This window comes from Portunus trituberculatus, chromosome 33 (genome assembly GCF_017591435.1).
Source record: "Portunus trituberculatus isolate SZX2019 chromosome 33, ASM1759143v1, whole genome shotgun sequence".
NCBI lineage: Eukaryota > Metazoa > Arthropoda > Malacostraca > Decapoda > Portunidae > Portunus > Portunus trituberculatus.
Genome location: NC_059287.1, coordinates 9,132,503 through 9,372,695, shown reverse-complemented (window position 1 = coordinate 9,372,695; position 240,193 = coordinate 9,132,503). Strand labels below are relative to the sequence as shown.

Below are 240,193 nucleotides of genomic sequence, written 5' to 3'. Positions count from 1 at the left end.
GGGAGGGGGTGAAACCCTGGCGATGGGCTTCCTGATGGACCATACGCAACGTGAGGCCGTCCCGGAAATTAATACCAGAGACTTCAGCCTCAAATTTGTATGTTGGGCAGCTGCAACAGAGGGCGTTGTGAGAGCCTCCGCAGTTGCAGCATTGTCAGGTAGGATCGGGCAGTCTTCATGGGTGTGACTATGGCCACACAACGAGCAATGAAGGGCCGAACTGCAATGATGTACGGGGGTGGCCAAAGCACCAACAGTTTCGACACTGGCGAGGAGGAAGGACATACGGTCAGACGGGTCGTAGGACACCCTGTATGTAGACGTGAGGGGTAGGTCATGGCGTGGGAAAGAATTCCAGGCAACGTTGGTTGGGGTCTTCTGGCGATCCCAGGGAGATAGAGTGTAGCAGCGGATATTGACAGCATCGTAGTTACTGAGAAGGCTGAGAAGGTCAGAGCCACAACCAGCAAAGGCCTTATCGTCAATTGGACAGTCCTGGGAAGAGATGGAGATGGTGCCTGTACATGTGTTGAGACGAGTGTCAGGAACGGCACAGAAGGGAGTGCCGGACTGGACCAACAAGTTGGACATGGCCCAGGACTCAGCTGCTGATTGGACACGCACTAGGTGAGAACGGTCAGGCCTGGTCCAGAAATAAAATTTGCCCACCTGTTCCTGGAGGCAGCGTTGGAGGGAGAAGAAAATGGGAAGCTACCTGTAGGCAACGAGGAGTGGGAGAGAGGAACAGCAGGGTAAGCGTCAGAAACAGGGGTAGCAGATGGAGGAGCAGGGGGCAAAAGGGACGAGGAGACAATTGGTGAGCGGGTAGAGACCGTAGTAGTAGAAGAAGAGGATGAGGAACACCGAAGTGTCACACCCTAAGCAAGACTGGGAGGGCAGCAACAGGAGAGATGGAAGAAGACTAAGGGGGAGAAAAATGGTGGAGACACCGCAGAATGCCTAACTTCATGAAAGCTGTTTTACCAAGAGATGAGATGTGAAGTTTCCTGTTACGATTATGAGTAAATGACAGATAGAGGATATTCATTCTGGAAGAGAGAGACAGTTGAGTGTCATTGAACAATAGGGGATAGTTGTCTGGAAGTTGTGTCGAGTCGATATAGATGGAGGAATTGAATTTTTGAGGCAATGAACACTACTAAGTTTTCTCTGTCCTAATTAGAAATTTTAGATAGATCAGAAGTCAGGCGTTCTGTGGCGTCCCTGCATGATCTTTTGACATCCTGAAGGGTTGGTCGTTTCTGAAAGGACGTGGAAAGATGTAGGGTGGTATCATCTGCGTAGGAATGGATAGGGCAAGAAGTTTGGTTAAGAAAGTCATTAATGAATAATAGAAAGAGAGTGGGTGACAGGACAGAACCCTGAGGAACACCACTGTTAATAGATTTAGGAGAAAAACAGTGGCCGTCTACCACAGCAGCAATAGAACGGTCGGAAAGGAAGCTTGAGATAAAGTTGTAGAGAGAAGGATAGAAGACATAGGAGGGCAGTGTTGAAATCAAAGCTTTATGCCAGACCCTATCAAAAGCTTTTGATATGTCTAACGCAACAGCAAAAGTTTCACCGAAATCTCTAAAAAAGGATGACTCAGTAAGGAAAGCCAGAAGATCACCAGTAGAGCGACCTTGACGAAGCCATACTGGCGATCAGACAGAATATTTTGAAGTGACAGATGTTTGAGAATCTTCCTATTCAGGATAGATTCAAAACTTTAGACAAGCAAGAGATTAAAGCTATAGGACGGTAGTTTGAGGGTTAGAACGGTCACCCTTTTTAGGAACAGGCTGAATGTAGGCGAACTTCCAGCAGGAAGGAAAGGTAGAAGTCGATAGACAAAGTTGGAAGAGTTTGGCCAGGCAAGGTGCAAGCACAGAAGCACAGTTTTTGAGAACAATAGGAGGGACCCCATCAGGTCCATAAGCCTTCCGAGGGTTTAGGCCAGCAAGGGCATGGAAAACATCATTACGAAGAATTTTGATTGTAGACATGAAATAGTCAGAGGGAGGAGGAGAGGAGGGACAAGCCCAGAATCGTCCAAGGTGGAGTTGTGAGCAAAGGTTTGAGAAAAGAGTTCAGCTTTAGAGACAGAAGAGATGGCAGTGGTGCCATCAGGATGAAATAAAGGAGGAAAGATGAAGAAGAAGTTATTTGAGATGTTTTTGGCTAGATGCCAGAAGTCACGAGGAGAGTTTGAGTTTGAAAGATTTTGACATTTCCTATTTATGAAAGAGTGTTTGGCAAGTTGAAGAACAGACTTGGCATGATTCCGGGCAGAAATATAAAGTGCATGAGATTCAAGAGATGGAAGGCTCAAGTACCTTTTGTGGGTAACCTATCTATCATGTATAGCACGAGAACAGGCTGTGTTAAACCAAGGTTTAGAAGGTTTAGGTTGAGAAAAAGAATGAGGAATGTACACCTCCATGCTAGACACTATCACCTCTGGTATCCGTTCAGCACACAGAAATGGATCTCTGACAGGGAAACAGTAATCATTCCAGGGAAAATCAGCACAATACCTCCTCAGGTCCCCCCAACTGGCAGAGGCAAAACGCCAAATGCACCTGATGGGGTCCCTCCTATTTTTCTCAAAAACTGTGCTTTCGTGCTTGCACTACCTTTCCTTCTTACAAAAGTTTGCCTACATTTAGCCTTTTCCTTAAAAGGGTAACCGTTCTAATCCCTCAATCTACCGTTCTATAGCTTTAATCTCTTGCATGTCTAAAGTTTTTTAATCTATCCTGAATGGGAAGATTTTCAAACATCTGTCACTTCACAATCTTCTATCTGATCGCTAGTATGGCTTCAGTCAATATCGCTCTACTGGTGACTTTCTGGTTTTCCTTACTGAGTGTTGGTCATCCTCTTTTAGAGATATAGGTGAAACTTTTGCTGTCGCGTTAGACATATCAAAAGCTTTTGATAGAATCTGGCATAAAGCTTTGATTTCCAAACTGCCCTCCTACGGTTTCTATCCTTCTCTCTGCAACTTTATCTCAAGTTTCCTTTCCTTATCTAACTTTTCCTTAGATTTATGCACACTTTCTGCTGCTATAATCTCTTCACTCAATTCGTTCCAGATGTCCACCGTCCGATGTGGAAAACAAAACTTTTTTTTTAATGTCCTCAAACACTGACTTTTCATTATCCTCTTGCTCGTCTATCTCCATCCTCCATCAGTGATACCAGGTCCTGTCTATCTATCTTTTCCATACGGTTAACAAACTTAAACATCGTTCTCTTTCCCGTCAATCCTTCAAAGTTGGTAGTTCCATTATCTTCAGCCTTTCTTCATAGAGAAGATCCTTTATTTCTGGTACCATCTTTGTAGCGGTCCTCTGGATTCTTTCTATTTTCCTGATGTCAATCTGCACCGCTGCTGGATATGTATTCTATTCTCGAGCTTATCATAATTGGTATGATCTTCATCATACTCTTATCCATGTAATTGAACGCCACCCCGATATTTGTTAGCGTCTTCTGTGTTGAAACAAATAACCCATTGATGCGTCTTTCTGAAGTCAGGATGTCTTGTACGTGTGTGTGTGTGTGTGTGTGTGTGTTTGATCTGCTGCAGTCTCTGACGTGTGTGTGTGTGTGTGTGTGTGTGTGTGTGTGTGTGTGTGTGTGTGTGTGTGTGTGTGTGTGTGTGTGTGTGTGTTCCTTGTGCATATATAATCATTACAACGCGCGGGAGGTAAGCGATGATGATGCAAATAATGAGAGAGAGAGAGAGAGAGAGAGAGAGAGAGAGAGAGAGAGAGAGAGACGACACATGCACATTATTTACTCAGCAGCAGCAGCAGCGGCAACAGTAGTAGTAGTAATACTAATAGTAGTAGTAGTAGTAGTAGTAGTAGTAATAGTGGTAATAGTCGTAGTAGTAGTGGTAGTAGTAGTAATAGTAGCAATAGTAGTAGTAGTAGTAATAATAGTGGTCATCATCATCATCAAGTTTTATTTCGTAATACAAGTATAAAAGAAACTTGTACTACATAATAGATTTTTGGTTGATAATATCACACACAACTAATGGTTCAATTATAGTAAGGCAAACCTTTCGTGTGATGCTACAACCTAAAATAATAAATCTTAAATACACAACGAAATATACACACATTAAAAGTAAAAACACATAACCTAAACCTTTTATCGGATAAAAATAAGTACCAAACATATCTAAAATTTCCCTCCAAATTAATGCTTTAGTAGTTAAAATACATAGAATGGACCCTCTTTTTCCTCATGCCGCTGTATCCATTGCACTGTGGAGAATATTACATCAGTTGTCTCACTTAGTACATCCAAACTATAGACAGACCTAAAATATTCCAAGACATGTTGCATCAAAAGTCTTTCTTAGTAGTTATGGTAGTAGCAGAGCTAGGCACTTCCGTACCTCAGTCCGCACCTCCGCTCCTCCGTACCTGCTAATCACCAAACGAGGTGCGGAGGTCCGAAGCGCGGAAAATAAGAAAAAAAAAAAAAAAAAAAAATTAAAGTGCGGAAGTAGCAGGTACGGAAAGGTGAAATTTTAAGTCCGTACCTCCGCACCTGAGATTTTCAAGAATAAAAAGAAAAATAAATAAATAAAGATGACAAACAGTCTGCAGGTCTAAACAAGCTTCCCTGTCTGCTACAGGGACTTCTTTAAAAGGTGCAACACCCCTCTCCCCAGTCCTGCTGCTGTGGAGAGGCTGTTCAGCTCTGCGGGCGACATCTTGCGGACGAAGAGGTCCAGCCTCAGCAACGTAAATTTCGAACAGTTGATGTTTGTGAGGGGCAACATGCACCTCCTGGAATACAATGAGGTGCAGCAGCAGCACAAGGAGGAGGAGGAGCAGGACTTGTAGACTATGTTTAATGAACTTGTCAACTTGTGAATCGTTTAAAAACTGTCATCAGCAACATTTCTTTCTATATCTCGATTTCTTCTCTTCCTTTTTTAAGTGAGACAAACCGGAAGTTTCTGTGCTGCGTGTGTACTGACTGTAGTAGTAGTAGTAGTAGTAGTAGTAGTAGTAGTAGTAGTAGTAGTATAGATATATAGATAGACAGATAGATAGGTAGCTAGATAGATAAATAGATAGATAGACACAATATTACTTACTAAATACTAAATGGAAATCAATATAGTAAAACACACACACACACACACACACACACACACACACACACACACACACACACACACACACACACACACACACTAACAAGACATGGACCATTAATTAAGGGGACTTCAACTCCCTCTTCCCCTCCAAGTAGTAGTAGTAGTAATAGTAGTAGTAGTAAAAGCAGTAGCAGAAGCAGCAGCAGCAGCAGCAGCAGCAGCAGCAGTAGTATCAGCAACAGCAGTAACAATTCAGTTGCATAAAGTTAGTAGTGGTAATAGTAGCAGCAACATCAAAAGTAATATTAATACTGAAAATAACAGACGACACTGCAACAGCAGTAGTAGTTGTTGTCCCAGTGTTAACATCAACCTACCCATATGCCTACCCAATACACAATTTTTCTCCGAATTCAACACAGATCCTTATCGATCTTTTCATTTATCAACATTGCCTCTTTGCTCTTCCCTTATAATGATCGCATCCCACTGCCTATCTATACATACTTATCTTGTTTCATCGCTTCTTTGTATTTTCACCACATCTGCCTCGTCATCTGAACAGATTTTCCTATACAGGAAGCTGGTAGTCCTTGAAAAGAAGTGGAAAAGTGCAAGGAGCGTAGTAGTAGTGGATTAAACATGAATTTTGGCTGAGATCATTGATGAATGATAAGAAGAGTCGGATACAAGACAGAACCCTGAGAAACATCCCTATAAATCAATTTAAGAGAACAGTGACCATCTACTACAGCAGCAATAGAGGCGTCAGAAAGGAAATCTGAAGTAAAATTGTGGAAAGAAAAGGATAGAAGCCGTAGAAGGGTTGTTTGGAAATCAAAGCTCTATGCCAGACTCTAGCAAAAGCTTTTGATATATCTAAGCTTTAGAGATCTACAGTTTAGTGTCATTATAGAAGGGATAGTTGTCTGGAAGGTTGTGTAGAGATGATAGATGGAGATTGTTGTTGTCTCAGAGCAGCAGTTTCCAAACTTTTTCTCAGTGAGTACCACTTGAAGGTCCTGTACAGTCCCCGCGTGACACGTGATTCCAGAAAAAAAAACTCAATTCCGGCAAATATCATTTCATTCACAAGTAGAACACACAAATGAGCTAACAACAAGAAACACAACTCAAATTAATGCAAGAAATACATTTGTTTCTTCTCCACCATGCTGATCGATGCCAGATTATTTTGTGTAAGACAATGATATTTTTTTCTAAGAAATGGATAAAATTAATTTGACTAAAATCGCATATGATCCCGAAATTGCTTATGTACCACCTGGAAGGCCTTCACGTACGTCTAATGGTATGAGTACTTCAGGTTGGAACTACTTCCTTAGGTAGAGTCTAAGGCAACAGCAAAAGTTTCATCAAAATCTTTAAAAGAGGATGACTAAGACTTCGTAAGGAAAGCCAGATAATCACCAGTAGAGCGGCATTGTCAAAAGCCATACTGGCGATCAAATAGAAGATTGTGAAGTGACGGATGTTTAAGAATCTTTCTGTTGAGGATAGATTAAAAACTTTAGATAGGCAGGAAATTAAAGCAATAGAATCGTAGTCTGAGGGATTAGAACAGTCACCCTCTTTAGGAACTGGCTGAATGTAAGCAAACTTCCACCAGGAATGAAAAATAAAAATTGATAGACATAGTTAAAAGAGTTTGACCAAGCAAGGTGCAAGTACATAAGCACAGTTTCTGAGTAATAACATGACCCACATCAGAAGCATCAGCCTTCCTATAGGATTCAGGCCAGTGAGCGCATGAAAAACATCATTGCGAAGTAGTCAGGGGGCGGAGGAGATTGAGGGACAACCCTTGAATGATCCAAGGTAGAGTCTTTAGCGTAGGTTTGAGAAAAAGAGTTTAGCTGAAATAAATAGATGAAATGGCAGTGTTCTCATCGGAATGATAATATAAAGGAGAGAAAGATGAAAGAACAAGTTTGTTGGAAGTGTTTTTGGCTAGATGCCAGAAGCCTGGATCTCAAAAAATTTTGACAATAAGGAATTTTTGGCAAGTTCGAGAACGGAATTAGCATAATTCTGTGCATATAAGACACATGAAACTGAGGTGATGGAAAGTTCAAATTTCTATCACATGTAGTACGAGAACAAGCTGTGTTAAACAAAGGTTTGGAAACTTCAGGTTGAAAGAAAGAGTAACGAATGTACGCCTCCATGCTACTAGACACTATCACCAGTGTTATGCGCTCAGCACAGAGATAGTTCTTTGACAGTAAAGCAGTAGTCATTTCAAAGAAAAACACATACGTTCTCAGGTTCCCCAATTAGCAGAGGCACCTCTGGCGCCTTGGAGGATCCTGAGGAGGGATTGGAAAAATAGGACAAGATACAGATATGAGATTGCGATCAGAGGAGCCAATTAACAGCATAAGTAGAAGGACTAGAGATTAGGAAAAGACCAAGAATGTAGGTGTTTAGATTATAAGTAAAGGCCATACCAAGGATGTCCAGTAGATTATTTGTAAATTAAGGACAGACCAATTAAGGATCTCCAGCATAGAAAAGGAAAACAGTTAAGTGTCAATGAAGAAGAGGGTATAGATATGTCTGGAACGTTGTTTCGAGTTGATAGATAGAGACATCGAATTTTTGAGGTATTGAACAATGCTAAGTTTGCTCTGTGCCAATCAGAAATTTTAGAGAAGGGAAGACAGGCATTCTGTGGCTTTCCTGCTATACTGTTTACTTTAGTGAATGTTGGAAAAAGGATAATGATTAATATATACTATATCTAGAGTATTCGAGTTTTTTTTTTTTTTTTTACGTATTTCACTTAATTGAAGAATTAAAGTATTGACTCATATATAGGGTCACGTGTGAAAAGTGATATTACATAAACTGAAATAAAATCAAGACTAGTTTATTTTTTTTTTCTCATTTATTTATTTATTTTTTACTTATACCTACCAGCTATTCTAGCATAGACATAATGCTATAATAATTACAGTTGACGATATCAGTAGCACATACGTACTTGAAAGATGCCAGGAAATGAAAAGGATTGACAACCACTTAACTGATTTAACTTAAAACCATATAGTTCACGGCAGACGCTCCCACAGCCACAATGGTCAAACGCTCATTTACCTGACATCTACTACCCATCCTCCTCAGGTCTGTGCTGTACATAGATTGACAAAGGAATGAATACCTTCTTATACTAAGACGAGGGTAACCTTCCCTGTCTCGGTACTGGCTTATTTGGCCGCCACCTACATATTCTATCATTCAACGACCTTGTGTTGTTAACTTATTCCTTCTTTGAAGGCGGCTGGTTCTTAAATGAGTATTTTTCTGAGTTATTTCCCATGTTCCATATTCTACCACGCGTACTTGTGACCACAACTACGTATTTTTAGAGGTCACATATATGATTCACTGTATTCTTCGGAACTCCACCCATGGCTCTCTCTCTCTCTCTCTCTCTCTCTCTGTGTGTATATATATATATATATATATATATATATATATATATATATATATATATATATATATATATATATATATATATATATATATATATATATATATATATATATATATATATATATATATATATATATATATATATAAATAAATATATATACATATGTGTGTGTGTGTGTGTGTGTGTGTGTGTGTGTATATGTATATATATATATATATATATATATATATATATATATATATATATATATATATATATATATATATATATATGTGTGTGTGTGTGTGTGTGTGTGTGTGTGTGTGTGTGTGTGTGTGTGTATATATATATATATATATATATATATATATATATATATATATATATATATATATATATATATATATATATATATATATATATATATATATGTATATGTGTATATATATATATATATATATATATATATATATATATATATATATATATATATATATATATATATATATATATATATATATATATATATATATATATATATATATATATATATATATATATATATATATATATATATATATATATATATATATATATATATATATATATATATATATATATATATATATATATATATATATATATATATATATATATATATATATATATATATATATATATATATATATATATATATATATATATATATATATTTTTTCTTTACTTACCTATTTATTTATTTATTCCATTATTTCCTTATTTATTTTTTCCTGTTTCAATGGATGTTGTTATTGTTCTTGTTAATGTTCTTATGTTCTTATCGTTTTTACTGTTCTATTCCTATTGCTCTTTTGTAAACGTCTGTTTTTGCCTGTATGTATAGTCTGACGCCTGCCTTGGGCGTAATAAATTTATCAAACTCTCTCTCTCTCTCTCTCAGCGTAGTGTAGTGGTTAGCACTCTCGGCTCACAACCAAGAAGCAGGTTTGAATCCCGGGCGCGGCTAGACAAATAGGCATGCTCTTAATGTGTAGACCCTGTTCACCTAGCAGCAATGAGGTACGGGATGTAACTCGAGGGGTTATGGCCTCGCTTTCCCAGTGTGTGGAGTGTGTTGTGTACTCTGAGGTTGCTCCGTAATGGGGAAGGCTGGCTGGGTGACCAGCAGACGACTGTGGTGAATTACGGTAAATTACACACACACACACACATACACACACACCATGTTTTTTCACAATATCTCACTCTTTCCTTTCCAAGCTCTCAATTCCTCTTTGTATATGTAGCCCCTACATGTACCATATTACACATTCGCACACCCTTCTACTGTCCCCTTTTTCAAGCAATCTTTGTAACTGTGCTATATCACAAATGCACACACACACACACACACACAGTATGGAGGCATTGGTGGAAGATTAATTGAGTGAATGAAGGATTATCTTAATGACAGAAATGAGCACAGTAATACGTGACTAGTGTTCATCATGGCTTAGGTAACTAGTGGTGTCCCACAGAGATCTGTGTTGGGACCACTAATGTTTGTTATCTACGTTAATGACTTGCGTGAAGAAGTTGAAAGTTATATAAACCTGTTTGCTGATGATGCCAAACTAACAAGGAAGGTCGAAAAATGTGAATGACTAAAGTGCTGCAAAGTGATTTAGATAAGTAAATGGAGTAGAACATGGCAAATGGAGTTTAACTTTGATAAGTGTAAGATAATAGAGTTTGGTAAAGAGTGAAAAGAGAATACGATACGACTATAATATGAATAGTGTCAAATTGGAGATATCGAAAGAGGAAATAGATTTGGAAGTGACAGTTACTGATGACTTGACTGAAGACAAACATATAAATAGTATTGTTAATGGTATGATGAATTTATTAAAGAGGGTGAGAGTGGCCTTTTCGTACCTTTATGAAAGGATGATTAAGAGGATATTGATTTCTGTGATACGGTCGAAATTGGAATATGCGGCAATCGTGTGGTCTCCTCATAAAAAGAAAAATATGAATTTGGAAAGAGTGCAGAGACCAACAAACAAAGATGGTTCCAAATTTAAGTACTTTAATCTATGGAGGAAATTGGACATTACTACATTGGAAGAGAGAAGGAAAAGAAGAGATTTGATAAATGTTTATAGAATGGTTAATGGTATGGAGGATGTGGATAAAGAAGGCTTTTTACTATTGGACACACGCAGTACAAAAGGACATAGTTTAAAGTTGAAAAAGGGTTTTTGTAGAAGAGATGTCAAGAAGTACAGTTTCCCTCATAGAGTTGTGAACAAATGAATGAACTTGATGAGGAGATTGTCATGGCTGGGACTGTGCATACTTTTAAGAAGAAATTTGATAAAAGATATGGAGACGTTTGCTCCCCTCCCATAAACCACAACTAAGTAGATAAACACACACACACACACACACACAACCATAAAACAACTCGAAAATACAATTAATAGGGGAATAAATTAATGGCACCGTGTTACTAATGAAATTACATAAACTTACTTTTTTTCCTTTGGTAACTCTAGCAAAATGTGCTATCAGGAAGGGGGCAAAGAATGATGGGATAAAAACAAGGCACATTGAGGTGCTTAGAATACAGGATGTGTTTGGGCTTAGGTGACTAGAGTGAGGAGTACTGTCACCGACACACTGGATAAGCAGAAGGGAGCAGGAATGAAAGCAGACGTGGTAATGTAATGCTGGGGTAGAGAAAGGCTGACTTGCCAAGGCCATCTTTCTTTAAGAAAAATACTGCAGAAGTGTGTGACATAGAATATACATAAAGGAGCAAAAGAAAATTCTATGGATTCTTGATTATGCATATTTATTCTATTGTTTTTGTATAATTCAGCTATTATTATTATGTATCATAATGGTTGGATATTAGTACAGTAAAGACTGTCTGATGAAGCCATCTGACATGTGCCTGTGCAAGGAGTAATAGAGGCACAGTGCGGTGCACTGGGATGACACAAATGGAGGACATCTCCCGGTCCATCGCGTCGACAGAAAGAAGTGCTGCCCTAAGAGAGAGTGACCAGCAACCTGTTGTAAAATACAGAGTGACCCAAAACTCTGAAAAACATTGATATTATCAGGCAGAGTGAGTTTTCCAAAAGAACAAATTGATGATACTATCGAGTGGGTGAATAATCATTCAGGTAGATATTGAATAAAGTGGCAAAAAAAAAAAATTTCCTGTGTCCAGACTTTTAGGTTACTCTGTAGTTGTCAAGTGTCTGAGTTCATACAGGCAACCAGAGAAGAATGAGTCAGTGAATACTTGTGAATCTTCCTCATGAAGAGAGTTTCAAGATGCAAAGAGAGGCAGAAATCAAACCTACAGCTGAGAACAATGAGGAATGAGATGGTCACCCTTCCTTGGAACAGGTTGATAGTAAGCACGCCTCCACCAAGAGAACAGTGGATGTCAACAGCAGACAGAAAAGTTTAACTAGGCATGGTGTAAGCACGGAAGCACAATTCTCAAGGACGGCAGGAAGGAAAGGTGGCTGTTGATGGACAGAGATGGGAAAATTTCACTAGGCATGGTATTGGCACGGAAGCACAATTCTCAAAGATAATAGGTGCAACTTTGGAGGGCCGTGGCCAGATGGGGCCTGATAATGGTTGCACTTACCTGCACTCAAATTTGAAGACATATGCTTCCCTACATCTACCAATGTGTTTAATACTGATTCACTACAGAAAATTTCCCATTAAAGCAACAAATAGAAAGCACACATCTAACCTCATGCAGGCAGTATAACCATTACCTTCCATGGCTGATAATATCCCACCCTAAGAGTTTTGTTTGGGGCACCACCACTCCCAGTTGTTGCCTCAGTCCAGTGTAACAATATGCTTGCTGGGAAACAGTAACTTCTCAGCTGGTCTAAAGATGATTCCTTATATTATCTCCTCTCAGCACAGAAAGAGTAGCAGTCAAGGATTGCTAAAATGCACTGCTGTATCCCACTCCTTACCAGATCTAACTCATGTGAGCAATGAGGCACACTGATCACCTGAAAGCCACTCATACCAGTGACCATTCACACTGATCTCTTGATAATAATTTACAATCTGGGTAATAAAATACCCTTAAAGTAATACTGACTAACATTCCTCCACCACATGTGACTTAGGTACATAACATGGATCCAAGAGGCACTGGATAATTTTGTTACAGTAAGCCCCCGCACTTGGCGAATCTCAGTTTGGGGAAATTCACTTTTGATGATAGGGTGGCCACGGACCACAGAGTGCTTGCTTGGCAATTTGAATTCAAACTTGGTGGTCCCTTGGCGGCTGCACGGCGAACCATGCGGCTCCCCCGGTGACGTCAGACCTCTCTCTAAACCTATCAGAACGCAATGTGAGAGTCCCCTTCAGCCATTTTGTTTGTACTACCCTTTGTTCTACTAGCATGGGAACAAATTCTAGCGATTTACCGCCAACATGGTCTCTACTAGCGGTTAGTTACAGCCTTTATATCACGTCTTATTAGCTTTATTTATTGTTTATTGGTCTGTTTCATACATGTGTTCTAATATGTGAAGGCAAGAGATTTTATTTCAGCTCAAAAGAGGGACTTTGACAATGACCAAAAACTGAGGCATTTTTTAGGCAATTTATATGGTATAAAGAACTCGTGCTTGGCGAAATTCACATTTGACAGTAGTTTTGCCAGACTAATCAATTCGCCAAGTGCGGAGGCTTACTGTACTTTAAAAAGCTACAGCCAGATCTGCTTTGCTGGTAAGAAGTGGCAATGACACCACCACAAAAAAAACTGTGGAGCAAAAATGACACCTGCACAGCTACTTGTCCAGATAGTAGTTCACCAACAGCTGCAGTGCAAGCTGCCACACCACAAGTCACTGCTGCCTTATCATACAACACTGCAGTCATTTCTGAAAGATTCTTTTGAGAGATTTGGGAGACTAGTCACATCTCTAGTCTTGCAGAATGTGAAAAGATCATGTTTTCATCAATTTGTACAATGACCATGTATTCACCAATTATATTTAAAATGTTTATTTGAGAAAACTTGAATATGTTTATTTATAGGCAATGAAAATATATATTACACAGTAATTCTCAAATTTGATGTCATAACAAAAGGAAAATAAATAAGACATATTGTATACATAATACAGCAAGTATTTGAGTATAGCTTGATGACTTAGGCTAGACTAATGAGAGACATAATGTTCCCTCACACTGGCAGTATTTTGCTATATCTGAAATCTCTAAGTAAGGTAAATACCACTTTTTAGTCCATTAGTCTTCTGATCTATCATTGTATTTTTTTTATATCAAATTTAGAAATGCTTATAAGGAAAGGTTCCTCAACCTTACAGCATCACAATGCCTTGTTTTCAACCACTAAGTGAACAACATTTGTCACTAAAATTACAAACTAAGTTTAATGGGAAGTACATTTGTGCACAAAAAACTGATGGAATTAGCACTAATAACAATGTATCATACACAAGATTTAAAGCAATACAGTTTGTCCATCTCTGAAACCCATCAACACCTCACCAAAGATCAGCTTACCTCATCTCACTCACTCACACACACACACACACACACACACACACACACACAGAAAAAAAAAAAAAAAAAAAAAAAAAGGATAAAAAAAATACACAGGTAAAGAAAAACTGTATTAAAATGTGGTGCAAGTCAAAGTGAATTTTTCTACACAAAATAAACAGATATATGAATTATATATACAAAAAAAGAACATTTATTAAATCAAACCCTTCATGACAGAAATACTGTTGAACCTCAATAACTCAGACCCTGATAAGTCAGATTTCATGATGAGTCGGACTAAAGTCCTAGTTGAACTGCCCCCCCATTTTTTTTTTCTCACTTAACTATATCTCATTTTTTATTGACATTATAAAATTTAATTCCAACAAAAAAAAATTACATTTTAGTTTTAGTTTAAAATTATACCAACAAAAGTCAATCAGAGTTCATACCAATTTTGTGAAAAATTAAAAAAAAGTTTTTTGAGATATTCACTCCAAAAGGTTTTTCATGAAATTTTCACACAAGATTTTTATTCAATGGTGACTTCCTGGAGCATGATAGGATGATAATGCACCAGATCCCTGCTTCTCCAGAAAATATTATTCAGTCGTATGTGAGGGTTTGGAGGGAGCCATCAGCACTGAAGGTTTTGGAGAGACAATAAACCCAAAATAAATCTTGCACTGTGCCTCTAGAGTCAGAGTTGAACTGCCTGCCCATTCTTTTTTCTTTTTTTGGAATGGGAGGAGGGGGGAATTTGTATAAGTATCATTTGTATTTCTTGAACAACCTTTCTCCATTAGTTCAAGTTAGCGAGGGTCAACAATACATTCTGCTCACCACAAATGCTTAAAGAATATAAACAAAAAATAGGAGAGATGGCAATGCACCACAAAATGACACACAAAATGTCCACTTAGCCAACTAAAATGATGCCTCAAGTTTGTACCAATCACCCACATTCTGCTCTGGTATCCTGAGATTATGGATGGTTTACTGTGTACTGCTGACTACACTCACTCTTAGGCACCTCACAGTATCTTCATCCTAATCCTCACCCAGTCCATCACTGCATTACTCAAACTGAGCTAGAAGTTTACATAACTGTTTGATTCCCTTACCCAGTCTATTCTTTTCTATCCAAGTAACTTGAGGATACAGTAAACTAGTTTTTCATCATATTCTTCACAATTAAATAACTGTTTACTTGAGTTTAGTTACCTTACCAGTCAGTTCTTGCATATCCAAGTAACTTCCTCACACTGAGATAACTGTTCACATGAAAATTTGGTTCTCTTACCTAGTTTCTCTTTTTTAATATCAAACTAACTTAAGGATACAGTCAGGTCTCAACATTTAGAATTAGTAACAAAAAGAAAGTAGTCTGAGTTCACCATAGTAAAGCCTTCAGTGGCAGTGCAAACAGTACAGATGTGGCAGGAGAAACACAAGTCCAAGTCAAGCCAGACTGGTCTCCCATGGTCCCCTTTTTTTCTCTGCATTTAGAGGGAGAACCAGCACTCTCTCTCTATCTCTCTCTGTATAGTGTTAACTGCCCACTCAACTAGTGTAAAACAATAATTTCCTTTTTTGTGTTCATTATCCACTAGATAGTTACTTTCCGGAGATCCTGATAACAACTGGAACCGTGGAAGAATATGCTAGTGAAGGAAACTGACTATACCCACAGGTCTTATAATGTAGATGGGTAGTTGTAAATACTCCAATTTATACCCACATGGCTTACAATGTAGATAGATAATTGTAAGTGCTGTAGCCTATATGCATAGACTTTATAATGTAGATACAAATGCTACAAAATATTGTCCAGAATGGACTTTGTAACAGATCTGCCTTACTAATCTCACTGTATCTTTCTTTAAACTCACTTCTTAACCTTTGTAGTTACTAGTAGGTCAAAACAGTTCATGCAAATATAAATGTTGAAGAATGAACTGCTTTGAAATTTACCTAAGCTCAGTATAGTTTTGTTCAGGACCATTATGTTTTAACCTGTGGAATTAATAGTGGTCCAGAGCAGACTCCCTGCAAATGCATACCATGAATAAATCACAGGTGAGTTTGGAGATGTATGGTTCCACTGTTGCCTTTTGGATCACTACTTCAGGTCAGCTAACAGAAGCATCTATGCCACCTTACAGATTTAGTTAACCAAGCAATTTTTTTTAACAGCATGCAAATCTCTTGAAAACACATTGCATTGGCTTCTTTTAACCATTACTCTACTCTACAAGACATCCTATGGAATAGGGGGAAAAATCAGTACTATGACCATTATTCTTGACAGCAAACCAAAGGTGAATTCTATTCCTACTCCAAACTAAGGTCATTCTACAGCTGGCATACAATAATAAAGACCCTTACTGTTAGTGGTTGAAACGACCACCAGTGCTGTGTCCCACCATCCTATAGACACACATTGGACCCGTGTTACTGAGAGTGCCCAAGGAAGCAAAGAGGTAAGGGGACCATTCTGGGCTGGACGACTTAGATACTTGACCTGAGCACACTTTACTTGGGTTTCGTCTCTTGGTCTGTTACCCGGCGGATGAAGATGCAGTCCTCAGGCATGGGGTCAATCTGCTCCTGCTCATACATGTAGGAGCACGCGATGGCAAGGATGTTTCCTGGAGAGATATTGATAACATTAAATCTTATGTTTTCACCTCATACAGTTGTTACACCCTGCACCACCAAACCTCCCTCGTACAACAGTACACACGCTGCCTCCTAACATTCATTAGCCTCACTTCCTGTAGCTCAACAAGGCTTCCTCCTCATCACCTCCTCTCCTTGTTCGCTACTCTGCCGCCCCTCCTTCCTCCTACTCGACACACCTCTCCTGCTTTGAACCAGTCTTGACCATAGTCTCACTGGGGTTGACCCGAGTCGTCTTCAAGCCGCGACTGGCCGAGGAAATCAGAAGCAATCTGCTCCTCTCCATGGGAATACCTCCTCTGCCTTGGATTACCAGAAAGGATACCACCACCAGGGCCTCGTCCTCACCACCTCCCATGCTTAAGTATCGCTACTCCTCCCTCCCTCCAGTGACCTTTTCTCGCCCCCCCCATTTAGTTAGTTAGGTTTGTTTCTCTGTGTTAACGTTAAGGTACTTTAAATTATTGTTAAGTTGTTTTAAGCTTAAGTAAAGTATATTAAGTCTGTATTTCTTTTTCTAATGTTCCTTGAATACAGTTGTTTTTTGTTTTGTTGTAAGCTTGGGCCGTCTGATTTTGCCCCAGGCTCACGGCAGTCCTTACTAACACCCAAGTTTATAACACTGAATCAGCTGCATACTAAATTTTTATTGTCTGTACATTCAAGTAACTCCACTATATCAGCAATTGTAGAGGACAATACAAGTCCAATGTTTCTTAAAGATAGAGATTGGTGATGTCAAATATAAAGTTATCACCTCATGTAGTGAATCAGACGCATATTAGATTCTCATCATCTGAACATTCATGCAACACCTTCATCCTACTAATGAGGGCATGCAACATTGAGAGGAGTTCAACTGCAGTGTTTCCTGGAGAGTGCAAGATCAGAGATGCAGTTTTGTCATCACCTCATCTAGTGAAGTAACTACTATATACATTTTCATTGCTTGTACATTCCTGCATCTACATCTGACCTAGAACTGATTCAAGGTCTGGAGAAAAACACTTGAGGGAAGACTGAAGAGGAATACAAAGTGAGATTGAAGTACTGTAGAACTGTAAAGGATGAGTCACAGAGGGATCTGAAATACCTGGAGGAGACACATACAGGTAACTCTCGATTTACGCGTGTTTGATTTACACGTTTTTGTTAAAACGCGACCAAAAAATTATTATAATTAATTTAATTTACACGATTGGTTTGCTTAGACACGATTTGGCCCAACTGCATTTTCAAACTGAGCGCCAGACGCAATTTTAAACTGCGCGCCAGAGAGTTCCGCAGCTGGCCAATAGGTGGGAGCTCTGCTCTTATCGTGCCTCATTTGTAGTCTGCCAGCACTGAGTACAGATGGAATCTCTTCAATCTCCCTTTAATTCACCAAGATGGCCCCAAAACATCCTTCATCTTCTTCTGCATGTGGGGTTATTTTTGATAAGTGGATTTTTGATAAAGTGGTAAAGCTCAGAGGAAGATGGTGACTGACTGTGGTGTGAGTGGTGAAGGCAGTGACGCAGTGGGTGTTGTGTTTACGTATTCTTTGTTTTGTTGTTTTCTCTTATTATTTTTTGCTTTCTCTTATTATTTCTTGCTTTTTCCTTTACTTTAAATACACTTTTAGTAATTAGAATGGTAAATAATAAAAACATGTTAATTTAGCCAAATAAATAGTATTTTGTACAAATTTTTTTGGAGCACATCCCACATCCCCCCTATCATCTATTGTTTCATATGAGAATTACATGTTTGTTTTACGCGAATTTTGATATATGCGATGCCTCTTGGAAAGCATCTATCACGTAAATTGAATTACCTGTATATGCAACAAAACCTTCCCTCTGTGGAAATGGCAACAGGAGAGTAGAAGAACAAGTACAAAGTGAAGTGCAATGCAAATCAACCTTACCATCATTACTGAAGCAGAGAGAGGAGATGGATGTTGGGTAACGATGGAACTGACACAATCTCTTCTTGTTAAATCCATCCCAGATGTTGACATAGCCATCTGAACCACCCGTGGCAAAAGTGTTGTATCCATTGTGAAAACTGGAGTGGAAAGAGTGTAATTATCCATCTAGCTACTTATATATCAGGCCAGCAATCCTACACAGGATAGATATAAGGCACTATAAAGTCACACTCCTAATCTTAGTGGAAAGGAAATCTCATGGCCCAGTGAATTATATCCCAAATCATCAATGACCCCAAAAGCACCATAGTAATAATTAAGTAAATAGAGACAATATAAAGAAGCTGCTCTTTATATCTGAGCCTTCCTCTGAAAACATGAGTGAGGAAATAAAAAGTGTAATTATCAGTACCTCATAAGCAATGAAGTCATAAAATGAACAGAAAATGTAGTAAGTTTTTAACTCACCTAATTGCATTAACAGGGAATATCTTTTCAATACCATCTTCTTTCAGCCTGTGACACTTAAAGGCATATTTCTTTTTCTGGACCTCAGGGCTTGGGTCAAGGTATTCAACTGCCACACGGCCCTCAATACTGGACACCACATAGCCCTGTGGGAAATTACCAAGATTTTATGTAAAATAATACCATATTTTCTGCTATACAAGTTGCATTTCTTTCCCCAATAAAAGATGATCAAAAAATCATCCTGTATCTTATACTGCAATGGTTAGGCTGAGTACGTCTATGGATTATGGTCATTGGTAAGAGAGTAACACAAACACCAACGCTTGACCCCAGAATGAAATATGTGTATATATAATATCAGATAATGATTGCATATCTATCTATCTATCTATCTATCTATATATATATATATATATATATATATATATATATATATATATATATATATATATATATATATATATATATATATATATATATATATATATATATATATATATATATATATATATATATATATATATATATATATATATATATATATATATATATATATATATATATATATATATATATATATATATATATATATATATATATATATATATATATATATATATATATATATATATATATATATATATATATATATATATATATATATATATATATATATATATATATATATATATATATATAAAGTGCAAAATATTACTAGATAATGATTACAAACCAAAATAATCCTAAAATATCAAAGACAAATATTGAGACTGATATACATCACTTGATGGCCTTGCCATACAGGTTCTCCACACTATATGATTCACCATTATTTAATATTTTTCTTTACTATCTCTTATCTGCTAAATGGTTACAGTACTTATGTTTAGTTTTTACAATCACTGGAGTATGCACTCATACTGGAGGCAAGTATAGCGGCATTTGTTTAGACATTTTAGTGTGAATCCATGTACAATGTTCGACAATATATTGGATCAGTTCTTTTTTTTTTTTTTTTAAGGAAGAAGGGAAGCTGACAAATAAAAGAAAGAAAGAAAGAAAGAAAAATAAAGAAATAAAGAAAGGTCACTTGATTGCCAGTTCCCTAAAAGATTAAGAGTTAGCCAAAAGTCTGGGACAAGTGTCTTGAAACCTCAATCTTGCAAGAACTTAAGTCATTGGAAGATGGAAATACAGAAGCAGACAGGGAGTTCCAGAGTTTACCAGAGAAAGGTGGCGGTGGCATAGTGGATAAGGTGGTGAGCGTGGGATCAGGCAGACGTCCACGCGTAGGTTCAAATCCCACCACATACAGCCTTAAAACACTTTGCCATTTGTCGAGTGGTTTAAAGTTACCTACATATCACCATGATACCCAGGTTCTAGGTGGTTACACTCAAGATGAGCTTGGGCGGTGATATGGGCCCTAATATGGGTACCACTATAAATAAAATTGCCTGCGCCACTAATGGGCGGAAACTGAACAGCGCTTCCCATACACTCTTCAAGTGTGCCTACAGGCGCTATAGGCCTTACCGTAAAAAAGAAAAGACAGAGTACTGGTTAACTCACACATTAGGGAGATGGACAGAATAGGAGTGAGAGCAAGAAGGCCTTTTGCATCAAGGCTGCAGGAGGAGGGGAGACATGCAGTTAGCAAGATCAGAAGAGCAGTTAGCATGAAAATAATGATGAAAGATAGCAAGGGATGAAACATTCTGGCAGTGGGAAAGAGGCTGAAGACAGTCAGTCAGAGGAGGGGAGTTGATGAGATGAAAAACTTTTGATCCCATTTTATTTAATAAAACTGTGAGAGTGGAACCCCCTCAAATATGCACAGAGTACTTACTCCATACAAGGGTGGATAAGGTCCTTGTACAGTTAGTTGGAGTGGCGAAAAAAACTGTCGGAGAAACCTTAAAATGCCCAACTTCATAGAAGCTGTTTTAGCAAGAAATGACATGTGAAGTTTCCAGTTTAGATTATGAGTAAAGGACAGAACAAGGATATTCAATGTAAAAGATGGGGAGAGGTGAATGCCACTGATGAAGAGGGTATAGTTGTCTGAAATATTGTGTCAAGTTGATAGATGGAGGAATTGAGTTTTTGAGGCATTGAACAGTATTAAGTTTTCTTTGCCCCAATCAGAAATCTTAGAAAGATCAGAAGTCAGGCGTTCTGAGGCATCCTTGCGTGATCTGTTGACTTCCTAAAGGGTTGGTCATTTCTGTTCTTTTCTTACTTTTGTTGTTGCAGGTTATCTATTTTCTCCTTTCACAACCAACTATTTCTTATTTTCTTTTCTTTCATTATCAACTTTATGATTAAGAACTTGGTGTTACTCCTCACTGCCAGATGGCATTGAGTCAGGGTTCTGATCAACTGATATTTATAAACATGGGATCACAGCCTTAAAGGTTAGATTGGTTTCATTTTCACGATAATTCTTTTTAAAATAATAATAATAGTACCAGCAATAAAATAATGATGCATGCAGTTATAGTTAGTAGAAAATATTGTAAGGTAGGTTAGTGAGTATCAAGGAGATTAGTCTACAGGAGGGGTCAACTTCACATATTAGATGCAGGGTGATTTTTTGAGTCAAAAGTTTTGGAAAGGATGCATCCTATATGCCATCAAATATGGTGATTTAGGGCCAAAATTTAGTATCTGCACAAATTCAAACCAGGTACTAGACACACCCTAGTGGTGAGGAGTGGAAGTAGACACTGTTACTGAAGCTCCACTTCCCTACTAACAGACATTACAGTACAGTAATGAATTTCTACAAATGAATGTCTTGTTTGAATGACATAGAAGTATTGTATGTTACATCCAGGACTTTAGGTATGTGCATGTGTGTGTTATTTATTGTTAGTGGTAGGATGTATACACTGATGTTAATGATTATCATGGGAAGAGTGCTTGTTAATTTGCTAAAAGCTGTGGTGCAAAAGTCTTGAACTCTTTTAAGGAATGTTTATAGGAGGTTAGAGGCTGTGTCTATATTTGGATATGCTGAAGTGTGTATAATGTTCCCTATGTAAGAAGCTGTGGTCAATTTTCACCATGTTTTCATCCATCCAAACAACACCAAGCCTTAGAGCTGCCAGGTCAATGGTTTTCTCACCAAAACGCACTGTTTTCAATGAAAAGAGTAAGAAAATCTTGGTCTACATGGGTTGGCAGTTTTATTGGGCTGTTTTGACTCTGTTGGGCTGGTTTTGTAGTTTGTAATGTCATAACAAAATTAGTTTCAATCTTTTCTTTATCCTGTTATTACAGTTTATTTCTTTCATACTATACAGTATAATAAATATACAAGTAGGTGAAGGTTATTGTTAAAAAATCTGGAAATGTGGCAACAGCACACACAATGCCCCCTCTCCCAACTGATGGCATGTAAACACAACAGTGGAGCATGTATATAATGTGGTAGAGTCTTTGCATCTGATCTTAACCTTGTCCTGTGTACTCCACCTTTGGCACAATAGATCAAGGTGCACAGAGAAAACACGCTACCGGCACGCTGGTTTCAGGCACCAACCTGCGCTGTCAGCCTGCGTGATGGTGTCCGCAAAGGGTGTAGGTATCAGTTCTGTGCATGAGAAACATGGATAGAGGCAGTATCTGTCATAAATTGCAATCCACCAAGTATAGTAAGAAATCAAGCTCTTCATCTGATGATGACTTCATGCTGCTCAACAGTGTTCAAACAAAACTCAAGAGTAAAAGAAGAGCAGCACATGAAATAGACTTGAAGAGAGATTTTGGAGAATATCATCATTATTTCAGTGATGTCAGCACATAGGCTACTCACAATATTCATTAGTGTGGTGCTTATTCCATTTATTCCACATTGGTAGTCTTTCCCATATGCTTTGACTATCAAGAGCTCAACATCTATCCCGCTATCCACTCAGTAGCATCCATCTGCATGGGTTAAGCAGGAAAGAATGATCCCAGCAAACAGGAAAGAGGGTTGAAACAGGTTGCCAGGCCTGCATGGGCTCTGTTACTAAGAAGGTAAGTGAGATATGCCAGAAAAAAAAAAAAAAAAAAAAAAAAAAAAAAAAAAAAAAAAAAATGGCACAGGAAGACCCAAGGTAATAATTGCTAGAGAGCTTCATTCCGTATTGGCTAAATAACACTGTATTTAAAACTTAAATTACCACTGTCAGCACATCAATACTTCTTGTGCAACTCTCCAAGCTCTCTCCAGCACTTCCACAAAGTGTTACATATAATACTCATGCAGGTGTAGTCTATTATATCCAACAGTTCAATTACTCAGGTCATCCAGAATATCCTTAGGGGTTGATAAATCTTGAGTTGGGAGATTTGGGCTCCTTGGCAGTCGGCCATCTTTGTCTTGATTCTTGTTAAGTGTAAGAATGTTGTCACCTCCAGGTGAGTCTCAAACTTTAACACTGTGTTGTCAATTTTACTCTTATGTAGAACATAAGAATGCAATCTAATACTTTGGTAAGCTTATGGATAAATCCCTTATATAATGAAGTGTCATTCATGTTCTGCCTGAGTGAATTCAAGTAGTTTTTAGAACAATGAATATTTATGCATATTTTATGCAGTACTTTCATTTCCCTACTCCAGAGACACCTTTGATTGCTTTGTTCTCAATGTATTTTGAAGGAGTAACTATTGTAGAACAATTTCTAGAACAATACTTTTCCCTTAGCACTCTCCATCTCCGCATATTTCTTACTTACAAGTCCTTTAACAACCCAGTAATTTAGAGAAAAAAGAAAAAAATAGTAGAAACTGTTTGAAACTAAATATACACTATTAATTTCATATTCAAGAAAAATTTAAATGAATTTCTTCACAACAAAATAAAGCATTACTCAATATGGTTAAAAACTGATAAAGTTATAGTCTTCTGAAAGAAAAAAAGTTTTCAGGAGAGGACTTTAAAGTTTAAATGTTCAACGGTCGCCATTTAAATATGCACCAGCCTGGTAATCTTGGTCTCAATACTTTCTCCTTCCTCTTCACCACTACCTTGTGTTTACTGCAATGCATCAGGAGGTGAGGGCTAGTGATACTGTTGGTGTGAATCCAAGGATGTCACCTATGTAGCCAACCTATGTGGTCAACTTCTTGTAGATTACAGTTTCCCAGAGAGTAGATTCGCTTGTTAATATTTCTTGCATTTGATTCTTGCATTTGATGGCTCATGAGATGCACTAAGTTTTAGAAGAAGAAGAAGAAGAAGAAGAAGAAGAAGAAGAAGAAGAAGAAGAAGAAGAAGAAGAAGAAGAAGAAGAAGAAGAAGAAGAAGAAGAAGAAGAAGAAGAAGAAGAAGAAGAAGAAGAAGAAGAAGAAGAAGAAGAAGAAGAAGAAGAAGAAGAAGAAGAAGAAGAAGAAGAAGAAGAAGAAGAAGAAGAAGAAGAAGAAGAAGAAGAAGAAGAAGAAGAAGAAGAAGAAGAAGAAGAAGAAGAAGAAGAAGAAGAAGAAGAAGAAGAAGAAGAAGAAGAAGAAGAAGAAGAAGAAGAAGAAGAAGAAGAAGAAGAAGAAGAAGAAGAAGAAGAAGAAGAAGAAGAAGAAGAAGAAGAAGAAGAAGAAGAAGAAGAAGAAGAAGAAGAAGAAGAAGAAGAAGAAGAAGAAGAAGAAGAAGAAGAAGAAGAAGAAGAAGAAGAAGAAGAAGAAGAAGAAGAAGAAGAAGAAGAAGAAGAAGAAGAAGAAGAAGAAGAAGAAGAAGAAGAAGAAGAAGAAGAAGAAGAAGAAGAAGAAGAAGAAGAAGAAGAAGAAGAAGAAGAAGAAGAAGAAGAAGAAGAAGAAGAAGAAGAAGAAGAAGAAGAAGAAGAAGAAGAAGAAGAAGAAGAAGAAGAAGAAGAAGAAGAAGAAGAAGAAGAAGAAGAAGAAGAAGAAGAAGAAGAAGAAGAAGAAGAAGAAGAAGAAGAAGAAGAAGAAGAAGAAGAAGAAGAAGAAGAAGAAGAAGAAGAAGAAGAAGAAGAAGAAGAAGAAGAAGAAGAAGAAGAAGAAGAAGAAGAAGAAGAAGAAGAAGAAGAAGAAGAAGAAGAAGAAGAAGAAGAAGAAGAAGAAGAAGAAGAAGAAGAAGAAGAAGAAGAAGAAGAAGAAGAAGAAGAAGAAGAAGAAGAAGAAGAAGAAGAAGAAGAAGAAGAAGAAGAAGAAGAAGAAGAAGAAGAAGAAGAAGAAGAAGAAGAAGAAGAAGAAGAAGAAGAAGAAGAAGAAGAAGAAGAAGAAGAAGAAGAAGAAGAAGAAGAAGAAGAAGAAGAAGAAGAAGAAGAAGAAGAAGAAGAAGAAGAAGAAGAAGAAGAAGAAGAAGAAGAAGAAGAAGAAGAAGAAGAAGAAGAAGAAGAAGAAGAAGAAGAAGAAGAAGAAGAAGAAGAAGAAGAAGAAGAAGAAGAAGAAGAAGAAGAAGAAGAAGAAGAAGAAGAAGAAGAAGAAGAAGAAGAAGAAGAAGAAGAAGAAGAAGAAGAAGAAGAAGAAGAAGAAGAAGAAGAAGAAGAAGAAGAAGAAGAAGAAGAAGAAGAAGAAGAAGAAGAAGAAGAAGAAGAAGAAGAAGAAGAAGAAGAAGAAGAAGAAGAAGAAGAAGAAGAAGAAGAAGAAGAAGAAGAAGAAGAAGAAGAAGAAGAAGAAGAAGAAGAAGAAGAAGAAGAAGAAGAAGAAGAAGAAGAAGAAGAAGAAGAAGAAGAAGAAGAAGAAGAAGAAGAAGAAGAAGAAGAAGAAGAAGAAGAAGAAGAAGAAGAAGAAGAAGAAGAAGAAGAAGAAGAAGAAGAAGAAGAAGAAGAAGAAGAAGAAGAAGAAGAAGAAGAAGAAGAAGAAGAAGAAGAAGAAGAAGAAGAAGAAGAAGAAGAAGAAGAAGAAGAAGAAGAAGAAGAAGAAGAAGAAGAAGAAGAAGAAGAAGAAGAAGAAGAAGAAGAAGAAGAAGAAGAAGAAGAAGAAGAAGAAGAAAAAGAAGAAGAAGAAGAAGAAGAAGAAGAAGAAGAAGAAAAACAAAATAAATAAATAAATAAATAAATAAATGAGCAGATTTAAGGGCATGCTGCAGTTGAAATTTAGTAAATTATGATGAAAATTTTTGAGAGAATAGGAGATAAATGAAAAGAAGAGGGAAGAGATGATGGTAGAGTAGCAGGTGGAGCTGAGGTGCTTGGCATGGCCGGGAAGGAGATTTTGGAGGGAAGGAACAGGAAGAGGATCTCTATTTCAATACCAGAAGCAAAAAATATGAAAACAAGGAAAAGAAAATTAGAAAAATACATGAGGAGGAGGAGAAGAGGAAAGTAGAGGGAGAAACGTACATACCTGGAGGCGGCAATCTTCACTAGGACCAAAAAATGTACTTGGAGAGGATTGTTTCACAGAGAACAGGAAAGGTGCCTACTTAGTTAAAATAAACCATATTTCTATGAAATAGCATTCTTAGGACACCCACCAGTGAGCTAAATCTACCGGCAAAGGCACACAGAACCAAAGACAGGAATTCTGATAGTGTCACCACAAGGTAAATACCTCCTGAAATGAAGTACTAAATATGGGAATAATTAGATCATTCTCTGTGTGCAGTTTCTCAATAGATCAACACACAACATATAATAAATTTACTAATTCTGATAAACATATAGTGTGGATGCTAAACTTTTAAAACTTTAAAGAGCCATATTTCAAAACATGATTTAAAAAAAAAAAAAAAAAAAAAAAAAAAAAAACTATAAAATCAACCATTATACTTGCTGCCTTGAAACTTGGTGTACTTATTGACAGGGATTGCGGTAACATTTTGTCTGACCAGTTATTCCTTCAAGTGATTAGATAGTTTTTAATGAGGCAAAATAACAGCTTTTCATGCTGTTTTGATGACATCGTGAAATGCGAAAACTTTAAAAATTATATCTCATGATGCATGCAGAAATTGAAAAAAAGTGTCCTCTACGTTTCTTTACATATCTTTTAAGTATGTCCATGCCAAAGCACATTTCAAAAGAATTTGAAATAAGGCCTGTATAAGAATTTGAATGCAACTCTATGCATGACGTCATGAAGTCATGACATCATTACTCTATCATATTAACATTCATACATATCAACGAAAACCAGAAGCTAACATTCTGAAAATTTCAAGTCATAAACCCTATAACTTTTATTTTTAATTCATTTTTTAAATTCTGATCGCAGCATGCCCTTAAGCTCTGAATATGAATTTAAGGATTTCACCTGACATTTGAAGACTCATATGCATTTATATCATTATTAGATCCCATTATTTTGCATTCAAAAACTTTAATATTTGCTACCAGCCTACATACCAATCTTGTGAGATGTAAACATGTACCTGGCATATGACATCAGCATTGACTGTGAGAGACTACATGCCCAAAATTAAAAAATAGAAATTTCATTTTTTTTTTACATGTATGTAAGGTAAGAAAGTTAAATGAGAGGTGCAATTTTAATTGTGTGAAAGTGTGTCTTACCCGAAGGAGTAACACTGTAAAGAATAAGTCTTGCCCATGTCAAGATCAAAATTGCTGATCGTATGTTTTGGTTTGGCTCATGTGATGTACGGAAATTCTTCTTGACTGGTGTCATTCTATGTGAATTACCAGTAAGTATGACCTATTATATATTGTTACCTTTAACCTCTTCACTCCGGGCAACAGAAAATGGCTCCTGGTGCCATATCTAAGCTGGGTGGAGGGTGGGGAGATACTTGACTCGGGGGGCAGCTCTCTCTCTCTCTCTCTCTCTCTTTTTTAAACCACTCTGTCGAGTGATTTAAAACTACCTACATGTCACCTTGATACCCAGGCTTTAGGTGGTTACACCAAAGATGCACTTTGATGGGGATATGCTTCTTAACATGGGTACTACTATAAACAAAATTGCCTGTGCCACTAGTGAGTGGAAGCTTAACAGTGCTTCCAAAACTGTATTTTACGGCTTGCAAGATGCTGCATCTTGGAAGACGCACCCTAATATTTGAAGGAAATTTTGAAGAAAAAAAAATCATTCTCATACAAGAATGCATTCACCATATATCTGACCACTGAACACAAAAACATAAGAAGCAAGAAGTCTGCAAGACACTTTTGTTTCAGCACTCATTACAAATTTGCTGGAGCACTCACCACAAATTTACAACTATGTAAATAAAAACACCATAGGTAAATACGTACACAAAGTGAAGCAGTCCATTTCTTCTCCTCGTTTTAGTGGCTGGTGATGGCACATATTGGACGTATTGTTTACATTACGTGATCACTTGTCCTCAATTTCGGAGGTTTGTCATTCGGAAATTCCAAAGTTTCGGAAATTTGGAAGGCTTAATAACTTAGGTTATCAAAATAGCTGAATCTGCCAATTGTCGAAACTGAACACGTCAGCACTGCAGTTCGTATTTATTTTATTTTGCAATCGTGCTTTCACAAGCTTTTATCAATGTGAATATAATTCACAAGTGGAATTTTGACTCTTTCTTCAATGAGTAAGCCATTTAGATGTTCTCTTAATAAAGGTATAAAGGCACCTGGCATGTGTATGCGTTCATGTGTATGTATGTGTGTGTTGCTACGAGACGAAGGAGCAGCCCGTTTTCTCCACACGCCGAGTAGGCTCCAGGCAGGATTATGGTATTAGAAATACTTGTAACAGCTAAGTACTGAGTTTACATAATATAAAATGCTGAATTAGATAGTACTTAAGCTAACATCATAATGTAATGACTCAACATACAAATCCAGGTTGCTATCAGTGTCCAAGCTCACTTGAGGCTGGGTGTTGCCTTACAATACAACATTAGTCTTGGAAGACGCACTAGTACTTTTCAGGGTATTTTTTAAGAAAAAAAGGTCTTGTAAGCTGTAAAATATGGTACTCTTCAAGTTACCTACAGGCACTATAGGCCAGTACATAAAAAAAAAAAGAATAAATAAAAATAAATAAATAAATAAATAAAATAAATAAATAAAAAATATATAAATAAATAAATAAAAAAATATAAACCCACACAAATTTTAGAAAAACAAAAAATCATGGTCAGCCTTCTCAAGGCCATGCTAGAGATGGGTCTCTAACAGGGAAGCAGTAATCATTCCAGGAAAAATCAGCATAATACCTCCTCAGGTCCCCCCAACTGGCAGAGGCAAAACGCCAGAGGCACCTTCGCTTTGGGGGATCCTGTGGAGGGATTGGTGAAATAGGGCAAGATACAGAAATGAGATTGTGATCGGAGAAGCCCAACGGAGATGAAAGGGTGACAGCATAAGCAGAAGGATTAGAGGTGAGAAAGACATCAAGAATGTTAGGCGTGTCTCCGAGACGGTCAGGAATACAAGTAGGGTGTTGTACCAGTTTCTCTAGGTCAGGGATTCTCAACCTTTTTAATCTTATGTACCCCTCGAAGTCTTTCAGTATTGATCACGTACCCCTTATCTACAATGCAGCATCAGGAAGGGTAACAATAAATGCATGGTTTATCAACTTAGTTTATTAAGTTTAAATTGTGTTATATATGTGGAGCAGACACAATTTTTAATTAATATTAGTATGTTTTTATGAGGTAGTGTCGATAGGAACTGGTACCTCACAGGGAGACACTATATGTGACTAACATACAATTCATTCACCAAAAAGGAACTATATCAGACAATTTTCGATCATTATGGCAGTGAACTAGTGTTGCTTGCAGCTAGTTGCAACTTGTAACTAGTAACAGTGATAAATAAGTCAGTGTGTGTGTGAATAACACTTAAAATAATAAATCAGAACAAATATTATAGGTTTGCAAGGTTGTGTGGCAACTGTAATCCAAGAGAGTTTTCTCTCAAGTGATATAACTCCAAGAGTTTCCTTGTTAACATTGTTAACGTGTCCTGGTTCTAGTGAAGGACACATCCAGCCTAGCACATGTAGGCCACATTGTATACTATAAACAGATTTGCTGCTATTCAAAACTGAAGCATTTTGAGAAACCTGCCACGTACCCCCAAAATTCCACTCACGTATCCCTGGGGGTACGCGTACCCCAGATTGAGAACCCCTGCTCTAGGTCGTGGAGGATAGCAAAGTTGAAGGCTAGTTCACCAGGATGGTCAGTGAAGGGAGATGAAAGCCAAAGCTGGTGAACATTGAAAAGTAACTATAAAGTGTACATTGCTATTGAGCAACACACTCACCCTCTGCCCAGTGAGGTCCACAGACACTGATGGCAGATGACAAACGTTCTGGCACTCAAAGCCACTGAGTTAGGGCAGCTAAACACTACCAGAAAACAATGATTCAGTTCCACTATAAAAAAAAAAAAAAAAAAAAACATCAATTCTAGTTCAATGACAGATAAAAAAGCATTACCTGTGTAACCAGGTTGTCAACAGTTGCAATATTTTTATCTACTTTGCTAATGAAAATCAATTTAAAAAAAGATTTCACCAGGAAACTTTGAGAGAGTATTGCCAACACCATATTCGTATTTTAGAAAGAAAATCTGTTTTCCTACAGTCTCAGTAAAAGATATTAAATGCAACCCAAACACCAAATCAAGCTGGTCTGAGACAAACTTCTATATTCAAGAAACTTTATTAAAATGGCCCCTGAGGCTTAATACCTTTGTACTGTCAAATTTGTTTTTATTCTATTTTCTTTTCATGCAGTTTTTATACCACTTAAATTTTCCAGATCAGTGAATCACCATCTCAGCTGTCTGATGTTCATTGGTAGTTTGTGTGTTGTATTATAACACTGATGTCACCTAAATTGATTCAATTCAGATTGAAGTTTGTGGTTGTCTTATCTGAAAGTCATGTTATCTGTTAAAACATATGGCAAATCAATTCAAATTACTTTATTTAAATAATTTGATTTAAATCAAGCCTTATCAGCATCAAATGTTCCATAATACAAATTATCAACTTGGTAATCATCAGTTATATGTCTACTGCTTGAGAGTTGAGTAGAAAGTGGTTGTTTCCACAGCAATGCTGTTGATTTGTTTACTGTATCCTGGGAGGCACCCAAAACCAGTAGCTAAAGTTTTGCTACTGAATGCAGCCATGGATTGCACAGGGAGCGTTTTGTTTACCATTTAAAGTTGATAACTATTCTGAGTAGCACTGTAACTCTTTCAGCCAATAGTGGAAAGTACCATAAGGTACCATCATAATCACAATTATTCCACGACAATTGTGGTGCCCCTTGCTATAGTTAGGTAAGCTACACCTGGGTTGAAGTTGAGTTGTCACATGCAGCGGATAGGGCATTTCAAGCTCTTTCATGAGGTACCTGACGTATTCTCAAATTTCAAAACATAAAATTCATAACATCAGAATATAATAGAAACACTCAAGATTTTTTCCACTGCCATATATTTGTGTTACAGTGAGGCAAGTGCCTGAAAAAAGTAGAGGGACCAATCATAGCGTGTAATTATGGTGAGTCATCACCTCCTGGCCAATGGAAATGGGGATGTTTTGAGGCAAACACCAAGTATTGTCATCTAACCCATTTCATCACTGGGCTGTGGTGAGGTAAGTGCATGCACAGCTGAATAAAAGTGGAACTTTCAAATGCTGTTTTCTCAATTGTTTGTTACTTACTTACTTGTTACTTGGGGTGTTTGTTCAAGGCTCCGCTCCACTGCGAGGCAGCACTCAGCAGAGCCTCCCTCAAAAGCAACTAGCATCTATAATTGTCTTTGATTTCCATGCTGTTAAAATCATAAACTTCCTTGAACAAATACGTCTTCAATTTCTTTTTGAAGATATCAATCCTTGCACAACCTTTAATATCACTTGGCAGTTTATTGTAAATCCTTGGTGCGCATCTCGCAAATACTTGACATCCCATGTCAAGGTTATTTCTTGGCTCATGTAGTCTGTATGGGTCTGCATCGTGTTCCTTGGTATGTGCACAAATGTATGAGTGTCAGGGGTCATTTCTTTATTTTTTGCAGTATCATATTTACTCAGCCATGTTTCAGTCAAAGCAAGAATATCCAGATTCTCATCATTAATTAAAGTTCTGATTTCTATTGTCTTGTTTCCAACTGACTGGACATCTGATAAACCACATTTCAACATAGAGCTCACAGCATTAGTAGCCATGATCTGTAATATTTTTGATCCTGTCAATCTCACTTTCCAACACAACACAACAACTATTATTCGCCGAGTGGTCAGTATTCTGTTTCTTAAACCTCACACAGTTTATGCATTTCTTCTCTGTAGATGTGCAATCCTTGGACTTGTGGTTGCCTGCACATTTAAAGCAAACGGGATGCTCACCATTTTTCTTGGCATCGCAGTTTGCCTCAGTATGACCATACCTTTGACAATGGAAACAGATAAGTGCATGATACCTGTCACAAACCTGGTAAACTCCTGATGCAACAACTGTCTTATCATTGGATCACATTTCATGATGTAATGAACTGTGCCCCCTGCTGCTGGTTTGCAAAAAATATTCTCAATCATTGACTTGATATCAGGAACTGCTTGAAGGTAGTCATTTCTTGCAATGATTGTATCAATGATACCCTCCTTAGTCTCTTCCTTATGGACATTACATAGCATTATGGGTTTAATTTTCTGAACAGATTTAGTTGTCAACTTTTCAACATTCTCCAGTTTCTGGGCTGCCTCATTTCTCGGACTCTCATTGGCAAAATTCATCACTATTTTTTTGCCATCATTAGCAAACTTCGTATCATTAATTTGCATTCCATCCAAAGCATAAGAAACTTCATTCTTCAGATTTGCTTCAGAATCCTGAGTTACCCCTACAAGCAGGTTCTTTTCATCCTTCTCTTCCTCTTCACATCCTGCCAAGGCGTGGAATTTTCTGAATCAGCAACTCCCGCCAAGCCTTCTGTTGTCTCATCGACCTTGATACTTATCTCCTCCATTCTTGCCATCTTATTATCAACTATTTCCATCATCTTGTCAGCTTTAGCGGTAATGCTCTTCAAATCAGACTTAAATTCCTCAACATCATTGATGAATTTCTTCAGAGCCGACACCTCAATGAAGCAAACATCGCACAGATACCTCATGTTGCAGATATTTTCAGATTTAATCCCTGCCAGATTCACACACTTCGTATGAGCCCACCGGCTACACAGACAACATTTAATGAATTTTGCTGGGTCTCCAGAATCAGAGCTACACTTATAACAGGACGAAGCTAATAATGCTGAAATGGCATATTTCTCCGCCATCTTGGAGTCTTCCACTCCTTTTCACTTATTTTCTATCTAGCGGCAACACTTTCCATAAATGTTCCTTTTTTTTTTTTCATCACAGGACATTCATATACTACTGTGCTCACTGAGAAGTCAGTGAGGGCCTTTTTTCATGCAATAATATGCGTGAAAAGCGGAGCACCACTACAGAACTAGCAAGTATATGCGTGTGCACCTGTCTGTGTCACTTACCTCACTATAACAGGGAGTGACACAATTATGATCACAGATAAACTGGTATAATATTTTCTGTTATGGAATTCAAGGAAAATAATCAATTTCTTCTAAATATCCTCTACCAAACTATGGGTGGATCTTATACTTTATTGCATCTTATACGGCAAAAAGTATGTATTAGTGTAACCATGGAACAGAAAACTAAGTCAAGCATTTGGAACCTTAAGAAGCAATAACATAAGCTATAGTTTCCACTTACAATAAATGCAAAAAAAAAAAAAAAAAAAAAAAAAAAAAAATACAGCTTAGTTACTCTATGACATAATCTGGAGAAATACTGAACATGATGGGTACAAATTCACAGCAGTAAAGCTTAAACACATTCAGCTGTTCAAATCTATCATTATCACAAATAAAGGGAAAATTACCAAGGTTTTAGTTCCAAGGCACCATACCTGCTTGTTGGGGAAGCATTGGATGCAGCGAGTCTGGTACTTCAAGGAGGATTCCCTCCGCTGCTGTGCAAAGCCCATGTTCCGAAGATCCCACACCATCACCTTGCGGTTGGATGTTCCTACCACCAACTTCTCACCACTCAGATCCATTGTGTACACCTGAGGAGAGCCATGAAAACATAAGAAAATAAGGGCTACAGCAAGAAGTCACCAGACCTACATGAGGCAGCCTTTGTATAAAAACATACCTATCTAAATGGATCCTTACATATGTTTTGTATCATACCCATCTATAAATTTGTCTAATCTTGTTTTAAAGCTCAACTAATTAGCATATACCAATCATTTACATTACACTTCAAAACCAATTCAGCTCCTTTTTCAGTCTTACTTTTTAACTTTTAAAACCATTATCTCTTGTTCTATCATAGTTCTACAAATTTTATCCACATCACTTTGTTCTATCCACCTAGACCAAGGGTGTCAAACTCATGGCCCTCAGGATGATCTTAAGTGCCCTGCAGGGTGACAAGAGATTTTTCAAATCAAATTACAGGTTGAACCTCCTTAATCCGGTATTCTTTCATCCGGCAACACCTGTAATCTGGCAAAATTTTTGTTTGCCGGAATTTTTGAATTGGCCAGAGTAATTTGCCGGACCGCCGCTAGGACGCGGCGGCGCTGTACTGTGTTTTGGAGCCCGGGCATTCTGGGTAAAATTTGAATCAGTACCATGCTGCTGCTCATTGCAAGCACCACCCCCCCAGGTGTACAAACATTTTTTTTCTGTAATATTTGCCCCTAAACATGGCTTCCAAGCGACCAGGAAGTAATAGTGTTGTGTGTGAACCAAAGAAAAAGTGCAAACATATGACAATATCAGTGCAACAGAAAGTGGACCTATTGAGGAAGCTAGATAAAGGTGTTTCAGTGCAGACCCTATGCAAACAGCACAACATTGGCTCATCAACCATCTATGATATAAAAAAGCAGAAGAATCAATTTCTCAAGTTTTACAGTGAGTGTGAGAGCAAGAAGAACATGGAGGTTTGTAGAACACTTAAGGAGGGTAAAAGCAGTGATTTAGACAGTGCTCTCATAGAGTGGTTTAAGCTTTGGCGCTCTGGTAACATCCGTGTGTCCGGCGAGATGATAATGGCACAGGCAAAGATTTTCCATGCTGAACTTAATTTACATTGTGTTTTTCTATATACTTCTGCATGTATATTTTCATGTACAACTATCATATATCAAAACAATGTTACAGCTACACTTGTTTAATGCAGGGTAAATATATAGAGGGTGTTTTGGGGACCACCTTTAGTTAGGAATTTTCCATGGTCCGGCAAGTATAAGGTCTGGTGGTTGCCGGATTTGGGAGGTTCAACCTGTACTATAATTGTTAGAAATGAGAAAAATTAAACTAAATAGTTAAGACTAAGATGAAACTTTTATTTTTCATTCATATAACGAACGATGGTTCATATGATGTAATCTTCAATCTTACCAATAAGTAATTACCAAATCTTTGTTGGCCCTCGATACCATAACCAAGTGCAGAATTGGTCATCAAAAAGATTTGAGTTTGACACCCCTGTCATTAAAGGATCTCCATCAGGTTCCTTCCTATACTCTATCCCTCAAAGAAATGTAAATCTAAACATTTGTCTTCTTTTATAAAGAAGACAAATAATAATCATGACCATAACAAGCATAATGATAAAGGACAAAATATGTTATCATATTATGCTATAAAAGTGACTTATTTTGATGAATGGAGGTCTCTCAAACTAAAATGGAGAGAAAGACTCAACAATACTAACAAAGCCCTCTATTCCTAATGTAACACACTCTAAACCTACAAACTACATCAGTTTGTGATTATCGTCCCTGCCTCCTTGCCACACCTTGTTTGGCTGCTGAAATGTGCCGGCCTCACGTGGCCCTCGAGGATCCCACAGCTTGATGTTGGAGTCCCACGAGCCGGTGATGATAGTGTTCACCTCAGGACAGAACTCTACACATCTGCTCCAAACACATAATTTAGAAACATTGATTTCTTATTTGGTCCCTGTTCCTCATCACCTAATCTGATACAATACTTATTCTATAAGGATGGCATAAATCTTTCTCATTAATATGTATTGTTAGGTTGCACTTCTTTTCTGTCATTATTCTTGAGGAGGAGGCAGTATACATCTGCCAAAAGGATCATTATTCCCAGTGAGGTCTAACAGCACTGGTTCAGGGGATGCTGTGAACTTATCACTAAAGCCAGCTGTGACCTCACTCAATGTTTCCCTTTGCATTTACCAACACAAAAAGGCACTTAGAGGCTGCCCTCTAAAGACAATACTCTTCCTTCATACAAAACTACATGCAACTAGCTACACATACATCATTCACTTAAGATTTGGAATTAGAGAGGAAAAAAAAAAAAACTAAGGTGCCCTTTCCTTTTGACTTGTTTAGTGAATGGCACCTAAGTGCACTTTTTTTTATTATTTCTGTTGCCGTTGGCTGGTTCCCCATCATACATAAAAACACTACATGGCTTTTTTTGCTATCAATATTCAACACACATGGAATAGGAAGAATCATACTTATTCTCAACAGTAAACCATATTTCACTTGTTTATTTTCATTATTGTTATCCCTCTCCATACAAGAAACATCAGATTCTACTTTCATTTCAAACTTAATGTAAACCATTCTATGATTACTGGCACTTCACACACCTTATAGGAGCATCATGTGATCCAACCACTGACTCTGTGTTGGTGTTGAGGTCAAAGGTCTTGAGCTGGCCGTCCAGGCCCCCACTGTAAGCATGGACGGCATCCTGGAAGATCAATGGGAGTGTTATTATATCACTTAGGGACAAGACTCTATATGACTTTATTGCTACCTGTACAAGCCAATAGGACTGGCTTGACTTAAGTCAAATTATTTAGGCGTTCTGAGGCATCTCCACTAGTTTTTCTCGCCCCTCCAACTGCTTACTCTATATAGGGGCCTTATCCGACCCTGTATGGAGCACTCCTCGCATGTTTAGGGGGGTACCAGTCACACAGTTTTACTAGATAGGGTGGAATCAAAAGCTTTTTGTCTCATCAACACCACTTCTCATTTTCATGCTAACTGTTCTATTGATCTTGCTAACTGCAAGCCTCCCCTCCTCCTGTGGCCTTGCTGCACAAGGCTTTCTTCTTCCTCTCATCCCTATTCTGTCCAACTTTCTAATGCTAGAGTTAACCATTCTTCTCATTCATTCATACTTTTCACTGGTAATTCTGGAACTCCCTCCCTGCATCTGTATTTCTGACTCCCTATGACTTTTCTTCTTTTAAGAGGGAGGTATCGAGGCATTTACTCCCTAATTTTGGCTGACACTTTTCTCTTTGTAGTGAGCCAGCACTTAAGTGGGCCTTTTTTATTCTTTTCTTTTTTTTTTGCCCTTGGCTGGTTTCTTCCATTCATAGAAAATAAATAAATAAATAAAAAAATAATAAATAAATAAATTGGCAAATTCATTTAAATCAAAAGTAAAAAAAGATAATAATGATTCAAATCAAAATTAAATACAGTAAGCCCCCGAATTTAGCGAAATCCAGCTTAGTGAAACCCTTATTTAGTGACTGTCTGGAAAAAGTCCAAGCCCTCAAGTTTAGCAATTTTCTCTCATATTTAGCGAATGTACTGTGCTACACTGTCCCGCCTCCCGCTCGCTCTGAGCCAATTGTCCCGCCTCCCACTCGCTCTGAACCAATCGCGTGTCTGTTTGGCAGTGACGTCAGCCCCACAGTGCCTCCAGCATTCCCCGCTCTGAACCAATCGCGTGTCTGTTTGGCAGTGACGTCAGCCCCACAGTGCCTCAGGCATTCCCGCTCGACACTTGAGCTATTGTGTGTGTTAATTCAGCGTGTGAACTCATTTTTTGTGCTCCTATCCTCGCTGTTTAGCGAGTTTCACTATCACCATGGCCTCCACTAGTGGTTGGGGGGCTGCTGATTCTCGTGAAGGTGGCAATGTTGCAGCTGTAAATGGGGACTTGAAATGGGGACTTTGGCAGATGAAAGACTGATTGGTATTTTTCCCTATTTAAAGTAGTATTAAAATTTGGCGAAATTCCAATTTAGCGATGGTTTCGGCAGACTAATAGGATCGCTAAATGAGGGGGTTTACTGTATACTGTATTAAGAAACAAGTAGTTGAAAGTTATGCTGATTAAAAAAAATCTGAATCTTAAACACAAATAAAATAAACTATTACATTCCAGAGAGAAAAGAATTAATTTGTCAAAATCAAATACAGTCATACCTCGCCGAACACGAATCTCGCGTATACATGAATTGGTAAAATATACCATATTTCGTTGAGCATGACTTTGACTCGCGATTGCACGATTTGGTCCCCATTTGAATCTCCCGCTGGTCCTGTGTTACTGTCTTATATATGCATATAAGTTCACAAAACATTTCTATTAGCTTTTTACAAGCCTTGCTACCAAGAAAGGATTGTTTTGTAATGCATAAAGTGAAATCTTACATGGAATACCAAAAAATACAGCAGAGATGATGAGATCGGCCACAGATGGCGGAGACTCCGGCGACTTGGCTGCTGCTTCTCCTTCTTGTGACCATTTTAGCTTGGCGTGTTTTCTTTCACCACGATATTACATTTGTTTCCACTCTATTGCCTGCTATAATGGATATCATATCTTAGCATTCATAAACGCTCATGCCATGAGGATAACCTGAACTCTGTGGCAGTGAGTGATAGTGAATTACTAATGAAATACTGCGGTATTTCATTAGTAATTCACTATCACTCACTGCCACAGAGTCCAAGTTATCCTCATGGCATGAGCGTTTATGAATGCTAAGATATGATATCCATTATAGCAGGCAATAGAGGAGTGGAAACATAAACATCATGATGAAAGTAACACACAAGCTACAAGGGCCACAAGAAGAAGAAGCAGCCGAGTGGCCGCTAGCCTCCCGCTTCGTCTGTGGCTCATCTCATCTCTGCTTTATTTTTTGGTATTCCATTAAGATTTCACTTCATGCATTAAAAAACAATCCTTTCTTGGGGGCAAGGCTTGTAAAAAGCTAATAGAAATGTTGTTTTGTGAACATATTTGCACATATAAGACAGTAACACAGGACCAGCGGGAGATTCAAATGGGGACCAAATCGTGCAATCGTGAGTCAAAGACATGCTCGGCGAAATATGGTATATTTTACTGATTCGTGTATACATGAGATTTGTGTTCGGCGAATTCGTTGCTGCGTCCCCGCCAGTAGCACCTTTGCTGCCCTTGGATTACTCCCCACCAGCGGCACCTTTGCTACCCTTGGATTACCTACTCACCGCCTACACGGCCACTTGGATTTACTGGCTGTGTTTAGTGCTGCCCTGTGACAGTGTTCAGTGACGCCTACGTGTTGTGTGTAGCCCGTGATAGTGACGCCTTGTGCCAGTGACACACACAGTGACACAACACACAGTGCTACATTGCGTCCTTACTGCTACATTTCCACGTACTTACTGTGGATAATGTGTTCTGCAGTAATGTGTTCACCACGTTTCTTCAGTGCTTCTGCTCAGTACTACTCACCATCACCAAAGGACACATAAACACTGCTACACAAGTGCTTCCTGCTGCTACACTTCCACTCAGTTACTGTGGTTCCTGCACTCTCCATGCCAGCCTTAGCAGCTCCTGTGGTTCCTACATTCTCCATGCTAGTCTTCAGCAGCTCCTGTGGTTCCTGCGCCCTTCATGCCAGTTCTTCGCAGCTGTTGTGGTTCTAGTGCGTGTCACAACAGTCTTCACCATGACTACCCCAGATAGTGGCACAGCTATGGCGATAGCTTTCCGAGTTCCGCCTTTCTGCTCTCAGGACCCATCTCTCTGGTTCTCTCTATTAGAGTGCAGCTTCAAGGCATCCAAGATCACCAGCAGTCTCACCAAGTTCAACTACGCTGTGAGTCAACTGCCTTCTGACGTGCTCCCGCAAGTCTCTGCCGTCATTTCTACCGCTGCCACCGCTGACAACCCCTATGAAGAACTGAAGACCGTCCTACTCAAGAGCCTGCAATCTTCCATTGCCACTCGCTTCTGCGAGCTCCTCTCCAAGGAAGAATTAGGTGATGAGAAGCCTTATCAACTCCTGCACCGCATAAAGCAACTACTTGGTGACAAGTACCACACCTTCGATGCTCAACTGTTCAAGCAGCTGTTCTACCAGCGGCTGCCTCCTGCCATACAATGCAGCCTCTTCAATGTCAAGGACAACCTGCTCCCCACGCCAATTTCGCCACCTAGATTATGTCGTCCAGTAAACGACCGACATATGCTACGTCAAAGGTGTAGATAAAGCCCCCACAGATGCACGCTCTCACAGTGTTACTGTCGTGTCCTCATCTTCCCTCAACTACGCCACCATTGCTGCCGATCAGTCTGACGACGCTGAACTGGATGAACTCCTGCACAACCCGGCGCTCCAGATGAAGCAAGTCACTTTCCCAGGCACCAAGGTTCATCCTTACCTGCCCTAGCGACACCGCTACGTGGCCTTCTGTCAGCTCTATGACCTCTCCCACCCTGGCATCCACGTCTCACAGCGCCTCGTGACTTCTCGCTTCATCTGGGAAGGTATGAACATGGGCATCCGTCTCTGGGCTCGCACCTGCACGCACTGTCAAGCTTCCAAGGTCATCCGCCACACTCACTCACCGCCTGGCACCTTCCTGCAACCCACTGGCGGATTTGACCACATGCACATCAACCTCGTTGGTCCTCTGCCTCCCTCAGCTGGCCATTGTTACATCCTCACCTGCAAGGATTGCTTCACATGCTGGGCTGAGGCCATGCCCCTGGCTGATATTACCACAGACACCATCGCTCAAGCCTTCATAAATACTTGGGTCTCAAGATTCGGTGTTCCGCTCAGCCTCACCTCTGACCGCGGCAGCCAGTTTGAAGCTAAGGTGTGGAACAAGGTCATGGCTCTTCTCAGCATACGCCGTTACTGGACTTCAAGCTACCACTCCCAGAGCAACGGCATCGTGGAGCACTTCCACCGCCAGCTGAAGTCCTCCCTCATGGCCTCTACACACCGTGAGCACTGGTCCCTGGCTCTTCCTCTCATTCTCCTCAGCATCAGGTCCTCCCTGAAGGAAGACGACCTCCAGCACTCATCAGCTGAGTTGGTGTATGGCACTAATCTTTGACTCCCAGGCGAGATAATGGCATCCACTCCTGACTCTCCTCCAGGCAGCACCCAAAACTTCGCTTCCTGCCTGAAAAGTGCCATGACCCACCTCCAGCCAGTGCCACCTCACTCTTTGCCGAGGAAAACCTTCATGAGCCAGGACCTCACTGACTGCTCACACGTGTTCATCTGTGTGGATGCTGTCCACCGGCCCTTCATGCAGCCATACCAAGGCCCCTACCATGTCCTGCGCTGCACCAGAAAGACTGTCACCGTAGACAGGAACAGCTCCACCGACGCTGTCTCCGAAGACAGGGTAAAACCTGCCTATTTCCTGGAGCCTAACACTACAGCTGTCCTCGTTGCCACCAATACCCACAAATCTAAGGCCAGCACACGACGAATTCGTTTCTCGTTACCTTGTCACTAGGGGGAAGGTGATGTAGCAAATCATCTCAGTCATACATATCACTCATTCCATGTTTTCTGTTGTGCATGACAAGCTCTCGACATTTCTAAGACCGACTATTACAATCCTTTTTTTCTCTTTCCACATAAAGTTTCTCTACATATTACAATTACCACATTCACTCATATACACTATACACACATGCACTTCCTTATAAAGGCAACCTTTGTGCATGTGCATCTGTGCTCCTCAGCAGTGTGTATTTTTTCTTAAGTTCTGTGAACTTAAGAAACACACAAAATAGCCTGTATTCACATACTGATTACACTTGGATATTCAATAAACGAGTGACTACAAATGGTGTTCTGCCCACAAGCAACTCTTCCTCTTTGCAATGCAAAAAGCCAGAAGTCTCTAGATGTCATGGTTACCAAAATATTACAGGTTGAATGAGGTGGTATCATCGGTTTACGTGGCCTTGCGTCCAATTGGGTTCAGCGGCCTTGGCTAGAGCGATAGAAAACGGGCCCCTTGTATCCTCTCTCTCTCTCCTGTTCTGATACCACTCTTATTTAAAAGTTGTATCCCCATGACATGGCAAGAGACCTAAGGTATAGAAGTAAGACGCACGGTAGAGGTGTCAGAATCAAGCACAGTGGAATCACTGTCGCTCCTACCATTCATCATTGGTGACACAGTGACGTATAGCATATGTTTACTCCTGATGAGTGTTGCCAGCTCACAAGCAAAGGAAATAGGAAAAAAATAGCCAAATATAGCTGCAAAAAGACTAAACGTCTATCGACGTGCCCCGAGTCTTGTGTGATGAACATCTATCAGTGTCCCGAGTTCTGCGGGTTAAGTTGTTATTTTGGGCAATATCATTTATATCATGCATATAATAAACATTGTAATTATCTTATATTTGGTTGGTATTTAAAGCATGTTAATTTTTTGGGGGGGTAAACTCATATCACAAGAAAAAATAAATTTTATTTCCATTAATTTCTATGGGAAAAATTGCTTTGATATAAGATTTTTTTTTTTATGTACAATGATCGTCACGGAACGAATCAAATTCGTTTGTCAAGGTACCACTGCCACTGTACTTGATAAGAGTAGTTGTCTATTTATATTATCTTTTGTTATATTTTATTATGTTTCTGTGTAATAATTCTTTATACAATAAAAGTCCTTAAATCCGGAACTTTATAATCCGGAAAATTTGAAAGGCTGAGTTAAATATGTAAAAAGTAAGAAATAATAGTAATAAATATACAATAATAACAGCCGAAACTGAACATGTCATCATCGACACCAAATGTGCCGATTCAACATCCCGCCAACCGCTGTCCACCAATGCATTCTGCCATGTGGGATCACGTCTCGTCTGTCACCATCACAAAGTCGACCACGTGTGCGCCAAACTACTGTTATCACGGCTTCAGCAAACCCTCTTGGCCTCCAGAAAAAGACAATGAAAAAGAGAAAACATACAATCCTAACCATAAGTATTGTGGACTGTATACATATTATGTGTGGTACAGTACAGTACAATCACTCAAACTTCTCAGTATACGTGGATGGTGGAATAGCCTACGTAAAATAGTGAAATCACCTACACAAATAGAAGTTGACAAGTAGGAAAAGAGCAATAATCACATATGGGCCGCCATAATGGCTGGAAAAGCCCATGCCACTCCCCCCATAGTCTGGAAAATCTTCAAGAAAAAAAAAAAAAAGCCTACGTAAATCTTGTGTGGTGTGGTGAGGAAGTACACAGTGGACTGGTGGTAGTAGCAATCCCTGTAAAATGTTATGACAGTACTACAAGGAAATATAGCAAGCTGGGGTTAGTTTAGTGGGGTTTACATAGTACCCTCAAGATTTTAATCTTAATTTCAGCCTTACTATCTTACAATCTGGAAAATCCTAGAATCCAGAATGCCTGAACCCCCATGACTTCCGGATTTCAGGACTTTTACTGTAAATACCTTTATCTTATCTGGAAACACATACAAAAAATAGGGGTGCTCTTTTTTGGGGAGATTGGAATGGAATAATGGCATTTCAATGTATTTCAATGGAAAACTTTTTTTTGAGATACAAGCTTTTTGAAATACAAGCTCTGTCAGAGTGAATTAAACTTGTATCTCAAGGTACCACTATATGTGTATATATATATATATATATATATATATATATATATATATATATATATATATATATATATATATATACACAGTGAGGTCTCAGTTTACATCAGAGTTACGTTCCTGAAACGTGACGTACGTTGATTTTGTACGTAACTCGAGTTTCTGTACATTTCAAAGCATATTATCGAGTTTTCAACCAATCATTGTTTATGGTCATTCAGGTAAGTTAAAGGTTATATTGTTATATTATTTACAACTATGTAGGAATATAAAACACAAGCTTGTTTTTGTTGTTGATTAGGGCTGCGAATGCGAAGGACTGCAGGTTGCCGAGAGGGGTGGACGCCTGAGGCCGCCAGGAGGGTGGGCAGGTCGAATGTTGTAACGCCCAGGGCGGACAGCTGGGAGCGTAGTGCAGTGCGGTGGGAGTAGAAGCGTGGGCAGCGGAGCAGGAAATGCAATAGGAAAGGGCAATAAGGATCAGCAGACAGGCGCAGACGGTGCAAGTGAGCTGCGAGTGTCATGTGCCCCAGGTGAAGGCTCCGGAATTGTTATTGTTATGATGGGTGCGCGAGCCCTCAAGGTCGTCAACCTCCCCATTGTCATAGTAACGGGTTTCCCATTTTCTTCTTCATTCCCTCACACACAGCTGCTGCCTCCCTTCTCATGTCTTTTAATTATGTCCTCTTTTTCTTGTAGCGTAATGGTTTTCCTTTTCTTAGCATCACTACTGTCACTAAGGAGTTTTCTCTTTGGTGCCATTGAGCAAAATACTAAGAACTTGAGTCAGTAAACACAGAAGTAGAGGCGTTTTCAGTAGCGTCACCACAAGGCCAAACATGTTTGAGTTCACGCTGAACAGGACAGTGCTGAGGACACCGTCAGTGGTGCCAGATGACCATGTCACTGTGATCTCAATCCCTGGGAGAAGTTATCGTACACATCAGTCGCCTGAGCCAGCACTGTGGTCAAGATGTAAACACAGCAGCATAGTGGAAGAGTTTGGAGATTTATTCCTTGATGGGGAGTATTATAGGTCACCAGTGTTTCATCATTTGTATATGCCGAGGGCCGAGCAGCGCAATACTCATAAAAAACAACAGGTCTTCAGTCCTGGAAGTGGTTTGATCTATGCGGGCTTGTTTTGAAGGTGCTCCATTGTAGATGTATGGCTGTGGTTTTCTGACGCCTATATATTTGAATTACGTCAGTAATTAGCAGATAATCTATTTTTACCATCATTCATTACTTTATGATATAAGGATTTGCAAAAATATTATCATTTTTTTCACCTAATAATAAAAAAGTAACTCCATTATTGTATCGAAGTCATGAATCGGACAACACCCACAACAAGGACGGATAGATGCGACATGTCACCAGGTACCTCCAGCTTCTTAATTTATTTCACGCCATATTTTTTATATCGGTTCTCTCCAGTATGCTGCACAATATGTAAATGTAAATCTACATCTACAGTACCCACTTCTATGACCTAACATACGTCTTAACTATTCAGTTTTATTTGAAATGTAACTCCTTCTTGATCTCATTCCATGAGGTTGATGGGGTTGTTCAACGCTGACTGGCTAAAAAGCGTTTGCCAAACGAGAGCAAACGCTTTGGAAAGGCGTTTGCTCGCGTTTGCGAAAACTAGCCTCCGTTTGCTCCCAGCCGCACCGCTACTGAAAACGCCTTAGGATAACACTTGCCAGGGGCGACGGTGTGGTGGAACTGAGGCAGGGTGTTATTGTATTCACTATTCAAGCGTGAGGCGGGCGGTGTGGCGGGTAACCACTAGTGACGCCTGGCGGCCAACAATAACAACAAATCCCGCGCTTTACGATTTATAAATTTTCAGTTTTTTTAATCTTAAATTGCCTTATAGTGGACTGACGTAACTGTGAGTTTGACATAACTTGAGACCGACGTAATCCGGGACTTTACTGTATATATATATATATATATATATATATATATATATATATATATATATATATATATATATATATATATATATTTATATTTATATATACACACAGTAAGTCCTCGTTATATGGTAGCTCTTTATCTGGTAAATTCACAGTTATGGTATTTGGAAATTACTACCCTCAATTCGATATACGGTAAGAAAAATTCACAGATACAGTATCCGCTCATGTCATTCAAGAAGGCCCAGCACTGGGGAGCAGGGGTGATGAAGTCATCCATGCCACACCTCCCCGCTTCTCACAGTACTGACTTTAACTTGACCACCCTTGGAGCCTGTTATCTTTTCCCCTCCCCCCTTTTTTTTTAACTGCATTACATATTACTTACATGCATTACTAATTACATAAATAAATGGAATATTAAAGGATCTATTGTAAGCAAAAATATATTCATAATAATCATGGCAAACATTTAAAGCCTACTATACCAACGGCGAATCATGCAGCAACTGATAAAGGGCACAGATGGGCCTGGCAAGCCCACTATCAAAGAATGGTGGAAGTCGTATAACATAAGCACGCCTTAGATAACATCGTCATCTTGGGACGAAATGAACACATCTACCATGAACTTGGCGTGGAATAAAGTATGGCCAGAATGCGTGCAAGACTTCCCAGGCTTCGCTGAAGATGACATCAGTGCCATCAGAAATGACATAGTAAATCTGTGCCATAGGGCTGGCTTCGATGAAGTTGATGATGATGATGTTCAAGATCTTTTGGAAAGCCATGCTGAAAATAATGAACTTATAGAGCTAGAAAAGGCATCACAAAAAGGCAGAAAAAGAGGGAGACGAGGAAGATCCTGTACGTGGCCTGGACATCAAAACTCTTAGTGTCTTGGTGGTATCGAAAAACCTGAAGAAACGTGACCCAAATCTTGCCAGGTGTAGCAAAGTGGCTCAAAACGTAGAGAAAAGTGTCAAGATTTATCAAGAAGTCTATGATGAAAAAACAAGAAAAACCAAACAGTCCTCTATCTACTTGTTCTTCAAGCCAGTCTGACATGCTGTCCCTGTCACACTTGCTGACCCTGCTACAGCTGGCGCTTCCACATCCGCTGCCGACGGTTCTACAGCTGGCCCTTCCTCCATATCCTCTTTCTTCAAACCAGTGAAACGTGCCGACCCTGCTACAGCTGATCATTCCACATCTACTTCCGACAGTGCAGACGATGACGTCTTATCCTTGTTTGCCCACTCAGCCGAAAATGAGCAAGGGCTGAAATCCCTACTGTCCCTTAAGGCGGCGTCACACTAGCACTTTTTTCGTCGTCTCAGGCGATTTCCGTCGTTTTTTTACTCTTCTGTCAACTTTTTCTGTCGTCTTGAGTCAGACAAAACGCATCGTTTTTGTCTAGCGCCAATTTTTAGTCCAAATATGGTTTCTAATCAACACTTTTATTAAAAAGCACTTTTTTGTTAAATGGAAGAATGCTATCATCATGATAGAAGACATTTAAATAAGTTCATGAATATATATTTGTATACATATTTTTTTTCTTCTAGTCTAGCAATGAAAAGTTCCTCAGTTGTTTGCACATTTTCTGAGGAGTGCGAATGTGTGACGCTTTTGAATATTTCCAAGGTAACTTCCAAGTAGTTGGCCAAGATGAGCAGTTATGTTATCTGTCAGTGGACAAAACACTCTGAAGAATTTCTCATAGAGAGCATTAGAGGTTACTGTTGCCTTTGGGATCGCAGAACAGCTGATTACATTATAAGGTGCAAAAAAGCCGCGGCTTGCTGGGGTGAATGAAGAGCCGTGTTTGTTTACAATCGACAAGCACGGCAAAGGTGGAAGCAAGCTTGTGTGTAACAGCCACCGTCTGCAAAAGTTGACAGTCATCGGAAAATTGACAGAAAAAGAAGGCGTGACACCGCCTTTAGCCTCGGGAGGGACATCATCTGATAGAATACATGGCGAATGAAAGGTAAATAAAAACATTTTCTGTTTATTTCTTTTACACAGTACTTTACATTTTTTTTTGTATGACTATTTTCATGTATTTTTAATTTCTGTAGGGGTGATTTTTGATGTGCTGGAATGCATTCCCTATTATCACATGCTATAATGGGTTCGGTATACAGTAATTTTGATTTGCGGTAAGGTTTTCAGGAACACATATGTACCGTATAATGATGACTTACTGTATATATACTGTATATATATACAGTAAGACCCCGAATTTAGCGAAATCCTTATTTAGCGACTGTCTGGAAAAAGACCAAGCCCTCAAGTTTAGCGATTTTCTCTCATATTTAGCGAATGTACCGCGCCACACTGTCCTGCCTCCCGCTCGCTCTGAGCCAATCGCGTGTCTGTTTGGCCATGACGTCAGCCCCACAGTGCCTCCGGCATTCCCGCTCGACACGAGCTATAGTGTGTGTTAATTCAGCGTGTGAACTCATTTTTTGTGCTCCCATCCTTGCTGTTTAGCGAATTTCGCAATCACCATGGCCTCCACTAGTGGTTTCGGGGGTGCTGATTCTCGTGAAGGTGGCGATGTTGCAGCTGTAAATGGGGACTCGAAATGGGGACTTTGGGTGGTCGAAAGACTGATAGGTATTTTTCCCTATTTAAAGTAGTATTCAAATTTGGTGAAATTCTAATTTAGCGATGGTTTCGGCAGACTAATAGGTTCGCTAAATGTGGGGGCTTACTGTGTATATGTATGTATATATGTATGTATATATATATATATATATATATATATATATATATATATATATATATATATATATATATATATTGAACCTTGATAACTCGGACCCCGATAACTCAGATTTCATGATAAGTAGGACTCTGACCGACCCAGGGACTAAAGTCCAAGTTGAACTGCCTGCCATTTACCCCCACTTTCCTGTACAGGCAATCCCCGCTTTATGAAGGTTCACACAACGAAATTTTGCTACAACTAAGGTTTCCTTTTACTACCATCTGCTCGTTTAACGAACACCAAACTCGCTTTAACGAAATTTTATCCAGGTAATTTTTTTACATGTCTGAAAGCCCCACTGTATCACGCAAGCCAACAGGCTTTTGAATACACCAGCGCCTCTCGTGGACAACACGCACACCACTCACTCCCCCTAGTTCAAAACAATAACGGCGTCAGCAGCAGCTCGTCTTCCCTCGCTCAACTTACCACCAAAACGCCCTGCAATGTCGCCTAGTGTTGCTAAGAAGACCAGGAAGTCTCTTACTCTCAAAGTGAAGCTGGATATTATTCACAGACACGAGAGGCGAGAAAACAAATAGCATTGCTTGCCACAATCTTGACTCCATCTACTGTCTCTACTATTTTCAAGTCAGCAGACACTATTAAGAAGGCTGGTAAGACCGTATCTTCCTTGCAAGCTACAAGAACCACCTGAACTCGTGACTCTACAATGGATAAAATGGAAAGCCTTGTGGAAATGTGGTACATAAGTTTTGTATGTGATACAATGATGCACCCTTTGTTTGCATTCCACAGGTTGCCAGTTAGTGTCTTTCCTGTTTCACTCTCCCTCCCTTCATAAATTTAAGATCATCTACATTATAAAGTTACGTACATACATACATTAGTGTACATTATAATGACTTAAATTAAACTGCATAAATGTTTGACCTCATAATTTTTACTTTCATTAAACCTTTCACTGTACTATGATGCACCCTCGCTTTGTTTACTCTCAATGGACGTTCAAGTCAGGGGTTAAACTTGTTATAATCGATTCGCTTAATGAAGTTTCGTTTAATGAAGGGTTTTTTAGGACGTAAACCCTTTGTTAAGTGGGGGCTGCCTGTATTTCACTTCTTTCCACACTGACGATTCATAAGTACACACATGGTACATGAACACTTAGCATATCATCATGTCATTCATCTCATTCCAAAAATATAAAATGTAGACATGATGGCTACCAAAAAATAAAGATAATCCGATCTGACCATTGTATTAGTTAAGATCACCCTAATCAATCCACACTAGTTCCTGAGATACACAAGTTTCAAAATTGCCAAACTTTAGAGCAATTTTCAGAGACTTTTAAAAAGTGGCTCTTGGTACTGTATGAATCTAAGGGCCTCAGTTACTCTACCCTTTTTATTATGATGCATTAGATTATGCAGATGCAAGGTAAAATGTCTATTAAGGTTTTGTGCTATATTTTAAAGTCTCTAAAATCTAAAAAGCTTGATACACCAGGTGACTATATTTTGTGCTACAAAATTATACTAGTTGTATAAATTCAAGTAACTAAAAAAAATATCATAGTAAAATAGCAACATAAAAATACTGGAAAAAGTAAAAGCATGGCAAATCAATAGAAATATATTATAATATAGTGTTTTGAGATGACTACTCTGTACCATGAGACGATGCTGACCAACTTATGAAACTTGAGCAAGCAAATACTGAAAACTTGACAATTTGGGTCCTCTCCTACTAGCTGAAAAAAAAGCTATGAAAAATTTTTTGACTCTCACATTGCTTCACCAAAATTCCATAAAAATCACGGAACCTCAAATATAGGGACCAACAAACAACATATAGTCAACTCTCGACTAATGTGAGTTTGAATAACGCAATATCAATTAAAAGTGATTGACTTTTAAGAATATATGATTAAATAATGTGATTTACTTGATATATTGTGTGTTAACTTAACCTGATGACATCATGTGGGAACCACATGGGGCTGGGATCAAAGAAACTTAACAATGAGCAAAGCAACTTCTGGCCACAAAAAAAAGCATTTCCATTAGCTTTTCACAAGCCTTTCCCAGACTTTCTCAGCAGCCAGGAATGTAACCACCCTATTACTATTGTTTTCTATGGGATAATTATGTTTGAATAATGCAATTTTCAATAATGCAGTCTCCAGGAACATAACCTTCACGTTAATTAAGAGTTGACAGTACTAAAATTTCAAAGCCACTGCTCACTAAATACCCCCTCTAGTCCTCTTAACAGATAGATTACATTTATTGGAGGGTGTCTTCTGCCAAAATTAATTAATCTTTGCAAAAAGTCCCTAACATCTTTAACTCAGCAGTTACAAGTAATGTTCTCTCCCAATTGCTATCCATCTAACAACATTACTTGCCTGGAAGCAGCAGTCCAGCACTGGCCCTGAGTGCTGGTACTGGAGCCGCATGTTGTTATTCACCACATCGAAAAGTCGCACACTTTTGTCCCAAGATGCCACCAGGAGGAACTGTGACGATGACGGGCCAAACTTGACACTCTGTATGCAGTCATTTGGAGTGTTCTTGAGTCGAAACTCCATGCGTGATTCACTCATCTTCCTGGAATGTGACAAGCAGTATTTATGACCAGAGGGTGAGTTTAGACTGTACATGTGGACATTGGGAAAACTTTACCTGGAGAGAGACAGAGAAAGTGGTAAATGACTATGAGCAGCAGGTGAGAGTGGATTGCACATATGTGAACAGGAATATTCATCAGAAAAGAGACTGAAAAAGAGAAAAAACAGCAGTATATGACTAACTGCTAAGGTATTTATTCCCTCAGATCTAGTCTTCTGAAAATTCGTCTTTGAAAACCAGCTACAACAAAGAAAGATCAAGTGAAAAGTTGTCATCATTTCTAGTTTTGAAAGCCTGACATGTTTCAGTAATGCTAATTGGTGGAAAAAAGTGAAAAAAAATTTCATCACTGCATTCTTTCCTATGTGAAACATGTATCATTACCAGTATGTACACACATACATCTTCTAAACTTGGGGTGCACCAGAAGCTGTTAGGAACCAGCAGATACTGAATAATAACCAAGACAATAACAACAGACTGCTGATGTTGCCATCTAACAAAATCAGACCAAGATAAACCAATGACCTGACAAAGCAGGACAAATTTTTGGCTGTGGAACATCAGGCACCACATCCATCCTGTGTGCCTCAACCCAACCAAGACCCTCAGCAGCACACACCCACCTAATATACATATACATATGAGTCTGAAAGCACAGGTTGAAGCATGCAAGACGATTAAGTCATTGTCATGTGGTAATACTAGGGAAGAATATACAAAATATGAATATATATATATATATATATATATATATATATATATATATATATATATATATATATATATTGTCCTGGTACCGCTGGCACCAGCAATATGTTCTGGTGTGGCTGAAGAGAAACACTGGGGGAGCTTCCCTGTGTTTATTGTAGGATACAAAATGTACTGGAGGCTTGGTAGCTTGGTAGCGAGCAGCCGTGAAAAGGCTTGAGAAGTAGCCGGCGACGAGAGAGAGACTTGTAGTTGGTAGCGGCTAGATGGAGCTTGTAGCAAGCGTGATGATGTATAATTACAGTCTACACACTGGAGTGTGACTGTAGACAGTAGACTGTAGAACTAGACTGGCTGTGCAGGACAGTATAACCAGTCAAAGAAGGAAGGCAAGCGGATTACCAAACAGACTGTGAGCCTGTCCTTTAAGCTGCGTTAGGAACCAGACTGAGCGTGGCGTCCCTTGGGGTAGCGGAACAATACACAGCCCCAGTACACTATATATAGAACATTACATTACTCCGTGTTAACAAAGTAGTCTGTCTATGATAATCTATACAGGCAACCCCCATTTAATGAAGGGGTTACGTTCCTAAAAAACACTTCGTTAAGCGAAACTTCGTTAAGCAAACCGATTGTAACAAGTATAACCCCTGATTTGAACTTCCATTGAGAGTAAGCAAAGTGAGAGTGCATCATAGTACAGTAAAAGGTTTAATGAAAGTAAAAATTATGAAGTTAAATATTTAGGTAGTTTAATTTAAGTCATTATAATGTACACTAATGTATGTATGTACGTAACTTTATAATGTTGATGATCTTAACTTTATGAAGGGAGGGAGAGTGAAACGGGAAATACACTAACTGGCAACCTGTGGAATGTAAACAAAGTGGGCATCATGGTACTGCATACAAAACTTATGTACCACATTTCCACAAGGCTTTCCATTTTATCCATTGTAGAGTCACGAGTTTTGGTGGTTCTTTTAGCTTGCAAGGAAGATGAGGTCTCACTAGCCTTCTTAATAGAGTATCTTGACTTGAAAATAGAAGACAGTAGATGGAGTCAAGCCATGGTGGGAAGCAATGTTATTAGTTTTCTGGCCTCTCTCTTGTCTGTGAATAATACCCAGCTTCACTTCGAGAGTAAGACACTTCCTGGTCTTCTTAGGAACGTTAGGCCACATAGCAGGGTGTTTTGGTGGTAAGTTGAACTAAGGAAGATGAGCTGCTGGTGACACTGTTATGTTTTGACTGGGCAGTGAGTGGTGCGTGTGATCTTGATCTTGATCTTGATGCTACAGGTGACACAGAATTTCTTCTGAGTCAGGCCTTTGTATCAGCAGAGCCTGTGTTGTCCACGAGAGGCTTGATCTTGATCTTTATTCTATAGGTGTCTCAGGATTCCTCCTGAGGCAGGCCTTAGTACCAGCAGCTCCTGATGTATTCAAAAGCCTGTCAGCTTGCATGATACAGTGGGGCTTTCAAATTTGGAAAAAAATTACCTGGATAAAACTTCGTTAAAGCGAGTTTGGTGTTCGTTAAACGAGCAGATGGTAGTAAAATGAAACCTTTGTTAAAGCAAAATTTCGTTGTGTGAACCTTCGTTAACCCGTAAACTGCGGCATTCACATTCAGAGGGTGTCTCCTGGTGCGGCTAAATCAGCGAACGATTGACTTTCACTGAAAGATATATACTTTATAAAGATGTGTCACAGATACTTCATTTCACAATTCTGTAACTCAAAATTTACTGTAGCTACCATATTTCTAAGTATTTTTCGCCACAAAAATGGATTTCTGGCAGGATCTAGAGGCATTGTGGAGAGCGGATGGGAGGGGAGGTAGGGGGAGGAGGCAGGGAGGATACACACAGACCGCTTATTGCCACTGTTCGTCGACGGGACAGTGTTTTCAACGCTCGAATGTTCTCTCTCTCTCTCTCTCTCTCTCTCTCTCTCTCTCTCTCTCTCTCTCTCTCTCTTGCTTGCTTCAAGAGAAATAAATGATAAAACAAAAGTATTTTATTTCTATAATGGCAATTTCCGTATAAGTAATATTCTTTCCATTATTCTGACACTAATATTTTGAATCGCAAATGAAGTAAATGGCATCAAAGTATATTGAGTAAACAACATACATATGGAATGGATAAATTGGTTAAGTAAAATGCATATGCACTGGTTATTGTTCTAGCCCCTATTGTTTTACATTTTTTTTCTCTCTCTCTCTCTCTCTCTCTCTCTCTCTCTCTCTCTCTCTCTCTCTCTCACACTTTGTTCAAAATAAATAAGTGAAACTAAAATACTACTCTTTGCTTGGTTCACAATAAATAAAGTAACGAAATATTAGTTCCGTGTAAGCCACAATAACATACATATCATACTATATATCTGTGTGTGTGTGTGTGTGTGTGTGTGTGTGTGTGTGAGAGAGAGAGAGAGAGAGAGAGAGAGAGAGAGAGAGAGAGAGAGAGAGAGAGAGAGAGAGAGAGAGAGAGAGAGAGATGAGAGAGAGAGAGATGTCTCATGACGCGATGCGGGCGGGCCGACACGCCTGACAGTGTTACAAACGTCTAGTGAAGATGGTCTTGTTTCCATAATCTTATTCGCTTTATCTCTTTTCTATTGTACAAAAACAACTTCTATACTACTACATTATAGCTTCCTCTTACCATACATGAGACTCAATCTCTAATATCTATGAAAGGAATGCAATGTCGACTAAATAAAATAAAAACATAGTGTTTCATTGTTTTCCTTTATAAATATGATATAAATAACCAAATTCTTATTAGAAGGATATAAATTACTAAAAGAAAGGTTATTAGAACACAAAAAATAATTTCAAAGAAATACGAATCACGGAACTTTATGGTGCCTGTTTAAAAGAGCGCTTCCAGAAGGCGTGCAGCAGTTTGCCCAAGCCACCCAGAAGGCGTACAGCAGTTTTCGGGTTAAGCGGGGTTGCCTGTATATATATATATATATATATATATATATATATATATATATATATATATATATATATATATATATACAGGCAACCCCTGTTTAACGAAGGTTCACACAACAAAATTTTGCTACAATGAAGGTTTCATTTTACTACCATCTGCTCATTTAACGAATACCAAACTTGCTTTAATGAAGTTTTATCCAGGTAATTTTTTCCAAGTTTGAAAACCCCGCCGTATCACGCAAGCCGACAAGCTTTTGAATACACTAACAACCACAAATACTAAGGCCTGCCTCAGGAGAAATCCTGGGACACCTGTAAAATCAAGATCAAGATCAAGATCAAGCCTCTCGTGGACAATACGCACCACTCACTCCCATAACAGCGTCAGCAGCAGCTCATCTTCACTCACTCAGTTTACCACCAAAACGCCCTGCAATGTGGCCTAGCATTCCTAAGACCAGAAAGTCTCTTACTCTCGAAGTGAAGCTGGATATTATTCACAGACACGAGAGAGGCGAGAAAACTATATCATTGCTGGCCATCATTTTGACTCCATCTACTGTCTCTACTATTTTCAAGTCAGCAGACTATTAAGAAGGTTGGTGAGACTGTATGTTCCTTGCAAGCTAAAGGAACCACCTGAACTCATGACTCTACAATGGATAAAATAGAAAGCCTTGTGGAAATGTGGTACATAAGTTTTGTATGCGGTATAATGATGCGCCCATTGTTTACATTCCACAGGTTGCCGGTTAGTGTCTTTTCCGTTTCACTCTCCCTCTCTTCATAAATTTAAGATCATCAACATTATAATGCTACGTACATACATACATTAGTGTACATTATAATGACTTAAATTAAATTTAACTGCCTAAATGTTAAACTTCATAATTTTTACTTTTATTAAACCTTTCACTGTACTATGATGCACTCTCGCTTTGCTTACTCTCAGTGGAAGTTCAAGTCAGGGGTTAAACTTGTTATAATTGGTTCGCTTAACGAAATTTCGCTTAACGAAGTGTTTTTTAGGAACGTAACCCCTTCGATAAACGGGGGTTGCCTGTGTGTGTGTATATATATATATATATATATATATATATATATATATATATATATATATATATATATATATATATATATATATATATATACAAAATTTGTTCCAAGATTGATGATAACTAACACATGTGATCATTAAAATGTTTGGTGTATGTATGTGTGTGTGTGTGTTTACCTAATTGTATTTACCTAATTGTAACATACGGGAAAAGAGCTATGCTCGTGTTGTCCCGTCTCCATATCTATTAATGTCCAGCTTTTTCTTAAAATCATGAATATTCCTTGCGTTGACCACTTCCACGTCTAAACTATTCCATGCTTCCACCCTTCTATGAGGGAAGCTATATTTTTTCACATCTCTCCTATAAGTGGCCATTTTAGTTTTTTCCCATGCCCTCTCGACATTCTTCCATTCCACATACACAGATCTTCCCTATCCATTTTTCCATGCCAATCATCACTCTGTATATTGCTATCAGGTCTCCCTTTCTCTTCTGTTTTCCAGGGTTGGAAGTTGCATTCTTTTCAGTCTGTCTTCATAAGTCAAATCTCTTAAGTCAGGCACCATTTTCGTTGCAGCCCTCTGTACTTTCTCTAGTTTCCTTATGTGTTTCTTTAAGTTCGAGCCCACTGTATTGTTGCATATTCAAGCCTCGGTCTTATCATTGCAGTAATTATTTTCTTCATCATTTCTTCATCTAGATATCTGAACGCCACTCTTATGTTCCTCAATAAGTTCAATACTTCTCCAATTATTTTGTTTATATGTCTCTCTGGCGATAGGTCATTGGTAATTGTCACCCCAAGGTCTTTTTCTTCATGACTGGTTTTATGTCTTCATTTCCTATCTTGTACATACTCCTGATTCTTCTTTCACTCTTGCCAAACTCTATTTTCTTGCATTTTGTCGTGTTGAACTCCATTTGCCATGTACAGCTCCATTTCCATATTCTGTCCAAGTCTTCCTGGAGTAGTTCGCAATCTTTGTCTGTGTGTGTGTGTGTGTGTGTGTGTGTGTGTGTGTGTGTGTGTGTGTGTGTGTGTGTGTGTATTTACCTAGTTGTATATTACAGGGTTTGAGCGGGGCTCATAGTAACCTGTCTCCATATCTTTTTTTTTTTTTTTTTTTTTTTTTTACATTACAAGGGCACTGGCCAAGGGCAAACAAAGTGTTGGAAAAAAAAAATCCCGCTGGTTGCCAGGCCCTGTTAAGAGGAAAGTAGAAAGAGAAAAAACAAAATCTAAAAGGAGGGTCCAGTTAACGTAAGAGGTGTCTTGACACTCCTCTTTTGAAAGAGTTTAAGTCATAGGCAGGTGGAAATACAGACACAGGTAGAGAGTTCCAGAGTTTACCAGTGTAGGGAATGAAGGAGTGAAGATACTGGTTAACTCTTGCATTAGGAAGATGGACAGAATAGGGATGAGAAGAAGTAGAGAGTCTTGTGCAGCGAGGCCGCAGGAGGGAGGAAGGCATGCAGTTAGCAAGTTCAGAAGAGCAGACAGCATGAAAACAGCGGTAGAAGACAGATAAAGATGCAACATTGCGGCGGTGACTTAAAGAATCAAGACAGTCAGTTAGAGGAGAAGAGTTGATAAGACGAAAAGCTTTAGATTCCACCTTGTTTAGTAAAGCTGTGTGTGGATCCCCCAGACATGAGAGCCATACTCCATACACGGGCGGATAAGGCCCTTGTACAGAGCAAGCAGCTGGGAGGAGAGAAAATGGACGAAGACGCCATAGGACACCTAACTTCTTGGAAGCTGATTTAGCAAGAGTAGAGATGTGAAATTTCCAGTTTAGATTTTTAGTGAAGGATAGACCGAGTGTGTTTAATGTAGAGGAGAGGGAAGTTGAGTGTTATTGAAGAAGAGAGGATAGTTGTCTGGAAGGTTATGTCGAGTAGATAGTTGTAGAAATTGAGTTTTGAGGCATTGAACAAAACCAGGTTTTCTCTGCCCCAATCAGAAACAAGTGAAAGATCAGAAGTTAGGCGTCCTATAGCATCTCGCCTTGAGTCATTTAATTGTTGTTGGGTTGGGCGTCTGTTGAACGCTGTTGAATAATGCAGGGTGGTATCATCAGCATAGGAGTGGATAGGGCATTGAGTCAGATTTAGGAGATCATTGATGAATAATAGAAAGAGAGTGGGTGATAGGACAGAACCCTGTGGAACACCACTGTTGATAGTTTTAGGAGAAGAACAGTGACCGTCTACTACAGCAGCAATAGAACGATCGGAAAGGAAACTGGAGATGAAGGTACAGAGAGAAGGATAGAATCCGTAGGAGGGTAGTTTAGAAATTAAAGATTTGTGCCAGACTCTATCGAAGGCTTTCGATATGTCAAGGCCGACAGCAAAGGTTTCACCGAAGTCCCTAAAAGAGGATGACCAAGATTCAGTTAGGAAAGTAAGAAGATCACCAGTAGATCTACCTTTACGGAAACCATACTGGCAATCAGAGAGAAGGTTGTGAGCTGATAGATGCCTCATTATCTTCCTATTAAGGATAGACTCAAAGGCTTTAGAAAGGCAGGAAATCAAAGCTATAGGGCGGTAGTTAGAAGGATTGGAGTGGTCACCTTTTTTAGGGACAGGTTGAATGTGAGCAAACTTCCAGCAAGAAGGATAAATAGAAGTAGAGAGACACAAATGAAAGAGTTTGACCAGGCAGTGAGCGAGTTCGGAAGCACAGTTTTTGAGAACAGGAGGGACTCCATCCGGACCGTAAGCCTTCCGAGAATCAAGGCCAGAGAGGGCCAGGAAAACGTCTTTATAAAGAATTTTAATTTTAGGGATGAAGTAGTCAGAGGGTGGAGGAGTAGGAGGAATATGCCCAGAATCATCCAAAGTTGAGTTGGTAGCAAAGGTTTGAGCGAAGAGTTCAGCTTTAGAAAAAGAAGAGACTACATTTATCCAATTTTTACTTAAATTTGTGCATACTTTCTGCTGTTACAATCTCTTCACTCAATCCGTTCCAAATATCCACCGTCTTATGTGGAAAACTAAACTTTTTAATGTTTCTCGAACAATGACTTCTTATGATCTTGGAATGACCTCTCGTTCGGTTACCTCCATCATCTGTCAGTGATACCAGGTCTTGTCTATCAATCTTTTCGTTATGGTTTACTAACTTATACAGTAAGGCCTCTCAGATAGCGTTTTTTTGCATAGCAATTTCGCGGGTAGCGACCAAGTGGCGACGTTCTCATAGCGATTACCGATGCACAGGTAGCGATGCTTGATGGTCAAGCTCCAAGCAAGCAAGTGGGCTGCAGCGTTGCCAAGTGAAACGTTGGCAATACTGACTCAGCGCGTGGCGATATTCATACGTTATTGTTTCCCTCCCGCGCCACTCAACAACAAAAAACCACAACACCTGCTTCGTTGTGGTTTTTTGTCTCCCTGGGGCTGCATTTTCTAGCCAAGTGATCATGGCATCTACCTCTGGATTACCTTCAAGTGGTGGGTGAAATGGTGGGGATGGACCAGACAAGAGGCAGGGCAAGAAAGCAACGAAACCAAGGGAATTTACTATGCGGGGTAAGCCTAAGAAGCAGTGGAGTGTTGAGGAAAAAAAGAAGATAATCAAAATTTTTGAAGACGGAGCTAGAACCTGTGAAATTGTGAAAGTGACGGGTGTACCAGTCAGCGCGAGTGAGTGAATGGACGGACGGACAGACAGACAGCCCCAACCAGCAACCCGGCCCCAGCACCCGGCGCCAGTAGGCATAACCCACCTCACCCTTTTTTTTTGCATTGTTCTTTCAATAAACTACGCTTCATAGCCCTTAAAAGTGAGTTTATGTATCCTATTGTATTAATATAAATTAGTAATAGTAGTAGTAGTAGTAGTTCTAATTTTGTATTAAATAGGTGGTTATACACGGAAAATAAGGGGGTCAGATTTGGAGTCTCAGACTATTTATATTTTTCTAGGTAAGAAGTTTGCCTCCTGGATAGCGGTTTCACAGGTACTGAGGGTTTTGCCAGTCTATAACACTCGTTATCTGCGAGGACTTACTGTACATCATTATTAGCTCTCCTCTTTCCCATCTGTTCTTCAAAAATGGTAGTTCCATTTCCTTCAGTCTTTCTTCGTAGGGAAGATCCTTTATTTCTGGCACCATCTTTGTAGCAGTCCTTTGGACTCTTTCTATTTTCTTAAAGCCCTTCTGCTTGTAAGGTGACCACATCACTACTGCATATTCTGTTCTAGGTATTATCATAATGGTTATGATCTTTTTTCATCATACTCTTGTCCATGCATTGAAATGCCAACCTGATGTTAGTTTAGTGTCCTGTGTATTAAAGCAAATAACCCATTTATGTTTCTTTCTGGAGTCAGGGTGTCTTGTATAATCACTTCCAGGTCTTTTTCCTCACTCTTTTTCATTATAATCTCTTCTCCCATTTTGTATTCCCATGTAGGTCTTCTATAACTTTTACTAATTTCCATTACATGGTATTAAATTCTAATTTCCTGTCTTAGCTCCACTTCCAGATCTTGTTAATATCTTTCTCCAATTCCATACAGTGTTCGATGTTCCTTATTACTCTTAAAAGTTATGCATCATCTGCAAACAAATTTGTGTAACTACTCAGACCCTCTTGCATATCATTAATATATACTTGGAACATAATTGGTGCCAGCACTGAACCCTGTGGTACACCACTAGTGACTATGCTCCAACTTGATGGGGTGTCTCTTATCATTGTCCTCATTTCCCTATCTGTTAGGTAATCTGTCATCCATTTTAAGATATTTCCCTTTATTCCTCTGATGTGATCTATTTTCCATAGGAGACTGCTATGTGGTACTCTAGTGAAGGCCTTTTTAATGTCCACATACACTGAGTCAATCAATCCATCTCTCCCTCGCACTACATCTATTACTCTTGTATTAAAGCTTCGTAAATTTATTATGCATGATCTTCCTTTTCTGACACCAAATTGGGAGTTATTTATTATTCAATTTTCCTCCAAATACTCTAACCATTTTCTTTAATTACAATTTCTCAAGTTTCCTTTCCGACCATTCTATTGCAGCCGTGGTAGATGGCCACTGTTCTTCTCCTAAATTTATTACTAGTGGTGTTCTTCAGGGTTCTGTCCTGTCACCCACACTCTTTCTTCTCGCCCTATCCACTCCTAAGCTGATGATACCACACTACATCTTTCCACGTCCTTTCAGAGATGACCAACCCTTCTGGAAGTCAACAGATCATGCAGGGAGGCCACAGAATGCCTAACTTCTGATCTTTCTACAATTTCTGATTAAAGCAGAGAAAACTTAGTAGCTTTCAATGCCTCAAAAACTTAATTCCTCCATCTATCAACTCGACACAACCTTCTAGACAACTATCCCCTTTTCTTCATTAATGCTTAACTGTCTCCCTCTTCCACACTGAATATCCTCAATCTGTCCTTTACTCATAATCTTAACTGAAAACTTCACATCTAATCTCTTGGTAAAACAGCTTCTTTGAAGTTAGGCATTCTGCAGCATCTCCACCAATTTTTTCCTCCGACTGCTAACTCTGTACAAGGGCCTTATCCGTCCTTGTATGGAGTACTCTTTGCCTGTTTTTTTTTTTTAGGGGAGTGGTTCACTCATACAGCTTTATTAGATAGGGTGGAATCAAAAGCTATTTATCTCATCAACTCCCCTCCTCTGACTGACTGTCTTCAGCCTCTTCCTAGCCGCTGAAATGTTGTATCTCTTTCTGTTTTTAACGCTATTTTTAAGCTAACTGCTCTACTGATCTTGCTAACTGCATGCCTCCCCTCCTCCTGCTGCCTCACTGCACTCGGTTTTCTACTTCCTTTCATCCCTATTCTGTTCAATCCTCTTATACATGAGTTAACCAGTATTCTCACTCATACCTTTCACTGGTAAACTCTAGAACTCCCTAACTGCTTCTGTATTTCCGTCTTCCTACGACTTAACTTCCATTAAGAGAGAGATATCAAGACAGATGTCCCTGGCTTTTGGCTGACTCTTTCGAATCTATTAGGGAACCTGCAGTTCCAGAGGACTTTTTTTTTTCTTTTTCCTAAATTTTGTTGCTCCTGGCACTCTTCCCTCTTGCATAGAAAAAAAAAAAAAAAAAAAAAAAAATCAGATTTTTCCCACATTAGTCAGTGATACTGGTCTATAATTTAGGGGCTTGGCTTTTCTCCTCCTTTATATATTTGAACTATATTTGCTCTTTTCTACTCCCTTGGTACCTTCCCTTCCATGAGAGAGCTGTTGATCACATCCCAGATTGGTTCCACCAGTTGTTCTCTACATTCTCTCAGTGTCCATCCTCACACTCCATCTGGCCCAATTGCCTTTCTCATATCCACCTTTTTTAGTACTTTACCGTCTTTGTTTATGCACCACAATGTTTCTTAATCCATATTGTATCACTTGGCTGTTTGGTTCTATGAAATCTTCTTCATTAACTACTGATTTAAGGCTCTCAATTGTAAGTTCACTCAATTCTCCTGTTGTTCCATATGTCCTGTTTCCCTTAATTAACTTAGTGATGGTCTCTCTGTTTGTCATTTTTCCATTTACATACTTATAAAAAAGCTTTGTGTGTGTGTGTGTGTGTGTGTGTGTGTGTGTGTGTGTGTATTCACCTAGTTCACCTAGTTGTAATTTTACAGGGCCTGGGTATCATACTCGTGTGGCCCCGTCTCCATATCCACACACACATCCAACTTTCCTTTAAAACTATGCACACTCCTCGCTGACACCACCTCCTCACTCAAACTATTCCACACTTCCAAACATCTCTGTGGGAAACTATATTTCTTCACATCCTTCAAGCATATTCCCTTGGCTATCTTTTTACTATGCGATCTCGTAGTTCTATTTAAATTTTCCTCTCTCAACATCATTTGCTCATTATCCACTTCATCCAAACCATTCAACAGTTTATAAACCTGTATTAAATCCCCTCTTTCTCTTCTTTGTTCCAAGGTAAGCAAATTAATTTCTTTTAATCTCTCCTCATAGGTCATTTCTGCCAATTCCAGAACCATTTTTGTTGCCATTCTCTGCAATCTCTCCAACTTCCTTATATGCTTCTTTTTATAAGGGGACCAAACCACCCCAGCATATTCCAATCTTGGTCTAATTACCGTACTAATTAATTTCTTCATCATATCTTTATCCATATAATGAAAGGCTAATCCAATATTTCTAATCAAATTATATGTTTCTCCAAACATCTTGTCAATATGAGCCTCAAACTGCCCATGGTCTTGTATTATCACTCCCAAATCCTTTTCCTTTTCCACCTTTTTCAACACTACTCCTTCACCCATCTTATATGACCCTCTTGGCCGTCTTCCACTCTTCCCCATCTCCATTACATGACTTTTGCTCAGATTAAATTCCATCTCCCACCTCTTGCTCCACTCCCAAATCCTATCCAGATCTGCCTGTAAAATTTCACAATCTTCTTCACTCTTCACACACCTACACAACTTCGCATCATCCGCAAACAAATTAATATAACTGTTTACTCCTCTGGCATATCATTAATATAGACAAGGAAAAGTATTGGTGCCAGCACTGAACCTTGTGGGACTCCACTCTCCACCACCAACCAGTCCGACTTTGCATCCCTTATTACCTTTCTCATCTCCCTCCATCTCAAGTAGTTTTCCATCCACTTTAACACTTTTCCCTTCAGTCCTCCATAAATCTCTAATTTCCATAGCAGTCTCATGTGAGGTACCTTGTCAAAAGCTTTTTTTAAATCCAAATATACACAGTCCATCCATCCCTCTCTCTTGTATTTTGTCAACCACTCTCGAATAAAAGCTCAGTAGATTTGTTACACATGACCTCCCTTTCCTAAAGCCAAATTGATGATCCGATAATAACTTATGATCCTCCAGGAACCGTATCCAATATTTCTTTATCACCCTCTCACAAATCTTACTGACCACACTTGTTAAAGACACAGGTCTATTGTTAAGAGGCTCTTCCTTACTGCCTCCCTTATAAATGGGCACCACTTCAGCTCTTTTCCACACACAACACAACAGGCACACAACTCACAGTTCGTTGCATGCAGTTGAAGAGATTGGTCGCACCTCCCCGTATCTCCCCAGCCAAACTGCAACGAAGATTCACCACTCTTGTCTCCTGATTAGTCGGTTTACCGATTTCTGCGGAATTGATTGACTGAAACCAGCATGGTTAAGCTACGCCGGGCGCGGTCTGACCCTGGATGGGTGACCGTCTCACCAACTGACCACAAGTTTTACTGCCTGTAAACCTACATTAACATAAAAGGATTGCAGACAGTTGAGCAGCCTAGCTCTCCTCTTTTGTTTTAGACAAGCACACTTTCTCTACTACCAAATTTCCTTTTCTGCCTTAGTGTCCACCTGCTGGCGAAGGTGAACCCCGAGGCTATAGGCTTGAGGGGGGCCCTTAGAGGGCTGCCTTAAACCAGCAGGTTAGGTTGGGCAACAAGCTTTCATTAGGGTTAGGCACAGTCCAGGGTGGTTGCAACGGTCACTAGTGACCGGGCCACTAAACTGGTCTGCATAGGCAGGCTCCTTTATTTCTCCTATCCACTAGCTGGGTCGTATGTCGGCTTCGGCCCCGTGTAGGCTTCTTTTTATCCATCACTACCACTATCTGTTCACGGCTTCACACACACATACACACCTACACCCTACATCACTAAGACATCCATGCAGCCATGGCAAGGGTCCGCATCAAACACCCTCACCCCAACAACCAGTCGAAACTGCAGCTACTATGTGCCCTCTCAGAGCACCTGATCTACGCGACTCGTATCATACTGACCCCGGACTCCTTCATCATCCTCACCCGTTCTGATGAGGACATAGACAGCATCTTTGAAAAAGAATGCAATCAGACACTGCACGAGGCGGGCTTTGAACCCATCCTCCCTCCAGAAATGAGAGCCAAGAGAACAATCCTCATATTCAACACTGATGACTACATCCTCTCTCACTCTGAGGACGAAATAAAACATGAAATAATCAATGAGAACACCTGGATCAAGCAAGGGATCGATAACATCTTCAAGGTTCCCTCCTCAAAAATTCTCAAAATCTGCTTCAACAGCACCAATGCTGCTAAGCTGGCCACAGATAAAGGTCTACTAGCCTTCCACATGAGCATACCACCATATAATGTAAAAGTGGAAGAGTTCATCCCAATCACCACCTGCATGCGATGCTACGCAATGGAGCAGCACACCACCAACAAATGCACCATGCCAGAAACCCACACGGTCTGCTCAGAATTGCACCAGTGACCAACACACCTGGAAGACATGCTCATCGAACACCAAAAAATGTCTCAACTGCCATGGCCCCCACCACACACTGGCAAACAAATGCCCCTTGAGGAAGAAAATAAAAGATGACAAAAGAAAGCAAATAAAAAACAGTGGCAAAACCTACAGTCAGGCCACCCAAAACACCCCCAATTCCAGCAGCACAAACACACACAACATAAATATAGAAAAAGACAGCCACAAAGATTCTAACATGCATCCTACATTCTCACATACACAATATGGCCAATCCAGGGTCATACAATGATGAATTAAACAAAGTTTTTAAACTAAACATAAACAACCTACCTTCAAAAAACCTTCCACCCAACCCTCCATCAAAAATCATCCTAAGCCTCACGGCAGAGTGCAAAACTAACACCAATGAGGATCAGGTGACCAGCGAGCCAGATGAAGAACTAGAAGAAGAAATAGAAGTAGATGAAATTGAAGAAGAGAATGAAGACTCATTATCCACAACACAAGCTCGGGAAAAAATGAAACCACCACAACCTACACCCACACCAAAAATCCAATGAAAAAATATTGGTCTAAAACTAATAACAAAAAGAACAGCAGGATGGCTAGAAGAGCTAGAACCAACCGAGCTCAAAAATAGCATCAAAACAGGAATCTACAAATTCACATACACTTCAACAGCATACACTAACGATGAAATCCTCACTCTGATTGCTAACAACAAAATCAATCTTTCAAGGGTGTGGACTACTTTGGACACTGTCAGCTTCAACAAGACCTGCTGCGGTGTAGAACAGGAAAGCACCACCCAGAAAAAGGTAACCTGTACCACAAACAAATGAACTCACTCACACTAACCACACCACAATCAACACCAACAGACACAAACAAAACACTATGGATAACAGACACACAATTACCATATTACAACACAACGTACACACCTGGAAAACCAACAAAAACACACTCTCAAACCTATACAGGGAATTAAATTCTGATGTACTACTGCTAAACAGTCACGGCCTGCCACAAAACGAACACATAAAACTACACACATATCACACATATACCATCAACTCGTCTGTAGAACCACATGATGGATCTGCCATCCTCATCAAGAACAACATAAGACACACACTTAAAGACAACTTCGACACAGACATACTACAGATTACAATAGACACCAGCACGGGACCAGTCAATATAGCCACCACGTACCTCCCCCCCAGATGCCCCTACCTACCATTCACAGATTTCCACACCCTTGCTAAACAATCACAACCCACATATATCATCGGCGACCTGAATGCTCATCACCCAACACTTGACAACAGACCGAGCAACACAGTTGGGAAAGCACTCATGATGATGGTACAACTCAACCAGCTACAACACCTAGGCCCCAACTTCCCCACCTACCTCTCACACAACGCAGCCACCACACCAGACACTATATTCGCCAACAGACATACATACCACAACATACACACCCAACAAGGACCTACCACACCTTCTGATCACCTCCCCATCATCACCATCATCTCACAACCTATACACATACACTCACCTCCTACATATAACATACATAAAGCAGACGGGGAAAAATTTCAGGAAGTAGCCACTCTAAAAACACAAGACATAAACACTCAACCTGACATTACACAAGACACACTAGACTCCTCTATACAACAGTGGATCAATGCAATAAAATACTCCATGACACAAGCCATCCCCACCTCCAACAAAATGACCATTTTAAAACCAATATACAATAACAAGATAAAGGAACTACAATTCGGGGCAAAAAAGACTACTCGACAACAGCCTATTACAAGGATGGACATACACAACATATATAGCCTACAAAAAGATCAGACAATACATAACTGCGGAATGCAAAACACAAAACAAAGTTAACTGGGAAAACAAAATAAAATCACTCAACACTCTCCATTCCAGCCCCCCAAAATTCTGGCACAACATCAAAATACTAAAAGACAATCCATCCACACCCACACCTTACATAATTAACAACAACCAGAAAATTTTTAAACCTGAAGACAAGGAGGTTATTTTTAGAGATATGGAGGAATGTCTTCAGAATAAGTACACAAGAAAACCAACAATACGACAAAGCAACAGAAACAATGGTTGACGAATATTATAACCTACACACAGAGCAAATACATCCATATAAACAGGCGACCCACACAGACTCAACACAGACAACTACTACACACAACACATCACACACCACGACATCAAACAAACCATCAAAACATTAAAGAATAACAACCCAGGCGAAACAAAAATAAACAAAACAATACTCCAACACCTACCAGAAGTACCTCTTGAATGCTACACTAAATTACTAAATATCTCCCTCTCTATGGGTTACTTCCCCCGCCCCTTTAAACATGCCAAACTAATATTACTACCAAAACCAGGTAAAAACACCACTGACCCCGTCAATTACCGCCATCTCCCTCCTTGAAGTCCCGGGAAAAATATACGAGAAAATCATAAACAAGAGAACTCGCACATACCTTGAAACAAATAACATCCTCCCCAATACACAGCACGGATTCCGTCCCGCCTGCTCCACGGACACAGCTACCGCTATCTTAGCAGAAGTGCTAGGCAAAACACTAACAGACAAAAAGCGTGTTGCATAGCTTTCCGTGATGTGTCAAAAGCTTTTGACAAGGTATGGCAAAAGGGACTAAAATATAAAATCAACACCGATATGCCATCGTTACTTAAAAAACTACTATGTAGCTTTCTTGATAACTGCACAGCAGCCATATCTATACACAGCTACACAGGCCCACCATTCCAACCACTCAGCGGGGTGCCTCAAGGAAGTTCAATCTCGCCTACTCTATACACACTATACACTCACGACACACCTACACCTATCACAGACAGCACACACATTATATACGCAGACGACATAACACAAATCATCATATATGCTGGGAAGTCCAAGAACATGTTTGCCAAAACTATAGAAAAAGAAATAAAGAACATCAACACCTTTGAACATAAATGGAAAATTAAAACAAACACGCAGAAATTCACACTCCTCCCCATAGCATCAAGAAAACTAAAACCAGTTAACATAAATGGAAATAACATACCATACACCACAGAGGCAAAAAGTATTAGGACTCACGCTTGGCAGAAGCGGTTACGTGAAACACGTCCATGAAATAACAAGAAAAGCCCAGATAACCATCAACACCATGAGACGTTTTCAAACATTAAACAACATAAAACTACACCTAGTAAAAGTGTGCGTGCTCCCAATTCTAACATATCCTGCTTACGCCCACAATGCACTATCTAAAACCCAACTAAACAAATTACAAAAGAAAAAAAACATAGCACTCAGATTCACTTTCGATATCAGGCATCCATACAGTCACACTACCGAAGAGTTGCACACACTTGCCAACATAACACCCATCAACATCACACTGTTCAATAGAGGCAGCAAAACACTACATACCCACACACTCAGAGACAACACATTCAACAATATTATACAAGAATATGAACACAGCAAAGATCACTCCTGGTTTAAGAAACCTATATCCACCCTTACAAGGGAACCACCAGACCCTATATACACTTAACAAAAAAACAAGAATTCACCAATAGAAAATCATAAACACAACCACAAGAAACCTCAAGCTTCACCTCCGCTCCCTACTCAAGATCAGACACCCACGAGCAATCCTGGCCGCTGATTGGCCAACACGCAAACCGCTCCATCATCCCCTATGAAGCTCAGCAAGGCGGTTTGCCCACCAGCTTTACTCTCTACCACTATATTTCTTTTCTTTTCACCCCCACTATTTCTTCCACTCATCTCTTATTTTCCCCCCACTGTCTATCCCACCCTTACCATCTTTTCCACTCTACCGGTACTTCCCTGGTTTCTAATAAGCAACTTATAATATCATATAATGGATCTAACAATTCTTCTCTACATTCCTTCAATAATTTGCCTGAAACTTCATCTGGTCCCATCGCTTTATCATCTTTAAGTTCCCCCAATATTTTATATAACTCCTTTTTAGGTATCTTAATGTCATCCATGTGCACATTTCCTTCTACATTTTGAGGTTTTACAAACATTGTTTCTTTAGTAAATACTTGTTGAAACCTATTATTTAGCAATTCCGTGATATTCTTAGGGTCATCTACTATCCCTTGCTCTCCTTTTAATCTTTTAATGGACTCTCTCTTTTTAAGTTTACCATTTATGAACCTGTAAAATAATTTTGGATGTTCCTTACTCTTGTCTACAATATCTTTTTCAAATTTTTTTTTTCTCCTCCCTCCTTACCCTCACATACTCATTTCTCACCAGTCTATAATTCTCCTTATTTAGTATATTCCTGCTCTTTTTCCATCTTTTCCAAGCCACATCTCTCTTTTCTTTAGCCTTAACACAAGTAGCATTAAACCAATCCTTTCTTCCTTTCTCTCTTGGATTATACTTTGGTACAAATTTCATAACTCCTTCTTTGTAATATTTCATGAAAACCTCATATTTGTTTTGCACTTCTCTGATTTGTAACATCTCTTCCCAATCTAATGTTCTAAAATAATTTTTCAAATTTTCTGTGTCCATCTTTCTATAATTCAATCTACCACTCCTGTATGTCTCATCTCTCCTTCGCTGTGTTATTGCCATCTGTATTTCCATAACCACATGATCACTCTTCTCCAATGGACATTTATATTGTATATCCCCATATAGGTACACTTCTTGTTAACACCAAATCCAGTCTAGCCGGTTCATCATCTCCTCTATATCTAGTATTTTCTTTCACCCTCTGTTCCACCATATTTTCCATCATTAGATTAAGAATCTCTCTCCCCATGCTTCCTCTCCAACACCACTTACTAGATTTTCCCAATCCACTTCTTTACAATTAAAATCTCCTACTAGTATCACCTTTCTTTTCCAGTTAATACACTTTCGAAACTCTGTAAAGTATCCTTGATCATATTGTCGTATTCCCTTAATGTCCAAGAATTTGTTTCAGGAGGTACATAGGTCACCATGATTATTAATTCTTTTCCATCACTTTTTAACCTTATGCTTATCACTTCTGCGTTGTTCTTCCCATACCAAACCTTATCCACATTTATCTCCTTCTTCATCATAATCATAACTCCTCCACCTTTACCCTCTCTATCCTTTCTCCATATATTATATTTATTATCCAAATTTACCTTTGTTTTTTCATGTAATTTTGTCTCAGTCAAACACACTATATCAGGCTTCTCCACCATCACATAGTCTTGCAATTCTAATCTACTTGACAGTATCCCATCTATATTAGTATACATTACGGTCCACCCACTGCTCCTCTAGGGTTCCTCCGCATTCCTTCTTTCCACATACCATTTTCTGACTCTCTCTCTTATAACTCTCCAAAAAAAACTTTTCTTTTTCCTCTTCAGACTGTTCATCATTTTTCCTTCTCGCCTCTTCCAACAATTCCTTATATCTTCTCCTCTCTTCCTCATTTCTATTTTTCTCACACACCTCTTTACAACCTTCTACCTCTCTTAATTTTGATGTTCTATATAAAATGTCCTCCAGATTGTTGTGACTTCAGTACTACTTTAATTGGTCTCCTTACTCCTCCTTATACGGACCCAGTCTATGGATCTCTTCCACTTCTTCTTGTAGGTCTTTTTTTTCATCATCATTTAGATTTTTGAACAGATCTCTTACCATTTTTAATTCTTCTTTAATTCTCTTAGGCTTATATGTTATATTTTGTTCTTTCATCCCAAATATTAACACACTCTTCTTCTTTCCTGTTATTTCTCTTATCAATGTTTCCTTATTTTTCATAACATTAACCAGTTCCTTAGACCTTTCCTTTTTGTCTTCATTCAACTGATCTTTAATTATTTCTTGTAATCCAACCATCTCTGCTTCCTTCGACTCAGTCCATTGTGTTTTCTTCAGTTCCCACTCCCTTTTAAACCTCTCACTTTGCTCACTGATCATTTCCTTAAAGTCATCTTTCTCCTTTACAACTTTCTCCATTTTTCTCCTCCAATCGTCTCTTATATTTTTCAACCTCCACTCTCAAGTGTGCATTCTCATCCATCAATCGTTTTTAATTTTCCTCCAGTCTCTTGACTCTTTCCTTCAAAGCCTTGTGGAATTCTCTATCCTGCTCCTCCTCACTCCTCTGAACTTTTAATTCCTTCACCAACTCCTCAAATTTCTTTTCTAACATTACCAATCTACCTTGCACTGTTGCCCCTGTTGAAGATGGACTCATATTTTGAATGGTTACTTTTGGTTTTGCTCCCTGGGCCTCATCGGCATATTTTGAATTTGGTAACTTATTTCATACGGGTCTATCCATTTCATTTCACTCTTCCTGGGAGCGTGTGGGTGTGTGTTGGTGTGCACTGGCGGTCAGGCCTGGTAGCTTTGTGTGTGTGGTGGGATGCATTGGCGGCTGTTTATGGCTGGTCTTTGTGTGGTTTCTGCGCTGTCGTTTGGAGTGCAGAGGTTCCAACACCTCTAATCACTCTTATGTACATGCCACCAGGCTACGTTCACTCTGTACACTCGTTCACTCACTCTGGTTGCCCTTTTGTACTAGTGACGGTTCTCACTCCAAGCACATTGTTTAGCGTGTGGAGTGTTAGGTAGACGGCACTCTGAGCAAGGAGGCATGTCCGCTCTCCATGGAGTGCGGAGTGTGTGTGTATTTACCTAGTTGTATTTACCTAATTGTAGTTTTACGGTGCCTGGGCTTTATGCTCGTGTGGCCCCATCTCCATATCTACACTTATCCAATCTTACTTTAAAAGTATGCACACTCGTTGCAGAAATTACTTCATTTAAACTGTTGCACGTCTTAATACATCTTTTGCGGGAAACTATATTTTTTAACATCTCTCAGACATCTTCCCTTTCTCAGCTTTTTACTATGCGATCTTCTGCTTCGAATGTCATATTCTTCTCTCAGGATTAGTTTCTCATTATCCACTTGGTCCATTCCGTTGATCAATTTATAAACTTGTATCAGATCCCCTCTCTCCCTTCTTTGTTCCAAGGTTGGTAGATCCATAGCCTTTAATCTCTCCTCATATGTCATCCCTTCAAATTCTGGAACCATTCTTGTAGCTATTTTTTGTAGTCTCTCCAACTTCCTTATGTGTTCTTTTTTATGAGGGATCCACACTACTCCTGCATATTCCAATCTGGGTCTTATTATAGTACTTATCAATTTCTTCATCATTTCTTTGTCCATGTAGTGAAATGCTACTCCAATATTCATTAGCAAATTATATGTTTCTCTAAAAATTCTATCAATATGGCTTACTGGTTGATTGTTTTCTTCCATCGTCACTCCTAAGTCCTTTTCCTTTTTAACTTTCTCCAGTTCTACTCCATCTCCCATCTTATAGATTCCCACAGGTCGTCTTTCACTCTTTCCCATTTCTATGACATGGCTTTTGTTCACATTGAATTCCATTTCCCAGTTTTTACTCCATTCCCAGATCTTATTTAGGTCTTCTTGCAGTATTTCACAATCCTCTTTTTCCTTTATAACTCTGCACAGTTTCATATCATCTGCAAACAGATTTATGTAGCTATTCACTCCTTCTGGCATGTCGTTAATGTAAATGAGGAAAAGTATTGGTGCCAATACTGACCCCTGTGGCACTCCACTTTCTACTGCTCTCCATTTGGACTTCATATCTTTAACTACCGTCCTTATTTCTCTCCCCCTCAAATAATTTTCTATCCATCTCAATGTGCTTCCTTTTAAGCCACCCTTCTCCTCTAACTTCCTAGTAATCTTGCATGTGGGACTTTGTCAAACGCCTTTTTTAAATCCAAATAAATACAGTCATACAGTGTGTGTGTGTGTATTTACCTAGTTGTAGTTTTACAGGGCCTGGGCTTTATGCTCGTGTGGTCCCGTCTCCATATCTACACTTATCCAATTTTTCTTTAAAACTATGTACACTCTTTGCTGACACCACTTCCTCACTCAAACTGTTCCAAGTCTCAACACATCCTTGCGGGAAACTAAATTTTTTAACATCTCTCAGACATCGTCCCTTCCTTAGTTTCTTACTATGCGATCTTGTGCTTCTAAAGTCATATTCTTCTCTCAGGATCAGTTTCTCATTATCCACTTCATCCATTCCATTAATCAATTTATAAACTTGTATCAGATCCCTCTCTCTTCTCTGCTCCAAGGTTGGTAGATCCATTGCCTTTAGTCTCTCCTCATATGCCATCCCTTTAAATTGTGTGTGTGTGTGTGTGTGTGTGTAATTCACTGTTTGATCTGCTGCAGTCTCTGACAAGACAGCCAGACGTTACCCTACGGAACGAGCTCAGAGCTCATTATTTCCGATCTTTGGATAGGCCTGAGACCAGGCACACACCACACACCGGGACAACAAGGTCACAACTCCTCGATTTACATCCCATACCTACTCACTGCTAATTGAACAGGGGCTACACGTGAAAGGAGACACACCCAAATATCTCCACCCGGCCGGGGAATCGAACCCGGTCCTCTGGCTTGTGAAGCCAGCGCTCTAACCACTGAGCTACCGGGCCGGGTGTGTGTGTGTGTGTGTGTGTGTATTTACCTAATTGTAACATACGGGAAAGGAGCTATGCTCGTACTGTCCCGTCTCCATATCTATTAATGTCCAGCTTTTTCTTAAAATCATGAATATTCCTTGCGTTGACCACTTCCACGTCTAAACTATTCCATGCTTCCACCCTTCTATGAGGAAGCTATATTTTTCACATCTCTCCTATAAGTGGCCATTTTAGTTTTTTCCCATGCCTCTCGACATTCTTTCATTCCACATACACAGATCTTCCCTATCCATTTTTTCCATGCCAATCATCACTCTGTATATTGCTATCAGGTCTCCCCTTTCTCTTCTGTTTTCCAGGGTCGGAAGTTGCATTCTTTTCAGTCTGTCTTCATAAGTCAAATCTCTTAAGTCAGGCACCATTTTTGTTGCAGCCCTCTGTACTTTCTCTAGTTTCCTTATGTGTTTCTTTAAGTTCGAGCCCACTGTATTGTTGCATATTCAAGCCTTGGTCTTATCATTGCAGTAATTATTTTCTTCATCATTTCTTCATCTAAATATCTGACGCCACTCTTATGTTCCTCAATAAGTTCAATACTTCTCCAATTATTTTGTTTATATGTCTCTCTGGCGATAGGTCATTGGTAATTGTCACCCCAAGGTCTTTTCTTCATGACTGGTTTTATGTCTTCATTTCCTATCTTGTACATACTCCTGATTCTTCTTTCACTCTTGCCAAACTCTATTTTCTTGCATTTTGTCGTGTTGAACTCCATTTGCCATGTACAGCTCCATTTCCATATTCTGTCCAAGTCTTCCTGGAGTAGTTCGCAATCTTTGTCACATCTCACTTTTCTTAACAATTTTGCATCGTCTGCAAATAGGCTCACATAACTGGACACCCCATCCACCATGTCATTTATGTAGACCGAACATTACTGGTGCCAACACTGATCCCTGTGGAACTCCACTCTCCACCAAGCCCCATTCTGATGGTCTGTCCTTAATTATTGTTCTCATTTCTCTTCCTACCAAAAGTCTTCCATCCATTTTAGTAAACTGCCATGCACTCCTCCTACCATTTCAAGTTTCCAGATCAGTCTCCGGTGTGGTACCTTATCAAAGGCCTTTTTTAAATCCAGATATATTCCATCAGCCCAACCATCTCTTTCCTGTATTACATCTATCACCCTCGAATAGTAACATATCAGGTTTGTCGTGCATGAACGCCCTTTTCTAAAACCAAATTGACACTCACAAAGTATGTCATTTTCTCCAAGAAGTCTGTCCATCTATTCTTCACCACCCTCTCACACATCTTAGCTACCACACTTGTAAGTGACACTGGTCTATAGTTCAATGGGTCTCTCTTGTTACCTGATTTATAGATTGGGACAATGTTAGCTCTTTTCCAGTCTTGGGGCACTACACCTTCCCTTAATGAGGCATCAATTACTTCACAAACTTTTCTGCCAGTTGCTCCTGCATTCTCTTAAAATCCATCCTGATACCCCATCAGGTCCCACAGCTTTTCTCACTTCTAAACTCCCCATCATATTCTTGATCTCCTCCACAGTTACTTGAAACTCCTTCATAATCCCTTTCTGTTCCATTACCAGTGGTTTGTCAAAAGCAGTCTCCTTTGTGAATACCTTCCGAAAGCATCCATTCATAGCCTCTGCCATTTCCTGGGATCTTCACTGCATACTCCATTTACTTCTAAACTTTCAATACTTTCTCTATTTTTGATGTTGTTGTTCACATGTCTGTAAAAAGCCTTGGTTGGTCTTTACATTTATCAATTATATCCTTTTCTTGTTTCTTTCTTTCTTCTCTTCTAATCAACACATATTCATTTCTTGCTCTTTTGTAACTTTCCCACTGCTTAATCCGTCTTTTCCTTCTCCACCTCTTCCATGCATCCTCTTTTCTTGTTCTAGCCTTTTCACATCTATCGTTAAACCAGTCCTGCTTTCCAACTTCTCTATGTTGTCTTATTGGTACAAATTTTTCTCACCTTCTTTGTATATTTTATAAATTCCTTCCACTTTTCATTTGCTCCTTAGCACTCTTGAATTTCATCCAATTTGTCTCTTGAAAGAATTTCTTTAGGTTTCCAAAATCTGTCTTGGCATAATTCCATCTTCCCACTTTATATTCTTCATTTCTTCTAGATTTCTCTTCATCTATCACCTTGAACTCCAAAACTGCATGATCACTCTTTGCTAAAGGGCACTCCACCCTCATCTCCTCAATGACCATTGGCTCTGTACTAAAGACCAAGTCCAGTCTTGACGATGCTCCCTCTCCTCCAAACCTAGTATCTTCTTTGACCCACTGAGTTAACACATTTTCCATTGCCAGTGTCAATAGTGTATTTCCCCATGTTGTCTCTGATCCTTCCATTGACCAGTCCTCCCAACACACCTCTTTACAATTAAAATCTCCCATCATTATAGTTCGTTCACAGCCACCCAACATTTCTTCCAGACATGTTCCTGTATCTCTTATCATTTCTTCATATTCCTGTACTGACCATGCATTTGTCTTAGGTGGTACGTACACCACTATGTAGTGCCTCTTTTTCCTTCATTAGTTTCTGCTCTGATCTTTAGCACTTCTGCCTTTCCCATACCTTCTTTCACTTGATCCACCTTTATATCTTTTTAACCAGCAACATCACTCCTCCTCCCATCTTACCTACTCTATTTCTTTTCCAAACATTATATTTCCTTCTCCAACCATCATCAGGTCTTCTCCTCTCTCAGTTTTGTTTCAGTAAGACCCACAATATCTGGGTTCTTGTCCCTCAAGTAATCGTTGAGTTCTAAAATCCCGATATCACTCCATTTATGTTGGTGTGTTGTGTGTGTGTGTGTGTGTGTGTGTGTTTTTTTTTTGTGTGTGTTGTGTGTGTGTGTGTGTGTATTTCCTCAGCCATTCATCTATTTCTAAAAACTCTTTCCACACCATTTGTCTTTTCAAAGCCTCATTTTTGATATCTTTTCAGTCCTTTTTCTCAACACCTTTCTTGTGTTGTCTTTTTGTTCTGTCATAACATTTTTCATTCAACATCCTCTGTGACTTCTCACCTTTCTCAACATGAATTCCCAGGAACAAAGCTTTTCTGTTTCTTTTCTTCCCTCCACAATATTCATTGTCTTATTCTCTTCTCTTTTTCTCTCTCTGATTGTTTTATCTTCCACTATATCTTCCATCTTTCTTTTTTGTCTACACCTTTTTCTTTCTCAGACACTTTTATCCTTTCTGTTCACTCTATGTCCTCTTATATCTTTTCATTATTTTTCACCCTACATCTTCTTCTTGCTGTGTCTTTCTCTCTCCAACATTTCTCTTGAAGTTGATTTCTTTTTTTTTTTTTTTTTTTTTTTTTTTTTTTTTTTTTTTTTCACACACACACACACATTTTTTCAGTCTGTTAATTAAATTTCCCATCTTTTCCTCTATTCTATGTTCTCCTGTGAGTGTTCTGGTAGGGACCTGTTTTCCCATTGATTGACCAATTTTCAGCCACTCTTATCAGACTTCCACTGGTATATCTTCATCATCCAAGTCATTCGATGTGTATACACACACATCTTTTTTTTTTTTGTGTTCATCTTTGCATAAATTGAGTTCCTGTCATTTTTTTTTTTTTTTTTTTTTTTTTTTTTATTTTTATTTTCACACACACACACACACACCTTTTTTTTTTTATATGTGTGTGTGTGTGTGTGTTCCACCCAGTCTCATTAGCTCCAAGACTTACCATTCTTCATCATTCTCTATTCTCCACCATCTCATTATACTCTTATATATGCATTTCTTCACCAACATTTCACCCCAAGACATTGTTTTGTAATGCATGTGAAATCTTCATGGAATCATCAGAGATCCTCACACACAGACTTGTCACTCTCTTCTTCTTCTTCTCACCCTTTTAGTTTTTTCTTTCACCATGATATTTAAGTTTCCACTATTCTATTGTCTCTCTTTCATACACTCTTCCCCATTCTCAACCACATTTGAATCCTCCACTCCATTAACATCCACTCTTTTCCCAAATCATCCTCTGACTCCTTTGTCAACACCTCTCCCTAATGTAATCAACCCTCCATTACCTGCTATAATGGATATCATATCTTGTATTCATATCTCATCATATCCTCACTCTGTAACTTTCTGTTCTTGAAATCCATATTTCTTGTAATTCACCTATTCCAGCTGTAACTCTCATCACTTTTTGAAATTCATCTCCTCAGTTTGAAAATCTTCCAAATCACTTGTAAATCTCTCATGCTTAATATTTTTCTCTTTTTATGACATCCTCATTCTTGTATATTTTTTATATATTTTTTTTTTTTTTTTTCAGTCCCTTATTCATGTTTTTTTTCATCTGTCACTAAAACATCAATCTAACATGTATGTAGAACCTACCAGCCTCTAATACTTTGTAGTCCTTTCCTTTCAGACTCTCACTCAAGAACATTCAGCCATCTTTCATTGATTCTTTGTCCCAAATGTCCTTAATCTCCTTCACAAGCTTTTCCACAGTTGCTTTTCTCCTTGTAGTCTTTGTTTTATTCCCCACACATTTTCAATTGGATTGAAATCTCTATTCACCAATCTTTATGTAATCCACTCCAACAAATTCAAGCCATTCTTTGATTAGTTTTCTTTTCAGACACCATCCTGCATGAACACCTCACTCTTACAGGCATCAAAGCAGTCTCGAGATCACACAACAGTTCCAAATATGATTCCTTGTTCACTGTTGTGTTTTTATAATATAACCAGCTTGCCCACACCATAGTCCCAAATGCACCCATACCATGACACTATCATCTTGACTGTCCCCTGTTGTACTTATGGTCGGATCCGCACCCAGAAGGAGCCTAACCTTACCTCCTCTTCCCAGTAACATTCTTCACGGATGTTAAAAAGCCCGCCTGTATGATATCTTAGTCAAGCTTGTCATACTTGTCTCTTTGTGTATTATCTGCTATTTTTTAGTCACTATATCATCAAGAAAAGTCCTTCTCTCTTCAGAGAGAGAGAAAAAAAAAAAGATTCATTTCTAATATTTTCACACACCATGTAGCTTATCTTTCAAAAAAAGAGAGAGAGAGAGAGAGAGAAGAGAGAAAAAGAGAGAGAGAGAGAGAGAAGAAAGAGAGAGAGAGAGAAAGACTTTGTTTTGTTTTGTTTGTTTTTTTTGTTTGTGTGTGTGTGTGTGTGTGTGTGTGTGTGTGTGTGTGTGTGTGTGTGTGTGTGTGTGTGTGTGTGTGTATTTACCTAGTTGTAGTTTTACAGGGCCTGGGCTTTATGCTCGTGTGGCCCTGTCTCCATATCTACACTTATCCAATCTTACTTTAAAAGTGTGCACACTCTTGCAGACACTACTTCTTCATCTAAACTGTTCCACGTCTCAATACATCTCTGCAGGAAACTATATTTTTAATATCTCTCAGACATCTTCCTTTCTCAGCTTTTACTATGCAATCTTGTGCTTCGGATGTCATATTCTTCTCTCAGGATCAGTTTCTCATTATTCACTTGGTCCATTCCGTTGATCAATTTATAGACTTGTATCAGGTCTCCTCTCTCTTCTTTGTTCCAAGGTTGGTAGATCCATAGCCTTTAGTCTCTCCTCATATGTCATCCCTTCAAGTTCTTGGACCATTCTTGTAGCCATTTTTTGTAGCCTCTCCAATTTCCTTATGTGTTTCTTTTTATGATCCACACTACTCCTGCATATTCCAATCTGTCTTATTATAGTACTTATCAATTTCTTCATCATTTCTTTGTCCATGTAGTGAAATGCTACTCCAATATTCCTCAGCAAATTATATGTTTCTCTAAAAATTCTATCAATATGGCTTACTGGTTGATTGTTTTCTTCCATCTCACTCCAAGTCCTTTTCCTTTTGACTTTCTCCAATTCTCTCCATCTCCCATCTTATAGATTTCCACAGGTCGTCTTTCACTCTTTCCCATTTCCATGACATGGCTTTTGTTCACATTGAATTCCATTTCCCACTTCTTACTCCATTCCCAGATCTTATTTAGGTCTTCTTGCAGTATTTCACAATCCTCCTTTTGCTTTATAACTCTGCACAGTTTCGTGTGTGTGTGTGTGTGTGTGTGTGTGTGTGTGTGTGTGTGTGTGTGTGTGTGTGTGTGTGTGTGTGTGTGTGTGTGTGTATTCACCTAGTTGTAATTTTACAGGGCCTGGGTATCATACTCGTGTGGCCCCGTCTCCATATCTACACACATCCAACTTTCCTTTAAAACTATGCACACTCCTTGCTGACACCACCTCCTCACTCAAACCATTCCACACATCTTTGTGGGAAACTATATTTCTTCACATCCTTCAAGCATATTCCCTTGGCTATCTTTTTACTATGCGATCTCGTAGTTCTATTTAAGTTTTCCTCTCTCAACATCATTTGCTCATTATCCACTTCATCCAGTCCGTTCAACAGTTTATAAACCTGTATTAAATCTCCTCTTTCTCTTCTTTGTTCCAAGGTAAGCAAATTCATTTCTTTTAATCTCTCCTCATAGGTCATTTCTGCCAATTCCGGAACCATTTTTGTTGCCATTCTCTGCAATCTCTCCAACTTCCTTATATGCTTCTTTTATAAGGGGACCAAACCACTCCAGCATATTCCAATCTTGGTCTAATTACTGTACTAATTAATTTCTTCATCATATCTTTATCCATATAATGGAAGGCTAATCCAATATTTTTATCAAATTATACGTTTCTCCAAACATCTTATCAATATGAGCCTCAAACTGCCCATGGTCTTGTATTATCACTCCCAAATCCTTTTCCTTTTCCACCTTTTTCAACACTACTTCTTCACCCATCTTATATGACCCTCTTGGCCGTCTTCCACTCTTCCCATCTCCATCACATGACTTTTGCTCAGATTAAATTCCATTTCCACCTCTTGCTCCACTCCCAAATCTTATCCAGATCTGCCTGTAAAATTTCACAATCTTCTTCACTCTTCACACACCTACACAACTTCGCATCATCCGCAAACAAATTAATATAACTGTTTACTCCTCTGGCATGTCATTAATATATACAAGGAAAAGTATTGGTGCCAGCACTGAGCCTTGTGGGACTCCACTCTCCACCACCAACCAGTCCGACTTTGCATCCCTTATTACCGTTCTCATCTCCTCCATCTCAAGTAGTTTTCCATCCACTTTAACACTTTTCCTTTCAGTCCTCCATAAATCTCTAATTTCCATAGCAGTCTCATGTGAGGTACCTTGTCAAAAGCTTTCTTTAAATCCAAATATACACAGTCCATCCATCCTCTCTCTCTTGTATTTTGTCAACCACTCTTGAATAAAAGCTCAGTAGATTTGTTACACATGACCTCCCTTTCCTAAAGCCAAATTGATGATCCGATAATAACTTATGATCCTCCAGGAACCGTATCCAATATTTCTTTATCACCCTCTCACAAATCTTACCGACCACACTTGTTAGAGACACAGGTCTATAGTTAAGAGGCTCTTCCTTACTGCCTCCCTTATAAATGGGCACCACTTCAGCTCTTTTCCACTCTACTGGTACTTCCCTGTTTCTAATGAACACCTTATAATATCATATAATGGATCAATCAATTCTTCTCTACACTCCTTCAATAATTTTCCTGAAACTTCATCTGGTCCCATCGCTTTATCATCTTTAAGTTCCTCCAACATTTTATATAACTCCTTTTAGGTATCTTAATGTCATCCATGTGCACATTTCCTTGTACATTCTGAGGCTTTACAAACATTGTTTCTTTAGTAAATACTTGCTGAAACCTATTATTTAGCAATTCTGCTATATTCTTAGGGTCATCTACTATCCCTTGCTCTCCTTTTAATCTTTCAATGGACTCTCTTTTTAAGTTTACCATTTATGAACCTGTAAAACAATTTTGGATGTTCCTTACTCTTGTCTACAATATCTTTTTCAAATTTTCTTTCTTCCTCCTCCTTACCCTCACATACTCATTTCTCGCCACTCTATAATTCTCCTTATTTAGTATATTCCTGCTCTTTTCCATCTTTTCCAAGCCACATCTCTTTTCCTTAGCCTTAACACAAGTTGCATTAAACCAATCCTTTCTTCCTTCCTCTCTTGGTTTATACTTTGGTACAAATTTCATAACTCCTTCTTTATAATATTTCATAAAATCTCATATTTTTTTGCACTTCTCTGATTTGTAACATCTCCCAATCTAATTTTCTGAAATAATTTTTCAAACTTTCTGTGTCCATCTTTCTATAATTCAATCTACCACTCCTGTATGTCTCGTCTTTCCTTCGCTGTGTTGTTGCTATCTGCATTTCCATAACCACATGATCACTCTTTCCCAAAGGACATTTGTATTGTATATCTCCACATAGGTACACTTCTCTTGTTAACACCAAATCCAGTCTAGCCGGTTCATCATCTCCTCTATATCTAGTATTTTCCTTCACCCTCTGTTCCATCATTATCATTAATTAAATCTCTCTCCCATGCTTCCTCTCCAACACCACTTACTAGATTTTCCCAATCCACCTCCTTACAATTAAAATCTCCTACTAGTATCACCTTTCTTTTCCAGATAATACACTTTCCAAACTCTGTAAAGTATCCTTGATCATATTGTCGTATTCCTTAATGTCCAAGAATTTGTTTTAGGAGGTACATAGGTCACCATGATTATTAATTCTTTTCCATCACTTTTTATCCTTATGCTTATCACTTCTGCGTTGTTCTTCCCATACCAAACCTTATCCACATTTATTTATTTCTTCGTCATAATCATAACTCCTCCTCCACCTTTACTCTCTATCCTTTCTCCATATATTATATTTATTATCCAAATTTATCTTTGTTTTTCATGCAATTTTGTCTCAGTCAAACACACTATATCAGGCTTCTCCACCATCATATAGTCTTGCAATTCCAATCTACTTGACAGTATCCCATCTATATTAGTATACATTACGGTCCACCCACTGCTCCCTCTAGGGTTTCCTCCATTCCTTCTTTCCACATACCACTTTCTGACTCTCTCTCTATAACTCTCCAAAAAAACTTTTCTCTTTCCTCCTCAGACCGCTCATCATTTTTCCTTCTTGCCTCTTCCACCAATTCCTTAAATATATTCTCCTCTCTTCCTCATTTCTATTCTTTCTCACAAACACCTCTTTACAACCTTCTATCTCTCTAACTTTGATGTTCTATATAGGATATCCTCCAGATTGTTGTGACTTCAGTACTACTTTAATCGGTCTGCTCACTCCTCCTTATATGGACCCAGTCTATGGATCTCTTCCACTTCTTCTTGTAGGTCTTTTTTTCATCATCATTTAGATTTTTGAACAGATCTCTTACCGTTTTAATTCTTCCTTAATTCTCTTAGGCTTATATGTTATATTTTGTTCTTTCATCCCAAATATTAACACACTCTTCTTCTTTTCTGCTATTTCCCTTATCAATGTTTCCTTATTCTTCATTACATTAACCAGTTCCTTGGACCTTTCTTTTTTGTCTTCCTTCAACTGATCTTTAATTATTTCTTGTAATCCAACCATCTCTGCTTCCCTCGACTCAGTCCATTGTGTTTTCTTAAGTTCCCATTCCCTTTCAAACCTTTCATTCTGCTCACTAATCATTTCCTTAAAGTCATCTTTCTCCTTTATTACTCTCTCCATTTTCTCCTCCAACCGTCTCTTGTATTTTTCAACCTCCACTTTCAAGTGTGCATTCTCATCCACCAATTGTTTTTCATTTTCCTCCAGTCTCTTAACTCTTTCCTTCAAAGCCTTGCGGAATTCTCTATCCTGCTCCTCCTCACTCCTCTGAACTTTTACTTCCTTCACCAACTCCTCAAATCTCTTCTCCAACATTACCAATCTACCTTGCATTGTTGCCCCTGTTGAAGATGGACTCATGCTTTGAATGGCCACTTTCAGCTTTGCTCCCTGGGCCTCATCGACATATTTTGAATTTGGTAATTTATTTCTTACCGGTCTATCCATTTTTTTTTACTCTTCCTGGGAGCATGTGTGTGTGTGTGTGTGTGTGTGTGTGTGTGTGTATTTACCTAATTGTATTTACCTAATTGTAACATACGGGAAAAGAGCTATGCTCGTGTTGTCCCGTCTCCATATCTATTAATGTCCAGCTTTTTCTTAAAATCATGAATATTCCTTGCGTTGACCACTTCCACGTCTAAACTATTCCATGCTTCCACCCTTCTATGAGGGAAGCTATATTTTTTCACATCTCTCCTATAAGTGGCCATTTTAGTTTTTCCCATGCCCTCTCGACATTCTTCCATTCCACATACACAGATCTTCCCTATCCATTTTTTCCATGCCAATCATCACTCTGTATATTGCTATCAGGTCTCCCCTTTCTCTTCTGTTTTCCAGGGTTGGAAGTTGCATTCTTTTCAGTCTGTCTTCATAAGTCAAATCTCTTAAGTCAGGCACCATTTTGTTGCAGCCCTCTGTACTTTCTCTAGTTTCCTTATGTGTTTCTTTAAGTTCGAGCCCACTGTATTGTTGCATATTCAAGCCTCGGTCTTATCATTGCAGTAATTATTTTCTTCATCATTTCTTCATCTAAATATCTGAACGCCACTCTTATGTTCCTCAATAAGTTCAATACTTCTCCAATTATTTTGTTTATATGTCTCTCTGGCGATAGGTCATTGGTAATTGTCACCCCAAGGTCTTTTTCTTCATGACTGGTTTTATGTCTTCATTTCCTATCTTGTACATACTCCTGATTCTTCTTTCACTCTTGCCAAACTCTATTTTCTTGCATTTTGTCGTGTTGAACTCCATTTGCCATGTACAGCTCCATTTCCATATTCTGTCCAAGTCTTCCTGGAGTAGTTCGCAATCTTTGTCACATCTCACTTTTCTTAACAATTTTGCATCGTCTGCAAATAGGCTCACATAACTGGACACCCCATCCACCATGTCATTTATGTAGACCGCGAACATTACTGGTGCCAACACTGATCCCTGTGGAACTCCACTCTCCACCAATCCCCATTCTGATGGTCTGTCCTTAATTATTGTTCTCATTTCTCTTCCTACCAAAAGTCTTCCATCCATTTTAGTAAACTGCCATGCACTCCTCCTACCATTTCAAGTTTCCAGATCAGTCTCTGGTGTGGTACCTTATCAAAGGCCTTTTTAAATCCAGATATATTCCATCAGCCCAACCATCTCTTTCCTGTATTACATCTATCACCCTCGAATAGTAACATATCAGGTTTGTCGTGCATGAACGCCCTTTTCTAAAACCAAATTGACACTCACAAAGTATGTCATTTTTCTCCAAGAAGTCTGTCCATCTATTCTTCACCACCCTCTCACACATCTTAGCTACCACACTTGTAAGTGACACTGGTCTATAGTTCAATGGGTCTCTCTTGTTACCTGATTTATAGATTGGGACAATGTTAGCTCTTTTCCAGTCTTGGGGCACTACACCTTCCCTTAATGAGGCATCAATTACTTCACAAACTTTTTCTGCCAATTGCTCCCTGCATTCTCTTAAAATCCATCCTGATACCCCATCAGGTCCATCAGGATGCGTTGGCGGCTTCTATTGCTGGTCTTTGTGTGGTTCCCGCTCTGTCGTTTGGAGTGTGGAGGTTCTCACACCTCCGATCACTCCCATGTACACGCCACCAGGCTACGTTCACTCTGTACGTTCACTCGCTCTGGTTGCCCCTCAATACCAATAACGATTCTCACTCAAGCACATTGCTTAGCGTGTGGAGTGTTAGTTAGATGCCACTCTGAGCAGGAGGCACGTCCGCTCTCCACGGAGCGCGGAGTGTGTGTGTGTGTGTGTGTGTGTGTGTGTGTGTGTGTGTGTGTGTGTGTGTGTGTGTGTGTGTGTGTGTGTGTGTGTTTTCACAAATGTTACAAGGCGGGATGTATGTAACTTATCTTTCGAGAGGGAGAGGGGGAGGGAGATGGGGAAGGAGGAAAGGGAGATGGAGGAAGAAATGGAGAGATGAGAGAGAGAGAGAGAGAGAGAGAGAGAGAGAGAGAGAGAGAGAGAGAGAGAGAGAGAGAGAGAGAGAGAGAGAGAGATGGGAATAGTCTATGCCATTGGGTAATTTTAGACACAAGGTGGGACGCATGTAGCTTATCTTTAGCGATTGGTGGAGACAAGGATGGTGGGAGGAGCACTAGGATTTCAAGCACAGCATACGGCATGTGTAGTTGGTATCCAACACACTATACGGGACAACTGAACTAAAGAAAGCTCAGAAAAGAAATATGACGTCTACGTAGGCGTCACCGTATTTGCTACTGGGGCTTCATGACGCCCACATAGGCGTAACCGTATTGAATGGGTTAAATGTAGCCTCATCGGTCCACAAAACCTTCTTCCACTTTTCATTGTCCCAATTTAGATATTTCTTACAAAATTTCACACAATTGTTTCTGTTTCTCCGTCAGAAGAGGTTTGTATCGTGGTGTCCGATGCTCATAAAACAAATTGTCCTTGAGGCGGCGTTGTATTGTCCTAACAGACACATCTTGCAGGAGTTTTGGATTTTTTTCTTTCAATCCTTTAGCTGTTATCCTTGGTTCAGCTTCCACCTGTTGTATTGTCCTAACAGACACATCTTGCAGGAGTTTTGGATTTTTTTCTTTCAATCCTTTAGCTGTTATCCTTGGTTCAGCTTCCACCCGTCTTTGGATAACCTTCAGAGTCCTTTTTGATGTCTTCTTAGCTAGTCCAGTCCTCTTGACTTGGGGCATAATCACCTCCTGTTGTCTTGCATTTCTTTGTCCATCTCTGGACACTGTGCAACGATACTCTGGTCTGGACTGATATATCCTTGTTAGACTTTCCTGCCTTATAAAGTGAGCTTATTGCTGCAATATTCTCCCTTGTGAGCTCTGGGCCTCGTGGCATTATTACAAAAGTCCCACAACAAACACAGCACGTCAGAGCAGAAAAAAACAATTGATGCGGTCACGACTAATCACAAAAAGCAACCGAGTTATTCTATAGGCAACTGAGATCTTTATTGTCTGCACGTGGGTCTTAAAATAATGGTACAAATGGTTCTCACAACTCAGGTGAATTTGATTTAGGGAAGGCGATCAAATCAATCCCATCTTTTCAGGAGAACAATGTAGATGAATTCTTTGCAAGTTTTGAAAGGCTCACAAATTGTTTGTCATGGCCCCATAGCAGCTGGCCATTGCTATTACAGCAAAGTCTCACGGGAAAAACTTTGAAGGCTTACATGGCGTTGCTAGAAGAGGAAGCGAAGAATTATGAGGTAGTGAAGTGCCACGTCCTGCGCGTGTACTCCCTCGTAGGCATAAAAAAACAGCCAGACTGAAGTCATTTAGAGCTAGCATGAGTTTTGCTAACTGGAAGATGGTATTAGGAGTAGAATCATTCCAGGAGTTAGTAGAGATGATACTCCTCGAAGAGTTTTCCAACACAGTCCCCGGGATGTCGCGGTCTTTTTGATGGAGAAGGAATGTAAGACTATTGAGGAAGCGGCAGCCTTAGCGGATAAATTTATGCTGTCAAGACGGGAACGACACCCTCACCCACAGCGCCTTAGCACACGACAACCAAGCCAATTTCACCCCAGAGGCAGACCAGAACTTTACGGTCAACCCTTATCACACCCAGGTAGGGCAGTTCGAAGCCTACTTCTCTCACTGTTAACCCAACAGTTCCTTACAGGTGTCAATATTGTGGCAGGACTGGGCACACGGCAGACTTCTGTTGGCAGCATCTTAATGGTGATAATCCTCTTAACACCAAACTTCCTAATGGTTAGACTAGACCTGTTTTTTCTGCTAACCAGCCACTGAATCCCAGGGCAGAGGCACTTAGGAATGCCTAAGAGAATTCCTGGTCTTCTTAGGAACGCTAGGCCACATTGCACTGCGTTTTGGTGGTAAATTGAGCGAGTGAAGACGAGCTGCTGCTGACGCTGTTATGGAAGTGAGTGGTAGGTGTGTTGTCCACGAGAGGCTTGATCTTGATCTTGATCTTGATTCTACAGGTGTCCCAGGATTTCTCCTGAGGCAGGCCTTAGTATTGGCGGCTCCTGGTGTATTCAAAAGCTTGTCGGCTTGCGTGATATTACCTGGATAAAACTTCATTAAAGCAAGTTTGGTGTTCGTTAAACGAGCAGATGGTAGTAAAATGAAACATTCTTTGTAGCAAAATTTTGTTGTGTGCACCTTTGTTAAATGGGGGTTGCCTGTACCTTACATAGGCTTGTGCAAAAAAAGCATTTTAAAAGTGCACATTACAAGTGCCATTACAGATTGTTACACCTTAATTATTGTGAATATTTCCATCACTAGAAACACCTTCCATACTTGAATATCAACACTGGAAATTATTCTTCAATTCAATGTATACAGTCATACCTCGCCCAACACGACAGTTACGTTCCTGAGCTCGTCGTGCACGGCGAGATTCACGTTGGGCGAATAATAGGCCCTATGGGAAAATAGGAGTTACGTTCCCAGATCCTTCCAAAAAAAAACTTTTTTTTACCAAAAAAACTGTAAAAAAAAAAAAAAAAATAAATGAAGTACCAAACACACATTTTATTTAACTACAGTACTAGTACAGTAATACTCCACTTAACGAACAGGATAGTGGGTGTCAAAGCTGTTCGTAGAGTAGAAATTCGTTAAGCGGACGTAATTTTCCCATAGGAAATAATGGAAATAAGGGGGATGCGTTCTGGGCTGGTCCTCAACATACCACAAGTAAAAAAACAAAATATATATATAAATATATATATATATATATATATATATATATATATATATATATATATATATTTCTATTAGCTTTTTACAAGCCTTGCCCCCAAGAAAGGATTGTTTTGTAATGCATAAAGTGAAATCTTACATGGAATACCAAAAAATAAAGCAGAGATGATGAGATCAGCCACAGACGGCGGAGACTCTGGTGACTTGGCCGCTTCTTCTTCTTCTTGTGACCTTTTTAGCTTGGCGTGTTTTCTTTCACCAAGATATTACATTTGTTTCCACTCCTCTATTGCCTGCTATAATGGATATCATATCTTAGTATTCATATATACTCATGATGCCATGAGGATATTCTGAGGAAGATAGCGAATATGAACCTTCCCTCAGAAGCTTGAATACTTCTGATGACTGCCAGTTCATCAGACAATGAATATTTCTCGACAAGTGAGGAGGAGGAGGAAGAGGAAGGTGAGGGGGAGAGCTTGGAGTTTATGGGAAGACGAGTTAACTCGTATATGTCTACAAAGGTATTTTCAAAATAAAAAGTTAACCACAAAAATGGGGAAAAACAGTAATTACAAGCTGTTTTCATAATCAGAATGAAAAATACTATATAGAACCAAAATAAAAAAAAAAATTAGTCTGAAAAAAACGTTTTTAACTAAATAATTGTTGGGAAAGGGGTTAATACAAAAATGTCTCAGACATGTTTATTTTTATTCAAATCATCATAATTGGATTAGTCTCAGTCCATAAATTTCACCACTAAGTTGCGGTTGGCATCCCTGCGCTAAGTCAAGCTAATGATGAGGGGTTACTGAGCCATAACTTTGCCGCCTATGTCGCGTCATAGCTATGATCACTTATGTCATGACTTATGGCTCGCTTATGAAAATTTTATAAATACGGACCCTGGTCTCTTTGTGAATACTAGGTCAAGCAATGGTGGTTCTTATTCCGCCCTGTACCTTGTTGACTCCTCCACCCACTGATCCATTGCATTAACCATAGTCAACTATAATACCTCCTCGCTCTACTGTGCAACATTATCCATTACTGCCATCTCTTTCCAGTTTACTTTTTTACAGTTGAAGTCTCTTCCATCTCTTCTTATCATGTTATCTAGGCACTTAATCACCTCTCATTGCATATCTTTATGTTCCTCATTTCCCCATGTGTTTGTCTTAGGTGGCACATATGTAACTATGATTTTTCTCTTCATTAATTCCTCTATTTTGAGTGTTACTTCCATTACTTTCACTTTGTCCTCACTATATTGAACATCCTCCACACAGATATTATCATAAACCATTATCCTTACTGTCTCTCCTCCAGCTAATATATCCCTCCTCTTTAAAGTTAACATGGATCTCTTCTCTTAATTTTGTTTCAACAATGCACATTACGTACATCGTGCTTTTTCTCCTTTAAGTAATCCCTAACCTCCAACATGCTGGATAACTATCCATCTATATTAGTATAAGTCACTCTTAATTTCTTGCCTCCTCCACGAGCTCCTCCTTCTTCCATAGGTACCACTTCTTTAGTCTCATATCTAGAACCCTCCAGTAGAAAATTTTTTTTCCGATCTCTGTCCTTCATTTTTTTGCACTTTCTCCTTTTCCCTTTCCTCTTGGTACATATCTCTTTTTATCCATATATTTTTTTTTTGTGAGTGTATGTATTTACCTAGTTGTAGTTCTACAGGGCTGGGCTTTATGCTTGTGTGGCCCCGTCTCCATATCTACACTTATCCAATCTTACTTTAAAAGTATGCACACTCGTTGCAGACACTACTTCTTCATTTAAACTGTTCCACGTCTCAATACATCTTTGCAGGAAACTGTGTGTGTGTGTGTGTGTGTTTACCTATCTGTGATTACAGGGCCCGAGCCGTAGCTCTCTATGTCCTGTCTCTTTGTCCACACTTGTCCAATTTTTCCTTCATTTGACTGACACTCGCCGCACACACCACATCCACGCTCATTTTGTTCCATGCATCAATGCTCCGATACGAGAAGCTATACTTCTTGATATCGCTGGTGCAGGGGTCCTTCAGTATTTTCTTTGGGTGTTCTCTTAGGTAATTACTGGATTCCATCGTGATCAGGTTTTCCCTATCCAATATGTCCACTCCATGTACTATTTTGAACATTGTTATCATATCCCCTTTGACTCTTCTTTCTTCCAACATGCTTAATTCCAGCCTATTTAACCTCTCCTCATACGGTACCTCCTTAAAGTCTGGTATCATTCTTGTTGCTAACCTCTGCACTCTTTCCAGTTTCTTGACATGTTTCTTCATGTATGGTGACCAAATTACTGATGCATATTCCAACTGTGGCCTAATCAGGGTGGTCAATATCTTCTTTATCATGTTCCAGTCCAGGTAATTAAACGCCCATCCTATACTTTGGAGCATGCTGTACGTTTTTCCAAATATTCTATTAATGTGCTTTTCTGGAGACAGATTACTCTGTACAGTCACTCCCAAGTCTTTTTCTTCACTGACTTCAATTACAGTCTTTCCCCCCAGCTGGTAGTCTTTATATGGTCTATATTTACTTCTACCCATTCTCATTACACAGCTTTTGTTGGTATTGAATTCCATTTGCCACGTCCTGCTCCATTCATATATTTTGTCCAAGTCCTTCTGCAGTATATTACAGTCATGTATATTCCTCACTCTCCTCATAATCTTTGCATCATCTGCAAACATATTCATATAACTTCTCACTCCCTCTGGCATGTCATTTATATAGATCAGGAACATGATGGGACCAAGCACCGAACCTTGGGGAACTCCACTGGTTACCTTCCTCCACTCTCTCTGACTTCACTCCCTTCACTACCGTCCTCATTTCTCTACCTGTCAAATAATTTCTCATCCACTCCGTCAGATTTCCCCTTATTCCTCCGATACTACTTAACTTTTTATTATTATTATTATTATGAGGTCAATGAAGGCGACCCACTGGAAAGCATAACTGCATAAACCCAAAGGCCCAGTGGGCGGCACCTCACCGATAAGTGAAAGGAAGTAACAGGAATGAACAACAGAATAGGAAGATTGGTAGAGATCTAAGAGGTAGTGAGTTCAGAGAGAAGAAAGGTATTCACACGTTTTTTAAATGCTTCAATGTTACTAGAATTAACAATCTCGTTGGGAATTGTATTCCAGAGTCTAGCAGATACTGGGATAAAACACCGGAAAATTGTGAAGTATTACATCGATTCACAGACAAGGAACGGTCATTCATGATCAAGGATTGTCTTGTAGCACGTGCTGGTAGTGAAGGGCAGGCAAATGACAATGCAACGGGTGGTTGGAATTAGACATGATTTTGAAGAAATAGGACAATGATCCAACCAAACGACGATGCCGAAGATTAATCTCAAGATTAGGAAGAAGAAATTTAATCTGGTTGAATGCTCTATCTAAAAGCTTTAAGTGAGACTCTGCTGCAGAGATCCACACAGAGTGACAATATTCAAAATGAGGCAGTATGAAAGAGTAAAAGCAATTTCTTACAATATCATCAGAGGAATATATCCGCCTACATTTGCGTAACAAACCAACTTTACATGAGACTGATGATGCAAGTGAACGCAAGTGCAACTCAAAAGTAAGTTTGGGATCAAGGGTGACTCCGAGTAACTTCAGAGACGAACAATTAGGAATAGGTACTTCGTTGACAACAATATCAGGGTGAACTGGGAAAGGTGTCCTTGATCTGCTAATAACCATACTATGGGATTTACTCGGGTTCAGTTTCATACCCCACTGATCACACCATGACAGAATCCTTGAAACATCTTGAGTGAGTACATTAGCGACTCTCTGCCTATCCTGTGGGGAAGGAATTGTCGCATATATAGTGGTGTCATCAGCATAAGCAACCATATTAGATTCAATCCCACACCACATGTCAGATGTATAAATAATAAAAGAAGAGGTCCCAGAACACTTCCCTGCGGAACACCGGATACAACTGGACTAAAAGAACTAAGGCAGCCATCAACAGTCACACGCTGCCTTCGACTCGTTAGGAACTCTGACAGAACTTGATGGACGCGCCACCAATACCAATAGATCTAACTTTCGATAAAAGGGCTCTATGATTAACACGATCAAATGCAGAACTAAAATCAAGTGAAATTACTCTAGATTCATGACCAGCATCAAGGGCAGCTTGCATGTCGCGTTATGCAAACGAGAGCATCAGAAGTACTGAGACCTTTTCTAAAACCAAACTGACTAGATGGCAACAAATTATTAATATCTAAAAACGATTGAGACGCTTGGCAGCAGGCGCTCAAAAATCTTAGATAACACCGGGTTATGGAAATGGGTCTATAGTCACCGGGGTGAATGGAGGATGAAGATCCCTTTGGAATAGGGGTAACATTTGCAGTACGCCAGCATACCGGAAAAGAACCCTTACGAAAAAGAGCTCTAAAAATAACTGCCAATTTTGGAGCGAGAGGAGAAGCAATCTTTTTGTAAAAAAGAGGCAGAAAACCCAAAGGATCACAACCCCCGAATGAGTCTAACTCATTAAGATATCTTAAGATTTCGGAGGACTTAAAGGCAATGGAGTGTAATTTAATGTCCTGGGGACAAGACGGCGGCAGATCAAACTCTTCATCACTTTGTTTCGAGTTAAAACGGAAGCTAAAAGATTGGCTTTGTCCTTAGAATTATGGCAGATTGAACCGTCAGTACATGACAGAGGAGGTAAACTTGAGTCCACACCAAAGAGTGATTGCTTTAAAGCTGACCACCATGAGTGTGGTTGGGAGGTGCCAATCAGAACATTTTTAAGGTGTTCGTTGTACTCATCCTGTGCGCTAGAATATGCGTTGGGCAAATAAACGCAGACGAACGTAATTTTCCCATGATTCAGGTGAACGCAGTCGAGACCATTCACAATAAGCAACCTGTTTTCCACGCTGAGCACGCCTGCAGTCATCATTAAACCAGGCACTGTCCTTGCGACGACTTGAATTATTTTAGAAGGAATTCTTCTTTCACTAATGTTAAGTAAAACACTGTTAAGGGAATCAATTGGACTATCAGAATGTAAAATTTCCCGCCATACAATGTTGTTAAAATCGGCAATGACACCAGTCCAATTGGCTCGTGACTTTAGAAATACTTTCCGCGATATTGGCTCGTCCGAATAGGAAATGAAGTTTGAATATTGAAAGACAAGCCAGAGTGGTCTGTGCTACCAAGGGGAGGGACGACCTGCAAAGTTACTGCAGAGGGGGCGTCTGTAAAAAGAAGATCAAGGCAATTACCGAGACGTGAGTTGGGCTATGAACGATCTGCTCACAACCGGTGAGGTTACTAAAATCTAGAGCAGCCCGACCATGTTGATTTGTTTGAGAAACGGAGTTCAACCAATCCTGATGATGTGCATTAACATCACCAACAAAAACAAAGGAAGCTTTAGGGTCTGATTCTTGAATAGATGCCATAGAATTTAGCAAACAGTCATAAATAGAATCATCAAGATCGGGATTTCTATATACAGAGAAGATATAGTAGTTATTAAAACGACTGCAAATTTTAACCAGCATCATTTCATGACAGCCACACTCAAATTTGGTAATGCGTGAAGCGCTGCATGCTGGACGTAAGTATATACACATCCCCCGAGCTCTAGGGATAGAATCACGCCTCAGAAGAAGAGGCCTCTTGAAATTAGGAATCAGAATCTCAGAAACATGCCTGAAGCTCGAAACAAGAGTCTCTGAACAAAAATTATATCATATTTGGAGGACGAACTGCAACGTCTTGCAAGTTGGCCTTTAGGCCCCGAATATTAATGTATAAGGCCTTACAACAGTTATTACGAGGACTGGGATTAGGGTGAACATCACCACTAAGGGTAATGAGAAAAATTAAATAAAAATGAAACTCCATAAAAAAGAGAAAACACAGCGGAATAAAAGGTCCACCTGGAGGAGCCGCAACACCAGGCAAGGCAATTATTATGGTATACCCCCAGGTCGCCAATTACATGGGGGACCTGACAGTAGCAGTGGCAAAAGAAAAGAAGGAAAAAATCGCTGCCACCATTCATCCCTTTGTCCTGCCTACACAACGTGGGATTGCGAGAAAGAAAGGAAAGAAGAAGAAAAAAAAAAAAAAAAAAAAAGTTCTGGGTCGCATCAACCAGAGGGAGGAGAAGTGGCACAGAGACTGAAGGTCGGATGCACGACTGTGGAATCTCTGCAAACCCACTCCTATGAAATAGAAAAGAGAGAAAAGAAGGAGGAATGTAGAGAATAGCTCGGGCAAAGTTTTATGACCTCACACCCTGGGAGAGGCCAACCACCCACAGGGTGGTACTTTATCAAATGCTTTTTTTAAGTCTAGGTATACACAATCAACCCATCCATCCCTCTGTTGTAAAATATCGACCACTCAAGTAGAAACATAGCAAATTTGATACACACGATTTCCCTTTTCTAAAGCCAAACTGTTTCCCACTTAGTATTTCTTTGTTTTCCAGGAACTCACACCACTTGCTTTTGATCACTTCACATATCTTACACATAATGCTCGTCAAAGAAACAGGTCTATAATTCAATGGTTCCATGCGACATCCACTTTTGTAGATTGGTACAACATTTGCCCTTTTCCATTCTACTGGCACCTGTCCTGTGTTGATGGATGTTCTTGTTAAATCTAAAATTGGATCTAGCAACTGCTCTTGACATTCTTTTAACATTCTTCCAGACACACCATCTGGTCCCATTGCATTTTTAACATCTAATTGACTCAAAACTTTTGCAATGTCACTCTTTGTTACTATAATTTCTTGCATCCATCTTGTCACAGGTAACATCTGTCGATTGAATTGTGTTTCTTCTGTGAATACTTTGCAGAAATTCTCATTCAATTTTTCAACAATGACACTTGTATCTTCATATATATAATCTCCAACCTTTAATTTATCAACTGTTTCTTTTTTCTGTAATTTATCATTAATGAATTTATAAAACATTTTGGGATCACTTTCACAATTCTCCACTATTCTCTGTTCAAATTCTTGTTGTGCCCTTCTTCTCACTTGAACATATTTATTTCTTGCATTCCTATATGCTTCTCTATCCACTTCCTCATTATTTCTCTTGTATTTTTCCCATGCCTTTTCCTTCTTCCTTTTTGCCTTGTCACAGGTTTGGAAGTTTGGGCTAGTATGAGAAGAAAAGGAGCATCAGAGAAGTATGTGAGAGTGATCCAGGACATGTACGAAGGCTCAAGGACGAGGGTAAGGAGCAGTGTGGGAGCAACAGAGGAGTTCTGTGTGAGAGTGGGCCTGCACCAGGGATCTTCTCTGAGCCCATATCTGTTCAACCTACTCATGGATGACAGTATTCAAAATATAAAGGAGGAGGCACCGTGGACTATGTTGTTCGCGGATGACATCGTCTTGGTGGATGAAAGTAGAGATGGTGTGGAGAAAAGTTGGAGAGATGGCGGCGAGCATTGGAGGAGAGGTTTGAGAATTAGCAGGAGAAGACGGAGTATCTGAATTTTAATGGTCGACAGGAGAGTGAAGTATGGATGCAAGATATGAAGTTAAAGGGTGTGAAGGAGTTCAGATACTTGGGCTCTCATATATCAGCGGACGGCAACCTGGATGGAGAGATCATTCACCGTATCCAATCGGGCTGGAAGAATTGGAAAAGAACAACTGGAGTGCTCTGTGACCGAAAAATTAGTGCAAGAGTAAAGGGAAAAGTGTTCAAATCGGTGGTTAGACCTGCCATGTTATATGGTGCGGAGACATGGCCAATAAAGAAAGCACAGGAGAATAAGTTGGAGGTTGCTGAGATGAGAATGTTAAGGTGGATGCTTGGGGTGACAAGGAGGGATAAAGTGAGAAACAATTTTATAAGAGGAACAGCCAAAGTAACGGAGGTGACAAAGAAAGTACAAGAAAGGAGAATCGATGGTTCGGTCATATCAAAAGGCGAGAAGAAGGATATGTCGGCAGAAGGATATTGGATATGGAAGTGGAGGGAAGAAGACGACGTGGCAGGCCAAAGAAAAGATGGAAGGATCGTATTGGAGAGGACCTGAGGGAGAGAGGATTGAGTGGAGAGGAGTTTGGGGACAGAGCCTTGTGGAGAAGACTAGTGAGGAACAGCGACCCCATATGAACATGGGAGCAGCTGCAGAAGAAGAAGACAGGTTTTGTTAAACCATTGATCTCCCTTTAAGATTTTCTTAGTATATATTGGCACAAAGTTCTCTGCGGCCTCATTATATATTTCCATAAATTTTTCATATTTTAACTGCATGTTTGTTTCCTGGTACATTTCGAACCAATTCACATTTCCAAAGTAATTTCTCAACTCCTTATATCTTCCCTTAGCATAATTTAGGCATTCCTCCTTGTATCCAACTTCATTATCTTTGCTGAACCCCACCTTTACCTCAAATTTCAATAATTCATGATCACTCTTCCCCAAAGGACACTCATGCTCAATCTCATTTTCTAGATTTACTCCCTTTGTGAATATCAAGTCCAGTCTCGACGGGGCATCACCCCTCCTTCCCCTTGTTAGATGCCTCACCCACTGTGTCATCAAATTTCCCACCACATAATTTAATAGCTGCTCACCCCATTCTCCACCATTCCCCACTTCAAATTCCTCCCAATTGACGTCTTTACAGTTGAAATCTCCAACTATAACCATTTTTGCTTTCTTTGCAACTTCATTTCTCATTCTTTCCAATGTGCTTTCCACCATACTATTATACTGATCATTTGACCATGCACTTGTTTTTGGTGGTACATACACAGTTACAATATTGATATATTGCCTTCCATCAGTCACCACCACACCCACCACTTCCTCCTCGTCTCCTCCAAGGCACACATTTTGCACTATTAAGTCTTTTCTTGCTAACACAATTATTCCATCTCCACTTTTATTCACTCTATCTTTTCTCCACATTCTATAATTTCCCCCCTCCAAACCAATCCATTTGCATATTCGGTCGGTCTCAATTTAATCTCCATTATACACATAATATCTGGTTTATCCCTTATCAGATGGTCCATACACTCTAATCTTTTTGATAGGAAGCCGTCTATGTTAGTATATGATACTCTTATGTCTTTCTTCCTTATCTGCTCCTTTGTCTGGTCTTTTACTCCCTCTCTTTTGTCCACCACTTCCACACACTGTCATTTCTTATTTTCCAAAAAAAACTTCTTCTTTTCTTCTTCTGTTCTTGCCTCATTCCTCTCTCTCACCTCTGTCACCATTTCTCTCATCTTATCCCTTTCCTCCTGCAACATATTTCATCTTACATAAATCATGTTTGTCATGTCTTTCTTCCTTATCTGCTCCTTTGTCTGGTCTTTTACTCCCTCTCTTTTGTCCACCACTTCCACACACTGTCGTTTCTTATTTTCCAAAAAAAACTTCTTCTTTTCTTCTTCTGTTCTTGCCTCATTCCTCTCTCTCACCTCTGTCATCATTTCTCTCATCTTATCCCTTTCCTCCTGCAACATATTTCATCTTACATAAATCATGTTTGTCTCGAGAATTTTTCAGCTTCCATGCATTTCTCAATACATGCTCAGCAGCTACTTGGGATTTTAATGTTATCTTCATGGCTCTAGACTTTCCTTCTTCATATTTTCCCAATCTCATATATTCCTCAACTTCTCCAAATGAATTTTCTTCTTCCGAGATCTTATTCAGCATGGTCTTAATCTTCTCTTCCTCCTTAATTTTTCTCTCCTGCCAGTTTACCTTCCTTTAATCCACTCACTACCACACACTTTTTCTTTTCAGCAATGTTTCTCACCATTGTCTCCTCTTGCTGTAAAACTTTAACAATCTCCCGTTGGGCCAACTCACTCTTTTCTTTTTCTTGTTGTTTAATTATTTCTCTAAAACTGTTATGCGCTTCTTCATTGTTTTTTTTTACCTCCTCCAGCCTAGTGTCTCTTTGTTTACTTTTGTCCTCTCTTTCTTTTAGTTTTCTTTCCATCTCGGTTATTTTTACAGTTAATTCCTTACACTGTTTTCCCAGGAGCTCATTGTTACTTTCCAATTCCAATTTTTGTGTCAACAACTTGGCATTTTCCCTGGTAAGCATTATGACTTCCCTACGGAAGGCCTCATTTTCTCTTAGGACTCTATCCAACTTTTCCTCTATTACTACTATTGTTCCAATTCTTTTTTCCATATTCTCAATTCTTCTGTCCAAACTCACCTCCCTCAGTCCTGGGGAATCCAAAAAACCCACAAATGAATCCCTTCTCGCTTCCGCCATGTTTACGGGTATCAGCTGTTTGCGGGTTGGTGACCGCACAAACAAATTTTCACACACTTCACCTCTTCCTATTTTGCGACATTCCTCACTTTCCCCCACTCATCACCTCATTGGACCATAGAGACATTCCTATTACTGCACGGGCCCTGTATATTCACGTATATGTAGATATTTGATGCCGTGGGTGGAGCCCCCTCTCCAACGTCTTGTCAGCTCGGCGGTCTGGCGGCGTGAGTGTGTATTTACCTAGTTCTAGTTTTACAGGGCCTTGGCTTTATGCTCGAGTGGTCCCATCTCCATATCTACACTTATCCAATTTTTCTTTAAAACTATGTACACTCTTTGCTGACACCACTTCCTCACTCAAACTGTTCCAAGTCTCAACACATCTTTCCGGGAAACTAAATTTTTTAACATCTCTCAGACATCGTCCCTTCCTTAGTTTCTTACTATGCGATCTTGTGCTTCTAAAGTCATATCCTTCTCTCAGGATCAGTTTCTCATAATCCACTTCATCCATTCCGTTAATCAATTTATAAACTTGTATCAGATCCCCTCTCTCTCTTCTCTGCTCCAAGGTTGGTAGATCCATAGCCTTTAGTCTCTCCTCATATGTCATCCCTTTAAATTCTGGAACCATTCTTGTAGCCATTTTTTGTAGTCTCTCTAATTTTCTTATGTGTTTCTTTTTATGGGGAGTCCACACAACTCCTGCATATTCCAATCTAGGTCTTATTTTAATACTTATCAATTTCTTCATCATTTCCTTGTCCATATAGTGAAATGCTACTCCAATATTCCTTAGCAAATTACACGTCTCTCTGAAAATTCTATCAATATGGCTTACCGGTTGATTATTTTCTTCCATTGTCACTCCCAAGTCCTTTTCCTTTTTTACTTTTTCTAGTTCTACTCTATCTCCCATCTTATAGATTCCCACTGGTTGTCTTTCACTTTTTCCCATTTCCATGACATGGCTTTTGTCCACATTGAATTCCATCTCCCATTTTTTGCTCCATTTCCAGATCTTGTTTAAGTCTTCCTGTAGTATTTCACAATCCTCTTTTTGTTTAATGACAAAAAGAGGATTGTGTGTGTGTGTGTGTGTGTGTGTGTGTGTGTGTGTATTTTACCTAGTTGTATTTACCAAATTGTAGTTTTATAGGGCCTGGCCTTTACACGCGTGTGGTCCTGTCTCCATATCTACACTTATCCAATTTTTCTTTAAAACTATGCACACTCATTGCTGACACCACTTCTTCACTCAATCTGTTCCATGTCTCAACACATCTTTGCAGGAAACTATATTTTTTAACATCTCTTTTTTACTATGTGATCTTTTGCTTCTAATGTCATATTCTTCTCCCAGGATCAGTTTCTCATTATCCACTTCATCCATTCCGTTGATCAATTTATAATTATATATTTAACAGATCCCCTATCTCCCTTCTCTGTTCCAGGGTTGGTAGATCCATAGCCTTTAGTCTCTCCTCATATGTCATCCCTTCAAATTCTGGAACCATTCTTGTAGCCATTTTTTGTAGTCTCCAACTTCCTTATGTGTTTCTTTTTATGGGGGTCCACATAACTCCAGCATATTCCAATCTGGGTCTTATTATAGTACTTATGAATTTCATAATTTCTTTGTCCAAGTAGTGAAATGCTACTCCAATATTCCTTAACAAATCATATGTCTCTCTGAAAATTCTATCTATATGGGTTACTGGTTGATTGTTTTCTTCCATCGTCACTCCCAAGTCCTATTTCTTTTTCACTTTCTACAGTTCTACTCAATCTTCCATCTTATAGATTCCCACTGGTCATCTTTCACTTTTTCCCATTTCCATGACATGGCTTTTGTTCACATTAAATTCCATCTCCCACAATTTACTCCATTTCCAGATCTTATTTAGGTCTTCCTGCAGTATTTCACAATCCTCTTTTTGCTTTATAATCCTGCACAGTTTTGCATCGTCCGCAAACAGATTTATGTAGCTGTTCACTCCTTCTGGCATGTCGTTTACATGTATGAGGAAAAGTATTGGTGCTAATACTGACCCCTGCAGCACTCCGCTTTCTACTGCTCTCAACTTGGACTTCATATCTTTAACTACCGTCCTTATTTCTCTCCCCCTGAAATAATTTTCCATCCATCTCAATGTGCTTCCTTTTAAGCCACCCTTCTCCTCTAACTTCCACAGTAATCTTGCATGTGGCACTTTGTCAAACACCTTTTTTAAATCCAAATAAATACAGTCAACCCATCCCTCTCTCTCTTGTACTCTATCAACTATTCTAGAGTAGAAACACAGTAAATTAGTTACACACGACCGTCTTTTTCTAAAACCATATTGGCTATTTCATATTAATTTGTCGTCTTCAAGGAACTTGATCCATTGTTTCTTTATTATTCTTTCACACATCTTGCATATTACACTAGTTAGTGATATCGGTCTGTAATTTAAAGGTTCTTCCTTCCTTCCACTCTTATATATGGGAACCACCTCAGCTCTTTTCCATTCTACTGGTACTGTTCCATTTTCTATTGAGCATTTTATGATGTATATAGGACTTGCTAGTTTTTCCCTACATTCTTTCAGTATTCTGCCTGAGACTTCATCCGGTCCCATTGCCTTCTCTTCATCCAATTCCTTCATTAACTCTTTTTATTTCAAGCTTGGTCACTTTAACCTCTTTCATATAGAACGTCTCTCTATTACCCTGTGGCCTTTCAAATTTGGATTTCTTAGTAAAGACCTCCTGGAATTTATTATTTAATAGTTCTGCAATACTTTTTGGCAGAACTATTAAATAATAAATTCCAGGAGGTGTGTGTGTGTATTTTACCTAGTTGTAGTTTTACAGGGCCTGGGCTTTATGCTTGTGTGGCCCCGTCTCCATATCTACACTTATCCAATTTTTCTTTAAAACTATGCATACTCATTACTGACACCACTTCTTCACTCAAACTGTTCCATGTCTCAACACATCTTTGCAGGAAACTATACTTTTCAACATCTCTCAGACATCTTCCTTTCCTCAGTTTTTTACTCGTACTATGCGATCTTGTGCTTCTAATGTCATATTCTTCTTTCAGGATCATTCTCATTATCCACTTTATCCATTCCGTTGATCAATTTATAAACTTGTATCAGATCCCCTCTCTCCCTTCTCTGTTTCAGGGTTGGTAGATCCATAGTCTTTAGTCTCTCCTCATATGTCATCCCTTCAAATTCTGGAACCATTCTTGTAGCCATTTTTTGTAGTCTCCAACTTCCTTACGTGTTTCTTTTTATGGAGGTCCACACAACTCCTGCATATTCCAATCTGGGTCTTATTTTGTACTTATGAATTTCATCATTTCTTTGTCCAAGTAGTGAAATGCTACTCCAATATTCCTTAACAAATTATATGTCTCTGAAAAATTCTATCTATATAGCTTACTGGTTGATTGTTTTTTTCCATCGTCACTCCCAAGTCCTTTTTCTTTTTTACTTTCTACAGTTCTACTCCATCTCCCATCTTATAGATTCCCACTGGTCGTCTTTCACTTTTTCCCATTTCCATGACATAGCTTTTGTTCACATTAAATTCTGTCTCCCACAATTTTCTCCATTTCCAGATCTTATTTAGGTCTTCCTGCAGTATTTCACAATCCTCTTTTTGCTTTATAACCCTTCATAGTTTTGCATCATCCGCAAACAGATTTATATAGCTGTTCACTCCTTCTGGCATGTCATTTATATATATGAGGAAAAGTATTGGTGCTAATACTGACCCCTGCAGCACTCCGCTTTCTACTGCTCTCAACTTGGACTTCATATCTTTAACTACCGTCCTTATTTCTCTCCCCCTGAAATAATTTTCCATCCATCTCAATGTGCTTCCTTTTAAGCCACCCTTCTCCTCTAACTTCCACAGTAATCTTGCATGTGGCACTTTGTCAAACACCTTTTTTAAATCCAAATAAATACAATCAACCCATCCCTCTCTCTTGTACTCTATACACTATTCTAGAGTAGAAACTCAGTAAATTAGTTACACACGACCATCTTTTTCTAAAACCATATTGGCTATTTCATATTAATTTGTTGTTTTCAAGGAACTCGATCCATTGTTTCTTTATTATTCTTTCACACATCTTGCATATTACTCTAGTTAGTGATACCGGTCTGTATTTCAAAGGTTCTTCCTTCTTTCTGCTCTTATATATGGGAACCACCTCAGTTCTTTTCCATTCTATTGGTACTGTTCCATTTTCTATTGAGCATTTTATGATGTTGTATATAGGACTTGCTAGTTCTTCCCTACATTCTTTCAGTATTCTGCCTGAGACTTCATCCGGTCCCATTGCCTTCGCTTCATCCAAATCCTTCATTAACTCTTTTATTTCAAGCTTGGTTACTTTAACCTCTTTCCTATAGACGGTCTCTCTATTACCCTGTGAACTTTCAAATTTGGATTCCTTAGTAAAGACCTGGAATTTATTATCTAATAGTTCTGCCATACTTTTTGGGTCTTCCACCACCCCATTCTCTTCTTTTAACCTCTCTATTGTTTCTTTTTGCCTAATTTTTCCATTTATGAATCTGTAGAACAATTTCGGTTGCTCCTTACATTTTTCAACAATGTCCTTTTCATAGTTCCTTTCCTCATCCTTCCTCACCTTAACATATTCATTTCTCCCTGCCTTGTAGTTTCCCTTATTTACTGGATTTCTATTTCTCCTCCACCTTTTCCATGCTCCATCTCTTTTCTCCTTTGCACTAGCACACCTTGCGTTAAACCAATCTTTCTTTCTTTCTTCTTTAGGTCTATATTTCGGGACATATTCCTGACTCCTGTTTTGTATATTTCCAAAATAAGTTATACTTCTCTTGCACTGTCTCTGAGTTTTCCATCTCCTCCCAGTTAACGTTTTAAAATAGTTCTTGAGATTCTCAATATCAGCCTTTCTGTAATTTAATCGGTCTCCTTTGTATGAATCATCTCTATCTTCCTTTCCCTCTTCTATATCCATTTCTAATATTACATGGTCACTCTTTCCTAATGGGCACTTATATCTTATATCATCGTTCATTTGTATACCCCTTGTAAAAACTAGGTCCAATCTCGCCAGCTCGTTGTTTCTTCTGAATCTTGTGTTTTCCTTTACTGTTTGGTCCATCATATTATCTAACATTAGGTTCAGGAATCTTTCTCCCCAGGCTTCTTCTCCCATACCATTTTCATAATTTTCCTAGTCCACTTCTTTACAATTGAAATCTCCTACTAATATCACTTTTCTCCTTCCCTTAATGATTCTCGTTAAACTCTTTATTGTGTCATTTATCATGTCTTTATATTCTTGATTGGTCCATGAATTTGTTTTTGGTGGCACATACGTTACAATGATTGTTAGCTCTTTTTTATTCATATGCATCTTAATATACAGTACTTCTGCTTTTCCTTCCCTACATTCCACTTGGTTTACCACCATCTCCTTCCTTGACATTATCATGACTCCTCCTTCTCCTTTACCCCCTCTATCTCTCCTCCATACATTTTACTTATTATCCAAGTCTATTTTGATTACCTCATTTAGTTTTGTTTCAGCCAGGCATACAATATCTGGTTCTTCTTTCTTTATGTAATCTCTTAATTCTAATTTACTTGATAAAACCCCATCTATGTTCATATACATCATTTTTAGTCTCTTGCCTTTATCCCTTTTAGTTAAACTTGTTCCACTTTTTCCTCTTCCTGTCTCCTAGAATTCTCCAAAAAATGCCTTTTTTTTCCTTTTCTGACCTTTCATTATTTTTTTTCCCATACTGCTGCTGCCAGTTCATTGTATCTCTTCCTTTCTTCCTCATTTCTATTTTTCTTTATATATATATATATATATATATATATATATATATATATATATATATATATATATATATATATATATCCTTGTAACCTTCTGTTTCTCTGAGTTTAGTTGTTCTATATAATATTTCTTCTGTTGCTGCTTGTGATTTTAGTAGTATTTCAATTGGTCTCGTTTTTCCTTCTTGATATGGTCCCATTCTGTTTATTTCTTCTACTTTTTCTAAGTTCTGCCTATCTTCGTCGTTTAGATCTTTTAGTAGGTCTTTGACTGACTTCATTTCTTCTTTTTCTCTTCTTGGTCTATACTTTATTTTTTTTTCCTTTTAATCCAAATACAATTACACTTTTTTTCTGCAATTTCTCTAACTAGATTTTCTTTTGTCTTGAGGAGTCCTACCATTTTGTTTGTCATATTTTCATCTCTTTCTTTTAGTTGTTCTTGAATCACCTGAAAATCATCCTTATCTTTCTTATCTTGGACTCTCCATGCTTGTACTTCTTTTTTAATCATGTTCTGTACTCTTTCCCCTTCTTTGTTTACTAGATCTTTCAGCTTCTCTTTTTTTTTCTCGGCTTTAACGAGTCCTTCTTCCATCAGTTTCTTGTAGTTACCTATTTCCTTTTTCAGTTCTTCATTTTCCGCTCTTAGCCTAGTTTTGTTTTCTTCCACTTTTTTTATCCTTTCTCTCAGTTTTTTAAACTTTTTCCTGTTCTTCATTCTCTTTCATTCCCATACTCTCCTTTATCCATTTATCTAGTTTACGTTCAATAGTCAACACTCTCTTAAATAGTGAAGTACAGTAATACTCCGCAATGAGCGTTCTTTCAATTTCTTTTAACGTACTATATAAAGTTAGACCAAAAGCCTGCATAACGTACAAGCACATCCACAGGCAGCAGATTCACTTGCTTCTTCTTCTTCTTGTGACTCATTTGCTTGCGTGTTACTTTCATCATGATGGTTATGTTTTCACTCCTCTCTTGCCTGCTATAATGTATATCATATCTTGTATTCATATCCTCATGCCACAGGATAACCTTGACTCCGTGGCACTGATAGTGATTACAAATGAAATCAGCTATTTCATTAATAGTCACTGTCACTAAGTGCCATCAGTCGTTATCCTCATCTCATATATCTTCTGATATCCATTACAGGCAATAAAGTGAAACAAATACACAACACGCGGGCTAAAAGGGTCACAAGAAGAAGAAAAGCGTCATCTCCATCTCTCCATCTCATCTCATCTCTGCTTTATTTTTGGTATTCCATGTAAGATTTCACATTATGCATTCAATCCTTTCTTCAAGGTTTGTAAAAAGTTAATAGAAATGTTGTTTTGTGAACATAAATGCATATATAAGACAGTAACACCACCTCCTGAGGTGGTGTTCCCAGCAACCTGGTGGTTGGTAAAAAAGCTAATAGAAATGTTGTTTTGCGAACATAAATGCAAGAATGTGAGAAAATTTGTACATAACTCCTCTAACTTCCAATGACTCATATGACATCATACAAGTAGTGGTACACCGGTGGCCCAATATGCTGCCAAACGTATATATAATTATTTTTTTTTTAACCCATGTGGTATGTTGGGGACCAGCCCAGAACGCATCCCCCCAATTTCCATTATTTTCTATGGGAAAATTACATCCGCTTAACGAATTTTCGCTCTACGAACAGCTTTGACACCCCCTATCCAGTTCGTTAAATGGAGTATTACTGTATTCGCCGTATCAAAACATTCGAATGCGCTTACTCCCTCATCGACATAGTCATGATCTTCTTTCATTCTTTCCCTAGTCTCATACCTGAATTTAGATGGAATCTCTTCTTCTTTACTCACGATTCTCTAACACTTGATCTCATGAAAAACGAGTCTACACTACTCGCCCAGGCCACTGCAAATACTATACAACAGGTAGTGAAGATCAGCTGAGAGCGACGCCACTGCATCTTTCCTCGACTGCGTCTAGTGTGTATTTACCTAGCTGTAGTTTTACAGGGCCTGGGCTTTATGCTCGTGTGGCCCCGTCTCCATATCTACACTTATCAAATCTTACTTTAAAAGTATGCACACTCGTTGCAGACACTACTTCTTCATTTAAACTGTTCCACGTCTCAATACATCTTTGCGGGAAGCTATATTTTTTAACATCTCTCAGACATCTTCCTTTTCTCAGCTTTTTATTATGTGATCTTGTGCTTCGAATGTCATATTCTTCTCTCAGGATCAGTTTCTCATTATCCACTTGGTCCATTCCATTGATCAATTTATAAACTTGTATCAGATCTCCTCTCTCTCTTCTTTGTTCCAGGGTTGGCAGATCCATAGCCTTTAGTCTCTCCTCATATGTCATCCCTTAAAATTCTGGAACCATTCTTGTAGCCATTTTTTGTAGTCTCTCCAATTTCCTTATGTGTTTCTTTTTATGAGGGGTCCACACTACTCCTGCATATTCCAATCTGGGTGTTATAGTACTTATCAATTTCTTCATCATTTCTTTGTCCATGTAGTGAAATGTTACTCCAATATTCCTTAGCAAATTATATGTTTCTCTAAAAATTCTATCAATATGGCTTACCGGTTGATTGTTTTCTTCCATCATCACTCCTAAGTCCTTTTCCTTTTTTACTTTCTTAAGTTCTACTCCATCTCCCATCTTATATATTCCCACGGGTCATCTTTCACTCTTTCCCATTTCCATGACATGGCTTTTGTTCACATTGAATTCCATTTCCCACTTTTTACTCCATTCCCAGATCTTATTTAGGTCTTCTTGCAGTATTTCACAATCCTCCTTTTGCTTTATAACTCTGCACAGTTTCATATCATCTGCAAATAGATTTATGTGTGTGTGTGTGTGTGTGTGTATTTACCTAGTTGTATTTACCTAGTTGTAGTTTTACAGGGCCTGGGCTTTATGCTCGTGTGGTCCCGTCTCCATATCTACACTTATCCTATTTTTCTTTAAAACTATGTACACTCTTTGCTGATACCACTTCCTCACTCAAACTGTTCCAAGTCTCAACACATCTTTGCGGAAACTAAATTTTTAACATCTCTCAGACATCGTCCCTTCCTTAGTTTCTTACTATGCGATCTTGTGCTTCTAAAGTCATATTCTTCTCTCAGGATCAGTTTCTCATTATCCACTTCATCCATTCCGTTAATCAATTTATAAACTTGTATCAGATCCCTCTCTCTTCTCTGCTCCAAGGTTGGTAGATCCATTGCCTTTAGTCTCTCCTCATATGCCATCCCTTTAAATTCTGGAACCATTCTTGTAGCCATTTTTGTAGTCTCTCTAATTTTCTTATGTGTTTCTTTTTATGGGGAGTCCACACAACTCCTGCATATTCCAATCTAGGTCTTATTTTAGTACTTATCAATTTCTTCATCATTTCCTTGTCCATATAGTGAAATGCTACTCCAATATTCCTTAGCAAATTATACGTCTCTCTGAAAATTCTATCAATATGGCTAACCGGTTGATTATTTTCTTCCATTGTCACTCCCAAGTCCTTTTCCTTTTTTACTTTTTCTAGTTCTACTCCATCTCCCATCTTATAGATTCCCACTGGTCGTCTTTCACTTTTCCCATTTCCATGACATGGCTTTTGTCCACATTGAATTCCATCTCCCATTTTTGCTCCATTTCCAGATCTTGTTTAAGTCTTCCTGTAGTATTTCACAATCCTCTTTTGTTTAATGACTCTGCACAGTTTCGCATCGTCCGCAAACAGATTTATGTAGCTGTTCACTCCTCTGGCATGTCATTTATATATACGAGAAAAAGTATTGGTGCCAATACTGACCCCTGTGGCACTCCGCTGTCTACTGTTCTCCACTTGGACTTCATATCTTTAACTATCGTCCTTATTTCTCTCCCCCTTAAGTAATTCTTCATCCATCTCAATGTGCTTCCTTTTAAGCCACCCTTCTCCTCTAACTTCCATAGTAATCTTTCATGTGGCACTTTATCAAAAGCCTTTTTTAGATCTAAATAAATACAGTCAATCCATCCCTCTCTCTCTTGTACTTTATCAACTATTCTAGAGTAGAAACTCAATAAATTTGTCACACATGACCGACCTTTTCTAAAACCAAATTGGCTATTTGATAATATTTTGTTGTCTTCAAGAAACTCGATCCATTGCTTCTTTATTACTTTTTCACACATCTTGCATATTACACTAGTTAGTGATACCGGTCTGTAATTTAAAGGTTCTTCCTTCCTTCCGCTCTTATATATGGGAACCACCTCAGCTCTTTTCCACTCCACTGGCACTGTTCCATTTTCTATTGAGCATTTTATGATGTTGTATATTGGACTTGCTAGTTCTTCCCTACATTCTTTCAGTATTCTGCCTGAGACTTCATCCGGTCCCATTGCCTTTTCCTCATCCAATTCCGTCATCAACTTTTTATTTCAAGCTTGGTTACTTTAATCTCTTTCATATAGACAGTCTCTCTATTACCCTGTGGTCTTTCAAATTTGGATTCCTTAGTAAAGACCTCATGAAATTTACTATTTAACAGTTCTGCCATACTTTTGGGTCTTCCACCATTCCGTTTCTCCTTTTAACCTTTCTATTGTTTCTTTTTGTCTTATTTTTCCATTTATGAATCTGTAGAACAATTTTGGTTGTTCCTTACATTTTTCGACAATGTCCTTTTCATAGTTCTTTTCTTCTTCCTTTCTCACCTTAGCATATTCATTTCTTGCTGTTTTGAAGTTTTCCTTATTTTCTGGATTTCTGTTTCTTCTCCACCTTTTCCATGCTCCATCTCGTTTCTCCTTTGCCCTAGCACATCTTGCATTAAACCAATCTTTCTTTCCTTCTTCTTTAGGTCTATATTTGGAACATATTCCTGACCCCAGTTTTGTATATTTCCAAAAATAAGTTATATTTCTCTTGAACCGTTAATGAGTTTTCCATCTCCTCCCAGTTTACGTTTTAAAATAGTTCTTGAGATTCTCAATATCAGCCTTTCTGTAATTTAATCGGTCTCCTTTGTATGATTCATCTCTATCTTCCTTTCCTTCTTCTATATCCATCTCTAATATTACATGGTCACTCTTTCCCAATGGGCACTTGTATCTTATATCATCGTTAATTGGTATATCCCTTGTAAAAACTAGGTCTAATCTTGCCGGCTCATCGTTTCCTCTGAATCTTGTGTTTTCCTTTACTCTTTGGACCATCAAATTATCTATCATTAGGTTCAGGAATCTATCTCCCAGGCATCTTCCCCATACCACTTTCATAATTTTCCCAGTCTACCTCCTTACAGTTGAAATCTCCTATCAATATCACTTTTCTCCTTTCCTTAATGATTCTTGTAAGACTCCTTATTGTGTCATCTATCATGTCTCTATATTCTTGGTTAGTCCATGAGTTTGTTTTGGTGGCACATATGTTCCAATGATTGTTAACTCCTTTTGTTAATATGCATCTTAACATACAGTATTTCTGATTTTCCTTCCCAAACTCCACTTGATTTACCACTATCTCCTTCCTTAACATCATCATGACTCCTCCTCCTCCTTTACCCACTCTCTCTCTCCTCCATATATTATACCTTTTATCTATGTCTATTTTTATTGCCTCATTTAACTTTGTTTCCACCAGGCATACAATATCTGGTTCTTCTTTCTTTATGTAATCTCTTAATTCTAATTTACTAGATAAAATCCCATCTATGTTTGTATACATCATTTTTAATCTCTTGTTCTTATCATTTTAGTTAAACTTGCTCCATTCTTTTCTCTTCTTTCTCTTTTATATACCATTTCCTTATCCTGTCTCCTATAATTCTCCAAAAATGCCTTCTTCTCCTCCTCTGACCTTTCATTATTTTTTCTCTTGCTTCTGCCACCAGTTCATTGTGTCTCTTCCTTTCCTCCTCGTTTCTATTTTTCTTTATATATATATCTTTGCAACCTTCTGTTTCTCTGAGTTTCGTTTTTCTATATAGTACTTCTTCTGCTGCTGCTTGTGATTTTAGTAATATCTTAATTGGTCTCACTGTTCCTTCTTGATATGGTCCCATTCTATGGATTTCTTCTACTTCCTCTTCTAAGTTCTGTCTATCCTCGTCATTCAGATGTTTTAGTAGGTCTTTTACTGATTTCATTTCGTCTTTTTCCCTTCTTGGTCTATATTTAACATTTTTTTCTTTCAGTCTTCTTTTTTTCCGCAATTTCTCTTACTAAATTTTCTTTTTTCTTGAGGACTCCTATCATTTTGCTTGTCATATTTTCATCTCTTTCTTTTAACTGTTCTTGAAATACTTCTTGAAATGATTCCTTGTCTTTCTTATCTTGGATTCTCCATGCTTTTACTTCTTTTTTAATCACGTCTTGTACTCTTTCTTCTTCTTTGTTAACTAGATCTTTTAGCTTTTCTTTTTCTTTCTCGGCTTTACCGAGTCCTTCTTCCATCAATTTCTTATAGTTCGCTATTTGGACTTTTAATTCTTCATTTTCGGTTCTTAGCCTAGTTTCGTTTTCTTCCACTCTTTTATCCTTTCTTTCAATTTCTGGAGCTCTTTATCCTGTTCTTCATTCTCTTTCATTCCCATACTCTCCTTTATCAATTTATCTAATTTACGTTCGATAGTTAAGACTCTATCAAATAGTGAAGTTTGCGCCGTATCAAAGCCTTCAAATTCTCCTCCTCCCTCACCAACATTGTCATCATCAGCTTTCATTCTTTCCCTTGTCTCATACCTGCATTTAGATGGAATTTCTTTCTCACTCATTATTATTTAACACTGTATTCATGAAAGGAAAAATGAGTCCACACTTATCGCCCAGGCCACTGTAAACCCAAACAAAGGTAGTGAAGATCAGCTGATTGTCGGGAGCGACGGTATCGCGTCCTTCCTCTGCTGCGTCTCGTGTGTGTGTGTGTGTGTGTGTGTGTGTATTTACCTAGTTGAAGTTTTACAGGGCCTGGGCTTTATGCTCGTGTGGCCCCATCTCCATATCTACATTTATCCAATCTTACTTTAAAATTATGCACACTCGTTGCAGACACTACTTCATCATTCAAACTGTCCCACATCTCCATACTTTTTAATATCTCTTACACATCTTCGCTTCCTCAGCTTCTTATTATGCGATCTTGTGCTTCGACTGGCATATTCTTCTCTCAGGATCAGATACTCATTGTCCACTTGGTCCATTCCGTTTATCAATTTATAAACTTGTACGAGATCTCCTCTCTCCCTTCTCTGCTCCAATGTTGGAAGATCCATAGCCTTTAGTTTCTCCTCATATGTCATTCCTTCAAGTTCTGGGACCATTCTTGTAGCCATTTTTTGTAGTCTCTCCAGCTTCCTTATGTGTTCCTTTTTGTGAGGGGTCCACACTATTCCTGCATATTCCAATCTGGGTTTTATTATAGTACTTATCAGTTTCTTCATCATTTCTTTGTCTATGTAGTGAAATGCTATTCCAATATTCCTTAGCAAATTATATCTCTCTGAAAATCCTATCAATATGGCTTTCCGGTTGATTATTTTCTTCCATCGTCACTCCCAAATCCTTTTCCTTTTATACTTTCTCCAGTTCTGTGTGTGTTTGTGTGTGAGTATGCCACATGTGTATGTATGTGCATGCACCATGTGTGTGGTACTTATTTACGTAATGCACTAAGCAGACCATTTCAACTGTTAGTGGTAACAAGTATAGCAAAAAAAAAAAAAAAAAAAAAAAAAAAAAAAAACTCAAGTAACTTAGACTGGTCTTCCTCTAATTGGCTTTACTAATGCCAATTTACTGGATATAGGTATATTTAGTACAGTAACCCTTGCATAAGTCAGAATGATTGTGTGAGGGGAAGGGCTATCTCAGTTATTAAAAATCCAAGTTATGCGAGACTTTTTTATATCTTGCACATGTTACTACTAACAGGTAATATGATCTGTGTAATGTATTATGTAAATAGGCACTACATACATTGTCGAAAAATGTAAGGAACAACCAAAATTGTTCTACAGATTCATAAATGGAAAAATAAGACAAAAAGAAACAATAGAAAGGTTAAAAGGAGAAAACGGAATGGTGGAAGACCCAAAAAGTATGGCAGAACTGTTAAATAGTAAATTTCATGAGGTCTTTACTAAGGAATCCAAATTTGAAAGACCACAGGGTAATAGAGAGACTGTCTATATGAAAGAGATTAAAGTAACCAAGCTTGAAATAAAAAAGTTGATGACGGAATTGGATGAGGAAAAGGTAATGGGACTGGATGAAGTCTCAGGCAGAATACTGAAAGAATGTAGGGAAGAACTAGCAAGTCCAATATACAACATCATAAAATGCTCAATAGAAAATGGAACAGTGCCAGTGGAGTGGAAAAGAGCTGAGGTGGTTCCCATATATAAGAGCGGAAGAAAAACCCTTTAAATTACAGACCGGTATCACTAACTAGTGTAATATGCAAGATGTGTGAAAAAGTAATAAAGAAGCAATGGATCGAGTTTCTTGAAGACAACAAAATATTATCAAATAGTCAATTTGGTTTTAGAAAAGGTTGGTCATGTGTGACAAATTTATTGAGTTTTATCAAATAGTCAATTTGGTTTTAGAAAAGGTTGGTCATGTGTGACAAATTTATTGAGTTTCTACTCTAGAATAGTTGATAAAGTACAAGAGAGAGAGGGATGGGTTGACTGTATTTATTTAGATCTAAAAAAGGCTTTTGATAAAGTGCCACATGAAAGATTACTATGGAAGTTAGAGGAGAAGGGTGGCTTAAAAGGAAGCACATTGAGATGGATGAAGAATTACTTAAGGGGGAGAGAAATAAGGACGATAGTTAAAGATATGAAGTCCAAGTGGAGAACAGTAGACAGTGGAGTGCCACAGGGGTCAGTATTGGCACCAATACAAAAAATGGCTACAAGAATGGTTCCAGAATTTAAAGGGATGGCATATGAGGAGAGACTAAAGGCAATGGATCTACCAACCTTGGAGCAGAGAAGAGAGAGAGGGGATCTGATACAAGTTTATAAATTGATTAATGGAATGGATGAAGTGGATAATGAGAAACTGATCCTAAGAGAAGAATATGACTTTAGAAGCACAAGATCGCATAGTAAGAAACTAAGGAAGGGACGATGTCTGAGAGATGTTAAAAAATTTAGTTTCTCGCAAAGATGTGTTGAGACTTGGAACAGTTTGAGTGAGGAAGTGGTATCAGCAAAGAGTGTACATAGTTTTAAAGAAAAATAGGATAAGTGTAGATATGGAGACGGGACCACACAAGCATAAAGCCCAGGCCATGTAAAACTACAACTAGGTAAATACACACACACACACACACACACACACACACACACACACACGTTAAATGAGCCAATAAAAATAGACATAGATAAAAGGTATAATATATGGAGGAGAGACTGAGTGAGTAAAGGAGGAGGAGGAGTCATGATGATGTTAAGGAAGGAGATAGTGGTAAATCAAGTGGAATTTGGGGAAGGAAAATCAGAAATACTGTATATTAAGATACATATTAATAAAAAGGAGTTAACAATCATTGGGACATATGTGCCACCAAAAACAAATTCATGGACTAATCAAGAATATAAAGACATGATAAATGACACAATAAGGAGTCTAACGAGAATCATTAAAGAAAGGAGAAAAGTGATATTAGTAGGAATTTCAACAGTAAGGTGGTGGACTGAGAAAATTATGAAAGTAGTATAGGAGAAGAAGCCTGGGAAGATAGATTCCTGAACCTAATGATAGATAATTTGATGGTCCAAAGAGTAAAGGAAAACACAAGATTCAGAGGAAACGATGAGCCGGCAAGATTGGACCTAGTTTTTACAAGGGATATACAAATTAACGATGATATAAGTGCCCATTGGGAAAGAGTGACTATATAATATTAGAAATGGATATAGAAGAAGGAAAGGAAGATAGAGATGAATCATACAAAGGAGACCAATTAAATTACAGAAAGGCTGATATTGAGAACCTCAAGAGCTATTTTAAAAACATAAACTGGGAGGAGATAGAAAACTCAGAAACGGTTCAAGAGAAATATAACTTATTTTTGGAAATACAGTATACAAAACAGGAGTCAGGGAATATGTCCCGAAATATAGACCTAAAGAAGAAGGATAGAAAGATTGGTTTAATGCAAGGTGTGCTAGGGCAAAGGAGAAACGAGATGGAGCATGGAAAAGGTCAAGAAACAGAAATCCAGAAAATAAGGAAAACTTCAAAACAGCAAGAAACGAATATGATAAGGTGAGAAAGGAAAAAGAAAGGAACTATGAAAAGGACATTGTCGAAAAATGTAAGGAACAACCAAAATTTTCTACAGATTCATTTATCAATCAGCAGTTATTATGCCCTCCCGCACATACTATTTATTGCAATTTTACTATATAATCCAATCTCTGAATAGTAAGATTAAAATGTAATATATGTGAAAACTGTTGCACAACCCACTGGTGGGTTGCATCACAACAGTGGATAGTAACTGATGATCCACTGTTGGGTCATATCGCAGGTAACGTGTTAATACAGTGTTTGTAACTTACACCTTAAACCTTCTGGACTGCTGTGTGTTAGCTAGTGCCCCTACATGGAAAAGGCTCAAATGTAAAGATTACCCAAAAATAACCATTTGTATTAGTACATACGTACTGCTAAGCCTCCCACACCATCATCTATGTCATGTAGCTCGCCACCAAAAGGTAAATAATAATGATTTTACATAGTTCAATTCTTATTTACTTAGGTAAATATCTAGGGTCTTGGAACATATCAAAATTATTTATGTTGTTTCCTATGGGAAAATAACTTTGGACTTGAACAATTAAGACACGAAACAGTCTTCTAGAATTAATTATGTTCCAAGTCCAAGGGTCCACTGTAGATCTCATGTGAATGAAAGCTAAAGCAGACACTGCCATTTGGTTGCTATCAGCAGTGGTAATGCCATGACATGAAACCATTTTCGCATCTCAAATGGCTCAGACAACTTCTCAAATGACACGGAAGACATAATAACTATCGGAGAATATATTAACCAGTATATCAGCCAAGTAGCTTAACATAAGTCAATCAAAGAGCAAATAAAGCCAACCAGTGCATAAAAAATAAAAAACAAAACTAAAATAAATTAGTAAATAAATAAGCAGATAAAATAAATCCCAAAAAGAGTCTGACTTATCTGATATCTAGCTTATTCAGGTCTGACTTAATGGGTGTTTACTAAATAAATATATATATATATATATATATATATATATATATATATATATATATATATATATATATATATATATATACACACACACACACATATATATACATATATATGTATATATATATATGTATGTATATATGTGTATGTATATATGTGTATATATATATATATATATATATATATATATATATATATATATATATATATATATATATATATATCATTACACTGAGGGGACCTGTTGCCTCTCTAGAGAAAACAATGGAGTGTAAATACCAGGCATGCTTCACTGCTACTTAATAAAAATATCACACAGAGATGATCCAGAACCTTGGGCACAGCAAGCAGTACTCACGTCATCCTGGAATAATTTAATCAGCAGCTGCTCAAGGAAAGCTGGCCACAGCCTGAAAAAATGGCAATGAACCCTCTGGCAATCACTGAGAAACTTCAAGCTTAGTTTTATATACATTTCCTCAACACCACTTATACACATATTTCACTGAAAATGTAAAAAGCATATCTATATCTCACTTGTTCATTGTGCCAGACAATTAACACTAATTCAAGTGAGCTGGTACAGTTTTACCTAAGCTACTCTGGTAATTCATAGGCACAATCCCCTACTTGTTTGGCTGGCTAGAGTGATAGGGTAGTCACCAGGTTGAGTACTTAAACCAGGTATGTGTGCAAAATGCTAAAACAAACCTACTATCTTACCTTACACCTAATGCATATAGAAGCACCAATGGAATTGCTAGTGAGACAATCATGACTCCTGCATTTTTTAAGTGATGTAAGAGTTACCTGATTACACTTGTAAGAAAAAAACTCACAATGGTTGGCATGTCCATCAAGGAAGTGTATTAAGAGCTCATAAACAAAACAAATAAGAACAATAAAAAACGATGACTACAACCATGAGTAATTACTTGACAATTTTTTAATGTAACATGGCCAAGGCCAATGATCAATGGGGGAAAGGTCCATTGAGGGAAGGTACTGTACATAGAAAAATCAAATCATGGAAAATAAGTGTCTTGAAATCCCCTAAAAATTCTGGAGTTTATGTCAAAGGAGGATGGAAATACAAAAGCAGGCTGAGAGTTCCACAGTTTACCAGAAAGGGATGATTGGTTGAGAATGCTGGTTAATTCTTGCATTAGAGAGGTGAACAGAATAGGGATGAAAGTAGAAAGTAGAGCAAGGGGAGACAAACAATTAGCAAGATCAAAGAAGTTAGCTTCAGAATTGCTGTAAAAGATAGCATAAGATGCAACATTGTGGCAATGAGACCAAGCAGCTGAAAATGGTTAATTAGAAGAGTTAAGACAAGATGCTTTTGATTCTACTCAGTCTATAAGAGCAGTATGATTGGAAATACTATTACATATATATTCAGAAGAACTATAAATTCTATACTTTTTGGTTTTCTAAAAAGTTTCTTGGGCTTTTAAATAAAGTACATACCATCACTTCCTGTCTAAATCACATTGTTGTCATTTGGCTCTCCCCCCTCTCATTCCTTTAAAAATATATTAAAAGTATTAAAAAAGTTCCCGAGGTAGCTGCGGTGGCAAGTGGACGTGTTGTGTGTGCGCTCCGTTTTTGGCTGTGGTTTTTATAGTTAGCGAGTGGTGTTTGTCCTTGGTGTCTGTGTGTGGTGCTTTTGAGTGTTAGTGAAGTGAAAGTGTGTACTGCAAGTGTTAGATTAGAGTGAAATAGTGGTTAGAATCAGTGTTTGTGAGTTAAACGTATTTTGGTGGAGCGAGGAGACTAGGCTTGTAACCGTCAAGTTGACCTTGAAAGAGGATTACTTGACCTCACTTAGGCCCCCACCACCACGGTTTCCCCACCCCACCGTCACCAAGTATTTTTATTGAAGAGCAGAGTGGGGAAGAGGGAGCAGGCGAGCCAGACTGGGAAAGATAGTAGTCAGGATGGGCAGAGATGGAAGGTTGCGAGGGGAAGAAAAGCGGAGGTAGTTAGGGAGGATAGGACTAAACCTGTTGAGTGTGAAATTAGGTTCGGTTTGTTGGAGGGGGAGGGGGAAGGGGGAGAGTGAGAGTGAGAGTGGAGTGAATGAAGTGGTTGTGGTGAGTGAAAGGAGAGAGAAGGGGGTAGAGGAGAGGAGGAGGAGGGTTGTGCCTAGCACACCTCAGGTGTGTGGTGGGTGACTCTCAGGTTAGGTACTTAGATAGCACTTTCTGTGGGAAAGACAGGGATAGGAGGATGAACATGTGTATGCCTGGTGCAGGTGTGAAGGCAGTGAGTCAGGAGCAGGTGCAGAAGAGGGTTGGGGGGATGGAGAGGGAGGGTGTAGTAGTTTTGCACGTAAGTGGGAACGATGTCAGAGCAGGTGGGTCGGAGTTAGTGGCAAGATTTCGGGAAATGTTAGGCAAGATAAGGGAGAGTGGTAGGAGGTGTGTAGTGTTAGGAATCTTGCCTCGTGTGTATGTTAGCAGGGAATGGTTGTCTAGGGCCATTGGTGTGAATGACCGGGTAAAAGGGATGTGTAAGGATGTGGGTGTCAGCTTTGTGGATGTATGGGATAGGTTCTACGGGTGAAGGGATTTGTATGCTAGGGATGGTGTGCATCTGAGTAGGAAGGTGTGGATGTGCTGAGTGGATGTCTGGAGGGGAGTTGGGATGGAGTGTAGGGGTGAGGTAGCAAATGCATTCCAGAAGAAAGATGTTAGACATAAATTAGATAGGATAAACAGAGATAGTGAAAAGATTAGGAAAGATTTCCAGGTGCAAATAGGAGAGAATAAGATTAGGATTCCAAATAAGGAGACAGCATCTAGGAAGGTAGCAGGACTTAAATGTTTTTATGTAAATGCCAGGAGTCTTAGGAACAAGAAGGACGAGTTATCTAGTTATATAGTTGAGGAGGACTTAGATGTTGTATGTGTCACAGAGGCATGGGTAAATGAGGAAAAGTTTAGGAAAATAGGAAAGAATATGAAGTAGATGGATACATTATGTATTTACACCAGAGAATTGGTAGGATAGGTGGAGGAGTAGTTATTTATGTAAAAATCCTTCATTTCCAGTCAGGTTAATGGTATTAAGGTAGATAACAGAGTAGAGTCCTTATGGCTGGATGTTAGAGTAAACAAAAGTAAGGTTATTAGAGTAGGAGCTTTTATAGACCACCTAACCAGTCAGCAGATGTAGACAACCTTATGGTAGATGAGATAAATAGGGGTGTACTAGTCAGACAATTATCTTAGGGATTTTAATCTTAAGTCAGTAAACTGGGAGAGGATGGTAGGAGATGCTAGTGAAAATAAGTTTATGGAAAGTTTTCAGGATAACTATTTAGTGCAGATGGTAGATAAACCTACTAGGGGGAGGAAGGTTTTAGACATAGTACTAACAAATATTGAGCATTGTTTAAAGGAAGTTGAGGTAGGAGAGACTTTAGCAAACAGTGACCATCATATAATTAGATTTATCATTAATTCCAGTAGGGATAATATAGTGAATAAGACTAGAGTCCCAAACTATCAGAAAGGCAATTATGGTAGGTTACGTCAGTTATTAGGAGAGGTAAACTGGGAAGATAGTTTTGGAAATAAAACTGCACAGGAGATGTGGGATATTTTTAAGGTTGTAGTAAAGGGTATAGTGATGCAGTGTATCCCTTACAAAGATATAAGGCAGAGAAACAGGAAGCCATTATGGTGGACTCATGAGATAGGTAGCCAGATCAGAGAGAAGAAGAGGGCATACAGAGAGTTGCAGAAAAGTGGGAAGATGTAGATTTGATTAGGTACAGACAGGTCAGAGATGATTTGAGTAAGGTTATAAAAAAAGTAAAAGGCAGGCAGAGATAAAACTAGCTAGAGCTGGGAGTAAAGATCCCAAAAATTATATAGTTATTACAAGGTCAGTGATAAAAGAAATAAGGATAGGATTGGACCACTCAGAAAAGATGGTGTAGTAGTGGATCAAAATGAAGACATAGTAGAATTATTGAATGAACAATTTTCTTCAGTATTTACTAGGAAAGAATAGGAAATCCTGTTACAAACAGTGCGACGAGTAGTTTAAGAGCTTTAGAAAATATTGATATAAAACCGGGAATTATTAGGAAATTTATTCTTGAACTAGACGATAGGAAAGCTAGTGGTCCTGATGAGCTACATGCCAGAGTACTTAGGAGGGTGTAGACAGTATTTCTGAAGCACTTAAGTTAATCTTTGAAAGATCACTTAGGTTTGCTGAGATACCTCAGGACTGGAAGTTAGCTAATGTTACTCCAATATTTAAAAAGGTAGGAAGGATGATGCGAATAATTATAGACCGATCAGTTTAACTAGTATAGTATGTAAGATACTAGAGAAAATCATTAAGGGTAGTATTTGGGAGCATTTAAATGAGAATAGATTAATTAGAGATACCCAACATGGCTTTAGATCAGGGAGGTCCTGTCTTACAAATTTGCTCGATATCTTAGAATATATTACCAAGGAGTTAGATGATGGAAATAGCATAGATGTTATATATCTAGATTTTAGCAAGGCGTTTGATAAGGTACCGCATAGGAGGCTAGTGTACAAATTGAGACTACATGGGATAGGGGTAGGTTAGTTGATTGGATTAGTGAATGGCTTTCTGATAGGAAACAGAGAGTAGTATTAAATGGGGCAATGTCTGAGTGGAAGGAAGTGGTTAGTGGGGTACCCCAAGGATCAGTGCTAGGACCTCTTCTTTTCTTGGTGTACATTAACGATTTAGATATAGGAATTAGTAGCAAAGTATCAAAGTTTGCAGATGATACTAAGATAGCATGTGCAGTACAGGGTGAAAAGGACAATTACAGAATACAACGAGACCTGGACAGGCTGATAGCATGGGCAGACAGGTGGCAGATGGAGTTTAATTCTAAAAAGTGTCAGGTTATGCATTTAGGTAAAGACAACACAAACTTTAGCTATGAGATGGAGGGATGTTGGCTAGAGGCAGTAGAGGAAGGAAAGGATTTAGGAGTAGTGATAGACAGGACTATGAAATTTTCAAAGCAATGTTTAGAAGCAAGAAATAGGGCAAATAGGATCCTGGGTTTTATAAATAGAAATGTTAGTTATAAAAGTAAGGAAGTGGTGCATAGCTTATATAGTTCCTATGTTAGGCCCCATTTAGAGTATTGCATACAGGCCTGGTCACCCCATTATAAGCAGGATATCAACATGTTAGAAGCAGTTCAGAGAAGAGCAACTAGGATGATACCAGCATTAAAGCACCTGGAGTATAGACATAGATTAAAGGAATTAAACATGTTTTCATTTGAGAGGAGATGTATAAGAGGGGATATGATAGAGTTATTTAAAATGTTCTCAGATACACTACATAGAATGAATTGTTTCTTTACTCCACAACAGATCACTTCCGCAAGGGCCTCAAGATCATTTCCTCTAGTATGGCACCGTAGTGATTTATGCGAGTTATCATGCATCTGGGAACATGTTTAAAGTACAAGCAGTCCATGAAAACCGTTGATGGACTGTCAGTTGACATTTGTCAGTTATTAGTAAAACATTCGGAAAAGTATCGCCTCATTTTCTGCCTGTAATTTGAGCAGACACGCCTTGAAACAACTCACCTTTTCTTCATAATGGGAGGCAAGAAAGACTTATCAAAGGACCAGATAAAAGTCATTGTGTCTTTACACAAGGCAGAGAGGCCAGTGAAAGAAATAGCCAGGATTGTGGGTGTTACAAGGAGATGTGTGCAAAAGTGGATACGAAAGTTTCGTATGGAAGGCGGGGTGGCAACGCCAGAACAGAAAAAGAGGCCTGGGCGAGGACGTAAAACTTCATCACGCACAATAAATGTTGTGAAGCCTCAGGTGGATGCTTGTCCTCAAATCACAGCGAGGGAATTAAAAGAACAAAACCCTCAGCTGCTCAGTCAAGTGTCTGTGAGGACGGTACAACGCTGCCTGCATGATGACCTTGAGTTCCGCAGACGCCGCGCTCTCAAGAAGCCGCTCACCACCCCTAGGCAACAAGAGTTTAGGGTTGCATTTGCCACTAAATATCTCCAGTGGGATATGGCAAAATGGCACCAAGTGTTATGGAGCGACGAAGCTGTCTTCACGGTGTCCTGCAACCGTGGCAAGCATGTGTACCGGCGACCAGGGAGTGACCCACTTGACACAAAATTTATATTTAAGACTGAAAAGCACCCTGATTCAGTAATGGTGTGGGCCTGCTTCAGTTATAATGGTGTAGGAAATTTAGTGTTTTTGCCAAGAAATGAAAACATGAATCAGAATAATTATTTGGAACTTTTATGTGATTTTTTGCCCGGGTCTTTTGAAATGTGCAACGCTACTGTTACTGTGTTCATGCAGGATGGAGCTCCATGTCACAGGGCAAAATCCGTCCTGACTTGGCTTCAGGACTGCCAGATTGACTTATTGGAGGACTGGCCACCCAATTCCCCTGATCTGAACCCTATTGAAAACATATGGTCCATCATGAAGAGGCGCATGCAGAGGAGGGATATCTCCGACATAACGAAGCTGCGGACGGCCATCAGGGAGGAATGGCATAATCTAAATCAAATAACCCTCAATAACCTGGCTGAATCTCTTCCTTCACAGCTTCTAAAGTGTATAAGAAGGAGGGGAAACCCCATCAATTACTAGTTTCTTCGTAAGTATTATAGTACTTTTGTTTTCTCCATTCTAAGTGCATTCCATCACCTGTGGTGTCACGGCGAACAATTCATTGGCGCGTAGTGTACAAACTACATAGATGTGAGATCTTTCTTTACCTTAGAGGAGGGAAATAGGACTAGAAATCATGGCAGGAAGATTAGAAAGCAAGGCTGCAGGTTAGATATAAGAAAATATTTCTTTAGTCATAGGGTGGTAGACTTCTGGAATGCATTGCCAGAGACGGTTGTAAATAGCACTAGTTTGACAATGTTTAAAAACAGATTAGATAAGCACTTAAATTTATTAGATTTATAATTATGTATAGTGCTGCATGATAGTTTTTATAAGAAATTTACTATAGTTAAACAAGACATGATCCCCATGTATGGGGATCACAGATTGTAGAGGATTTCACTGCAGGACTTAGCCCTGTTAATGGGCCAAATATTTAGAATTAGTATATAATGTATTGTGTACTTTTAAGTGTATCTTTAAGTACTGATGGCGAGGTCGCTGTGCGACTGATACAGGATAATCTAGATGGGCCCTGGTGGCCCTTTGGTATCCTATTATTTATGTTATGTTATGTTAAGTTGCACAGACATATTCGCCCCCTTATTTTTTTTAGCAAAAAATAAAAACTAGACCAAAAGTGGAGCAAAAATATACCAGGAACAGAACCAAATACTGCATTTTACCAGCTGCATTACTGCTGCTAATCTTGTAATATTATACTCAACATAGTGAGAAATGGCAGATAGGGAGTGGAAACCAAAGGAACTTCACAGTATTGCCACATCACCACATCACCAGCCTACTCTCTCTCTCTCTCTCTTCCAAGAAGTACCTACTGATGTAAATAACTCCCTTAGCTTAACTATGAATGTGGCCATTTAGCAAGCTTGAAACAGAGGAATGATCCATAGCTAGAACATATGCCTGAGATGCCAAGAATTCCTCCACTGACAGTGTGGTGAAGGAAGCGGCAATTTCACCCTCCATCGCTCATATGCTATGTTTATGAGTGGGAGAAACAAAACCTTTACACAAAAAACACCCTATGATTTTTACTTCAGTGGTGGTGTGGAACAAAGGTTGTAATAATTCCAAAAAAAATATGGGAAATGCAACAATTTATATAAAAACACAGAGAGAAAGAAAGACAGAAACAGAGGTTACATAGGTTGAGCAAGGTTGGAGAAAGAAGATGGTGATAATGGTAACACTGGGAGAATCCCCTTGACACACCTTATTGGCCATTTCTCACTGTGGCATGTATAGCTACATATATATATATATATATATATATATATATATATATATATATATATATATATATATATATATATATATATATATATATATATATATATATATATATATATATATATATATATATATATATATATATATATATATATATATATATATATATATATATATATATATATATATATATATATATATATATATATATATATATATATATATATATATATATATATATATATATATTTATATATATATATATATATATATATATATATATATATATATATATATATATATATATATATATATATATATATATATATATATATATATATATATATATATATATATATATATATATATATATATATATATATATATATATATATATATATATATATATATATATATATATATATATATATATATATATATATATATACATATATATATATATATATATATATATATATATATATATATATATATATATATATATATATATATATATATATATATATATATATATATATATATATATATATATATATATATATATATATATATATATATATATATATATATATATATATATATATATATATATATATATATATATATATATATATATATATATATATATATATATATATATATATATATATATATATATATATATATATATATATATATATATATATATATATATATATATATATATATATATATATATATATATATATATATATATATATATATATATATATATATATATATATATATATATATATATATATATATATATATATATATATATATATATATATATATATATATATATATATATATATATATATATATATATATATATATATATATATATATATATATATATATATATATATATATATATATATATATATATATATATATATATATATATATATATATATATATATATATATATATATATATATATATATATATATATATATATATATATATATATATATATATATATATATATATATATATATATATATATATATATATATATATATATATATATATATATATATATATATATATATATATATATATATATATATATATATATATATATATATATATATATATATATATATATATATATACAGGCAACCACCGTTTAACGAAGGTCCACACAACAAAATTTCGCTACAACGAAGGTTTCATTTTACTACCATCTGCTCGTTTAACGAACACCAAACTCACTTTAACGAAGTTTTATCTAGGTAATTTTTTCCAAATTTGAAAGCCCCACCGTATCATGCAAGCTGACAGGCTTTTGAATACACCAGGAGCTGCTGGTACTAAGGCCTGCCTCAGGAGAAGTCCTAAGACACCTGTAGAATAAAGATCAAGATCAAGCCTCTCGTGGACAACACAGGCGCTGCCGATACAAAGGCCTGACTCAGAAGAAATTCTGCGTCACCTGTAGCATCAAGATCAAGATCACGCGCACCACTCACTCCCCAGCCAAAATATAACAGCGTCACCAGTAGCTCATCTTCCTTAGTTCAACTTACCACCAAAATGCCCTGCAATGTGGCCTAACGTTCCTAAGAAGACTAGGAAGTGCCTTACTCTCGAAGTGAAGCTGGGTATTATTCACAGACACGAGAGAGGCCAGAAAACTAATAACATTGCTCGCCACCATCATGACTCCATCTACTGTCTACTATTTTCAAGTCAGCAGACTCTATTAAGAAGGCTGGTGAAGCTGTATCTTCCTTGAAAGCTAAAAGAACCACCTGAACTCATGACTCTACAATGGATAAAATGGAAAGCCTTGTGGAAATGTGGTACATAAGTTTTGTATGCGGTACCATGATGCGCACTTTGTTTACATTCCACAGGTTGCCGGTTAGTGTCTTTTCCATTTCACTTTCCCTCCATTCAAAAAGTTAAGATCATCTACATTATAAAGTTACGTACATACATACATTAGTGTACATTATAATGACTTAAATTAAACTACCTAAATGTTTAACTTCATAATTTTTACTTTCATTAAACCTTTTACTGTACTATGATGCACTCTCTCTTAATGGAAGTTCAAATCAGGGGTTAAACTTGTTAAAATCGGTTCACTTAACAAAGTTTCGCTTAACGAAGCATTTTTTATGAACGTAACCCCTTCATAAAGTGGGGGTTGCCTGTATATATATATATATATACACAGTCAACCCTCAGCTATCGCGTTTTATTGCTATCACGCACCCACGAAAAGCTGCTAAAATTTCATTATTGCGATCTCAGATGCCTGCTATCGCGCGCCCAGCCATGACGTCACGGAATATCTGAGCACTCATTGGCCAAAACCGCTTTTCCGCCAAGATCAATTTGGCTATCGCGTTTTCGGCTATGGCGCTGCTATTTTGGCCCCAATTGGACGCGATAGCCAAGGGTTAAGTGTATATATATATATATATATATATATATATATATATATATATATATATATATATATATATATATATATATATATATATATATATATATATATATATATATATATATATATATATATATATATATATATATATATATATATATATATATATATATATATATATATATAGAGAGAGAGAGAGAGAGAGAGAGAGAGAGAGAGAGAGAGAGAGAGAGAGAGAGAGAGTAAAAAATTATACGCACTCTTGGTTTTTCAATGTATTTACACAAAAGCAGGGGATAAGCAAGTACATCATTTTTCTATATAGTCTCCTTGTTTTTCGATGCACTTGGTCCAGCGGTTCACAAGCTTGCATATTCCCTCCGAGAAGAAGGTTTGGGGTTGGTCATGCAACCATTTATGCACCGCTTCTTTCACATCTTCATCCGTAGGAAATCGCTGACCTTGTAAAGTAAATGTAAACCATCTTTGAGCAGTCCAAAGATATGGTAGTCGGAAGGGGCGAGATCTGGGCTGTAGGCAGGGTGTTCCAGCACCTCAAAACCCAATTAGTTAATGGTTTCAACAGTCTGGGCGGCCGTGTGTGGACGTGCATTGTCACGCAACAACAAAACTTTCTTCGAGAATAGGCTTCAGCGTTTGGTGCGAATTGCTGGCTTCAGTTTGTTGGCCAGCAAAGCACTGTACCTTGCACTGTTGATCGTGCACCCCTTTTCCAGGTAGTCTTCCAGTATAGGTCCTTTTGAGTCCCAAAAAAGGGTTAGCATCACCTTTCCCGCAGAAGCCCGAGTCTTGAATTTCTTTGTCGCTGGCGAGCCAGGATGTTTCCACTCCATACTCTGTCTTTTGGATTCTGGCTCATAACGATGGACCCATGTTTCATCACCTGTGACTATTCTGCTCAAAAATCTCTCGCCATCATTGTTGTAGCAATCAAGTAAACGTTGGCAGACCTCAAGACGTTTGCGTTTGTGCTCTGCAGTAAGCTCCCTTGGCACCCATCTCGCACAGACTTTATGGAAGCCGAGCTCATCGTGGATGATTTGAAAGGCAGAACCATGACTAATCTGCAGAGAACAAGCTACCTCATCAATGATAACTCGCCGGTTCGCCATTACCATCTCTCGAGCTTGCTGAATCTTCTCATCAGTGGTGGAGGTTGACGGGCGTCCTGCTCCTCTTCGTGCGGCCACGCTCGTCCGCCACTTTTAAACTTCTCAATCCACTCATACACACTTCTACGCGGTAGTGCACTGTCCCCGTATTGTGCTAAAAGCCTCCGATGAATTTCAGCCCCTGACACTCCTTCTGACCAGAGAAATTGGGTCACTGCTCTTTGTTCTTCCTTGGTGCATACTGCTAGTGGAGCAGCCATGTTTACACTGTAAAGACAGAAACCAAAATGGCGCGATCAGGCTCAAACTTTGATCACATGACCACAGCAGTATCAACTATAAGCATGGATGTGCAGAACGCAGTGTGCCAATACTGAAGACATGTTATGGCAAAAGTGCGGATAATTTTTGACTCTCCCTCGTGTATATATATATATATATATATATATATATATATATATATATATATATATATATATATATATATATTTACATATACAGTGGAGACTCAATACTCAAACTTAATTCATTCCAAATGGCCGTTCGAGTATTAAAAAGTTCGACTACTGATGCCTATAAATCAGGTAATTCATTCCAGCCATTGCCAAACGCAAGTTAAAAAAACAGCAACGGTTTAATTTTGCAGTCACCACTAGCACTAACGCACAGAAGCAGGGTTAGCCTGCCTTTCATAGGCTTGTGCCCTGGCAAACACTTCTCTTCCTTTGTTATATTGATCATGGTTGGTAGTTTTTTTTTCCAAAACAGGCCAATTTCATCACAATTAAAGATCTGTTGTGGGCTTAAGCACTCCTAATCCACAAATTTCTTAAATTCAGGCACAAATTACTCAGCGGCAACTCTGTCAGCACTTGTGGCCTTGCCGTGCCTCAGAGCAGAATGAATTCCAGTTCTTTTCTTGAAATTCCCAAACCACCCTTTACTTTCTTTAAAATCATCATTAGAGTCAGATGCAGTATCAGAAATAAGATCACGATGCAGCAGCCTAGCCTTCACACAAATTATGCTCCCTGACAAAGAATCACCAGCCATCTGCCTTTGGTTTATCCAATCAAAAATTTTTCCATTTCTTCCACTGCCACAGGTCACTTAAATTGCCTTTTCACACCAATCGACACATCAGCTCTTTTTCTTCAGTAGATTTATACGTCTCCCTCTCTCCTGAGACCACCAAAGACTACGACGCTCTTACGAAAGTCTCTGTTGACAGGATTTAAGAAGACTGCAGACGGATATCACCTTGATTTCCGCAACGCTAAAATTAGAGAGCGTGAAAATTATTCCCAGTTTTCAGTTCATTTAACCCCTTCAATACGGTGACGCCTATGTAGGCATCATGAAGCCCCAGTAGCATATACGGTGACGCCTACGTAGACGTCATATTTCTTTCCTGAGCTTTCTTCCGTTCAGTTGTCCCGTATAGTGTGTTGGATACCAACTACACACGCCGTATGCTGTCTTTGAAATCCTAGTGCTCCTCCCACCATCCTTGTCTCCACCAATCACTAAAGATAAGCTACATGCATCCCGCCTTGTGTCTAAAATTACCCAATGGCATAGACTGTTCCCATCTCTCTCTCTCTCTCTCTCTCTCCATTCCCTCCCTCCCCATCTCCCTTTCCTCCCTCCCAATCTCCCTTTCCTCCTCCCCATCTCCTTCCCTCGCTCCCCTCTCCTCTCGAAGATAAGTTACATGCGTCCCGACGCCTTGTAACATTCGTGGCTACACACACACACACACACACACACACACACACACACACACACACACACACACACACACACACACACACACACACACACACACACACACACAAATACAACAAATTTTCTAATCTCTCTCTTTCTCTCTCTCCCTTCGTTTCCTCTTCCTTCCTCCCTCCCCTCTTCCTCTCGAAGATAAGCTACATGCGTCCCGCTTGTGTCTAAAATATTAGCAAATGTCACACTCTCTCTCTCTCTCTCTCTCTCTCTCTCCGAAGAGAGAAGCGTCCACTTTCCACTTCGAAGGCGATATAGTGACTAAAAAATAGCAGCATAATACACAAAGACGACAAGTATGACAAGCTTGCACGAGTTTCCAGCTCGGGGCACTACCACCTGTATATCATACAGGCGGGCTTTTTTAACATCCGGCGCGAAGGGGTTAACCCATCTATTTCAGAGCTGGTTGGAGGCTCCCCTAGTTCAGGAAAGCTTCCATTCCCTAAAAAAGTTTATGATACTCGACCAGTTCTTGGCTTCGCTGAATCCTGCCCTCCACACCTTCATCAAAGAACACAGACCTTCATCTCTTGACCAAGTAGTACAGCTAGCTGATGACTGGGCATCAGCACACTACATCATCAAACCCTCCTTCAGGTCTTCTTCGCAATCCTTCAAGCCTCCTCTCAAGAAAACACCACCTGTTCACTCATCACCTTCACCGACTTCTTCCACTAACAAGTGTCATGGATGTGGTGAGTTAGGCCACATTAGATCCCAGTGCCCCAAGAACCCACGTGCCTTCAAGGAAAGTCTTCCATCTCAGCCCTTCACGGTATGATTTTGCTTTTGATCACTGTGTTCCTTGGCCCCTTGTTTCAGGCACCGTTAATGGATCATGGACATCTTCCATCCTTAGGGATACAGGCAACCCCTGTTTAACGAAGGTTCACACAACAAAATTTTGCTACAACGAAGGTTCATTTTACTACCATCTGCTCGTTTAACTAACACCAAACTCGCTTTAACGAAGTTTTATCCAGGTAATTTTTTCCAAATTTGAAAGCCCCACCGTATCATGCAAGCTGACAGGCTTTTAAATACGAGTACACCAGGAGCTGCTGGTACTAAGGCCTGCCTCAGGAGAAGTCCTGAGACACCTGTAGAATAAAGATCAAGATCAAGCCTCTCGTGGACAACACAGGCACTGCCAATACAAAGGCCTGACTCAGAAGAAATTCTGCGTCACCTGTAGCATCAAGATCAAGATCACGCACACCACTTACTCCCCAGTCAAAATATAACTGTGTCACTAGTAGCTCATCTTCCCTAGTTCAAATTACCACCTAAACGCCCTGCAATGTGGCCTAACGTTCCTAAGAAGACTAGGAAGTGTCTTACTCTCGAAGTGAAGCTGGGTATTATTCACAGACACGAGAGAGGCCAGAAAACTAATAACATTGCTTGCCACCATCTTGACTCCATCTTCTGTCTACTATTTTCAAGTCAGCAGACTCTATTAAGAAGGCTGGTGAGACCGTATCTTCCTTGAAAGCTAAAAGAACCACCTGAACTCGTGACTCAACAATGGATAAAATGGAAAGCCTTGTGAAAATGTGGTACATAAGTTTTGTATGCGGTACCATGATGCGCACTTTGTTTACATTCCACAGGTTGCTGGTTAGTGTCTTTCCCGTTTCACTCTTCCTCCATTCAAAAAGTTAAGATCATCTACATTATAAAGTTACGTACATACATACATTAGTGTACATTATAATGACTTAAATTAAACTACCTAAATGTCTGTCACTCCTGAGGAATTTGGCCATCTTCAGAGGACCTGTGATACTCTGACCACCTCCCATACCAAGGCTGCAACGGGAGAGATAGACAAAGTCCGGAACAACTCCACCTTCCAGTTTCTTTATCAAGATGGACTCCTCTATCAGAAGTGTCTTTCTTCATGCTGTCCAGAGAAGGTGGGTAAACTATGTCTAGATGTGATGTGTCGGCCCATTATATTGAATATAGCACATGAAAATCCCTTAGCTGGTCACTACAGTAATATTCCGCTTAACGAGTGTTCATCTAACGAATTTCCGGTTTAACGTAATATATAAAGTTAGTGTCTTTCCCGTTTCACTCTCCCTCCCTTCGTAAAGTTAAGATCATCTACATTATAAAGTTATGTACATACATACATTAGTGTACATTATAATGACTTAAATTAAACTACCTAAATGTCTGTCACTCCTGAGGAATTTGGCCATCTTCAGAGGACCTGTGATACTCTGACTACCTCCCATACCAAGGCTGCAACGGGAGAGATAGACAAAGTCCGGAACAACTCCACCTTCCAGTTTCTTTATCAAGATGGACTCCTCTATCAGAAGTGTCTTTCTTCATGCTGTCCAGAGAAGGTGGGTAAACTATGTCTAGATGTGATGTGTCGGCCCATTATATTGAATATAGCACATGAAAATCCCTTAGCTGGTCACTACAGTAATATTCCGCTTAACGAATGTTCATCTAACGAATTTCCGGTTTAACGTACTATATAAAGTTAGACCAAAAAAGTCCGCAAAACGTACAACCACATCCGTTTTAGCGAATTTTCTGGGTTTAAATTTGCCGGGTGAGGGACCGAACACGGCAGCTTCGCTGCGATTGTCTGGCTCCCCGCCTGTCTCTAGCGCTCCTAAAGCTGGATCCAAGATTCTTTAACAACCTCAGAGCAACCTCCTGCCGCAAAATGGCTTCCATGAACACTTGGAGGGACGGTGACGAGGTTGCTCTGAGGTTGCTGGGAACACCAACTCTGGAGGTGGTGTTATTGTCTTTTATATGCATATATGTTAACAAAACAACATTTCTATTAGTTTTTTACAAACTTTGCTCCCAAGAAAGGATTGTTTTGTAATGCATAGTGAAATTTTATATGGAATACCAAAAAATAAAGCAGAGATGATGAAATCGGCCACAGACGGCGGAGACTCCGGCAACTTGGCCGCTTCTTCTTCTTCTTGTGACCTTTTTAGCTTGGCGTGTTTCCTTTCACCACGATATTACATTTGTTTCCACTCCTCTATTGCCTGCTATAATGGATATCATATCTTAGTATTCATATATGCTCATGCCATGAGGATAACCTCGACTCTGTGGCAGTGAGTGTTAGTGAATTACTAATGAAATACCGCGGTATTTCATTAGTAATTCACTATCACTCATTGCCACGGAGTCCAGGTTATTCTCATGGCATGAGCGTATATGAATACTAAGATATGATATCCATTATAGCATGCAATAGAGGAGTGGAAACATAAACATCATGATGAAAGTAACATGCAAGCTAAAAGGGCCACAAGAAGAAGAAGAAGCGGCCGAGTCGCCACGAGTCTCCCGCTTCATCTGTGGCTCATCTCATCTCTGCTTTATTTTTTGGTATTACATTAAGATTTCACTTTATGCATTACAAAACAATCCTTTCTTGGGGGCAAGGCTTGTAAAAAGCTAATAGAAATGTTGATTTGTGTATATGCACATATAAGACAGTAATATAGGACCAGCGAAAGATTCAAATGGGGTCCAAATTGTGCAATCACGAATCAAAGTCGTGCTCGGCGAAATATGGGATATTTCACCGATTTGTGTATACGCGAGATTTGTGTTCGGCGAGGTATGACAGTATATAGTCAAACCTCGCCGAACACAAATCGGTAAAATATCCCATATTTCGCCGAGCACAACTTTGACTCGCGATTGCACAATTTGGTCTCCATTTGAATCTCCCGCTGGTCCTGGTGGATGCACTTGACCTCCCCCTCCCAAGCGTCTTGGACTCTTCGTAATTTGCTGAAGTCATGGAAGATGCAACATCCCTCTTCACTGAAACAGATCTCATCCTGGAGAGGAGCATTAGGTAAGTTCAAGAGGGGGTGTTGAGGAGCTTCTTTTGCCCTACAAGGAGACTTTACGCCATATGGAAGCATCTGCCAGTCAGAGGCCCATCACTTCATATTTCAAGCCCTCTCCAACCAGCAAATAAACTAAACGTATTAGTAATATAATTAAATAAAATGTGTGCTTGGTAATTTATTTATTGTTTTTTTCAGCCTTTTTGATAAAAAATTTTTTGGGGGGGAGGGCTGGGAACGTAACCCCCATTTTCCCATAGGGCCTATTATTCGCCGAACACGAATCTCGCCGTATACGACGAGCTCAGGAACATAACTGTCGTGTTGGGCGAGGTTTGACTGTATGTATGTATGTATGTATGTATGTATATATATATATATATATATATATATATATATATATATATATATATATATATATATATATATATATATATATATACACAGAGAGAGAGAGAGAGAGAGAGAGAGAGAGTTGGGGGCATGATCAGGTGGTGGTATTGTTTTGTTTCCATCACTAAGCTTTTGTCACCGCCACTGCCACCGTGCTGATGCTTATTATGTTATTTACAGGAAGAAAAGCTAGTCCACTTCATAGTAAATTACCCTGAGCAGTGAAAAGAAGAAAGAAATGAAACTAGACCTCAAAAGACTGATAAATGAAGATAAGAATCAAATGATTAGAGAGTTCTAGGCTGCATTTGTTCATCCAAGAATTACAAATCTTGTAATTGGTGGAGAGTGATGACTGGCTGCCTGTGCAGGATCACTGGGCTACACTCATGGTGATTTATGGTTGGATCCGTGGCAGTACACAGCCTCTCAACACAGTGAGCGGGGACCGTGCCAGCTCTCGCCTTACCTCCATCCTCACCTCCTGGATACAGTATCGTGTCGTCCTGCCCACCGTCACTTGCCCGTCACCGTGAGTGATCGTCTCATAAATAATTATGTAATTCACTTACATTATCTTTTAACTATAATTTGGAAGTTGCATACCATTCAGGAGACATTCTTTTATGAAATGCAATAATTTATAACAGCATTCCTTTAAATATATCCTCAGGATATGATGATAAGTAAACCGTCTTATAAAGCTGTCGCAAAAAGTTTTCCACTTCAACGCGCTAAAACTTCTTTATAGATGCTTATTAATTGTTTTTCCCTAAGTATCAAAGCTTCTGCATTTACTGTTGAGTGTAACGGTACCAACAGAAACTGTCTGTTATGTGTATAAGATGAGATATAACGCATAAAACAAAAGCATGTACCACAAAGCATTCGTGATGCAGTCTTTCAACACAAGGTGAGTGAAAGAGGGGACCAGCCAATCAGCGGCGTCCTTTCAAATGAGGCTCGGCTTCACGGCTCAGACTTAGGTGAACAGACTATAGTTTTCTTGCCTCTCTTGTGTCTGTAAATAATATCCAGCTTCACTTCGAGAGTAAGACTTACTTTTCTTTTCTTCCTTGCAATGCTAAGCAACATAGCAGGGCTGGTTGCAGGGTGCTTTGGTGGCATGTTGAGCGTGAGATGACGACTTGGTGCTGGAACCTGTTTTTGTTTTGAACTAAGAGCGGGGAAGGGTAGGGGAGTGAGTGGTGTGCGTGTTGTCCACGAGAGGCGCTGGTGTATTCAAAAGCCTGTCAGCTTGCTTGATACGGTGGGGCTTTCAAGCTTGGAAAAAATTACCTGGATAAAATTTTGTTAAAACAAGTTTGGTGTTCGTTATACAAACAGATAGTAGTAAAAGAAAATGTTCATTGTAGTAAAATTTCGTTGTGTGAACGTTTGTTAGTGGGGGTTGCCTGTACTTTTTCCAAGATGGAACGAGGCAAAAGTACTAAGAGATGGCCTTGACAAAAGAAAAAGGAAAGTAATAGAGGCCATGTACATCGCTACCAACAAAAACATAAACAAAATGACGGGCGATATTGTATGGGTGGTGCCAGCAGCAGTGATGTGCATTGCCCGGTTCAAGGGAGGCAGATGAACCAACTTGTGAACCAGCCAATCAGCGACCCTAAGGAGGCAGCTGACCCAGAGCATGAGCCAGCCAATCAGTGTGTAGCATCCAGCACACTACACATCCTCGCCAGTCCTATAAAACATGGGCCGTGCCAGAGCTCCCTCAATTCCCCTGAACAAGCAACAGCGAAACTAGTCAGGAATAAACTCACCTCCCTACACCTGTGTTTCTCTTCACCTCCTCCTCCAACTTGTCTGAATGTCTGAACATTTGTCACAAGGAGGTGTGGAAGCGCATGGAGTGGTGGAGGCTGAGTACAGGCTTCGGGCCAGGCTAGCATAAAAATAGGGCCCGTTTCCTACTTGACTGCTCGGAGAGTGCTGCCAAAATCTGCCCCCCGACACTTTCATCTAGATGAGAAACCCTTCAGCTCCACCGCAAGGGAATACCTCAGGGAAGCACGCGAAAATCTACTATACGAAGCATCTATCGTTAGAGACAGCCTTAGACATTCGCCTTCCTCCTGCCCTCTCCCAAAGGCTGGAGGAAGAAGACAGACAACAAAAAGGAAAGTTACGAAGAAAACTGGAAGAACTCTGTACCATCAGCAAGTGGAGGAAAGTCGGTCGTTCAGAAATAATCAAGAACCTCTCATACACTCTGCCAGCTGTGCAAGAAGAGGCACTCTCAATGGCCCTAAAATTCAACATTGGTGTGAACAGGAGGGAACCACTGGATTACGTTTCCAAAAAACAGGAACTGGAAGGACAGTGACACTGAAAGTGGCTTCAAGCAGGGCATCATGGTGTGCTGTTCGGTAGCAGCTGGGAGAAACACACTGACTCTACCGAGAAGATACCTGAAAGCTCTCAAGGAGCTACAGAGTAACAATGACATTCTGATCACCACCGCTGACAAAGGGGTTATGATGTGCTGTTGTTCAGTGGCAGCTGGGAGAAACACACTGACTCTACTGAGAAGATACCTGAAGGCTCTCAAAGAGCTACAGAGTAACAATGACATTATGATCACCACCGCTGACAAAGGGGGAGGAGTAGTTATCATGGACAGACATGACTACGTGGCTAAAATACAGAACATGCTTGCTGATCAGAGTACTTACACCAGGCAAGGCAAGGCATTGGCATGGCAGCGGAGGAGAGCAAGAAATTCAACAACAGCGTACGAAAAATCCTTAACAAGACCAAGAGGGGCAAGAAGCTGCAGCCATTGTTTAAAGAAAATCCAGTAATTCCAGCGATGAGAGGACTGCCGAAGACCCATGAACCAGGAGTTCCATTACGTCAGCCATAGGTAGCACTCCCCACTGGCTGGTGAAGCAACTTGCAAAACCAGTCATTGGCTTTAGAAGGAATAAGTGACGGCCACTTGAAGAACTCCAGTGATCTCATAGAAAGAGTAAAAAGTATGAATATGCACAAAAAGAAATTAGTTAGTTTTGATGTAACGTCTCTTTTCACCAATGTCTCAGTAGATGGAGCCCTAGAAGCCATGACTAAAGTGTTGAATAAGTTGAGTGATGATCAGCTATCAGTGTGCAAATGGGATTACGTGAAACTAGTGGAGTTGTGTGTTAAATTTGATTAATTTTCTTTCAACAACTTAAGAGTGCCGACAACACGAAGGGCTTGCAATGGGTTCCCCATTAAGTGCAGTGATGGCCTCCCCTTTTCATGGAGATGTTGGAGAGTTATCATTATTTACATATGCTATCGCCAGCTACAAAGTGGTACAGATATGTTGACAATGTGTTAGTGGTCACCAATATGAAAACAAGTGTTAACAACATCAGGGATAGACTTAATAAAGTCCATCCTAAAACCCACTTCACATTGGAGGAAGAGAAAGATGAAAAATTACCTTTCTTAGATGTGCAAATTATAAGATAAGGTAACACTTCGTCTTTCAAAGTCTGCAGAAACAAACAAAGATGACTACGTATATTACCTCAGTGCCCACGATGAGAGAACAAAGAGAGGTAAAGTGATTGGGTTTTTCCTACATGCTTACAGAGTGTGCAGTGACAATTACTTGAATGAGGAGAAAAGCCACATAACAGAATTGTTCATGAAGTTAGGTCACCTGAAGGGTCCCCTAATGGAATTAAAAGAAAAAGTAAGGAAGATATTCGAAAGGAACAATGGTGAGAAACCCAGGAAGAAATATTTGGTTGTCCCAGTGTCAGACCTGGTGAAGGCCCTGAGAACAGCTCTCCACCTAACTAAGTATGCAGTGGTGAGCACAGGAGGACAGTGGATTGGAGAAATACTGGCACCAAGGCAAAAGAAACATAGCCCCAACAGCTTGGTACATCAGATACCATGCAGTAGTTGTGACGTTAGTTATTTCGGCAAAACAAGCAGGGGACTTGACACCAGAATTAAAGAGCACCATGCTGACGTGAGACACCACCGAGCTTTCAGCGCACTGGTGGACCACATAGACAGGACAGATCACCTGCCAAGATGGAACGAAGCAAAAGTACTAAGAGATGGCCTCGACAAAAGAAAAAGGAAAGTAATAAAGGTCATGTACATCACTACCAACAATAACAAAAACAAAAGGACAGGCAGCACCAGCAGCAGCGACGTGCATTGCCTGGGTGAAGGGAGGTTGATGAACCAGCTCACGAACCAGCCAATCAGCGAGCCTAGGGAGGCAGCTGACCCAGCGCGCGAACCAGCCAATCAGCGAGCCTAGGGAGGCAGCTGACCCAGCGCGTGAACCAGCCAATCAGTGTGTAGCACCCAACACGTTACACATCCTCGCCAGCCCTATAAAACATGGGTCATGCCGGAGCTCCTTCAATTCCCCTGAAGAAGCATCAGCGAAACCAGTCAGGAATAAACTCACCTCCCTACACCTGTGTTTCTCTTCACTTCCTCCTCCAACTTGTCTGAACATTATTTATAGAATAACTTAAGTTTCAAGTAGGGAGAGAGAGAGAGAGAGAGAGAGAGAGAGAGAGAGAGAGAGAGAGAGAGAGAGAGAGAGAGAGAGAGAGACGCACCCCTTAACCCAGTGTTTCTCAACCTGTGCGCCGCGGGGATCACATAGGTGCGCCGCGAGTACTCGGACACCTCCTGTACCCGTCCATCAGAGCTGCAGTCAGCTGGCATTCCTGAGTTGCCATATCACTTGTCTTATTTTACTTATTTACACGTTCATGTGAAAAATTTTAGATGTGTGTACAAACTGAGCATATGCATACCAGTTGGTTGTATACAAGATGGAATATATGATGTGATTTGCGTGAACCTTTAGTAACAATTAATATGGCAACATATAAAGGCGCGGACACACTTGCCCTAGAACATTGCCCGAAACACTGCTCGACGCATGAAGGAAGCATGTCTCGAACTTTGTCACAGACGTGTTCGAGGCACTAGTGTCCACATCATGTCGGCAGCTCTGCCTGTGACATGGTGGTAGCAGTGGTGTGGACGAGGCTACGAGCTATTTCACCTCTGTTTCCAGCATGTCCATGACTTTGCCCGAAACAGTGGCAAACACTGTCCCAGTGCTGTCAGTGACATGTTGCTAGCGTCGTGTTACATGTTTCCTTCATGCGTCGAGCAGTGTTTCGGGCAATGTTCTAGGCAAGTGTGTCCGCGCCTTAACGAGAACATTGGGTAGGCAGCTCCAGGGCCAGGACCAAGGGGTCTCAGTGCTACAGTTGACTCCCCGTAACGCGTAGTGCTGTACTGCATTCGTTGCTCAACGAGGCTTAAAAATGGAGAAATACCTCATAAAAAAGCGTAAATGTGCTGAAGAAAAAGAAGAAGTAGTTGCAGAGGACATTATTAACCCCTTCAGTACCGGAACGCATTTTTTACTTAGTTTTGGGTGTGATTAGATAATTTTATTGACATTACGAAGGGTCTATGGAGGTCAGAAGATTAATGGCTGGAGTTTTCACTATTTTATTTCCCCACATGAGTTTCTGGAGCCGTACAATGTCACTAAATAGTAAGCAGAATGAATATAGAAAGACGTCATGGTACTGAAGGGGTTAAGTCAAAGCGTACATGTGTCGAAGGCACTGATGGTGACGTAACAGTAAAACCTGGTGAAAGTGAGACGTCTCGTCCAGGCCATATCGTGGAAAGTGAAGAAAATGAAGTGAGAGTTGAAAGTGAGTACAGCTGTGCGGGTCCGAGCAGAAAAAGTGATATGACGGGCTTGAGATCAGTTAAAACAATGACAGGTACCAGCAAAAGTAGCCGCAGCAAGTCATTTCGCATGTATAATGACAGTTACCTTGGACTTGGATTCACTTGCTGTGATAGCGAAAATGGCCCTAAACCAAAATGTGTTGTTTGTGGCTTGGAGTTATCAAATGAATCTATGACTCCACAGAAAATGAAGAGACATTTATCAACTAAGCATCGTCACCTGACACAGAAACCTATAGATTACTTTAAGAGACTCTTGAAAGAAAACAAACAACAAAGTCTTGGGTTTGAGAAAAAAGTGAAGGTAGCAGAAAAGGCACAGAAAGCAAGCTATTTAGTAGCAGAACAAACAGTAAAACAAATGAAACCCCATTCAATTGCAGAATCCTATTTTCTTCCAGCTTGCTGTTCTGTAGTGAAAACTTTGTTTGGGGATGAGGCTGAAAAAGAAGTGAAAAAAATTCCTCTCTCAAACGATACGATTGGCAGACGAATCAAGGATATGTCATCTGACATTGAGAAAAGTGTGTGTGAACTGGTGAAAGATAAAATGTTTGCCTTACAAGCAGACGAATCAACAGATATTGGAGGGAAACCTCAGTTACTTGTGTTCATCCGTTTCATTGATGATAAGAAAATAACCGAGCAATTCTTGTGCTGCAAAGAACTAAGTCAAACAACAGGACAGGAAATATTTTCTACAGTGACAGAATATTTGGTAGAAATGGACTTAACATGGAAATTATGTGTAGGAATTTGCACAGATGGTTGTCCATCAATGGTGGGGTCAGTAAAGGGTTTTGTGTCTTTAGTGAAGAAGGAAAATCCATTTCTGATTACCACACATTGTTTCTTGCACCGTGAAGCTCTTGTTGCTAAAACACTTGGACAAGATTTAAAATTTGTTCTTGATAATGTCGTGAAAATGGTGAACTTTATTAAAAGTAGACCAAAGCAGTCAAGATTATTTTCCAGTCTTTGTGAAGAAATGGGATCTGCCCACGAAGGTCTTCTCTTCCACACGGAAGTTCGGTGGTTGTCAAGAGGCAGAGTGTTATCCCGTGTGCATGAACTAAGAGAGGAAATTCTTCTTTTCTTTGCTCTTGAAGAGAAACAGAATTCTGCGAATTACTGGCTGACGAAATTTGGAATGCAAAATTATGTTATTTGGCAGATATATTTGAGCATTTGAACAAGGTGAATGTAAGTATGCAAGGGAGAAATGAAAATATGTTAACATGCACTGATAAAATGCAGTCAATGAAAGAAAAAATCAAGGTTTGGAAAGACAGGTCAAGTGAAGGTAATATTGACATGTTTCAAAAGACTGCTGCAGCAAACAACACAGACATTGTTCCACTCATTACAGACCACCTTACAAGCCTAGAAAGGAGCATTGAAAAATACTTCCCAAATATATCTACTGAAAGTTATGATTGGCTGAGAAATCCATTCGTGCTCAATCCCTTACACAAGCCTCAACTTAGCACTCATGAAGAAGAGGAACTAATTGATATCCGAAATGACCGCACATTAAGACTGCAATATATGGAAATGTCATTAGAAAGCTTTTGGATTGAAATGGAAAAACAATACCCACATATTTAAAAAAAGGCCCAGAAAATACTCTTGCAGTTTTCGACCTCATATTTGTGTGAACTGGGATTTTCAGCACTAACAAATATAAAAACTAAGAAAAGATGTAACTTGCTCTCTGTTGAAGAGGAAATGAGAGTGTGTCTGTCAACTGTCCCTCCCAACATAGAGAGGATATGTAAATCCAGGCAGGCACAGGTGTCTCATTGATAAGGTAAGGTATGTAATTTTTTTAGTAATAGTTTATTTACAGTACACACTGTTTCCTGCTGTTTATTTGCACCTATTATTTCATCAATAATATTGTGTAACTGAGATATTATGGTTAACACACCGTCCGTGAAAGAGTAAAAGGTTAATTAATTATGAAATTAAATTATTAAAGAGATGGTGCGTCGCCAAATTAAAAACATGTCTTTAGTGCGCCGCCAACCAACAAAGGTTGAGAAACACTGCCTTAACCGTAGAGGTTTGTTTACATTTTTCTGCCCCTCCGTGATAAGCATATGTAGTGGAAGATAGGATAAATTTCTTTTGCCTTTCCAGTTATGTACACATGCATACTTTATCAATACATGAAAATATATGACATATGAGCAAAAGTTTATTTAGTGTTCTTGCCTTGGACACAGATGTTTTTGGCTAATGGTGGTAAATGGAGGAGGAAGAGGAGGAGGAGGAGGAGGAGGAGGAGGAGGAGGAGGAGGGTGGGAGGGATATAGGCACTATTCACATGTAAACATTAAATATGAATTACAACTGGACTTCCGTTAGAGAAAAATAAATAAATAAATAAATAAAGATAAATAAACAAGCAAACAAAAAAAAAAGTCAATAAATAAGTGTGAAAATGATGAAAGAACAATCACAGTGCATTAGATCCACAGGAAACACGTAGATACTAGCTCAGCATAGTCTGGACCGATGTGCCGAGCAGCCGACTAGCAGCAACATCCCCACGCGTGACTTGTATCTCAAAAAAATAAATAAATAAATATATAAATGAATAAATAAAACAAAATCATAGCTTGTATCTCAAAAACTTTTATCTCAAGGTACCACTGTACAGCTATTAAATAATAATGTTGTGCCACCAAAAAACAAATATGCCAGGCAACATGGAAAACTCATCAAAGTTTGGGATGAATTTTCTCAAGGCCACAGATTGGCTAGAATCCTGCAAAAGGCTTTTCTCATTTCACAGGCATAAATACATGAATATTGTTTTATTAAAACTCTTAAAACTTCAACTTTTAAATGTCTTAATTTCTATTCTATCTTAATCTTGTTTTATGTCACTGTATTAATTTTAAAGCTTTTTTATTTAATTTCTCAATTGCATTCTAATGTTAATAAAGAATTTCTAATTACTATATGGATGTGTGAATTTCATTGTTCTAAAGCCTTTTGTTTTCATTATTAATATCCGAATCTGTTCAGAATAGGAGAGGACCCATACTCCAGTTCTAGCTCTGCCATTCACCAAATATTGTAATGTTTCACAGAAAAGTTGATCTATTACATATTGTATATTTATGGATATTCTGCTGTCACATACTGAATTTTAAAATAGCTGAAGTATTTTCAAACACATATCTACAACATAAACACTTTAATAGTAGAATTAAGGTTATATACATATGTTGTAATTTCTTTTTTTAAACCATTCTCTACATCTAGGACAAAAATAACTTGGTTGGAAATTGATCATTCATAGAACAGTGGTACCTACATACGACTTTAATTTGTTCTGTGACGATCATTGTATATAAAAAAGATTGTATATCAAATCAATTTTTCCCATAGAAATCAATGCAAATAGAACTAATTCGTTCTTGTGATACGAATGTACCCCTAAAAAATTAACATGCTTTAAATACCAACCAAATATAGATTTAATATAAGATAAATACAGTGTTTATTGTATGCAAGATATAAATGTACTATATTGCCCAAAATAACAACTTAACCCGCAAAACTCGGGACACCTCGATAGATGTTCATTGGGCAAGACTCGGCGCACATCCATAGACATTTAGGCTTTTTACGAGTATATTTTGGCTATTCTCTTTGCTTGTGAGCTGGCAACACTGATCAGGAGTAAATATATGCTATACATCACTGTGTCACCAACTCCAACGATGGATGGTGGGAGCGACAACGATTTCACGGTGTCTGATTCCCCCACCTCTCCTGCGCACCTTACTTCTACACCTCATGTCTCTCACCATGTTGCGGGGAGGCAACTTTTGAATGAGAGTGGAATCAGAACAGGAGAGAGAGAGAGAGAGAGAGAGAGAGAGAGAGAGAGAGAGAGAGAGAGAGAGAGAGAGAGAGAGAGAGAGAGAGAGAGAGAGAGAGAGAGATTGTTTTGATCACTTTATTGCGCACAACAGCGGCAGGCCAATACAAAATACAGAAGACAAACTGAACTAAACAACAGGAAACTATACAAACAATAACATAAGTGAATGTAAACCAGCACAGAATAGGGAACAAAACAAGACAATGGACATCTGAACAAAACAGGAGAGAGAGAGAGAGAGACAAGGAGCCTGTTTTCTATCGCTCTAGCCAAGGCTGCTGAACCTGATCGGACACAAGGCCACGTACACCGATGATACCACCTCATTCGACCTGTGATATTTTGGTAACTGTAACATCTAGAGACTTCTGGTTCTTTGCATTGCAAAGAGGAAGAGTTGCATAGGGCAGAACACCATTTGTACTTACTCATTTATTGAATTTCCAAGTATAATCAGCATCTGAATACAGGTTATTTTGTGCGTTTCTCGTCAAACTTAAACTTTTGGGATCCATAATCTTGAGTTCACAAAACTTGAGAACAACGATACACAACGCAGGCTGAGTGTTCAGGTGGACGTGGGTAGACGAGCAATCGCTGCGCCACCTACCGATGACTATTTGTATATTAAAAATATCATCGTATTTCGAGGTGTAAATTATAAGATAATTTTGGTCGTACAGTCAACCCTCGGCTATCACGTTTTCTTGCTATCGCGCACCCATGAAATACTGCTAAGATTTCATTATCACGACCTCAGATGCCTGCCTGATGAAAGCACTACAACACCTGCAGGCTAGTTTGGTATCAGCCACAATTTTTTTTTCTCTTATTAACAAAACCAAACAAAAACTGCTCTACACTTTCCTTGCAAAGCATTAACCTCTACAGAGTCGAGCTAAAATGTGTGTTAAGGTTTTGTGCTGCTCTCTAAAACTGAAAGAGCTTGGTACACCAGGCAACTATATTTTGCTTTATATAATGATGTTAGTTATATAAGCTCAAGTAACCATAAAGAGAGAGTATTATTTTACTTTAGCATGCACTGTAAAAATTTACCAAATAACAAAAAAAAAGCATGGTGAATCAATAGATATATCATAATATATTGTTTAGAGACAACTACTCTGTATAATGAAATAATGCTGACCATCTCCTGAATTAAACCTGCTGGAGAACACTGAAAACTTGCAGTTTGGGTTCTCTCCTATTGGACATTGGTCCACTATTGTGGTCCAAGTTGGGGTGAAGTGACTATATGCTATGACAGTTTACTGAATTCAATTTATATTCATTATCCATTTTTTTCCCCATGAATTGCTATTAATATGGGTGCTTTAAAAAATCAACACATCATGCCAAAAATTTATTCAGGTTATGTTTGATTAAACTGGCTTTAGTTTAGTTGATGAAAGAAACTTAAACAGACTAAATTTTCCATTTCTTTAAAAATGCTTAGGAAGACAAACATATATATTTTGGAGAAGGAAAGACCTGTAATATATATATATATATATATATATATATATATATATATATATATATATATATATATATAGATAGATAGATAGATAGATAGATAGATAGATATAGATATAATTCATATTAGTCAGTGCGAGGAGCTCTCGCCAATGAAATACATCACATAAGTTGACGTGATGGTTCTTCTCTAGAATCACTGCTCCACGCCGATCTGCATAATACGTACAGCACAGTGCAGTATATGTAACATGTTTACCGTCAGTGAGAGTTTTGGTGAGTGCTCGACCTTATTATGTCCACAGTAATAAAGTAAACATTCTAGGTACCTACCAGAATCTAAATCCACAATTGCTGTTTCCGTTTTGCTTCCCGGAGCACACTGAGCCTGAGTTAGGTTAGGTTGGGTTGGGTTAATTTTTTTTTTTTTTTTCGGAACGCCATATCTCGACTCTTGGCTCCCCCCACAAAACCCCCGATTACAGTCTCCCAAGCTTGTTGTGGGGGAGGAGAGGGGAGGGGAGAGGAAAGGGGGGGAGCAGTGGTTCTGTAGTTTTACCGAAGTGATTTTTGAGTGACTGGACAAATACTGAATATATCCTAACACCCCCCCCCACCCGCCAATTAAGACCACAGTAAAAAGTTAGCAGGTAACACTGCAACAAAAACGAACAAGTGATAACTCATATCAGCAAGCCATGAGCTCAGCTAGCTCAGGACCCCAAATATCCACGAGTGCCCAAACCCTGCCGAGAATCCCCAGTATACACACACACACTTGTCACTGTCAGATTGATGGGCTCCGTTTTACATCCTAATCGACCCTCTTCTCCCTTATCCTATCCCTGGTGAGGTGAGTTTATATATATATATATATATATATATATATATATATATATATATATATATATATATATATATATATATATATAGCCTGTCTAGTATTCTCAATACATGGATACTAAATTTATGACAAAAAAAAAAAAAAAAAACATACAAAGGGCGCCGCTATTCATTTTTCCTTTACCCCCTATTCCTTCTCCCAGCCTCACTCACTCATCACAAACTACCCACCACTGGTCCTCAGTACACCATGGAGGCACACACTCATGTCTCAGCCTCAACACAACACACTTTGCATGAGACGCTCACCTGAAGGGTGTCCCAAAAGACACAGTACCACGACACGGTGTTTTCAAACTGCAAATGCGCCCTCTGAGCTCTGCCTTTCCACTTGGCCCCAGAGTTGCCAACTTGCCACTTGCGGCTTGCCACCTCGCAGTCTGTTTTCCCGCCCATCCCCATCTATCACCCACAAAACAGCCCAAAAACCGCCCACTGCACCAGAAAAAGCAAAAAACGGGCCCAATATATTATTCTTATATATAATAGCAAATAAAATGTCAAAGAGATAGAAAATAGAGAAATTATTTATTCAAACGTAAATAGTATTATATTTTTTTACATTTACGTCTGTGTTTCAATTCCGAACGAAATTACTTTTCTGGTATACTACCGTACCACATGGCTCCCTAAAAGACTGATTGGTGGTTGATACATTTATCGCTGCATTAACAATTAATTACAGGAAAGTAGGAGGATGGACCTGGCCACCCACCGCCTGGACAAAGACATAAGGATCGAGTATCAAAAATATAAAAATAGAGAGTATACATTACAAGAATATAAGTAAATATATAGACACAGATATTGCACACCTTATTGCATAAATACTCTACAGTATGGGAGCAAACGTAGGATATTCCCAGAGAGTGGCTGAGTCGATCTAAGAGATGGTCAATGAGGGTATAATAATGTATAGTACGTACGTACAAGTAATATGTTAACCTTGAGGCCTAAATTTAGCAATGAGATGACATTTTGTGACATAAATACGCAGTGTGTGTCCCCTTGTTGCAGCACATAGTACATAGTATACACCAGCTAGGAGAAGCAGTGCTGACTTGTCAAAAGTATTTATATATAGCCTAATCTGAGCCTCATTGCCACCCTGTCGCGTGATGCAGTGTGTTACGTTCACCGGTTAAACTGGTAAGATTGGCATCGGAGAGCCGGTGAACAATAACAATAAAAAAAAACACTGCAGGTTCAACTGGTGAGGAAATGCAAAAGGGGGTCACTTTAAAAAGCTATTTTAATAACTGTAATGTAATGTATATGTATCTGTGTTGTAATGTACTATGATGTGTGTAGGTGATGGGTTAAATACTTGGGTGTCGTTGGCTCTTACCCTTGTACCTAGTTACCTAGTTAATTGCTTGTTATGGGAGGGGAAGTGAGGACGACTGTGTGACGCGAGGCGTCGGATCAGTGGGAGAGCAGAAGGCGAGCTGTGTAGTCGCCCCACTCCTCTGTACACCAAGGGAATAAAGATCACCGGATTGCTGATTGCTTTTTGCTGAACACCACAAGCTATCTAGGCAGTCATGCCCGAAGACCCGGAAGACGTGAAGGCGAGCCCGTCTACACCAACGCCATTTGACGCTAGACTCATCCCGGAGTTCGACGGTACAACGGACGTCGTAGAATGGGTGACAAGGGCCGAGATGTTGTGCGAGCTTTGGGGCGCCGCCTCCCAGTCCGTCTTACCGCTGCGCCTGACTGGTGGCGCGTTCGCCGTGTGGTCACAACTCCCTCAAGCCAGCCGCTGTTCTCCAGAAGCCGTGCGTGACGCCTTGTACGCGGCGTTCGCTTTGGACCAGTACGCGGCGTACGAGGCATTCGCTACACGCCGCCTCCGGCCGGGTGAGTCCGCCGACGTCTACCTGGCAGAGCTGCGGAGGTTATCAACTTTGTTTGGGGAGTCCCGGAGCGTGTCCTCGCCTGTGCCTTCGTGACTGGACTGCCAGATGACACTCGCAGAACAGTTCGCGCTGGATGTAGGGCCGAAGACCTCGACCTGGTTAGTGTGCTGGCCCGGGCTCGTGCTGTACTCTCTGATGAGAGTGTAGCTGCTGGTGTGGCTGCTGGAGCTGTAGTGACACAGGCTCGTGGTCAACCAACAACGGTCAGAGAGCAGCTTCACGAGCAACAAGTGAGAGCACCGAGGCGCACTCGTCGTTGCTGGAATTGCGGCCGGCCGGGGCATCTTGCTGCAGCATGCCCGTGTTACGGGAAACGACGTAGGAGGGGACGCATCAGCTCCAGCGTTCTCCTCCGGAAACCAGTGAGCGGCGCGTTGCCAGTGGTGCAGCTGTTAGTCAACGGACGTCGTTGTCAAGTGCTCGTTGACACAGGCAGCACCGAGACCATCGTGCACGCTTCGTGTTGCATGCGGTGGCAACCGCGGATCACCAGCGTAACAACCATCAGTGGAGACACGTTCCGGTGTACTGGAGTCGGCGAGGTGTCTGTGGAGACTCCTGCTGGCCTGTGTGCCAGACTCGAAGCACTGGTAGTGAGCCAGCCTCCCCTGGGCGCGGATGTTGTACTTGGCATCGCAGGCATCGAGGCACTTGGTGGAGTCACGGTGAAGTCTGCCTCTGATGTTCAATTCTGCGGCGCTGGACAGCGACGGTTGTGTGGCACCGCTGCCCCTGCGCCATTGGTGGTGGACGCCCCTGACTTCAGCGTGCAGTTCAACACAGTGAGTCGGACGTGGATCGTCACGTGGAAGTGGACGAATGGTGCTGCCCCTGACTGTCTCGGCAACACAGTGGAGCAGTACAACGTGCCCCTTTCCATGCGACAGGCGTTCTGCCAGGAGCTGGAGTCGTGGATTACAAGTGGTTGGCTTGTACCTCACGATGAGCAGCAGCACGGGGCACCTCGGGGGCTTCTACCGCTCATGGCAGTGCGGCAGAACAATGGCGGTAAGGTGCGGCCCGTACTCGATTACCGTGAGCTAAATGACTGCGTGACTGCCTTCACTGCCGACAGCGACGTATGCTCTGACCAACTAAGGAAGTGGCGCCGGCATGGAGAGAACGTGTCCGTCCTCGACCTACGCAAGGCGTATCTACAGGTGCGTGTAGATCAGCATTTGTGGCCTTTCCAGACCGTGATGGTGAGAGGTCGGCGGTACTGCTTAACGCGCCTTGGTTTTGGCTTCAACATCGCTCCACAAGTTATGAAAGCAGTTGTCAAGACCATCCTGGCTCAAGACTCTAAGATCGAACAAGCAGTTTTGCCGTACGTAAACGACCTGCTCGTGAATGAAGACCTGGTCAGTGCAGAGCAGGTTGCTGCACACTTCGCGAGTTACGGGCTGGAGTGTAAACAGCCAGTCCGTGTGGCGGACGGGCACGCTTGCTGGGTCTACGCGTACGTCCGGTGAACGGGGAACTGCAATGGACGCGAGACAACGCAGTTGCCGTGCCACCGAAACAAGTGACCCGCCGTGCAGTGTTTGCGTGGTGCGGGCGACTGATCGCTCATTTGCCGGTGGGCGGCTGGCTGCGACCGGCAGTGGCATGGATAAAACGGCAGGTGAACGCTAGTACCCGGGGCTGGGACGACGTGACGGGGATGACGCGCTGTGCGAGCAGATGGAGTACGTGTCAAGCAGGCTGTCCAAAGAAGATCCGTGCTGTGGGCAATGGTGCGTGCATGGAGACCAGGCAGTGGTGTGGACCGACGCCAGCTCTATCGCTGCCGGTGTTGTTGTGGAAACACCGCAAGGAGCTGCCATCGAGGACGCATGCTGGATTAGAAGAGATGAGAGCTCCCACATTAACATGGCTGAGCTGGACGCAGCAGTTCGTGGCGTCAATCTGGCCATCGCGTGGGGCATGCGAACCATCGATCTGCGAACAGACTCTGCGACTGTCTACCGCTGGATTGACGATGCGCTGAGTGGCCGGGCACGTCTTCGCACCAAGGCTCATGGGGAGATGCTGATTCGCCGTCGGGTAGATGTCATCCGGCAGCTGGTGACGGAACTTGAGCTGGTCATGTCTGTGACGCTCGTACGCTCCTCAGAGAACCGCGCCGACGCCCTCACGCGAGTCCCAGGGGAATGGGTGCGAGGTGACAAAGACGGATCGGCAGTGAGTGTAGCAGCGGTAGCAGCAGCATCAGCAGCTAGCAGTCGGGATAGCAGCGTGGCGAGTGTCGCTGACGTTCACATACGTGCTGGCCATCCCGGCGTGCGACGCACACTCTTCTTTGCACGACGTGACATCTCACGAGCAGTGACGCGTGCTGAAGCACGTGCTACTGTGCGGCAGTGTGAGGTGTGCCGCAAGATCGACCCAGCGCCGGCGAAGTGGCAGCACGGGTCATTAAGTGTGACTGAGACGTGGTGGCGTCTGGCGACAGATGTTACCCACTACCTCGGTAGCGCCTACCTGTCCCTTGTCGACTGCGGGCCGTCTCGGTTCGCTGTGTGGCACACGTCGTCCAGATGCGGACACCGTCGTCAGTCACCTGGAACAAGTCTTCTGCGAGCGAGGAGCGCCGGTGGAACTGCTCTGTGACAACGACACTGTCTTCCGAGGCCGGCGATTCGCAGCTTTCGCGGCGCGCTGGGGCGTGTCGCTGCGCTTCAGAGGGGCATACGCACCGTCTGGTAACGGTATCGTGGAAAGGAACCATCGCACGGTGAAGGTGATAGCAGCGAGGAAGGGCTGCTCCGTTGCTGAGGCAGTCCACCTGTACAACGTGACGCCCCGGGACGAAACTGTGGCATCAGCTCCCGTGAGTGGTATTTACCGGTACCGAGTACGAGACTGCGTGCGGCACGATCAGGTACAGCGTGCCGTTCACACCTCCCCTGATGTTGCAAGGAAGAACTACACGGTTGACGATGCAGTGTGGGTTCGGAGGCGGGGCGAGCGCTGCACCTCAGCATCGCAGCCCGGCGTCGTCACCAGGGTGACCTCGCCGCAGGTGGTAGAGGTTGATGGAGTCCCACGACACGTCAGGGACTTGAGACACCGCAGCAGCCTCTCAGTGAACGAAGCTGGCACTCCAGATGAACTGGGAATAGAAGATGAACCTCCGCTTTATGTTGACGCGCAAAGCCAGCTGCTGCAGCCGCAGGTGGCTGAACCCCCACCTGAGGCACCACGAAGCCGTGCTTCGAAGGAGTACCCGTGAGCGGCACCCTCCGCAGCGATATTGTTGTGATCCTGGAGATCAGGGGGGTGTGTAATGTAATGTATATGTATCTGTGTTGTAATGTACTATGATGTGTGTAGGTGATGGGTTAAATACTTGGGTGTCGTTGGCTCTTACCCTTGTACCTAGTTACCTAGTTAATTGTTTGTTATGGGAGGGGAAGTGAGGACGACTGTGACGCGAGGCGTCGGGTCAGTGGGAGAGCAGAAGGCGAGCTGTGTAGTCGCCCCACTCCTCTGTACACCAAGGGAATAAAGATCACCGGATTGCTGACTGCTTTTTGCTGAACACCACAATAACCCATAATGAAATTGACACGTATATAACAAGAAACATGAAACACAGATATATAACATGAAACACAGGAAAATGACATACACATATACATATAACACAGTAATAAATACAACAATAAAGAACCCAACTTAATACCTAACAATAATCCTAATCCTATATAGAGGCAATGTGGAAAGCACGGACGAGGGGAAGTGATACTTATGCGGTGTCGCAGTGGTGAAATGCTGGGTGATGGTTGATCCCACGGTAGACCCAAGAGGCGTTGTGTTCACTGGTTGAGGCTTGGATCTCAACTTCCAATCCAGAAAGCCAAGAGCTGGCTCAACACTTTCGGTTGAGTCGAAAGGGGCCGCGTGAATCCAACTTCGGATCAGTAGCGGGGCTTCATGAAACGGTGACGTGGAGGGTTCATGAAACGGTGGCGTGGAAAGTTCACGAGACAGTGACATGGAAGGAGAGGCGGAGAGGTGGCGAACGAGGTAACAAGCGGAGGAGGTGATGGTAGTAATGTATGTTACGGGCGGGCCGTAACATTTCCTCCCCCCTAAGACCTCCGTAATGGGCTCATGAAGGAGGTAAGACAGGAGATCTTGATAAGGCGTCGGCGATGATGTTGTCCACCCCCTTGATATGGTGACTTGTAGATGGAAGGGGCGGGAGTGATCCGGCGTCCAGACCACTGGTTCCGAGGAGAGAAACGCCTTGAGGTGTTGAGGTGTTGGAAGGCTTGGTCACAGGTCGGGGTCCAGTGGAAGGGGACGGAAGTGCTGATAAGGTCCGTCAGGGGGGCGGCCAGGGTGGAGAAGTTCTTACAGAAGCGTCTGTAAAAACCAGCCATCCCCAAGAACCTCATGAGAGCTTTCCTGGTGGTAGGGACAGGGAAGCCAAGGATGGCCTCCACGTTAGCTCTCTTGGGGTGAACCTTGCCGTTCCCACCACATGTCCCAGGTAGACCACCGTAGACTTCCCGAAGGTGGACTTGGCCAGGTTGATTGTAAGCCCGGCTTCCTGCAACCGACCCATCAGCCTCCGAAGACGGGTCAGATGTGTCGCCCAGTCGTCCGCAGTCACCACCAGGTCGTCCAGATATGCAGATGTTCCCTCCAAGTCCTGAGTGATGTAATTTATAGCCCTCTGGAAGGTGGCGGGAGCATTAGACAAGCCAAAGGGCATCACTGTGTATTGGTATAGTCCGAAGGGGGTGATGAAGGCGGATATTATTTGGGCCTCGTCCGAGAGGGAATCTGGTAGTAACCTTTAAGTAAGTCTATAGTGGTTACAAATTTGGCTACTCCTATACTATCTATAAGGTCCTCTATCAAGGGCAATGGGTAGGAGTCTGGCACCGTCACTTTATTTAATTTCCTGTAGTCGGTGCAAAATCGACTACTACCATCTGGCTTAGATGTTAACAGGCAGGGAGAAGCCCAGGAGATATACTAGGTTCTGCAAGGTGATGACAGAGCAGATAGTCTACCTCTTTTTCATCAAGTCTCTTTTAATGGGTGAAATGCGATAGGCTGGTTGTCTTATAGGCTTGATGTCATTAGATATTAATGTTATGTCATGTTGGATAGTATTACAAACTCCTGGAAGGTCACCTGTGATTTCAGAAAAGTCTAGCAATAACTTTTAAGATCAGACTGTTGTGAAGGTGTTAAGGAAAGAAACACCTCATCAAGGTTGGACATGATTTGGCTGTTTGAGGGGCGTCCTTTAGGTGACGAGAAGAGGAATTCGATGTCGGACTCTTCCTCGGGGGCACAGGACCAGACTCCTTCCTACCAGACATACAGGTACAGCGCGAGACAAGTCGTCCTCTGGTTCTCTGGAGTGGTAAGGTTTCATTAGATTAATATGAACTAGTTGGGAATCCTTACGACGGTCAGGAGTGTGGACCACATAATTTAATGGACTTTTTTAGCCACAACATAAGGTCCCATGAACTTACTGTGAAGAGCATTGCCTGGAGTGGGGAGAAAAAGTAAAACCTTGTCTCCTGGTTTGAAACTTCTCATGACAGATTTGGGAAGAGAATTCTGTTGCATTTTAGTTTGAGATTTGAGGAAGTTTGATTTAGCAAAAGATCTGACTTCACTGATTTTATTCTTAAGGTTACTGATGTAGTCAGACACACTGGGGCTTGAAGGAGTATTTTGAGTAAACCATTGATCCTTTAATATTTTGAGAGGCCCCCTGATCTGTCTACCATAGAGTAATTCAAAAGGGGAGTAACCTAAAGAATCTTGAGGAGATTCTCTTAAAGCGAAGAGAAGGAAAGAAATACTTTCATCTCAGTCTCCTTGATGCTCCAAGCAATACTTCTTCATCATGGATTTTAATGTTTGGTGAAACCGCTCCAGACAGCCTTGGGATTGGGGGTGGTAAGCCGAGGAGGTAACATGGTCGAAGTTTAGCTCATTCACTATCTGTTGGAAAAAATGGCTAGTGAAATTGCTACCCTTGTCAGACTGAATTTGTTTTGGAATTCATAGCCAAAAAAAATGTTGAAGAGCCTTCTTGTAGGTTTTTTGGATGCCTAGATGACCTGACAATCCATCATGAGCTAGTTCTATAATGGCTGGTCTTACAGACAAGGGGATGACAACTTGATGTGTTTCTGACCAGGTGTCTAGTTGTTTCAGTTCAGGAGGTCTGTAGGCACGCATCAGGACTCCTTCCTGATAATAAAAACAAGGCAATTTAGACATATCCTTTGTCTCACTGGCCACATGTCTGATCTTAGCCAAAGTGAGATCCTGTTCCTGAGCATTAATCAAATTCTCCTTTGAAATGATGTTATTATACAAGTTGTCAGTAGAGGCAATCATTGGTGGAGGAGGTGATGAAAGGGCAGGGGACTTGGACTGAGACCTGGTGACTGCACACACTGGGAAGAAGTGAGGGATGTTTCGTCCAGGGTCTTAGTGGGACTTTCTGTTAAGGGAGAATCAAGAACAATTAAGTTTGGAACAGCCAAGTTACCCGCAAGATCATTACCCAGTACAAGATGTACCCCCAGTACTGGCAGTTCACCAGGTTTAATGGCTACCTCAACCTCTCCTGAAATGAACGGGCACTGTAAGCTAATATTAGCCAAGGGATAGGAGAGCTGTGATTCGAGACCTGTAAGGATCACCTTCTCCCCAGTGAAAGCCTGTTTGATGTTAGGGATGACATCTTCCCTTAAGATGGATTGGGCAGCACCTGTATCACGCAGAACCTTGATATTTATTGCCTTGTCTTTACCATCAGTCAGGGACACTTTACCTTGATACATGTACGAGTCATAAAGTTCTAGAGGAGAGTTGACAGGGTTAGCTAGGGCCACTGGTTTCTTGTTCTCAAATGTGTTAGGTTTAGGGGCCACAAAAGAAAGTTGACGTTGAGAACCCTTGCAATTTGGGTGTCTACATTTCTGGATCGTGTGACCTGGCTTCTTACAGTATGTACACCAGGGGGAATTATATGCATTTGGCGAGAATCCGGTTGGCTTACCACCCGCGCCCCAAAACCTTCCCCAAAGGAGGACCTAACATTAGATAGTGAACCACGACCTCTACTACCCAGGGATCCCATCAACAAAGCAAACGCATCAGCCACTTTAGCGGCAGACATAAGATCACTCTCTCCCGTTCTTCCACATGCCTCAGAATATTAAAGGGTAACTTGTTCTTCCATTCTTCCAGGACCATTAGATTGAGCAACTCCGAAAAGGTGGTAATGTTAAGGGCGGCTAACCATTTCTTAAATTGTCTTAGTTTCTCACTAGCAAATTCAACATAGGTGTGAGACTCTGGTTTCACATACTTTCGAAACTGCTGTCTGTATCCATCAGAAGTGATAGAGTAGGCGTCTAGAATGTTACCTTTGATCTCTTCATATTCTACCTCATCACTAAGGCCGTTGTATACCCTATAAGCTTTTCCTACTAGCTTAGGGACAAGGAGAGACACCCACTGATCCTTGGGCCATTTATTCCTATTAGCAATGCTCTCAAAAGCGCGAAATGACCCGTCAACATCAGATTCATCAAAAGGGGGAACTAGCGGAGCAGCTGTAGCAGGATTAAAGCTTGCTAACTGTTTCTTTATATCTATTTCTTCCCCTCTAAACTTAGCGTCATTTCGTAGGGCTAACTCCTGAATTTCTAACTCTTTCTCCTGCCTTCTAAGTTGTAACTGAAATTCTCTCTCTTTATCTTCTTTTTCTGCCTGTAGTTGCATTTGTCTTTCCCGTAATTCTCTCTCTTCCTTTTCTGCCTGTAGTTGCATTTGTCTTTCCCGTAATTCTCTCTCTTTATCTTTATCTTCTTTTTCTGCCTGTAGTTGCATTTGTTTTTCATGCATCCGGTATTCTAGTTTAAGCTTCTCAATTTCCCATTGACTTATCCTACTCTTATCCTGTTCTTCCTGGGGACTGTGTATTATAGTCCTCGTAGAGGCTGACATGGGAGTTAACTCTTCTATGGCATTTCCTAGCAACTGACCTTCTTGCACTAGATGTTCAACAACTACATTCTTAATGACCTCTTTAGTCATCTGAGACGTGATGGGAACATCAAAATGTTTAGCGATGGTCTTCCATTGGTCCTTCTTTATATTAGCATCTTTAAGTTGTTCCAGAGAAGGGTCGGCACAAAAATCTTCAACGTTAAACTGAGCGGAAGCCATATTAAATAGATGTTAAACCACAACAAAAAAAAAAATGATAAGCGAATTACTTAAGTGAGGAACTTGGCAGAGTGATAATAAAGGCAACCTTGGAAATTACCTAGATTATACTTAAGTAAACACTTATGAGTACAATCACTAATGAGGGGGGTAAACTAGAGAGTTACGGCATTAAGAGGGATCCGGATTACTCTAGTTACGAGACTTGAGAGTGAGGAGCAAATTGTACTGAGACTTGTTATTGATAAGGAGGCGGATTAGTCTGAGAGACTAGTTAAAATGGCCGATTCTAACTAGCGAGAAAATGATCCGCGAAGTGAGGGGATTGAGGGTTCGCATGAACATATGATGATCCCAACACTTGGATAACACTTATTACACACCTGCCTATGTGCAAAAAATAGAGATAAGTGTTATCGGTGAACACGCCTTTCTACCTGGTTTCCTGCTCTACCACTGCTATGCGATACCAATGAAAGTCACGAAGCACGTTTAACCCAAAAGGAGCCACTTGATCGCACAAAGGTAAATTTAAACCCCACGCAGAGTAGGTCACAGAAAAAAAAAAATACATCAGAGTCACAACACCACAGAAACAAAAAAAATAATGTAATCACAGAAAAAAAAGTCACTGGAAAAATGGAACACTGAACATGGGTTATAATGGTCCTGTCACGGTCGCCAATTGTTACGTTCACCGGTTAAACTGGTAAGATTGGCATCGGAGAGCCGGTGAACAATAACAATAAAAAAAAACACTGCAGGTTCAACTGGTGAGGAAATGCAAAAGGGGGTCACTTTAAAAAGCTATTTTAATAACCCATAATGAAATTGACACATATATAACAAGAAACATGAAACACAGATATATAACATGAAACACAGGAAAATGACATACACATATACATATAACACAGTAATAAATACAACAATAAAGAACCCAACTTAATACCTAACAATAATCCTAATCCTATATAGAGGCAATGTGGAAAGCACGGACGAGGGGAAGTGATACTTATGCGGTGTCGCAGTGGTGAAATGCTGGGTGATGGTTGATCCCACGGTAGACCCAAGAGGCGTTGTGTTCACTGGTTGATAGAGACGGGCAGAAACCGGTTCCGGAACCGGTTCCGGCGATTCCGTCGAGAGAACTAGGGAACCGGTTCTCTGCTTGTGGAACCGGTTCTTTGGAAGCCAATGGAACCTCTAACGCCTCGAGACTTTCCGAGAGGCTGTGGGCAAGAAAAGGCTGTGATTGGCTTTCATGGATGTTGCCATCATGCGGCTTATCATTTCCTGCGCAAATGATTGGTCGCGAGCTCGTGACGTCACAATTTTAGTGGCCACATATATACCTTCACTCTCCCCGACGCCTCAGTCGAGTCAAAGCTTTCAGGGGGGGAACCCGTGCTGTTCATCAGCACGTATATGAACTTTTCGATGTAATAAAGATAAGTACTTACAAATATTTCGGCAAAAGAGTATAACATCACTCAAACAAACCTAAACACTTCGATCTCTCTTGTATAATAATAATGAAATAATGATAATAATAATAACAATAATAATAACTAAGAAAGAAAAAAAAAAAAGGTGACAGGCACTGGCAGTGGCAGCGCTCGAGGCTCCTCCGTCAGCAGAGGAACATGAGGTATAGCATGATCGAGAAAGCAGCGGCTCCCAGCCGCTCCCTGGAGTCGGCTTCCTGACAGCCAGCCTGGTGGTAAGCGTCACGCGAGAATCGTCCAGGACTAAGGGAGCCGGCACCGGCTCTCTGATTTACAAGAGAGAGAACCGCTAAGCGATCTCTTACCGGCTCCAGTGCCGGAAGAGATCGCTTAACGGTTCCAGGCGTGAGTAGTAGGTGCTGCGCGCGGGGCTGAGCACTGATTTACTTTACGGAACCGCCGGAAAGAATCTACAGCTTCAAGAGGTAGGGAGCCGGAGGTCATGGGGTACCGGTTCCGGAACCGGTTCTCGCGATTCCGTAGACACTCGGAGCCGGAACCGCCGATTCCCAAAATAACGGTTCTTGCCCGTCTCTACTGGTTGAGGCTTGGATCTCAACTTCCAATCCAGAAAGCCAAGAGCTGGCTCAACACTTTCGGTTGAGTCGAAAGGGGCCGCGTGAATCCAACTTCGGATCAGTAGCGGGGCTTCATGAAACGGTGACGTGGAGGGTTCATGAAACGGTGGCGTGGAAAGTTCACGAGACGGTGACATGGAAGGAGAGGCGGAGAGGTGGCGAACGAGGTAACAAGCGGAGGAGGTGATGATAGTAATGTATGTTACGGGCGGGCCGTAACAAGTGTGTCTCCCACAAGTATAAGCACATCACTGGAAGACCGTGCATAGTGAAGATTAGTGCCATTGTCTATATGGCAGCAAAGCTCCAGCTGATCACTAATAATACTATATATATCTATATATGTACAAAGTCCTTAATGCTACTCTTAACATTGCCCAGGGCGTACTCGGAACCAGTTCCACATGTCGTCTTGAAGGGCACATTAAGCGGCCTGCCTTTTCATTTAGCGGACTACCTACATGAGAGAGTATCTAGGTGAAATGGACTGCGGCACCAGCACCTTCTAGGACGTGAATGAGCTCAAAACATTTATTAACTAGATCACAGTCCATGGGGGAGGTAGATTGCATATAATGCGCAGCAGGTCCGGATGTGATTGATTGACTGATGAATTGATACATTTATTGTTGGATTAATAAATAATTACAACAAAGGAGGAGGATAGACCTTGCCACCCATTCCCTGTGCAAAGACTTAAGGTTAAAGCATAAAAAATATAACACTGGACAGTATACACAAGAATACAAGTATTTCAATAAATAAATACACATATTGCACACCTTATTGCATAAACATCCTACAGTCTGGGGGCAAACTGAGGATTTTCCCTGAGTATATACCTGAGAGTGGTGCATGAGAGTCTAGGAGATGGGCAATGAAGCTATACAAGTCATGTTGACCTTGTGGCCTAAATTTAGCAATGAGAGGACATTCCATGATAAAGTGACGCAGAATGTGTCCTCTTCGTGCACCACACACCACACAGCACACACCAGGAGAAGCACTGACTAACCCAAAAGTATTTGTAGCCTAATCTGAGCCTCATTGCCACCCTGTCATGTGATGCAGTGTGTCTCCCATAGGTGTAAGCACAGCTCTGGGAGACACGTGCATAGTAAAGACTAGTGCTACTGCCCCTATGGAAACAAAGCTCCAACTGATCACTAATGTTATTTTGTACAAAGTTCTTAACCCCTTCAGCACTAGGACGCATTTTACCTTGAGTTTTGGGCGTGATTAGACCATTTTATTGACATCAGGAAGAATCTATGGAGGTCAGAAGATTAATGGCCAGAGTCTCCACTATTACATTATTCCACACAAGTTTCTGAAGCTGTTTAAAATCACCAAATCGTAACCAGAATGAATATGAAAACGCGTCATGGTACCGAAGGGGTTAATGCTACTCTTAACATAACCCAGAGTGTACTCAGTGCCAGGGTCCACTGTGTCATCTTGTAGGGCACACTGAGCAAGGCGGTCTGCTTTTTCGCTTAGCGGGATACCCGCATGAGAGGGTATCCAGATGAAATGGACCGTGGCACCAGCACCTTCTCGGGCGTGGATGAGATCAAGACACTTATTAACTAGATCACAGTCCATGGTGGGAGGTGGCTTGAAGGGCATACAATGCAGCCTGACTGTCAATAAAGAAATATATATTCTTATAGAGAGGCGCCACAAAATCGAGCGCCTCCAGTACAGCATACAGTTCTGCTCTAGTGGAAGACATGTGTGCAGTAGGGTGGATAAAAAAAATCCGACTTCAATATTTTAAATTGTAATAGTGTGGAATATATGGGGATGTTGATCGTAACTTGCAACAAAAAATTTAGACTTGTGAATAAATATCTTCAGGTGCCCCAAAGCCATTAAATATAATGCATAATTGATAAAACTTGCATATTCCTTTATGCATAATAAATAGCTGCCTAAAGATATTTTAAATTGTAATAGTGTGGAAAATATAGGGGATTATGATAGTTGTTTGCAGCAGAAAAATTAAACTTGTGAATAAATATCTTCAGGTGCCCCAAAGTCATTTAATATATAGCAAAATTAATTAAAAGTGGCATATTTCTTCATGTATAGTAACTAATGCTGCTTAAAACATAATTTTCAATGGCGGTGGCGTAGCGGATAAGGTGGTGAGCGTGGGATCGGGCAGACGTCCACGCGTAGGTTCGAATCCCACCACGTACAGCCTTGAACACTTTGCCATTTGTCGAGTGGTTTAAAGTTACGTATATGTCACCATGATACCCAGGTTCTAGGGGGTTACGCCCAAGACGAGCTTCAGGGGTGATATGGGCCCTAATATGGGTACCACTATAAATAAAATTGCCTGCGCCACTAATGGGCGGAAGCTGAACAGCGCTTCCCATACACTCTTCAAGTGTGCCTACAGGCGCTATACCGTAAAAAAAAAAAAAAAACCATGTTACATCAGGCTTACCAAATACCTGAAAAATTAACGCAACTTTTATATAAGAAATAGTGCTTAATCTATATATCTATTAAATTGCTTACTGATTTTGGCTCCACTTCTACTCCAAGCAGCAGCAGCAGATAGTGACGAATACCCTCTCTCTGTGCTCGTGAAATCCACGTGTGTGTGTGTGTGTGTGTGTGTGTGTGTGTGTGTGTGTGTGTGTGTGTGTGTGTGTGTGTGTGTGTGTGTTTGTTGTGGTCAATGTTATGTTACCACGAAGAGGGCACAGGAGTAGCAGTGTCGTTAGTTCAAGAACTCTCTCACACTGTCTTCTCAGGGGAGTTAACGAAAACACAGCTTGGGTTTTCCTTATATTAACAATACAGTTATTTACACTACACAAGGATAGTCTTGTACACACACACACAGTCCACAGCTCCCTGGCAAACGCCCGGGGAAGCACAACAGCCAGCTTGTGTGTTCGTCAGACTCCAACTAACGTAGCACCGTCTTGTCAATCTCTCGTCAGCAAAAACTCACTGACACCGGTGACCGACTCATATATTAAAGAACAGTTACAAATGCATTGGTTACAATAGTTAAAGTATTACTTAATCATAAATGAAAGAAATAAAATATATGATAGTACTGAATATATGTCTATACTGTTATAATTACATATATATAATCCAGCAACCAGAGGTTCTCACACTGAGCCTGTGGGAACGTATACTGACTTAGCATAAGAAGTGCTTGCACTTGAAAATGAAAGGATGTGCTCTTCGCTAAGATCAGCCTCGCTTCTCACGGCTGTGTGTAGAAACAAGGAAAAAAATAATTATATACAATTCATACCCTAACACCGCTCGGTCACATACCTGCCGCGTCCTCGCGGCATAAAAAGAAAGCATACATAGAAATATTCTAATCGTGTACCTAGCCGTGTTAAAGTGTACTACAGGAAGTTCATGGTTGAGAGTGAAATCGCCGCTGGGCAACTTTGGCAGCATGAAGATTAGAATAAAGGCGTAACGCTTTGTAAACACAAATAAAGAGAGGAAGTAAAATGCAAATGGTCAGGAGAATAGGAACTAAGAGACTAGGATAGAAAACAACAGGATCGAGGTACTCTGGAAGAGACTCTTCTAAGGCTTGAGCAAATTCTGACTGGTTTGAAAATCTAATTTCATGTAAGGTGTTAGTAACATAGGAAAGCCTGTAAAAAGATAGATTTTGCAAAATAGATAAAGGGAAAAGATGAGGAGCAGATATATTGACAGTAAAAGCTTCGTAGAGACGTTTAGGATAGGTGGTCAGATTAGTAGACGTAACATGACAAAAATTGTGAACTGCATGATGACCAACAACCCTCTCATACATTGTACCATTCGGACAAACAACTGCGAGAGGGATGGGAGTTGGGAAGAAGAAGTAATGATAACCATGGAACGGATGTTGAAAAATGGCCTGTGGAACTATATGTCTATAGGGACAAGTTAAGAGAGCATCCTCTGCGTGAACACGAGTAAGGATGACCTCGCACATATTCCCTACAATGGGGCGAAAAATAAAAAAGGGTAGCATCGCAGTGATATCGGTGTAAATACGATGACATGCAGCTACTCAGCGAGTCCCTTGAGGTAGTGGTATACACGGAAAAATCCTTTGCAATCAAAACCAGAGTAGGAGGTAAGTCTAGGATTAGGACAGAGGTGTTAATAGAGAATGGAAAAGGAATGATTTCATAAGCATGAAAGGTGTCCATTGATTTGAAAGGAACATAGATGACGACAGCTTCAAGCGTGAGAACCGATTCTAAGATGGGATAATAATGTTCCACAATATCACGGTTAAACAAAGGTTGTAATTTGAAAATAGTCTGTCCAATGTCAAGCGTCTTGATTAGATCAGCGACAGGGAAAAGAGTAGCAGTTACTATACCCCGGCTAGCATTAACAAGGTTTTGGATGAGGACAGAAATATAGGAAAGCATGGCATCTAGAGCGGATTCTAAAACTTCCAGTGACTGATCTACGAGAACAAAGTCCGTCAATTCAGCGGTAGCGGTAGCGGTAGCAAGTTTGTTAGAGAGAAAAGTTAAGCGAGTCTTTAGGAGGTTGAGAATAGAAGTGGAATGAGGATAAGATGGTGTGTCTGTCTGTTCGGCGAGTTCAACCTCCACTCGCCGAACCATCTCCGCTAAGCTTGAAGCAACGCCCCTCAGGACTCCCTGCACTGAGTGAAGAATGGAGTATGAATAGCGGACGAACAACGCATCTTCCACTAGGGTCACTGTTCCCAAGGGCGCAACGAGTGCCCCTGGCTTGAGATGTGTTGGAGTAGCCAATGCAGTCCTTAATGTTCCCCAGAGAAGCAGGAAAAACGCCATTGCTGCAAGAAAGGTTCTTGACCTGAGATTATAAGAGTGAGTAGGATGACTAGTAGGTGGGATGGCAGTGGTTGGAGGATTATTACTCGGTATGCAAGTGCGACTATCCAAAGCTGGATCAGAAGCCTTAGTTATCTTGAGCCTGTCACTGTGAACCATTTCTACAGTATTGAGATCTAGGTCAAAAACTACAAACTTGTTACCATTATCCTCGCTGACAATTAAGCGCGGACCCATGAACTTAGGGGACAATTTGGATTCCCTCGGGGACGCTTGAACCATCACCATATCTCCTACTTTAAAGGTGATAGGAGTTGCACGCTTGTGTTGTTGCTGCATCATCTCATTCCTAGAAGCAAGCAATTTCTCCCTAACCTTTTTATGTATGTCTGTGAAAACTCGCAGATGCTGGGAAGAGTAGTCATCTATGTTATAGACAGGCTTAGAGGGACCCGCCAACAAGTCGTATGGCAATCTCTTATCTACTCCATAGAGAATGTAGTGCGGGGTTTTCGCAGTTGATTCACATACCGAACCATTAATGCAAGCCGCAACCTGAGGAATCCACTCTTCCCAGTTGTCATGTAAGCTAGTGACAACATGACGGAGGGCTTCAAGGATTTTACGATTCGCTCTCTCTACCAGGCCATTTGAACTTGGATGGTAAGCTACAGTAAACGTCTGTTTGATGTTATACTTTGCGCAGATCTCCGATAGCAAGGCATTTCTGATCTCTGTGCCATTATCGCTAAGGAGAACACGTGGAGTGGTGTGAGGACAGAACAAGTGCGTAACTAGCGCATGTGCAATCGCAGGCGCTGTCTTAGCTTTTACCGGGGACAAAACTACAAAACGAGAGAAATGATCTACGCAAACCAAGAGGTACTGGGAGCCTTGGCGACTCTTACGAAGCTGCAGAAGGTCCATTGCAACTACATCCCATGGTTGTGCAGGTGGTGGGTATCCTAGCATAGGCGCAGGACCAGACGTAACGCCCTTATGCTTAGCGCAGCTAACGCAACGCGAAACATGATCGACAACGTCTACTCTCATACGAGGCCAATAATATGCACGACGGACGGCAGCCAGGGTTTTGTCACGACCTGGATGTCCAGCTGTAGGGTGATCGTGCATAAGTTGTAGAATGACTGGAACAAAAACTTCTGGAATAACCAAAAGATCTTTGCCTCCATCTTCTTTTGGGCCTCGCCTACATAAGACATTAGATGGTGATAAAAGAATTGTGAGAAGGGTACATGTAAGGAGGGCAAAGTGGAAAGATCACCAGATTCCAGAGCATAAATTACTTTCCCCCATGTCTCATGCTTTCGCTGTTCCACGCCGAGTTCCTGGAGAGAAAAATTATGTACTGGGGATGCTTGAGAGACTGCACTCACTGGAATATTCCGTGATAGAGCGTCAGCTACGACATTCGCACGGCCTGGAAGGTACTTGAACTGAGGAGAGTATTCTTGCAATGTAAGATACCAGCGTGCAAGCCTGCCACTAAGATTACGTCCCTTGAAAAGATTTGTGACGGCGACGTGATCTGTGAAAACTGTGATTGGGTACCCAAGTATTAGATCTCGGAAATGGGTAAGAGCCCAGATGACAGCTAAAGCTTCCTGATGCGTGACTGAGTAGTTCGCTTCCGCAGAGTTAAGAACCCTACTCGCATAAGCAATCACACGATTTTACCCCTATGTGTCCTCTGAGTCAGCACTGCGCCGAGCCCTAACGAGGATGAGTCTGTGTAGAGTTCAAAAGGTAATGAGAAGTCAGGGAATGCTAGAACGGGAGCCCGTGTGAGAGCTGTTTTTAAATCCTGGAAACTACGCTCCTGTGCAGCACTCCAATGAAATGAAACGTCCTTCTTGAGTAACTGGTTGAGTGGTGATGCAAGTTTAGCAAAATCCTTAATAAAAGGTCTGTAGTAACCTGCTAAACCTAAGAATGATCTCACATTCTCGATGGTTCTTGGTTGTGGAAATTTTTGACTGCGGACACTTTATCGTCCATTGTGTGGATTCCCTCACTATCGACAACGTGCCCTAAAAGGTGATTTTGGACTTCAAAAACTCGCATTTTGACAGTTTTACTCGAAGGCCGGCTTCATGCAGTCGCTGTAAAACTGAACGCAAAGTCTGAAGATGAGATTCAACAGATTTACTGGCGATGATGATGTCATCCACATAGGCATATACAGAATTACCTAACATGTCTGCAAACAATGTATTGATCATCCACTGGAATGTAAGTGGCGCAGACTTTAGGCCAAACGGCATGCGCAACCACTGATAGTGCCCTGATGGCGTGCTAAACGCAGTGATTTCCCAGGACTCCTTCGCCATAGGTACCTGCCAGTACCCCGACAGCAAGTCAAGACTGCTGAAAATGGTATTACCACCACCTAAGGACATAAGCAAGTCACTCAGGACCGGTAGAGGGTAACGATCATCCTCTGTTACCTCATTTACTTTCCTAAAATCAATGACTGGGCGAAAACTACCATCCTTTTTAGGAACGAGGAAGAGGGGACTGTTCCAGGGGAAATGTGAGTGTTCGATCACTCCCTGATGGCTCATCCACAATTTCCCTCTGACTGTGAGGTAGTCTGTAGGCTGGAATGTAAACTGGTTTAGTGTTTGGTTTGAGAAGAATACGGTGTTCGGCATGCTCCGTACTACCAAGGGGCTCGCCAGGCAACGCTATCACGTTGCGACGTTCTTCGAGAATATCGAACAGCGAGTGCTTCAGTTCTGGGTAATCCACAAAATTGACAAGCGAGCTTAGAGGTGGGCCCGACCCCAGCTCGCTGTCAGAGGTGGATGACACCGTTGCGACACAAGCTTTGGGAAAGTCTAAAGGAGTAGGCAACACCTTTTGATCGTAAACTAATCCATCTCCAAGGTAGAGACTATGTTTCACACGTACTGGTCCTCCCATAACGTTCACCACTAACGCAGAAGTGACATTACCTTTCTGAACGGTGGAAAGTGTGGACTCCACTGCAAGGCGCTGAAGTTTACAAGGACCAGTGAAGCATATGTCACTGTTAACTGGTGCATCAAGCACTGTGATGGGGATACGCATGGTTACCCACCACAGTGGCTTTAACGCATCTCCAATTGAGAGGTGACGCGAAAGTGGGAGGAGACACACGAACCGACGGTAGTATACACGAGGGACTCTCACCTCGTTTATCCCCACCGCCTCGCTTGGTGTCATGACGAAGAGATAAGGGCATAGGTTCCTGCATTGCTTGAAATGTCTTTCCCTGAACTGTGACTGAATTATGGTTTGGAAGGACTTGCATGTCAAGAAGCTTCATATCTGACAATCCCAGAAGTCCGTCAGCTAGAAGATGGAAGATAGAAGTGACATAGAATTTCAAGTAATGAATGGGTAGTCCTCTTTTTATGCGTATGGGTAAAGTAACCATTCCTGAAATACTCAAAGCTGAGCCAATCACCCCACGTAGGTTTAAATCACTCTGGCGTAACGGCCACCGCCCACCGCGAAAGATTCGTTTGATAGCTCTAAACGAGTCCTCCGAGAGGACATTCAGTGGCGCCAGTGTCCACGGCCAAGGAGAGTCTGCACGACCCTATTTTAGTAGGTAGAGCCATGATAGTGGACTGAGCACAGGCAGCGACAATACTATCGTATGTGGCTAAGTCGTTCGTGCCTGTGAACGCAGATTGATTATCTGGACAATCTAACCTGTTTTTTTTTTTTTTGTCGCGGGGCGCGCGGCTTCCCCCGCCGGCTGAGGGCCAGCAACACGTCGCGCATCTGTTTCCGCCCGCATCTGTGCAATCTGTCGGCAACGATCTGATGAGTGACGCCCATAACCATGGACAAGGCAAAAGTAGGGTAGTGTTGAAGAGGAAGTGCTCATCTGGCCATGGGTCGTGGCAAACCTACTAGTAGCAGCCGTAGGAGGATGACTAGAAGGAGGATGAGGATGAGGAGGAGGAGTTTGAAGATAAGTGGATGTTGAAGTGTGAGGGTAGGTATGTGAGAAGGTAGCATGGGTGTGAGTGAATATAGAATTCTTAGGCCTTGTCGACAATGCTTTCCCCTGACCCGTGTGGGGTGCCTGAGGTGACGGGGTGAAATAGCCTGTCTTTACCACAGCCTTCTTTTGATCACTCTTTCGCTTTAGGCATCTCTTCTCATGATGTCCTGCTTTGTTAAAATAGGAACCAACTAGAGGGCGGCTCCCCACTACTGTCATTTGGAGTGTAGTTGAGAGACAGAAAAGCATGTCTCGCTTTCTCATGTACTTGAAAGAGCAAAAAGAAGATTTAAAAAAATTTTGAGAGGTTTTCAAATGTGATCATGGTATTATTAGGTCCCTCACACCAACCTTGTTCCCTTAGTACTCGCAAACAACTCTCCATCTGCTTGCCTGCAGGTATGGAAGCATCCCAAGGATTTTCCACCTTGTCCCCATTCTCAATACTCTCCACAATTGAGATGATTTGTTTCAAGAGCGTAGTTTCAGCTCCACCCCCAAAAATACGCAGCATTTTCTCTTTGAAAAGATCGTAATTCTGCCCAAGGTTCCGGGAGAGAAAAGAAACGCCTTCCATCATTCTTTGAGCCCGTGAACCAGGCGCTAATTTTGATCTAACAAAAGCAATTTTGTCTGCGTCATCTGTCGTTCCCGAGTGACGCAAGACATCCTCACACATGGTCATGAACGTGTATACCGAGTAATCCACATCCTGGCCCGTGAAAGGTCTAACAGTATTTTCTGTTTGAAGAAATTTTACTGTTTGAGCGGTGACTGGTGAACCTACAGTGTTAGTAGCCATGGTGGATGCAGGTGTTGTGTGAACAGGATATGTTTTACCACTCCTCAAGGTATGAACATCACCGGAAGGCTGAGAAATTTGAACTGAATATGAATCTATGAGCCTCTCAGCCGCAGTAACTGACTCAGGAGTGTCAGGGTTATCTATCTCATTTTCCTCTTCATCAATGAGGTTACTCTCGCACTGTTGTCTGATTTTAGCTTCTTCCTGTAAAATTTCGTCTTCATATAATTTTAAGTATTCATCAAATTTGTCGGGCTTCTTCGCCATCAGCAGTCACTGACACACAGAAATGATTTACCCAAAATTACAATAGCAGTATATGATATAAAAGAAAGAATATATAAAATAGCATGCAGTCACTGGAAAATACAGTTACCCAAACACTACATTTGTATGTACATGACCACTCAGAGAGAATGATTGAAGCGCTATGTTAACGTAGTTATGCTATATATATATATATATATATATATATATATATATATATATATATATATATATATATATATATATATATATATATATATATATATATATATATATATATATATATATATATATATATATATATATATATATATATATATATATATATATATATATATATATATATATATATATATATATATATATATATATAAAAAAAAAGAACTGATAACTTCCAACATAACAATAAAGTAATGTGTGACGCAATTTTTTGTGTAATTGTAGTATTAACTTTGTGCTTGTTCTCACCTAAGATGTGAGAAAATATGTACGAAGCGAAGGTCACAGATGGTCCTCAGGCGACCTTGACAGGGCGGCAGTCTGTCTCTCAGAGAAGGAATGACATCACGGAACCATCAGCAGTCGCTGTAGTCCTCTGTAGACCCTGCTTCAAGTTCTGAAATTATGAAGAAATCTGAGAAGTGTTCCACAACTGAATTATATGTGATCAACTCCGTAGCCGTGATACGGAAATATTTGAAAAGTCTGTGCGACACAGTGAGTGCTTTTAGTTGTGTAGTGTAGTATTATACGTATTTCTGCTGCATATGACTCCCTTGTGATGGTAAATGTTAACCCATCATTTTCTTATCATGCCTTGCACTCACTTCTCAAGGTGTATGGCACGGTTCTTCGCATTCGACTTGTTTATGATAAGGATTTTCCATCTAACCTCTGCTATGTGACTTTTCTTTCATGTGACGAAGCCCGTCTGGCTTATGAACATGTAGCATCTCTTCCCCTTGCCGGCTCTGGCTTCAAAACAGAACTTCTCCACTCTCGCAATATTTCGGACAGTGAAATGGACTACATCTCAAATCTTTTTGACCACCATTCAGAGAGTTCAGTTCCTGAAGTCCGCCTGATCCCGCCTCCACGTTGGTTTGTGGCGTACTACAGAAATAGGCGCAGGAATTTTATCCATGCCTCCTGGTACTTGTCTAAAGAGATCGGCACGATTCCTGAGGGAAACCTCAAGAAATATGGTAAGGGGGTGCTACTGCGAGCGAAAGATATCACGCAGGCAAGGATGTTGCAAAATCTATCATGTCCTTCTGACAGCATGTTTGACACTATTAAGGTACATCCCACCTTTAATTACAGTAGAGGTTGTGTTTACAGTCAGGATCTCTATGAATTTCCTGAGGAGGAAATACTGGCTATGTGTCCTAACTCAGTCCAGAAGGTGACTAAGATGAGGAACTCCTCCAACATGGTCCTTCTCACCTTCTTTGGTTCCGCCCTGCCTGACCGTGTTAATTAATATCGGTCCTATCAATCTTAGGGTGAGGCGTTTTGTTTCTCGCCCTCTTCAGTGTTTCTCATGTTATTCGTACGGTCACGGTAAAAGCTCCTGCAAGGAGGCTTCCCGATGTGGTAATTAATCTGCACTAGACTCACATTCTGAGGAGCATTGCAATGCTGCTGCTTATTGTTTTCATTGCCGTGATGCTCACTAAGTACGTTTCAGGCAATGCCCTAGGTATCGCCTGGAACAGGATATTTTACAGCTCGCTAACAGTCAGTTCATCAGTTTAGGTAGCGCCCGCCGTGAACTCCTTTACCGCCAGAAGGACGGTACTGGTGCGACATCTTATGCTTCATTGGCCGCTCGCTCTTCAGCCGAGTCTGCCGGTCTGAAGACAACTCCTCCTGCTACCTCTCGCTCTGTTGAGGCGTGTGGTCCTGTTCATCTGGCTAACAGGTTTGCCGTTTTATCCAATGACTCGGTTGAGTCATCTCTTAGAAGTGACGAAAACAATACGGACTTGATCCAAGTAACCCATGTAGTAGATGTCCATTTGCCACCTGTATCGCCTAAGCCTTTGAAGGGCCTGACCAAGCGGCACCGCGGCTCTGCGGAGTCGGTAGATTTAGCTCAGCCCAAATAATCTAAGGTTTCTCTCGGTGTACGTGACCGTGAGTCCTCCAGGGACCGCTCTGCAATGGTAGCTCCAGTTGTTTCTGCTCAACCTCCTGTGACGCCCTTCGTCTCAGATCGGGCTTCTTGTGATGAGGACGGTCTTAGCATGGAGACGTCCGATGATATTGTCACAGCCGTCCCTCGTGGACCCACTGTATCGGAAAGTGCAGTCCTGCCTGATCCTCGTCCTCCGAGGACTGGTAAAAGTGATGATGGTTCGCATCACCTACCGATAGGCCGAAAGGCTGCAGTTCAACGACCCGGCACATCTCAATTCCCGGTGTCTTCTCGTCGTTTGATTATTTCTAGTCAGGTCAGTCACGGGCAGCCTCAAAAGGCTCGTCCGTCCACTGCACCCAAATAGTCACCTTCAAGGTTCTACAGTGGAACTGTAGAGGCCTTCGTGCCTCGTGGGGGGAACTCTCTTCAGCCTGTGTAGCTCTGCAAGAGACTATGCTTGGTGATAGCACATATTCTAGTCCTCCTGGCTATCGTGCCTTTTTTAGCACTCCTTTCCCCGAACAGGGTCACCACGGTGGCACAGCTATCCTAGTCCGTCAAGACATACCTATTGTCTCCTTACAACTCAACTCTCCCCTTCAGGTGGTTGCTGTTAAGGTTTTTATGGGACGGTCCTTCACTATTTGCAGTTTATATCTCCCTCCTCGGGTTCTTGTCTCCAGGAGTGAGCTTGACGGCCTGGTGCGTCAGCTGACTCCGCATTTCCTTTTATTGGGAGATTTTAATGGCCGTCACCCATTGTGGGATGAAGGTGCTAGTAATCCTCGTGGAGTTTTAATCGGTTCTTTTATTGAGGATGAGGGATTGGAGGTTTTAAATTCTGGGGATGTTACACATTTCCACAGTCCTACTGGGACTTTTACAGCTATCGATCTTTCTATTTGTACATCTAATTCTTCCCTTGATTTTAATTGGCGGGTCCTACCGGATTTACACGGTAGTGACCACTTTTCGATTTTATTGGAATCTGTGAACTCTGAACCACAGTCCCGGCCACCACGCTGGGTTTTAGACAAGGCAGATTGGCCTCGATTCACAGACCTTAGATCTTTTATCCGTCCTCTGGCTGACTTTTCTACTTGTGCTGAGGCTGTTGATTATTTTACCGATTTTTTTAATTTCAGTAGCGCTTCAGACAATCCCTAGGACGTCAGGTCGCTTTACTAAGCGTCCCGTTCCTTGGTGGAACGCAGCATGCACTAAAACTGTGCAAGAGAAACGGGCGGCTTTCTCTCGTCTCCGGCGACATCGTGGGGACCGGCAGTGGCTGGAAGCTTTTCGGCGTTGCCGAGCTCGGGCCCGCCGCCTTTTGAAAGAGGCACAAAGAGCTTTTTGGAAAGCTTATGTGTCTTCCATTAATGCCCACACCTCTCTTACGGATGTCTTTAACAAAGTCCGCCGAATTGCTGGGAAGTATTCTGCTCCTCCCCCACCAGTTTTGTTGTCTGCTGGCCGAACGGTGGCAGACCCTAGGAATGTCGCCGACCTCTTCGCGGAGCACTTTGCCAGTGTTTCCCGGAAGGATCCTGCAGCCCCGGACGCACGTCACCGCCAGAGAATGGAATCTCTCGGCATAAATTTTTCTTCCTCTGGAGGAGTCCTATAATGTCCCTTCTCTGCCTCCGAGTTGCGGACTGCTTTGTCCCAGTGTCATGACTCTTCTCCTGGTCCAGACGACATTCCTTATGCCTTTTTGCGTCACATGTCTGACCGGGCTTTTAACTTTTATAAATTGTATTTATTAATTGTATATAATATGATTTGACATACCGGTGACTTTCCATCTTCTTGGGCTGTGGCAGTGGTCCTCCCATTTCCGAAGCCTGGGAAAGATCATCTCCAGGCTACGAATTACCGTCCTATATCTTTGACGTCTTGTATTTGTAAAGTGTTAGAAAAGATGGTAAATGTAAGACTCATGTGGTATTTGGAGAGGGGGAAGTACTTGTCATCGGTACAGTACGGCTTCCGAAAGATGAGGTCTACTACGGATGCTCTTTTATCCCTGGAGTCTTCTATTTGTGAGGCCTTCGCTAATCACCACCATCAAGTAACAGTCTTTTTTGACCTGGAGAAGGCCTACGACACGGCTTGGTGTCATGGGATTTTACGTTCCTTGTTTAATTTTGGTCTCCGTGGCCACCTTCCTATTTTTATTCAGCAGTTTTTATCCAGACGTCTTTTACGGGTTCGAGTGGGAAGAGTTCTCTCCGATGCTACTGCTTTAAATGACGGTGTTCCACAGGGAAGTATTCTTAGTGTTACGCTATTTGCAGTTGCAATAAATGGTGTTATAGATACTCTACCGGATGGCTTTCACAGCTCTTTATATGTGGACGACTTGTGCATCTCTTTTGCTGCCGCTAGGATGTCACTGATTGAGCGAAAGCTCCAACTGGCAATAGATCGGGTGTCCAGTTGGGCCAACATAAACGGTTTTCTATTCTCCACCTCAAAGACCGTGTCTATGCATTTTTGTCGAAATCGTGGCGGCCATCCAGATCCCGATTTATATTTAGCAAATAGACGCATCTCATGTGTGGAGGCCACTCGATATCTTGGCCTATTGTTTGACAGTCGTCTTACTTGGGCTCCACATTTCCGTTCTCTTAAAGCGTCTTGCAGGACGGCACTATCCCTTCTTCGTGTTTTAAGTCACACCTCTTGGGGTGCGGACAGGAACACTTTGCTGCTTCTTTACCGTATATTTATACTTCCAAAGCTGGAATACGGCTGTGAGATCTATTCATCCGCAACGGATGTACAACTACGCACGCTTGACCCCGTGCATCATGCTGGAGTCCGCTTGGCTACGGGTGCATTTCGGACATCTCCAATACCTAGTCTTCTAGTGGATGCTGGTTTCTGGCCGCTCGACCTCCGACGCCAGTCTTCGATGCTCCGGTGTTGGTTTCGCACCCATCGTCTTCCCGATTCTGTCCCTTGTCTGTCAATGTTGCGGGACTCGCGTTCGCAGGCGTTTGTCACTCGACCGAGTCTACCTAAACCTTTTGGCGTTCGAGTGGCAAATCTTATGGCGGACTTATCTATCGACCCCACTCCTGTCCTCTCTTTCCGGCTCCTACGAGTTGGTTATTGGGAGCTTCCTGTTGTGTCATTATGCCCTCCTACCATTGATGGCAAGAAGGATTTTCCATCAGCTCCGTCCCACTCACGGTTTTTAGAACACTTTTTTACTCATTCTGATGATATTCCCGTCTTTACTGATGGTTCCAAATCCGACGCAGGCGTTGGGTTTAGTGTGGTTTTCCTCTCTTTTTATCGGTGTGACAGCCTTCCTTCAGTAGCATCCATCTTCACTGCGGAGCTGTCTGCCATAGTCCTAACTTTACAGATAATTTTTACTCTCCCTGTTTCGTCTTTTACAATTTTTAGTGACTCTCGCAGTGCTCTTACTGTTCTCTCTTCTTTTATTTCCCTTCACCCATTTGTTTTATCAGCCCTGGAGTGGCTCTATTTACTCACCAGAAGAGGATATCGTGTTGGGTTCTGTTGGGTCCCTGGTCACGTAGGTGTTCCAGGGAATGAACACGCTGACCGCTTCGCTAAAGAGGCAGCAAGTCGCGCTCCATCTCCTGACCCTGTTCCGTTTCGAGATGTATTTAACTCTATTCGTGTGGCGGTTGCAGCATTATGGGAGAGGAGATGGCTAAGGGGGTTGCAACCTCGAAAATGAGAGAGATCACTACTTCCACTATCCCTCAGTGGACATACTCCCATGTCCGGGATCGCCGTGCACAGACTTTATTGGCGCGACTGCGCATAGGTCACACGTACCTTACACAAAGGCACCTGTTGAACAGGGACCAACAACCTTTCTGTGATGACTGCCTGGTGCCACTTACGGTTCGGCGCCTGATTGTCGAGTGCCCCAGTCTGACTGACTTAAGACACCGCTACCTCTACCGCTGTCGCGGTAGAGATAGCGGTGTCTATTATATCTCAAAGGTCCTTGGACCAGAGTGCCTGGCCCAAGGTCATGACGTTTTTAGATTCTTAGGAGAAGCTGGCCTTCTCATAAGCTGTAAATTTTATTTTTATTTTACTCTATGTATTTTAATGTTTTCTTAAATTTTATTGTATACTGTGTTTTAGTTTCTTTTGATTCTAGAATTTTTCTGATTTTAGTTTTGTAGTTTTTAATTGGTTTTAGTTAGTTTTTTATTTTATTTTATGGTGTCCTTTTTAATATTTCGTAGCGGCGCCAGATGACCGCTGATGTTGCGGCGCCTTATCCTAAATCATCCATCCATCATCCATCTTACGAGGCTCCGCCCAACTGCCACACCGTCAGCCAGGTGCCTTTCTCTTGTGGGCTCTACCAAGCCATCCGCTCCATGCATCTTCCGCGACAATTGACAGTGGAGCCTGGCCTCTATCCCGGGGGCAAGGTACACTGGTGCAGTGGTGACTACTTCGGCACTGGCGTCATGCAGGAGCAAGGGCATTTCTTCTCTATGTACTCTCATCTTCAGGTTCCCAAAGTCCAAGCATGCTTTGTTCTGTAGGACGTAGTCCACTCCCAGCAAACAGGGTTCCTCCAAATTGGCCGCGTACACAGGCAGGCGATTCTCCACACTCCCGATACCAACTTGAGCTTACACTGGGCCCTTCAGCCGTATACAGTGCCCTGTAACCCCACAGAGCCGTGTCTGAGCATCAGGGAGAGGCTCCATGGACACCCCATTCTCTCGCACGAAGGTGCTCTCCGCTCCCGTGTCGATGATCATACGGTATGGCCTCCCATCCAAAGCACCATCCACTTGAACTGCCCTGGCTGCGGTGTGGAGACAGTTTACATCGTGTAGGGCCATGGGGTAGTTGGTTGGTGTTCGGCCCCGTTTCCCTTCTGCACGACGTCCTTATGTTGAGGGCAGGCACCTGAAATGTGGTCGAGCTGGCCACATCTCCAGCAGCAGGGTTCAGAGGTATAGGAGAGCAATCGATGGATGGATGGATGGATGGATTTTACATAAGGCGCCGCAACGGCTAAGGTCATATGGCGCCGCTTCAAAAATTAAAATGGCAGAGTAGTTATAAAAACTATACAAAAACAGTTAAAAGCAATACAATATTTAAAAACTAAAAAAGACAATAAAACGAAATAAAATATTAAAATGCAAAATAATATAAGAATAAAATTCAAAGCTTTGGGAGAAGCCCAGCTTCTCCCAAAAACCTAAAAACGTTATGGCCCTGGGCCAGACACTCTGGTCCAAGGACCTTGAGATATAGACACTGCTATCTCTACCGCGACAGCGGTAGAGGTAGCGGTGTCGTAACTCAATCAAACTAGGGCACTCTACAAGAAAGTGCCATACAGTGAGCGGCACCAAGCAGTCATCACAAGAAGGTTGTGGGTCCCTGGTCATCAGGTACCTTTGTGTGTATGTATATGTAAAATGCATTATCGTAAGCGGTATGTAAGTCATCGTATCCTATTGTTGCTAGGGTAATAAAAGCAGTACTTGGCAACTAGGTAGTGTTACCCTCGCCCGCCTCGGGCAGCCCGGGAAAACACAGAGAGAGAGGACCAGCGTCCACGCCGTCCAGCTACTAGTTAGCCAGTCCTGCGTTCCGTTGTACTTCCCCTCACTTGTACTGATCCCTGCAGAATACACCTACGTACCTTACCCCCAACGAGTCTCCTTACCCTGCAGTAGTGCTGAAGATACTAGTAAGGGCTCAACCTAGATGGCGCAGTGAAGAAAACTTCTGCAAACCAGTGAGGAACTTGTGGGACGCCGGCGCCATTACCTCAGTGCAGCGACCTGTGACTCTCGCGTGTGAAGTGAAGTGCTGTGCAGTGTAAAGTGTTGTGCCTTTTTTTTAGTGCATGTTGTGCGTGGCCGGGCCTTTTGCGTTCTCAGGAGGCATTGGGAAGTAAAAGGGGGCCTTGTTAGCATCAGTTCGGACAGCGAGCGACGTATACCCTCCCTCTCTCATGCTTTGGGGGTGACTGAGCGTCGTTCCGTGCTTTGTCGCATGTCGCTAGTCTTGCTAGTTGCTACCCGCCCTGCCCCCTGGCCCCAGCCCTCCCCCACCTCCTCCACCCGCACAGCTGATCGCCACTGCCGCACTAACACACACACGCACGTTCGTTCATATGCAAACTGACTCTCTCACACTTCTCGTAGGTGATTTATGAGTGCTGCAGCATAAATCACGCGCCACCATGTCTACTCTGCCTTACGCTGGTGACGAGTATGAAGAGGACGCGAGTCAGGATGCTGCTAACGCTTTGCTTCACCTCGCCGCCCCTCCTGAGACCCCAGCAGCACCGCCACCACCATCTGCGCCCGACTTGCTGGCGCTTGTCAGATGGATGGAGGAAAATAGGCTCAGGGATGAGGAGCGACGACGACAGTTGGAGGACAGCAGAAGGCAGGAGGACAATGCTCGGTTTGAGGCCATGATAGGTGTGCTGATTCAGCAGTAACCCAACCAGTCACCTGCGGTGGGCACCTCGGCCGGCGCCGGGACCCATCACACTCTGCCTCAACACCCCCCACCTTCCACCCAGAAGCCTACTGCTCAGACTCCTCCACCGCTGAAGCCTGATGCCACCTACCAGCTGTTTCGTGAATGGAAGCGGCGCTGGCAGGACTACGCTACCATGGTGGACCTGTCTAGCTTGCCGCGTGAGAAGCAGCTCATTCAACTGCGTATGTGCCTCACTCTTGAGACTCAACGTGTACTGGAGCATACTTTACAAATTCCTCCTTCCACAGATAAAAGTGTTGATGAGGTGGTGGACGCTCTTGAGGTGCACATCAAGGGTTCACGCAACGAGGCCATACGCAGGAGGGAGTTACTCAGCTGCAGACAGATGGAAGGGGAAACATTTGCAGACTTCTACGTACGTCTGCGACGCCTTGCTGAGGAGATTGACATCTGCCCTGGAAAGCTGCCAGCTTGTGTGGAGACTCAGCTCAAGATGGTGATCGTCATGGGTGTCCGGGATGATGAGCTGATTCAGCGCCTCATCTCCCTGGATGATAAGTGTTCTTTGCAGGACATGGTCACGGCGTGCCGCTCCTATGAAGCTGCCAGGTGCGCCACATCTGCCATCCGTGCCCAGCCTGCCCAAGTGAGAGCCCTCACCCATCACCAGAAGACCAAGAGGCAGAAAAGCCTCAGCAAACAACCCCCCAACAGCAGCCATCGAAACCAGACGAGCTGTGCCAGTGTTGTGCCAGGCACCATGGACAAGGAGCCTGCCCTGCAGCCCAGGTTACCTGCCGCAATTGTGGTCGCCAGGACCACTTTGCCTCCACCGTCAAGTGTCCTGCCAGCAAAGCCCAGTGCCGTCTGTGCTCCCGTATTGGGCACTTTGATTCTTGTTGCAAGAAGGACCGTCGGCTCCAGAAGCAGGGCACTGATGCCACTGGCGGGGCCCCTTCTCCACAGCAAAAGCTTAAACAGCCCTCCTGCCGCCGTGTGATGTCTCCCTGCTCCAGCCTTGCAATGCCTCAACATGTCACCATTACAGTCACGCATGAGGGTCGGTCATCACACCTGCAGATGATGCCAGACACAGGAGCTGACATCACTGTGATGGGCCCACAACACCTGCAGAGCCTTCAGATCCCATTAGACCAGCTACAGGTTCCTCCGCAGACCACCACCCTTACAGCTGATGGATCTGAAATGACCCCTGCTCTGGGTATCCTAACGGCCATTCTCACGCTGGGAAAGCAGTCCTGCTTGGCTGCAATCCGGGTGCATCAAGACATCCAGACGCCACTGCTTTCCTTTGGCCACTGCCAAGAGTTGGCCATCATCTCCAAGGACTTCCCTAAGCCAATCCTGGAGGTGAAACATGTGAAAAAGTGTGCAGAACTACCATTCTCCAGCACCACGTTACCTTCAGAAGCTGCTGCATACTTCCTGAAGGAGTTTCAAGACGTGCTGGTGGACAAATCGGCTCTGGAGTTTACACCACTGAAGCCAATGGTCGGTTCACCCATGAGAATTCATCTCAAGGATGGTGCAGTGCCTTTTGCCGTCCACACCCCTCGGCAGATACCTCTTGCCTTCAAGGACCAGGTGAAGCAAGAGCTTGAGTCCATGGTATCTCAGGGGATTATAAGGCCTGCAGGAGATGAACCTTCCGAGTGGTGCCACCCACTTGTCACCGTCGCTAAGCCTACTGGAGGTGTGAGGATCACTACAGATCTGTCAAAGCTGAACTCGCAAGTCTCTCGGCCAGCTCACCCATCACCTACACCCTTCGCCGCTGTTCGTAGTGTGGAGTCCACAGCCCGCTACTTCACGACGATGGATGCTCTCTGCGGCTACTGGCAGATCGAGCTAGCCGAGGAGAACAGACACCTCACAACCTTCATTACTCCGCATGGCAGGTTCCAATACTGCAGGGGACCGATGGGCTTTGCAGCAACCGGTGATGCATATTGCTTGCGCGGTGATGCAGCTCTGCAAGGCATCAACAACTGCGTGAAAGTGGTGGATGACATTCTGCTGTACGACACCGACTACACCACCCACCTTCGCCGCATCCACCAAGTCCTCACTAGATGTCGTGAATTCGGAATCACCATCAACAGGAAGAAGTTTGTGGTAGCTGCACCCCACGTCAACTTCTGTGGTTTCATCCTGTCAAAGGCCGGAATTACTGCTGATCCTGAGAAAGTGGCTGCCATCAGGGATTTCCCTACTCCAGCTAATCTGACAGACCTCAGATCTTTCATGGGTCTCGTCAACCAGTTAGCTGAGTTCACCCCTGCTATCTCCGCTGCTGCTCACCCACTCCGGCCCCTGATGAGTCCCAAGAGGCAGTTTTTGTGGACATCTGACCACGACGAGGCATTCCAGCAAGTCAAGAGTGCGCTGTCACAGCCTCCCGTCATTGCTCCGTTTGACCCCGCCTTGACAGTCATTCTGCAGACGGATGCCTCCAGGCTGAACGGGATTGGCTTCGCGCTCTTACAGGACCATGGTAAAGGACGACAACGCCTCATTCAATGTGGTTCTCGGTTCCTGACGGAGGCTGAGACCAGATATGCCACAATTGAATTGGAGCTACTGGCAGTTATCTGGGCGACATCCAAGTGTAAGTTTTACCTGGTGGGACTGCAACACTTCACTTTGGTAACAGATCATCGCCCCCTGGTCCCCATCCTAAACTCCTATACGCTAGACGCTGTGGAGAACCCGCGCCTCCAGCGTCTCAAAGAGAAACTGTCTCCGTACATCTTCACGGCAGTGTGGCGCGCTGGGAAGGACCTGCGGATCCCAGACGCCTTATCTCGTGCACCTGTGAGCCACCCAACGCCGGAAGATGAAACCCTGTGTGCTGATTCCACTGCTTCCTCTCATACTGTGGTGACTGTGAGGGCTGTGAGTGCGACTGCTGACGAGGACAAGATCCTAGAGGAGTTGCGTAACGCAGCGAGGAGCGACCCAGCTTACGTGCGGCTATTCGACTGTGTCACCTCCGGCTTCCCCTCGGACCGCTATGCCCTGCACAACTCCTTGCTGCCGTACTGGAAGCTCCGAGACAACCTCTATGCCGATGGAGATCTTGTGCTCTACGGCACAAGAATCGTGGTTCCTGCTGTCCTGCGACGCCGCGTCCTCACCCACCTTCATGACAGCCACCGTGGTGTTGAGGCCACCAGACGCCGTGCTGGCCAGATTGTCTTCTGGCCGGGTATTAACTCGGACATCGCAAGCACCGTCCAAGCCTGCGGACCCTGCCAGACCCTACAGCCTAGCCAGCAGAAGGAGCCACTCCTGAACGATGACCACCCTACACGGCCATTCGAGTCTGTGTCTGCAGATTTTTTCACTGTCGCCGGAAAGTCATTCCTGGTGATAGTAGACAGACTCTCCGGGTGGCCTGTGGTTGTCCCTTGCAAGGGTGACACGACATCCTCCAACACCATCCGGATGTTCTGCAAGTACTTCCGGGAGGTGGGTGTCCCGCTTCGCCTAAGGACAGATGGAGGCCCCCAGTTCACTAGCCAAGAGTTCCGTAGCTTCGCAGACCGATGGGGCATGCGACACATCGTTACGTCCCCTCACTACCCAGAAGCTAACGGGCACGCGGAGGCTGCAATGAAGTGCATTAAGCACCTCATACTGAAGGTGGCCCCATCTGGAGACATTGATTGTGAGGAGTTTGATCGAGGTTTGCTGGAGCTTCGCAACACTCCTAACTTCACCGGCTGCTCACCAGCGCAGATGTTGTACGGCCGCCCACTACGGTCCTGTGTCCCTGCCCACCCAGATGCCTTCTCCAGGGAGTGGCAGTGCAGAGCCGAGGACTGTGACCGCCGTGCAGCTGCCCGTGCCGCAAGTGCAGCAGTACGGTATGACAGCCAGGCACGGAAGCTCTCTAAGCTCAGTGTCGGCCAGCACGTCAGACTGCAGGACCCCAAAACTCACCGCTGGGACAAGGTCGGCATTGTCATGGGGGTTGGCAGAGCCAGGACCTATGAAGTGCGTGTCCCCAGTGGTCGGGTGTACTGGCGCAACCGCCGTTTCCTGCGTCCAGTGCCTCCACCCAACAACCCTCCGCAGTGTGGAGCCCAGTGCAGTGAGCCGCCAGTAAAATTGCGCCGCTCAAAACGGCTCCAAGGCAGACTGTCCGCTCGAGACTGAGACTACGAGCGTGGAGGGGGGAGGGAGGTGTATGTATATGTAAAATGCATTATCATAAGGGGTATGTAAGTCATCTTATCCTATTGTTGCAAGGGTAATAAAAGCAGTACTTGGCAACTAGGTAGTGTTACCCTCGCCCGCCTCGGGCAGCCCGGGAAAACACAGAGAGGACCAGCGTCCAGCTACTAGCTAGCCAGTCCTGCGTTCCGTTGTACTTCCCCTCACCTGTACTGGTCCCTGCAGAATACACCTACGTACCTTACCCCCAACGAGTCTCCTTATCCTGCAGTATTGCTGAAGATACTAGTAAGGGCTCAACCTAGATTGTGTAAGGTACGTGTGACCTATGCGTAGTCGCGCCAATAAAATGTGTGCACAGCGATCCCGGACATGGGAGTATGTCCACTGAGGGATAGTGGAAGTAGTGATCTCTCTCATTTTCAATGTTGCGACCCCCGTTAGCCATCTCCTCTGCCAAATTGCAGCAACCGCCACACGAATAGTGTAAAATACATCTCGAAAAGGAACAGGGGCAGGAGATGGAGCGCGACTTGCTGCCTCTTTAGCGAGGCGATCTGCGTGTTCATTCCCTGGAACACCTACATGACCAGGGACCCAACAGAACCCAACACGACATCCTCTTTTGGTAAGTAGATAAAGCCACTCCATGGCTGATAAAACCAAAGGGTGAAGGGAAATAAAAGAGGAGAGAGCAGTAAGAGCACTGCGACAGTCACTAAAAATTGTAAAAGACGAAACCAGTATAGTAAAAATAATCTGTAAAGCTAGGACTATGGCAGACAGCTCCGCAGTGAAGACAGATGCCACTGAAGGAAGGCTGCCACACCGATAAAAAGAAGGGAAAACAACACTAAATCCAACGCCTGCGTCGGATTTGGAAACATCAGTAAAAACAGGGATATCATCAGAATGAGTAAAAAGAGTGTTCTAAAAACCGTGTGTGGGACAGAGCTGGCAGAAAATCCTTTTTGCCATCCATGACAGGAGGGCATAATGAGGTAACAGGAAGCTGCCAATAACCAACTCGGGGGAGCCGGAAAGAGTACACAGGAGTGGGGTCGATAGATAACTCTGCCATGACATATGCAACTCGTAGGCCAAAAGGTTTAGGGAGACTCGGTCGAGTGACATACGCCTGCGAGCGCGAGTCCCGCAACATTGACACACAGGGGACAGAATCAGGAAGACGGTGGGTGCGAAACCAACACCGGAGCATTGAAGACTGGCGGAGGTCGAGCGGCCAGAAACCAGCATCCACTAGAAGGCTAGGTATTGGAGATGTCCGAAAAGCACCCATAGCCAAGCGGACCCCAGCATGATGCACGGGGTCGAGCGTGCGTAGTCGTGCATCCATTGCGGATGAGTAGATCTCACAGCCGTATTCCAGCTTCGGAAGTATGAGTGTACGGTGAAGCAGCAGCAACGTGTCCCTGTCCGCACCCCAAGAGGTGTGACTTAAAACCCGAAGAAGGGATAATGCCTGCCGACAATACGCCTTAAGAGAACGAAAATGGGGAACCCAGGTGAGACGGTTGTCAAATAAAAGGCCAAGATATCGAGACGCCTCCACGCATGAGAGGCGTCTATTGGCGAGGTATAAATCAGGGTCTGGATGGACACCACGGTTGCGACAGAAATGCATAGTTACGGTCTTCGAGGTGGAGAAAAGAAAACCGTTGATGTTGGCCCAACTGGACACCCTTTTGATCGCCAGTTGGAGCTTGCGCTCAATCAGTGACATTCTAGTAACAGCAAAAGAAATACATAAATCATCAACATATAAGGAGCTGTGAATGCCATCTGGGAGAGTATCAATCACACCATTTATGGTGACTGCAAATAATGTAGCATTAAGAATACTTCCCTGTGGAACGCCGTTATTTAGAGCAGTAGCCTCAGAGAGAACACTCCCCACTCGAACCCGTAAAAAACGTCTGGATAAAAACTGTTGAATAAAAAGAGGAAGATGGCCACGAAGGCCAAAATTAAACAAAGACTGTAAAATGCCATGACACCAAGCCGTGTCGTAGGCCTTCTCCAGGTCAAAAAAGACTGTTACTTGATGGTGGTGATTAGCGAAGGCCTCACAAATGGAAGACTCTAGGGATAAAAGAGCATCAGTAGTAGACCTCATCTTTCGGAAGCCGTACTGTACCGATGACAAGTACTTCCCTCTCCAAGTACCACATGAGTCTTACATTTACCATCTTTTCTAAAACTTTACAAATGCAGGATGTCAAAGATATAGGACGGTAGTTCGTAGCCTGAAGATTATCTTTCCCAGGCTTCGGAAATGGGAGAACCACTGCCACAGCCCAAGAAGATGGAAAGTCACCGGTATGCCAAATCATATTATAAAGATTTAAAAGAAAGTTAAAAGCAGTGTCAGACATGTGGCGCAAGAAGGCATAAGGTATATCATCTGGCCCAGGAGAAGTGTCGTGACACTGGGACAAAGCAGTCCGCAACTCGAAAGCAGAGAAAGGGACATTATAAGACTCTCCTCCAGCCGAAGAAAAGTTTATGCCGAGAGATTCCATTCTCTGGTGGTGACGTGCGCTCGGAGCTGCAGGATGCCTCTGGGAAACACTGGCAAAGTGCTCCGCGAAGAGGTCGGCGACATTCCTAAGGTCTGCCACCGTTCGCCCAGCAGACAACAAAATTGGTGGGGAAGGAGCAGAATACTTCCCAGCAATTCGGCGGACTTTGTTGAAGACATCCGTAAGAGGGGTGCGGACGTTTATGGAAGAGACATAAGCTTTCCACGAGGCTCTTTGTGCCTCTTTCAAAACGCGGCGGGCCCGAGCTCGGCAGCGCCGAAAAGCTTCCAGGCACTGCAGGTCCCCACGATGTCGCCGGAGACGAGAGAAAGCTGGCCGTTTCTCTTTTATTGCTACAGTGCATGCTGCGTTCCACCAAGGAACGGGACGCTTAGTAAAGCGACCTGACGTTCTAGGGATTGTCTGAAGCGCTAAAAAAATTAAAAAATCGGTAAAATAATCAACAGCCTCAGCACCAGTAGAAAAGTCAGCCAGCAGACGGATAAAAGAGCTAAGGTCTGTGAATCGACGCCAATCTGCCTTGTCTAAAACCCAGCGTGGGGGCCGGGACTGTGGCTCAGAGTTCACAGATTCCAATAAAATCGAAAAAGTGGTCACTACCGTGTAAATCCGGTAGGACTCGCCAATTAAAATCGAGGAAAGAATTAGATGTACAAAGAGAAAGATCGATAGCTGTAAAAGTCCCAGTAGGACTGTGGAAATGTGTAACATCCCCAGAATTTAAAACCTCTAATCCCTCATCCTCAATAAAAGAACCGATTAAAACCCCACGGGGATTACTAGCACCTTCATTCCAGTGGGTGACGGCCATTAAAATCTCCCAACAAAAATCAATCAGCTGACGCACCAGGCCGTCAAGCTCACCCTTGGTGACAGTAAGCCGAGGAGGGAGATATAAACTGCAAATGGTGTACAGTCGTCCCATAAAGACCTTAACAGCAACCACCTGAAAGGGAGAGTTAAATTGTAACGGGATAATAGGTATATCCTGACGGACTAGAATAGCTGTGCCACCGTGGTGGCCCTGGTCAGGGAAAGGAGTACTAAAAAAGGCACGATAGCCAGGAGGACTAGAATAAGTACTATCACCTAGCATAGTCTCTTGTAGAGCTACACAGGCTAGAGAGAACTCCGACAGCAAAGCTCGGAGTTCCTCCCACGAGGCGCGAAGGCCTCTATAGTTCCACTGTAGAAGCTTGAAGATGACTATTTAGGTGCAGTGGACGGGCGAGTCTTTTGAAGGGGCTGCCCGTGACTCACCTGACTAGAAATAATTAACCGACGAGAAGACACCGGGAGTTGTGATGTGCCGGGTCGTTGGACCGCTGCCTTTCGGCTTGCCGGTGAGTGATGCGAACTATCATCACTTTTACCGGTCCTCGGAGGACGAAGATCAGGCTGGACTGCACTTTTCGATACAGTGGGTCCACGAGGGACGGCTGTGACAATATCATCGGACGTCTCCATGCTCAGACCGTCCTCATCACAAGAAGACGGAGGGCGTCACAGGAGGCTGGACAGAAACTACTGGAGCTACCATTGCAGAACGGTCACTCGAGGACTCACGATCATGTACACCGGGAGAAACTTTAGACTGTTTAGGCTGAGCTAAATCTATCGACTCCGCGGAGCCGCGGTGCCGTTTGGTCAGGCCCTTCAAAGGCTTAGGCGATACAGGTGGCAAATGGACATCCACTAGATGGAGGACTTTGGTCAAGTCCGTATTTTTCTCGTCACTTCTAAGAGTTGACTCAACCGAGTCATCGGACAATAGGGCAAACTTATTGGCCAAATGAACAGGACCACCCGCCCCAACAGAGCGAGAGGTAGCAGGAGTTGTCTTCTTCGAACTGGCCAACTCAGCAGAAGAGTGAGCTGCCAATGCAGCATAGGATGTCGCACCAGTACCGTCCTTCTGGCGGTACAGGAGTTCATGGCGGGCGCTACCTAGGCTTATGAACTGAGTGTTAGCAAGTTCTAGAATGTCCTGCTCCAGGCGATACCTGGGGCATTGCCTGGAACGTACCTTGTGAGCATCACGGCAATGGAAACAATAAGCTGCAGCATTGCAATGCTCCTCTGAATGTGAGTCGAGTGCAGAGCAATTACCTCATCGGGAAGCTTGCTTACACGAGCCCTTGCCGTGACCGTACCCATAGCATGAAAAGCACTGAAGAGGACGGGAAATAAAACGCCTCACCCTAAGAATAATAGGTCCGATATTAACACGGTCAGGGAGGGTGGAGCCAAAAAAGGTCAGAAGGACCATGTTGGAGGAGTTCCTCATCTTAGTCACCTTTTGCACAGAGGTAGGACACATTGCTAGTATTTCCTCCTCTGGAAATTCATAAAGGTCTTGACTATAGACACAACCTTTACTATAATTAAAGGTGGGATGAGCCTTAACAGTCTGAAACATGCTGTCAGTAGGGCATGGAAGATGTTGCAACATCCTCGCTTGTGTAATATCTTCAGCTCGCACTAGCACCCCTTTACCATATTTCTTGAGGTTTCCCTCAGGAAAAGTGCCGATTTCTTTGGCAAGATACCGGGAGGCATGAATGAAGTTACTACGCCCATTTCCATAGTACGACACAAACCAACGAAGAGGCGGGATCTGGCGGACCTCAGGAACTGAATGATCTAAATAGTTTTCAAAAACATTTGGTATGTAATCCATGTCACTGTCTGAAATATTACGTGACTGGAGAAATTAAGTTTTAAAGCCATGGCCGGCGAGGGGCAGAGATGCTACATGTTCATAAGCTAAACGGGCTTCATCACATGACATAAACGTCACATAGCAGCGGTTAGAAGGAAAGTCCTTATCATAAACCAGTCGAATGCGAACAACCGTACCATACGCCTTGAGATGTGAGTGCAAGGCGTGATAGGAAAATGATGGGATAACATTTACCATCAAGAGGGAGTCATATGCAGCAGAAACGCAACCCTCAGAAGAACTCCCAGAACAGGAGACTGCTGTGGGAGGCCCTTGTGGAGGGGAATCCTCCTTCCCAGTCAGACCTGAAGATGACGTCTCGTGGGCCAGGTCAGCCACCTCACGAGAACCTGAAGATTTTTTGTGTTTTCCCATAAAAAAAAAGTAACACAAAAAATTGGCTCCAGGGGCAAGGAAACCACCTACTGGGACTACAATGGGAGGGATCGCTGGCTGCCGTGGAGCGGGTACCTCGTCCCCATGCGGACCAGTCGTTTTAAAAAAAGGTCCCACATGATACGAAAGTTTGTCGACGACAGAGCTGAGACCCCCCTCCCAAAGCATCCCAGCCTGGACACCCAACCATCCAGCACAGGACAGCCCCTATTGGGCGATCCCTCCAGCGGGTGGCTCCGCTGGTCCACTGGCAGCCTACGTAGGAACCATTTAGTCTGGCCCCTCACTGGCGACCTTACTAGCATGGGTAGCCCTCTCCCCCTCGAAAGGGCAGAGCAGGGGCCTAAGCCCCCTCTAGCCTAGCTCGCCAGGTCACAGGGGCACGCAAGCCCCCTCACCACGACAAGGCGGTTCCCATCTGGGGGGGCAATCGATCGAAGGAACGCGTCCTTCGCCCCCTCGAACATCGACTACGCATGTGACCTCTCTCACCACAGCCCCAGCAAGACCCTCGAAACTCTCCTGCACTCGTCCTTTAGACTCCCACTGGTTTGGCAGCTGAAGCCTTCTTCCTTTGGGTCCTCCGAGCCCTGAAGTCATGATGAAGACTGTGTCTTCCTCATAACCTGTGGTGTGGAGGAAAGACTCGAATTCCATGGCCCTTGCTAGCGCCTCCCTGAGGTCTCGTGGGTGTGCCTGCTTCACATATATCTGTAGTTGCTGCTGCTGCAGGGCATGCACAAAGTGGTCAGTTGCTTATACGGCCACCATGTCTTCTGGAGCCGTGGGATAGGCACGTCTCACTAGTGACTCCATATCCTGTGCCAACTCTGGCAGGGTTTCATTCTTACCCCGCATTCTGCCCTTCAGACGAGCACAATAGACCTCTGCTTGGTACTGATGGCCAAACTTGCGTTCCAGCCCCTCCACCACACACGGGTAAGAGGCCCGTTGTTTTGCAGACAGGTGGCCCAGAACTTCCACCGCTGGCCCCCGCAGGCAAGACACAAGCTGCAGGCAAAGTTCAGCTTCATCCCAATCCATAGCGTCGGCCAGCATCTGAAACTGGGCCTGGTAATCCTCCCAGGCCATGCTGCCGTCAAACTCTGCCGGCTTCCTTCTCCCATTACGATGGCTAGGCGGCGTAAGAGAGGGACGAGGGGAGGAGGGAGGTGTAAATGTGGTGTGGGGTCCTGGCGTTGCACTATTGCAGCATTCATCAACGAGTGGGGCACAGCGTATTGGCTCTTCATCCACTGCCACCTCATTGGTGCTCTGCCTCACAGCCTGCCGCAAGGAAACAATTTCTTCTCTTATGGCCTGACCTGCTTCCAACGCAGCCACTTCCTCCCTTACGACACCGTCCCATTTCTTCCAATGCTGCCACTTCTTCCTTCACTTCCTGTGCTCCTGAGCGGACGTCACGCACCTCCTGGAGTGACTTGGCCTTGATACTGCTACATAACTCTTCCGCAACCTGCCGTGCTTTGTCCCTTATGAATTTCAGTTGTCTGCCATCTATACTGGCGACCCAGCTCAGCAACAACACGTAATTTTCAGTCCAACTTCTACACAGGGCAAGATCCCACTCCTGACACCACTTGCTGTGCCTACCCCCACTCCTCACAGCTGTTGGGGTGGCTGCAGCGTAAACCAAGAGGGATTCATTACGTGTGTTGAGGCGAGGCAAGCCAGTAGAGATCACACCAGGCAGCCACAGGAAAAACAAAGACACGTGACATTCACCACTGCTTCATTATATGTCACAACACTGGTCTCTTAGTACAATGCCAAGCAGGGTAGTCACAAGCACACTTTCACAATACTCTGTCACTAGCACAAGATGCGAGGTGGAGCGCAGGTGGAGACTTGGTCAAAGGTGCAGTGGGTAGTACAGCCAGTCCAAGTTCCATATGGCACTGGAATGCCGGTACTACGTCATCTCTGTACCTCTGTTCTGAAACCATTCGCCGGTTCGTGCATTCGAATGATGTATTCGAGCCGTCTCACACAAACACGCACACGGAAGCCGTTCGCCGGGTCGTACATTCAAATCATGTATTTACATCTCACGCACGCACTCACGCATAACAATACATTTATTGTTGAATTAATAAAGAAATACAACAAAGGAGGAGGATGGACCTTGCCACCCACCCCCTGGGTAAAGACTTAAGGTTAAAGTATAAAAAATATACAGACAGTATACATAACAAGAATACAAGTACTTGAATAAATAAATACGATATTGCACACCTTATTGCCTAAACATCCTACAGTCTGAGGGCAAACTGAGGATACTCCCTGAGTATATCCCTGAAAGTGATTGAGTCTAGTTGGTCAATGAAGCTATACAAGTAATGTTGACCTTATGGCCTAAATTTAGCAATGAGAGGATACTCCATGATATAGTGACACAGAGTGTGTCCCCTTGGTGCAGCACACAGCACACAGCACACGCCAGGAGAAGCACTGACTTCCCAAAAGTATTTGTAGCCTAATCGTGTGATGCAGCGTGTCTCCCATAGGTGTAAGTACAGCTCTGGGAGACTAGTGCCACTGCTCCAACTGATCATTAATGCTATTATGTACAAAGTCCTTAAGAGCTACTCTTAACATAACCCAGAGTGTACTCAGTGCCGGAGTGCACTGTGTCATCTTGGAGGGCACACTGAGCAAGGCAGTCTATTTTTTCATTTAGCAGGATACCCACATGAGAGGGTATCCAGGTGAAATGGATCGTTGCATCAGCACTTTCTAGGGAGTGGATGAGATCAAGACACTTATTAACTAGATCACAGTCCATGGGTGAGGTGGATTTAAGGGCATACAATGCAGCCTGACTGTCAATAAAGAAATATACATTTTTAAGGAGAGGCGCCACAATATGGAGCGCCTCCAGTACAGCATACAGTTCTGCTCTAGTGGAAGTCATGTGTGCAGGGAGCCGCCTGAAAACCTCAGTGTCAGTGTAGTGACTGGCAAAGATGTAGTCGCAGACAAACAGCCCACATCCAGACCTGCTACCATTGACTGACCCATCACAATAAACATGTATAGCCTGAACGTGAGGGTACTTGGACAATTTAGTCATGAACATGTCTTGCAGCACATGAGGGAGCCAGTCCCTCTTGGGCTGATGCAGAGAGTGAATATCAACACTGACACGGTGAGGGTTCCAGGCTGGTTGTAGCAGTGACATAACAACGTTAATACAGGCCTCGGCTACACCTACACTTGTCAACACTCTCAAGATCTTCCTGAAGTATGGTGTTGTAGTAGTGCGAGGATCATGATACAGGGGGGGTCAGTTTTCCCTTTAGAGAGTCAGAGCCCATGCATAGCATCCGACTAACTGTGCGACAAGTAATTTCCTGTACCCTACACATAATACTCGGCAGGTACAGTTCAGCTCTGAGGACTTCAATCCGTGCAATCCTGGGGCATCCCAAGGTTATCCACATGGCTTCATTCTGAACAAGCTCCAGGGGACGGAGTTGGGTGGCACTAAACTGTATCAAAACAGGGGCAGCATAATCAAAGAGGGACCATATGACGGATATATAGAACATTCTTAGGACTGGAATGCCAGCCCCCAGGCCCCTGTTTGCTAGCAACTGAAGTGGTGCTAGCCATAGAAGACATAGGTCTTGAACATAGTGGACGGGTTGAGGAGACTTCCTGAAGCTTATCTGAACACCCAGGTACTTGTGTATATGAACTCTAGGGATGGGAACATTATTTACAGTGGGCGGTTGAGAGACCTTCCCTTTAGCTTGAAGATTTGCTTTACGTTCATTAATCACTAGTCCCATTTGGACACACAATGCTGCTATTTGTGACAAAGGTAACTGGAGAACAATGGGTGTGGGGCATTGAAAGAGTATGTCATCAGCATAGATGGGGACTTGGGTGCTCTGCGGAAAGGAACAACGTGCAATTTTGTCCATTAAAACATTGCTAAGCATTGGACTAAGGACTCCACCCCGTGGTATTCCAAGCTCAAAGACTTCCTCAAAGGAAACCACCTTGAAATCAAACCTGTGCTCTTCTGTTCTACAAATAGTCCCTGATCCATCCTAATAATCTACCTTTGACACCTTTGAGAATGTGTTCCTCCATAATAACATCTTTGTTGACCATGTTGAAAGCACCCTTGAGATCGACGAAAGCTTTGCAAGTAACATCCTTATTTATAAGACACTCAACAAAACAATGACTTGTAGAGTGACCTTTTAGGAAGCCATGTACATTGCCAGAGAGTACATGGCCCACCTTATATATAAGCCTGTTCAATATTATCCGTTCCATCATCATACACAGACAGCTGGTGAGATGAATAGAGCGAAAGGTGCCATCACCTTTGGGGATTGGAAAGATAATGGTTGTTTTCCAAGAGTGGGGAAGCTTGCCTGCGGTGAGAGACATGTTAAATAAGTCTAAGATAGGGCTGTCTATTTTTACCTCCAGGAGAGCATTAAAGATATAGTTGATGCCATCCTTGCCAGGAGCTGTAGACTTGCCTAACTTGACTGCCGAGAGGAGTTTGTCATGCGTGATAGGCATACATGTGTCATCCAGCAGAGAAACACTGTGGCAAATCAACTCCATCCTTCGTGGTCCCCCCCAGATGGGAACCGCCTTGTCGTGGTGGGGGGGCTTGCGTGGCCCTGTGACCTGGCGAGCTAGGCTAGAGGGGGCTTAGGCCCCTGCTCTGCCCTTTCGAGGATGAGAGGGCTGGCTACCCATGCTAGTAAGGTCACCAGTGAGGGGCCAGACTAAATGGTTCCTACGTAGGCTGCCAGTGGACCAGCGGAGCCACCTGCTGGAGGGATCGCCCTGTGCTGGATGGTTGGGTGTCCAGGCTGGGATGCTTTGGGAGGGGGGTCTCAGCTCTGTCGTGGACAAACATTCGTATAATGTGGGACCTTTTTTTAAAACGACTGGTCCGCATGGGGACGAGGTACCCCGTCCACGGCAGCCAGCGCTCGCTCCCATTGTAGTCCCAGTAGGTGGTTTCCCTTGCCCCTGGAGCTAATTTTTTGTGTAACTTTATACATATGGTAAAACACACAAAAATTTCAGGTTCTCGTGAAGTGGCTGACCTGGCCTGCGAGACGTCATCTTCATGTCTGAGTGGGAAGGAGGATTCCCCTCCACAAGGGCCTCCCACCGCAGTCTCCTGTTCTGGGAGTTCTTATGAGGGACGCATTTCTGCTGCATGTGACTCCCTTTTGATGGTAAATGTTAACCCATCATTTTTCTATCATGCCTTGCACTCACTTCTCAAGGCATAAGGTACGGTTGTTCGCATTCGACTTGTTTATGATAAGGACTTTCCTTTTAACAGCTGCTATGTGACGTTTATGTCATGTGATGAAGCCGGTTTGGCTTATGAACATGTAACATCTCTGCCCCTTGCCGGCTCTGGCTTTAAAACTGAATTTCTCCAGTCACGTAATATTTCAGACTGACATGGATTACATCCCAAATATTTTTGAAAACTATTTAGAGAATTCAGTTCCAGAATTTCACCACATCTCGCCTCCACATTAGTTTGTGGCGTACTACAGAAATGGGCGAGGGAATTTCATCCATGCCTCCCGGTACCTGTCCAAAGAGATCGGCACGATTCCTGAGGGAAACCTCAAGAAATATGGTAAGGAGGTGCTAGTGCGAGCGAAAGATATCACAGAGGCAAAGATGTTGCAACATCTACCATGTCCTTCTGACAGCATGTTTGAGACTATTCAAGCACATCCCACCTTTAATTACAGTACAGATTGTGTGTACAGTCAGGATCTTTATGAATTCCTTGATGAGGAAATACAAGCAATGTGTCCTAGCTCAGTCCAAAAGGTGACTAAGATGAGGAAGTCCTCCAACATGGTCCTTCTCACCTTTTTTTGGTTCCACCTTTCCTGACCGTGTTAATATCGGACCTATTAATCTTAGGGTGAGGCGTTTTATTTCCCGTCCTCTTCAATGTTTCCTGTGCTACGGCTACGGCCATGGCAAAAGCTCCTGCAAGGAAGCTTCTCGATGCGGTAATTGCTCAGCACTAGACTCACATTCTAAGGAGCATTGCAATGCTGCAGCTTATTGTTTTCATTGCCGGGATGCTCACCAGGTACGTTCCAGGCAATGCCCTAGGTATCGCCTGGAGCAGGACATTCTACAGCTTGCTAACACTCAGTTCATCAGCCTAGGTAGCGCCCGCCGTAAACTCCTGTACCGCCAGAAGGACGGTACTGGTGCGACATCCTATGCTTCATTGGCCGCACGCTCTTCAGCTGAGTCTGCCGGTCCAAAGACAACTCCTTCTGCTACCTCTCGTTCTGTTGGAGCAGATGGTCCTGTTCATCTGGCTAACAGGTTTGCTCTTTTGTCTAACGACTCAGTTGAGTCATCTGTAAGAAGCGACGGGAATAATCTGGATATGACCAAAGTCACCCATCTAGTGGATGTCCATTTGCCCTCTGTATCGTCTAAGACTTTTAAAAAGCCTGACCAAACGGCACCGCGGCTCTGCGGAGTCGATAGATTTAGCTCAGCCTAAGCAATCTAAGGTTTCTCCCGGTGCACATGATCGTGAGTCCTCTAGGGACTGCTCTGCAATGGTAGCTCCAGTAGTTTCTGTCCAGCCTTCTGTGACGTCCTCCGTCTCAGATCGGGCTTCTTGTGATGAGGACGGTCTTAACATGGACACGTCCGATGATATTGTCACAGCCGTCCCTCGTGGACCCGCTGTATCAAAAAGTGCAGTCCAGCCTGACCCTCGTCCTCCGATGACCGGTAGGAGTGATGATGATTCGCATCACTTACCGGTAGGCCGAAAGGCTGAGGTCCAACGACCCGGCACATCACAACTCCCAGTGTTCTCTCGTCGCTTGATTATTTCTAGTCAGGTGAGTCACGGGCAGCCCCTTCAAAAGGCTCGCCCGTCCACTGCACCTAAATAGTCATCTTCAAGCTTCTACAGTTGAACTGTAGAGGCCTTCGCGCCCCGTGGGGGAACTCCGAGCTTTATTGTCGGAGTTCTCTCCAGCCTGTGTAGCTCTACAAGAGACTATGCTAGGTGATAGTACTTATTCTAGTCCTCCTGGCTATCGTGCCTTTTTTAGCACTCCTTTCCCCGAACAGGGCCACCACGGTGGCACAGATATCCTAGTCCGTCAAGACAAACCTGTTGTCCCCTTGCAACTCAACTCTCCCCTTCAGGTGGTTGCTGTTAATGTTTTTATGGGACGATCCTACACTATCTGCAGTTTATATCTCCCTCCTCGGGTTCCTGTCTCCAGGTGTGAGCTTGATGGCCTTGTGCTTCAGCTGACTCCGCCTTTCTTCTTGTTGGGAGATTTTAACGGCCGTCACCCATTGTGGGATGAAGGTGTTAGTAATCCTGGTGGGGTTTTAATCGGCTCTTTTATTGAGGATGAGGGGTTGGAGGTTTTAAATTCTGGGGATGTTACACATTTCCACAGTCCTACTGGGACTTTTACAGCTATCGATCTTTCTCTGTATACATCTAATTCTTTCCTCGATTTTAATTGGCAGGTCCTACCGGATTTACACGGTAGTGACCACTTTCCGATTTTATTACAATCTGTGAACTCTGAGCCAGAGTCCCAGCCCCCACGCTGGGTTTTAGACAAGGCAGATTGGCGTCGATTCACAGACCTTAGCTCTTTTATCCATCCGCTGGCTGACTTTTCTACTTGTGCTGAGGCTAATGACTATTTTACCAGTTTTTTACAGTCAGTAGCGCTTCAGACAATCTCTAGGACGTCCGGTCGCTTTCCTAAGCGTCCCGTTCCTTGGTGGAACGCAGCGTGCACTAACGCTGTAAAACAGAAACGAGCAGCTTTCTCTCGTCTCCGGCGACATCGTGGGGACCCGCAGTGTCTGAACGCTTATCGACGCTGCCGAGCTCGTGCCCGCCGCGTTTTGAAAGAGGCGCAAAGAGCCTCCTGGAAAACTTATGTCTCTTCCAATAACGCCCGCACCCCTTTTACGGATGTCTTCAACAAATTCCGCCGAATTGCTGGGAAGTATTCTGCTTCCCCCCCACCAGTTTTGTTGTCTGCTGGGCGAACGGTGGCAGATCCTAAGACTGTCGCCGACCTCTTCTCGGAGCACTTTGCCAGTGTTTCCTGGAAGGATCCTGCAGGCCCAGGCGCACGTCACCGCCAGAGAATGGAATCTCTTGCCATAAATTTTTCTTCCACTAGAGGGGAGTTCTATAATATCCCCTTCTCTGCCTCCTAGTTGCGGACTGCTTTGTCTCAGTGTTATGACTCTTCTCCTGGTCCGGACGACATTCCTTATGCCTTTTTGCGTCATATGTCTGACCGTGCTTTTAACTTTTAATTTTATTAAATCTTTATAATATGATTTACCATACCGGTGACTTTCCATCTTCTTGGGCTTTGGCAGTGGTTCTCCCATTTCCGAAGCCTGGGAAAGATAATCTTTAGGCTTCGAACTATCGTCCTATATCTTTGACATCCTGCATTTGTAAAGTATTAGAAAAGATGGTTAATGTAAGACTTATGTGGTACTTAGAGAGGGGGAACTATTTGCCATTGGTAGAGTTTGGTTTCCGAAAGCTGAGGTCTAGTACTGATGCTCTTCTATCCCTAGAGTCTTCTATTTGTGAGGCCTTCGCTAATCACCACTAGCAAGTAACATTCTTTTTTGACCTGGAGAAGGCCTACGACACGGCTTGGTGTCATGGCATTTTACAGTCTTTGTTTAAATTTGGCCTTCGAGGCCACCTTCCTATTTTTATTCAGCAGTTTTTTCCAGACGTCTTTTACGGGTTCGAGTTGGAAGTGTTCTCTCCGAGGCTACTGCTCTAAATGATGGTGTCCCACAGGGAAGTATTCTTAGTGTTACACTATTCGCAGTCGCCATTAATGGTGTGATAGATACTCTTCCAGATGGCATTCTTAGCTCCTTATATGTCGATGATTTATGTATTTCTTTTGCTGCTGCTAGGATGTCACTGATTGAGCGCAAGCTCCAACTGGCGATCAATAGGGTGTCCAGTTGAGCCAACATGAACTGTTTTCGATTCGCCACCTCGAAGACCGTAGCCGTGCATTTTTGTCGCAACCGTGGTGTACATCCAGACCCTGATTTATATTTAGCCAACAGACGCCTCTCATGTGTGGAGGCCACTCGATATCTTGGCCTATTGTTTGACAACCGTCTTACTTGGGTTCCCCATTTCCGTTCTCTTAAAGCGTCTTGCAGGACGGCATTATCCCTTCTTCGGGTTTTAAGTCACACCTCTTGGGGTGCGGACAGGGACACCCTGCTGCTTCTGCATCGTACACTTATACTTCCAAAGCTGGAATATGGCTGTGAGATCTACTCATCCGCAACGGATGCACTGATGCACACTTGACTCCGTGCATCATGCTTGGGTCCGCTTGGCTACGGGTGCATTTCGGACATCTCCAATACCTAGCCTTTTAGTGGATGCTCTTTTCTGGCCGCTCGACCTCAGGCGCCAATCTTCGATGCTCCGATGTAGGTTTCGCACCCACCGTCTTCCTGATTCTGTCCCTTGTCTGTCAATAATGTGGGACTCACGTTTGCAGGCGTATGTCACTCGACAGAGTCTACCTCAACCTTTTGGCCTTCGAGTGGCAAACCTCATGATGGATTTGTCCATCGATCCCACTCCTGTCTACTCTTTCCGGCTCCCACGAGTTGGTTATTGGCAGCTTCCAATTGTTTCATTATGCCCTCCTGCCATGGATGTCAAGAAGGATTTTCTGCCAGCTCTGTCCCACACACGGTTTTTAGAACACTTTTTTATCCATTCTGATGACATCCCCGTTTTTACTGATGGTTCCAAATCTGACGCAGGCGTTGGGTTTAGTGTGGTTTTCCCCTCTTTTTATCGGTCTGGCAGTCTTTCTTCGGTAGCCTCCGTCTTTACTGCGGAGCTGTCTTCCCTAGTCCTAGCTTTACAGATTATTTTTACTCTCCCGGTTTTGTCTTTTACAATTTTTAGTGACTGTCGCAGTGCTCTTACTGCTCTCTCCTCTTTTATTTTCCTTCACCCTTTGGTTTTATCAGCCCTGGAGTGGCTCTATCTACTTACTAGAAGAGGATATCGTGTTGGGTTATGTTGGGTCCCTGGTCATGTAGGTGTTCCAGGGAATGAACACGCAGATCGCCTCGCTAAAGAGGCAGCAAGTCGCGCTCCGTCTCCTGCTCCTGTTCTATTTCGAGATGTATTTCCTCTAATTCGTGAGGCAGTTGCAGCAATTTGGCAGAGGAGATGGCTAACTGGGGTCGCAACCTCAAAAATGGGAGGGATCACTACTTCCTCTATCCCTCACTGGACAAACACCCATGCCCGGAACTGCAGTGCAGAGACTTTATTGGCGCGATTGCGTATAGGTCACACGTACCTTACACAAAGGTACCTCCTGACCAGGGACCCTCAACCTTACTGTGACGACTGCCTGGTGCCACTTACAGTACGGCACCTACTTGTGGAGTGCCCTAGTTTAATAGACCTGCGACACCGCTACCTCTATCGGTGCCGCGATGGAGATAGCAGTGTCTATCTTCTATCTGAGGTTCTTGGACCAGCGTGTCTTGCCCTTGGCCATGATGGTTTTTTTTGCGGGGAGAGGCTGGCCTTGTCCCCTATTTGTGAATTTTATAATTTTTATTTATGTATTTTGAGGTTTTATATGGTTTTATCTTTTTTTTTTTTAGTGTTTTAGGAACTTTTAATCGTTTTGTTTTTAATTGCTTTTAGTTATTTTATAATTTTTCTTTTAAAAATTGTTTTCGTCCTATTTAAATTTTGGTAGCGGTGCCAAATGACCTTGGCTGTTGCAGCGCCTACAGCAAAATCCAATCCAATCCAATCCTTCGTGGTCTTTGCTGACACACCTAGGTGCGCGCGCATATACTTGCTTTTTCACGCATATTATTGCATGAAAAAAGGCTCTCACTGACTTCTCAGTGAGCACAGTGGTGTATGAATGTCCTGTGAAGGAAAAAAAAACAGGAACATTTATGGAAAGTGTTGTCGATAGATAGAAAAAAAGTGAAAAGGAGTGGAAGACTCCAAGATGGCGGAGAAATATGCCATTTCAGCATTATTACCTTCGTCTGTTATAGGTGTAGCTCTGATTCTGGAGACCCAGCAAAGATCATTAAGTGTTGTCTGTGTAACCGGTGGGCTCATACGAAATGTGTGAATTTGGCAGGGATTAAATCTGAAAATATCTTCAACGCGAGGTATCTATGCGATGTTTGCTTCACTGAGGTGTCGGGTCTGAAGAAATTGAGGAATTTAAGTCTGATTTGAAGAGCATTACTGCTAAAGCTGACAAGATGATGGAAATAGTTGATAATAAGATGGCAAAAATGGAGGAGATAAGTATCAAGGTCGATGAGGCAACAGTAGGCTTGACGGCCCGGGGTCGCTGGGTCACTGAATACTGCTAACTCGGAACATTCCACGCCTTGGCAGAACGTGAAGAGGAAGAGGAAGATGAAAAAGAACCTGATTGTTGTAGGGATAACTCAGGATTCTGAAGCAAATCTGAAGAATGAAGTTGATTGATTGATTGATTTGATGTAGGTGCCGCAACAGCCAAGGTCATTTGGCGCCGCTACAAAATTTTAAATAGGACAAAAAAGTTTAAAAGAAAAATAACAAAATAACTAAAAGCAATTAAAAACAGTACAATTAAAAGTAGCTAAAAAACTAAAAATACAATAAAACCAAATAAAACATCAAAATACATAATAAAAAAATAAAATTCTAAAATTCACAAATAGGGGAGAAGGCCAGCCTCTCCCAAAAAACCTAAAACATCATGGCCAAGGGCCAGACACGCTGGTCCAAGGACCTCAGATAGGTGATAGACACCGCTATCTCCATCGCGGCACCGATAGAGGTAGCGGTGTCTTAGGTTAATCAAGCTAGGGCACTCCACTAGTAGGTGCCGCACCGTAAGCGGCACCAGGCAGTCATCACAGTAAGGTTGAGGGTCCCTGGTCAACAGGTACTTTTGTGTAAGGTACGTGTGACCTATTCGCAGTCGCACCAGCAAAGTCTGTGCACGGCGGTCCCGGACATGGGTGTATGTCCAGTGAGGGATAGAGGAAGTAGTGATCTCTCCCATTTTCGAGCCACCTCCTCTGCCAAATTGCAGCAACCGCCAAACGAATGAAATGAAATACATCTCGAAAAGGAACAGGGGCAGGAAAGGGAGTGCGACTTGCTGCCTCTTTAGCGAGGCGATCTGCGTGTTTATTCCCGGGAACACCTACGTGACCAGGGATCCAACACGATATCCTCTTTTGATAAGCAAATATAGCCACTCCAGGGCTGATAAAACCAATGGGTTAAGGGAGATAATGGAAGAGAGAGCAGTAAGAGCACTGCGAGAGTCACTAAAAATTGTAAAAGACGAAACCGGGAGAGCAAAAATGATCTGTAAAGCAAGGACTATGGCAGACAGCTCCACAGTAAAGACGGATGCCACTGAATGAAGGCTGCCAGACCGATAAAAAGAGGGGAAAACCACACTAAACCCAACGGTGCGTCGGATTTGGAACCATCAGTAAAAACAGGGATGACATCAGAATGGGTAGTGTTACGTACACACCACGGCTGCAGTTAACTGCTACAGCTCACTAGAGTGTTATTCTGGCAAAATCACCAACTTTGTTACGGTCAATACAGTGGGGAATATAAAAACTCCACAGAGTCCCCACTACTATAACTCACAGCCGCCGTAACCCTCAGGTTCTTTCAAGGTCGCCAACAGTGTATAATTTCCCCCACTGTAAGGGAATCTCCTCAGCAACTCCTTCTCCTCCTGTACCCAACCAAGTAGAATTTATAAATAGTAGATGCTATGTGTAACAGGGCGAGGCCTTAATACCCCCTAGAGAAACCGCCCAGAAGGACAATTCCACCCACTTCTCTATGAAGTATTAATGCCTCTCCGCACGCCTTGTCCACAGACGGTGATGAATCACAGACTGGGACAAAACGCGCAGTGTATATGTTACTATATTATCTTACTACGACAAGTGCTTCCTAACACCTGTCAGACTGACACCCCTAGCCTACGACTACTACAATATATGATGTGTACAGCACATCCGGTGGTGTACACACAAGCCCAGACACCACCTACGTGTGACAACAGCCCTACACGGAGTCCAGATACTTGTCACAGACAAGTCTGGCGGACGACAACTACGTACCCACTGGCCTGCAGTACGAAGCCTCTCAGCTTTTCACTAGCGTGCGTGGCTACAACCACTACAATACAGTATACTACTGATACTACACAAAAGACGATGGGGGCACACAGCCGCCCACCAAACCACACTGGTGACCACGGACACCAACAAAACAAACAGGACGAGACAAAACGTGTCTCTCCTCCGCGCCGCCACACCACGAGTGGACGAACGCACGAGAAATGCAGCCAAACTTACTACACCTCTCCTAGAACAACAAGCCCGTTGCTCTAACAGTCACGGTCTACCCAGTAGCAAGCCAGCTACTCAACAAGAGGGCACAACTCCCAGACCGATGACTAATGAGTACTGCTAACGCACAGTCCAGCCACACGTGTCTCTTCCTGTGCCGAGATCGTACGTGTTAACTCCACTGAAGACTGGCCGGTACTGATGCGAGGGTCGCAGGCACAACAAAATGGTGGAAACAAAGAGAGGGTGGTTGGCCGCACAGCAGAACAGCGACAGCCGGCGCTTGGGTGGGACAGAGCTGGTGAAAAATCCTTCTTGCCATCCATGGTAGGTGGGCATAATGAGACAACAGGAAGCTGCCAATAACCAACTCGTGGGAGCCAGAAAGAGTAGACAGGAGTGGGGTCGATAGATAAGTCGGTCATGAGATTTGCGACTCGAAGGCCAAAAGGTTTAGGGACACTAGGTCGAGTGACATATGCCTGCGAGCACGAGTCCTGCAATATTGACAGACAAGAGACAGAAGCAGTAAGACGGTGGGTGCGAAACCAACACCGGAGTATCGAAGACTGGCGCCGGAGGTCGAGCGGTCAGAAACCAGCATCCACTAGTAGGCTAGGTATTGGAGATGTCCGAAATGCACCCGTAGCCAAGCAGACCCCAACATGATGCACGGAGTCAAGCATGCGTAGCCGTGCATCCGTTGCGGATGAGTAGATTTCACAGCCGTATTCCAGCTTGGGAAGTATAAATGTACGGTGAAGAAGCAGTAAAGTGTCTCTGTCCGCACCCCAAGTAGTGTGACTTAAATCCCGAAGAAAGGATAATGCCTGCCGACAAGACGCCTTAAGAGAACGGAAATGGGGAACCCAGGTGAGACGGTTGTCAAACAAAAGGCCAAGATATCGAGTCGCCTACACACAGGAGAGGCATCTATTGGCTAAGTATAAATCAGGATCTACGTAGATGGACACCGCGGTTGCGGCAAAAATGCATGGCTACGGTCTTCGAGGTGGAGAAACGAAAACCGTTTATGTTGGCCCAACGGGACACCCTAGTGATTGCCAGTTGGAGCTTGTGCTCGATCAGTGGCATCCTAGTGGCTGCAAAAGAAATTCATAAATCATCAATATATAAAGAGCTGTGAAAGCCATCTGGTAGAGTATCTATAACACCATTTATGGCGACTGCAAATAATGTAACACTAAGAATACTTCCCTGTGGGACACTATCATCCAGAGCACTAGCCTCGGAGAGAACTCTTCACACTCTAACCCTTAAAAGACGTCTGGATAAAAACTGCTGAATAAAAATAGGAAGGTGGCCATGGAGGCCAAAATTAAACAAGGAACGTAAAATACCATGACACCAAGCTGTGTCGTAGGCCTTCTCCAGGTAAAAAAAATACGGTTACCTGGTGGTGGTGATTAACGAAGGCCTCAGAAATAGAGGACTCCAGGGATAAAACAGCATCTGTAGTAGACCTCATCTTTCGGAAGCCATACTGTACCGATGACAAGTACTTACCCCTCTCCAAGTACCACATGAGTCTTACATTTACCATTTTTTCTAACACTTTACAAATACAAGATGTCAAAGATATAGGACGGTAGTTCGTAGCCTGGAGATGATCTTTCTCAGGCTTCGGAAATTGGAGAACCACTGCCACAGCCCAAGAGGATGGAAATTCACCGGTACGCCGAATCATATTATGAATATTTAATAAAAAGGTAAAAGCACTGTCAGACATATGGTGCAAAAAAGCGTAAGGAATATCATCTGAACACGGAAAAGAGTCATGACACTGGGACAAAGCAGTCCGCAACTCGGAGGCAGAGAAGAGGACATTGTAAGACTCCCCTCCAGTTGAAGAAAAATTGACCCCGAGAGATTCCATTCTCTGGCGGTAACGTGCACCGGGCGCTGCGGGATCCTTTCGGGAAACACTAGCAAAGTGTTCTGCGAAGAGGTCGGCGACAGTCTTAGGATCTGCCACCGTTTGCCCAGCAGACAACAAGACTGGCAGGGAAGGCGCAGAATACTTCCCAATAATTCGGCGGTCTTTATTGAATACATCCGTAAGAGGGATGTGAACATTAATGGAAGAGACATAGGCTTTCCAAGAGGATCTTTGTGCCTCCTTCAAAACGCGGTGGGCCCGAGCACGGTAGCGTCAAAAGCGTCCAGACACTGCTGGTCCCCACGATGTCGCCGGAGACAAGAGAAAATCGCCCTTTTCTCTCTCACAGCGTTGGTGCATGCTGCATTACACCAAGGAACGAGACGCTTAGTAAAGCGACCGGACGTTCTGGGGACTGTCTGAAGCCCTGCTGAACGTAAAAAGTCAGTAAAATAATGAACAGCCTCAGAACAAGTAGAAAAGTCGGCCAATGGACAACAGATACAAGAGCTAAGGTCTGTGAATCGCGGCCAATCTGCCTTGTCTAAAACCCAGCGTTGGGGGCAGGACTGTGGCTCAGAGTTCACAGATTGCATTGAAATAGGGAAGCGGTTACTACCATGTAAATCAGGTAGAACCCGCCAATTAAAATCAAAGAAAGAATTAGAAGTACAGAGAGAAAGATCGTTAGCTGTAAAAGTCCCAGTTGGACTGTGAAAATGTGTAACATCCCCAGAATTTAAGACCTCTAATCTTTCATCCTCAATAAAAGAATCAATCAAAACCCCACGAGGATTACTAGCACCTTCATCCCACAATGGGTGACGGCCGTTAAAATCTCCCAACAAGAGGAAAGGCGGAGTCAGCTCACGCACGAAGCCATCAAGTTTTCCCTTGGAGACAGGAACCCGAGGAGGGAGATATAGACTGCAAATAGTGTAGGATCGTCCCAGAAAAACTTTGACAGCAACCACCTGAAGGGGAGAGTTAAGTTGCAAGGGGACAACAGGTATATCCTGACGGACTAGGATAGCTGTGCCACCGTGGTGGCCCTGTTCAGGGAAAGGAGTGCTAAAAAAGGCACGATAGCCAGGAGGACTAGAATAAGTACTATCACCTAGCATAGTCTCTTGTAGAGCGACACAGGCTGGAGAGAACTCCGATAGTACCTACAGCTCGGAGTTCCTTCCACGAGTCGCGAAGGTCTCTACAGTTCCACTGTAGAAGCTTGAAGATGACTATTTAGGTGCAGTGGACGGGCGAGCCTTTTGAAGGGTCTGCCCGTGACTCACCTGACTAGAAATAATTAACCGACAAGAAAACACCGGGAGTTGAGATGTGCCGGGTCATTGGACCGCATCCTTTCGCCCTACCGGTGAATGATGTGAATTATCACTATTCCTACCGGTCACCGGAGGACGAGGGTCAGGCTGCACTGCACTTTTCGCCACAGTGGGTCCACGAGGGACGGCTGTGATAATATTATCGGACATCTCCATGCTAAGACCATCTTCACAAAAAGCCCGATCTGACACAGAGGGTGTCTCAGAAGGCTGAACAGAAACCGTTGGTGCTACCATTGCAGAGCGGTCCCTGGAGGACTCGCATTCATGTGCACCAGGAGAAATCTTAGATTTTTTCGGCGGAGCTAAATCTATCGACTCCGCAGAGCCGCGGTGCCGCTTGGTCAGCCCCTTCGGAGGCTTTGGTGATACAGGAAGAGCATGTACATCCACAACATGGGTCACCTTGGTCAAGGCAGGAGGATTCCCATTGCATCTTTAAGATGACTCAGCTGAGTCATCAGACAAAAGGGCAAACATGTTAGCTAAATGAACCGCAGAACCACCACCCACAAGAGAGTGAGAAGTAGCAGATGTCTTCGGACCTGCAGACTCGACTGATGTTCGAGCGGCTAATGAAGCATAGGATGTTGCACTAGTACCGTCCTTCTGGCGATAAAGGAGTTCACGGCGAACACTATCGAGGCTAATGAACTGACTATTAGCGAGCTGTAGAATATCCTGCTCCAGGCGATACCTAGGGCATTGCCTGGAACGTACCTGGTGAGCATTGTGGCAATGGAAACAATAAGCAGCAGCAGCATTACAATGCTCCTCAGAATGTGAGTCTAATGCTGAGTAATTACCACAACGAGAAGCTTACTTGCAGGAGCTTTTACCGTGACTGTACCCAAAGCACGAGAAACACTCAAGAGGGCGGGATATAAAACACCTCACTCTAAGATTGATGGGGCTGATATGAACACGGTCTGGGAGGGTGGAACCGTAGAAGGTGAGAAGGACCATGTTGGAGGAATTCCTCATCTTAGTCACATTATGGACAGAGCTAGGGCACATAACTAGTATTTCCTCCTGAGGAAATTCATAAAGATCCTGACTGTAAACACAACCTTTATTATAATTGAAGGTGGGATGAGCCTTCATGGTCTCAAACATGCTGTCAATAGGGCATGGGAGATGTTGCAACATCCTCGCTTGCGTAATATCTTTAGCCCGCACGAGCATCCCTTTACCGTACTTCTTCAGATTTCCCTCAGGAATCGCGCCAATCTCTTTAGCCAGGTATCAGGAGGCATGGACGAAATTCTCATGCCCATTTCTGTAGTACGCCACAAACCAACCGGGGGGGGCGGGATCTGGCGGACTTCTGGAACTGAATTCTCTAAATGGTGGTCAAAAAGATTTGGGATGTAGTCCGTGTCACTGTCTGCAATATTGCGAGAGTGGAAAAGTTCGGTCTTAAAGCCTGAGCCAGAAAGAGGTAGGGATGCTTCATGTTCTAAAGCCAAACGGGCTTCATCACATGACAGAAACGTCACATAGCAGCGATTAGACGGAAAGTCCTTATCATAAACAAGTCGAATACGGATAACCGTGCCATACGCCTTGAGAAGGGAGTGCAAGGCGTGATAAGAAAAAGATTGATTTACATTTACCATCAAAAAAGAGTCCAAACCAGCAGAGATGCGTCCCTCAGAAAAACCATAGGTATAAAGTTACACAAAAGATTAGCTCCAGGGGCAAAGGGAGCCAGCTACTGAGACTACAATGGGAGCGAGCGCTGGCTGCCGTGGATGGGGTACCTCGTCCCCATGCGGACCAGTCGTTTTAAAAAACTGCCTCACATGATGCGAATGTTTGTCCACGACAGAGCTGAGACCCCCTCCCAAAGCATCCCAACCTGGACACCCAACCATCCAGCACAGGACGACCCCTTTTTTTTTTTTTTTTTTTTTTTTACGGTAAGGCCTATAGCGCCTGTAGGCACACTTGAAGAGTGTATTGGAAGCGCTGTTCAGCTTCCGCTCATTAGTGGCACAGGCAATTTTATTTATAGTGGTACCCATATTAGGGCCCATATCACCGCCCAAGCTCATCTTCAGTGTAACCACCTAGAACCTGGGTATTATGGTGATATGTAGGTAACTTTAAACCACTCGACAAATGGCAAAGTGTTTTAAGGCTGTACGTGGTGGGATTCGAACCTACGCGTGGACGTCTGCCCGATCATACGCTCACCACCTTATCCACTATGCCACCGCCTCCCTATTGGGCGATCCCTCCAGCGGGGGGGGTCCGCTTGTCCACTGGCAGCTTACGTAGGAACCATTTAGTCTGGCCCCTCACTGGCGACCTTACTAGCATGGGTAGCCCTCTCCCCCTTGGAAGGGCGGAGCAGGGGCCTAAGCCCCCTCTAGCCTAGCTCGCCAGGTCACGGGGGCGCGCAAGCCCCCCTACCACGACAAGGGGAGGTGAAGAATGAAGTTTCTCATGCTTTGGATGGAATGTAAATTAATGATACAAAGTTTGCTAATGATGGCAAAAAAATAGTGATGAATTTTGCCAATGAGAGTCTGAGAAATGAGGCAGCCCAGAAACTGGAGAATGTTGAAAAGTTAACAACTAAATCTGTTCAGAAAATTAAACCCAATATATATGTAATGTCCATAAGGAAGAGACTAAGGAAAGTATCATTGATACAATCATTGCGAGAAATGACTACCTTCAAGCAGTTCCTGATATTAAGTCAAAGATTGAGAATATTTTTTGCAAACCAACAGGAAGGGGCACAGTTCATTACATCATGAAATGTGATCCATTGATAAGACAGCTGTTACATCAGCATCAGGACAGGATTAAGCTTGAATGGGGAGTTTGCCAGGTTCGTGACAGGTATCATGCACTTATCTGTTACCATTGTCAAAAGTATGGTCATACTGAGGCAAACTGCAATGCCAAGAAAAATGGTGACGATCCCGTTTGCTTTAAATGTGCAGGCAACCACAAGTCCAAGGATTGCACATCTACAGAGAAGAAATGCATAAACTGTGTGAGGTTTAAGAAACAGAATACTGACCACTCGGTGAATAATAGTTGTTGTGTTGTGTTGGAAAGTGAGATTAACAGGATCAGAAATATTACAGATCATGGCTACTAATGCTGTGAGCTCTATGTTGAAATGTGGTTTATTAAATGTTCAGTCAGTTGGAAACAAGACAATAGAAATCAGAACTTTAATCAATGTTGAAAATTTGAGGCTGAGTGAATATGATACTGCAAACACGATGCAGACCCATACAGACTACATGAGCCAAGAAATAACTTTGACATGGGATGTAGAGCATTTGCAAGATGTGCACCATGGATTTACAATAAACTGCCAAGTGATATTAAAGGTTGTGCCAGGATCGATATCTTCAAAAAGAAATTGAAGACATATTCGTTCAAGGAAGTTTATGACTTTAACGGCATGGGAATCAAAGACAATTATTGATGCTAGTTGTTTTTGAGGGAGGCTCTGCTGAGCGCTGCCTCGCAGTGGAGTGGAGCCTTGAACAAACACCACAAATAACAAGTAAGTAACAAGTAACAAGTATCGAGCGCCTCCTGGTGTTCCACAGGAAGGCCAGAGAAGGATGAGGCTTCCTTCCACTGGAAGACGAGTTCTTGTGCCCTACCTGCAGGATCAGGATCACACACCTGTCACCTGGACTTGCCCCGGATGCTGTTGACATGGTGCCACACCTCCCGGAGAGACCGGGTCCTGCGCAACTGGTCAAGGAAGAAGACCCAGTACTTTTTCCTTTCCTGTTGCCCCAGATCCGTGAGGTGTCGAGCCACGGTAACTGTGGCATCCCATGACTCTGTGTCTGCTGGGTTGACCTGCCAACGTCTCTGGTAGGCAGCGAGCGTCTGTTGGCAGTTCAGAATCACAGGGTCTGTAGCGTAAGTACAGCGGCGTGGAGTATGGGCTCTTGCCAGAACCCTTGGAGTCGCGATGAAGCCCTCGATGGTGTGCAGCAGTCCGTCATACAGTTCCTCTGCATCAGCAAAGGAGCCCTTCACGGCAGCGTACCACGCCACCATATGGACGACGAGGCCCACTATCCTGGATGGTGGCACCGTCAAGCGCCTCCTGGACATTGCCAGAGCGGACTGCACAGGGAGGATCGTCTCCAGGGCGAAGTGGTCGCTCAGCAAGGACCTGACAAGAAGGTTTCGGCAGTATATGTTGGCATATTGATAAGGGCTAGTCAAGTCTGCCTCCCTGTACATGTGTGGGTGCATGTTCCCCAGTAAGCACAGCTGTATCTGTGGTGTCAAGGAAAGCCTTCCAGCGCACACCATTGGCATTGGTGGTGAGATGGCTTCCTAATTCCTTATGCCTGTGTTACGTTCACCGGTTAAATGAGTAAGATTGGCATCGGGGAGCCGGTGAACAATAACGATAAAAAAAAACACTGCAAGTTCATCTGGTGAGGATATGCAAAGGGCACTTAAGAAACTATTTGATAACCCAATAACAAAACACACATGAAACTGACATACACAGATAGATATAACACATAAATAAATATAACCCTAAAGAACCCGACTTAACAATACCTAACAATAATACTAATCCTATATGGAGGCAATGTGGAAAAACGGGACGAGGGGAAGTGATACTTATGAGGTGTCGCAGTGGTGAAGTGCTGGGTGATGTGGATCCCACGGTATTCCAAGAGGCGGTGTGTTCACTGGTTGAGCCCTTGACCTCGACTGCCTTCCAAAAATCAAGGAGCTCGCTTAACACTTCCGTTTGAGTCGAATGGGGCCGCGCGAACCCTACTTCAGGACAGGAGCGGGGCTTCATGAGACGGTGATGTGGAGGGGAGGCGGAGAGGTGGCGAACGAGGTAGCAAGCGGAGGAGGTGATGGTAGTGGAGTATGTTACGGGCAGGCGGTAACATTTCCTCCCCACTAAGACCTCCTTAATGGGCTCATGAAGAAGGTGAGACAGGAGATCTTGATAAAGCGTCGGCGATGATGTTGTCCACCCCCTTGATATGGTGGACTTCCAAGTTGAAGGGTTGAGTTAACAAGGCCCACCTAAGTATGCGTTGGTTTCGGGTCTTCATGGCGTGAAGGAAGGCCAAAGGGTTGTGATCGATGAAGACCTTCGTAGTTTGAGGGCCAGAATGAAGGTAGCACTCAAAACGTTGGAGCGCCAGGACTAGTGCTAAAGCCTCCTTCTCGATGGTGGAGTAGTTGAGTTGGTGTTTCTTCAGCTTGGCGGAGTGATAGGCGATGGGATAGAGGATACCGCTTGTGGGGTCCGCTTGTAGGAGGACAGCACCCACTCCAACCCCACTCGCGTCCACTTGTAGATGGAAGGGGTGGGAGTGATCTGGCGTCCAGACCACTGGCTCCGAGGAGAGAAACACCTTAAGATGTTGGAAGGCTTGGTCGCAGGTCGGGGTCCAGTGGAAGGGGACGGAAGTGCTGATAAGGTCCGTCAGGAGGGCGGCCAGGGTGGAGAAGTTCCTACAGAACCGTCTGTAGAAATCGGCCATCCCCAAGAACCTCATGAGAGCTGTCCTGGTGGTAGGGACAGGAAAGCCAAGGATGGCCTCCACGTTGGCTCTTTTGGGGCGAACCTTGCCGTTCCTCACCACATGTCCCAGGTAGACCACCATGGACTTCCCGAAGGTGGACTTGGCCAGGTTGATCGTAAGACCGGCTTCCTGCAACCGACCCATCAGCCTCCGGAGACGGGTCAGATGTGTCACCCAGTTGTCCGAAGTCACCATCAGGTCGTCCAGATAGGCAGATGTTCCCTCCAAGTCCTGGATGATGTAATTTATAGCCCTCTGGAAGGTGGCGGGAGCATTAGACAAGCCGAAGGGCATCACTGTGTATTGGTATAGCCAGAAGAAGGTGATGAAGGCGGTTATTATTCGGGCCTCGTCCGAGAGGGGAATCTGGTAGTAACCCTTAAGTAAATCTATGGTGGTTACAAATTTGGCTACTCCTATGCTATCTCTAAAGTCCTCTATCAAGGGCAATGGATAGGAGTCTGGTACCGTCACTTTATTTAATTTCCTGTAGTCAGTGCAAAATCGACTACTACCATCTGGCTTAGATGTTAACAGGCAGGGAGAAGCCCAAGGGGATATACTAGGTTCTGCAAGGTGATGACAGAGCAGATAGTCTACCTCTTTTTCCATCAAGTCTCTTTTAAAGGGTGAAATGCGATAGGCTGGTTGTCTTATAGGCTTGATGTCATTAGATATTAATGTTATATCATGTTGGATAGTAGTACAAAGCCCTGGAAGGTCACATGTGATTTCCGGAAAGTCTACCAATAACTTTTTAAGATCAGACTGTTGTAAAGGTGTTAAGAAAAAAAAACCTCATCAAGGTTGGACATGATTTGGCTGTTTGAGGGGCGTCCTTTAGGTGATGAGAAGAGGAATTCGATGTCGGACTCTTCCTCGGGGGGCACAGGACCAGACTCCTTCCCTACCAGACATACAGGTACAGTGCGAGACAAGTCGTCCTCTGGTTCTCTGGAGTGGTAAGGTTTCATTAGGTTAATATGAACTAGTTGGGAATCCTTACGACGGTCAGGAGTGTGGACCACATAGTTTAATAGACTTAGTTTTTGAGCCACAACATAAGGCCCCATGAACTTACTGTGAAGAGCATTGCCTGGAGTGGGGAGAAAAAGTAAAACCTTGTCTCCTGGTTTGAAACGTCTCATGACAGATTTGGGGAGATAATTTTATTGCGTTTTAGTTTGAGATTTGAGGAAGTTTAATTTAGCAAAAGATCTGACTTCACTGATTTTATTCTTAAGATTACTGATGTAGTCAGACACACTGGGGCTTGAAGGAGTATTTTGAGTAAACCATTGATTCTTTAATATTTTGAGAGGCCCCCTGATCTGTCTACCATAGAGTAATTCAAAAGAGGAGTAACCTAAAGAATCTTGAAGAGATTCTCTTAAGGCGAAGAGAAGAAAAGAGATACTTTCATCCCAGTCTCCTTGATGCTCCAAGCAATACTTCTTCATCATGGATTTTAATGTTTGGTGAAACCGCTCCAGACAGCCTTGGGATTGGGGGTGGTAAGCCGAGGAGGTTACATGGTCGATGTTTAGCTCATTCACTATCTATTGGAAAAAATTGCTAGTGATATTGCTACCCTTGTCAGACTGAATTTGTTTTGGAATTCCTACCGAGGTGAAAAATGTATTAGATGTTTTACAATGGTCTTTGATGTAATGTTTTTAAGAGGGAATGCTTCAGGGCACCAGGTAGTGGGATCCATGAGGGTTAACAAATACTGATTCCCTCGTTTGGTTTTGGGTAAAGGCCCTACGCAGTCCAGAACGATCTTTTCGAAGGGCTCCGTCTGAACTGCAATAGGCGTCAGAGGAGATGGCACAAGGCGTTCGTTAGGCTTACCCACAATTTGACATATATGACATGTTTTTACATAGTGTGACACATTCTTTTTCATTCCTGACCAAAAAAAATGTTGAAGAGCCTTCTTGTAGGTTTTTTGGATGCCTAGATGACCTGACAATCCATCATGAGCTAGTTCTATAATGGCTGGTCTTACAGACAAGGGGATGACAACTTGATGTGTTTCTGACCAGGTGTCTAGTTGTTTCAGTTCAGGAGGTGTGTAGGCACGCATCAGGACTCCTTCCTGATAATAAAAACAAGGCAATTTAGACATATCCTGTCTCACTGGCAACATGTCTGATCTTAACCAAAGTGAGATCCTGTTCCTGAGCATTAATCAAATTCTCCTTTGAACTGATGTTATTGTACAAGTTGTCAGTAGAGGCAGTCATTGGTGGAGGAGGTGGTGAAGGGGCAGGGGACTTAGACTGAGACCTGGTGACTGCACACACTGGGAAGAAGTGAGGGGATGTTTCGTCCAGGGTCTTAGTGGGACTTTCTTTTAAGGGGGACTCAAGAACAATTAAGTTTGGAGCAGCCAAGTTACCCGTAAGATCGTTACCCAGTACAAGATGTAACCCCGGTACTGGCAGTTAACCAGGTTTAATGGCTACCTCAACCTCTCCTGAAATGAAGGGGCACTGTAAGCTAATGTTAATCAAGGGATAGGAGGGCTGTGATTCGAGACCTGTAAGGATCACTTTCTCCACAGTGAAAGCCTGTTTGATGTTAGGGATGACATCTTCCCTTAAGATGGATTGGGCATCATCTGTATTTATTGCCTTGTCTTTATCATCAGTCAGGGACACTTTACCTTGATACGTGTATGAGTCATAAAGTTCTAGAGGAGAGTTGACAGGGTTAGCTAGGGCCACTGGTTTCTTGTTCTCAAAGGTGTTAGGTTTTGGGGCCACAAAAGGATGTTGATGTTGAGAGGCCTTGCAATTTGGGTGTCTACAGTTTTGGATCGTGTGACCTGGTTTCTTACAGTATGTACACCAGTGGGAATTATACGCATTTGGCGAGAATCCGGTCGGCTTACCACCCGCGCCCCCAAAACCTTCCCCAAAGGAGGACCTAACATTAAATGGTGAACCACGACCTCTACTACCCAGGGATCCCATCAACAAAGCAAAGGCATCAGCCACTTTAGCGGCAGACATAAGATCACTCTCTCCCCGTTCTTCCACATGCCTCAGAATATTAAAGGGTAACTTGTTCTTCCATTCTTCCAGGACCATTAGATTGAGCAACTCCGAAAAGGTGGTAATGTTAAGGGCTGCTAACCATTTCTTAAATTGTCTTAGTTTCTCTCTAGCAAATTCAACATAGGTGTGAGAGTCTGGTTTTACATACTTTCGGAACTGTTGTCTGTATCCGTCAGAAGTGATAGAGTAGGCGTCTAGAATGTTACCTTTGATCTCTTCATACTCTACCTCATCACTAAGGCCGTTGTATACCCTGTAAGCTTTTCGTACTAGCTTGGGGACATGGAGAGACACCCACTGATCCTTGGGCCATTTATTCTTATTAGCAATGCTCTCAAAGGCGCGAAATGACCCGTCAACATCAGATTCATCAAAAGGGGGAACTAGAGGAGCAGCTGTAGCAGGATTAAAGCTTGCCAATTTTTTCTTTAAATCTATTTCTTCCCTTCTAAACTTAGCGTCATTTCGTAGGGTTAACTCCTGAACTTCTAACTCTTTCTCCTGCCTTTTAAATCGTAACTGAAATTCTCTCTCCTTCTCTTGTTTTCTGCCTGTAATTGCATTTGTTTTTCTTGTATCTGGTATTCTAGTCTAAGCTTCTCAATTTCCCACTGACTTATTCTACTCTTATCCTGTTCTTCCTGGGGACTATGTATTATAGTCCTCGTAGAGGCTGCTGACATGGGAGTTAACTCTTCTATGGCATTTCCTAGCAACTGACCTTCTTGCACTAGATGTTCAACAACTACATTCTTAACGACCTCTTTAGTCATCTGAGACGTGATGGGAACATCAAAATGTTTAGTGATAGCTTTCCATTGGTCTTTTTTTTTTTTTATGTTAGCACCTTTAAGTTGTTCCAGAGAAGGGTCAGCACAAAAATCTTCAACGTTAAACTGAGCGGAAGCCATATTAAATAGGTGATACAGAAGTAAATGTTAAGCAAACAACAAAAATGATAAGTGAATTACTTAAGTGAGGAACTTGGCAGAGGGATAATAAAGGCAACCTTGGAAATTACCTAGATTATACTTAAGTAAACACTTACGAGTACAATCACTAATGGGGGGTAAACTAGAGAATTACGGCATTAAAAGGGATCCGGATTACTCTAGTTACGAGACTTGAGAAGATGAGGAATAAATTATACTGGAACTTTTTATTGATAAGGAGGCGGATTAGTCTGAGGGACTAGTTAAAATGGCCAATTATAACTAGCGAGAAAAATTATCCGCGAAGTGAGGGGATTGAGGGTTCGCATGAACATATGATGATCCCAAAACTTGGCTAACACTTATTACACACCTGCCTATGAGCAAAAAATAGAGATAAGTGCTATCGGTGAACTCGCCTTTCTACCTGGTTTCCTGCTCTACCACTGCTATGTGATACCAATGAAAGTCACGAAGCACTTTTAACCCAAAGGGAGCCACTTGATCGCACAAAGGTAAATTTAAACCACACGCAGAGTAAGTCACAGAAAAAAACACACATCTAAGTCACAACACCACAGAAACACACATAAAAAAAAAAGTAATGTAATCACAGAAAAAAAAGTCACTGGAAAAATGGAACACTGAACAAGGGTTATAAGGGTCCTGTCACGGTCGCCAATTGTTACGTTCACCGGTTTATGGGTAAGATTGGCATCGGGAAGCCGGTGAACAATAACAATAAAAAAAAAAAACACTGCAGGTTCAACTGGTGAGGAAATGCAAAGGGGCACTTAAGAAACTATTTAATAACCTAATAACAAAACACACATGAAACTGACATACACAGATAGATATAACACATAAATAAGTATAACCCTAAAAAACCCAACTTAACAATACCTAACAATAATACTAATCCTAAATGGAGGCAATGTGGAAAAACGGGACGAAGGAAAGGGATACTTATGAGGTGTCGCAGTGGTGAAATGCTGGGTGATGTGGATCCCACGGTATTCCAAGAGACGGTGTGTTCACTGGTTGAGGCCTTGACTTCGACAGCCTTCCAAAAATCAGGGAGCTCGCTTAACACTTTCACTTGAGTCAAATGGGACCGCGCGAATCCTACTTCGGGACAGGAGCAGGGCTTCATGAGACGGTGACGTGGAGGGGAGGTGGAGAAGTGGCGAACGAGGTAGCAAGTGGAGGAGGTGATGGTAGTGGAGTATGTTACGGGCGGGCCGTAACACCTGGCATTAAGATCACCCATGATAACACTCTGCTCCTCAAGAACATATTCAGGAAAGTTTGCAATATTTAAGGCACCAGCATGAATGTACATGTTTACAAAGTAAATAATTTAATTCAAAGTGTGTAAGCAAACAGTAATAAATTCAATACCCTCAGTGACCCCCATTTCCATGAAGATAACTGGAATCCCATGTTTAATGTAAGTGGCCATCCCTCACACACTGAGGGTGTGTGAGGCTTAATGCCACAGGTCAGACACCCATGGCCCTACCTCCTGTAAGGCAATCATGTCAGCCTTATGGAGAAGGACATGAGAGTGTAGGTCAGTGAAGAGGGCATGTAGACCATTAACATTCCTTGTTATTGTGCGGAAAGTCTTACCGTTCATCGCGATAGTGTTGCATTTGGTTGGGTCTTCAGGCAGTCCACATCCTGTGTCAGGCAAGACATCTGCTCTGTCAGGATCTGTATGGCTGCCATCAGATGTCCCTGGTCTGGCTCGGGGTTGGCCATCTGGGCTGGATTTGGGCTGGAGCAGCGCTTCTTCTTTCGGCTGACCAATGTCCATTCACCTGCAGCATCCTCATCACAGTCTCCCTCAGGTGACTTGCTCTCTGAGGCAGGGGAAGCAGGGGTCATCCCTGAGGACCTCCGGGGTTGTCGCGTGGCTCCCTTGACTGGTTTGGTGGGGGTATTCATCCTTGATGAGGGTGCAGTGACACCTGTACACTGCCCTGCAGCATTGTCTTTTTTCTTGGGTGGGTCGCAAAGGCTATATTGGCACACGTCACTCTCTCCTAGGCCACGCTGAGCACCGCTCGCTGGAGATGGGGGTTGGGGTCACAGGGGAGGTCCCACTGCATACTGTGTGCTGCTGGTTCTTGAAGGTGACAAACTCATTACTAAGAGCAGAGACTGTTGCAAAAAGGTTGTCCACGGGACGTTTGCATGTTGAGGGGAAGACTGGTCAGCAGCAGCAGTACCCTAGTGTCTCTCCTGGGCAGATGGTGCAGGACAAGGCTCCTCGACAATCTCCATGTCCTTCAGGACTGCTACGCCTTCCTCCATCACTAGAAAATGACAAATTGCCTGTTTTGATATAATTATTGGCTATTTTAAGAATACCACCTGAAATAATTAATAGAGGGTCAAACACTATCATATCCCGTCAGTTATCATGAGATTAATTGACATGAATTTCAGATACATTAATGTGCAACGATACACCTGTGTAAGCATAATTAAAGCTTGCCCCCCAAAATATTTATTTTCCGGCAAGGATTACAAAATCTGCCGAGACTTGCCCCTCCCAAGCATCAGAGGATACCAAGGTTAGAGCTATGTGCAGCAGTGCAGCAGTGTTAGCAGCTAAAGCCGTGGTACAGTGGAACCATGAGTGCTTTGGGGTCCGAAGAGTCTCCAAGCGCACGGGTTCGAATCCTGTCCACGGTCCGAGTGTAGGTTGGGCTTCCTCCCTCGGGGCAATGGTTTCCTAGCAGGTGGGCTTTGAGATAGGAGGTACTCCAAAAAGTATCCCCTTTAGCCCATAAATTCCCGAGAATAAGCCCACATAGTATAAAAAAAAAAAAAAAACAATTACGAAAGGACTTGAACATGCACGTCAGCAGATATGTATTCTGGAAGGATAGCACTGCTATAGTGTAATATATACGGAATACGGAAAGGTGCTGCAAAGTGTTTGTGGCTAATTGGCTGATGATCTTCCACAAGGCCACTAAACCTGATCAGTGGCGGCATGTAAGATTTGTCTTGAATCCAGCGGATGACGTGAGCCGTGAACTACCTGGAGAGGAGCTTTGCAGATTCTAGGCCGCCTTTCTTTTGTTTATCACTGTGAGAAGACAGATGGCCAGGAAACCCTTTAGACATCCCTAAAAGATCCAGAGGTGAAGACTGAAAGCATATCTTTGGTGACATATTGTGGCCCACGAAGGGACCCATTAGAGAAGTTGTGGACTAGATACTCATCCTGGGAGCGGCTGGTAAAGGGTACACCCTGGATCAGACGATTTCTCAAGTGGAAGTTTGCAAGATTAGGAAGAGAACATACCCAAGACCGGAGACTAAACACTGAGGAAGTGGAAGAAGCAAACTAGTTATCCTTAAAACCAGTCAGAAGAGAGCTTTCTCCCAAGAGTTGGAGTAAATGAGATGTGATAAACCTACACGGAACAGTGCTTTATGTCATTTCGTACCCAATTTAGGCACCGACGGCTTACTAAGAGTAGGAGGTCGGTTGAAACATGCAGATTAGAAGAATCCAATCTTACTGCCAAGGGACGGGAGGGTTACGGAACTCATTGTTAGAGATATGCATACAGCGAAGGTAGGACATGCCAGACGAGAACACACTCTCGCTGCAATACGTGAGGTCTTCTGAATACCCAAGTGACATAAGCTATTCAATCGCATACTCCGTACTTGTGTGACTTGTTGCTGAAACAACCCGCAACCTGCCCACCAGCATAAAGCTGACCTACCAGGAGACTATATAAGAGCTGGAGGACATCCATTTCGCTTACATGGGTGTTGACTGCTTCGGCCCCTTCCTAGTGAAACAAAGACGAGCAGAAGTGAAGAAAAGGGGATGTCTGTTCAAGTGCCTGGCAATACATTTAGAGATCCTCACAACTCTGACTGCCAAATTCATTGGTCAATGCTCTACACAAATTCATCTCTTGAGGAGGAACTCCACTGGGCATACGGTTGGACAGGGGAACGAACATGGCGAGAGCCAATTAGGAGCTCTGAGAACCAATATTACTATGGAATGATAATGACAAGGTAAGAAATGCACTCTTACAGAAGGGGATTGATTGACAGTTTAACACACCGAAAGCCTTCCCACACCGGTGGTGTGTGGGAACATGAAATTCGTACAGTGAAGAAGACCCTACAAAATGTAGTGGGAAAAGAGGTACTGGATGATGGAAACTTCATACACTGTTCTGCATTACGGAGGATATTGTGAATGGGAGGCCAGTCACTCCAATCTTGGAAGACCCCGAAGACCTAGGCGTCTTGACGTCGCTACATATGATGCGGATAGACAGCCTATGTGCTGGAAAGAACTGGACCATGGCAGAAGCATACAGACGAAGATAGAAACATGTACAACTTCTTGCAAAACACTTACGGAACGAAAGGGACAACTGAGTTGGGGATAACGTCACCATCTATGATAGTCCACTTCCTAGGAGTCAGTGGATGCTGTGGAGGTTGTTAGAAATATTCCCAGGTAACGATGGTATAGTACGGAGTACTCAAGTTAAAACACGAAACTCAGAGTTAATGAGACCAGTGACGAAGATCTGTTTGCTGGAGGGAGTTGTAATGGGCGCGACAAATACAGAATGATTTCGGACCGAAAGTCCAACAGGGGTCTGTACGATGATAAGGAAACACGAAAACTAGCACAAGTAAAATATATGTTAATTAAGGTTTTAATGCTAAGGCCCAAAACTGAAGTTAAGACGACACTAGAGTATAGTGAAATAATGAATGAGGGTAGAGACAAACTTAATAATGGTAGAGCAACGGAGAGATGTGAGGATGTTTACAGTGGAAATCGCTGTCTTGAGGGATGTACCTCCCCTATACGATGGGTCAGCAGGTCGTCCGTGGCACCCCCAGGACAGAAGAGAGGGACAGAAGAGAGCGGGGTGTGATAGGAATAACATCGTTACCCGGGCTTTCTCCTGCCAAGCAGTTACACACACACACACACACACACACACACACACACACACACACACACACACACACACGCACGCGCATGCAGTATTAGCGTTTGAGTTCACAGGACCCGCAACACATGAGTGTGATGAAGATACTCTGTATTGTAATTGAGTGAATGTGTGGAATTAATTCCTGCTATATTCTTACTGTACTGTGCATAACTACTCGTATTTAGCATGTAAAAGATCTTAACCTGGTAAGCACGACAGCAGTCATTATTTGGAAGTGTTGGAGGGGGGTTAGGTACGACTCGTTGAGAGGCTTTCCTCCCTGCCTCGCACTCTACCAAATAATGGTGTCCAATCGGGTACCACTGTCCACTAGATGTAATTAGTATGTAGTGCAACATAGTGTTGTCATCTCTTTCTCTTGTTATCTACAGGTTTTGATCGAATAAAACACAACACATTCGAGTCAACGTGAAAGGTTTCCCTATCCTGACAATTTAATCGACAGTGCCTTATGGGTGGCGGTAACAATAATTGCAAATGTATTACCAACCTATCTATCTACTAGGAGAACGTAGTAGACACCTACCGAAATGATGATTTACTCTAATAGCATTAGTTCATGCGGTGCTGTGAACCTTCCATTAAAGCTAGTTGTGATCTCGCGCTGAACATTTCACTTTGTGTCTCACAACTCTAGGAGGCAGTCACAGCCTGCCCTCCAAAGACAACTCTCTTTCTTCACACAAAACTACATGCACTTACCACATACACACACCCTTCACTTAAAACTCACCAGAAATGTCCCTAGGTCAGACTGCTCTTTTGATGGCGATCTAAAATGTCTTGACACCTCCTTCGATTTTTCTTCGTTAACTTCTGCGGTCTTAGATCTAATTTTCAATATGAAGAACATCACCTCTCCTCTACTAAACCTTATCATATTTTGCTCACCAAAACACAGCTGTCTGAGGCAACTGACAGTAGCCCCTTTAATGTTCTCTCCTACTTTCCTGCTTTCTCTATTCTCATCTTCGTTCCAAAGCTGGATGTTGCGTCTATGTGTGCTTTTATGCCCACGCTCTTGAATCTTCCGAGTTGTCCACCATCTGGCTTCGACTCAATAGTCATTCTCTAACTAAATTCATCTGTGCTGTCTATCTCTCCCCTAACTCCTCTGACTATAGTAAATTGTTTGACTATTTAACTTCCAAAGTGGAGCATATTCTATCCCTCTACTGTTTTCCAGAGATCTCCATCCTTGGAAATTTCAATGTTCACCACAAGCTTTGGCTTTCCTCTCCCTTCTCTGACCATACTGGTGAACTAGGTTTCAACTTTACTATCCTCCATGACCTAGAGCAACTGGTGCAACACCCTACTGATATTCTTGATCGTCTTGGAAATACGGCCAACATTCTTGATCTTTTCCTTACCTCTAATCCTTCTGCTTATGCTGTTACCCTATCTTCTCCGATGATCTCCTCCGATCACAAACTCATTTCTGTATCTCGTCCTATTTCTCTAATTCCTCCTCAGGATCCCCCAAAACGGAGGTGCCTCTGGCGTTTTGGCTCTGCTAACTGGGGAGACCTGAGGAGGTATCATGCTGCTTTTCTTTGGAATGATTACTGTTTTCGTGTCAGAGACCCATCTCTTTTTGCTGAATGCATAACAGAGGTGATAGTCTCTGGCATGGAGGCATACATTTCTCATTCTTTTTCTCAGCCCAAACCTTCTAAACCTTGATTTAATACAGCTTGTTCTCGTGCTTTACATGATAGAGAAGTTGCCCAGAAAAGGTACTTGAGCTTTCAATCTCGTGAATCTCACACACTTCATATTTCTGCCTGGAATCATGCCAAGCCTGTTTTTCAACTTGCCAAACACACCTTTATAAATAGAAAATGTCAGAAACTTTCAAACTCAAACTCCCCTCGTGACTTCTAGAATCTGACCATAAACATCTCCAACAACTTTACATCTTCATCTTCCCCTCCTTCGTCCTGATGGCACCATTGCCACCTCATCTATTTCTAAAGCTAAACTCTTCTCTTATGCAGTAAGATGTGCAATATCAATATTTATTTATTTATTTATTTAAGTACTTGTATTCTTGTTATGTATACTGTCTATTTACAGTTGCGTCCTCCCCGCTGAGTCGGAAGGACGTCAAAATTATTACTCCGTGTTTACATGAGTTGCAGCCTCTACAAGAGAAAATCAGAAGTGATTTGGAGTGAACACGCCTACTCAGTGGCTACTGAGGGAGGTCTAGGCCCGTTTTGCCAGCCAGAAATAAGCCAGAAGAAGACAAAAAATAAGCGTCCGTGCCTGGGCTTGGTGGTGCCCCCTGCCACAAAGCCTGCTGCTTCCCACGTGGGCCCAGCACAAAGGACTATGCTCGTCGCAGGCACTGTTGAGGTGGAGGTAGGCGTAGCAGCCCTAGAGGACATGGAGATTGTTGAGGAGCCTCGTCCTGCACCATCTGGCAAGGAAAAACACCAGGGAAATGCTGCTGCTGACCAGATTCCCTGTCGAGATGAACCTGCCCCGGCCACCTCGGACCGTAAACAAAGGCGTCGTCTGTTCTTCCCTGCTGGTCATGGGAAGACAGCCATTGAGCTTTTCAGCTGGTTTGCTGCCCTGCTGAAATAACATCCAGACCTGCAGCCTCTGTACAAGGAGGGACGGAACCAGCCCTATATAATGGTCAGTACTGACTCCTCCTTTTACGCCACCCAGGTGAGTGAGGGCTTTCTGAGCCTGGTTATGGAGTGCCCTGGCAACGATGGCACTCACCCTGTTACTATCTATGGAGTGGCGACCCACATCAATGTCAACCTGATAGAGGTACCAGCTGGATTCTATGGGCTGAAGAGGAGGATGGTGGGGCAGATGGCAAGGCCCCAACTGTTGGGAGTGGTGACAGGCAAGGTGCCCACTGAGGTGAATCTCCTGGGCCTTGGACGTCGGCGTGTGGAGCGGTATACACCTGAACCTGACCTGTGCCGCCACTGCAGTCGCTGGGGACACAAGGAGTGGCGCTGCCAGTCTGCCCCTCGCTGCAGGTACTGTGCTGTGCCCCGTAAGTCAACACAGTGCCTGGATAAGATCAAGGAGGGCACCAAAATCCCTCCTCACTGCTGCAATTGTGAGGGTGACCACAACGCCCACTCCACCCTCTGCACTGTCAGGCCTCGGCCCCAAAGGGAACCTGCCACGGATGAGGTGAGTCGGCCCAGGCTTGTTTTCCGCCAGGCTCCACCTCCTCAGACCAACGCATGGGCGACGAAGCCCTCCTTCACGGCCGCTGCCCCTCACCTGTCCCAGCCTTCCTGCCCCACCGCTGGCACTTCAACCACACCTGCCGTGTTGCCACCTTTGCCGCAGTGCACTGCTACAGTGCCCCCTGTGCCTCTAAACACAGTGTCCCAGGCAGGCATCACTCAGGAACTGCCTGGCACCGACGCTACCCAGCAGCTAATGGCGGTGGTGAGTGCACTAGTCGCCAAAGTGGACAATCTGATTGCAACGGTCTCTGGTCTCAGTACCGAGTTTGCCGCCTTCAAGAACCAGTAGCACACATTATGCAGTGAGACCTCCACTGTGGCCCCAACCCCATCCCTAGCCAGCGGTGCTCAACAGGGCCAAGGAGAGAGTGCCGTGTGTCAGCATAGCCTGTGTGACCTACCCACGATAAAGGACAAGGCCGCAGGGCAATGTGCAACTGCTGCTGCACCCACATCGAGGATGGATACCCCCGCCAAGCCAGTCAAGGGAGCCACACGACAGCCCCGGAGCCTCTCAGGGATCGCCCCTGCTCCCCCTGCTTCAGAGAGCAAGTCACTTGTGGCAGACTGTGAGGAGGATAATGCAGGTGAATGGACACTGGTCAGCCGAAAGAAGAAGCGGTGCCACAGCCCAATCCCAGCCCGGACTGCCAGCCCCAAGCCGGACCAGAGACACCTGAAGACTGCCAGCCCCGAGCCAGACCAGGGACATCTGAAGACTGCCAGCTCCGAGCCAGACCAGGGAAATCTGAAGACTGCCAGCCCCGAGCCAGACCAGGGACATCTGATGGCAGCCATGCCATGCCTGACACAGGAAGTGGATAGCCTGAAGACACAGATGCAACATCGCGATGAACGGTAAGACTTTCCGCACCCTAACATGGAATGTCAATGGTCTACATGCCCGTTTCACTGACTTACACTCTCATGTCCTTCTCCATAAGTCTGACATTATTGCCTTACAGGAGGTAGGGCCAAGGGTGCCTGAGCTGCGGGGTTATGCCTCCCACACCCTCAGTTGTGGTGACGGCAGTAGTCTGGGGATGGCCACTTACATTAAACATGGGATTCCAGTTAACTTCATGGAAATGGGGGTCACTGAGGGTATTAAATTTATCACTGTTTGCTTGCACACTGTGGGTGAAGTTATTTACTTTGTAAACATGTACATTCATGCTGGTGCCCTTAATATTGCAAATTTTCCTGAGTATGTTCTTGAAGAGCAGAGTGTTATCATGGGTGACCTTAATGCCAGGTATAAGGAACTAGGAAGCCACCTCACCACCAATGCCAATGGTGTGCGCTGGAAGACTTTCCTTGACACCACAGATACAGCTGTACTTACTTAGGACCACACACCCACACATGTTCAAGAAGGCAGACTTGATTATGTAGCCCTCATCAATATGCCAACGTATACTGCCCAAACTTATCTTGTCAGGTCATTGCTGAGCGACCACTTCGCCCTGGAGACGACCCTCCTCTTGCAGTCCGCCCCAACAGTGCCCAGGAAGCGCTTGACGGTGCCACCATCCAGGATGACGGACCTCGTCGTCCATGTGGTGGCGTGGTACGCTACCGTGAAGGGTTCCTTTGCTGATGCAGAGGCACTGTACGACGGATTCCTGGGCTGCGTTTGAGACGGCGCACCGGCATGTGCCGGCGTACCGAGACTCCCGGATCGTCTTTTCAAACGCTTTTGGGAGCTTCCTCTGTAAAATAAACAAACCCGCTCGTTGCTATGGTAACGCGTCCCTGGCGGCCAAAGCATCAGGAGCTATGATGGATCTCCAGCAAATATTTCATCCATGACTGCGAAATATTGCCACTGCTTCAAAGCACCTCTCCCACTCAGATACTTGTAAAGTACTTCCCAGTGCATCTGTGAGCGTGACGGAGAACCAAGTCATAGTCTAGTCCCTGGAAAGGGCACGAAGGGCACTGGAAACATGTTGTTTGGGCCGCCATGTTTGTTAATGACGTCACCGCAGCACCACCTCTCGGGAGCGAGCGTCCCGGCACGCAACTCGCTACCTCTCACCGGCGTTTGAGAGGATACGTCTCGCGCCGGCACGTGCCGGTGCGCCGTCTCAAACGCACCCCTGCACACCATCGAGGGATTCATCGCGACTCCAAGGGTTCCAGCAAGGGCCCATGCTTCACGCCGCTGGACTTATGCTACCGACCCTGTCATACTGAACTGCCAACAGACGCTCGCTGCCTACCAGAGACGTTGGCAGCTCAACCCAGCAGACACAGAGTCACGGGATGCCATGGTTACCGTGGCTCGACACCTCACGGATCTGCGGCAGCAGGAAAGGAAGAAGTACTGGGTCTCCTTCCTGGACAAGGTGCGCAGGACCCGGTTCCTCCGGGAGGTGTGGCACCATGTCAATAGCGTCCGGGGCAAGTCCAGACGGCAGGTGTGTGACCTTGATCCTGCAGGCAGGGCACGAGAACTCGTCTTGCAGTAGAAGGAAGCCTCATCCTTCTCTAGCCTTCCTGTGGAACACCAGCAGGCGCTTGATCGCAAAGACCACGAAGGATGGAGTTGCTTTGCCACAGTGTTCCTCTGCTAGACGACACCTGTGTGCCTGTCACACATGACGAACTCCTCTCGGCAGTCAAGTTGGGCAAGTCAACAGCTCCTGGCAAGAATGGCATCACCTATGATATCCTCAATGCTCTCCTGGAGGTAAAGGTAGACAACTCCATCTTGGATGTCTTTCACTGCAGGTAAGCTTCCTCGCTCTTGGAAAACAGCCATCGTCATCCCAATACCCAAATGTGATGGCACTTTTCGCCCTATTTCTCTCACCAGCTGTCTGTGTAAGATGATGGAACGGGTAATATTGAACAGGCTTATATACAAGGTGGGCCATGTACTCTCTGGCAATGTACATGGCTTCCTAAAAGGTCACTCTACAAGTCATTGTTTTGTTGAGTGTCTTATAAATAAGGATGCTACCTGCAGAGCTTTTGTTGATCTCAAGGGTGCCTTTGACAGGGCCAACAAAGATGTTATTATGGAGGAACTCATTCTCAAAGGTGTCAAAGGTAGATTATTAGGATGGATCAGGGACTATTTGTACAATAGAACAGCACAGGTTTGGTTTCAAGGTGCAGTCTCCTCTGAGGAAGTTTTTGAGCTTGGAACACCACAGGGTGGAGTTCTTAGTCCAATGCTTTTCAATGTTTTAATGGACAAAATTGCGTGCTGTTCCTTTCCGCAGGGCACCCAGGTCCTCATCTATGCTGATGATATACTCCTCCAATGCCCCACACCCAGAATTCTCCAGGCTGCTTTGTCACAACTGGCAGTGTTGTGTGTCCAAATGGGACTAGTGATTAATGAATGTAAAACAAAATTTCAAGCTAAAGGGAAGGTCTCTCGGCTGCCCACTGTAAACAACATCCCCATCCCTAGAGTTCATATACACAAGTACCTGGGTGTTCAGATGAGTTTTAGGAAGTCTCTTTAGGCCGTCCACTATGTTCGAGACCTCTGTCTGCCACGGCTAGCACCACTTCGGCTGCTAGCCAACAGGGGCCTGGGGGCGGGCATTCCAGTCCTAAGATTGTTCTATATATCTGTCATACGGTCCCTTATTGATTATGCCGCCCCTGTTTTAATACAGTTTAGTGCCACTCAACTCCGTCCCCTGGAGCTTGTACAGAATGAAGCCATGCGGATAATCTTGGGATGCCCCAGGATTGCACGGATTGAAGTCCTCAGAGCTGAACTACACATGCCAAGTATTATGTGTAGGGTACAGGAAATTACTTGTTGCACAATTAGTCAGATGCTATGCACGGCCTCTGACTCTCTAAAGGGATCACTGACCCCCTGTATCATGATCCTCGCACTCCTACAACACCATACCTCAGGAAGATCTTGGAAGTACTGACAAGTGTAGGTGTAGTCGAGGCTTGTATTAACGTTGTTATGTCACCGCTGCAACCCGCCTGGAACCTTCACCGTGTCAGTGTTGATATTCACTCACTGCATCAGCCCAAGAGGGACTGGCTCCCTTATGTGCTGCAAGACATGTTCATGACTAAATTGTCCAAGTACCCACACGTTGAGACTATTCATGTTTATTGTGATGGGTCAGTCAATGGCAGCAGGTCTGGATGTGGGCTGTTCATCCGTGCCAGTCTCTACACTGACACTGAGGTTTCCAGGCAGCTTCCTGCACCCATGTCTTCCACTAGAGCAGAACTGTATGCTGTTCTGGAGGCGCTCCACATTGTGGCGCCTCTCCATAAGAATGTATATTTCTTTATTGACAGTCAGGCTGCATTGTACGCCCTTCAATCCACCTCCCCCATGGACTGTGACCTAGTTAATAAGTGTCTTGATCTCATCCACGCCCTTGAAGGTGCTGGTGCCACGGTCCATTTCATCTCGATACCCTCTCATGTGGATATTCCGCTAAATGAAAAAGCAGACCACCTTGCTCAGTGTGCCCTACAAGATGACACAGTGAACCCTGGCACTGAGTGCACTCTGGGTTATGTTAAGAGTAGCATTAAGGACTTTGTACAAAGTAGCATTAGTGATCAGTTGGAGCTTTGTTGCCATAGGGGCAGTAGCACTAGTCTTCACTATGCACGTGTCTCCCAGAGCTGTGCTTACACCTACGGGAGACATACTGCATCACATGACAGGGTGGCAATGAGGCTCAGATTAGGCTACAAATACTTTTGGGAAGTCAGTGCTTCTCCTGGTGTGTGCTGTGTGCTGTGTGCTGCACCAAGGGGACACACTCTGCGTCACTATATCATGGAATGTCCTCTCATTGCTAAATTTAGACCACAAGGTCAGCATGACTTGTACAGCCTCATTGACCATCTCCTAGACTCTGCCACCCTCAAGGAAATACTCAGGGAATATCCTCTGTTTGCTCCCAGACTGTAGGATGTCTTAGGCAATAAGGTGTGCAATATGTGTATTTATTTATTGAAATACTTGTATTCTTGCTGTGTATACTGTCCAGAGTTATTTTTGTGATACTTTAACCTTAAGTCCTTGCCCAGGGGTGGGTGGCTAGGCCCATCCTCCTCCTTTGTTGTAATTATTTATTAATTCAACAATAAATGTATCAATCAATACTGTCTATTTACAGATTTTTGATACTTTAACCTTATCTAAGGACCGTACTTTTAAAACCGTTCTAGTCCTTGCCCAGGGGGTGGGTGGCTAGGTCCATCCTCCTCCTCTGTTGTATTTCATTATTAATGCAACGACAAATGTATCAATCAACCAATCATTATCGATGGATGAAATTGAAATAAGAAAATAATATATGATCAAGATTTGGAAAGAAAGAAAAAAAAAAAGTCGAGAATAGAAGAATACAAACAAGAATAAATGGGAGCCGTTAGAAAGGCATTGAATCCACACTCCCACGAGTATGGTGTAACAGTGGGTAGGTCGGCTAGAAAGTGCAGCAAGGATGAGAGCGAGTAAATATTATGACTTGCTGCGAGAAGTTTGGAAGAGCGTGGCTGTTCCGAGCATCATGTATGGTATGGATGTGATTGCATGGAATGAGAGTGAACTAGAAAAGTTAGAAATAGGGCAGAATAGAGTTGCAAGAATGGCACTTAATGCACCTAGATATGCAGCAGTAGAGGCTCTTAGGGGAGAGATGGGTTGGAGCACTTTTAGAGAAAGGTATGTAAAAGCGACCCTACGGTATAAGGCTAGGTTAGAGCGAATAAATGATGCTAGAATAGTGGGAAAAGTGTTTCTGTGGAATGTCAGGAGTAGCAAGTGGGGGAAAAAGTGTGTCAGGTTGGTGGTGAAGAGTGGTCTAATAGCTAGTTGGGCTTTTCAGCAGGTAGAGGGAAGGCATTTAGAGAATGACTGGAGTATGATTGTTAGAAATGGAGAGGGTAGAGAATGGGGTGTAAGGAAGTGGAGGAGTGAGATAGAGTAGTGAAAGGTGTGGGACTGAATGACTGGAGGAATAGGATTGAGCAAAAGAATAGTACCTTGGAATGGTATAGAGAGAAAGAGGCCCCAATGTATGAAAAGTGGTATGGTGGAAGCCTGGGTGGGGATCTTCTCTTCCGAGCTAGGGCACTGCATGGATGTGAATGCAAGGAATTATAGATGGTCTGAGTCCCGCAGCAAAGTGTGCCAGATGTGTGACATGGGAGAGGATGAGACGGTGGAGCATGTGGTGCTGGAGTGTGTGAAGTATGCCAGAGACAGGTATGAGATGATGCAAGTGGTGCTGAGGGAGTTGGGGCATGACAGAGTGGAGATGACAGGAAGGGAATGGATTGGATGGTGGTTTCACTGTTTGATCTGCTGCAGTCTCAGACGAGACAGCCAGATGTTACCCAACGGAACGAGCTCAGAGCTCATTATTTCCGATCTTTGTGTACCGAGTGGCAGTATTGGATTGGGATTATTACCCAATATTAGGATATTTATTTAGTCCAAATCCTCATCTTCTCTTCAGCTATGTAGCTAGGAGTTTTTAGATAGGGAGTCCCTGTAGGGAGAGAAGAGGGATGACGTATGGCTGCGTGCGCAGTTATCATGGCCGACCCGCCTTATAAGGTGAGGAGCGAGGTGGTGTTGACACAGACCATCACCCGCTCTCGTCTTGAGGTACGCTCTCCAACCATCTCCAGGAGGAGCTGCAATACACCACGTGGTCTGGCAAGAACAACTCATGAGATAATTTTTATGGTTACAGCACCACCCCTGTGGAACCCTCTGCCACTTCCACCACAGCAGGCCGAACCCGGCAGAGAGAGAGAGAGAGAGAAGCAGGACGCCGCGAGGGACGGGCCGCCATTTTACCTCTCGGGACGCCACCTCCAGCTGAGTTATCCACGGTTTCCCCCCCACCCCATAGGTCTCCCATAATATAGGTAGGGTAGAGAGGAAGTTACATGACTGTGATGGGTCGTTGGTGAATTAAAGTGTCTATTTTTGTTAAATTTGCGTGTTTATCCCTCCCCCTTGGATTCGTTACATCTTCCTTTTATTTCTTACTAGGCCTAAGCTTCACTTAGGCCCAGTACAAGAGACTGAGCCTCACGAAGGTTCAGTATAGATGGTGGCAGCGGTGGGATGTGTTGGATTTAGGCACATCGACCCACGTAACTCTCCGTAGAGGCAGGAATAATCAGTGCTTATCCACCCCCCCTTGTTTAGTAGTGAAGTGGTGTTTCTCCTCAGTTTATTATTTTTTTTCTAACTTTGCCTCATGTTTCGAGTGGCCATTGTGGGACATAGCCAAATCCCTGTAGCGCTTCCAGGCCTACCTGATGATATAGAAGTGAGCCTATTCAGGGTGCCCGGCGCCAGGGCACAAAATTTTTTCACAAATTCAGTCTTCATGAGCATCTTTGAAAGTAAATTTGATTTAATTATTTTGTGGATAGGGAGTAATGACATCCACTCCAGATGCAGGGTCAAAGAGATAGTGGCCGATATAAAGGCTATAGTGGAGCAGCTAGAAGCCGTGTGCACCCCGAGAATAAAAATTTGCTTGATTGAGCCCCGGCGCCCAGACCCAGTGAGACAACCACATCTAGACTAGAAAACCTACAATCGCATTGCAAAAGGAGTTAATGCTAACTTGCAGAAACGTAGCCTCCAAACCAAGCGCTTCATCAGTTTTGGAGCACGCCCGTTTGCCGAGGGCTTGGCCAGGGATGGCGTACACTTCAACCGCCAAACACGGGAATATATACAGTCTAAGTTGAGAAACGCCATCCAGGATTCATATTTGTACTGGCCAACTCAACTCTGGGGTCACAGCGACAAGAAAGAGGAAGAGGAGCAATGAGAGTTAGGAGTGCGTCCCTTTCCCCCCATGATGTTTTTGTTAGTGGTTCGGCGGTAGCACGGGGTCCCCCACACTCCCCCACAAGTAAATTAGCTTTGGGTGGTAGTTGGCGCCGTGCCGGTCCCCCTTGCTACCCTCCTACCTCTAGTTTATCCGAGCGGATAAGCTAGGGGAGGAGACAAAATTTTTTTCAGTTTAGGGGTAAATTTTTTTTTTTTTTTTGTGATATTTCCCATTTGGCTCATATGTTCTGGTATTTTTTTTCAGTAAGTTGTTTTCTTAGGCATTGGTATTTTGTTGTGCCTAGCCTATTGTCTCCACAGGAAGATACGTTGTTTTTATAATGAGAATTTAAGTTGTGTAACATAACATAACATAAATAATAGGATAACAAAGGGCCACCAGGGCCCATCTAGGTTATCCTGTATCAGTCGCACAGCGACCTCGTCATCAGTACTTAAAGATACACTTACAAGTACACAATACATTATATACTAAATATTTGGCCCATTAACAGGGCTAAGTCCTGCAGCGAAATCCTCTACAATTTGTGGTCCCCATACATGGGGATCATGTCTTGTTTAACTATAGTAAATTTCTTATAAAAACTATCATGCAGTGCTATACATAATTATAAATCTAATAAATTTAAGTGCTTATCTAATCTGTTTTTAAACATTGTCAAACTAGTGCTATTTACAACCGTCTCTGGCAATGCATTCCAGAAGTCTACCACCCTATGACTAAAGAAATATTTTCTTCTATCTAACCTGCAGCCTTGCTTTCTAATCTTCCTGCCATGATTTCTAGTCCTACTTCCCTCCTCTAAGGTAAAGAAAGATCTCACATCTATGTAGTTTGTATCTGAGAACATTTTAAATAACTCTATCATATCCCTCTTATACATCTCCTCTCAAATGAAAACATGTTTAATTCCTTTAATCTATCTCTATACTCCAGGCGCTTTAATGCTGGTATCATCCTAGTTGCTCTTCTCTGAACTGCTTCTAACAAGTTGATATCCTGCCTATAGTGGGGTGACCAGGCCTGTATGCAATACTCTAAATGGGGCCTAACATAGGAATTATATAAGCTACGCACCACTTCCTTACTTTTATAACTAACATTTCTATTTATAAAACCCAGGATCCTATTTGCCCTATTTCTTGCTTCTAAACATTGCTTTGAAAATTTCATAGTCCTGTCTATCACTACTCCTAAATCCTTTCTTTTCTCTACTGCCTCTAGCCAACATCCCTCCATCTCATAGCTAAAGTTTGTGTTGTCTTTACCTAAATGCATAACCTGACACTTTTTAGAATTAAACTCCATCTGCCACCTGTCTGCCCATGCTATCAGCCTGTCCAGGTCTCGTTGTATTCTGTAATTGTCCTTTTCACCCTGTACTGCACATGCTATCTTAGTATCATCTGCAAACTTTGATACTTTGCAACTAATTCCTATATCTAAATCGTTAATGTACACCAAGAAAAGAAGAGGTCCTAGCACTGATTCTTGGGGTACCCCACTAACCACTTCCTTCCACTCAGACATTGTCCCATTTAATACTACTCTCTGTTTCCTATCAGAAAGCCATTCACTAATCCAATCAACTAACCTACCCCCTATCCCATGTAGTCTCAATTTGTACACTAGCGTCCTATGCGGTACCTTATCTAAATCTAGATATATAACATCTATGCTATTTCCATCATCTAACTCCTTGGTAATATATTCTAAGATATCGAGCAAATTTGTAAGACAGGACCTCCCTGATCTAAAGCCATGTTGGGTATCTCTAATTAATCTATTCTCATTTAAATGCTCCCAAATACTACCCTTAATGATTTTCTCTAGTATCTTACATACTATACTAGTTAAACTGATCGGTCTATAATTATTCGCATCATCCTTCCTACCTTTTTTAAATATTGGGGTAACATTAGCTAACTTCCAGTCCTGAGGTATCTCACCAAACCTAAGTGATCTTTCAAAGATTAACTTAAGTGCTTCAGAAATACTGTCTACACCCTCCCTAAGTACTCTGGCATGTAGCTCATCAGGACCACTAGCTTTCCTATCGTCTAGTTCAAGAATAAATTTCCTAATAATTCCCGGTTTTATATCAATATTTTCTAAAGCTCTTAAACTACTCGTCGCACTGTTTGTAACAGGATTTCCTATTCTTTCCCTAGTAAATACTGAAGAAAATTGTTCATTCAATAATTCTACTATGTCTTCATTTTGATCCACTACTACACCATCTTTTCTGAGTGGTCCAATCCTATCCTTATTTCTTTTATCACTGACCTTGTAAAAACTATATAATTTTTTGGGATCTTTACTCCCAGCTTTAGCTAGTTTTATCTCTGCCTGCCTTTTACTTTTTTTTTATAACCTTACTCAAATCATCTCTGACCTGTCTGTACCTAATCAAATCTACATCTTCCCCACTTTTCTGCAACTCTCTGTATGCCCTCTTCTCTCTGATCTGGCTACCTATCTCATGAGTCCACCATAATGGCTTCCTGTTTCTCTGCCTTATATCTTTGTAACGATACACTGCATCACTATACCCTTTACTACAACCTTAAAAATATCCCACATCTCCTGTGCAGTTTTATTTCTAAAACTATCTTCCCAGTTTACCTCTCCTAATAACTGACGTAACCTACCATAATTGCCTTTCTGATAGTTTGGGACTCTAGTCTTATTCACTATATTATCCCTACTGGAATTAATGATAAATCTAATTATATGATGGTCACTGTTTGCTAAAGTCTCTCCTACCTCAACTTCCTTTAAACAATGCTCAATATTTGTTAGTACTATGTCTAAAACCTTCCTCCCCCTAGTAGGTGTATTGGTGAAACAGAAAGCCACTGTTCACCCAAGTTTAATTTTGTTTAGTTTGAGACAAGTTGTCAGGTATTTTTTCTTTCGTTATGGATGAGTTGGCGGATTTTCTGAGCTTAGGTGCGGAGTGGACGCCTAAAAAAGGAAAATGAACCAGTAGTTAAAACCGAAGATGATGCGGTAGTTAACCAGATGACGAGGGTAAGTCCGTCAGGCGCAGAGGCAGTAAAAAACTTAAGAGATGGAGGTAGATGCCTTGCGTGATTGTGTCCACGATTTGTTACAGGAAGTTAGAGATAACAGGGAGAGGCCGGCGAGTAACCCTGTTAAATGCCTCATGAAGCCCCGTGACATCCCCGTCCTTGAATTGCGTCACTTGAGTGGAGTAGGAGGAGTTGGCCGGTTAGCTGTTTTTTTCTCACAGGTGGAAAGTTGCTCAACAGATAACAGAGAGAGGCAACAGATAGTTAAAATGCGTGTGGAAGCACCATTAGCTTTATTGGTGCAAACGGTAGTGGATAAGGAAGTGACCTGGGCACAATTTAAGCAGTATCTTACAAAGGAGCTCACGGACCAGAATGAGGAAAGGCTATTTGATTCTCTGAAAGATTTAAAATATTCGGTGGAAGACGACCCCATCGAATTTATGACAAGGTTGAAATGTAAACTAGCTTTGGTTACCGTAAGGACCGATGCTGATGACGTGCCGTCTCAGGACTGGTTGATAAAGAACAAACTAATAAAAGGAATGCCGAGAGACTGCAGGGAAAGACTAGAACTGTACCTGGACGAAAAAGTACCGTTAACCAGGTTTCTGACCAAATTAGATACTGAAAGACTGGTGGTAATGACTCGGAAAGAGAGTAGCGTACGAGCGGTTAACCCGGTCCCAGCCCACCTACCGACTGCCCCGCGAGCGGCGGCGGCGACTACACCCCACCCGGCCGCCACATTAACACCACCCGCTGGTAGATTAGACCGGGTAGATCAAAGATTACAGCAATGGCGCAGAAGAGAGAAATACTGCCCATATTGCCGAGCTACTAACCATTCATTAGCCGAGTGCTATAAAAGACCACAACCTGGCTCCTGTTATGATTGTTTACGGCTCAATTGTCGGCGCGGCCATCCATCGTGCCCCGGTAAAGTAAACACAACACGGAATAGGATGTTATGACAATCCCCGGTAATCAGCGTAGATATCAATAACCATGTACTCGAAGCAATGTTAGATACTGGCAGTGATGTTTCACTAATTAAGATTAGTGTAATTAATGAAATGGGAATTCCAGTGAAACAAAGTTCAAAGATCCCCCCTTTGCAAGGAATCACCAGTAAGCAGATCAGAGTATTAGGCCAAGCTTATGTAACAATAGCCAGTAACAGTAACCACCCCATCATTGCTCAAGTCGTATTAGTTCCCGATGAATATCTCAGAACACACGTATTGTTAGGAATGAACACGATCGGTCAGTCAACTCTCACTCTAGATCACCAAGCTAAGCGGATTCATTGGAACAATCTTGTTTATCCCTTAGTATTCGTGGAAACACCATATGGAAAAGTAAGGATGGTGAGAAAAGAACCTCAGTCTCCCTCTCATAACCAGCGCTTCGGTAGAGTAACAACCAAAACACTAGTGGACTGTTACGAAACGACCCTAGTGGAAGTAAAAGTAAGTGAGGAACCTAATACCGTAATAATGATTGAGGCTAAACATGCCTGTGTTCAAGATGGATTGCCAACTGTGGAGGCCGTGAAACAGATGAAACCTCCAACTAACGTGAAAGAGACCCGTAGGTTTATAGGAATGGTGTCGTTCTATCGAAGACGCATTGAAAACTGCTCCAAGATACTGGCCTCATTAACCGAGCTCACAAAGAAAGGAACGCCGTTCTATTGGACAGGTGAATGCCAGAAAGCTTTTGAAACGCTGAAGGAGAAACTAATACACTCTCCAGTACTAGGAAAAGCCGATCTCAATCGAGAGTTTGTCCTCGAGACGGATAGTAATGCCACACATGTAGGGGCAGTGTTGATGCAGTATCATGGGAAAGAACCAAATGTCATAGGATATTTTTCGAAGAAGCTTAGACCAGTGGAGACTCGATATTCAACAACAGATCAGGAAGTGTTAGCTGTAGTACTAGCCTGTAGAAAATTCCACCATTATCTATGGGGTGTCCGAGTTTTAATTCGAACTGACCATCAGCCACTAGTCTCAGTTTTTCGCCAACGAACAAAATCTCCACGTATGAACAGATGGATTCTGGAGATGCGTGATTTTCAGTTTAAAATAGAGTACAAAGCAGGCAGGAAGAATGTAGTGGCCGACCAACTGAGTCGCCCTGTTCAGGTAGTAAATGTGGTAGGTCAAGATTAATTTCTAGGTTTGACCACCGATGAATTCATTCAAGCTCAGATAGCAGAACCTAGATGGAGAGAGATGAAGGAATATTTAGAAGGAGGAAGAATTTTGAATCAGTTTATTGTTCACGATGGAGTGTTATATTACTCCAAACAAAAGAAAGATGGAACCATCCTATATTTATTGGTTGTACCCCAGACATTAAAGAAACAAGCTATTGTATTGGCCCATGAAAAAGAGTCTGGACATTTAGGACAACTAAAAACCATGTTAAAAGCTGAAGAATATTTTTACTGGCCAAATCAAAGATCAGACATAAAGAAATTTATCAGAGAATGTATAATTTGTCAACAATGTAAAACTGCACCAGCTTTACAAAAGACGTACCAGGAATTGCCTCCTGTAAATCAACCTTTGGAAAGAATTAGTATCGATATTACTGAAATGACTCCAGCCAGAGGAGGTTATAAGTACGTATTAACCATCATAGATCACTTTTCAAGATTTGTAAAGTTGGTGAAGTTACGGTCCAGACATGCTGAGGAGGTAGTTAGGGTTATTAAGAGTTACTTGGGAGACTATGGGGTACCGAAGGTACTCTTAGCTGACAATGCGTGCGAGTTCCGCTCACAATTGTTGACAGAACTCTGTCGTATGCATGGGATAGAGATGGTGTTTTCCACCCCATACCATCCATGTGGGAACTCTATCACCGAACGGTTACATCGAACCATGAAGTCAGTGCTAGCGTCTCTCGGGAAAGGACAACCGCACAGGTGGTCCGAGTGCCTCACGCAGTGTCAGCAGATCCTTAATGCGGCCGTACATGAGACCACTGGCGAACAGCCCTATTTCCTTTTCTTCCGGCGCCATGCTCCTCGCTATGTGGGAACTACTTTGCCCCAGGTGGACGATGAAATAGACATTAATACAGCCTTGGAGGCAGTGAGACAATCATCCCGTGCAAATAGCAGGAAGTGGTCGAGTCGAGTGGAGTCGAGTGGAAGAGTCGAGATAGATGATTTGGTGTGGATAAAAAGGGAACAGTTTGGTTCGTCAGCTGATAGGAAACTTGGTCTCAAGTGGATTGGACCGTATAATGTTAAAAAGGTGAATTTAGATTGAGTGTCATATGAAGTGGAAATTGTGTTCAATGGCAAAATACTCCATAGAGCAGCTGACCGAGTGAGAAAATATGTAACCGATGAAGGGTACGTGGTAGACATGGAAGAAATTGTAGTGCCTTCCGATGAGGAGGAAGAAAACAATGAGGTAGAGGAGCCCAGACCGACTCGTGAGAGACGGCCAGTGAGGAGATTTATAGAAGAATACTAAGTATATAGACCCCTAGGGACATTGGAATCTTGTGACTGCCCTATATTTCTTTTGCAGCTACATCAGACCCGCTGCTGGGGAAGGAGACCGCCACTGGTGGGGTTGGCTGGAATGTTCAGGAGGAGGGGCTTCCTGAATCCAGTCCCCACAGAATAAGGCCTTGGAGAGAACTACGTCAGCCTCTCTACTCCGTCCTTGTACGCCTGGACTGATGGGAAGTGGGAGTCGCAACACCAACTGGGATGTCAGGTCCTGCCGGACTGGTAGAGACGTCAAGGTCTCGCACTAAATGGAAAAGTTGTAAAGTGTTAAATGTTGAAACAGAGGTCAGTCATACCACAGATACCATGGACACTGTAAATAGGGGAAAGAGCTTTAAATGGTTATGTGTGGTTACGTTGGTGCATCGCGATTACGTGGATTGTTATGTGTGTTACTTTATTTTTTTTTTAAATGTAAAAGAGAAGACGAGGATTTGTTTTCCCTGAGGAAAAATCCATGTACCGAGTGGCAGTACTGGATTGGGATTATTACCCAATATTAAGATATTTATTTAGTCCAAATCCTCATCTTCTCTTCAGCTATGTAGCTAGGAGTTTTTAGATAGGGAGTCCCTGTATGGGGAGAAGAGGGATGACGTATGGCTGCGTGCGCAGTTATCATGGCCGCCGCCTTATAAGGTGAGGAGCAATAAACATCATTATTTAAACTGCACAATTGAGCCCGGTGACATAACTACATCTGACCATCTCCCAATAGTTTTTAAGCTTTCTACTGTTCCCTTTATTATCCAGGCTCCAAAGATTTACAAAATAAATAAGGCTGACTGGGATGTATTTCACCGGAAATTAGATTCACAAATTAATATCAATAATCTTGAAGGATCTAATGTTAATGAAGTAGAGACTGCAATTACAGATTGGATTAATATAGTAAAAAGTGCAATGGAAACCGCTATTCCTAAGACTTCTTATCAGTTTATTTATCAGTTAAAAACTACACCTGAGATAAAAAACTTAGAATCACAGTTCAAAATTTTAAATCATAATGCTACTAGACTAGGCTGGACTTTACAGAGATATAAAGAATATGTAAGAATAAAAACAGAATTAAAAGATAAATGCAAAGAAGCTTATAATAAAATTTGGGAGGACAAAATAAAAAGTATCTCGAAGAATTATGAAAATAGCAAACAATTCTGGAATCAAATAAAAGTATTGAAAGGGAAAAAGACCACCCATATTAACTATATGAAAGGTACAGAAGGAAAAAAATACTATACAGATCAAGAAAAATGCAATCTAATGGAAGACACTTGGAAGAATGTTTTTAGGATTACTGAGGAGGAAGACAATAATTTTGATAGACAACACTCTGACTATGTTGATGGCTATATTAATGTAAATTATGACCGAATTAATTCATACCCTATAGTTGACTTTAATAGATTAAACACCAGAACTTATCATACTAGAGAAATTACTTTAGATGAAATAAAAACGTATATTAGAATGTCAAAAAAGAAAGCGCCTGGTTTTACAAAGATAAATATTCAAATATTACAAAACTGTACTGAAAATACCTTAGAACAATTAAAAAATATATATAATGTTTGCTTGACAATTAGTCATTTTCCTACTGTTTTTAAAGAAGCAATTATTAAATTTATACCTAAGAAAGATAAAAACCCTTTGATTCCAATAAATTATCATCCCATTTCACTGCTCGAAGTGCCTGGAAAAATTTTTGAAAGATTAATATAAGCGAGACTGAATACTTTCCTAACTGAGAATAACATAATAAAAGAAAGACAACATAGTTTCAGGACGTATAAAGGTACCAATACCGCAATAACAACAACATATGAGACTATTGCCAATGCTTTAGCGGATAAAAAACAGGTTTATTTAGTTCTAAGAGACGTTGCTAAAGCGTTTGATAAAGTGTGGCATAATGGCCTTAAATATAAAATTTTAAGATTAGGACTTCCTGATATTTTGGAAAGAATTTTATGTAATTTTTTGGATAATAGGAAAGCTAAAATTTACATTGGTAATGAATATAGTAATCAAATAAATTTAATGAGTGGTGTCCCGCAAGGCAGTGTTTTGTCTCCTTCATTATATACACTTTATACTAATGATATTCCTTTACCTGAACATGGTTGCATGGACACTATGTATGCAGATGATATAACTCAAGTTATTACAACTCCAAGCAAATCTAAACTAATGATGAAAGTTAAAGTTGAAAGAGAAATTGAGAGAATAAATAAATTTGAAAGAAGATGGAAAATAAAAACAAGTGAGGAAAAATTTAAAATAATACCCATCGCTCAACGCAAATCAAAATTAATTACCGTTAATGGTAAAGAAATTGAAACTTCCACAAATGGGAAATTACTCGGCCTTTATATAAATGCTACAAGTTTTGTCAGCCATATTACAAAAACGATAAATAAGGGCAGAGGAATTTTGAGTCAACTCAGAAGATTTAGCAATTTTACACCCAAGCTGAAAGCTATTTTAGTCAAAACATTATTAGTCCCTGTATTAGAATATCCTACAATACCAATATGTATGGCATCTTTGACTAAAAAAAAAAAAAAAATTACAAAGTGTTTTAAATAAAGCAGTCAGATTTATTCACTGCAATGAAGAGGAATTAATAAATACTGAGCAGCAACATATTAAATACAATATCACGCCTTTGAATATCTCAATCTATCACAAAGCCTTAAAAACTTGGGATACAATAAGAATAACCCAAAATGCATTATATGAAGAACTTGTGACTAATCGAAACAACAAACATTCGTGGTTTCCAAAGAGCAGTACGATTATAAACACGGAGGCACCGCAGGCAATAATTACTCGACGAATTTAATTTTCTTTTAGTTTCCTCAGAGAAGTTGAGATGATGTCCGAAGATACGGACGACAAAGGTGGCGGCGACGACGACTACCAAGATGACGGCCATGATTACGATGTTCCAAGGACTCTGGAATTCAACTTTTCTTTTCTTATATGTCATTTAATTTTCTTTCTTCTCTGCTTTACATTTATATAATTATATATATATATATATATATATATATATATATATATATATATATATATATATATATATATATATATATATTGCAAACACATTTCGTGAATCATTATTTGTATGTTTGTATAAACTTACATAGTCCACAAAGAACTTCTCTTTTTTGTTGTATATCACTGTCAACTCGTGGTCACAGCACGTGGCAGTCTTTTTACTAGGGCTTAGATGTGTATCTCTGGAGGAAGACTGCCACACTAAGTTACACAATTGGGATTTGTACATATGATAAGCTCTCTCTCTTTCTCTTGTAGTGTGCCAGGCAACCTTCCTCCCGAGTCTGTGTGTTAGGGAAAGTTGCGGTTCTGCATGTGCATTTGTGACTTTCAGAGTGACAGAATAACCAAGAATTGCGTGACTGTTGAATTTTGTTCTATTATATATATATATATATATATATATATATATATATATATATATATATATATATATATATATATATATATATATATATATATATATATACATGTGAAACTTAATTAATAGAAATAGCAAAGTGGTCAAGCCCACTATCTTTATTTTCTCTTACTTTCTTTCACCCCTTCTCTTCCCACCCACTTTCTCTTTAGCTAGCTTTCTATCTTTTCACCCCCCTTTCAAAAAAAAAAAAAAAAAAAGTGGTGTAGACAAAAAAAAAAAAAAAAAAAAAAAAGTGGTGGTGTAGACACAGACCATCACCCGCTCTCGTCTTGAGGTACGCTCTCCAACCATCTCCAGGAGGAGCTGCAATACACCACGTGGTCTGGCAAGAACAACTCATGAGGTAATTCTTATGGTTACAGCACCACCCCTGTGGAACCCTCTGCCACTTCCACCACAGCAGGCCGACTCGGCAGAGAGAGAGAGAAAGAGAGAGAGAGAAGCAGGACGCCGCGAGGGACGCCACCTCACCTCCAGCTGAGTTATCCACGGTTTCCCCCCCCATAGGTCTCCCATAATATAGGTAGGATAGAGAGAAAGTTACATGACTGTGATGGGTCGTTGGTGAATTAAAGTCTATATTTGTTAAGCTGGAATGGGTCGTGACAAGAGGAGGCAGAGTGGGAACAGAATGGAATGCGAGGAAGTGGAAGAGTGAGATAGACAGAGATGTGAAGAGTATGGGACTGAATGAGTGGAGGAATGGGATGGAACGAAAGACTACTCTGGAATGGTATAGAGTATAGAGTATAGAGATAGATTAAAGGAATTAAACATGTTTTCATTTGAGAGGAGATGTATAAGAGGGGATATGATAGAGTTATTTAAAATGTTCTCAGATACAAACTACATAGATGTGAGATCTTTCTTTACCTTAGAGGAGGGAAATAGGACTAGAAATCATGGCAGGAAGATTAGAAAGCAAGGCTGCAGGTTAGATATAAGAAAATATTTCTTTAGTCATAGAGTGGTAGACTTCTGGAATGCATTGCCAGAGACGGTTGTAAATAGCACTAGTTTGACAATGTTTAAAACAGATTAGATAAGCACTTAAATTCATTAGATTTATAATTATGTATAGCACTGCATGATAGTTTTTATAAGAAATTTACTATAGTTAAATAAGACATGATCCCCATGTATGGGGACCACAAATTGTAGAGGATTTCGCTGCAGGACTTAGCCCTGTTAATGGGCCAAATATTTAGAATTAGTATATAATGTATTGTGTACTTGTAAGTGTATCTTTAAGTACTGATGACGAGGTCGCTGTGCGACTGATACAGGATAACCTAGATGGGCCCTGGTGGCCCTTTGTTATCCTATTATTTATGTTATGTTATATGTTATGTTAATGGTACAAGGTGAAAGAGGCCCCGATGTATGAGAGGTGGTACGATGGAAGTCTGGGTGGTGATCTTCTCTTCAAAGCTAGGGCACAGTGTATGGATGTGAATGCAAGGAGT

The 240,193-nt window shown here is 42.0% G+C and overlaps 3 protein-coding genes across 6 annotated transcripts; 2 read left to right on the top strand and 1 right to left on the bottom strand.

The window, feature by feature from the left end:
- Positions 1-14,247: 14,247 nt before the first annotated feature.
- On the bottom strand, positions 14,248-146,001 carry LOC123512454 (mitotic checkpoint protein BUB3-like). 4 transcript variants are annotated; one of them, XM_045268873.1, is made up of 9 exons: positions 145,872-145,990; positions 116,376-116,427; positions 50,923-51,124; positions 36,789-36,892; positions 35,958-36,075; positions 34,051-34,209; positions 19,195-19,340; positions 18,724-18,863; positions 14,248-16,783 (listed from the first exon to the last, which is right to left on the bottom strand). In XM_045268873.1, exons 2-9 carry the CDS (start codon positions 116,378-116,380, stop codon positions 16,668-16,670), a joined length of 990 nt encoding a protein of 329 aa, XP_045124808.1. In that variant the 5' UTR covers positions 116,381-116,427; positions 145,872-145,990; the 3' UTR covers positions 14,248-16,667. The 4 variants fall into 4 exon arrangements, with proteins under 4 accessions (XP_045124808.1, XP_045124810.1, XP_045124809.1 ...); XM_045268875.1 differs by lacking the exon at positions 145,872-145,990 and adding an exon at positions 145,794-145,817; XM_045268874.1 differs by lacking the exon at positions 145,872-145,990 and adding an exon at positions 145,053-145,195.
- Positions 146,002-147,166: 1,165 nt separating this feature from the next.
- On the top strand, positions 147,167-149,016 carry LOC123512302. The gene is made up of 2 exons (XM_045268639.1): positions 147,167-147,485; positions 147,590-149,016. The coding sequence occupies exons 1-2, from the start codon at positions 147,167-147,169 to the stop codon at positions 149,014-149,016; spliced, it is 1,746 nt and encodes a 581-aa protein (XP_045124574.1).
- A 211-nt stretch (positions 149,017-149,227) lies between these two features.
- Positions 149,228-150,779, top strand: LOC123512301. The gene is made up of 2 exons (XM_045268638.1): positions 149,228-149,914; positions 150,000-150,779. The coding sequence occupies exons 1-2, from the start codon at positions 149,228-149,230 to the stop codon at positions 150,777-150,779; spliced, it is 1,467 nt and encodes a 488-aa protein (XP_045124573.1).
- The last annotated feature ends 89,414 nt before the right edge of the window (positions 150,780-240,193 follow it).

What these genes read in the sequence shown, in the direction of transcription:
- LOC123512302 (XM_045268639.1), top strand. Translation starts at nt 147,167, where the DNA reads ATGCCCGAAGACCCGGAAGACGTGAAGGCGAGCCCGTCTACACCAACG. An exon ending in TACACGCCGCCTCCGGCCGG is followed by an intron (nt 147,486 to 147,589) that starts GTGAGTCCGCCG and finishes CTGGACTGCCAG; the next exon opens with ATGACACTCGCAGAACAGTT.
- LOC123512301 (XM_045268638.1), top strand. Translation starts at nt 149,228, where the DNA reads ATGGAGTACGTGTCAAGCAGGCTGTCCAAAGAAGATCCGTGCTGTGGG. An exon ending in CTACTGTGCGGCAGTGTGAG is followed by an intron (nt 149,915 to 149,999) that starts GTGTGCCGCAAG and finishes GTCTGGCGACAG; the next exon opens with ATGTTACCCACTACCTCGGT.
- LOC123512454 (XM_045268873.1), bottom strand. An exon ending in TTCCCTGTTAATGCAATTAG is followed by an intron (nt 18,864 to 19,194) that starts GTGAGTTAAAAA and finishes TTTCCACTCCAG; the next exon opens with TTTTCACAATGGATACAACA. An exon ending in TCTCTGCTTCAGTAATGATG is followed by an intron (nt 16,784 to 18,723) that starts GTAAGGTTGATT and finishes ATATCTCTCCAG; the next exon opens with GAAACATCCTTGCCATCGCG.